We start from the raw sequence: 288,358 nt of genomic DNA on the forward strand, positions 1-288,358 counted from the left end.
ACTTGGGGAGACAAATAGAAGAAATTCAACAACACGGGATAAGAAACCTGCCAATTGCAATGAGGAATTTGTGTGATGCAACAAGAACTCTGTCCAAATCAGGAGAGGAAAGAAAACAGCGAGCTATAGAGTGCTCAAGGAAGGCTGATCGCCAACAGAGGATGGTCGCCACCTGTCCCTCTGATTCAGATGGAGAAAGAATCACACTGGCTTTTCTTTAGGAGAAATAAGCTGACTACGTGTTTCTGCTAAAAGCCACGTGACAACTCAGGCAGTTTGTCAGAAGGGTGCATTATTCGACAAAGAAAGCTAGATTGACCCTGGAGCCCCAACAGGTAAGGGGCTCGCACAGGTGCGTGACAAGGAACAAGGAAACGCAAATGCCCATTGTCAGCGTGCTGCCAGCCTCCAATTAATGTCCATCAAGTCTCTGCTCTCTTGTTCCTTTGCTCTTCATCTCCACCCACAGTTTCTGGTAGAGGGAAGTAGACATCTTATGTTAAGTATGATTTCATGGGTGGATGAGAAATTGTAAAGGCAGACATCCCATTCCCTTTTGAGAAGATGGTGTTGAATGGGTCAGGAAAGAGGCAGCATTGGCAGAGGTGCAGTGAATAGTTCACTGCTCAGGTAACTTATTTTCTCAACACTTTAATGAGGTAAGTTGACACATAATAATGTATACATACATTACACATACATACATACACACACGTATATATTTCACTTGTGTAATCTGATGAGGTTTGACTACCAATGGGCTTGTAGCACGTACAGCTGTCCTGGGAAAGTAATGATGCATTGTCCAAAGTATATTCACCCTTCTTTGGGACCCCTTCCACCTCCCACAAGCACCCCAGACAACAGCCAATATGCTTTCTGTTCCCACAGTTGACTCTGAATTTTATAGAATTTTGTGTAAATGGGATCATATGAGAGATGTTCTTTTGTTTTCCTTTTTTTCACTCAATGCAGTGATTTTAAGATTCATCTACATTGTTTTGCATACCAATAGTTTATTCCTTTTGATTATAGACTATATTCTGTTGTATGGCTATGCTATTTTGTTTATGTCTATTAATGAAAATTAACAGTTTTATTAAGCTTTATCTATTAAGATAAAGATGAGAACCAAGCATGATATGGCATGCCTATAATGTCAACTACTAGAGAGGCAGCGGTGATGGGATCATGATTAGAGACCAGCTCAGCACAGTTAACAGAAAACATAGCTGAAAAATAAACTAAAAGTAAAAGACTAGGGTCATGGTTCAAGTGGTAGAATACCTATCTAACCAAATGCAAGGCCATTAGTTCAATTCTCAGCACCATAAACAAAAAGAAAGGAAGGAAGGAAGGAAGGCAGAGACAGAGAGACATATTCACCTCATGATCACTATTGTATATAGTGGTAGGTAAAGATCGAGCAAGGTTTACTTTTCTGCTTATGTATATGTACATATACATCCCCTTTCAGTTCATATATCCTATGTGTGCATATCTGTGTGTGTGCATATATGTGTGTGTATCCTCCCTCACACATTGTTAAAAATCAACTGGTAGGGCTGGGAAGTTGGCTCAGTGGTAGAGCGCTTGCCTTGCATGCCTGAGGCCCTGGGTTCGATTCCTCAGCACCACATAAGCAAAAAAGAAAAAAGCCGGAAGTGGCGCGGTGGCTCAAGTGGTAGAGCGCTAGCCTTGAGCTGAAGAGCCTGAGGGACAGCGCCCAGGCCCAGAGTTCAGGCCCCACGACTGGACCCCAAAACAAAAAAAAAAAATCAACTGGTAAGCTGGGCGCCAGTGGCTCATGCCTGTAATCCTAGCTACTCAGGAGGCTGAGATCTGAGGATCATGGTTCAAAGCCAGCCTGGGCAGGAAAGTCGGTGAGACTCTTATCTCCAGAAAACCACTAGAAAACCAGAAGTGGCACTGTGGCTGAAGTGGTAGAGTGCTCGCCTTGAACTGAAGAGCACAGGGACAGCACCCAAGCCCAGAGTTCAAGCCCCACAACTGACCCAAAACTACAACAACAACAACAACAACAACAACAAAATCAACTGGCAGATATGTATGTGGTTCTATTTCTGGTCTCTATATTTTGAGTTTTTATTGGGACCATCTTAAACTATCAGATCAATTTGGGAGGAAGTAACATTTATTTTATGCAAAGTCTTGGTATGTAGCCCAGGCTGGCCTCAAACTCATGATCTTCCTGCCCTGTAAGTGCTGTGATTGCAGGTGTATACCACCATGCTCAGCTTAGAATTGACAGCTTAACAATATCAAGTGCATGAGCATAATCACTCCCTATTTTCCTCAGAAATGTTGTTATAGTTTTCAGTGTACATCATACATATTAGCTACATTTTCTTCAAGTAGTTAATATTTTTAACTATTTGTTTTTTGTTGGTCTTGGGGCTTGTACTCGGGGCTGGAGCGCTGTCCCTCAGCTCTTCAGCTCACTTGAGCCATAGCACCATTTCCTGTTTTCTGGGAGTTTATTGTAGATAAGAGTCTCACAGCCTTTCCTGCCCGTGCTGGCTTTGAACCATGATCCTCAGATCTCAGCCTCCTGCGTAGCTAGGATTACAGGCATGAGCCACCAACTTCCAGCTTTAAACAAACAACAAAAAAAAATATTCTCAATTGTAGTTTTTAAAATGTAAGTTTCCAGGTCTTGGTGGGTAGGATATAGAATTACAATTTGTTTTTCTGTATACATTGTATATATCTTGTATTGCTGTTAGGCTCACTTATTAGGTCTTGATGCCTTTGCAGTGGGGCGGGGGGGCGGGGGTAGTTTACTGAGTTTACTGAGACAACTTAGGGCCTCTTGCTCTATAGGCAGGTGTCCTACTACTTGAGCCATGCTCCTAGCACATTTTTGCTTTAGTTATTTTTCAGATAGATTCTCCTGCTTTTTGCCTACGACCATTCTTAAATTCTCATCTTACTACCTACATCTCCTGCATAGCTGAGATTACAGGCATGTACCACTGTGCCCAGCTTCTTTAAACTTTTCATACATTCCTTGGAATTGTCTCATGTAATTATGCCATCAACAGATAAAGGTAATTACTACTTCCTTTTCAAATATTATGCTATTTCCTTTTCTTATTTTATTGCATTGGTTAAAAGTTCACTACAGTGTCAAATAGAGTTGGAAGACAGATTTATATTACTCTGTTTATGGTGCTCAGTCTTTCATGATTATGTACACTGTTGTGGAAATTTTTCTGCAGACGTTCTTTATCCGGTTGAGGAAGTTCTCTTTGTATGTTGTATGCTTTTATCATAGATGGTTTTTAGATTTTGTTAAATACTTTATTTGTATTTATTGGAATGCTCTTTTTTACTTTTCTTGTATCTTAGTTTGTTGACATGGTGACTAGCCTGATTTTTTTGATGCTGTCCTAGAATTTGAACTCAGGGCCCGGGTCCTATCCTTGAGCACATTTTTTTTCTCAAGGCTAGCATCTTACCACTTGAGCCACAGCTCCACTTCAGCTTTTTGGTGTTTAATTGGAGATGAGAGTCTCAAAGACTTTCAGGCCTGGGCTGGCTCCAAACCATGATCCTCAGATCTCAGCCTCCTGAATAGCCAGGATTATAGGGGTGCTGCCCAACAAAACTGATTGAGTTTTAAAAGATTATCAAAGAAACCCTGTATTCCTGAAATGATTTCCATTAACCTTTTATTATACTGTTATACTGAGTTTGATGACTTTTTGTTAGCCATTTTGTGTCCACATTAAGAAGGAGTTAGTTCTATAGATTCCTTTGTTTCTAATAGCTTTGATTTTGTTATCAGGGCAATAATGGCCTCAGTGAATAAATTGGAGTGTGTTTTATTTTTAATCAAATTTTATTTTCTGAATGAGCTACATTGAATTAGCTGTACTACAACAATGCTCTCATTAGTGGGTGAAGTGAATAACTGAACCCTTTTGGGTCCAGAGTCATTTTTGTGGAAATGTCTTTTATAAGACATGCAATTTCTTTAATAGCTATTAGGCTATTCTAGTTATCTCTTTATTCCTGAACTAGCTTCTGTACCTTATTATGTCTTTAGGGCATTTGAGCATTTTTGTTACTATTTGCCTGTTACCCATTTGATGCTGTTAAGGTTTACAGTGATACTTCATCTCACATTATTGGTACTGAAAGTTTATGTCTTTATTCATTTTTTTTCATGATCATTCTCATGTAGAAATGTATCCATTTTACTGATCTCAGATTAAAAGAAAAGAATCAGATTACAGATTTCATAAATTAAAAAAATTCTGCCTTCATACCACTGAATTTTGGTCTTAAGTTTTATTACTTCCTTCTTCTGCTTATGTTGCCTAAATTTATTTTACTTCTAGGGTAAGCAAATAATTCCATAAGTTTGTCTCTAAGAACTGCTTTATTTGATATATTTGATATATTAAAATTTCTCTGATCATGTCTTTTTGGTTTTTGGGCTATTTATATTTTTTAGTTTCCAGATATGTGGAGAGTTTTCAGACATCTCTTTCCTATTAATATTTAACTAGCATCATTGTGGCTAGAGAGTATACTGTTTATTATTTAAATTTTTATTCTTGTTGTTGTTGTGGGGCTTGAACTCAGAGCCTGGGCTCTGTCCCTGAGCTCTTTTGCTCAAGGCTAGTGCTCTACCACTTTGACACACAGCTCCACATTCATTTTTTGAGTGGTTAATTGGAGATAAGAGTCTCATGAGGATTTCTCTGTTTGGGCTGGCTTCAAACCATGATCCTCAGATCTCAGCCTCCTGAGTAGCTAAGATTACAAGCATGAGCCACTGGCGCCTGGCTTTATTTTAATAATTTTTAATTTACTTGAAGTTCCTTGAAAGGAACCTATTGTATTTTCTATTATTGTGTGGAGTGTCTTACAAATGCCAATTAAAGTGTTTTATAATGTTAAATAAATCTCATATAGTCTTATAGATTTTTCTGTTCATTTTTTCTATTAATTATGAAGGAAGTCTTACAGTCTCCAATTTGATTACCAGTAGTTTATTTCTCCTTCCTGTTTTATCTGTTCTTGTTTTGTGTGTTTTGGAGCTTTGTTATTAGGTACACAAAAATTTCCCATTATAAAATTAACTTTATTTGTCTGTGGTAATATTTATTGTTCTGAATTTTCCTTTGATATTAACATGGACATTCCAGGTGGTGTTATTATGATGCATTTTTATCCATGATTTTACTTTGAGCCTACCTTTCCCTTCATATTTGAAATGTATTTCCTTTCTTTCTCATACAACCTAACAATCTATTCTTTTATATTTGGAATAATGATTATTTATATGCCTGGTTTCCTCATTTTCCTTTGTTCTTGCCTTCTTTTGGCAGGATTGAGTACTCCGGGGGAGAATGATTGATTTGTTTTCCCTTTCCTTCTCTATCTTTTTTTCTTTGAGACAGAATTTCACTTTGTAGCCCCAAGCTGGCTTTGAACTTATGGTTCTTCAGCCTCCATTTCCAGAGAACTGACATTATAGGTATGCATGATTCTAGTTATGTACACTGATGGCTTATTAGTTATGTTTTGTGATAGTCTAGAATTTATGGTGTACCTATTTAAGCTGTCATCCTCAGTGTCCATGTAATATTTATTATTTGTTTTATTTATTTATGTTTATTTTATTTATACAATGTGAGATCCTCATTCTAGCTTTTGTGTTTATTGTCAGGCATTTTACATTATTTGGGGTTAATTTCATAATTTATCATTTTTGCTTTAAGCAATAGTCTTTTCAAGACATTTTCAATGTAAGAAAATTTACTTCACTACTCAGGAGGCTGAGATCTGAGAATTCTAATTCGAAGCCAGCCAGGGCAGGAAAATCTGAGAGACTCTATTTCCAGTTTACCAGAAAATACTAGACTAGAGGCATGGCTCAAGTGGTCAGGCATCAGACACGAGTAAAAAAGCTGAGCAAGTACGTGAGGACCTAAATTCAAGCTATGGTGCATACACACACACACACACAGAGCCATCTTTACATTTTAAATGCTAGTTCTGATTTTGCATAGATTTGGCATCAGATCTTTCGTCAGATTTCTTCAGTCTAAAGAACGTCCCCTACCATCCTCTGCCATGCTGAGCCCTGGCTTGTTGGCACTGAGCTTCATCTGACCTTTGCTTTTGAGTGGTATTTCCACTGTGTGGAGAGGCATTTTGGTCACAGCTGTAGGCTTTTCTTCTTCACCCCTTTGCCTGAGTCGCAGAAGCTTCCGCTCTATCTCAGCTCAGCATGCACCATCATGCACCTGGGCTCCTTCATCCTTCGGGCCTGTAGGTTGCCCAGGTGGTCAACTGGTCCACCTCTTTGATGCTCCCTCTCTCAGGATCGCTACGTGGCATTGTCATCATTGCTTCCTGTTAATTTGGCCATTGTTTTAGATCTTCAGGTGAAGAGAGGGCAAATCCAATCCCTCTTCATCATGGCCAGAAGTCAGTTATTTTTTTTCAGTACCATGGATTGAATTCAGGACCCTAAGCTTGTTAGACAAGCACTTTGCTGCTTGACCTACACCCAAAGCCCTTTCGTACTTTGTGTTTCAGATAGGATCTCCCACTTTCCCTTGTGCTGGCTTCAGACCATGATCATCCTACCTCAACCTCCTGAATAGCCCCAGCTATTACCAATGTGAACCATCATAGACTTTCCTAGCTTTTGCCTAGGGAGGACTTAAAATACAATCCTCCTACCTCTGCTTCTAGAGTAGCTGAGATTATAGGTGTGTACCACTATGCCTGATATTGGTGATGGTTAATGATAATATAAGAAAAAAATTAATTTAAAGTGAAAATAAGAATGAAAATATTAACAAGGGTGGGTTTACAGAGTATTTTTAACTCTGATATTCTATGTGGTTTGGAGTTTTGATGGGGTTATTGAGGTGGGTTAGAGCCTGATGTCCACTGAACTTGGTGGAAAGCTTTTGTAGCACATCACACCTTTCCTTTGCATTTGCCTTTTGGAGGACAGAACATCCTATGGACGCCATAGTGACTTCCTCTGAGATTATGATGCTGCGCTTCAAGTCACTGATTCAGGAGATGGAGATGATGATGGAGGGCTGGGAGGAGACTGCTAACGGTTCAGTTCTCTGGTTCTAAATTCAGGCTTTCTCTGTCCACTGTGGGACTTGGTGGGAAAGGACAGTTCATGGTCTTTATCAGAAGAGTCTGAAACATGAGATTTGTGAAGACTTGACCCTGTGTAAGACTGGAAGAAATCCCTTTTCTCATTTCAATCCTTTTGAGCTAGAAAACTGAAATAACATGTCTTTATTTTAATACATAGTGAAAACATTTTTGATAACCAGACTGGCCTTGAATTCATCTTCCTCTTGACTCAGTCTCCTGGGTAATGGAAATATAGGCATATACTCACTCACTTGCCTATCTTCTAAAGTACATATTCTCGTGATCTGCCAGGGATATATTTAGCCATGTCTTAAAAGTAAACATCTTAATTTTCCTCAAGTGTTTAGTTGGCAACAAATACAACTGTACAACTGTATTAAATAATACATTCTTCATGCTTATGAGAAAGTCCAAATATATTCTATACTAAACCCCAGTATGTATATATGTGTATATGCATGTATGTATATCCTTCCTTTCCTTTTTTTCTTCTTTACTTTCCCAAGATCTTGTTCATAGCGGGCAAGCACTGTACCACTGAGCAACACCCAGCCAATATGTGTGTCTTTATTTCTTGCTGTATTACAGGCTAGGTGAATAAAATGTTAATAGCAGTTTTCCTAGACCATTCTGGTCTTATTCCTGATTTTGCCTCTGTTGATTTACCATTAAAGCTGATGCTTTATACAAAGCTAACTATCTTTTAGATTTGTTAGTGGTTATCATGATGAATATTGGGGTGTATCAAATGTCTTTTTAAGATATCTTATCAAAATGATTTTATGTTTATTTTCTCTTTAGGCTTCCAGCCTTTAGGCTGTCAGCCTTTCTGGTTTAAACTCCTATTGACCAAGGTGGTCATATGAATTTAGTCATTTAGTAGACTCATCTCACCTGTCTTCACAGGTGAGCTCCACCTGCAGTTTCATTTTTGGTACTATCTCTTTTCCAATTTGGTGTCAATGTTATACTTCCCTTCTTCTTTTTTTTTTTTCAGTCATGGGGCTTGAGCTCAGCCTGGGCACTGTCCCTGAGCTCTCCAGATCAAGGCTAACGCTCTACCACTTGAGCCACAGCGCCACTTCCAGTTTTCAGGTGATTTATTGGAGATGAGTCTCATGGACTTTCCTGCCCAGGCTGGCTTTGAACTGTGGTCCTCAGATCTCAGCCTCCTGAGTAGCTAGGATTACAGGTGTGAGCCACCATGCCTGGCCCTTTATTCTTTTAATAACTTTCTCTTAATTTTTTTGTGTGTTTGCCTGGGAGGATATTAGAAAGTAGGGCTGAAATAGTAAAGTAATGATAAAATCTCTGTCATCATAAGCTTGTAGAGAGTTAAAAAAAAAGCAGGAAATTAAAGCACAGTGTTGAAATGCTACAAGGGAAAGTACCTGGCATGTGGGACATAAAAAGAGAAAGCACTGTCCAGAGCTGGAGAGATCTCAAACTGCTTCCAGGGGAAGTCACCCTAGCCTAGCATGAAGTCAGGGGAAGACAGAACTGGCAGGCTCTACACAAGATGGGGAGCCATGTGCCTCTGAATGAAGGGACTGCTCAGTAGGAGATGGAGACTTCTCAGATACTTCTCAGAGACCAGAACTTTTAAGGCCTTGAGAGGAATGAGAGAGCCGTTCAACGACAGATTTCTTCACGAGAGGAGTCTCTAGTATATATTCAGAAGATGGTGACAGTGGTAGATCTTTGGTATACATAGCCAAGAATGAATGAGAAAATATGAATTAGAAATGATATTTAACACAGGTATGAAAGTTAAAAATCTACCTTATACATGTTTTATAATAAGAGAACTATATGTAAGTTTTATTTTTACATCTTTGAATATGTACATAAAGTACATAGTTTTCCAGAAAAAAATATGCAATACTAAAATTCCTTCAGAAAGAAGTGGAAAAATAAAACATCTTAGTGGTTTTAAAAATGCAAAAATATATGATTAAACATCACAGATTCTGATACAAATACAGTCAAAAGCTAATGCTTCTTGAACACAGAGTTTCCCAATTCTCTGGTACCAAGTTACTCATGCTCTCAGGATTGTCATCCTTCAGACTTCCAGACTATTCTCTGAACTCTAGTCTTACTTCCCTCCTTCTCTAGAGAATTGAGATGATATCTTCCTACATCTGTCAATCCATTGCACCTTACTTGGTTCCTAACAACTGGGAGAAACTCAAGAATAAATGAACAGAGATAGGGTGTAGCTCAAGTGCTAAAACACTTGCCTAGCAAACATGAGGCACAATATTGTCTCCCCAAAAGAATAATGAACACACAAGTGAATAATCTATGGAAGACTTGCAGGAGAAAATGTCACCATCTATTTTTTTTAACTTCTCCATCAGTCAGTTAATCAATAATATTAGCTGGACAAAATATCTTAATTACTTAATGCTTTGTTGTTTGTTTGTTTGTATGAATGTATGTCCTTAATCAGGGATGCTACAATGGAAAATATAAGAAATAGGAATGCGTCACTGCATTTATTAGAACTTTTTGCTAGGCTATACCTTCTCTCTCAGTTTTTTGACATCCTAAAAATGTGTCATTTGAGAATTTCCCTTTCAACTTCAGGAGTATGATAACTGCTTTGTCAGGCACCTGCCTCCTTTCTTCTGTTCAGGACAATGATGTGGCTAATTGTGCTTTTCTTCTCATTTTTGGTACCTAAAACTCTAGAATCAAGCTTAAAGTTCATTATAGCATTCATTTTTGTATTTGATCTGTGAATTTGTACTCTGATACTCCCTAATCAGATTGTGTGTGTGTGTGTGTGTGTGTGTGTGTGTGTGTGTGTGTGATGATAGTAGGAATTAATCCTGGGTCTTGAAGTTGCTCAGCATGCTTGCTTAGTGGTACTCATACCACTTAAGCTAAACCTTCAGCCCACCTTTTTGCTGGTTACTTTGGAGACAGGGTTACATATGATTTTCTGTCTGAGCTGTCTTCAAACCTAGTCCTCTGAATCTCAGCCTCTTGAGTAACCAGGGTTATAGGCATGGAGCCTACAGGTTTTTTTTTTTCATATTTCTATTAATATTTTACAATTCTTTGGTTACATGTGTACTTCTAGAAACTATCTTCTAATCCCTATGGAATGGGGCAAATTATAACTAAATGCATATGTGAGCATATGCATTCTTACAGTCCCAAAGCAGCTGCTCATGGAAAGGCCTCTAAGTTTGGTGGCTGACAGTAGGAAAATTTTCTTTGCCACAGATTAAGAAGTACCAAATGCTTTCTTTCTCTATATTGTATCTGTGGTTCCTACTCTAGGAATATCTTGTTTCAAACGTTTTGATCCTTCAAGTTTAGCTATGTGCAAGTGAGGCTTCTGATGGTTATGCTCAACTTTCTGAAATAGTGTTCTTACCTGAAAAATCTCTTGCCTCTTACAGAAAATATTTTTATATTTAGTAACTCCTCCTGCAGGAATATAGAGAGATCATCCAGCAAATTGTTGTCCTTGTGGGGGTAAAGGTAGAACTTGTTTGTACTCTGCCTCTTAATCTCAGGAAGAGGACATTTTTGAGAAGTTGTCATTTCAGCTCAAAAAAATTGGCAATGGCTTTATGAATGTTTTGCCAAGGATAGTAAATCTCTGCAACAAGACCTGTAAATTGTTTACGTGGTAGCTGTATGAGGGAAAGATAATGCCTTATCTTTATGGCTGGCTGTTTTCTGTGTGCAGGTATGTCAGCAGGGAGACAGGTGAGCATGTCTCATAAGGTGACAGCAAATGACCATATCCATTAGAACCGTGTCACTAAGGTGGCTCTGCCTTCCATCGGTTCAGAAAGGGCCTGGTCAAACTCTCAATCTGCATATGCAACTAAGGTAGAGATCTCTTTCAGGAGAGATCTTAGATCCTAGCTGCTTTGACTCAGTATTGCTGGGTGAAATCCAGAGAAATGAGTTCTTGCAGTCTTGCTCTCCTGAGCCATTAACTCGCCCTTCTTCATTCTTGCTTCTCCATCTAGCAAACATTCGAATCTGGATCCAACCCAAAGTCATGTTTTTCTCTGGAACACCTCCTGCCCACCTTCCAGCCACTACAAGAGTCATTGTGTACTCTATGTTAGATGAAAGCAGTTTTTTTGTAGAGCTTGGTGACTGCATCTTGCCCATAGGGAACATCCATTCTTCAAAGTCCTCTAGAAATTTATCATGAAGGAAAGAAAAGTGATTGTTGGCATTCATGAGTTAGAGGATCTCTGGCCCACAGTGCTGTACTGTCTGTGTACATTTCCACCTGTAGCTTGGGCAAGGTTCTCTATGGCAAATTAACAAAAAACTTTCCTGCAAATATTGGTGCTGACCAAATGCTCTGGTCATCAGTGCCTGCCCCAGTAGCCTCTTCTCACCACCTGCAACTGAGGGGCACATTCTTGACCTTAAAAGTATTAAAATATTGACATTAACTTGTGGGGTTGGAAGCATGGCTCCGGCAGTAGAGTACCAGCATCAGCTATTGAATTTAGTCTCAGTCTCAAACAACAACAACAACAACACCCTACAACTCATGTGTATTGAGATCTTTAATATGTATGAAGTTCAACATAGTTAGCAAAAGCAGACCCGCAGGAAAACCCTAGCTAAGTCACTGTGGCCATAGCTTTGCCCTTCTTTCTTTTTGAGTAAGGAAAGATTTCATGCTATTTTGTTACCTTCTGTTTAAAAGCATATTAATGGGCACATACCCTGGCCCTCTCCATACTCCCTGGAGTGCTGTAGGGACCAGGCAAGCACCTCACCCCTGAACTATACTCTTTCATTCCCTTTTAACCTGTTCACTGGTGCAGGAAGAATTTACAGAAAACAATGGCTATCCTAAGTAAGATCAATAACTTTCAAAAACATTGTTAATGTCATTAAAAGAAAATGCTTAACCGAACGATGTTCATTATTTCTGGTAATTATAATAACCAGATCTGGGCCTTTGCACTTGTAGGAATAGCTCAGCATGAAATGTTTGCTTTTATGGGAATATCATTTAATAAAAACGAGTAAGGAAGGACTAAAATAGCATTTTGCTTTAGCATAAATTTACATATTTAGGCAATGTATAAAATTAAGAAGGACCTGGAAAGAAAATTCTATTTTCTTCTGTATTTTGGGTATTATCAGGAAAATAAAGTAAGAGGAAAAAATACAGATTTTTAAATTAGGGGTGTAAAAGATGATTCCCATTTCTAGCAAGTGAAATTTCTTGTTTTAAACTGGAGATAGCTACCTTGAATTTTGGCATCCTTCAAGCGGATATTCATCACAGCCTAAGCAGACAGATGACACTCCAAATACCACTTGGTTGAAAAGCACAATTCGGGTTTAAAGATGAATACATTTCATTTTTAAACTTGGACTTTTAATGGAATCATTTGAATTTTGCCCCTGTAATCCTTACTCTTTTGTCGTTTCCTTTAAAATGGGCAGTTAAGAGGCAAAACTAACACAGATAGGTTATTCTTATATCCCATCTGCAACTTTACTTTCCTCTTGAGACATGTTTAGTGTGCGATGGTCAAGGTACGGTGCTTCAGTGGTGGAGGACAATATTTGAGCCTCAAGCTGTTATCTGTCAGCAGAGAACAGGCACACAGACTTTACCCCATGTGTTTCTGCCTTATTGGGTCTTGTGAGATGCCTTATAGCACCTTCTCTGTGCAGGTAGACGAATCAATGGAGTCCGCCTTCAAAAACTCAAAAGTGGGAAATAGATCACATGACCTGGAGTAAGACATTTCAATGCTGTTTCTAAAGCTATAAATATTGATAAGTAATGCTCTTCCTCCTACAATTTGATGTCATGGAAGATTAATGAGATAGTTTATGTGAAGCATTTTGATTTACCCAGCTGAATATCATTTCTAATATTATATTGATGTTTGCTCTTCAGCAGTCCCAAAGGAGAGAAGTAAATAAATCAATCTAGCATCCTATAAATATGCACAAAATTATTATGTGTCAGTAACAAAAAATTTAAGACATATCCAAAAATAAAATTAAAAACCCAGTCTGTCCTTTTTTTTTGCATCTAGGAGTGGCCCTATAGAGTTTTTGATTGTTGTTTGTTTGTTTTTATTGACAGTGCTCCCTACAGATCAAACCCAGGGTCTTGCGCATGCCAAGTATGCCCGATGCCGCTCCAGCTGTGGGAATAAGCTACACTACACAGGGGAGCACATACCTCTTCACATACTGACTTTAACTCCTCTGGATATGTACCCAGCCGTGGGCAGTCCCGGCAAGGACTGGCACATGAGTGGACAAGTGGAAGTCGATTCCACTATGAGACAACCAGTTAACAGGAAGTGGGTAGCTTCTTTGGACCCAATCAGAAAAGACTCCTTACTAGGTTCTCAAATCCCAGCAAAGGAGAGCACTACTAACATGAGGCCAGAAGATTAATATAAAGCCAGGGGAAAAGAGAAAGAGAGATGAAATAGGGGAATCAGAATTTAGGAAAACCCCAAGGAGGTTCCAGTGGGAGGGGCTGTGGTCTGAGCTTGTGTCTAGAGCATACGTATTATTGTCATCTCATCCGGAGTCTAGGGTGTCCAGGGTTGGCTCAGAGACTATAACTCTCGAAGGAGAGTTGTTGGCAGTTTCTCGAGCTCTCCCCTCCCATCCTGTAGAACAGGTTCCTGACTCTACTAACAGGCTTCTCCCTTCATGCAGAGTCCTAGATTTTACTTGTGGAGCAGAGTCAATTAATAGGTATTTATTCTCCAGCCACATAACAGGGAGATGCAGTTATTTCCTAAGATTGTCCACTGCTGATGAACAGTAGCCTTTAAGAAGTTGAAAAGAAAGAAGCAGATTGGTTTCCTCATCTGCAATTCAAACATCCCACAGAGGTATTTATCTTGTGAGCTACTTTACCCGGAACAGTTGAATGAGTTCAGTTCAGTTTTGTTCATACTTTCACAGACTTACAGAACAACAACAAATCTCTCCTCTTCCCTTCCTTCTTCTCCCTCGATGATGGAATAATACCCTCCTGCAATATTACAAGCCCAGAGCCCTTGGGTTCTTGCACTCCCTGCCAGTCGCATGCTCTGTGGTTTGATTGAAGTAATAGTTTTGATGAGAACAGGCTCCTTTGGGCTTCTGTGTGCGCTGTTGCCTTCTCTCTTCTCTGTTGAATGGCATTGAATCACAGTAGCAGTGCAAGGTGAAGTGGAAGGTTTGGGAAAACCAAGGAAGTTCCATATTGCTCACTGAATGTAAGGGTAGTTGATAATGGAGGTATGGCTTAAGTGGTAGAGTGCTTAGCAGGTGCAAGGCTCTGAATTCAAGCCCCAGTGCAGGCAATAATAATAATGTTTAATATATAATTTAATAATACATAATAATATATTATTATAACATTTATAACAACAAACAGCAGTGGTAGTTGGACTGGGGATATAGCTAGATGTAAAGCAGTTGCCTAATATTCCTTGGGTTCCATCTTCTGCAGACAGAGGGGAGGGAGGAAAGGGGAGTGGAGGGCAAGGGAAGAGAGAGTAGAAGAGGAAAGGGGCTTAGGATTGAGACTCATGCTAGGTATTTGTAGTAGCAAAGATGCTTGGTGTGTATGGAGTAGATGATTTGTGAAAAGGAGTAGTTTTAAGTGTTGGCTTTAGAAAGTTTGATAGGCAAAGTTATTTATTGTGTGACTTGTGTGTAGGGTTTGCAAAGGCAGGCTAACTGAATTAACAATAAGGCATGTGTAGTTGAGAATCAGAATTAGTGTAGCGACAGAAATAACAGGTCAGAAACATTTAAAGAAACAACGATGAAAAACAACAACTCATCAGATGTGGAGGAGAACAGAGAATGCAGTGAAATGGCAAGAGTCAGTCTTAAAAGTAACTGCTTGCTTTACTCTGAAGAGTTATTATCAGAGGAGGAGAAAAGGGTATGTTGAGGGTTTGGAGCATCACAAGACACCGGAAATGTCAAGTAGTGGAGTCAAGTCGGCATCTTACATTAGGGGAGCTGAAGATGGGAGAGGGGGGGATGTCTAGACCAATATGAATTCAGTGAGACTTTCTTGTGTTGGTGACTTTCAGAAGTGCAATGTGAGTGGATTGATGATGTCTGCAGTGATCTGAGGGTTAAGGGAAGAACAGTGCTGAAATAGGGGTGGGTCGGAGGAGTGGGGGCTCATAGGCAGAGATCATTCATGTCTGAAGTTTAACAGCAAATGAAAAAAAGAAGTTAAAAGTGATATTAGGGGTCTGGGAATATAGCTTAGTGGTAAAGTGCTTGCCTAGCGTGCACAAGGCCCTGGGTTCAATTCCTCAGTACCACATAAACAAAAAATAAAATAAACAAAAAAAGTGGTATCAGTAGGAACTTTACAGATCACCAAGACCTGTAGCTTGGCGAAGAAGAGTTTTCTGAACAGAACATTAGACAATCCTAAGATGTACAGGTGCTGGTGATAGACTTCCATGCTTGTGCCCGATTCCCATGGGTCAACATCTGAGAGGATGTTTATGCACTCGAATGACTTTGGGCTTTTCACCTTCACAGCTCCAACCACACAGCTTTCGGCCCCTCTTTTGCATCTACCAGTCCCATGTGTTTCCTTCAGGGAGGAGGAGGGAGGAGGTTCTTCTGCTAATGTGAGGGGAGGGGTGGGGGGGAAGAGAAAGAAATCATTTAGATCCTTCAATTTAGTAATATAATACATATAATACAATATCATTTCACAGTCAATTGTGGAATAAGACTCTCCTGGCTCAAAGCGCAGATTTCTTGCTGCTGCACCCTGCTGTCACTTTGGGGAGCTTAGAAAGATATTGAGGAAAGGTATTGTTTTTCAGATCCTTTGGTCTCACTGCATCTTCTAATCACTGTTGAGAAAGGGCTAGTCAAAGAGAGTGCACTGGATCTGACTGCAAAGCTAGAGTCCCCCAAAGAGGAAGCTCACCCTCTGGACAGAATCAGCAAGCACTCAGTGCGCCTCTGTGCTCTCAGTTCTATCTGTTCTCAAATGCCAGCTCACGGCCATTCTGATTCCTTGCAGAAGTAAAATGAATCCAGGTGCTCTGGTCCTCAACCCAGGCTTCCTTGCCTGCTAGACTGTGAGTTTGAAATTGGGGCTCTACACTCTTGTTTTGTGTTGCTTAGACTACTCACCAGAGAGCAGGGCTGTAAAACACCCTTTATCTAGCCAGAAACCTTTCACCTACTCCAAAGAGTTTATCTTGGTGTACATCACTCTGAACTCACGGAGGGATCATGTTGTTCCTCCTTCACCTTCCTCTCCCCTGCAGTCCTCAAGCTGTGCTACCAAATGTATCAAATGTATAGGGCCCTGTTCAATTGCCTTTGTGCTCATGTTTCCAAAAAGCACCCAGATAGATTTGTCCTTTTTCTTTTGGCTTTAACTTTTTTACTTTGTTATTATAAAGGTGATATACAGACAGATGACAGTTACCAACTGTATCGAGTATCCTCTTTCAGGGTCACTATGTGTGAGTGTCTAGAGTCCTGTTCGATTTATCATATCCCACTGTATTTTAGATCTAACTTTCGCGTATGAAGAACCCATATGCCATTTGTTTCTCTGAGCTTGGCTTTTTCACTTAACATGATTTGTTCTAGTCTGTCCATTTCCCTGAAGGTGATGTTATTTTTTCTAATGGATGTATAAAACTCCATTGTGTATATGTGCTACATTTTTTGGATCCACTCATCTCTTGCAGGGCATCTGGGCTGTTTCCACAACTTGGCTTTTGTGGACAGTGTGGCAATGAACATGGGTGTGCCAGTGTCTTTATGGTATCCTGGCTTGTGATGTTCAGGGTAGATGCCCAGGAGTGGTATGGCTGGGTTGTAGGGAAGATCTATGTTTAGTTTTTTGAGGAATCTCCAGACTGCTGTCAAGAGTGGTTGTACTAGTTGATATACTCATTCTTGAATTACAAAGTGACAAAAGGTACAAGCTACCATACCAGACTGTATGGATAATCTCTATAAATTAAATGAATATGTACTCATGGTTGTTTGATGCAGTATTACTATGTAAATGACTAAGGTTGAATTTAATTGTGTTATTCAATTTTGTTTGTATCCTTACTGTTTTTTTTTGTTTTTTTTTACTTGCTCTGAGTTACTGAGAGATGTGTGTTGAAATCTTTTTTTTTTTTTTGTCAGCCGTGGGGCTTGAACTCTGGGCCTGAGCGCTGTCCCTCAGCTCTTCAGCTCAAGGCTAGCACTCTACCACTTGAACTACAACGCCATTTCTGGTTTTCTGGTGGTTTATTGGAGATAAGAGTTTCACAGACTTTCCTGCCCGGGCTGGCTTTGAACCAAGATCCTCAGATCTCAGCCTCCTGAGTAGCTAGGATTACAAGCGTGAGCTGCCAGCACCCGGCTATGTGTTGAAATCTTTTACAGTCTTTATAATCTGTATATTACTAGTTAAAGACTATATCCTTTTTCTCTACTCATTCATAGTCTTTTTCTTTCTTGAACCTATGTCCTTGTAACTGTTGATTGAATGAAACATAGTATCCATAAAGAATAAGCGATATTGGGCAAGCAGGGGAGTTTTCTCTGGAGCAATTTCTTTTGTTTGATCAAGCATGTAGAGCAGGCAGACCAGACCGTAATCCAATAAGGCCTTGAGTGGCTATGCTGATAGAAAGGTAGTTCTGGTAGTTTTTAGGCCTTCATCTTAAGGTGTGGCCTTCAGGGCTGTTAAATCCATGGCATATTCTCCCGAACTTCATCCTTGGTGGCCTCCCAACTCAAATTGTCATCCCCAGTACCATGGACCTGTCAGCAGCTCTATTGAACTGCGTAGCCCCTCACTGCTGCTGCTATCTGAACCGAGGTTCAGTCACTTCGCCATGAGCAGATGCTCAAAGGCAGGATGTTGGCCTGTCTTGCTTTTCCTTTCTCTGGATCTGCCCCAAAGGGAGCTGGACAAAACATTTGCTTACCTACCATACCTGTCTCCAAATAGTGACTTTTTGCCCTGGGCTGAAAAATCCATAGACAATGAAAAAGGTAAAGTGGCACCATGGTACCTAACTTACTTCCATTTTATTTCCTATCTCCTTAAGATCTCAGTCTCTCATGACACTGCCTCCACTGCCTTTGCTTTTGTTTGGAGACAGGGTCTCACTACGAAGCTCAGGTGGGCTCTGAACTCATGATCTTCCTGCTCTTGCCTCTGAGTGCTGGGATTATAGGTGTGGACTACCACCTCTGGCTCTTCCAATGCTGTTGAATAGGATTTTGAAATTATTTGCACCTGGTTTTTATAGTTATGTTCAGTGGGAAGCTGGTCCGATACATGCTAATAGCCAGAACAAAGATGTGCATGCATGTGTATGTGCACACGTGCCTCTGAATATATATTATATATTATATATATTATATATCCATATATATTATATATTTATTATATTATATATAATAATTATATATATATATATATTACACATACACACACACACACACACACACACACACACACACACACACACACACAGGGTCTTCCCCCAGAGCAGATAGATGTCCCAGACCTGGGATTTGGGGTGGTTTTCTCCTGCATCATTGCCTAAAGAGCTCATCTGGTTTCTCTGGGTTTTGTAAAGGATATACTTGAATCTGGGTTGTTTCCTGGACACATCCCTCCTCTGTTGCCATTTAAATACAGTTATTTTGTCCTGATTTTCATCTAGAGAGTTATAGAAGGGATGTAGATGTCCTACCCACAGGGAGCTTCCTGGCTAACGTGGTAAAGTGTGGTTTGTATTTGTGTGCAAAGGTGGCTTCACTTTGCGAAGGAGGAGATAACCTCACGTTGTGAGGAAGGAGATAGCCTCATGATTCCAGCTTTCATTCCCTGCTAGATCAAATTTGTGTCTTTGAGAAGCTCCTAGGATTTTAGCTAGCCTACCCTGAAGGATCAATGTGAGACTCCTGAGTATAAGAACATACGAGTCTTTTGTTTATTGTAAAAATACTGTACAGAGGGGTTACAATTACATGGGCAAGATAATGAGTACATTTCTTATCAAGCATTGTAGCCTCCTCCTTTGTTTCCTCTTCCCATCCCTTCCCATTCTCCCCCCCATCCCCCCAATCCTCCCCGCCTCCCCCCACCAAAGTTGTAAAGTTCGTTTTCGACATAACGACATAACGACATCTCATTGTTGCAATGGGTCCACCTGTATCCCTATTTAAACAATTTGTTTTTCCCCTTCCAAGAACATATAAGTCTTGATATCTGTGAATGTGATTCTTTTCATCTGAAAAGTGGGCACAGTTTATAATAAATGTTTATAACGCTCTACAATAAAACTTACAATAATAGCTAGATGCTGGTGGCTCACACCTGTAATCCTAGCTACTCAAGAAGCTGAGGTTTGAGGATTGTGGTTCTAAGCCAACCTGGGCAGGAAAGTCCATGACATTCTTACCTCTAACTACTAAAAAACTGGAAATGAGCCAGCTGCTCGTGGCTCACACCTGTAATCCTAGCTACCCAGGAGGCTGAGATCTAAGGATTGTTGTTTAAAGCCAGCCCAGGCAGAAAAATCTGTGAGACTTATTGCTAATAAATTACTCAGAAAATGCTGGAAGTGGCATTGTGGCTCAATTGGTAGAGCACTAGCCTTGACCACAGAGAGGCTCAGGTATAGAGCCCAGGCCCTGAGTTCAAGCCCCAGGACCAGCAAAACAAATAAACAAAACTGGAAGTGGAGCTGTGACTCAAGTGGTAGAGTGCTAGCCTTAAGTTAAAAAAGCTCAGGGACAGTGCCCAGGCACTGAGTTCAAGCCACACTCACACTCTCACACACACACACACACACACACACAAACACACACACATACACACATTTAGAATAAGCAATAAGAATTGCTCAGCAAAACTAGCAAATAAGTCAACAAAATATTCAAAGAAGGCAAAGAAGGGGAAAATGCAGACAAGAATCCAATATATATTTTACAAAATTAAGAAGAATGAAGAAAGTGTAGGGAAGGGATGGGTGAGAATGTTGAAAGGGGTGACATTGATCAAGATATACTGTACTCATAAACTATCTTGTACTACTGCTTTGTACAACTACTTAAACATAATAAAAATAACAAAAATACATTATTATATGTATTTTAAAGCCCTCTCAACTTCTACATACTGATTTTTGCCAGGAAATGGAGGAGAAATTCATTTTGAAAGCTTTCAAGAGAGGAATAGACATCAAATGTTTTGGGTTTTGTTTTTTCTCAACAGTTCATGAGAGATTCCCAGGTGTTCTGGGCAATGTGTCCCATTTCCTGATGCACTCAGCAGAAGGTGAATTTTCCTTTATACAAGAAGAAAATCTTGGTGGAGAATTACACAACAACAAAAGGACTTGTGTCTGTGAATGAAGGTAAGTTGCCTGTGCAGAGAATGGAGCAGGAAGTTGCTTATGAAGCACATTCATTGGTTCTGAAGGGGTCTTTGAGATGGAGAGTATGTGCTTCACTAAGTATCCAGTTAGGAGATCCTTGTCACCAACAATCTTCCAAGCCTAGGTTTCACTTCCTCCATCTACTGGCCAGCTAAGCTAATATGGATAAATTCTCTGAATCTTTTCTTTCTTTTATAAAAGAAAATTTCACAGGTGAAAGCTTTGAAAATGGGAGGAGCATATAATATAGATGTTATCATTATGATCATGATAAAGGTTATGATGATAAATATTATCATTGCTTATTGTTTTGTCTCTTAAGACAACAGAGCTGCTCCAAACTGTGACCTTTAAGTACTCAGGACTCAGTAATTGTTGTCTGAGTGCTCAGGGTAGGAGGCATTCCCCACCTGCCTCTCTTCTGAAAACTTCCAATTCTTCTGGCTATTCTGGAAGATAAAGGAAATTACAGCTACAAGTAACGGATTGTTTGACAAGCATTGTATTTCAGGATTTGTCCATGTGATTGGATCCATCTCTGAGCTTTGGAAGGAGGTGTTATGCTTCCTATGACATCTGTCCTTACAGACAGATTGGATCCTATTAGAGAGTCATTTAAAAGAAGCTAAGAACCACCCTTGTTTATTGTAAGTTGAGAGATTTTATGGCCTAATGGGAATGCGAAGTTGTTAATATCTGATTTTATTTTTGCAATACTCACGGAACAGTTTTGTAATAAGAAGAAAAGCTTCCTTCTTTTCTTGTCTACATGGTTTATTCTAAATGTGGTTTCCTTCCCCCACCACAGCATAAACACATACACACAACAGATATATTTGACCTCTGGGGCCACAATCACAAAGTACACAAGCTGGGTAGCTTAAAACAAAATTCCTGTTTCACAGTTCTATTGGCTAGAAATTCAGAAAGTCAAGGAAGGGCCATGCTTCCTTCACACCTGTCAGGGAAGAAACCCTTCTTTATGTCTTTGCAGCTCCTGCTGCCTCCTGGTTAGCCTTGGCATCCCTCAGTCTCTGCCTCTTCTGCCATGCCCTGTTGTGCACCTGTGTATTCACGACATCAGACTTACTGGATTAAGGTCACTTTCCCTCATTCCTTCTTCAAGTGTGAGCATATCCTAATTACCTACCTATGCAATGATCATTTTTGCATGTTATGTCCTGGTACTAGGGCTTGAACTCAGGGCCTGAGTGCTGTCCCTTAGCTTTTTTTTCTTTTGCTTAAGGCTAGTATTGAGCCACAGGTTTACTTCTAGCTTTTTGGTGGTTAATTAGAGGGAAGAGTCTTGTGGACTTTCCTTCCTGGGTTGGCTTCAAACCTCCATCCTTAGACCTCAGCCTCGGAGTAACCAGGGTTACAGGTCTGAGCCACTGGTGCCCAGCTGCAGTGAGTCTTTTTCAAACAAGGTCACATTTCGTGACACAGGAGGTCAGAACTTCAGCTTAGCTTGTGCAGGATGTATATGTCACAGTTCAAACCTATCCAAGCCATTTATATAATAAACAATACGTACTCCTTTTTCTATCTTAGAAATGGAGAAAGGCTCAGAAAGCTCACAGGACTTGGTGGAAGTCAGAATCGCTGATGAACAGAGCCGGTCATCATGGTGTCCTTGTCCTACGGGCACATGTGGCTATGATCCCAAGATGAAGCTGACAGGGACCTGCTCCAGCCCAGGGCAGGGGTGACACACATACAGTGTTGCAGTTCTCATGCTATTGTTTAGACTCAAGAGAGCTCAGTTGACATCTGTCTCCACACTTCTGTCAGAGGAAAGATAGGGGCCCATCTGCAGCCCACTGCCTGGTCTGTGTTTCATCTCATAGCATGATACACAGGAAACAGATGCTTTTTTTCCCACTCGTAGGACTTTTTCCAGGAAAATGATGCTGTGATTTCTGAAGTATGCTGAACATTTTGTGACAGGAACACATGTTTTCTTCTCACACAACAAAGAAAAATTATATATATATATATATATATATATATACAAACACCACATATACGTATATGTACATCCACATATGCTTGACAGCTGAGTCAATGGCTCATGACAATACAATTAGGTGATTTCGAAAGCATTCATACATTTTGCTTTTCCTGGTAGTTCAACATTCCTCCTGACAGGGATGCTCCTCTTGCCCTTTGTGAGTCCAAAAGAACACTAGAACCAGGTTTTAGGCATGGTCTTAAAGGAGCTTAAGGGAGCCTGTGCACTAGAAAGATCTGGACACGTGTTGTGGGGACTCCCAGTGAGGAGTGTTATCCCCAGGCTGGGCCCAGTGCCGTGAAACAGTCAAAGACTATCATGCCAGAGGAGAGACTAAAGCTCGGTGCCCATGGCTGAACATTTCATTTGGGAGGTGAGATAAAGCCATAATGGGAAGAAAATACCATCCTGTCAAGGGTGGGAACTAGTGCCATACCAACAAGGAGCCTGTGAGGCAGTGGCGGGTACAGAAAACTGCCAGGTGATGACACAACTGTCCTAACTCTGGCTACTCTCTGCAAGATGCAAGAGGGGAGGCTCTCAGAGAGGCCCTAGGGATGGCTGGGCTCCTCCCCCCCCCCCCCCAGGTTAACCATGTTCCTGGTGCACTGTGGTGTGGTTTTCTCCCAGGGTTCTTTCATTTTTACCTCTGTTGTAAATGCAACTTTTTAGTCTCCCCCAAGCATTGGGGCTTTGGTTTTCTACTCAACGACATTGGAGCTGTGTGTTGAGGCTGATTTTGTTCTGAGTACAAAAGAGTCAAAAGACCAACATGGCCTCTCCTCTTCCTGCTCTCTCATAGCACATACTCATGTGTATCATGAGGGCACATGGGGCTCTTAAGGTCCTCACAGTCTTCTACTGAATTCATATGCCCGGGGTCCTTGTGTAGTGTCCCTGCAGAATGCTGCTCAGCCACACCACGCAGGCCTGGCTGAGGTTCATTGTCTGTGTGGGAACATAGTGGCCAGCCCCTTGTAAGACTTGTGAACTCAGGGGCTGTTGGTTTGAATTACTTCTCTGCTACAAACAGCTGGAAAGTACTATGCTCTTCACAGTGAAGGCCAAAAAGTGCCCATGACCAGAATTTAGAGATGCTAAATTTAGTGCTTCTTCTTTTCACTCACTCTAGAGTAGAAACAAAATCCTGCCTGATTTCCCAGTAGTGGTGGATGGTTGAGCAGTGCAGAATGACTCCTTATATTACATCACATTATAAAAATAGTAAGGTAAAACTCATACAGCATAACATTAACCATTTTAAAAGTTGGATGCATTTAGTATATTCAAAATACATCTTGTATAGAAGAGGCTGAACCTCTGAAACAGTCCTCCCCATTTGTCCCTCCCCCTCAGCCTGTCAACTGCCAATCACCTTTGTCTCTGTAGATTTACCTAACTTAAATAGCCCATACAAATGGAGTTGTACCAGAGGTATGAATTTGTATCTGATAAAGAACTTATTTCTAATTACAAATCATTGATTGCCCCCTCCCTCACACACACATTCCCTCGCTATGTGAGGAGAGCTGTGTGCCGTAGGAATATTTACCTGCAAGAAGAAAACCCCGTCTAACCCACCTCTCTGTCATTGTTTCATATGACCACTGGTGGTTTGGAATGAGGTTACTTCATCTACAAGGATGCAGACATCCTGATTTCACCTGATTTCACTTCTACCATAAGGGCTTAATCCTCTCCGGCACCTTACCTCCTACCCCTGACTTGTGCCATTGTTCTGGTGGTTTGGACTCTCAGTTTATCCCGTCAATCATCCAGATGAACCTGTAACTGATATTTTGGCACAGGGAGAGCTAGAGATTATATTGCTGGCCTACACTACAAAGCATAGTCTCTCCTGTGGGAGTTAAATGATACCCGCTGTTGAAGATGAAAATTTGAAGAATACTTTACACTGTCATCTCCTGGGGGCCCATCCCCCCTCCCTGGTCCCTCCCCTCCATAAGGAGACTAAGCCACTACTTAGGGAGGGCCTGGGAGGCAGACAGCAGAGGCCTGAAATGCGAGCCTTCTCCCCATCTGGCCAAAGTAACCTAAGACTCTGGCACAGATGAAGCTACGGAGAAGGAAACCGGATGCAAGCAAGGTTGTGAAGAGAACAAAATTCTTCTTAAATCCTCTTGTGGCAGCCAAAGGGCCAGCTAGTCTACTACTCTGGGAGCGAGGATGAAGTTGAGGTGGCATTTGTCCGTCTCTTTTCAATTGGAGAACAGTTATTTATGGTCACTGGGGCACCATGCTAAATACAGGATGAATGGTGGCTGCTCACCACAGCATGACTGTCATGAACTGTCTTGTGGGCTGGTTAAAATGAAATCATCAGCTTCCTGCTCCAATAGGTCATGTCCAGGCACCCCCAAAATATACCCTTTCTAGTAACTGATAGGCAGCGTGGGGGAATGGTGGGCATGGGGTGAGGGTTTTTGAGATTCCTCTCCCTCTTCCCTTTCCTTTTCCTCTACCTCCTGGCCTCTCTTCTCCTTCTTCCCTCCCTCCTTCATTGTATCCCTCCCTCCCCTATTCCCTCCCTGCTTCCCTTCCTCTCTCCCTCCCTCTCTTTTATTCCACTAACCCGTGTGGAGTTTCTTATATGCAAGACCTATGCTAAGGACAAAGGAGATGGAATTAGACCCTGCCATCCATCCAGGGGTTCATGGTCACCCCCTCCTTCCTGTCCTCTCTGGAGTGACTCTGTGCTGTGTATCTCCCCAGGAGGAGGCACCTGGGGAATCCTTTCTGCCAGGGAGCCCTGGAGGCCAGCACAGTCCTGGCAGACACTGAGGGCCAGGCCCCATGCAGTAGACTTCACTGACTTGCAGTCAGATGTGTAAACAGATAACCAGCTAGAGTGTGATTAGTGATAGTTGAGAGAGTTTTGCACAGAGTGCTGGAGAGGAGAGAGGGCAAAGTAAACAATTGCCATGGGGAGCCAGAGGGCATCCCAGAGGTGCCATGTGAGTCTCTGGAAAGATGAGCAGCTGTGTGCCAGACAAGCCAGGGCCCACAATCTCCAGAGCTTGTGCTATGGGAACATGCTAACATGCTTCCCATGGGAGGGGTGGGGGCAGGGCGGGGAGTGGGGGCGGGGTGGCCCTCTACATTCTGGCCTTGCTTTCCTGAATGTCACTTTAGAAAAGAACCACTCCATTTGGCAGCAGCTCTAGTGGACAGAGCTACATGCCTAGGGACAAGTGTAGACATGAAAATGATAGCCTCTGTTCTCCTAGCTGCTAAAGCCTGAATGAATTTTTAAAAAATTCTGTTAACTTTGTTACTTCTAATAGTCCACCTATTTTAACCTTCCTTTTTCTAACCAATTTTTGAAAATTATTTCTTTCTTCAATTCTTTCTTTCCTGAATTGGCTCAAGTACAGCCGAGATTGTATTCCCATGATGCATTCACTATTTGAACAAGCTTGCAGATGCCTCCTGTGGAGAAGAATCTTGAGTTCTCAGCTTTCAAAGAACAAACAGGAAGATAGTTTTTACTTCCAAGGACACCAGAACCAACAACAAACACAGCAGAGCCATAGGTCTCCTCTACCATTTCCTGTCAAAGCACAGCTTTTTTTATTATTGTTATTCACATGCACACAGAATCAATATTAAGCTCTTTGAGATAAATCATTAATTCTTGAAGTTCAGAGCCACGAACAATGTCCTGTGGCCAGAAGTAGTACCCAGGGAAAGCGATGCCTGGAAACATTATGGAGCATGGGTTTTTTAAAGTCAAAGAAAGCCAAGCACTGGTGGCTCATGCCTGTAATCCTAGCTACTCAGGAGGAAGCAAGCCTAGGCAGGAAGTCCATGAGACTTTTCTCTCCAATTAACCACCTGAAACCCAAAGATGGAGCTGTGGCTCAAAGTGGTAGAGCTCTAGCCTTGAGCACAAAAGCTCAGGGAGAGTGCCCAGGCCCTGAGTTCAAGCCTCAATAAAATAAAAGCCATAGAAAGTCCAGTTCATGAAGAAAAATACCCTCAAACAAAACACCTAAGACTGAGCTTGAATTTTATTAAGGATTTGCATCTATGTACATTATGTAATGTATTCATAATATATTATGCATATATATATATATATTTCTTGCTGGTATTGGAGCTTGAACTCAGGGCTTGGGCTCTGTCCTTTACTTTTTTACTCAAGGCTGAAGCCACAGCTTCACTTTTGGCTTTTTACTGGTTCATTAGAGGTAAGCGTTTCCTGTCCAGGTTGACTTCAGACCTCTTTTTTTCCTATAAAACATATCTATCAACCCACACCCCCATCATATATACACAGAGGTTTAAGCTCTACTTGGCTTAAGACTTTTGAGAAATCTATCTCCTATTATACTTTTTTAATCTCCTATCATAGATTCTGTAAATCTATCATCCCATCTTCTACTAAAGGCTGGCCCCCTTGGAGCCAGTGATATTTTCCTTTATGTCTTCATATCTTATCCCTTCCACCCTCACCCCAACACCTGTGACAATATTAAGCCAGAACGGATACTCAGAAATGATCTAGCAAATGACATTAACGGACAGAATTTCAGTCTGGGGAATAGCTGCAAAGATGTCTGTATCTCTTTCCATTACCATCATTGTTTCTCAAAATAGGTCCCTTGGCACCATAACACTAAACAAAGGTTCCAAAGGTATTCTTTCAGAGTTAAAGGCTTTTGGAAAATTCTTATTTAAACAAAGTTTAACAGGATTCATTATTGTAAGACTTCTCAACTTATAGGCATTGAGGAGATATTCTCTAAACTATTTGTTCACAGAAACCCTGATAACTTTTCTTGGGATGTGCTGCCGTAACAAATTACCACAGACTTTGTAGCTTAAAACCATACAATTTGTAGTTGTAGAGGTCAGAAGTCTAAAATGAGTCAACAAGGTTAGTGGTTCCTTCTGGATTCTCTGGGGAAGGATTGGTCGCTTTCCTTGTCTTCTCTGGCTTCTGGCGGCTGCCTGCCTTCCTTGGCTTGTGGCCACTTTCTTCTCCTCCAAAGCCAGCAAGGTAGCATTCTCCAGGGTCTCTCTCCCTCTATGATTCCATTGCCATATCTCTTCATCTTTTCCTTTTTTATTATTATGAAATATTTTTATTGTTAATATAAAGGTGACTTACAGAGGATTTACCATTTCACAGGTCAGGTAATAAGTACATTTCTTTTTGGACAAAGTCACCCCTTCCTTCACGTGGCTCCATCTTTTAAGGGCTTTTATGACTGCATTGAGCTACCCAGATAATCTAGGCTCATCTTCCCATTTGAACATTTCTCCTTTCCGCCTATCTGCAGAGTTTCCTTTGCCCTGAGAAGTAACACATCCAAAGATTCTAGGGGTTGGAAACAGCCATGATTGTACTTGCCCCAGGACTGATGTTCTTCCGGTGCCAGGCCAGCATCCCTCAAGGGAGAGCTGTGTGGAGCACCATGGCCACCGCTGATGACATTATTAATAAGGAACAGTAATTCTCAAAACAAGGACACATCTGTGACACACATCCATGGGTAACTGGCAGATGGCTTGTTTAGTATCTGCTGCAGAGATAGCCACAAACACCAGTAGAGGCCTCTTCCCTCAAAGGTTTTCAAACCCTTCCTAACTATATAAATGTAGCCTATGGATCTCAGAAGAAAGAGTAATGCTCCTGGTTTTGTTCAAGGTGTGACACTATGCTGGGAGTTTTCACTTTGAACCATGGTAGCATGGCCACTGCCCGGCAGGTGTCAGCACATCTGTCCAGTACTATAGCTACCCACCGGGACTGGATACCAATACTAAGTCGAAACACAGTAACTGAGGAGGTTGATGGTGGGCTGACTCCCTGGAAGAAGGTCACCCTAAGACAAAGCAGAAAAATGGAGACAAGAAAAAAAAAAAGATGGACTAAGTGGTAGATGATTTGAGTCTGAAAGTTCATTTTATAAGGCTCTGAGGTGGGGACCCATGTTATTGTTGTATGCAGAGTAAACCATTGAATCTAAAAAGCCTTTATCTCACAAAATGTGGAATGAATCATCTGTGACAGTCCACACAGATTTCATTGCTGACATGAAGTGGGGATAGGGATGAACTAATCTCAGCCTCCTTTCACCCTGCAGGGCAGAGAAATGTGGGTTCCACCTATGAGGTTGTTTGGCACATTACCATCACATTTGCTGAATCCCGCCCCTCCCTCCTCCCCCCTCCCCCCAGTGACATGCTTAGTCCCTTCTTGAGCCTTACAGCACTGATCCTCCTAGTTCAAAGTCCCTGCCAAAAGAAAGGGTGTGTGCAAAAGGGGTGACTAAAAAAGTATACTATGAAGTAGACTATGGAGATCTTCAAATGATGCATCTAAGATGGTCTTTGTTCCCAAATTGATCATTTCACCACAGCATATAATTTCCTCTGGAAAACATGCAGACTGAGTAGAGAATCACACAAGTCTATGGAGATTCTGTTGTAGATACTAAGTTATGAGAATCATTCTTCAACAAAATTGCTCCCTACTCCTTGCTGTCTGCCCAATGCCATGTACATAACCTTAGGGACACATTTGCAAACTTGGAAGGCAAGTTGACATAGTCAAAGATACGTATAAGAAACCTGTGATTTTCTAATATTCCAGAACTGAGACATTCTCTGTCCTGCCTCTGTATAGAATGCAAATTTGGTCTTTAAAAAAATTAGCTATGACTTATACCCTTTTTTCTATTGTGCTTGCATAGTTCGATATTGTGGATGTCCTAGACACTCAGTAAGTACTGAATAGCTTGGATTAAATGGATTGGAATTTGTACCAACACAGGCAATGTAAAAGTCAATGTGGCTAGGCATGAGATGCTTAAAAGTGTTCTGTTCTAGAGTGAACTGGATCTCTAATCCACGATTAGCTGGGTAGGTTGTAAAAGGTAGTCACAGGCCTTATGACATCACACAGTGGTAATAGGTCTACCATAAAGTGTAAATGATATGAGAGCAGTCTAACAAAGGGTGTTTGTTAAGTCAAGCCCAGGAAATTGCATCCAGAAGCAATGTTGTGTCACTCACTTCAGTATGGCCATGGGACCAAAGAGAAAAGTAACAAAGCTTTGAAATAGCCATTCTTCAGTAACGATAGGATTTTAAAGGTTAGCAAGTACAGAATAATGCAGCTAAAGAGTTAGCTAAGATAGATCAAAACTGAATTATAGTTTATGATAGTAAATTGATTAATTACAGTGAATTAATTATAGTGAATAGAGATATTTTCAGATTAAGCAAAACTGAAAGTACCCTAATGCTGTGGTGTTTTGTGTTAAGCTAGGCGCTGGTGGCCTATGCCCTGTTATTCTAGTGATTCTAGAGGCTGAGATCCAAAGGATTGTGATTTGAATCCAGACAGGAGGAAGAGTCTGTGAGACTTCATCTCTCTTAGCCAGAAAAATGCTGGACTGGAAGTGTGGCTCAAATGGCAAGAGTACCAGCCTTCAACAAGCAAAATAAGTGAAATTGAGGGCCTGAGTTCAAGCCCTGGTATTGACTAGCATATACACACAAAAGAATATAAGCAAAGAATTTTGAGTTACTGGGAAAAGAATGCAGGACTAGAAAATGCTTTTACATATTCTTCTCATTTTTATAAACCTCACTTAGCCCAGAGGGTTATGAGAAATTGCACTATAATAAAACATGAATATTTGGGTATTAGAGATCATTTTGAAATAAAACATTTGAAATGTGAGAGGAATGTAACTTTGGCAATTAAATTCCATGTATACAGTTTGGGGATAAAGTGGTTTCAGCCAATATAAGTACCAATTCTGCTAATAATAAAAGAGAAAGCATCATGAACTAACCCTGCATTTCCTTTCCAGGAATGGGAAGCACAGGGTTTTCTTGCTCAGGACAAGGGCCAGCAGTGACCTGTGGATGAGCTCAGTGGCTGCTGTCTTGGACTGTGTTAGGCAGTTATCACTGCAGTATTTTTCTTTTCTTTCTTTTCTTTTTGTCAGTCATGGGGCCTGAACTCTGGGCCTGGGCACTGTCCCTGAGTTTTTCAGTTAAACGCAAGCACTCTACCCCTTGAGCCACAGCACCGCTTCCAGTTTTCTGGTGGTTTATTGGAGACAAGAGTCTTATGGACTTTCCTGCCCGGGCTGGCTTTGAACCGCAATCCTGAGATCTCAGCTTCCTGAGTAGCTAGGATTGCAGGCGTGAGCCTCCAGCGCCTGATTGCTTTTTTTAAAAAATTGTTTTGTTTTGTGTTTTTCCAGTCCGAGGCTTGAACTCAGGGCCTGGGCGCTGTCCCTGAGCTTCCTTATGCTAGCGCTCTAGTGGTAGGCTTGTACTACCACTTGAGCCACAGTACCATTTCTGGCTATTTCTGAGTAATTGATTGGAGGTAAGAGTCTCACAGACTTTCCTGTTTGGGCTGGCATCAAACCACAATCCTCAGATCTCAGCCTCTTGAGTAGCTATGATTACAGGCGTGAGTCACAAGCGCCCAGCACTGCAGTGTTTTCGTAGAGCTACTGCGCTGTCTTCTCCCTCTCTCCCATTCACCAAGGTGGAGGACCAACCACAGGATTGCTAGTACAGCGCCAGGCCCTCTCAGTACTGTGCTCATATGTTTGCATGCTGTACTTTGTATTTCAGTAACAGTTCAGAAGTCATGGCCACGGAGGACACTAAACTTACAAAGAATGTCCACAGGGAGACCACCAGTGGTGAGGAAGGTATGGTAATGGTGTGGAGCAGCTGCTCGGAGGTGCAAAATTAAAGAGACAGAGCTACCTTTTCTTTTTCTATTGTTTGTCATGTACAAAAATACCTGGATGATCTGCTGCTCACCTGAAGAGCAAAGCACATAGACATGTGAAAGCTAAGCCACGTGGCTACAGCACTTGCCAGCCCTTCCCTGCACTACACACTTAGACCTCTAGGGGGCTCTGCCTCTTCCTCTGCACATAATCCTGTCACACTTAGTCAAGGACTTTCCTATCCAACAAACACAAGAAGCAATGTCTATTAGAAAGGAGGGAAAGTCATAGCAATCAGACTCACCAGGCAGCAGTGAGAGCTGAAATATGATATCTTTCACTGTCTTTGGAATGGACTGGTATTTGGGGGGCAGTCACCCCACAGCAGACAGAGCAGGAAGACTTTTCTGAAAGGTTGTCTGTACAATGTTCTTCCTAAATTATGAAGCCTTTGGAAGATAATCAGAAGCCAGATATGATAACTCATGCCTTTAATCCCAGCTACTTGGGAGGTGGAGATCAGGAGTATCACATTCAAAGCCAGCTTAGATTAAAAGTTGGTGAGACCCCATCTCACCAAATGAGCCAGGAGTGGTGGTTTATATCTGTAATCCCAGCTACATGGGAGGCATAGGTGGTAGAATAGCAACCCCAGGTCAGCTCCAGGCAAAAGCGGTAGACCCTATCTGAAAGAAAGAGAATTGAAATGTAGTGGGAGTATGACTTAGGTAGTAGATCACCTGCCTAGCAAAAATAAAGCCTTTTGTTCAAACCCCAGTACCACCAAGACAACAAAGAAAAGCAAAAACAAAACAAAAAAATCAGACATTTGAATGAAATGTAGGCCACAAAATTACTGTCAACATTGGAAGAAACACTGAAATTTCAGGTCCAATATTGTATGAAGCAGGCATTTAACTTTAATTTGTCCACCTTTGCTTATAAGTATATCTGTATTGTAATGGCATCTTTTGCATTCACGGAGTGGCAAATTAAATCAGTAGTCGTTCAGCTATTAAATTTCACTTTAAAAAATAATAACAAGGGGCTGGGAAGGTGGCTCAGTGGTAGAGCACTTGCCTTGAGCTGAAGAGCTGAGGGACAGTGCCCAGGCCCAGAGTTCAGGCCCCACGACCGGACCCCCCTCAAAAAAAATAATAATAACAAGTCTAGAGCCAGGCATGATGATGATGGTACATGCTAATCCTATCTAAGGAGACTGAATGTAATAACTTGAATTTAAGGAATTTAAGACCAGCCTGCCTAATATAATGGAATCCTGTTTCAAGAAGATAGAAAGGGAGAAAAGGAGAAAGAAGGAAAGAGAAAGAAGAAAGGAAAAGAAAGAGGGAGGAAAAAAGAGGAAGGAAGGGAAGGAGAAGGAAAAAAGGAAGGCACCTTTTGTTAGACAAAATATACATATATACCATAAAATTTGCCCTTTTTTTAAAGTGCAGAGTTCAGTGTGTTTTTAGGGCATCCAAAGTTGAGCAACCAATATCACTAATTTTATTATTAATCTTTTTAAATACTTATCGTAAAATAAGAATCTGTGAATTTAAAGAAAAAGCCTAACATGCACCATTGAAGCCAAGCTCTTGCCATTTCTTGTGCACCTTCTACCTTTTAAGCAATCTCCAGCTATTTTTCTATGGACCAATGAAGGTGTGTATCTTGTTTTCATATTGTGCCTCTGTGTGTAGAGATGGCTCTGTCTCTTTAGTGGTATGCTGAAGTGTGCTGTGCTCACTGCTGTTCCACATGAAATTATTTAAGAGAAGAAAATAACTTCATGGCTGGGGGTGTGAGTGTGATGCTCTTTCTGTATGAGCTTCCTCAAACTCTGGGTCCTTTGTAGCTAGTAGATGTCTTTCACTTCTGTGTGATTGTGTGTGAAGACAGTAAGTGATACATTAATTCATAAAGCTGCAATGTCCTGAGATGATGTTGGGCTCTCAGCTGATGGCAGACTCCCGACTCGAGTGGATAGAGATGGGATTTCTACTTGCAGGTGTGAGGACATGGTGGTGAATATGTAAGAGTGAGTAAGAGAGGTCTGAGAGTATGCTGAGCAGGATAGCACAGAAGGCATGCCCATCCAGCAAGCATGAGGCACTCAGGCCAAACCCCAATAGTGGAAAAAAAAAAGAGTGAACAAGAGAAAATAGCCCATGGATAAATAGACAATAGATGTGAATACATTTATAGAAGTTTTATAAATAGCCAAAATTGGTTGAGAATGTGGCTTAGGGATAGAGTGCTTGCCTACCATGCATGAAGCCTTGGGTTCAATTCCTCTGTACCACATAAACAGAAAAGGCTGGAAGTGGTACTGTAGCTCAAGTGGTAGAGTGCTAACCTTGAACAAAAGAAGCTCAGGGATAGTTCCCAGGCCCTGAGTTCAGGCCCCAGGAAAAAGAAAGAAAGAAAGAAAGAAAGAAAGAAAGAAAGAAAGAAAGAAAGAAAGAAAGAAAGAAAGAAAGAAAGAAAGAAAGAAAGAAAGAAAGAGACAAAGAAAGAAAGAAAGAAAGGAAGGAAGGAAGGAAGGAAGGGAGGAGAAAGAAAGGGGAAAAAGAAAGAAAAGAAAATAGCTAAAACATGTTTTTAAAAAAGCAAGTATTCAAGGGATGTGAATGAAAATATATTGCTTTGAGATCAAATGAGGAACACATTAAAAAGGTGATGATGTTAAGTGCAATGAAGGATTTGGGAAAGTGAGCATGTAATTGACCAACCTTTATAAAGAGGCTAATTGGGTAGCATTGTTAAAAGTCAACATTTGTGTCCTTTTTGAAAAAAAGAAAAACATTTATTTTTCTGTGCCAGTCCTGGGGCTTGATCTCAGGACCTGGGCGCTGCCCTTGAGCTTTTTTACTCAAGGCTAGTGCTCCACCACTTGAGCTACAGCTTCACTTCTGGCTTTTTGATGATTAATTGAAGTTAAGAGTCTCACAGAGGGGCTGGGAAGGTGGCTTAGTGGTAGAGCGCTTGCCTTGCATGCTTGAGACCCTGGGTTCGATTCCTCAGCACCACATAAGCAAAAAGAAAAAAGCCGGAAGTGGCGCTGTGGCTCAAGTGGTAGAGTGCTAGCCTTGAGCTGAAGAGCTGAGGGACAGCGCCCAAGCCTAGAGTTCAGGCCCCACGACCAGACTCCCCCCCCCCCCAAAAAAAGAGTCTCACAGACTTTCCTGCCTGGGCTGGCTTTGAACTTAGATCCTCAGATCTCAGCCTTCTGAGTAGCCAGGATTACAAGTGTGAGCCACTGGTGCATGGCTTGGATTCTCTTTAATTCTCTTTAAGGAATAACAGTGTTAAGAGTTGTGCAGAAGTAATCATAAGTAGAAAAATATGTGTGCAGCTGAATCTGGGTGTACATGCAGTCTTTGCCAACCAGGAGCCTGGGCCAGGAGGATTACTTGAGGCCAGGAGTTTGAGCCCCTCTCTAAAAAAAAAATTGAACAAATTAAAATGTGTCTGGGTCTCTTTATGCTAGTCATGTTTGGGACAGCAAGCACCTGTTCTGATTACATAAACCATAGACCACAGGGATCCCAGAATGTGAGGTTAGACTTTTCTGTGGCAAATATCTCATAAGAACAAGAAGGAAAGTATACATTGGCTCTTCATTTCAGAGGTTTTTGTCAGGTAGCAGAACAGAGCAGCTCATATCATGGCAGCTAGGAAGCAGAGAGAGAATCCCTGCACTGTGGAACTTCCCCCTTTCCTTTTGCTCCATCTAGGCCCCTAGCTCTTGGGTGGAGTTACCCACAGGCAGATCTCTCCACCCCTTAGACAAACCTCTCTGGAAACATCCTCACAGACACACCCCGAAGAGGGCTTTACCCACCTCTTATGCACATTGTAATTCTGTCAGATGAACAATCAAGATTAGTAGAAAGGGAAGTTCAATTGAATGACCTGTTAACTGCTTAGGGGATTAAAACAAAAAACATGTAAATCTGACCACCAAAGATAGAAACTATCTAGAATCAGGTAACTTTCTTTTCCATGTCGAACTTCTTGTCCTACACCATTTGGGTAGTTCACAATATATCATAGACTACATGGCTTACAAACAACAGAATCTCATTCCTCACATTTTTGGAGGCTGGGGAGTTCAAGATCAAAATGCTGACCAATTCAGAACCTCCCTTCCCCATTGAAGGCCCCTGCTTACATGATGCCAGAGGCATGGATAGCTCATTGTGACCTCATGACCTCTTTAAAGGGCACTAATCCCACTCAAGAGAGTCAGACCCTCATGAATCACTCCACAGGTTCCATTTCTTTTTTTATTTTTTGTCATTGTTAGTTGTGGGGCTTGAACTCAGGGCCTGGGTGCTGTCCCTGAGCTTTTTCACTCAAGGCTAGTACTGTACCACTTTGAACCACAGTGCCACTTCTGGTTTTCTGGTGGTTAATGGAGATAAGAGTCTTACCAGCTTTCTTGCCAGGGCTGGCTTTGAACCATGATCCTCAGATCTCAGCCTCCTGAGCAGATTACAGGTATTAGCTACCAGTGCCTGGCCAGTTCCACTGCTTAACCATCATCTGAGAGATTGGAATTTGAGGAACACATAAGCATTTAGTCTACTGCACTGGTATGCATAATTGAATTAATGATTCATCATAGTACATCCCTCTATTTAATGTTCTGCTTTACTTTATCTTTCTGTGTGTCTGGTCTTATCTACTAGGGTATGAGCTCTTGAGAAACAAGTCTAAGCCAGACCCACTCTGTCTCAAAATATCTCACCTCCATGGAAGTGTAGAATATATTGAGTCTGATTGCTTGATTGAAACTAGTCATCTGATTCGAATTTTTTTTTTAATTCAAGGGATTTGCTCACCACGTAGCATTACTATCGTCAATCTATCTTTTGGATACTGAGGTTGGAGGTCTACGATGGCTGGGTGCATTATTGACTAGTGCCAGGATTGACAACATAAATGGCATTTGAGGATTAATCTTCTCTTTTACCTATGTCATTGTCTTAGGAGAAGTGAGGACCATTTCCAAGTTTCCCAGAATTGCCACATGATAAGTAGCTGCTGTAAATTGCTTCACGCCTGAGAGTGAGAACAAAGCAAGCCATGGGCCTGTCCTGATTTTACTTTCCTTGCCTCCGTCCCCTGGCAAGAGCCACCTTGTGCTTGACTCAGTCCCAGCTCCTCCACAGCCTGTGACTGTGGGTGAGTCCTGGCCCCCTTGCTGACCCACCTTTGTCTTAACTGTGCAAGGCAGAGCAGTTGTCACCCAGAGCTCTCTAGCGGTCCCTCCGGCCTCTGGAATGGAAGGCTCTCCTTGTGGCTAGGAGGGGCTATGCGTGTAATTGCCATCTTCTCTCTTTCCTCAACTAGATTTCCTACCCAGGTGGGTAGTGGAGAGTGGGCTTTTGTCCTTTCTCTTCAGCCTTTGCTTCCTTCTATGTGAGTCTGGTTGGTAACTGCAAGTAAATGCTATAATTATAACCCTTTTTGACAGCTCTATAATTTAATTGTGATTCACTCAGAGCATCTTTTGAAAAGAAGGATGTACATTGAAGAAGCAGCTGTCCCCATCCATCTGCTGAACTGAATCACAGGCCCAGCCACTGCGGGACCCTCTGATCTAGTCAAGGCTAAATCTAGGCATATACTCCCTGTGTGTATGTCTGTGCAAGTATGTTGTATGTTGTGACGTGTATGGTGTACATACCTGTGTGTGATCATTTTCTGGTTTTGTAAAGATGCTCATACAGTGTGTGGAGTGAAGTATTGTTTAAATTGGCCACTGTATAGATAAGAAAATGATTCTGAAGTGGAAGGGCTCTTGGTTTTTATTTCTGTAGTCACCTAGGATTGTCCTTTCTGATAGCATTCAAAGGTAGCCCCTGCTTACCTGGACTTGAGTCCTGGCAGCACTGGCCAGAGGTTATTGGACACTGGTCTCTTATCAGATGTTGTATCCATTTCCTAGGGTAGCCATAGCAAAGTACCACACTCAGTGGTTTAAAGGACAGAGATGGATTGTCTCCAGGTGTGCAGGCTTGCAGTCAGAAATCAGGGTGTTGGCAGGGTTGGCTGTTGGGAGTGCTATGCGGGAGAATCCAGTTCTGTTAGAGCTCATGGTAGTCCCATGTTCCTTGGCCTTCATAGGCTGTGCTTTGTGCTCCCTCTCTGTGTATCTGGGCCTAAATTTTCTTTCTATGATCTTCATGACTTCATTTTTACCATGATGACTTCCATAATGGGGTGACATTCGGAGGTACAGGGTGTGAGAGCTCAATATGGCTTCTTCCTTTGGAGGGTTGGGGTAGGTAAACAAAACTCATCCCATAACAGATGTGAACTTGAACACGCAGGGATTTTCTTCCAAAAGAAATAATGTGTACCCTGCAAAGTTTTTGGATGGATGCTGGCAGAATCTCACAAGACTGTTTAGTAATAATATTATTTCTTTCATTCACTTCGGGCTGTGACATCAAGCAATGAATTTGCCATCCTTCCTGATATTTGTCCAAGTAGCTGCAGCAGAGCCTGGGTCTAATTGCCATGAACACCACTTCCTGATGGACATTATGAAAGGATTCACAGGGGGTGGCCTCCTGCTGTGTGACAGGTGAACTGAGGGCGGACTCATGTAATCCAAGATGATCATAGGGCTCCCCGCTCCCGCCACCATTCCTAGTCCATGTCACAGCGGGATCTGAAGATGATTCAGGAAGTTCCTGTTAACAGGAACCCTTCTTGCGAAGATTTGGAGGGCTAGAACACAGTTAATTACAACGCAAATGTAGAAATTGTATCTAAGACTAAGGAGATAAAAGGAAAGCAGCTTGATGTAATGGAAATAACAATGAACTAGATGTTGGGGAAAAAAAACAGATTCTGGTCAGCAAATATAATCTTGGACAAATATATCCATTTTTCTGTTTACAATGTATTGTAGGTATTGGTTCATTGGGTGCTCTGTCTAGTACTTTTTTCTTCTTTCTTTTGCTTTTCTTTTTTCTTTTTCTTTTTGCCAGTTGTGGGACTTGAACTCTGGGCCTGGGTGCTGTCCCTCAGCTCTTCAGCTCAAGGCTAGCACTCTACCACTTGAGTCACAGCACCACTTCCAGCTTTTTCTGCTTATGTGGTGCTGAGGAATCGAACCCAGGGCCTCATGCATGCAAGGCAAGCACTCTACCACTGAGCCACCTTCCCAGCCCCTGGTACTTTTTCCTTTAAGCTTGAAATACTGATGTCTAAGGATTTCCAGTTTATAGGAAGATGGTAGCCAGATAGCAGTAATGAAGGTCAGTGGTCAAATGTACAACATTGTAAAAGGTATTGGTAAGAGAATTGAGCAAATTTAACTGATCATTTGATGCAGTGAGGCTGGCTGTATGATGTCACCACAGGGAAGTAACATGAGGACACTGATTGAGAACATTTATTGAAAGAAGTACAAGAAAAGAGATAAGGAGGTTGATTTGAGTGAAAGAAGCCAACCTACAGGCATAAGCAGGGACCTGGCTGGGGAAGCAGGGAGGGCTAAGTGCTAGATTTTCTTGCAGTTTTACACCTTGATCAGCCGCACCTGTGTCCTTTTCCTGGTCAAGGGTAGTGCTGAAGACAAATACTTCCTGCATCCACTGGAGCACATCATCCTAAACACAAGAGAAAACAAGGAGATGGAAGTGCTTTGCTTTCTGGAAGATGAACACAGGGGTCTAATTAGAAGGATGTGGGCTTTCAAGTCTTTGCTGTTAATGGACAGCTCTTGGCCCTCCATAAACAAGCTCTGAAGTATCACGCTGCTCACTGAGGAATGTCACAGTAGGGTTTTAGTTGGCCTGTACTAAGGGTATGTCATTACTGTTTGAAGGACTCAGCCTGCTGGGACCTATTGGAAGAAATCTCACTGTGTACTTCTCTGTGAATAATCCAAGATGTTGATTTCAAGGACTCTCTGGAATGAAAATGAGCTACATTTGTTGGACTGGAACTTTTTTCTTTTTTTTCTCTTTCTTTCTTTCTCTCTCTCTCTTTCTCTCTTTCTTTCTTTCTTTTTTTGCAAGTCCTGGGGCTTGAACTCCAGGCCTAGGCACTATCCCTGAGCTTCTTTTGCTCAAGGCTAGCACTCTACCACTTGAGCCACAGCACCACTTTGGGCTTTTTCTGTGTATGTGGTACTGAGGAAACAAACTCAGGGCTTTATGCATGCTAGGCAAGCAGTCTACCACTAAACCACATTCCCAGCCCAACTTTTTTCATTTTTACAAACCTGGATTTTGATTTTTTTTTTTGGAATTCTGTTCTTTAAACTTAGGACTCTTGGAGAAAGGACTAGGTTGGTTGTAAAGCATGATTATTTATGTGTGAAATGCTGATGAGCAGTTAAGAGTATGATAGTGCCATACATCCTATTTTGGGCACAGTGGAAGGTAGGATGCATTCTGTTACAGAAGCACAGCGCCTGCTAGCTTGCCTGGGGGAGCTGAAGGAGACTTCTGAAAGAATGTAGCATTTTAGCTGTCTCTAGAGAGACAAGCAGAAAATAGAAACTCACTAGACAGAGGAAGGGGAAAACATTCCAGGCAGAGATGTAACCATGGACTAAAAAGAAAGGGGTCTTGAGAGTCTTTAGAATCCAGCCAGCCATCAGTCTAGTTGCTCTGTAGGTCTGTGGCAAGGGGTAACAGATCAAATTCCAGGGAACTGGTAGGTTAGGGCTAGATAGGGAAAGATATTGAATGCTGTGCCAGGCCATCAAGTTGAACCTGATCCTGTAGGTAAGAGGAGACAAGCAATTTTTAGTTGCTGTTGTTATTTGGTTAGTTTTGTGCCAGTCCTAGGGCTTGAACTCAGAGCCTAGGCTCTGTCCCTTAGCTTCTTTTGCTCAAGGTTATCACTCTAGTGCTTGAACCACAGCTCCACTTCCAGCCCTTTTGGTAGTTTAGTGGAGATAAGCTCTGACTGGGCTGGCTTCAAACTACCATCCTCAGATCTCAGTCACCTGAGTAGCTTGGGATTACAGGTGTAAGCCACCACTGGTGCATGGCAGGAATGGTTTTTAAGCCTGATCAGATCTGCTTTTTCGACTAACCACCCAGCAGCTAAATAGAGTGCAGATGGAAAAGGGCAAGACCACAGTCAGGAAAATACATTGGGACACAACTGCAAAGTCACAAGGACAGTATGGCCACAATATATGTTTGTTATAAGGGAAAAAAGGAATGCAGATTAATACTTTCTTATAAGTAGATAGGAAGTATCCAGAGAGAATTAATATAAAACCAAGATCAGTAAATGTCTCAGGGGACCAGAACTGGCATGAGAGATAGTGTGGGAATTTATACTTTTTTACATTTAAACTTTTTCATTTGTAGGCATTATTATCTACTGAAATATTAAACGAAGATAGAAAGACTGTAAAAATAGCCAACTAAAAACAAAACAACAAGTAAATCTTGTAATGCCAACAGTAAAAGCTTTTAAGTAGAGATTGCTGCAGAAGCTGATATATCAACTTGGACTAAGTTGCTGTGTCTTTAGGTCTCTACCAATTTGAGCCACAGCTCCACTTCCAGTTTTCTAGTAGTTAATTGGAGATAAGAGTCTCACAGACTTTTCCGTCTGCACTGCCTTTGCAATCCTCAGATCTCAGCCCCCTCATTAGCTAGGATTACTGGAATGAACCTGTAAGAAATACCCAGCTTGTTGTAGTAGTTGTTGTTGTTAAATATACCACCATTATTGAGTCACCTACAGTCTGGATTTTGCTGATTGTAACCTGTGGCATGGTTTTTATAGTCTCCAATCTGGATTTCCTGTAAATTGATGGAGATTCAGGTGCTTTCAGATATAAACTAGATTTTTCTGGAAGCCTACCTCATAAATGGCATGTTCTTCCATCAGAGGCAAGCACCAGCTTGCTTCATTTTTTTACAGTGCTTTATTTTTGACATCTCAATCTTTGCCCCATTGGGACATGCATATGATTCCACTTTGCTTCCTCCCGTTAGCTCTCTAGCTGTCCCAACCACATGTATTAAATGTCTGTCTTCTCTCTACTGACTTCAGATACCATTTTTTTTTTTTTTTTTTTTTTTTTTGTCGGTCGTGGGGCTTGAACTCTGGGCCTGGGCGTTGTCCCTAAGCTCTTCAGCTCAAGGCGAGCGCTCTACCACTTGAGCTACAGCGCCACTTCCCAGATACCATTTTTATCCTATGTCAAATTCCCAGTGTATTTGGTCCAGTGTCTGAGCTTTCTATTCTACTCCATTGATCAGTCAACATGTAGTTGTTTCATATTGTTTTAATTACTGGAAATCTATGGAGCATCTTGATGTCTAGTAGGGCTAGTTTTCCTTCTTAGTCTTCTTTTTCAGATCTTTCCTCACTGTTCTTTGATTGGGATTTTATTTTACTTCAAGGTTAAGAAAAATGACATCTTATTGTTTATTCTGTTGTACCAAGGATTGAATTCAGGAGCTCCTAGATGCTAGTCAAGCAGTATTCTACCTGAGCCACACCCCAGCCCCAGACTGACATCTTTAGGACCTCAAAATTTTCTATCTAAGGTCAGATGTGCTTTTCCATTTGGTCATTTGACATTTACTTTTTTTTTTGGTAATTTGTTGGTTTGTTTTATTTCTTTAGAGACAAAGTCTTGCTGTGTCACCCAAGCTTGTCTTGGTGAATTCCTAGACTTAAGCCATCTTCCCACCTAAGATCCCCACATGCTAGAACTGTAGGCATGCACTACTATACCTGGCCTTGAAGTTTTGGGCCTGTATTTCTTCATATCCTTGTTATGTTTATTCCTAGGAATTGTATTGTGTTGGCTGATATTACTCTTGAGGTCTACTCATTAATCACAGCTTCTGTTTGTTGTTGTTAATGGAGGCCTTCAATCCATACTTCCTCAAACTTACTAACATCTTCTGTTGTAGTAGTTTTTCAGTTGATTTTATTGTTTTTTTTTTTGTCAAATTATCCACTCTGGTCTGTTCTTTTATCCAGATAATTTCTTTCTTTTGTAGGGCCTAAACCTATCTACTTAATCCTGATTCAGATGCAGTTTTTTCCTATAGTTGCTAGTTGTAGATTGTCACAGATCTATTCTTGGTCTAAACTCACAATTCATTGCTCTGCTGCTCTGGGAAGTGAGTGGCCTGACTATCTCCTTTGCAGTGGAGTTAGCATCAGATCTGGAGAGGACTAGGGGTCAGAGGCCATCAGTATTCCCTAAAGTTCTTCGTACCCTGCTCCCTATCAGGAAATTAGATAAATAGCTCTTTATGATTGCTCTTCTCTCCAAATGGTAATATTCTGAATGTAGATGTCCTTATTGAATAACCATCCTCTATGTCTTCCTCATATTGATTCTTTTCTCCTGCATTTGTTTATTCATTCATTCGTTTGTTGATTTCAGGAAGGGATCTTCTTTGTTGTCCAGACTTGTCTCAAAGTCCTGGACTGGAGCTGGGAAGGTGGCTCATGGGCTGGGAAGGTGGCTCAGTGGTAGAGCGCTTGCCTTGCATGCATGAGGCCCTGGGTTCGATTCCTCAGCACCACATATGCAAAAAGAAAAAAGCCGGAAGTGGTGCTGTGGCTCAAGTGGTAGAGCGCTAGCCTTGAGCTGAAGAGCGAGGGACAGTAACCAGGCCCAGAGTTCAGGCCCCACGACCAGACCCAAAAAAACCCAAAAAACAACAACAAAAAAAAAAACAGAAGTCTTGGACTGAAGCAGCCTCCTGCCTCACTTGGGTGTGTACCTGCAATACACACTGGAATTTATCCTTTATCTCTTGTTCCTATCTCCCTTTGGCTCCCTAAATTCTTCACTTCTCATCTTTCTTTCATTGATTTCTATTTTCTATTTCTCTTTCAACTTTCTCTTTCCCCAAATGCCAATTTATTTCCTGTGTGTTATATTTGCTTTAGGGTTCTTGAGATGATTAAAATACTTCTTAGAAAGAAAAAAAAATCAGCGAGCATTGATTTGCAATGCTTGATTAGGTAGAAATACTTAGGAGTTGCTTTGGGTTCATCATTGTGGTTCTGATACAGAAAAAACAAGTTAGTGTGGCCAAAGTAGCATGTCTGTCTATACTCGTGTCTTCTTGGACGATCAGGAAGTATGGCATTAGAAGTGATGAGACCATTCTGAGATATTATTATATAATACAAGGAAGTCTCTTGTTAGATGGAGCTCTTCTTGGAAACCCCTTCTTGACTTTGGGAAGCAAGTGATGTGTCTGCTTTTAAGCTCGCCCCTTGCCCATGTATATATACTGCTCAGTGTCATCAGAAAATCAAGTAAACATGTGAATTGAGCCTTAAAAATGAAATAATGATTGGGGCTGAGAAGATGGCTCAGTGGTAGGGTTTGATTCCTTAGCACCACATAAACAGAAAAAGCCAGAAGTGGCACTGTGGTTCAAATGGTAGAGCACTAGCCTTGAGCTGAGGGATAGTGCTCAGGCCCAGAGTTCAAGCCCCACAACCGACAAAAAAAAGTGAAATAATAGGATTTATGAGAGCATTCAATGCAAAAATGGCAAAATGTGAAGCTAGGAGAAATGGGCCTTCTTATCCACATGCACCACATTATGTTCTCTACTGATGTTGGAATCCTGATTTTTGTTTGCTGGTACTGGGGCTTTAACTCTGGGACTCAGCACTGTCCCTGAGCTTCTTTTGCTAAAGGCTAGCACTCTATCACCTGAGCCACAGCTCCACTTCTGGCTTTTTCTGTGATTAATTGGCAATAAGAGTCTCATGGACTTTCCTCCCTGACCTGGCTTTGAACCATGATCCTTAGATCTTAGCCTCCTGAGTAGCTAGGTTACAGGCATGAGCCACTGGTGCCTGGCTGGAACACTGGTTGGTTTTTATTTGTGGGTGGGGGAGGTAATGTTTTGCTTTGTCTTTTGATGGTCCTGGGACTTGAATTCTGGGCCTGGGTGCTATCTTTGGGCTCCTTTTGCTCAAGACTAGTACGCTACCACTTGAGCCACAGTGCCATTTCTGGCTTTTTCTGTGATTAATTGGAGATAAGAGTCTAACAGACTTTCCTGCCCAAGCTGGCTTTGAACCACGATCCTCAGATGTCAGCCTCCTGAGTAGTTAGGATTACAGTCATGAACCATTGGAATATTGTTTTTTAACGGGCAGAAATCATCACTGATGAGCAATGATTATAGTTCAGAAGAAGCATATTGTAAGTATTCAGCAATTTGATAAACTAAGGTTGACTAAAACATTCTGTTAAATGGGCACATTTGTCAAAAACCCAGAAATTTGGGGCCAAGTTTGGTAACTGACTTAGATACCTTCTCAGGACTGGCCTTCTGCTGCAGAATGTTCAGGAGAATGAGAATGGAGAAATGCAAATCAGAGAACCATGAAAGCTGTTTTCTGTGTGTGTGTGTGTGTGTGTGTGTGTGTGTGTGTGTGTGTGTGTGTGTGTGGTGTTTGTGTGTGTGTGTGTGTGTGTGTGTGTGTGTGTTGGCTCAATTAGCTTCCATCCTTTAGTGGACCCAGGGGGACATAGTATAATAAATTTTATTATTTATGAGTTAGTCATCAAAAACTATGGGTAAGAGAAAATTTTAACAATCTACTTAAGAAAAGATCTCATTAAAAGTTGTAGATATAATGAGAACAATATACTTCTGTTAATTGAAAATCTTCTACATTGAGGTCTGGGGGGATAGCTCAGTGGTCGAGCGCTTGCTTAGCATACACAAAGTTCTTGTACACACATACCCCTCAAAAAGAATCCACTACTTCCTTCCTGGTCACATAAGCAAGTTGTTGCTGTAACTCCATCCACAGTTGTATAAGCCACGCCTTCTCTTTTTCTGTGCACCACATTTCTTCTGAAATGAGCTCAGAGAATAATCATAGCCAGGTATATCATCCAGTAGTTAAAAAAAATTAAGCCCAAGAGTTGATGAAAGAATCAGAGCTTCACAGACAGACAGTAACAAGGTCACCACAGCAAGGTCACAGACCAGAACAGAGCAATGTATCACCAGTAACAGAAGGAAACTTCTTAGCTGTTCTGAATCTACCAACAGCTTCTGGGTAGGTTTCCCCCTTGACAAAAATTGTTTTGTGATGACCTTATAAAAAATAGAACCTGGGTTGGAAGGCTCAGATGGTAGAGTACTTACCTAATCAACACAGGACCTGAGTTCAAATCCCAGCACAGAAAAAAACCCGAACAGATTTTATAGCAGAGGTCAGTCACTTGGGTTAAGGGCCTGATGATAAATATTTTAGGCTTTGTGGACCACATGGACACTGCTGCAGTGATTCAACTCCACTTGCAGTGCAAAAATAGCCATAAGGCAATTAAACAAATAGATGTGTCTGTGTTTTAATAAAACTTTATTTACAAAAACAAATGTAGACCAGACTTTTAGAAAATGATGTGAATTTGCCTGTGTATGTGCACCTGTGTGTTACAAATCATTTTCCTGTGACCAGCAACAAATATGTTATAGCTTATACATATAACTGCATATAAAAGATAGCTGGTTTTTTAAGAACAGTCTATCAATGATCTGCCTGTCCCCTTCTCTCCCTTTCTCTTTTCATCTTCTGTTTTCAACTTGTCCTCTGCCTCTTAGGAGCTACTTATTCTCCTGGTCAAGTCTTAAAATGAATTGTGTGTGTGTGTGTGTGTGTGTGTGTGTGTGTGTGTGCGCACACACACACGCGTGCGTGCACGTGCCCACCAGTCCTGAGGCTTGAATTCAGGGCCTAGGAACTGTCCCTGAGCATTTTTTTTTTCGCTCAAAGCTAGCACTCTACTGCTTGAACCATGGCTCTACTTCAAGCTTTTATTTAGTAGTTAATTAGAGATAAGAGTCTGCCCAGATTGGGTTCAAACCTTGATCCTTAGATCTCAGCCTCCTGAGTAGCTAGGATTACAAGTATGAGCCAGAAAGATATACAGCAAGAGATACAGAAAGAGCTCATATATAAATATGTGAGCAAGAGATATAGAAGGAGCATCTTGTCAACTTTGCTACATGTTCTGCTTTAACTCTACACCTATTCTCAGCTTTTGTACCTCTACCCATTGCATGCCTTGGAGTCTCCTGGCACCCATTTCTTTAGAGACTGAGTCTCCTTTATCCTCCTAACTTCTGTTCATTTCAGTGGCTATGTCTTTACCCAGTGCTAGAAATGGCATTGAAATGTGAATAACTTCTTGCTCTGTTTGTTTTGTTTTGTCAGTCATGGGGCCTGAAATCTGGGCCTGGGCACTGCCCCTCAGCTCTTCAGCTCAAGGCAAGCACTCTACTACTTGAGCACAGTGACAATTCCAGCTTTTTGTGCTTATGTGGTGCTGAGGAATCAAACCCAGGGCCTCAGTCATGCAAGGCAAGCGCTCTACCACTGGGCCATCTTCCCAGCCCCTTGCTCTTGTTTTTATTACTAAGTTCTTACTCTGTGCCAGATGCTGGTATATGTTCACAGATGAAAACACGAGAAGCTAGGAATAATGGTACACTCCTATAACCCCAGCTACTTGGCAAGTAGAGGTAGGAGAATCATGATGCAAAGCCAGCTTTGGCAAAAGTGTGAGACTCTATTTGAAAAAACTGAAAGGGCTAGAGTGTGACTTAAGTGATAGAATGCTTACCTCGCAAGTATGAGGCCCTGAGATGATTCCCTAGTAATACACACACACACACACACACACACACACACACACACACACACACACACACACGATGTTACCCTTTAGCAGAAAGAAATTTGGTCTTCCAACAGAAACAAGAGTTCACATAAAGAATTCAATGATAGATAATATTTTTGTGGTGGTGCCGGGGTTTGAACTCAGGGTCTTGTGCTTGCTAGGCAAACACTCTACTATGTGAACCATGTCCCCAGACCAATATGAGATATTTTAGCCCATATGGTTTAACAGATACTTGAATAACTGTGGCTTGTATAAGTTATAGTAAATATGATGAATGTTACAGTGTGAGATTCAGGCATTAAGTGCTTTTGGTGGAAGAATATATTTACATACAGGTGTGCTGAGCCTTGAAGGCCACATAGGAAGAGAAAGAACATTCTGGATGAGGGGAGTACAATGCTCAAGGAGCCAGTGCTTGGTAGAGAGAAAGAGAGAAGCCAGGCAGGTGAGGTTTCCAGACTGAGGAAGAGCCAGGAAGCCACACAGGGGCCATGGAGTTAGACAGAGCACAGGAGGGAACATCTGGTGGTATTTTGTGCAATTTAGTGGAAAGAAGAAGTGTTATAGTAGAAGAAGACTGGAGTTATAAGCCAGAAGTCTAAGCTTCCTGATTCAACCTTATCATTTATTAACTATGAGAACCAGGAGTCATCACTAACCATCTTTGACCTTCAGTTTCCCTTATCTGTCCAGTGACAAGTAAAGATGTCCTGAGATAGAGTGAGAGAGAAGACACGAAGAGTAGTTTGAAAGTCATAGCTTTTAAAAAATAATGTTTATTGTTATTATTAAGGTAATGTATAGGGGGGGGTCACCATGTCTAAGTCTGGTGCTGAGTACATTTCTTTTGGGGGCATTGTCCTATAGCTGAGGCTTCTGCAGGTGTCAGGACCACAGTGGCAGCACAGTGGAGACACAGGAAGGTGATGCTCACAGGGGTAGAGACCGTGAAGTGACAGGAGCTTGCTACACCTGCATGTTTGTGTCCCATCACTCATGCTATGTGGAGCTTAGACTCCGAGGCTATGGAGTTGGAAGGTGCTCCGCTCTGCTGAATGGAATGGATGCTCTTATAAAGGCACCAGAGGACTCTGCCTAGATCCTTTTGCCTTCGATCTCCTCTTCCAAAGAAGTTTGTCTCCTTTATGCCTTCCCACTATGGAAGGATACAGCAAGAAAATGTCATCTGTGGAGAAGGGGCCGCATGGACACCAAATATTGTAGCACCTAGATCTTGGACTGGAAAGCCCAAATTATGTTAAATGCCGTTAACTGTGAAAAAGTGCAGCATAGTCTCTACAGCTGTAGGAAACAGATTTTTCTTTTTTGACCAGTTGTAGGGCTTGAACCTAGGCTGTCCCTGAGCTCTTTTTGCTCAAGGCTAGTGCTCTGCCACTTTGAGCCACAGCACCTGTTTTCTGGTGGTTAATTGGAGATAAGAGACTCATGGACTTTGCTGCTGGTGCTAGCTTTGAACTGTGATCCTTAGAATTCAGCTTCCTGAGTAGCTATGATTACAGGTATGAGCCAACAGTGCCTGGCTTAGAAACAGATTTTCACTGCCCAGGCTGAGTGATTTTGTTACAGCAGCCCATGTAAATGGGGCCAGGCATTGATCAATGCCTGTACAGTAACCCTAGCCATTCAAGAGGCTGAGATTTGAAGATCTCAGTTCAAAGCTGACCCAGGGAGGAGAATTCTATTAACCACCAAAAAGCCAAAAGGAAAGCTGTGGCTCAGATGGTAGAACAGCAGCCTTGAGCAACAAAAAAGGTAAAGGATGGTGCCCAGGCCCCAGAGTTCAAACTACAGAAATGACATCCCTCCACATCCCCCCTGCCCCCGCAGTAAAATGATAATATGTGAATGAATGTGAGAGGATCTGAAATGTCAATTTCCTGTGTCAGTTATGAACTGGGGATGATTTGGATTCAGACACAATGAAAAATCCACAGTAAAGCTGCATGTTGCCCAGACATCCATATACTTTTGGCAGCACCCTGCCCCTCTGGGATCATATTATACTCATCAGTCATATTTGTGTGGTGCCTTCTGAATAAAGGGAAACTTGCCCTTTACAAACTCAGTGAGGGGAGGGCATGTCAGAGTTCATGAGTTCATTTCTATCCCTGTGGGTCCCCTGGCTGCCCTGCGTGACTGTGATCTCAATGGGAAAATAACCAGCAGGGTAAAACTTGGAGCAAATATTATTGCTGAGCAATAAAAGTATCTTCTGGAAAGAAGAGAGCAACCCAGGGCTGTGTGTTTGCCCTGTAATACAGATTTACTGCTTATTAGTTCTTCTTTTATCTTTCCTTTACAGCTTAAAAATAGTCCACCTCCCTCCCCATCTGTTCACCACATTAATTGCCCTTGGCAGGAAGAACTTTCCTCAGTACAGGTCTTCCTGCTTTGTGTGTTAGTCCATTTTGCAGCCTGAAGACTTTCTTGCTTAACTTCTTAATTGTCTTACTGGTGTTGCGAAATGTTCTTGATGTCAGCTAAATTGGCTTAGATACAGAGGCAGAAATGACCCCTGGCTCCCTCAGCGAAAAGCATGGATTCTGCGTAGAATTAACCCTAGGTGAAAACATGGTCCTGCTCAATTAGACAGGATGTTCTGACGCTATAATCTCTCTCTGCTGGTCTGGAGGAGAGAACAGGCACAAGGCATTGTACCTGTAATTGGTTAAGTGTAGGTAGAATCTACTTGAAGGAAAGCAGTGGTGTGCTGGACAAGGTTAAATGCAATTTTAAAGGTCTGGTTCTGTTTAAGGAGGGAAAGTTATGAGGGAGGGTGAGATTGGAATACATTTGTGTGTGTGTGTGGAAATGAGACAATGAAACCCAACCTTGTGTACAACTAATGTATGCTAATGACAGAGAGGGAAAGAGAGAGAGAGAGAGAGAGAGATACAGATAGACAGAAAGAGAAATCTGGCTTGACAGTGAACTTGCTTTAGGACCTTGCTTCAGTTTCTTTTCATAGTCACAAACGGACTCATTTGGGTCTGTTTGGACCCATTGGTCCATTTGGACCAATTTGGTCAATGATTTTTCCAGTAGTCTTTGGTAGTGGTGGTAGTGGTGGTGCATTTTGCTGGGGGATTTTGTGCATGCATATAGGGTTTTTGTTGTTGTTATTTTTTTTTAGCACTGGGTGTTGAACTCAAGTCCTCATACTTCTAAGGTAGACACTCTTATCACGTAAGCCATACTTGCAGCTCCTGTTTGTATTATTTCCCAGTAGGATCTCACTTTATGTCTGAACTGTGATCCTCCTTGTGTTTCTCCATGTCACCAGCGTAACCTAACGAGCATTTACTGCACCCAGCCATTGTGCTTCTCTTGTAGCTAGGATAACATATACATGCCGCAACACCCAGACATTGGTTGAGATACAGTCTTGAGAACTTTTATGGCTGGGCTGGCTCTGACTTGATCCCCAGATCTTTGGATCCAACAATGTTTCTTTTTTTTTTTTTGGTCAGTCGTGGGGCCTGAACTCTGGGCCTGGGCACTGTCTCTGAGTTCTTCAGCTCAAAGCTAGTGCTCTACCACTTGAGCCACAGTGCTACTTCTGGCTTTTTGTGCTTATGTGGTGCTGAGGAATCAAAGCCAGGGCCTCAGGCATACAAGGCAAGCGCTCTACCACTGAGCCACTTTCCCAGCCCCCAACAATGTTTCTTAAAAATGTTGGCACTTAAGATCCATTATAGAAGGCTAAGCCCAGACTCCCAGGGCTTCTCCACATTGTTCATGTGTCTCTTCTATAAATAAATTTGGTTTCCATGTAACATTTCAACTAAAGACAACTGGAAACATGGCTCAGCAGTAGAGTGCCTGTAGTAAGTATGAAACCTTGAGTTCAAATCCCACTACTACAAGACAAAATGCAAATAAAAGTTTACAGAATGGTGATATTGTTTGAAAGCAAGTAAATGAAATGAGCCTTAATGTCTCTTCCTATTCTGATTTTATGCAAGTCTTAAGACTAGTGCTTCTTCAGCCCCTCCCCCCATGATGCTTATGCTCATGCACACAGCCATTCTTTTCTCAGTATTTAGTTCACTATTCAATAATATTTACATGAAATATTCAACGTTTTATTTTTGTTAGGTGATTTTTTCCCAACTGAAAGCTAATGTAACATAGCTAATGTAACTGTAAGCTAATGAACATAGTCCTAGCAGGATAGGCTGAAGTAAGATGCTCAGTAGTAGGTAAGGAATATGATGTCTTTTTTTTTTTTCTTTTGCCAGGCCTGGGGCCTGAACTCAGGGCCTGGATTCTGTCCCTGAGCCTCTTTGTGCTCAAGGCTAGCACTCTACCACTTGAGCCACAGCACCACTTCCAGCTTTTTCTGAGTAGTTTATTGGATATTAGAATCTCATGGACTTTCCTGCCCAGGCTGCCTTTGAACCACAATCTTCAGATCTCAGACTTCTGAGTAGCTAGGATTATAGGCATCAGTCACCACACCTGGCAGTAAAATACATTTGACCAAGGGCTAGTTCCCTATTAGGTACTTACCATGTTAAGGTTCTCTCATTTTTCTTGTCCCATACTAGACTGTAAGCCTCCTGGGGACAGGCTGATCATCGCCATGTGCTTGGCAAAGAAATGGAAAGTCCACACAGGGAAATCAGTGAGCCAGAGGTCCTGGTTTACCTTTCATCCTCTGTCGTACTCATTATTGCCCTGGGTTCGTGGTGGCCATTCGTGTGTTATTGTGATATTCTGCCAAATCGATGCCCTCTTCTGAGTTTGTACACCTTCTATACAGGGAAAAATAAGGTGAGGATAAAGGTATATTCTAAATCACATTTTTTTATTTTATTGTGAAAATACTAGATAGAGGGGCTACAATTACATGGGCAAGATAACGAGTACATTTCTTATCAAGCATTGTAGCCTCCTCTTTTGTTTCCCCTTCCCATTCCTTTCCATTTCCCACCACCCTGCCCTGCCCCCACCCCCGGCCAAAGTTAAATCACATTTTTAAAATTGGTAAGACTACACTAAGAACCACTTAGATTAGACTAATACTCTGCTTTATCCTTTAGTAATCCTGTATTTCTTAAATGATATCAAACACTAATTATGTACAACTGGTTTACAAAGCTGTCTTCTGCTGATAATATAGAAATGATATGTTTTCTAAATATAGTTAAAAGAAAATATTTAGAATATTCAGAAATATTTGGAATATACATAGGAAAAACAAAAACAAAAAAGCAAACCAGTCACTGGTGGCTCAGACCTATAACCCTAGCTACTCTGGAGGCTGAGATCTGAGAACCGCAGATCTAAACTAACCTAGACAGGAAATCTATGAGACTCTTATCTCCAATAAATGACCAGAAGAAGTCAGAAATAGAGCACACACACACACACACACACACACACACACACACACACACACACAAGTACTCCAAGCACACACACACACACACACACACACACACACACCCCTAGTGAATAATAACATAGATGGTTAGATCATAAACCCAACCATGGTATCTGATCGCAGCCCATATCATACCTCCATGTGAGCTGCACAAATGACCAGGACAACTTATATAAAGTAGATAATAGAGTGTTAGTTGTGACCTCTACAAATTTGATGCAAAAAGAATGAGAAGGAGGAATGAAAATGGCTAGTAAGCAAATAAGCAATAAAAATATTCAAACTCGGGGCTGGGAAGGTAGCTCAGTACATGCCTTGCAAGCATGAGGCCCTGGGTTCGATTCCTCAGCACCACATAAACAGAAAAGACCAGAATTGGCGCTGTGGCTCCAGTGGTAGAGCGCTAGCCTTGAGCTGAAGAGCTGAGGGACAGCTCCCAGACCCAGAGTTCAGGCCCCATGACTGGCAAAAAAAAAATTCAAACTCACTAACAGATCAGAAGTCCAAATTAAAACAAGGCTGGATATGTCTACCTTTCAGTGGCTAGTTTGTGTGGCTAAAACAAGGAAAGAGTGGGATGGATAAACAGAGTATTATTCCTCAACAGCAGCCTCTTCCTGAAGTAAAATCTTCAGTAGAGAAAATACTAAAATCAGGCTACCCTCTGATTTCATTTTCTAGACTTGTATTTAAGCAGTTATAAAATTGGCCTTCTACTGATTAATTCACTAAAGAATTAGTGGCATGTAAGTGCTATTCATCATCCAAAAACACGTAATCATTTGCAGAGGTATAAGTCTTTATTTCAGTTGCAGTGAGTTATAAACATAGAGAAAAATGCAAATCAGCACACCGACCAACAGCTGGGACACATCATCCATCCATTCTCTCTGCTCCTTCCAATTCCTTGGTAACAACTAATCTGCTCTGTATAGCTGTAGTGGACACTTTCTAGAATTTTACATGATGGAGTTATACAAGATCTATATCAACTGTGTTTGTTCTTATGTGTCTTTCACTCAGCATAATTACTTTGAATAACCTAGGTTGATCTATGTTTTAACATGTATGATAGTCCATTCCTTTCTTGTCACATAGTGTAGACATACTAGTTTGTTAATTCACCTGTTGATGAACATTTGGGTTGCTTTACTGCTGAAACTACTGTGAGCATTCTAGTTCAAGTCTTTCCTTACTTTTGGGTAAATACTTAGAAGTAAGATGACTGGAATGTGTACTAAGGTAGATGCAGGTTTAGCCAAAGTATTGTCCAAAATTGTATTCTCACTAGTGGTATCTGACTTCCTTTCCCTCTATATCTTTGTAGACAGTTGTTATTGTTATTGTTGATAGCTAGTTGTTATTGTTACTGTTGATAGCTAGTTGTTATTGTTGTTTGGTCCATTTTAGCCAGTGTAATATATTTCACTGGATTAAAATATTCATTTCTTTTAATGACTAATTTTGTTAAACATCTTTTCATATGGTTATTTACCATTGTATTTATATTTTAGTGAAATGTTCCTTCAAGTCTTTCCTCATTTTTAATTGAGTAATGTATATTTTTGTTGAGTTAGAGTTCTAAAATATATCTTAGATACATGTGTTTTCTTGTTTTTAATTTTATGTTTCCTTGTATTCGCAGTACTAGGGATTGAACTCAGGGGCCTCAAACTTGCTAGGCAGCACATGACTACTTGAGCCACTGTGATGTATTGCCACTCTTTTTGTATTGTTTTTTTTGTGGGGGAGGGGTCCGGTCGTGGGGCCTGAACTCTGGGCCTGCCTGGGCGCTGTCCCTCAGCTCTTCAGCTCAAGGCTAGTGCTATGCCACTTGAGCCACAGCACCACTTCCGGCTTTTGCCTTTTTGCTTATGTGATGCTGAGGAATTGAACCCAGGGCCTCATGCATGCAAGGCAAGCGCTCTACCACTGAGCCACCTTCCCAGCCCTGTATTGGTTATTTTTGAGGTGAGGTTTTGATTTATATGATTTAGCTTGGACCGTAATCCTCCTAGTATGCTTCCCCAAATCACTGGGATGCCAAGCACATGTACCACTTAACCCAGACAGAGTCTCACAAACATTTTTTTGTGGGCCTGTGCCAACCTAGAACCACAATCCCCAGATCTCTGCCTTTGAGATTGCTAGAATTACTGGCTTGAGTCACCATGTTTAGCTTAATTTTAGTTTTAAAATTAGCGTCTATTAGTAGGATAAAGTGGCTTCATCGTGATATATCCATAGATGCAAACAGGTTCTTTGAGCCAGTTATATGAATAGTTTCTTAAAGGATTTGGACATATTTTCTCCTACTTCCTGCTTGCAATTTCATTCTTTTGCTATTTCCTTTGAAAAAGTTTTTGAGTCCAATTTATCAACTTATTTTTCCTATGCTTCATGCTTTTAATATAATTTCTAAGTCATCTTTGCCTAATCTGAACTCTCAAAGACTTTCTCCTATTTTTTTCCTAAAAGTTTGATAGTTAGACATGTTATAGTTAGGTCTGTCTTCCTTGGACTTTCTTCGGCATACGAATATCAAATTTTCCTAGCACCATTATTGAAAAGTATAATTTCTTCACTAAATTGCCTTTATATATTTGTCCAAAACCAGTTTGCTAATATGTTTGTGGGCCCAACGCTGTTGTTCTTGTTTAATCTTTTTACTTTACTTTTCCTTTAATCTGCTGAAATGTTTCAGTAAAAAGCTGGGTATAGATAGAACATTAAGGCTGAAAATATAGACTTAGAAATTCGAGTAGGGTAGCCAGTGAAACTCTGACCTTCCAAATGCAAATTGGAAGTAAGCAAGATAGGCCTCTTGCTTCACCTCTAAATCTGATTCATAGGGTAGAATCCTGCTGTACTTAAGGGCATGCTTTCGGTAATTCATTACCATTTGTATGTGCGTTAGGATATAATGGAACTTAAGGTAATTGCAAACTGTACATTTTAAAAGAAATATTTGCCTCACCCTACTTTCATTGTCCAAAAAAATGCAGTACAAGGGAGGAAATTGTAAAAAGCCTCCTATTAATTCATATCTGACCACATGCCATAAAGCAATAAATCTTGTATTTATCAAATCAAAGCTTTCATCAAAAATAGATAAGATATCCAAAACCAGAGCGCCTGGATTTGCAAGACCACTTAAGGCTTCTGTTGAGAACTAGTGAAATGTTATGGAATTTAGAAAGTTTCATTTTGTGAGATGTCTGTGGAAAGATGATTGTTGAGGTTGTTTCTTTTATTTCCCTAGAGGAACAAGAAAGTGATTAGCATCCTCTGTGAAACTTCAGACTCATTAAATACCAGCTCACATCTTCCCCAGTGAGACAGAGTTCTCTGAGTAATAGAATTGCTCTCCTTGAACAAAAGGTATCGGACAGTCCATTTGTCTGATCTCACAAGTACACTGGCCCCCTGGGCATTTGCAGCTAAATCCTAATTGAAGGACTTACTTGTGTGCTCAGGGTGGAAGGGACAATTCACTCAATCCCAGCCATAACCACTAAGGCTAATTATTGACAGCACATGGAACTTTTAAAACAAAGGTATAAACAACCATGTTAGTAAATGATTGATAGACAACTATATAAAACTTTATACTTCTTTTTTTCTTTTTGCTGGTCCTGGGGCTTGAACTCTGGCCTGGGCATTGTCCCTGAGCTTCTTTGGCTCAAGGTGAGAGTGCTCTACTACTTGAGCCACAGTGCCACTTCTGACTTTTTTGAGTAATTGATTGGAAATAAGGGTCTCACAGAGTTTCCTGACCTGGGTGGCTTTTAACCCTGGTCCTCAGATCTCAGCCTCCTGAGTAGCTAAGATTACAGGTATGAGCCACTAGCATCTGGCTAAATTTTATGCTTTAAACTACAAAATTGGCATGAATGACGTTAAAGAGGCAAACAGAAAAGACATTTGCAACATATGACAAATGTTTGTATCTGAAATATATAAAAGTACAAAATATTGGGGCTGGGAAGTGGCTCAGTGGTAGAGTGCTTGCCTTGCATGCCTGAGGCATGCCAGCACCACATAAGCAAAAAGAAAAAAGCCAGAAATGGCGCTGTGGCTCAAGTGGTAGAGCGCTAGCCTTGAGCTGAAGAGCTGAGGGAAAGCGCCCAGGCCCAGAATTCAGGCCTCACAACTGGACCCCCCCCCAAAAAAAAGTACAAAATATTTAGGCCATTTTATATAAGAGAGAGTTGTTGGTGAGGATTTAGGGAAATCACGTGTCGCTTACTAGAATCTGAGTTGCCATAATTCTATTGAAAAGTAATCTAATCATGTATTAAGATTTAAGTACACAATAGCCCAACAGTCCCACTCTGGAATTTATGCTGTGTTAATAAAGGCTTGGATGCCTGAAGGTATATGGAGTAAAATATCCATTTGAGTATTGCTTGTAAAAATGTAAGTGAATGGGAAAACTGGAGGAAAGGGTAACATGGTCCAAAAAGAGAACTGTATTCATTACCTGACTTATGAAATAGTAGCCCCTCTGTATCACACCTTAATAATAATAAAAATATGTTTAAAATTTTAATGTAAAAGGAAAAAAGGACAACTGGACAATCATTAATTGAGAGAAAAGTTGAAAGATTTAATTAGATCCATATCTGTGACCTGGAAAGAGATCTATGATACTTATGATACAAATTTTAAAATGAAGAAACTAAAGTATAATTGGTGGATTTATAATTCCTAGTTGTATAAACCAACCAATATGTATAAGTGTTTTGTCTGATTAAGTACATAATTTAAACATAATTAAAGGCATAAAGCAGTAGTGGTTGATTAATCCAGTTTTCTGTATCTAAAGTCTACTGTACTCATAAAAGTTATATAAAAAGTCATAAGAACAAATAATCTTAGGTGGAAAGAATTGGATTCATACAATTTTTGACCTATGACTCACCACCTCGCCTAAACGCAGCCTTCTATCTCATTTTTTTCTGGTGGCTTCCTTATGATTTACTATATGAACACAAAATAGCATGTTTAACTAGTTTACCTGTTGCTAAACATTTTAGACAATTTCAGGATGTTTTGTTTAAGGAATAATGCTGTGCATATAACTATGTGTTTGTATACTTTCTGTATTATGATTTGGATGTGAAGTTTCCACCAGAAAGGCGCCTATGTTGAAGGCACTATTAATTGGTACTTAGAGTAATTGGTACTTCAGCAATGGGTTCCTCCATTGATGAATTCCTACTGAAGGGTCTGTTAGGCAGCGGGAACTCACCGGAGGAGGCAGGCCTTTGAAGGGTATATATTGTGCTCAGTCCCTTTTCATCTGTCTCTGCCTCCTGTCTGCCATGGGGTGAGTCACTTTCCTCCACCACATGCCCCCTTCTCCCCCCGTGCTTTGCTTTATCATAGATAGGCCCAGAAACAACAGAGCCCAGTGACCAGAGACTGAAACCTCAAACAACAAGCCAAAATGAATTCTTCCTCCCTTCAGTTACATCATGTATTTTTTCAACGTTTTAAAGGCGATAGAAACTAATGTATTTCTAAGTTTTTTCCCCCAACATAAATTCCTAGAATCAGAATAAGAACTACTATGTTAAAGGATATCTATAGTTACACATATATGCCTATACAAATAGATTGATGGGTGGATCAATCGATACAGGTCTAGTGATGTGTATATTTAGATACCGTTTAACTGACTAGCTTATATTTTTAATTCATTAGAATGCTGATATATATATATATATATATATATATATATATATATATATATATATATATATATATATAAAGCCTGAAATATAGTAGTTATTTAGTACTATATAAGCCTAGAACTGTCTATATACTTGTAGGTAGATATCACTCAGTAGTTACATACTTTTCTAGTTATCTAGTGATACATAACATACCACCTCAAACACTATTTATTTTACTCTTCAAGTCTAGAGAAGGTTCAGAGAGGATGCCTGCTTTTTATCCCATTGGCTGAGAAAGAGGAGCTTCCCAAGACTGACACATGCAACGTCTGGGCGAAGTAACTTGGGGCTCCACAGCCCTCTCTCTTCCTCTATCTGAACGTGGCTGCTAGTTGACTTTCAGCATTACTGGATTCCTGACATGGCTACATAGGGCTTTCGGCTGGTGTCCCAACAGAGCACCAGGTGGAAGCAATGCTTCATTTCCTAACTTAGGCTCATATCCTATCACTGACAGCAGTTGTTGGTCCAGATAGACAGAGAAGCACATAGACACTACTTGCTAAAGGAAGAGCGTCAGTAGTGTATGCCCACCATGAAGAACATGGTGCAGACGGCCTATGATGCTGGGTTTCATTGCTCCTCCATGTCTCTGTGTGTTCAGAGAGGACATTCCTTTTCTCTGGAAAATGGGGGCATACCTCTCAATGGCAGGTGTTGCATTAGGGGATAAGGTCAAAGGGAAGGCCAATATGATATCTCTGTTCCTGTTATTTTTGCAAATGTGGCTGTGCATTTCATGTCCTGGAGCCCACAGTGTCTTCTTCTAAGTTGGTCTAGGCTTATGCAGGTGACCAGTGTAGTCACGTGGGCTGAGGCTCTGCATATGCACTCAATTTTCTTTCTGATGAAAGAGAAGCAGATGCCCTTCAACATAAAGCCTGCCTCACTTTGGCTCTCCTTCCTTCCTGAAATAGAGGAGAAATGATATAGTGAAGGCCAAGGGTTTCTCAGCACAGTAGTATTGAATGGGGTGGATCAGGGAAGAAGGAAATGGGGAAGACTTATAAGTATTCTGCTTTTCATGAAGAAGTTTTGCTCCCCATTAATTTTCAGTATTTCATGATTTCTTTGCAACACTCCCTCCCCCCAGGAAATAAATTCTTTATAGAAAAGTAGCCTTCTGTGAACTGAAAAAAAGATGGAAGCTTCTTGGGGCTAGATCTTTATTCTATTTTTTTTAAGTTTTATGTTAATTTAAAGGTGGTGTACAGAGGAGTTACAATTATATGTCAGGTAAAGAGTACATTTCTTTTTGGACAATGTCACTCCTTCCCTTGCTCTCTCCCAGTTTTTCCCTTCCATCCCCACCTATAAGTTGTATAGTTCATTTTCAACATAGTGTCCAATGAGTACCATTACTGCATTTTTCCACCCTTTGTCCCTCCACACCATCCAGTGTGGCCTTGTAAGGTGGGTGTCGCCCATCTGGTGCCTTCACAGATGGGCAAATAGGCCTCTATTATAAAAGGTCACCATCTGTTCTGTTTTTATCCAAGAAGATAGATAGTCATCCAAACTTCCCTGTCTCCCAAAGTCAGCTGAAATGAGCCCAAATGTTATAGAATGTATTTGGGTAGAAGTGAACCTTGAGCAACTTCAGGTTGTCTTTGTTCCTAAAAAACACAAGTATCTAAATCTAGAAATGGCTTAGATAGCGCCAAATTAAACCCACCTTTATAATAAGTCAAAGTCATCCACCATGAGATGTCCTGACACATCCAGGGACATATTGGGGCCTTTCATCCACCCCCCACCTAAGGTCTTATTTTAGCCTAAAATTATAAATTTTGTCTTAGCCAGGCATCAGTGGCTCACACTTGAAATCTTAGCTACTCAGGAGGCTAAGGTCTGAAGATTGCAGTTCAGAGCGAGCCCACACAGGAAAGTCTATGAGACTTATCTCTAAAAAACCAGAAGTAGAGCTAGGGCTTAAGTGGTAGAAACCTTGAAGGCAAGGGGGGGGGGAAGGAGAGAGAGAGAAAAGAGGGAGGGAGAGAAGGGAAGGAAGGAAGGAAGGAAGGAATGTCATTCCTAAAGAGTAATAGACTTTGGGAATATGTCTAAAAATGTATACATTGGCATTTGCTCTGCCAATGTTCATGTGTGAAATGAATCCGCTAAAAGTTATAAATTAGTAAACCTATGTTCATTACTATAGGTGTACTGAAAAGTAATTGAACTCCAGATATTTAAATTTCATAAATTTCCAAATTATTTATCTAATATGATCTAGGCATATAGTAGGCACTGAGAATACAGAGCCATGAGCTACAGTATTCATTTACTAAACACATATACCCTTTCCTGGCCCAAAAGTTATATGAAATGCTTTATTGTAAATGGTGTCCTTCTCAATCTGAAGAAGTGGGGAAGACTGACGGGGCCACAGACAATAAAGAAAGAGAGAAGGTGGCTGGGTAGGGGGCCTGAAGCAGAGATGGAGGCTGAGGGATCTCCTAAGAGATAACCTGGAGGAACAATCTGCATAACACAGCAACTTGATGTGTTTTACACTCTTAGTCCTAGGAGAACAATCATCGTTTCAAGTGAATCTCAAAGTCCCTCTTGTACTTACAGCATTTCTGCCTATAATTCTAGCTACTTGGGTGACTAAGATCTGAGGATCTTGGTTCAAAGCCAACACCAAGCAGACAAATCCAATAAATCTTATCTCCTCTTTATCCAGCAAAAAATCTGGTAATGGAGGTTTGGGGGTAGAGTGCCAGTCTTGAATGAAAAAACTAAGCAAGAGTGAGAGACCCTGAGTTCAAATTCCAGTACAAGCGCACGCGCATGCACACACACACGTACACACACACACGTACACACACACACACACACACACACACACACACAAAGTAGAAGAAAAGATTCTTGGGTTTGTCTTCTACTTCAGGCTGTTCCTCTTCATCTCAGAAGCTATTAGTGTAGCTGTGGCCAAGCCCACATGCACAGCCATCATGGCTGGGGACATCGTGCCACTCTTATCATAGTAAGTGGCCAGCACCATGGCAGCTTCAAAGACAGAAAAGCAGTAAAGGAGTTGGCTACAGGTCAAAGTCTATGTCCCAGTAGTTGTCATTTTGCTCTGTGTATCTGGTTGAATTATGACAAAGGAAGACAAGAGTGCTTGTGATAATTTTCTACTCTGCCTCTTCTCGCCACCAGGGCTGCTCATTTTATGGCTTGTATGCTTTCTAGTCCAATGTAACCTGGGGTAGATTTCTGCTCATTCCAACCCAAGGTCCTTGGCTAAGAAAATACTTACAAACACAATTGAGGCATTTTTCCAACTGACCATTAATCAGTGGTTGAACTCTCCAAGATAAATGTTCATTTCTGACATTCCATTTAATCGAGTACTAAATTTAAAAGTTTTCAGTGCTTGTTCAGTCACTGATGGAGGAGTGAACAAAAATAACTAGGGTAAGTAACTGCACTCCTGATTTTCTCTCCCCAATTTCATCCAGGGACCCCTTACTTCTATTTGGAAACCGGCATTTCCTTTATTCATTCAATAAGTGAATACCTAACTAACCACTGCTGTTCTGGCATGATTTATAGATGCCAGGATTATCAAGATAAACAAGACCTAGACCTTGCCCTCCAAGAGCTCTTGGTTTAATGAGGGAGATTGACAAATAAAAGGATGGTTATCATATAGTCAGTGTATATTATGGAAACCCAACAGATGCAGCAACCTTTGGAAGCGTACAGAGAGGGGGTCAGGGAAGGCCAATTATACAAGATGACCCCTGGAATAAACCTAAAAGGGTTCAGGATTTATTCTAGAAGGAATTTAATAGGAGTTAGCAAGAGGAAGAAACTTTCTAGTACTATTTTTTTTTAAAAAAAAATCATTGAGATAATCAACTTATAAAGAGAAAAGGTCTATTTTGGCTCACAGTTTTAGAGACTGCCCTCCATGATTGATTAGCCTTGTTGCTTTGGGCCTGTAGTGGCATATTTTGGCTAAAGTACATAGATGGAGCAAAATCACTCTCCTCATAACCAGGAAGTAAAAGAGGGAAAGAGATAAGATCCTCTATCCTCTTCAAGAGCATGTCTCTAAAGACCTGAATGCCTCTCCTGAGGCCCACCTCCCAATAGTACCAAATAGGACCAAGTCTTTAACTACTGGTCCTTTGAGGAATATTCCAGATACAACAACAGCAATGTACATGGCCCCACATAAGCAAAAAGTAGGAAAGTGAGGAAAGTCCAGTTCATTCATGTCAAAATAGAAACTTTTGCTCTCCAAGATTAGCTTGTAAAATGAATAATTTTCTTACATTCAAAACTCTAAAAATATTTTTGTGGACTTAGTCTAGCAAGGGCAAGGCTCTGAGTTTATTGCTCTCCAGCCCAGCCAAAGAATTATATATAATTATTTATATTTTAAAAATACTTTCTCTGGGCACCAGTAGCTCATACCTATAATCCTAGCTACTCAGGAGGCTGAGAGCTGAGGATCGTGGTTCAAAACCAACCTGAGCAGAAAAGTTCTTGTGAGACTCTTATCTCAAATTAACCATCAGGAAACTGGAAGTGGTGCTGTGGCTCAAAGTGGTACAGTGCTAATGTTGAGCAAAAAGAGTCCTGAGTTCAAGGCCCATGTCCGACAAAATAAATTTTTAAATACATTTTTTAAAGAAAAACTTTCTATTAGAAGACACTTTGAATTACTTTGTTTAGAACCATCAAGTGCCCTGAAACAGCTTATGGAGGGCATTTGTAAAGGGAGAGATGAAATTCAATGTAGTTGTAGTAAGTCTTTGAGGAGGGTGACATCACACTCGCTAGTCTTGGGTTTCATTGCCAATAAGCCTTTTAAAACTCACTTTAGAAAGAAATGTAATTAGTGGTTGCTTTGTGGGGATCATGAGTATATGCCCACAGGATGAGTGGAAAAAAATATAACTGTCCTTATTTTGAGCAAATGGATATTTGTGGCTTGAGATAAAATCTCCAGTGACAGCATCATATACAGATGCAAAACACTGTCCACGATAATAGAGAAAAAGCTGTTCCTTCATTTTCTCCTTTTTCTAATCCATGGAATAATAGCAGGAGACAGAAATACAAAATGTGTCTTTAATGACATTAGGAGATGTGCATAAGCTAGACAGAATCTGCAAGGACTGAAAGGATTGAAGCAATGGTGGCAGAGAAGGATGGGCATGCCCAAGTTCCTGCAGGAGCCAGCGCCCAACGAACTCCTGAAAATAACTGAGAAGCACAGCGGGCTGGGAGGGGTGAGGGGCTGAGAAGAGGGACTGTAGAGAAAGTCTATGCAGGGAGCAGCGAGACTCAATAGCTCCTCCCTCATTCTGCTCGGACAAGTAACTACACCTCAACCGACATAGCAACTCAAAAGTTTATTCCCTGGAGCAAGACAGAGGGCCACCAGACTTCAAGACCCTAAGTATGGGATGGGCAGGAGTGAGAAACTCTATTGAAAATGATGGGTGAGGCGCAAGTTCTACATCACAGGGAATGCCAGCCATCTAGCATGCCAGGTGAGAGCCGGAGAATCCGTCATAGAAATCCTGAATCACCCAGAGAGTGACAGTTGAGAGTCTTGAGTTCAAAGAAAGCCCCAGTGTCCCCCCACCATCTAGTCTCCCTTTATCCTCTTTACTAACCAAACTCTCACCTGTTTTTGGCGAAGAATATGGCTGCCTAACTAGAGACTGCCTTTCCAGGCTCCTCCTGAGTGAGTGTGGGCAGGTTCTGCTTCACTTTTAGCCCCAGCTCCCATCGAAACTGACTCAATGGTCGTGTTCCATCATTCAGTCACTCCCTTTAAGGGTGAAATGTGGCCTGGCACCGGTGAGACAGCCTCAGCCATGGGGACAAAAACAACATGGAGCAACAAGATAGTAAGGAAAGCATGGCAAAGTCTATTCGTCATGCGCCACTCACCAAATTATGGGATGTTAAAAAGGTAGAGAAGCCAGGCAGAGTGGTATGTTCCTGTAATCCTAGCTACTTAGGAGGCAGAGGAGGTAGGAGAATCACAAGGTCAAAACCAGCCTGAGATACATGAAGAGTCACTTTCTCACAAACAAAATATAAACTAAAGGTCTAGAGGTATTGATCAAGTGCTTGCCTAACACATACAAGGCCCTTTGGTTAGTCCCTAGAACCACAAAAAAAGAAAGGAAAGAAAGGAGAAATATGAGGGAGAAAAGGAGGGAGGGAGGAAGAGAGAGGGAAGGAAGGAAGGAAGGAAGGAAGGAAGGAAGGAAGGAAGGAAGGAAGGAAGGAAGGAAGGAAGGAAGGAAGGAAGGGAGGGAAGGAGGGAGGGAGGGAGGGAGGGAGGGAGGGAAGTAATAATTGGTTTGAGCCATTGTATTTTAGGAGGCTCTTTAATATTCTATATTTTTCAAAAAGCAAGCAAATCCCTGGGTTTTTGTCCAAATGCCCTAAAATGAAACTTACCAACTCACACCATAGCTTCAAATCAGATTTTTAGCATCTCTTTATTAAATATGAATGGGTGACCAAGGATCACTAGGCTTTTGATGAAAGCATCTATCATGAAAGACTGAAATCAGAGCAGAGAAACAGAAAGGGGAACTCGAAGGAATCAGAATGCAGGGAGCAGAAGAAAACTTCAAAGAAAATGCAGCTAAATCCTCCGAGAAATCAGCAAGATATACTGCATACATGAATAGAGAGCAGAATGCTGCTGTTCATTCAGAGGACAAAAAAGAACTCTTGGAAATTAATCATTTAGGAAGCAGATGGTTCAATAGGAGGGTTGGGAGATGAAGTTGCAGAAATTGCCCGCCAAGTAAAATGAAAGGGCCAAAGCATGGGCAATAGGAAAAAAATGAATATACCTGTAAGTCCAATATAGTCCTAATAAGTTTCAGAAAGAAAAAGAAGGGCTAGGGGCATGGCTGTAGTTGTAAAGTACCTGCCTAGCAAGCATGAAGCGCCAAGTTCAAGACCTAATACCAAATAAAACAGTGAGGAAATAGTAAAAGAAGATTTTCAAGAAAGTTATCCAAAAGAGTTTGTATATTATTGATTTATAGAACGTGAGAATAGAATAGTGCAGTTTTCCTGAATTCATACATTACTTTCATTAGCATAGTTAACTTACAGTATTTAAGGACATACCTGACCATTTCACCTCTTCCAAAATACATATATTTAAGTTGATACAAAGAAAAAAATCTCCCAAAGCCTTTTTTGGAGGGAAGACGAGGAGGACAGTCTTACTAGGAAAATAGGAGTGTGCTTGAATTTTAGGACCAACTTATTCATTCCTTGATGGATTTATAGTGTGAAAGCATCACTGTAGAAAGGCCTAATTGGGAGAAAGAAGGTTATTTGGTCGTGTCCTAGATACACCTTATCCTTGACCCCTTACTCCCTCTATCCTTCCCTCCCTCCCCCTTCTTTCTCCCTCCCCTTTTCTCTTTTCCTCTTTCTGTCTCTCTCTCTCTCTGCTTAGTGGCTACCCTGATGCAAATGATTTCCTCTGACATGTACTTCTACTAGTCAGGATGTTCTGTCTTACTACTGCACCTGCGTATCACAATGGAGGAAGCCCAACACAGACTGGACCATCTAAAACCGAGAGTCCAAAATAAATATTTTCTCCTTTAAGTTGTTCTTAGTTATTTGTCAGAACAATAGAAGCTGATAGATACCCTGTCCTACTGCAGGCCCAGTCTATAGATCTTAGGTTCTTTTTCTTAGTCTGAAATGCAACTTGTCTACATGAGGTCAGCTGCATTAATTCATAAAATTCTGAAATATCCCATACTCATTGGCTAATACTTCCCATACCACATAGTACTATTCCTTCCTGGGACCCCAGGGTACTCTGTAGTCCATCAACCAAAGAAGTTGTCTCCAAGACCCCCTCCAGTCCTGTGGCTGTTCTTTCTGTTCTAATAAAGTTCTGGACAGAACTCTTGCTCATAGGTGGTGTAGGCTGAACACCTACCCCACAGAGTCATGTGCTTTGCCTGGGTTATAGCCTTCTACCAATCTGGTCCCCAACTGATATTCTAGTCCCATTCTAACCCCACTCCCAGCTTCCCTAGGGTTTAGGCAATCTTGCTCCTCATGGCTCATTGATGTTCTGCATTTTCTCACTTTCATTATCCAGAAAGACTTTTCATTGATTTCTGATCATTCTTCAAGGCCAGTTCATTTTCTCTTCAGCCAGAAAGTGCTGATCTACAAATGATAGTCCTATCCCTGAAATAATCACCATTTGTCACGAGAATGTCGCTTCTGATCTTACATTAGGGGTGTCGCAGTACTTTCTATAGTTTTTTATAGTGAATAGGAAGTAGATAATTTTTTAATGAATGAGGAAAATATGAATCTAAATTCAAAGCGCCTCTTGTGGTTTCATTGTTCTTTAGTTGCTGACATTTTCATCACTTTTTAAATCACACATGTAGAATAATGCGAATCCCTGAGAAACCTCCCTGAGTCTGATGCTTGTATTTCATTGCGTACCAGAATACAGGATAAATCAAACAAGTATGAAAATGTGTGCCAGTTTTCTGAGCTGAAGCTGTTGGTACTTGGAGTTGTGTGTTTGTTGTCTCTCTTGAATGTGAAATGGTAATAGTGGGTTTCCACATTCTGCCCTGGCTTCAATTTAATTAATCTTCCAGAAATGCTAGAGCAGAGCTTTCCTTCTGAAGAGTTTGCCGTACTTGTTCCACTGCAGCAAATCCAGCTCTTATTGTAACTTTGGGAGTCAGGATGAGTCACTACTTTGGTTGGGATGGAGTTTCCTGAAATCAAACACTAAAGCAGAATGCGGAAGGTTACCCTGCTGCCTGTAATCTCTCTCCAGCACTCATTCTCCTACTGCCCTTTAGAGATTAAATGAAATGAAACACCTCCAATGTTTGGTTGAGATAGCAAGTAATTTCCACTTAAAGTCAATGGTATTTAGACAAATTGTATTTTCCTAGCACACATCAAATTGTTTTTATATAGAGCATGTGATATGTTCTTTGCCTTAGGCTGTTTTTCCAAAACGTACTGTCTGGCATTTGCCAAGGTAGATAACTGATGGAGAGGGGGGATGGGCAGGAGCCATTGGCCTATGGGCTACCTAAGGCTGTGATTGCCACCTGAGCGCTCAGCCAGATCCCAGGCCCACAATGCAGCTCTCTGCAAATCTTTATTTTGTCCTTTAGAGGGGTCAGGAAGCTTCCTTGAGATGTCATGTTCCTACCCTCTGAAACTAAAACCCACTGGATGGAATGAAAGAATCTAATCTCCTTTTTCATTGGTACTTTTAATGAAGACATTGTTCCCTTCTCCCAGGGGCCTTTGTGGCAGGTGAGTGTAGATTAGATTCTCTGACACAGGTGACTGCAGGCTCAGGTAGGCGCATGGCTGTACATAGAGACAGTTATTGCTGCTTCTACCGTGTTTCTCAGAGCAACTGTCAAGGCCAGAATCCTGGGGTGGGTGTGTCCTCTGGGGGCCATTTTCTCCTTACTGGAATTGGAGCTATGCCAAAAGTCAACCCAACAGTGTCTAACTGTGGAAGTTCAATCATAACATAAAAATCCCTCCTGAGATCATCAAGTGAGATACACACACTCCGTCCTGCAGCATCTCTGACCAGCTGGGCTAGCTAGCCAGATAGAAGATGCTCAGATGTTTGACTGGGACACTTTAGGCTTTGTGTAGCCCAGAAGGTAAGTGTGGGGGAAATGGGAAGGAAAGAAAAGGCCCTGTACTAGGCCTTCTGAAATTGGGGAATAGGAAACAGAAAAATAGGTAAGCCTGGTTACGATTAATGACAGAACATGGCTTCCAGCTTTTACTTCTGTTAGTTCTTTTATAGTGACGTATCCTCAAAACACGGTCTGACATCCGTAAGTGTCCTCACAGTGGTCCCTGCATGTCCTGTTTGAGGACCTGCTTTTTAACAAGCTTTGTTGACTATGAAAGAAAAGGCTGTGTTATCATTAGGATAAGGAAGTCACCTGTAGTCCAAGCTCTATGCTTGGTGATCACCTCTGCCATGGGGATTATGGGAGAAGGGAGGGCCTGAAACCCTTCTGCCTTGTAAGCTAAGAGTTGGGGCCCAGCTGTGGCAGGAAGCTTGTGTGTCTCTCATTAAATCAGTCCTGTTTGAAGTTCTCTCTCGTGCTGCCTTTTCCGTACTCTACCTTTATTTCCTGAGCTGAGTAGTCAATAACATACTAGCTACTTTTCCAGCTGGATGATTTGGCAGTTGCTGAAGAATCTGAAAAAGAGCCAGTTTGGGTTTTCATAGTGTCATGAAAGATCTCTCCTTTCCTCTTCCCCTTGGATGGCAGATTTCCACTGAACTCCCTGAGAGCATCCCACTCTAAAGCTGGGGAGGGGGCTTTTTGCATGGGATGCTGTATATGTTCAGCACTCCACAGTATCTGATTGAGGTAACACCTAGGAGAGTGAATTTTGCCAGCCAAGGGCTCTGGATGGTGCACACAAGATGACGGAAGTGTCACATCCATGCCAAAATGCAAAATTAATTTCTAAACTGGCAGGGCTGTGGAATCCCAACAGAGAATTCTCGGCTTATCAGCCTGGTACAGGCTCTTCTTGCAAACAAGAATAATACGTTTTCCACAGAAGAGTCAGATTGCCGGTGCCATTTGTTTTCAGAGAGGTGATTATTAGAAAATATTCTCAGAATAACTCAACCTGAATCACATCTGACATTCTGATAGGGAAAAAAAATTGATAGCTTGGTGTTTCTCATATGTAGAAGTCTGTGTTCTAAATCCTTAGTAATTTAACTTGCTCACTTAGGGTGAGTGGGAAATATTAACCTCCGGCCTTATTCCTGCCACAATTGGGTAAGTCACGTGAGGAGTACAGAAGGGCAGGGGTCAGGAATCCTGCTCTTAAGGAGTCTTAAAGATTTGCATTTATTTTTGTTGGGGATTGAGCTGAGGGCCTACACATGCTAGGCAAAGCACCCTATGCATAGCTATATACGCCAGTCCAAATAGTAAAAACAATTAAGACTCAGTCAAGTCTTGCTACATTACGAACACTGTATTTTACTGAAATACTCAAACCTACAATGACAGTTACCTTGCAGAGACTACTAAAGCCCAAGTTTCCACAGAGGCCCTTTTGAGCATCCTGGAAGGGGGAGGATACCTCTCTCTATTTCTCCTTTACCTAGGAGCCTTGAATGATACTTTCCAGTTTTAGTGCTGCTGTAGGAAAGAGTTTCTAGCTCTCCTGGTAAAAAGTTTTGTCTCGTGGTTCTTTGAATTCTCATTTTAAAGTGTGTGTTGCTGTTACTGAGTTGTATATCTGCTGTATTACAGCCATTACTGGCGTGTGTGTGTGTGTGTGTGTGTGTGTGTGTGTGTGTGTGTGTGTGTGTAGAATTGGAAAGAACTTGAAGGAAAGCTAACATTATTTTCTCCCCATCTAGATAGAATACTACCATATGTCAGTGAGATTTCTTATGTTCTAGAATTGGGTAAAAAATAAAAAGAAAATCTTATTTATGTCTTCTGAGTATACCTACATTACTCTGAGAAATATCTAAAGCTCTAACTTCCCTTGTGTTATATACTCCCTAATGTCTTGTCTTTTCTTTTTTTCCTCTTTTCTCTTTTCTTTTTTTCTTTCTTCCTTCCTTCCTTCTTTCCTTCCCTCCCTCCCTCCCTCTCTCTCTCTCTCCCTCCCTCCTTCTCTCCTTCCTTCCTTCCTTCCTTCCTTCCTTCCTTCCTTCCTTCCTTCCTTCCTTCCTTCCTTTCTTTCTTTTTCTCTCTCCTTCTCTCTTTCTTTCTTTTCTCTTTCTTTCTTTCTTTTTCTTTCTTTCTCTCTTTCTTTCTTTCTTTTTTTTTGCCAGTCCTGGACCTTGTGAAGTCAGGGCCTGGATGCTGTCCCTGAGCTTCTGTTGATCAAGGCTATCACTCTACCACTTGAGCCACAGTGCCACTTCTGGCTTTTTCTATGTATGTAGTGCTGAAGAATTGAACCCAGGGCTTCATGCATGCTAGGCAAGCACTCTACCACTGAGCCCTATTCACTCTACCACTGAGCCCTATTCCCAGCCCGTCTTTCTTTCTTTCATCCTGGGGCCTGGGCACTATACCTTGCTTTTTTTTTTTTTTTTGTCGGTAGTGTGGCTTGAACTCTGGACCTGGGCTCTGTCCCTGTGCTCTTCAGCTCAAGGCTAGTGCTCTACCACTTGAGCCACAGCACCACTTCCAGTTTTCTGGTAGTTAATTGGAGATAAGAGTCTCACAGACTTTTTCTACCCAGGCTGGCTTTGAACTGTGATCCTCAGATCTCAGCCTCCTGAGTAGCTAGGATTACAAGTGTGAGCCACTGGCGTCCGGCTATACCTTGCTTTTATTTGCTCAAGGCTTGCACTCTGCTACTTGAGCCACCACTCCACTTCCAACTTTTTGGTGATTAAGTGGAGATAAGAATCTTACAGACCTTCTTGCCCAGGCTGGCTTCAAACTACAATCCTCATATCTCAGCCTCCTGAGTAGCTAGGATTATAAGTATGAGCCACTGGCACCCAGCTATTTATTGATACTTCCTTTTGCTTTCTTTCTTTGCATCCAAATATTATATGCTTCTCCTTTTCCTTCTCTTCTTCTTCATCACTTTCCTTTTTTTCATAATGAAAAAGAAATGCCAAAAGAAAAGGTCAAAACGTACCCATTCATTATTTAGTGACTCCCATACTAGCCAGTGCTGATAGTTTTTGAAAGCATTGTAATAAATTCTTTATAAATGTAGTATCTAATTTAATCCTTACAAGTCAATAGACATCATCACTATTATCATCATTACTATTCTTGCTTTACAGAGATTCTGGGACCTGCCCATAGCTAAAACGTGAGAGAAGTGAGACTCAAACACAGTATCTGACTCACACTCAAAGGTCACATGAGCTCTCCATCTTCTGGTGTCTGTGAAGCAGGCTTCAGGAGCGCAGAACAGTGGTTAAGAGACTGCTATTTAGAGCTGGTTCGAAACTCAGCATACCAGTTACTAACCATGGATCAGACACTGGGTGCATCAGCTCACCTTTGTGAGAGGCCCTTTCCAGTCATCTATAAACTGGAAAATAATACTGGGGGGAAAAGTGTCTGTGAAGCAGAACATGTACAAAACTCTAAGCGTGGCACATGGCCATGCTTGACACTGTCGACCAGTATTATTTACAGACAGAGGAAAAATAGCATTTGCTCCCTCTGACCATCTTCAGTTAACTATAAACATATTTTTAAATTATCTTTAACCATATCCAGCCATTGGCAGTTTGTCAATGTCTAAAAGGTCTCACTTGCTTCATGAAGGAGGATAAGGAAGGACTTCCATTTAACAGTCTAGTATGGTCTCCTTTGATCTTTGCTCAATACCCTGGTGCTGGATAAATACTTTTGATATTGGTCTAGGAACAGAACTTCTGAAAACCTGAGAGAGAGGAATCGAGGCTCCCTCAGCAGTCTGAGTTTCCTGATCTGAGCCCTGGCCTGGCCCAGTGGTGGACAAAGCCTGAGTTCTTCCTTCGCTTGCCATCTGATCCTCTTCAGCTGATGGAGAAATCACTAGTGACTGCCACATTTCCCAACTCCTTGATGTTATTTGAAAGCTGCTTTTTAAAAAAAAATACCAGGCTGGGAGTATAGCTCAGTGGTCAGTACTTGCCTAGCATGCGAAAACAGCACTGCAAAAACAGACAAAATCCATCAAATGGCGAAATGCATTAGAAATGAATCTAGTCTTTGCAGAGTTGATTTCCTCTCACCCAGGCAGCAATTTTAGGTTGATAGTAAAATGTACAGAAAAAGTAAAAATAACACTGTCTTATAGATAGAACCCAGATGAGGAGTTTTTGAGTTATGTCCAAAAGCATGCTCAGCAGCCACTAAAGCTCCAGTATAATAATGCTTGCTTCTTTTTTTAATTAAGAAGTAGAAGATATTATCCAGCTCTGAGGTTTGGTCCTTAAGAAACCAAATAACCAAAGCCCAGCGGCAGATTCCAGGCCTTATAGACATTAGCTCAGCTTTGGCCACGTTGTGAGGTCTATTTCATCACCGTAGCAGCTCCCAGTCTACTATGCAAGCAGCACTTGTTCATCTTCTTTTAGCCAGACTGACTGCCACAAAGGCAATAGCCGTTGATTCTTGTGTTGAAATGCTTACTTCATGGGAAACATAGTTGTTTCCTCAACAATTTCTCAAACATGTTTTACTTGATGCCAAGCAAGAAATACATTTTCCAGTCCGGTGTATAATCTCACCACACAGCTACATGAAAGGTACAGGTAGGAGGATCAGGGTCCAAGGCTAGCCCAGGCAAATGTCTGGTTTGTAGTTTGATTCTGCAGGATAGTGTGGGCAACATCTGAAAGTTGTTATGCTATTGCCCTATCCTGGGACAGCCTCAAAGGACAATGGGGAATAGAAATTCCCTCCATTGGCAGAGCTTAAGTACTGCAGCTGATGGTTCATATTGCTTGGAAAAAGAAATACCGAAGATAGGAAGCTGTATGGATTCTATAGGATTGAGGGTCAGGGACTTGGAAGGGATATGATTTTTTAAATGGTAACAGAGGAGTAGGGGAGTGGACTAGAGAGACCTCATAGAATAGACAGAGTGTCAAGGTATTAATCCCTTGAGAATGCTAATCGCAGGATTGCCTGAATGCAAATTCTCTAAGTCACTATCCACTGTTTTGTGCTATTTCTCTCATAGCCATGATTTATGGGCACACCAATCAAAAGATGTAGATTGGATTGTCTCTTTTGCTGTTACCCTTAGTGACCCACTAGGGAAAGTTTTATTTCCAGTCTGAAGACTTGCTTATCTAGAGGGCTTAGTTCCTAAAGGAAGAATGCTTCACCAGGAGCCACAGCAATGATTCCCTCTGCCATCCAGCTACATTGTTCACTTAGCAGATGAAGAAGAAATTCCGGGGCTGGGAAGGTGGCTCAGTGGTAGAGCACTTGCCTTGCATGCCTGAGGCCCTGGGTTCGATTCCTCAGCACCACATAAGCAAAAAGAAAAAAGCCGGAAGTGGCGCTGTGGCTCAAGTGGTAGAGCACTAGCCTTGAGCTGAAGAGCTGAGGGACAGTGCCCAGGCCCAGAGTTCAGGCCCCATGACCGGACCAAAAAAAACAACAACAACAAGATTCCGGAGTGAGCGATTCTGATTACAGGGGAAATTGTGTGTGTGTGTGGGGGGGGGGGGGGGGGGAGGGGCACTGCACAGTAGAGGTGACAAAGTTTGTCTGGAATACTGTGAACCCCTTAGGACATCTTGTAGTACTCCCAACATCCTATAATTAAAGACAGTGAAGGCCAGAACAATCCAATTCGGAATGGCCAATGATCTAGATTTATGAGGGATTCTGCTGTGGGTTTTCTACCTAGCAGAGAACCATAGCCAGCTGATTCTTGCTGAGGGCAAAGGTAATATAGACTAGGTAGCAGAAGGACCAGTCTTGTCCACATGACTGCTTGGGGAAAGAGGGACTCTAATAGCTATAGTTTTTCTTTATTTGTCATGAGTGTATTTGTGCCTATATTAACCAGGCATTTTTTTGCTTTTTTTATTTATTTTATCCTTCCATCATCTAAAACAAGTTATGATACTAATAGTTCACCTTCTATCATGATTTGTGTTTGTTTGTGCTGGTCCTGAGGCTTGAACTCAGGGCCTGGGCACTGTCCCTGGGCTTTTTTTGTTGTTGGTCATGGGGCCTGAACTCTGGGCCTGGGTGCTGTCCCTCAGCTCTTCAGCTCAAGGCTGGCACTGTACCTCTTGAGCCACAGTGCCACTTCTGGCTTTTTCTGCTTATATGGTGCTGAGGAATCAAACCCAGGGCCTCATGCATGCAAGGTAAGCACTCTACCACTGAGCCACCTTCCCAGCTCAGTCCCTGAGCTTTTTTGTTCAAGGCTGGCTCCCTACTACTTGAGTCACAGTTCCATTTCTGGCTGTGTGTGTGTGTGTGTGTGTGTGTGTGTGTGTGTGTGTGTGTATGTGTGTGTGTGTGTGTGTGTATGTGGTTATTTAGAGGTAAGAGTTTTATTGACTCTCCACCTCTCCTGACTTTGAATCAAAATCCTCAGATCTCAGCCTTCTGAGTAGCTAGGATTACAGGTGTGAGCCACCAACACCCAGTTTATATCATGGTATTTTAAGTTCCAGGATATCCAAGGAGAAGTATGAATAATACCACTCAGGGGCTTGATTGACATCCTCTTCTGGGAAAGAGTAGTATATTTCCAGATGCATGTGGGATATTGGAATCATGTAAGGACAATTATGACTTTGCTGTTGACTATAGATTCAGTTTTATTTGAAGCCATTTGTCTGGGTGCCAGGTTGACACAGGGTAGAGTTTGAGGAGCTCTCTGATGTGTCAACTTGGCTAGGCTAGGGTCCCAGTTACTGTAAAGGAACTCTAATGCTTAATTAAACCATTACTGTGTGTTTTTTATAGATGTATTTAAGGTCCATAGCCAATTGGCTTTAAATAAGATTATTCAAGATAATCTGGGTAGGCCTGACTGAACATATTGGAAGATTTTAAAAGAAGGCCTTGCGGTTTCCTTGAGAGAAGAAGTTCTCCCTGTGGTCAGCAGCTTTACTCCAGGTGTGTGAACTTCAACCTGCCCTTTCTGATGACTTGCACAGAGATTTCACACGTGCCTTGGCTACTCCTCCATCTGTGTGAGCCAACTCCTTTCAATAAATCTCTTCATGGATCAGATAGTTAACATCTGTCTCTCTCCTGCTGGTTTTGTTTCCAGGTTGAACCCCTTCAGGGTTTGGGGGGTGTTTTTGTTTGTTTTTGTTTTTGTACTGCCAGTGGGGGGCTAGCACAGACCCTCCAGGCATTGGGCATTCAGTAAGTGTGGAATGGCTGTGATGTTCATGAGTTCAGCCTTTGTGGAATGGTAGCTCTTGCAGAGGATTTTTGCTACTGCGGGGAATCTACAAGGCCAGGTAGCAGGCACTCCCCCGCTATTTCTCCACTCCCAGTGGATCCTGATTCACAGCATCCTAGGAAACTGCCAGGGAGAGAAACGGCCGCCCACATGGCTTCCACTCTGTGGGAGAACTGTTTCCAAACACGGAGGCTTCACATCAGAAACCCTCTCTGCCTCTGTTACTATTTCTATTATTTGCTTTCCCTTGTGAAGTGTGAAGCATATGTAAAAGGGAGTTTTGACAGATCCGTGGACAAAAACCTAGAAAGGTTCAAGCATTGATGTAGCTTTGAGAACTAGGTGGGGATGAGAAGCAGCCCTGGAGTTGTCATTTTCATTAGTAGGTCCTTGCCTAGACCTAAGTACCTGGAAGCCATTTCAGGAGATTCTGCTTAGGCACAGTCAGTCTGTTCTGGTGTGAGTGACACGTCTATTGCCAAAAGTCAAGACATTAAGGAAAATCATGCCATGAAAATCACAGCACTGACTCAGAAAGTTCATCCGTGGCAGGGACAGTTTACAAGCGCTTTGTAAGTGTGGCATGCATCCATTTGTTAGCTTGAATATTTATACTTGCTAATAATACAGCATTTGGTTATAAAGTACTGTCCTAGATTCACCTAGTGTCTCAGGAATAAAGTTGAACGCTAACTTTTAAAAGGAAAGGAACTTAGTGAAAAATCTAGCACAGTGGTATAGATGTGAATGGTTAGAAATCTCTAAGTGTAATAAATGTGATGTTTGAGTCTGAAGAAGTAAAGTTTGCTATGGACAGGGACATTTGGAGGAGGCCTCTGGGGGTGGGGTGGAATGATGTGGAAGGAGGGTTGTTGAAAATCAATTGGTAACCAAGAGCACCTGGTATACACAGGCAGCTCTCACAAGGCAGCGATCCAAAGCCCCTGCAAGATACTTGGGGTTGTGCTGGTAGGCGTTTTTATTTTGTTTCTCTATACTTTAGTTCAGCTGATGTAGTTTCCACCATCTGTTTCTCTTTGTTTATTTTTGGTTTTTGTTGTTCATGGGGCTTGAACTCAGGGCCTGGGCCCTGTCCCCGAGCTCTTTTGCTCAAGGCTAGTGTTCTACCTCTTTGAGCCACAGCACCACTTTTCTGGTTTTCTGATGCTTAAGTGGAGATAAGACTCACTGACTTTCCTGACTGGGCTGGCTTCAAATCATGATCCTCAGGTCTCAGCCTCTTGATTGCCTAGGATTACAGGTATAAGCCACCAACGCCCAGCCACCTAGTGATTCTTGTGGATGAGATGGTACGCATCAATCTCATTGGAACAAATTTGCTTCTCAGAACAAGGGAGATGGTAGCATAACAGCATCTCTGTTCTTTATCTGTATTGTCAGTGTCCCAACAGTTCTTTGTAAGTCTGGTACAGACTCATTTGTTCACAACGCTGTGAACACTGACATTTCCAAAAAGACTGGGTTTGATGGCGAAATGCTGTGGCAATCCCTAAGAGAATCTGAATACACCTTTGTGCCATTTGGAAATTTCTGACTTCTCAAACATCTGGCGGATCAGGAGATCTGTATTATTGAGCAGCAGGCATCATGTGAGGGTGCTGAGGACACAGAGCAAGACCAGGCGCTGTCCCCAGGGAGTCTGACCGGTAAGAAAGCTGTCACATGCTGTGCAGTAGGCCAGCAGACAATGGAAGGAGTTGTTCTTTCTGATTGGAGTGTTCAAGGAAAGCTTTATAGAGAATGTAGATCTGGATTGCCTTTGGGGGGGGGCAGTCACATGTTCTCTAGGAGGAGGGAGAAAGGTATTTTAGGTAGAAGGAATGGAAAGGGACAGAGGTACTGAGTTCACAAAGCCGCATAGCTGAAGTGATGTCTGATGTCACCCACCTACAAGGAGGTGTATTGTTTGTTTACCCACTGCTGTCTTTAAAAATGCAATTTTTCCCCCTCACAATCCTGGCAACAAAAGTCCATAATCAAAGTGATGTCACGATTGATGTGTCTTCTGAGAGCTTTTTCCTGGCCTTGTAGGTGGCCACCTTCTTTGTCGGTGTCACGGTCATCTGTGTGTGTCTGGGTCCTGATTGCCTCAGTGAGATTATGGCTCCTATTTGATGAGTGCCCCACCTGATGATCCTGTCACTGTTTTACCTAATTAACCTTAAATACCTTTTAAAGACCTTGTCTTCAGATAGTCCAGTTCTGAGGTACAAGGGTTAGGATGTTAAACATATTAACTTGAGGTCCACTGCCATAAGTGGTGTGAGGAAGCCAAGTATGAATCACCCACACAGGGGCCAAAGGAAGGCGTGGTAAGTCACCACTGGGTTGGGAGCTTGGAGAAATCTCTAAGGATAGAGGGCTCAGAGAATAAATAAAATTGCCTCCTTTTTAAAAGGAAGAAAGAACCAGGCACTGGTGGTTCATACCTCTAATCCCAGCTACTCAAGAGGCTGAGATCTGAGGACTGCCGTTCAAAGTCAGCCCAGGCCTCAGAGACTCTAATCTCCAGCTAACCACCAAGAAACTGGAAATGGAGATGTGGCTCAAAGTGGTTGTGCACTAGCCTTGAGCAAAAGAGCTCAGGGAGGGCTGGGAAGGTAGCTCAGTGGTAGAGTGCATGCCTTGCAAGCATGAGGCCCTGGGTTCGATTCCTCAGCACCACATAAACAGAAAAAGCCGGAAGTGGTGCTGTGGCACCAGTGGTAGAGCGCTAGCCTTGAGCTGAAGAGCTGAGGGACAGCGCCCAGACCCAGAGTTCAGGCCCCATGACCGGCAAAAAAAAAAAAAAAAGAGCTCAGGAATAGTGCCCAGGCCCTGAATTCAAGCCCCACAACTGACAAAAAGATGGAGGAGGAGGAGGAGGAGGAGGAAGAGGAGGAGAAGGAGGAGGGAGGAGGAGGAGGGAGGAGGAGGAGGAGGGAGGAGGAAGAGGAAGAGGAAGAGGAGGAGGAGGAGGAGGAAGAGGAGGAGGAAGAGGAGGAGGAAAAAAGCATTTACAGCTGAGGAAACAGCAAATCCATGCTTTGTGCCTGTTCCAGAGGACACAGCATACACCCTAGCCTGTACCCTCAGATGCCCTGTGAGTCCTGGAGATGCGTTTCTCACCACATTCTCAGCCTCTGACCCCTGGTTGTCACAGCCACAGCCTCTACACAGCCTCTACTGCCCCTCACTGTGGTTCCAAAGGCCTTCTCCCCCTTCAAAAGAATTCCAGAACTGTCTTCATTTTCTCACTTAGCAGACAGCAAGTATCTTCCTCCTATTCTTCTTCTTTCCCCTTGTAACTCAACCAGCTGCCATGCTGCCCCTCCCCCTCCCGTCTGGAGGTAGGACTCGGGCCTCGGTCTTGACATTACTCAGCCCTGCACATGCTGTACAAGTCTACCCAACTTGTAGCCAGCTTCTTAGTCATCACTGCAATGTCCTGGGGTTATGGGGTCTGGTACAAGTATGGTGGTTGTGGCATGATGTGTTATGTAACCTTTCCTTCCTTCCTTTCTTCCTTCCTTCCTTCCTTCCTCCCTCCCTCCCTCCCTCCCTCTCTCCCTCCCTTTTTTCTTCTTCCTTCTTTCTTTCTTTCTTTCTTCCTTTCTTTCCATAGGGCTTGAACTCAGACCTGGGTGCTGTCCCTGAGATCTTTAGTCAAGGCTAGTGCTCCACCACTTTGAGCCACAGTGCCACTTCCTGTTTCTTGTGGTTAATTGGAGATGAGAGTCTCATAGCTTTTCCTGCCATAGCTGGCTTTGACCTGGGATATCAGCCTCCTGAATAGGTAGGCATACAAGTGTGAACCACCAGCACCCAGCAATCTTTTAAATTTCACAATCTCTTGTAAAAAAAATCTTCAGTTTTCCCAAAGCAATGCAAAAATATCCTTAAATTAGTAAAAATGTAGGATTCAGACAATTATGCTTATTAATCAAAACAGCCTAACATGTTGTAGTCAACTCACTCAAGTGTACTGAGCAAGATGCACAGTGTTTGAGAGGATGTGTGTGTGTATGAGAGGGAGAGAGAGAGGGAGGGGAGAGAGAGAGAGTGTGCATGGGAGAGTGCAGGAGGGAGGGAGGGAGGGAGAGAGAGAGATGGGGCTAGGGAGAGTTCTGGGAAGCGCAGGAGCAGAATGGGGTGTGGGGAGAGGAGCGCATGTTGAGGAACTGTAGTCACGGCTGGCCTCTGAAGAAGCACAGTCAACAAATACACTTACTTTATCTGACCTGGATTCCCAGGTGGCTAGGCCTTAAACACCTAGTACATACTTCTGAGAAACTCCAGGTTAAGACATTATGGTACTTAAAATGAACTGTCCCAGGAAATTTCTGTTTCTCATTTGGATGCATAGCATAGACTTCCAGTGCAGAAGAGTTGGGTACTTTTATTGTTTTGGGGTGACAAAATGAAAACGTAAGGGTTGCATCCTTATGACCAATGATTCAGATTTGTTTGACTTGCCCCATGATTTTTAATTTTTCAGACTCTTCTATATAAACTAACAATTAGGATGATACAGCCTTCGGATGGTATATCATTTTATCTGAGAAATAATAGGTAATGAGCACTTCTTTAAATGAAAAAAAAACTAAAGTAACTACTGGATCATGAAAATAAATTAATTTTAATTCAGTCCTTTAAGCATGAAAATGTGTGATCCCTACAGCGGTCCATGTGCATCTGTAAGTTCTTTAATGTGGAAAATTATGACAGAAAGATGCTGAACTATTAAGAAAATGTGGTGCCCACCACCTCATTGCCTATAAATTTAATCTTACAGCTTAAGATGGCAAATTTCTGGCGAGGCTGGGGAGCAGATGTTTCAAAGCTAGTAATAGATGGCGATCAGGATCTGAGCCAAGTGCTCTTGTCTCTGAGACCTGCACACTTAACCCCTAATGGGAGCTGTAGTCAGTAAAATAAAACTGAACTTGGTAATAGCTACATCTGTCCTTCCTCTCCCCTCCCCCCAACCCCGCCTTCTTCCCCTCACCACCCCTGCACTCAACAAGAGTAAGTTTTGTGTTGTAAAATTCTAAAATACTATCTTAGAGGCTCCGTATTGGAGACTACTTTGCTCAACGACCTTTCATATTGGCGGCTGGATTGGAGGACCGCCCCCATTAACATTGCAGAAGTGTGCTCTGTTTTGTTTAAATTGCTTCCAGCTTCTAGGACCCATCTGTGTACCACAAAAACCATCACGATAGCAATTGCTCTTTGTGAAGCAAATGGCGGCTACTGGCTATTTTCAGCGCACAGAGGCCATGCACTGTTGATTGTATGGAGGCAAACTGCAACTACTGCTCTAGTCATACGCTGATGACAAGATAGACAGTAGTGTACACATAGTCCAATCATCGTAGCATGAAATTGCATGCGTTTCATTAACTTACTTTTGATAGGAGAGCTCTTACATTGGAGAATATAAATTGGGGAACCAAATAAGGATGTAACTTCTTTCCTCACTTGTAAAATTTATATATTACTATCACTTACTGGCTATTTCAACATAGGATAGACCTCAGTGTCATTACTGAATCTTTTCATGAAGTCAGACGTAGAAAATTAATCAATTGCCAGTCAGTGCTAAAAAATAGAAATCATAAGACAAACCTTAATAGCTAAAGATAGTTCTGATTTGGAAGTGAAAAATCAGGAAATTATGTTCCATAACTGAGATGTCTCTAGACTCTGGAGCCAGCAGGCTTCTGTAGTCTGAGTCTTCCTAAGAGAACTTGTCATTAGGACTTCTGATCTTTTTCTCCTCCTAGTCAGAAGGGCTAGTTGTTGAAGGGAGAGCTGGGTTAGGTTTTTATTGTTCTTGGCCTTTGTGATAACAGACATTGCTGAACCGGCATTCCGGGAGATCTCCGAGAAGAACCCTGTGTGACACTGGACTTTGACAGTCTTCCAGGGAAGCCGCATGTGTATATGTGCAAGATTAGCTGTATGAGGAGCAGCACCAGGCAGACCTTTACTAGCAGTCCTCAAGCGGGCTAGCTTTGCAGATGGATTGCTACAGGAGGCCATTCTGTGCTTGCTGAAAGCCCCTCAGGGCCTCCGAAGCCCTCCTTACCCTGGTGTTCTCTCCTTTGCTTCTTCTATCTGGTGCTGCATCATTCATCACAGTGTTAGGCCCAGACTCCTGTGTAGGACCTGGACCCGGGAACTCTGGGCCCACCAAGAGTCAGCTAGGAAGGCTGGACCTGTGTGTTCCCTGCAGGTATCTCTCTTCTCTGTGTGTCGGTGCTGGAACTTGAATATTTGGAGTGTCTTGCTCTCACTTGGCTTTTTCACTCACAGATGGCACGCTACCACTTGATCTGTGCTTCCAGTCTGGCATGTTTTTGCTAGTTAATTGGAAATAGTTGGGTTTAAACTTTGATCCTCAGATCTCGGCCTTCTGAATAGCCAGGATTTCAGGTGTGAGCGACTAGCTACCCAGTCCTCCTGCAGGTACATTTAAATACCCATAAGCCTTCTATTTTTTTTCCTTCTTCAGAACTCCTGACTCTTGCTTTAAATATGTCCTACTAGGAATGGTGGCTCGCACCTATAATCCAGCTACTCAGGAGGCCAGTCTGAGGAAAAAAAAAAAAAAAAGATTAGTACAAGAACAAGATCCTATTTGAAAAATAAAACAAAAATTAAATCTAAGGGAACAATTATGTTACTCAAATGGTAGAGTATTCAGGCTTAAAACCCCAGTAGCTGCAGATGTAGATATAGATAGAACTTGATCAATAGATATAGATACAGGTATGTTATTTCATCTGTTTCTCAAGTTCTTTCTGTGTAAGGTGGCCGGGGTGAGGGGAGGCATTTGTAATATCTATCTCGTAGAGTTGTGAAGATTGAGTTAATAGCTATCACATTCTTAGATCAGCCCTACCTCCTAAGAGTTAAACAGTTGGGTTTGTTTTTTCTTCTTTTCGTTCTTTCTTTTCTTTCTTTCTTTTTTTTTTGTCAGTCATGGGTCTTGAACTCTGGGCCTGGGTGCTGTCCCTGTGCTCTTCAGCTCAAGGCGAGCGCTCTACCACTTGAGCCACATAGCACTACTTCTAGTTTTCTAGTGGTTTCTTGGAGATAAGAGTCTCATGGACTTTCTTGCCCAGGCTGCCTTTGAACCATGATCCTCAGACCTTAGCCTCCCGAGTAGCTAGGATTATAGGTGTGAGCCACTGGCACCTGGCTTCTTCTTCTTTTTTTTTTTTAATGGCCAAACTGTTACATAAGTGGCTCTTTATGTTTCCTAAAGAAAACAAAAAACAAAAAATGTGAAAAGCTGCTTTTCTGGGAGACAGTGATTTACACTTTGTTTTGAAAGGTGGAGCAGTGGGAAGGAGTTTGTATCTGGAGGAACAGCACTGAAAAGTCATTCCTGAACTCTGTAGCGAATGCTGGCAGCACGCGGGGCGCAGTGACACACAGGGAGATGCTCGTGGCAGCTCCTTTGGGGCTCCTCCTAGGAGATTTTTTAAAGCTGAGAGCTAAACTGGAGGTATGTAGAGAGGAGGGCATGGGGAGTATAGTGGGACAGGGCTAGAAGAAGGCTAGTGCCAAGAGTTAGCAGTTACCTTCTGTGTCTAATAAGGACTAAGGCAGAATGAATGAGTGACATTTTCTTCAACACCTGTACAACTTACATATTTTTCCTCAGCTTCTTCCCTGGAGAAGGGCTTTGGACAACTACTTTGTTAAAGAAAACAGGCCTCACCCTTTTGTGGCCAAGTCCGAAGGGGAACTAGACAGGCCCTGAAGCTCCTGCCTCCTGTTTTCTTCCCAGATGTTTCCTGGGATTCTGAAGGAATCGAGTGCATACCATGCCTGTGGATTGTGTGTTCATAGGCTGTACCAAGGCTGGCCTTGGTATTTCTGGCACCAGGCTTGGCTGACGGCTGCCCTTTGCCCTGGCTTTCTTGATTGTAATTTGCCCTTAGGCTCAGAGGCCCAACCCTATCAAACTGCTGTGTGTGTATGTGTGTTTATCTTGTAATCCACAGACAAGAAGAAGGGAGGCAAGTTCCAGCCTTTTAAGAAGTTGTTTGGCAAAAGGAAAAAGAAAGATACTTCGTTTTCCCGGGAGGAGTCAGTGAAGCAGAAGAGTGATGGTGTCCCAGGTGTGAGCAATGGGGCCTTCTCTTCGGATGAGGAGACCCTGGAGGACAGTCTGAGGTAACAAGGCCCGCTTTCCTTTCCTGTCTCTGGCAGAGGCCCGGGATGGGCAAGGGATCCCAAGGGAGGCAAGTGCTGTTTTTGGGCTTAGAAGACAGGAGAGGCCTCCTTGGTGTGTCCCAGCTGGGGCATGCGCGTGGCACTCGGTGTGCTATCTGTGGAGATGTCACCCTGGAGACTTAGCAAAGGAGCCTGCCATCATTTCTCCCAAGTGCAAGGAGATTGGGTTTTTATTCCATGCCTTCGTGGGTGGTACAAAGTCGGCTCCTCTCTGGTCTGGCTCAGCGAGATCCTTCCAGTTGAAGACCAAGTTCCTATGTCCCAGTACTCAGCAAAGAGAAGGTAGACATAGAAGAGTGACTAGATTGGCGTGGAGGATGCAGATGGTTCCGGTGCAGAGCAACACCCCTTTACCCCTCGCTATCTCTAGCAGCTTTGGACGTGAGTTCTTGGTGGACATGACTTCTCCTTCTTAATCTCCTTCCATCCTTCCTCCCCTTTCTCCCTTCTTTTTCTTCCCTCCTTCCTTCCTTCCTCTCATAGGACTCAGGCCAGAACACATCTGGTGGAGAAACAGAAGGGAAGGGAGGTCAGCCTGCATTGGCTAAGTCCATTATGGTCGCTCCTTAAGAAGTCTTGCGACACTCTGGTCTGATTTGTTGGTTCTTGTCTGAATTTCTAGCATTGGGTCCCCAGCACCTGCAGAGAACTTGATATTTCCTGTGGAAGTTATTCTATTTCTCTACTATTAGCCTTATGAATATAGAGACCAGATTTTATTAAGCCTCCTATTAGGTGCTCAAAAAAACAAAACAAAACCTGTGTGTGTGTGTGTGTGTGTGTGTGTGTTTCTTTTAGTTGGGTACCAGTGGCTTATACCTATAATCCTAGCTACTCAGGAGGTTGAGATCTGAGGATCACAGTTCAAAGCCAGCTTGAGCAGCAAACTCCATGAAACTTTATCTCCAACTAACCGCCCCCCAAAAAGCCAGACGTGGAGTTGTCCCTCAAGTGGTGGAGCACAAGCCTAGAGCACAAAAGCTCAGGACAGTGCCCCAGGCTTTGAGCTCAAACCCCAGAACTGGCACCAAAAAAAAAAAAAGTTACCTTTGAATGCCTGATATTGCCTGAGCTACCTAATATGTGCTAATGAGATGAATGGTAAAACCTGTTATGTCTTTAATGTGGTCCAAGGACAAAGACAAAAGCAATCTGTAGTGTGTGTCAGTAAGGGAATTCCAGTACACTACTTGTGCACCTAATACCAAGACCATAGAAAAGCAGCACACATTGAGTCCTAGAGCGTCACCAACAGTATCCATTGCTTCTCACCAATACTGGCTCTTTGCCTAGATGGGCCTGCATTGGTTTTTCCATTGCACTTAACCTTTAGGGTAAACAAATGATTGATTTCATTCTAGTCTTCAGAGAAAGGAAATTGGAAGGAAAGGATTTATCTGGGGTTGGGGGGAAACACACAACTAGCATTGAGTGACAATCCCACCTACCTCTTCATCCTCTTATCCCCAATATTTTCAGTGTGAATCAATTTTGGCTTTACTTCCATTTCTTCAGTTGTTAAATAGGAATGGATTTTTTTTCTTTAATACTCAGAGTGAATCAAGTGTGCCCAAGAAGCAATCTAATGCAAAATGAGGTCAAGTCTGGAAAGTTCACCTTTGGAAGGACCGTCCTATGAAAACATGTCATTTACGTACTGGGTGTGTGTTTGCCCACATCTCTGATCTGGTGAATTGTCTTAGACTCTGACAGAAGCTATATGCTCCCATTAATTCATATATTCCATTTACTTCTTGAAAGTTTCCTTCAGGCTTGAGGTTTTGAAGAATTTGAGAAAATTCCACATTAGATCTAGCAGCTCCCTTTCTATAAAACACAGGCAGTGTTTCCTGCTCACACTATTAACTCTTGCTTAGAAACCTACCTTTATAAGACATAGCCAATGTTTCATTTAGACATTTGTATATATAAAAGCTCACCTCATAAATAAGAGTCTAGAAAAACAAACTTTGCATTATAAATTTGGAACATGTCGCTTTAAATATTTTAAAGAGAAATATAGGAAAATAGAAATCTTTTTTTAAAAAACATGCATCTCCTTTCTTTCCAGGAAATTGGTGCTTGTATAGTAATTCTGTGTATCAAGTTAATTTTATGTGCACTGCTTACAACAGAGCTCAATTGCTTGTTGCCTGCTCTATTTACAGATGGAGAAAATGGAAAATACCATTGCTAACAAATCTTCCAGTGTATTGTTCAGTTAACAGACAGATTATTTTATGTCCTTTCATTGTGTAAAGAAACCTCTTGAAACTTTTTCTTTTCTGTTTCCAGAACAGAAAGCTGTCATTAGCACACAAACCTCCAAATTCAGTTAACATGGTAGAGGCCCAACGAGACAGATTGCAGTCCAATAGGAAGGAGAATTCTTGAATTACTAAAAATCAGGAGTCTGGGTTGTCCGCAGGGTTTGTGAGGATGGCATTTCTTCACAGAGTGTTAACTTAAAGTTGCTGAACTTTAACAGGTTGAACTCTTTAGAATCTGTCATTCGAGAAATGTCTCTGTGGCTAATAATAGCTCCTCCCTGATCTCCTGCTGCTGCAACTTCCCATTTCCCTCGGGTTTTTAAAGCATTTTGTGCTTTCTGTAGTTTAGAAACCTTTGTACCTCATGCACTGCTGGCATGCTTTGGGAGTGAAGAAATAAAACACGATTTTTTTTTTTTACCAATTTAAAGTGTTTTTTTCTATTAATTAAATATAACTAATACTATATTTCCAAAAGAATGCTAAATAAGTGTTCCATGTAAAAATGGAGAAAGGATCATCTTGATTTGAGAAATAAATTCTAGGAGGAAAAATGTAATAGGATTGTTTGGGGGATAGGACAGGGGTTGGAATTCAGCATCTGGTGCATGGTAGACAGGTGCTTTATCATTTGAGCCACTCAGCTGGTCTTTGGATGTTGGTTCTTTATGAGATAGAGTCCAACTTGGTGCCCAGGCCAGTGTAGACTGTGATCCTCTTATTTTTGCTTCTCCTAGGATGACAGGTGAATGCCACTATTAAGATAGAGTCTGAGGAAACTTTGAAACTCCCCCTGCCCCTCCTTCCCCCAGGCTGGCCTTGAACCTTGATCCCCTGTTCCATCTCCACCTCACAAGCTTAGTATTATAGGCTTCAGATACCACATTCAGCAAAATAAGATTCTTCACATGGAGTTTTATGGGCTTTGACTGTATTCCTGTGCCCTGTGCCTCTGTAAGAATAGGGTTGTAGGATGGAGCATTTCAAAGATTCCTTTCATCACAGAACCTCTTTTCATGGAGGATATCCAACAGCATGTATTAAAGCCACCATGCATTGAACAAATGGTGATGTGCTTTACACAGAGAGCTGGTGGAATAGTCACAACTCTCAAAAACTGGCTTTACTATCTTTAGTTCAAACAGGAGAAAATGAAGGCTGGCATCATGAAGCCGGTCAACAATATGCTCTGAACTGCCCACCAGTCTGTCCTTTCAGAAGCCTGAAGCATTCCAGGGAACTTGTCAAGGGACCCTGAGCTATCCTCCTGGCTTTGGTCTGGAGGTTCAGGTGTCTGCCTGAAGCTCTGCTGCTCACTGGCAATCTATTCCCACTGCTTCTTGTTTCTCTTTGACATGTAGTATTTTTGATATCCTGTTCAAAGACAGCACTTCATATCAAATGCCAATTATAAGCACAGTGAAAAGTGGCATTCACTCAGAGAGAGGGAGACCAGGAAATGGCTGAGTAATGAGGAGACCGTAGCTCCCTCTAAACCATGGTAAGGAAGTAAGAGTAGCTGGAGATGGAGCCTAACCCGTCATGTAAGGAAGGCCCATTTTCCTTTTTTTGCATGAGATTATTCAATAGTCTTAAGGTTGTCTTGAAATACAAAAAAAAATCAATCTATATGAAGAACGGAAGGACAAAAAATAAAGCAGGTAGCTCTATTAGATAATAACATAAGCAGACACTTTCATGAGAGAATGAACGTGGCAATTACAGTAGGAGGGAACTTTCCATCTCATTCTATGAAGCCAGTATTACTGTCACACCCAAAATAGGCAAAGAAATCACAACAAAAAAAGCCATGGTCCTGGAGGTCGTTTCTTTCTTTCTTTCTTTCTTTCTTTCTTTCTTTCTTTCTTTCTTTCTTTCTTTCTTTCTTTCTTTCTTTCTTTCTTTCTTTCTTTCTTTCTTTCTTTCTTTCTTTCTTTCTTTCTTTCTTTTTTGTCAGTCCTGGGGCTTGAACTCTGGGCCTGGGAGCTGTCCCTGCATTCTTCAGCTCAAATTGAGCACTCTACCGCTTGAGCCACAGCGCCACTTCCAGTTTTCTGGTGGTTAATTGGAGATAAGAGTCTCAGGAACTTTCCTGCCCGGGCTAGCTTTGAACTGCGATCCTCAGATCTCAGCCTCCTGAGTAGCTAGGAGTACAGGTGTGAGCCACCAGCACCTGGCAGTGAGGTGGTTTCTGCCTGTGATCCAAGCTACTTGGAAGGAAGAGATGGGGAAGACTGCACTCTGAGCCCAGCTGAGCAAAAATGTCAGCAAGAGCCTCATCTTAATAACAAAGCCACTATTCGTTGTATAGTAATAGATAGGAAGATTGCAGTCCAAAGTCAGCTGGGACTGAAACCATGAGACTCAGGAAGGAAGGAAGGAAGGGAGGGAGGAAGGGAGGGAGGGAGAGAGAGAGGGAGGGAGGGAGGGAGGGAAGGAAAAAATGGGCTGGGAACATGATATCAGTTGTAGGGCTTGCCTAGCAATTACAAACCCAGTGCGGCTGAAAACAAACAATCAGAGACTAATGTCTTTATGGGTAAGAGCACAGTCTAGTAACAAAGAATTAATCACCTTGACCAAGTGGGTTTTGTCCCAGAAATGCAAATACCTTCTTCACTTCTAGTCTTATGTGGTCCTGGCATTTTGTTGTTGGTTTGTATAATCGTGATAGTGTGAATGGTTTTTTTCGAATGCTTTATTTTTTTTTGTTTTTGTTTTGAGGTCCGGTCGTGGGTCCTGAACTCTGCGCGCTGTCCCTGAGCTCTTCAGCTCAAGGCTAGCACTCTACCACTTGAGCCACAGCACCACTTCCAGCTTTTTTCTTTTTGCTTATGTGGTGCTGAGGAATCGAACCCAGGGCCTCATGCATGTAAGGCAAGCGCTCTACCACTGAGCCACCTTCCCAGCCCCCAGATGCTTTATTTTTTATGTCCTTCATTTTATTAATATATTAGTTGCTTTTTCTATTTGAAAACATCCTTTTGATTATTGGATAATCACATGTGAAAGAATGAATATGGATTCCTTACACAGTACCAAAAACTAACTCAAAATGGATTACAGATCTAAACCTAAGTCCTAAAATCATTGTAACACTCTTTAAAGCCAACAAGAGAGTAAATTTCCATTACCTGGAGTTAGCCAACTGTACTGCTTCCTTTCTGGGGATTGAACCCAAGGGCCACATACATGCCAGACAAGCACTCAACAGCTGTCTATGACTTTGAATTAGGTATGGTTTCTTAGGTGCCAAAAGCACAAATGAACAAGAAAAACAAAACATTAATTGGACTGTATTTCATATAAATATAAATATGTATGTACTTTATATTATATATTTTATATATAATATAAATATATATTACATATTTTATATAAATATAAGTTTTATATTATGTATGATGTCATCATGAAAGCTGAAAAATGCATCCATAGAATGGAAGAAACATTTGCAAATAATATAGTTGCTAAGAACCTTGTATCCAGCAGAGGTAAACAACTCTTATGGTTCTTATTTTTTAATGAGCATAGGGTTTGAATAGATGTTTCCATTTTAAAAAAGTATAAAAGTGTCCACAAGGGTTGGGAATGTGGCTTAGTGGTACAGTGCTTGCTTAGCATGCCTGAAGCCTGGGTTGGATTCCTCAACACCACATAAACAGAAAAAGCTGGAAGTGGCACTGTGGCTCAAGTGGTAGAGTGCTAGCCTTGAGCAAAAAGTTCAGGGACAGTGCCCAGGCCTTGAGTTCAAGCCCCAGGACTGGCAAAAGAGAGAGAGAGAGAGAGAGAGAGAAGTATCCACTAAGTTATAAGCCATACTGAATATCATGGAGGTCACCTGAGGAGGTGCCCTTAGGAAAAAATTAAATGTTGGCAAGGATAGAACCCTCATACATTTCTGATGGACTATAGCAGATGCTAAAGGGTTAGGTAGATTTCTTTTTTGGGGGAGTGGGGGGGGGGGGTCTGGTCATGGGGCCTTGAACTTTGGGCCTGGGCGCTGTCCCTCAGCTCTTCAGCTCAAGGCTAGCACTCTACCACTTGAGCCATAGTGCCACTTCTGGCTTTTTTTCTTTTTGCTTATGTGGTGCTGGGGAATTGAACCCAGGGCCTCATGCATACAAGGCAAGTACTGTACCACTGAGCCACCTTCCCAGCCCAGGATGATTTCATTAGTCTTTAGTACTTTAAAAATGAGAGGACTGAGACTTGAAGTGATCCCAGTGCTCCTGGTATACAAGATGTGAGCCGTCTGTCACGTGTCTGCTTCCTCTTCTCTCCCCAGTTCTCTACACTAACGAGGAAGTGTTCACTGGTCCACACAGCCTACACTAAGTCCCCCTCCCCACCCAGTATTGTTCTTATAACTTCTTTACCTTTCCATAGAGTTAAGTCTTATGGATTAACATTCTTGTGTAGCCCTCAGCCTGTGCCTGGAACCTACCAGACATTCATTCATTCAGTAGTTACTACTGAATGAATGAATGAATGAATACGTGAGTATTATACTTTATACCATATTGACACTTCCCACCATGTAAGGCAGTGTTTGTCTCATTCATCCTCTCGTTTTCAGCCAAGGTACCAGGTATCATGGCCCCTCCGACCAGCTGGGGAAGGAAAGTTCCATGCTTGGCTTTAGGAGGCATGTGTCCCCAGTGAAATGACATTAAATCCCAGACTCCCTGGTGCCACATGTGCCTTCTCTTGGTCTTGAGTCCATTCTGAGGATGAAGTTAAAAAAGACCAATTGTACTCTATCATTTATTTTCTCCCTCTTAGAAACCTGGGAGGTGCTGAACTGAATGCGGGGAGGGGACAGAAATTTAGGGCTTATTAAATAAAAGAGCAGGAGAAGCAAGAGAACCAAGCTGAGTCAAGGGAAAGAAGGATGGATCAGTCATGGCGGTTGTGAGAGATACAGTAGGAGGCTGGGGAGCACAGCAGATGAGGGAGGAGCTGGGGGTCCTCCTGTGATTGCAGGTGCTGTCATTTGTGAGCCAGTGACCTTAGCAAAGCCAGCCTGTCATGTGTTCAGTGGATATGCCATCTCCCCAGATTCTCATAGACAAAAACGCACATGCTGTTGTGACCTTCTGCAAATTGCCATATGCACACAACATAGAAATATTATGAGTCAGTTTTTTAAAAAAGACATTGATGACTAGAACACAAGGCAAGAAGAGGTGGATTCAGATGAAATCTAGAGAGATTTATGAAGAGATCTTTCTCCACGGGAGACAACTGAGGAGTAGAACAGGTAGTATGGAGGCCTGTGGAGCCTCACAGGGCTTGAGAGGCAAGCGATGATTGATTGCTGTCCTATGATGAAGACACTGGCATGAGCATGGGAACTGCATGAGTCTCTTGACTTCCAATTCTAAGACTATGTGGTTTAAGATTCTGAACGTATCCATCCCTTCGATTTGTGTGGCATAACCCTGATTTTATTCATTCCCAACTTATCTGATATTCCGTCATCTGTGGATTACCACCTATTTTTTTGTAGGATACTGGAATCCAAGGTGAGCCTCTGAGATGCCACATGGCACCAAATCTGATCCCAGTCTTCCTGCAGCTCTAGTTTGTTTGATGAAGATGTTTAATGGCCCATTAGCATTTCATTTGAATGAGATGCAGGGAACTGTTTAGAAAGAAAACTGCTGATCAATTGCAATTGGCCTCGTTGTCATGGAAACAAGCTGAAATGGAACTGTAATTATATTTCCTTATTCCTGAAGTGAATCCCTAATCATTGCCATAGTAATTACCTAATATCTATGGCCCCAAATTATATGATGCTTGTCCAAAAAAAAAAAAAAAAAAAGAACGAGGAGTGGGAGGCTGAGGCATGTATCTGCCATGCAGCTGCTGACAGGCTTTTTTTTTTTTTTGGGGGGGGGGGGTGTTGGCAGGGGAATTTCCCTCATAGGCTAAAACCCAAGGTTAGATGTTATCAATGGGTCCTGGAATGTGCCCAGTGCTTCAAGCAATCACTAAAATCTAAATCAGATAGGATAATCCCAGTTACAACAGAAAACACAACAACTACTATATTTAACAGTAACAAAATACGTCATCTGACCCAGTGAAAAAGTATAGAGATCTGGCAAGCCCAGCAACATCATCAAGCTCTAGTCCCTTCTTTCTCTAGTGTCCTTGGGGAGTGAGCTCTGATCCTCAGGCTTATGTCTTCATGGTCACAAGACAGCTGCCACAGTTCCAGGTGTCACACACAGACAACAGAGACCAGGAACAGAGAGAGGAAATGAGGCATGATGGTGTACACCTGTGACCCCCGCCACTTGGAATGGTGACAAAGATTATGAGTTTAAGGCCAGTCCAGGTAAACTTAGTGAGACCCCCATCCTAAATCAAAGTATAAACAAAAAGCCCACAAATGTGGCACAAATGGTAAGAGTATTTGCATGTGTGGAGTCCTAGGTGTAAAACTCAGTACTGCCTAAAAAAATTCTTTTCACTTCTTTATCTTGTGTCATTTCCTGTAGATAAGAACTTTCTGAGTAATGACCCTCTCCCCTGAATGACCCTCTCCCTTGCTTTTCCTTGTTCCTGACACAGACCCTGTCCTGTTGGTCCATACAGTGAACCAGATAGCTCAGCCCAGATAGCTCTTCTTGACTCCTCCCCACGATTCTTAGCACCTAGTATTCACATGGTGACTGATGGCTGCAAGGGTGGTCTTGGTTGTTTTCCTTCTTGACTCCCGTCACCACACTGACCTTCCAGCGCCCTGGACTCCAGGCCACAGGTCCAGCATGCACTCTTTGTGTCTTCTCCTCCACCTCTGCAGATAAGCATGGCCACAGAGCCGTGGACCCGGCCATCCCAGTTGCTTAGAAGGGAAGAAGATCCCAAACGGGAGAGCTGGTTAGATAAGCCCACCACATAGTGGGACCGATCTGAAAAGAGAACCTAGACACAGATCCCAAAGCGTAGTATGGGTCTCATTCAGGTCACTGAGCCCTTAACAACCAGTTCTCCCCAATAGCACCCTGGTTTCTCATCAGGAACTCCTATGAACACCTCGCTGTGGGTAGCTCTCATGGCACACAGTGTCTCCTAGTCATGAGAGAAGCCATTGGCCCAGACTTCCACTCCCCCCACCCTCCCACTGCAGCCTGGTGTGACCATGTGACCCAGCCTGGCCAATCAGAACTTCTCTTCCAAAGCTTGCTTTGGCAGAGTAAAGGACTAGACTCTAAGAGGAGCCCTAAATTGTGCTTTCTGTGGCTTTGGATACTTATGCCAAACTCTTTTATTTTTTCCAAATCTTGGTTCTGGCTTCTTTTATTTGGGGTGCCATCACTGTTTCTTTTGGTTGAACAAGTCAAGGTTGTTGTTTGCAATGAAGAACTGTAGTGTTGCATTTAGACATCAGGAAAACTGGGTGAGAGAGGGTTGGAATACAGTGGAGGCAGCAAAACAAACCAGTTCGCTGGCTTGTGCTGAAAGGAACTCCAAATGAAGCTTGGAAAATGCTAATATCCCACAGACTTGGCTACCCTCAGGGCTGCTCAGAGCTTTCTTTCCAGAATGGCCACCACACAGGCAGGCCTGTTCCACCCAAAAAATACCCTCCTGAAATTCTCCTTCCTACCATCAATCTGTTTACATCATATTTGCTGTTCCATCATCATAGAAAAGCCATCTGAAGTTGGGCATGGTGGTGCATACCTGTAATCATAGCTACTTAGAAAGTAGAGATTGGAGGATCAAGGTACAAGGGCCAGCCCAGGCATAGTTTATAAGGCACCATAATATACAAAATTCCATTTCAACCAATGGGATAGCGCAGTGGCATATGCCAGTCATCCTAGCATCAAAGGGAAGCACAAATTGGAGGATCCCAGTCCAGGCCAGCCTGGACATAAAGCAGGGACCCTATCTTGAAAATGAACCACACCAAACAGTGACTGGTAATATAGCTCAACTAGTAGAGTGCCTGATTGGCAGGTACAAGGCCTTGAGTTCAAACCCCTGTACTATTGGAAAAAAAATATGGAAGGGAGGGGGAGGGAGGGGGAAAAGGAGGGAGGGAGGGAAGGAGATAAGCCATCTCCTACTCCCAAAGTCTGCCATCATTTTCACCCAGTATTTCTCCTCTCCCACTTTCCCCTCCTTCTTTTATTTCATTCTCCTATAAGATGTGTACTTATCTTTATAGACAGTGATTCTGTTTAATTTAGGGGAGGCAATGTCATGTCTTCAGGGTGAAGACTTCTGGCACACCTGTTTACTCTCTGGGCCGTGGTTGAGTCATAATGCTACCTGTATATGTTGTTTGAATCTTAATTTTAAAATGATAGTGCTGTCATTGCAGCATTAATCTCCATAGCCAAAAGGCAGGAACCCAAATTCCCACTGACAGATGAATAGCTATAAACAAAATGTGGTTTTTAACATACTGTGATTCCACCTTTAATAAGAACCAGCTTCTGCTGGGCATGACGGCTTAAATCTGCAATCTACTTGAGAAGCATCAATAGGAGGATTGCAGTCCAGCCAGCCCCAGGCACAAATGTGAGACTCTGTTCAAAAAACAACAACAACAAAAGCAAAAAGGGCTGGACATGTGGCTCGGGCAGTAGAGTGCTTGCCTAATGAGAGCAAAGCCCTGAGTTCAAACCCCAGTACTACCAAAAAAAGTTTTTAAAAATGGTAAAGTTTATGTTATACATATTTTGTCCCTAAGAAAAGCTCTTAATATTATGTAAGTGTAAAAAGTTATAATGGTAGATGACCAGGAACCTCTGAATTAAATCTCCTGCCCTTAAGATCACTATTCAAGTAGCATCTTTGTCACCAAGGAAACACAAGCGTCTGCAAAAACGGTAGTACATTAGATTTCTGTTTAGCCTGGATGGATTCTCTTCGCTTCACCTTTCTGGATCTCTGCGTCCTCGTCCCTAAAGATAAGGGCAGTGATTATGGGCCATGCACAGGTGGTTACCTGTCACAGCAGGTCACTCACCAGGGATGTGGAGAGCAGCCATCTGAGCAAACACCGTGTGGAGAACGTGCACCCAGCAACACAGAGCTCAGGATTTCCAGTCCACTGGTTTCTACATTGACTTGGAAGGATTTCTAAATGTGAACAAGCAAGTGTGCCACATGTTAAGACTTTCTGTTCTGTATAGTCTCCTAACCTAGTAGGCCCCTCACTTAGAGAAAAAACAGAGCACAGAGCCAGAGGGAAGATAGGGAAGAAAGAAGTGGGAAGACAGGTATTTTGTGGGAAATGCCAGTGAGTTTGGTGAGGGTTTTTTTGTTTGTTTTGTTTTGTTTTGTATTGTATTGTTGGTCATGAGGCTTGAACTCTGGGCTTGGGCGCTGTCCCTGAGCTCTTCAGTTCAAGGCTAGCACTCTACCACTTGAACCACAATGCCACTTGCAGTTTTCTGGTGGTTAATTCGAGATGAGTCTCACGGACTTTCCTGCCTGGGCTGGCTTTGAACCGTGATCCTCAGATCTCAGCCTCGGGCTGGGAAGGTGGCTCAGTGAGTGGTAGAGCGCTTGCCTTGCATGCCTGAGGCCCTGGGTTCGATTCCTCAGCACCCCATAAGCAAAAAGAAAAAGCCAGAAGTGGCGCTGTGGCTCAAGTGGTAGAGCGCTAGCCTTGAGCTGAAGAGTTGAGGGACAGTGCCCAGGCCCAGAGATCAGGTCCCATGACTAGACCAAAAAAAAAAAAAAAACAGATCTCAGCCTCCTGAGTAGCTAGGATTACAGGCATGAGCCACTGGTGCCTGGCATGAGTTTGGTTTTATTCGCATTGAATTTGCAATAGAGAGTCAGGCAGCCAAGCCACAGAGTTCACTATGTAATTAGAAAATAGAGTTATTAAAGATACTGCCGTCTAAATAAGAAAGTTGTTTGCATGCCAATACAACAGAAAGTAACAGGATGAGAAAGACAACGTGGAAAGCCAGAACAGTAACTCAATCTGTTCCATTACTGATGGGGTGGAAAGATAACATAAAATTCAGAAGAAACTCATGGGAGGCAGACACAGAGGATCTTACCTTGAAAGAGAGCCTGTTTTTGCCTCAAAACAACAAAACAAAATGAACTAAACAACTTGTGGGTGGGGATGGGAGGGAAAAACTGGAAGAGAGCAAGGAAAAAAAGGATAATATGTAAAAAAAAATAAAATGTACTCATTACCTGACTTATGTAACTGTAACCCTTCTGTACATCACCTTTATAATAACAACATGAAAACTTAAAAAAAACAGTAACAACAAAAAAAGGACTGGGGCATAGCTCAAGTGTGACCACACTTGTCTAGCACTCATGAGATCTTTGATTCAATCCCCAACATGAAAAAAAGAAAGAAGAATTTAAGAGTCAGTAGCCAAGAATTCATCACCAGTAGCTCAGGCCTGTAATGTAATTCTAACCACTCACAAGGCTGAGATCTGAAGATCATGGTTTTAAGCTAGCCCAGGCAGAAAAGTTTGTGAAACTTTTATCTCCAGTTACTCAACAAAAAGCCCAGAAGTGGAGGTATGGCTCAAGTGGTAAATGCCAGCTTTGAGTCAAAAAGCCAAGCAAGAGTGGGAGGCTATGAGTTCAAGCCCCATACTGACACTTAGACACACACACACACACACACACACACACACACACACACACAGAGCAAGAGTAGAGGATAAGACAGAAAGGCTGGTCTTTCAAAGAAGCCTCTGCTTATGTTTTTAGAAGTGTAGCTTCTCTGTGATTACAATAATCTCAGTAACAATACCACAGCCAGGCCAGAGACACCGAATTGAGAATTCTGCTACCTCAGGCACCTGTGTTCTGTCCTCAGCCAGCTGATTGTCATTCAGGCCCCCTGAAAGTCCAGCTGTTGGTCTTTAAGCCCAAAGGGGCCATTTTGGGGTCCTCTTGAAGTCATGGCTGTCACTGTCCTCTGGGCTTATGAAAATGTCTTCAGGAATCAAGGTTGTTTGCCCTTCCTGAGTGAGTCCCTCTTCTTTCTAGAGCTCGCTTTTACTGAAGAGGCTTTGCATCCCACTTCTAATCCTATTCAACTTAAAATGGCAATTAAGTGACTGTGTTGATGACATAAAAAGATTGAGGACTTTAAAAGTCTAGGGCTGGGGAGGGCTTTTACACAGCTCTTGCCATGACAGGATGCCTGTGCACACACCCAGCTTCAGAAGAGAAGGCTCCACAGCAAAGCCTGCTTCTTACATTCCACCAGCAGAAGACAAAACCAAGGCCAAGACCAAGGGCAGGTTGTGGCTAGCAGTCCAGAGGCCTCTCTTCTTGGCACACTCATAGAAGAAGGAAGTAGGGGAGAAGTAGGGAAGCCCAATTCAAAATAGGTTGTGAAAGGCTTTTAGATGTCAAGAAGAAAGAGGTCCAAGATGAAGTCTACTAATGTACAATTGGTGGTCAATTGTCCCTCCATCTCCCAGTCATGTCTGAGGTCCCCAGCTGGTTAGGGACAATCATCCTCCAGATTCCTTGCTCACTGAATGTGGCTTCAAGCTGCGGAACATCAGGCAGCCTCTACCACCCTACCTCAGCTCCCCTCAGGAATGGGAGACTCTCTGTTCCAGACATATTTAGAACTGTCACATAACCACGATTGGTTAAGGTTTCATATTACATAAATGGCCAAGGAGTTGCTGTTAATTTGCATTATGTAAATGAAATGACTTACAAGAGAGCATTCATTTGTGTAGCTAATAAGGCATTCTCCTCCATTGTTTCTACTCAGTGCTTTAAAGCAAAACAAAAACTAGCCTGGCATGGTGGTATACACCTACAGTCCCAGCACTAAAGAGCCACAACCAGGAGGATCAAGAATTTGAGGCTAGTCTGGGTCCATATAGCAAATTGGAGGCAAGCTTTAGCTACATAGTGAAACCCTATCATATGTGTGTGTATATGTGTGTGTGTGTGTGTGCGTATGAAGAAAAAGATACAAATACTTTTGAGCCCTGCTGAAGTCAGTCCTCTTAGGAGCAATATAAATGTGTATCATAGGGTAAGAACTTAATAAATATCAACAGTTACTTAATTATGTCTGCTTCTGGATGCTATCAAGTCACTTGAGGCAAATCAGTGTTTCCTCCCAGCACAATTTAATTCAGGTCGAATATTCTAAGAACGACATGCATCCTTGAAGGTGTCACCTGGCTGCTGAAGCACCAGACAGGTGCAGTGACATGTGGAGAAAAGAACCCCTTGAGCTGAGCCAAATCTCCTGCACCTTGTTCCACTCCTATGATCTAGTTGGCTTTTGGCGCGAGATAAGAGAACAAAACTTCTGGTGCTGGCTGAGAAGGCAGCGAGCTGTTGGGCATCTACCAGAGCACAATCAGAGCCTTTGGAGCACGGGGTGGCTGCCACTGCCATGGTTTCAGAGAGTAAGATCTGAGAGAGGAGAGGAGCCTAGAAGAATGAATTCAAATCTAGACCATGATTTTCTGGGTGTGTGTGTGTGTCTGGGTGTGTGTGTGCATGCGCGTGTGCCATGTGTGCCAGTCTTGGTCAGTCAAGGCCTGGGTGCTGTCCCTGAGCTATTTTACTCGAGGCCACAGCTCATTTCTAGCTATTTGCTGTTTAACTGGTTTGAAGCCAGCCTAGGAAGGAAAACCCTTGAGCCTCATATCTCTAGTTAACAACCAAAAAGCCAAAGTGGAGTGCTAGCTTTGATAAAAAGTGTAAGGACTAGCCGGGCGCCGGTGGCTCACGCCTGCAATCCTAGCTACTCAGGAGGCTGAGATCTGAGGATCGCCGTTCAAAGCCAGCCTGGGCAGGAAAGTCCGTGAGACTCTTATCTCCAATAAACCACTAGAAAACCGGAAGTGGCACTGTGGCTCAAGTGGTAGAGCGCTCACTTTGAGCTGAAGAGCACAGGGACAGTGACCAAGCCTAGAGTTCATCGACCAAAAAAAAAAAAGGTGCAAGGACATTGCTTAAACCCTGAGTTCAAGCTCCAGGACTAGCGTACACATGCACAAAACTCACAAAACTCATCTCAATTAATGGCTGGATGCAGTGGTACCTGCCTGCCATCCCCAGTGTTACTGGAAAATACAAGGAGGATCACAGTCTAAACTGGTCTGAGAATAAAGTGAAAGCATTCATTGAAAATAGACTATGCAAAAAGGGCCTGGAGACATGGCTCAAGGGCCTGCCTAGCAAGCTCGAGACCCCAAGTTCAATCTCCTCTAACACCAAAGAAAAGAAGAGGGGAGGGGAGGGAAAGGAAGGGGAAGGGAAGGCAAGGAAAGGAAGGGGAGGGGAAGGGAGGGAAGGAAGGAAAGAAGGAAGAAAGCAGAGGAGGGGATAGAGGGGAAAAGGGGAAGAAGGGGAGGATGAGGAGGGGAGAGGAAAAGAGAGGGGAGGGGGGAGGGAAAGGAGGGTAGTCACAAATAGTGGCATGTGCCTGTAATGTCAGCACTCAGGAAGTGGCAGGAGGAGGATTATGAGGTCAGCCTGGGCTACATAGCAAGACCCCAAGTCTAGATAGATGTGTCTGAAGAGAAAAGCAAGACCCTATTCAAAAAGCAAAAGCAATGTCTCACTAGACACTATGTTGAAAATGAACGCTACAACTTGTGGATGTGGGTGGGAGGGAAGACTGAGAGCAAGGGCGGGGGTAACATTGTCCAAAAAGAAATGTACTCCATACCTAACTTATGTAGCTGTACATCACCCTTTATAATTACATGGGAAAAGCAAAAAGGATTCACCTGGTAGAGCACCTTCCTAGCAAGCAAAAACCCCTGAGTTCATATCCCAGAACCACCAACACACACACACACACACACACACACACACACACACACACATACACACAACCCAGACTGGGTGCTGGTGGCTCACACCTGTAATCTAGCTACTCGGAAGGCTAAAATCTGAGGCTCGTGGTTTTAAACCAGCCTAAGTAGGAAAGTCCATGTGACTTTTAGCTCCCATTAATCACCCAAAAGAAAAAAAAGCAGGAAGTAAAGCTATGACTCAAGTGGTAGAGTGCTAGTTTTGAGCAAAAATGGTTAGGCCCTGAGTTCAAGCCTTAGCACCAGCACACACGTACATACATACACACAGCATAGCCAGGGGAAAAGGGGAGTGTAGGTGAGTGGACATGATCAGCGTGCTCTGCATCTGTCTGGAAATGTCACCATGAGCCCTCCTCATTTGCATAATTTTGTTTTAATAAGACTATACAGTGTAGGGGGAAAACAATATCCAGGCCTGGAGATGTAGCTCTGTGGTAGAGTATTTGCCTAGTAGGCGCAAAGCCCTGGATTCTATCCCCAGCACTGGAGGAAAAAAAAAAGTGAAAATTCAAAATCTGAAAAATACTTTTGAAATGAAGAACTCAACAGATGGGTTTTTCACATACATTTTTTCCCCTTACCATACACTAGTATAGAAGGAAGAAAACAAGGAAGCCTACCTGTTTGAGGGTCCGTTACTGTTCTAGCATCAGCACTCTAGCTTGCGTCACCGGCTTACCATCACCAGCTTCCAGCACCTGAACAACTGGATTCAAACTACATCCAACCCATAGCAGTTGATCCTTATATGATAACTACACAGAAGGCATTCATCAAGGACAAGCCTACTTCCCTGAATTCCTCCATTGGTGGTCCCTGTCTATTCTAATTCTCTCAGAGTCCTTGCTTAAGACACAAAAGCTTTCCAATTTGATTGTAATATGAGAGAAACTCTGGCCTCTTATGGATTTGCAAATTACTTAATTTTAAAAAAAAAAACGGGATGGTGAGACTTTCTGGGACACAACTGGTTGGGCCAACTCCTCTGGGCAGGGCTTTGTCCACTTGAAAGTGTTCAGCAACTTCTGTCCTAAATTTGGACAAATCTATAACCATCTTTAAGTTCTCCCAGCAGGTGATTCTCAGCCATGTTTCCCACCCCCTGTGTACCCATTGGCAGGAAGGGCCGCAATATGGGAAGAGCTCCCTAGATGACACAGAGAACGTAGGTAGAACCAGCGCCAGGGGCTCACACCTGTAATCCTAGCTACTCAGGAGAATGAGATGTAAGGATCATGGTTCAAAGCCAGCCCAGCCAGGAAAGTCCTTGAGACTCCAATTAACCATTCGAAAAACCAGAAGTAGAGTTGTGGCACAAAGTGGTAGAGTACTGGCCTTGAGCAAAAGAGCTCAAGACAGCGTCTAGGCCCCAAGTTCAAGTCCCACCACTGACACACACACACACACACACACACACACACACACACTCACACACGGGTAGAGTCCCTCAAGTTAAGAAGAACAGAAAACTGAGTTGCCAAAAGAAATGTATCATCCTAATACAATAAAACACATGCTTTGCATTCCAGGTCCTTCAACTATTCTATGGGCACCCGGGCTTTTTCCCATGACAGTATCTTTATCCCTGATGGGGGAGCAGAAAGTGAGCAGACAGTTCAAGCAATGTCACAGGACAACATCCTGGGCAAAGTCAAAACTCTTCAGGTAAGACAGCTTGAGCCCGGAGGGGCGGGGCCTGGCGGGGGAGGGAGGGGGAAGAGTCCCAGCCATTCCGTGAGTAATATGGACAGGAGGGGCCCCGACTGGCTCCTGGGGAGATCCTTTAGTCTGGCAGAACCTCTCACAGTTCTCTGGAAGCGACCTGGCCCCTGGCGAGAGGCCTGCACTCTGCCCACCTGCATGACGGTGCCTTCCTTTCCTCTCAAATGTTACTGGGTGTGGGAAGAAGCACCTGGCTTGGGGCTTGCATGGAGGACAGAGCTCCTAACCAGTACGCCAGCCCGATCGGTGATCGGGCAGCCTGGTGCAGGTTCACAGTCCTGGTCTCCAACGCCAGACAGCCAACATGGAGATCCTTTTTCCTGCTGTGCCTCTGTATGTGGCTCCCAGCCATGTCATCTCAGAGGCCCTTCACCAATCCCCTCCTGCTCACGCCGCAGTGTGGGTAGTTTTCCTACCCAACATTGACTCGGCTGGTGACTGCCTAACAAGGAAAATAGAACAAAGCAATCCTTTACTTAGTGTGAGTAAAATAACAGGGAAAACAGGAGGAGTAGGGCCACTTGGGGTCTGGCTACCTAGGTTCCACCCAGTGTTTGGGAGAATTCCTTCACTGGAGAGCAATGTCTAAGCCAGCGCTTCTATGGCAGGGGAGGAGGGGGGAGGAGGGAGGTCTCCCCAGATCTTGAACAGAACACTCGGGGATGATGAGCCCTCTACAATAATGAATGAGTGAATGAATGAATGGCCCAGGTAGTTACCAATATAGTGATGCATGTGCTCAAAAGAAATCACCCACTTTCTTGAGATAATCTTTGCTTTCTACTAAGCAATAACCTGTTGGTAAGCATATGGCAAATAGGGAAGCAGCAAACACCCTGGCACCACACCCAAACTTACGCAGGGCTTTATGCCAGCACCCACCACTGGCCAGGGCCATGGTTCTACCTTCAGAGCCAGCCCATGCTGCCCTGCACAGCCTAGCTTTCCTGAGCAGGCCGCTGTGTACTTGGTTCTAGCTAGCTATGCCCTTCCACTGGGTTTGGGCTCTGGAAAAGAGAACGATGGCTCACTTCCTATAGGTTGCTGCAGATGGCCAAGGAAAATCTGGTCTTTTGATTCCTGGCATATCATTCCCAGTAGGTTCCAAACCTCTGGCTTATCCTATCATTATTTTTCTCAAAGGAGTGACGTGCAGAATCCTGTCCATGAAATAGCACTATTATAGAAGTATTATTCTGGAAGTGCTGTAAAAATAGATGGCAGCATGTTATCTTAAATGACATACACTCTGGCACATCACATGACATGCTATTCCAAAAATTGGAGTTAATAGTTGTAAAGCATAAGTCATTGTGCAGTGTTGAAAAATACAGAAACTTGAGAAAAATCTAAGTATTGTGCCAGGTGCCAGTGGTGCACACCTGTAGTCCTAGCTACTCGGGTAGCTAGGATCTGAAGGACTGTAGGTCAAAGCCAGGCCTGACAGAAGAGTCTGAGAGACTCTAATGAGCCAATAAAAAATGCAGCTGCAGCTGTGACTCAAATCATGATTTTAACTAATCTGATTTCATAATTCATGAACTGTGGAACAATTAACTTCCCTGAAGCAACAATTCTGTTCACACAGAAAGAAAAGCATGGAAAGAGAGCAGAATAACGGTTTGAGGACTCTTACTTTTTGACAGTTTCTACTCACACAGGGTCTGCCTCAGTTTACCTCTGCTGCGTGGATTCACAAGCTTTCCTTTCAGCTCAACAGTGATATTAAAAAAAAAATAGAAAAGGCTTTGCTCTCCAAGGAGGGAAATGGGGGACCATTATAATAGCAAATATAAATTTTGGAGTGACCTGAGATATAATTGTATCACCCCCAAAAGCCTGTGTGTGCTTTATTTTTCAGTCGACTGAGCAGTATGCTCCTGGTAAGTGGTAGAGCGCCAGTCCCATCCTGAACTTGCATGAATGCTTTGCATTTTTCCACCACCACGTTATGCTGGTGTTGATGCTTAGTAAGCAGCATAAACGACCGCCCCTCGTCCACTCCAGCATGGAATGAGATGGTTTAGCCGTGTCTGAGGCATGTGTGTTTGTATGTCTGGGATTGTCTTTGTGTATATGTGTGTATTTTTTTTTAAGGGAAAAGGAATCAATAACACTTATTTGACAAGAAAGATCCTGGATAACTGATTAGCCACTATCCCAAAGATCTTTTGAATTTCTACCTGAATGACATTTAAGGGTCTAAAAAGCCATTTACAGTATTACTTAAGAAACTGCCCAGCCCTTGGAGCCCTTGGACACCCACAGAAAGGCGGCTGTTAATGCCTGCCCCTTGTGTCCGCATGGAGTCATTGCACCTGCAGTATTGGCTAATGGAATACAACCCAAATCAGCTTGCCTTGTCCCCAATTACCTGGATCTACCACCTGCCAAACTTTCTGTAGCAAACAGATCTTTCTAAATAAAATGCACATGTATTGTTTCTGGTTATAAAAAATGTGCAAAGCAAGAACCAGTTTTGAATATACCAGACTCTAAGACTCTATGTAAGAAATCAGTTGCTCTGTGAGCAGTAGGATGAAGACCATGTGAATGCATGAAGGAATTCATAAAATAGGAAGCACAAGCTGGGTCTCCACCACCCCTGGCTATGTGGCCCTGGGGGAAGTCATTTAACCCCTGATACTCCCAGTCCCCACCTGAACAGCAGGGATGCATTATGACGGGGAATCTGGGGTCTGAGGTCTGTGATCTGGGTGAAGTCGCCGGGCACCTACTACGGCACTGGTGGCTTCACAAGCTTTGCATTTGGGCTGCAGTAAGTTTGCCATTGCCTTCAGCTTTCCAGAAGCACGGGGCAAGGAGGATGCCTGTTCATTTGAGATCAGAGCAGACAGTGATGATAAAACTCAGGGGCAGCACATTTGAGGCCACAGGTGAATTTTTTGGGGGGGTCCGGTCGTGGGGCCTGAACTCTGGGCCTGGGCGCTGTCCCTCAGCTCTTCAGCTCAAGGCTAGCACTCTACCACTTGAGCCACAGCGCCACTTCCAGCTTTTTTCATTTTGCTTATGTGGTGCTGAGGAATCGAACCCAGGGCCTCAGGCATGTAAGGCAAACGCTCTATCACTGAGCCATCTTCCCAGCCCCACAGGTGAATTTTTTAGAGTTATACACCACACCTTTATCAGCGAAATGTTTAGATTATTTCTTAACCACAGTTCTTGGGTCTAAGAGGAAAACCTCTATCCTGGGTAGCTAGCGAGTCCAACTGAGCTAGACTTCACCTAAAAATACCAAAAGTATTCACGTTTCTCTGAGAGCAGGCATCTTTAAATGGGTATGCTGCTTGCTTCTTTCTTTACAAATTGCTTTCACCATAGAAATATGTACAGTTCTCACAAGAAGACAGCCACTTTCTTTTTTTTTCCCTTGGCTTTACTCTTAAAGATATGGGCTGAAGAATGGCTGTGAAAAAATCTGGGAAGTTCTAGATATTGGCAATGTGAAAGCTGCAGAATATGATGTGTTTGGCATTTTCCACACCATAGGAACCCACTTCATGAATATGGATGAGCATTCCTGTAATATCGTTCTCCGACATTCCATATTGCAACAAAATGGCCCAATGTGAATGAATAAAATATAGTTCCTTTCAGTCCACATTCCAGTCTCAACAGTAATGCCATTCATAGCCACCAGCAGCACAGACTGTCAGTATATGCACAAATCTCCACTCTTTCCTGGTTATAATTGCAGTGCGTATAAAGACAAGTATTTATTTATTTAAATGTATATTTGTATATAAATGTATATATAAATACATAAAATCCAGTTCCCTTCCCCGCTCTTCCTGTTCCAGAGAGACAGAGGGGGGGGGGGGAGTGTTAGTTTCTCTCTCTAAACTTAAGGGCCAGCCTAATTTTCAGTAGTTGTTCACTTATACTTACAGTCATGATAATGCTTGGAGAGAGGCTAAATTGATTTTTTTAAAGCCATATGTATCCATGTCTTTTGAATTCAAGTGACACCTGAGATTGCCAGGTAGATTTTAGCAGTAATCTTTCCATTGTTGACATGTCTCACAAAATGTCACAACAGTCCAGTCTCCTTTGGAAGCTGTAGGAGGAGGCGTTTGGAGAAGGAACCTGGGGGGGGGGGGCACATAAGTGGCTGGGGAAGAGTCTGGGCTTGGGTACCAAAAGACCAGTGGCCATGGCCCTGGAACCTAAGTCCTGGGCTCCTCCCAGCTCTCATACTGACAGCTGCAGGGCCTGCGTGTGAGAATAGTCCTTTGTCTGGACACAGACTCACCCTACTGCTTCCTCATTCCAGCCACCACACCCCTCTGGCTCTCAGCCTCCCCTTCCCACTCCCCCAGCCCTCAGCCCCAATCTGGTCTCCCTAGGGGATTCCAAAGCAGCCTCTGTGGTAGAGTGTACATTTTCAGACTCCACGGTAACCGCATTGTGCTGCTTTTGCCAGGAGGAACATACATGTCACATCAATCAGCCCTTTGACAAGCACGCGGTACACTCCCCCCCTTCCTGTCCTCTTTGTTCCCTCTGTCCCCCAGATGTCATAATGGCACTCACGCCTTCTCCCCTTTCTTCCCTGTGCATTTCCTCTCCCTCCTCGACTTCATCCCTGCCTCTTCCCACACCCCTGTCCATCTTCCAGCAGTGAGATTTCCCTCCACAGCGCTCATGACATCTCTGGGCGCTGTTTCTGGCTAGACTGTGACTGTATTTGGCCACCTTCGTTTTTGTCTCTTGAAGTATCAGGATGGGTCTGTGTTCTAAAACAAGCCCCACGGCAGGGAAAATATCAGCCTATTTGTTCTTTTTTTTTTTTTTTTTTTGCCATGAAGACAAAAATCTTAATACAATGGCAGTAGAAGATGAGCCAGCACGTGTGTTAGGAATTATTCTTTCCATTGGCAGTATAAAGAATGCCATCTTCTTGGCGGGCCAGTGGATGCCACAGGACAGCAAGGAGGAGGAATGGAGGAGGAGGAATGGAGGAATGGAGGAGGAGGAATAGATTCGAGCGCCCTACAGCACAGTAGGGCAGCTAGTGTTGACAATGATTGCACATTGCAAAACAGCTTGAAAAGAAACCTTATCACAGTCGCAGCACAGACAGCTGAGAACTGTTCCAGATGGCGGGACAGGCTGCCAAGCACCCACATGGGATCCTGACACGCTCTATGCAGGCGCTGAAGCAGCACACTGGTCTCTAGTAATTCACGCACTCTGGAGGCCAAGGTAGGGGGATGGCGAGTAACTGGCTAGCCTGGGGTAAACAGTGAAGTTTTGTCTCAAAAAAAAAAATCAGCTGGATGCCAGTGGCTCATGCCGGTAATCCTAGCTACTCAGGAGGCTGAGATCTGAGGATCGCGGTTCAAAGCCAGCCCGGGAAGGAAAGTTCATGAGACTCTTATCTCCAATAAACTGCTAGAAAACCGGAAGTGGTGGTGTGGCTCAAGCGGTAGAGTGCTCGTCTTGAGCTGAAGAGCACAAGGCAGCACCCAAGCCCAGAGTTCAAGCCCCACGACAAAAAAAAAAAAAAAAAATCAAGAAAAGCACTGGGTGCTGGTGGCTCACACTTGTAGTCCTAGCCACTTAGGAAGCTGAGATCTGAGGATCACAGTTCAAAGCCAGCCCAGAAAAGGAAAATCCATGAGAACTATTATCTCCTGTTAATCACCAGAAAATTGGAAGTGGCATTGTGGCCAAAGGTAGAGTGCTAGCCTTGAGCAAAAAAGCTCAGGGACAGCGCCCAAGCCCTGAGTTCCAGCCCCATGACCAACAAAAAGAAAGAAAAGAAGGAAGGAAGGAAGGAAGGAAAAAATCAAGAAAAGAGGAAAGAGGAAGGGAGGGAAGGAGGAAAGGAAGAGGGAGGAAAGAAAAGGAGGGAGGGAGGAAAGGAAAGGAGGGAGGGAGAGGCTGGCCTGCTGGCTCAGAGCTCAGTCATTTTGGATCACTGGCAGATTCTACCATCAGGAAGTCTCTCCAGTCCAGGGGGGCTGAGGCCAGTTTGCAGTTCCTGGCCACCATTCCCCGGGGCAGGCTGGGCTGGCAGATCTTCTGCCTAGGTTTCCCACCCCTCCCCACAGGGCAGCAGTGAGCTGGACCTGTGGCTACGTGACTCCATGTCCTCCTGTCTGACTCCATTGGCTGTTCTAACTGTGCCTGCTTATTGACCTGCTTAGAGTAGATACTAACTGCTGCTTCCTGCTGCACCTGTTTCTGGAAGACACCCCTTTTTCAGCACCCTCCACCCTTGGGGCTGCTGAAGCTGTCCTTCCCTGGCTGACCACGGGCTTTGGATGTGCGCTCCCCTCCTGCGGAACTGAGCCAGGCGCAGACTGGGATCCCAGCGTATGGAGTGCCGGCCCTTGCCTTGACATGCTCCTGACTTGGCATGTGGGGGTCCCGCAAGGTGGGGGAGTGGGGAAAGCATCTCTGGCTCATCTCTGTCATGTGTCTGCAGTCTCACTACCCACCAGGCCAAGGCTGATGGGAAGCAGGGACCAAGCAGGGGAGATCTGGGGAGATTTGGTTCCGTGGCGTTCTAAGGGGGAATTCTGCCAGGGAACTCCAGATGCATTAAACATGCTGCATCATCTTTTTATGTAATTGCCCTGCAGGGAGGAAGTGCAACATCAGATTTATGAGGGCCACTGAAGCGCATTCAAGTAACCCTGGGTGTGATTTTGCAGGGCCTGAGCTCAGATTCCTTTGGGGTCACTCATTCCTTCCACAAGCGTGGGACACTCATCTGCTGGCACTACAGTGGGTTAGAGTAGTTTGCTAAGGGTCTCTGGAAGTGCATAGGATTAAACATGAGCCTGATTAAAGATGAAGAGCAACTCATCTCTGGAGGCTTATAGAACCAGTGAAACCCAGGTACCAGCGTCTAGAGAACTGGTGCTGAGCGGGGGGTGCGTTTACCACACCTCAGGAGACATGGGGCAAGCGGGAGATCATTTTCCTTTTCGAATCCTGCCCTTGCCTCGTTCCCAACTCTATTCACCTTTCAATTTCTACACGTTTTTCTTCCCTTCTGCTGCAGCCTTCCAGCTGCCACTTCTCACTAGAAATCAGTTGAGCCTCGGTCCTTATTCTCTAACTTGTCTTGATGCTCTGTTTCAAGATGGGTAGAGGCGGGGCACAGATGTCTCATGCTTGTAAACCTAGCTATTCAGGGGGCTGAGATCTGAGGATCAAGGTTCAGAGCCAGCCCGGGCAGGCAAGTCCATGAGAGCCTTATCTCTGATTAATCCATCAACGCCAGGAAGTAGAAGGTGGCTCAAGTGGCAAAGTGCTAGCCTTGAGAAGGATCCAAGTGAGATCAAGGCCCAGTACTGGCCTGTGCATTTATGCACACACACATGCATGCGTGTGCACACACACACACACATTATAAAGAAGTCCAGATTGTTCTCTTCCCTTGTGTGACTCCAGCATTAACTGGGAAAGACTCGCTGGCCCTGACTCTCTTCCCCTTGCCACTTTCACTGTGGCTGTGCCCTGCTGGACCTGAGGGTCCACTGGGGGCTGGTGGGAAGGTGGCAGAAGTATAAGGATTCCTGGGAGAAGCATCTAGAAGGAGCCAGAGTGCTCCCGTGCAGCATCCAGCCTGTAACTGCCGTGTAACTGTCTTCCCTACAGTGTTTTTGTACTTTCAAAAGACTTTTTTCAATATTTAGATTACTCAGAAATCAAAATCCCAGGTGGCTCATGCCTGTCATCCTAGCTACTCAGGAAGCTGAGATCTGAGGCTCACTGTTCAAAGCCAGCCCAGCAGGAAAGTCTTTGAGACTCTTCTCTCCAGTGAATCACCAAAGAGCTGGAAGTGGAGCTATGGCTCCAGTGGTCCAGTGCTAGACTTGAGCAAAGAAGTTCAAGGATTGTGCCCAAGCCATGAGTTTAAGACCCATTATTCACACACACACACACACAGAATTTTTAAAAACCACACGTTCTAATTTTGGCCATGAAATAGACTCCCCGAATCTATTGGAAAATGGCAGCATTTCCATGCAAGAGATAGCTGATGACAAAGGTCCAGGCTTAAAGATGGACGGCCCCTCCCTGGCGCAGCAGGGTGTCGGGAGAGCTGCCGCTGCCCTGGCCACGCCTCAGTGCCCCCTAGCTATGCTGCAGAACCTGCCTGGGGACCGGGGCCTGCCTTGCTGCTTCAGAACCTCTTTCTCTTGTGTTTCTCCCCAGCGACAGTTGGGCAAGAATATCAAGTTTGGGCAGCGGCCATCCAATGCCATTCCTATGAAGAAGGCTGGCAGTGGAGAAGCTGGCTCAGAAGAGGACTTGTTTCTGACCAGTCCCATGGAAATTGTCACTCAGCAGGACGCTGTCCTCTCAGATTCGGAGAACAAAGTAAGTCTCCTCCAGGGATTGACTTGATGACTCAAAGCCAGGGCTGGAGGCTGCTCAGGGACGGGGGTGTCTGATGAGCCTGAGGGGGTACTGATGAGCAGTAGAGGGGATAAGGTGGGGGAAGGGCTTCTGATGAGAAACCCAGGGCTGAGAATACTTCTTAGGCAAGTGTGCTGGCCCGGGTCCAATGAGGAGAGGACAGGAAAGGAGAAGGAACAGGGCCTTTGCACATGCTGTTGTCAGTAACTTCCACATACCCCTCAAGGCTCGGGCTGTGCCCACCTCGTCTGGGAAAGGCCAAGCTCGCCTTTTTTCCAGCGACATTGTCTCCCTTTGGTGTGTCCTCATCACTCGCACATGGAAGCCCTCGTGCGTGTAACGGATTCTTTCCTGTCTTTAAATGCTGAGTCTTGCAGAGAGATGGGGCCTCACACATCTGTGTGTCTCCGGGAGGGAGCCAAGGCCTGCTTTGTAACACAGAATCGCTCCTTGTCATAGTGGACTGGGAAATGAAACAAAGAAAAGCAGAGGGACTCAGTGAGACAGAGCCCACCCCACCAGCCAGCTCCACCTTGGGGTGGAGAGCAGTCACATTCTAGACCTTGCTGCCCAAATGGGATCAGTGGATGCTTTCACTTATTTATTTATTTCTTGTAGTGCTGATAGTTGAACCCAAGGGCTCACGATAGATCCGTGATAGATGGGTGCCTGCCACTTTTGCTTATCTTTTGTTTTTGAGATTGAGTCTCACTAATTTTGCCTAGGCTGACCTCAAACCATGACCCTCCTACATATGCCTCCCGAGTAGCCGGGGTTATAGGTGTATGTCACCATACCCAGCTCTGGTGATACTTTTGCGGAACTATCTTGAGCATATCCTCAATTAAGAGTTCTTCTAGCAGCAAAAGGGATGTTCTCAGGCTGTTTGTGGGAAAGGAACAAAAGTCCTACCAATAGCTAAAGACAAAGATTCTGCAGGTAAGGGATGGCTTTTCAAGTGTTAGAAAGACAGAGAGAGAGAGAAGGATGGAGAGAGGGAAGGAGAGATAGAGAAGGGCAGGAGAGAGAAGGGGAAAGAAGGAAGGGAGGGAGGAAGGGGAGGGAGGAAGGAAGGAAGGGAAGGAAGGGGGGAAGAAGGAAACATTTTCTTGACATTATCAATGTGCCTGAAATTTTGGTTGGTGCTGTTCAAACAAGCATGCCTCAGAAGAAATCATGTGAGTTATCAGCTAATCTGGTTATAAAGAAAGTAAGACGGTACAGAGCAAAGAGAGGAAGGGAAGGGGACCGTCTACCCCACTTAGTGTCTCTGCCAGGCCTGACTGATGGCCCTCCACAGGCAGCCCCCACCCTCTGTGGGTAGCAGGCAGTGCTTCTGATCTCCTCGGAAGGGAGCGCTGTGGCCTGGGGAAAGAGACAGGCTCTTTGATCCACAGACCTTGACTTAGATGTGGGAGTTATGGAGACAAGCAAGATTTGCCACCGGCCAACTCCAAGTAGCTCACGCCATACACAGACCAACGTGTAGGCAACTATGATGGATGCAGATCAAGAAACTTAAGGTAGTGCCAAGGAGAGTCACTTAGTGGGAGGTTTAGGTGTAGGGTTGGGAAGAGGCAGAGGGCTGAGTGAGAACAGAGGGCCCGAAGGGACGGAGCTCATCCAGAGAGGACCAGGAAGCTGGCCAGTGTGGCTGGGCGGAGGCTGGGAAGAGCCGGTGACAAAGGCAGATGGAGCTGAGAATGGGGAAAGGGAGGCATTCTATGCTGAGACAGCCAGGAGCCTCGGAGTCATTTTCTGCATAGAAGTCACAGTCGGGTCTGTGTGTTCTACACGTCGTTCTGTGGTGTGTAGAGGGGACTGTGGTACAGCAAGCTGACTTGGTGGCACTGGAAGGAAAGATAAGAAATGGCACCACCAGGCAATAGTGGCTCACACTTGAAATCCTAACAACTCAGGAGGCTGAGATCTGAGGATCAAAGTTAAAAGCTAGCCTGGACGTAAAGGTCTATGATACTCTTATTTGCAATTAATCAGCAAAAAGCACAGAAGTGGACGTGTAGCTCAAGCAAAAAAAGCTGAGGGAGAGCTGAGGTAAGAGCCAAGGCCTGGAGTCCAAGCTCCAGGACTAGCACAAAAAGAAGGAAGAAAGAAGGGAGGGAAGGAGGGTGGGAGGGAAAGAGGGAGGGAGGGAGGGAGGGAGGAAGAGAGAGAGAGAGAGAGAGAAAGTGTGACAACTCAAGATTTAGGGTTTAGGGTTAGGGCAGGGAGTGTGGCTTAGTGGTAGAGTGCTTGCCTAGCATGCATGAAGCCCTGGGTTCGATTCCTCAGTACCACATACACAGAAAAAGCCAGAAGTGGCACTGTGGCTCAAGTGGTAGTGTATTAGTCTTGAACAAAAAGAAGTTTAGGGACAGTGCTCAGGCCCTGAGTTCAAGCCCCAGGACTAGCAAAAAGAGAAAGAAAGAAAGGAGGGAAGGAAGGAAGGAAGGAGAGAGAAAAAGAGGGAGAAAGAAAGAGAGAGAAAAGAAGGAAGGAAGGAAGGAAGGTAGGAAGGAAGGAAGGAAGATTTGAGGTTTATTAGGACGTCCAGTTGGGGGTGGGGGCAGGAATACAAGGGGGGACCCCAATGCATGCATGAGACATAGATTTGTGAATCTTGAACCTTTCTCTGACATTCTGTGTTTTTAGACCCTTCCTACTCTTTCACATTGTCTTCCTCTGCGTGTGGCAACTTCTCACCCATTGCTCAAAGAGAGGTTTGGCAGGGAAAGGGCGGAAGGCAGCCAATGAGGCCCCAAACCCAAGGCAGGCGCCCCATGTGAAATTCAGCCCTGTTTCCCGGGTACAGTGGCCGCTGAGCAGCCCCTTAGCCATGGAGAGAACCACAAGGACTGTGGCTGGTGTGTCCCCCTTGCTGGCACCGTCCCCAGCATGCCTGTGCGGCCTGTGGGGTGGCTGCACCCATGTGGAGGACAGGGCACATCTGGTTCTTTGCCCACCATTTCCTGTGCCTGCCTTTGACTTTCACACTCTCCGCTGTTGCAGTCCAGCCATCCGCCCGGCTCTCCGAGTCCTCTGAACCTCCCTGGGTACGGAAGTGAAATGGAAGACAAGGTAACAGGATCCCAACTTCTTCGCGGAGCTTCCTTCCTTTTCCTTTCCGTTTGCTTCCTCATTTTCTGTTCCTCGGTGTTGGCTTCCTGTGTCATTCCTTCCACATGCAACCAGTAGCACAAGTGCTTCCTTGACAACACAACTGCTAGAACTGAAGCTGGCTCTGAAAAATAGCCAGGAAAAAGAAAATAAATAAATAAGAAAAAGGGCATTCCAAAATACCTGATGGTACGTATGTATAAGGAGGGGTCCTTTGGTCTTAGAGACATTGAGAAACCAACTATGAAAAAACCCAACCAATATCTATCTATCTATCATCTATCTATCTATCTATCTATCTATCTATCTATCTATCTATCTATCTATCTATCTATCTGTCTATGTCATCTATCTGTCTCTCGGTATCTTGGCAGTAATGAGGATTGAACTCAAGGTCTGCTGTCAGGCAGGCCCTTACCTCCGACCTCTGTTTGCATTGGCTATTTTCAAGGTAGCATTTTGCTTTATGCCCAGGCAGGCCTGGACTGTGAGTCTCCTATTTGTGCTTCCCTATGTGGTTGAGGGCGACAGGTGCCCACAGTTATACTTACAATGAAATAACAAACAGATGTGTTATCTGGGATAACAGACTTGCATCGCCACTTCCAACCAATAGTTGAGATCAAGTTTCCTGAATTTCTTTCTGACCAGGCAGGCCTTGAACGTTCATCCTTCTATCTCTACATCCCAGGGAGCTAGGATTACAGCCTGAAGCCACCATGCCCAGCTAGCAAGATAACTACGCAGATACTACATACATATATATACAAATATAGATGTATGCACACAGTAGTATAAAGTTATATATATAGTTTTATGTATATATAGTTTTTTATATAACATGGAAATGTTACATATATGTAACATATACACACATATATATGTGTATGCACACACATGAATATATAGCATTTTTATGTCACATTTAAACTTTAAGTTTTCCCGCAGCCTAGAGTTGGTACCTCCTCCCTTAGGACTACTCAAGCAGGAGCTCACCTACTCTGATGGGGACCTCTCATCTCTTCTCAACAATAGCTCAGAATTGACACCCATTGTAAAAGTAACCATACATAAATGAGAAGAAAGCTTAAGGCTAGAAGTATTTTTCAGTACTTCTTGCCATCAATTCCTGTGTACCAGATGTCCATTTTGCTCTTGGAGCTAGCTTGCTCTTTTATCATTGCAAGTCAAACCCTTTGACTAAACCTCATTCACTCCACCTGAATGTGGGCCTGTCTGGCTCGGCCCTGGGCTGTGGACTTATATGTAGGGCTGAGAGCGCCCCCTGCTGCATGTTGGCTTGGAGGAGCAGGAGGCCTTTCTCACTCCTCTAAATTCTCTATACTTTCAGGCGTTCATCCTACCATCTCATGCATCATTGTGGACTCTTACTCAGGTTGTCCTGCGGTCACCCTAATCTTTTGCACTGTGAGTGGTTGGTTAGTCTGAAGCTGTGGCTTTTGAATGATTGCACCTGCACTCCAGAACTGTGGACTGTTCTGTAGTTCATTGTTTGAGGAATAGCACCTGCCCCTTGGGTACATTTTTGCCACTCATTTACCCCCCCCCCCCCAGGGCCCTTCTTTTTTCTTTTAGCTTTTGGTGACTCCATACTATGTAACTTTAGAGTGACAAACATTCTTTTTGAGATGCCATCTCCATATGTAGCTAGGCTGCCCTTGAACTTCAACCCTTTGCCTTAGCCTCCTGGGATTACAGGCACGAACAGTTTCAACTGGCCCAAAATATTTTTTTTTTTTACTGATTATGAAAGTCAGATACTAAGCATAGAGATTATATTATTCCTTCAACAAATAGGGATTGAACACTTATCAACTGAAGTTTGCTACTTGGGCATAAAAGAGACTGATACAAAGTTAAGAAGATAACTTCTCGCCTCATAGGAACTTGGTCCTTTGTAGGAGATAAGCATGTAACCATGTCTGAGAGGTACTAATTATTTTAGGCTTTGTGGTCACATGACTGCAACTGTACTGTTCTCCTTCATGCTATTCTTCCTTTGTGGCACAAAATCAGCCAAGTTGGTGGGCCCGGATGTGGGCACCAAAGCATGTTGTGCTCAGGCTTTGTTGCTTATCATTCAGAGTTAGAAACCTAGTCCTGGAAAGGCTTTTTTTTTTTCAGTCATGGGTCTTGAATTCGAGTCTTTAACACTATCCCTGAGCTTTTGTGCTCAAGGCAAGTGCTCTACCATTTTGAGCCACAGTTCCACTTCTGGATTTCAGGTGGTTAATTGGAGATAAAGAGTCACAGACTTTTCTGCCTGGGCTGGCTTCCAATTGCAGTCCTCAGATCTCAGCCTCCTAAGTAGCTAGGATTATAGACATAAGCCACCAGCACCTGGCTTTTAACTAAATTTTACAATGAATACGAGTAGATACCCTGGTACAGCCCCTTCCCATGGTACTGGAAATTGAAATCAGGGCCTTGAGCTTGCACCAAGCCTTTTTGCTTTAGTTTTTGTTTTTTTCCAGATAGAGTCTCATGCTTTTGTCCAGGATCATCAGCCTTGGACTAAAATCCTCCTACCCCGGCCTCCCGAGTAGCTGGGATTACAGCTATGAATCACCACTCCCAGCAACATCTTGTCTTTTGATTCCAAAACCAAGGTTTATTTCACTGTAGCAGTAAGCTCTTCTGCACTCTGGTGTTCCCTAGGACTGACCAAGTTTAGAGGCCAATATGTGCTACCATTCTGAGATTCCCTGTAGGCTGCTTTCTGCTCCAAACTGACTTTCTGTCTTAATCTGCACCATAGGTTGCTCCAATTAAACCTTCTCGTCCAAAAAGGCATTTCTCTTCTGCGGGTACCATTGAGAGTGTCAACCTCGACGCCATCCCCCTGGCCATCGCTCGTCTGGACAACAGTGCCGCCAAGCACAAACTGGCTGTTAAGCCAAAAAACCAGAGGGTGTCAAGGAAGCACAGGCGGCTTGCCCAGGTGTGTAATGCCCGTCCTGGCTGAGCAGACGTCCTTGCCTGCTGGACACTGATGTTACCAAGGGGGTTGGGGCTGGAATACAGACATCAAAGGATGTAGCTGTCTAGCCATGGGGAGCATAGACAGCACTGCTGTGGATGATCAGCTGTTTCCCTCCTATAGTCCTTCCTGTCTGCAGGCTGGTGAACTTCAGAGGGGAAGTCACCTGTGGGGCGCAGTGGGACCCAAATGCCTTGTGTTTGCATTGCAGAAGAATGATGGACTGGTGCAGTATTACTTAGTCAGAAGGTCTGCAGTCGGATTAGGCTGACTCACAGCTTCAGGGGACATTGCTGGAGCCACTCTCTGTTTTACTCATCTCCTCATGCTGGGCTATTAGTTTTATTGTTAATTCATAACGATAAGAAAAGGGAATGGAGGAATGACAAAGGAATGGGAGGGCAATACATAAAGATTTATTTAACTCCAGTCCTGGGGCTTGAACTCAGGACCTGGACTGTCCTTGAGTTTTTGTGCTCAAGGCTAGCACTCTACCATTTGAGCCACAGATCCACTTCTGTTTTTTTTTTTTTTGGTGGTTAATTGGAGATAAGTCTCACAGCTTTCCAGCCCAGGCTGGCTTCAAAGTTCAGTCCCCAGATCTCAGCCTCCTGAGTAGCAAGGAGTAGGCACAAGCCACTGGCAACCAGTAATTACATTTTTATTAAGTAGTTGTACAGAGGATTTGCCATCCCACAAATCAATTTACAAATACTATGGATCTTGATCTATGTCATCCCTTTCACCATTTACCTCCTTCCCTCCAACCCAACTACTCCTCTCATTTTTTTTTTTTTTGCTAGTCCTGGGGCTTGAACCCAGGGCCTTGGCTCTGTCCCTGGGCCTCTCTGTGCTCAAGGCTCTCTGTGCTGTATCGCTTGAGCCATAGCACCACTCCCTGCTTTTTCTGTTTATGTGGTACTAAGGAATTGAACCAGGACTTCATGCATACTAAGCAAGCTCTCCACCACTATGCCACATTCCCAGCCACAATTTTAATTTCATAGGATATGTACAGAACATTATGACTGTATCTTCCCACTCCTTCCTCTCTAAGATGAAGTTCTTGAACTTGGGCTTGAACTTAGGGCCTGGGCATTGTCTCTGAGGTTTTTTGTTTTGTTTTTTTGTGTTTTTTTTTTTTTGTTTTTTTTTTTTTTGCTCAAGACTAGCATTCTACCGCAGCTCCATTGCCAGATTTTAATTGGAAATGAGTCTCTCAGGTTTTGTCTGCCTGGGCTGGCTTCAATCTGCAATCCTCAGATTTCAGCCTCCTGAGTAGCTAGGATTAGGTTAAAATGAAGTTCTTTATCCAGCCCTTCCTTGCTTGTGAGTTGACCAGCACAGTACTCTCCTTACCTACAAGAACAAGCTCCATGACCCCTAGTGGACCCTCGAGGTACTTTTTTTCTATGCTGCTGATATAAATTAGCACAGAGATGAACAAAAACATTAAGAATTATAACAGTGTACTGTAATAAAAGTTATTTGAAACATATGAATTGCTTCTGGGAATATTGGGAAAATGGAGGAGAATGGAAAAGGAGTAGGCCGGACTTGATCACCAACAGGCGAGGACTATTTATTGAGGAACAGCGAGGGCATAGACCTTCCCATGGATTTGGAGGTTACGCAATAGAGCTGGGACAGGGACTGGATTTTAATGAGTCTGAGCAAGGAGGCAGATTAATGAGAAAGCCACCAGGCCAAGGGAGGGTGGGGGTTTTGCATTTGGGCCCACAATGAGAAGTTTACAGCTGGGCTTAAGTGGAAGTTGGCACATCAAGCAAGTTCACACATACCTGGGATTTCGCCTGGCATCTGTTTGTGACTGGGACAATAGGGTCAGTCCTTCATAAAATGATTGGGCCAAGAGTGGAGCAGCAAGTCCTTCATATAGGATCTCTGGATCCATAAAAAGAATTGGGCTGAGAAGGGAGTAACATGGAGTTATGAGAATGAAGCAGGTTCCTATACAAAGCAGATTCCCATCAAATATAATATTTGGTTGTGCTTGGGTAATAACTGAGAGAAGGAAATCTCAGTCAGGAGAGGGGTTGCTAGAGTGCTAGATGCAGCCCCTGAAGGAACACCGGTCCCAAGGAGATTAGGGCCATTTGCATTGTGAGCTGGAGGAGTGAGGAGTGTCTGTGCAAAAGGTCCAAGGCTAACTGTGTCCCTTCCTCCATGCTAGGACCGACAAAATGACACAGGCATCTTGGAGAGTCAGTCCTCACTGGACCAGAACGGGCACCCAGGAGAAGACAAGCCCATCTGTCATGAAGAGGAGCCAGAGCCCCTGGACTCGGAGGAGGAGAAGAGACGCCAAGAAGACTACTGGCGAGAGCTTGAGGCCAAGTGCAGACGGCAAAAGGCTGAAGCCGCGGAGAAGAGACGCCTAGAAGAGCAGAGGCTGCAGGTACTAGAGAGAAGGCTGTGGGAAGAGAACCAAAGGCAGGAGCTCCTGCAAGAGGAGGCTGAGGAGGAAGGCCTGAAGCTGGAGTCAGAAAAGGGACAGCAGCGGGGCCTGGAGGAACAGAGCTGCCAAGAGCAAGAGCAGAGGGAGCAGGAGGCTCAAGAGCACTTGGAGGCTGCAGAGCAGAGGCGTCTACGGGAGGAGGCCCAGCAGCTGGAGGAGCTGAGGTGGCAGGAGGCAGAGAGACAGCGGCAGGAAGAAGAAATGAAGGAGATCCAAAGGCTTGAGGCCCTGAAGGCTCAGCAACAGGAGGCTGAGAAGCGGAGGCTGGAGGAGGAGGCCAGGAGGCTGAAGGAAGAGGAGACCAGAAAGCTGAAGGAGGAGGAGGCCAGGAGGCTTGAGGAGGAGGCCAGGAGGCTGGAGGAGGAGAAGGCCAAGAGGTTGGAGGAGGAGAAAGCCAGAAGGCTGGAAGAAGAGAAGGCCAGGAGGCTGGAAGAAGAGAAGGCCAGGAGGCTGGAAGAAGAGAAGGCCAGGAGGCTGGAAGAAGAGAAGGCCAGGAGGCTGGAGGAAGAGAAGGCCAGGAGGCTGGAGGAAGAGAAGGCCAGGAGGCTGGAGGAAGAGAAGGCCAGGAGGCTGGAGGAAGAGAAGGCCAGGAGGCTGGAGGAAGAGAAAGCTAGAAGGCTGGAGGAAAAAAAAGCCAGGAGGCTGGAGGAAGAGAAAGCTAGAAGGCTGGAGGAAGAGAAAGCTAGAAGGCTGGAGGAAGAGAAGGCCAGGAGGCTGGAGGAAGAGAAGGCCAGGAGGCTGGAGGAAGAGAAGGCCAGGAGGCTGGAGGAAGAGAAGGCCAGGAGGCTGGAGGAAGAGAAGGCCAGGAGGCTGGAGGAGGAGGCCAGGCTTCAGGAGCTGGAGGAGGAGAGGCTGCGGCGGCAGGAGCAGGAGGAGCAGGAGCAGGCTGGGCAAAGGGAACAGCTAAGCAAGCTTGGGGAGATGGAGGCAGGGAGGCCAGGAGACAGGCCCCCGCAGCTGGAGGACAAGGACAGCAGGCAGCCGCCCAGCGCGACGCACAGTGACCCGGAGGAGAGGCCGGAAGACCGAGGAAGCCCGGCACCCCAACGGCAGAGCGGAAACCCGGAGGAGCTGCAGGGCGAAGAGGCGGAGGCGGCCGACCGGGGTCCCGGGACGGAGGGCCGGGGAGCAGGACCGCGGCGGCCGGCGGAGGCGGACCGGGAGCGGCGGGTGGAGGAGCTGCGCTGGCAGGAGGTGGACGAGCGGCAGAGCACGCCCAGGCCCTACACCTTCCAGGTGTCGTCGGGCGGGCGGCAGATCCTCTTCCCCAAGGTGAACCTGAGCCCGGTGACCCCGGCGCAGGACGCGGGGCCCGGGCCGGCCGCGGCGCCCCCGGCCCCCCGCGCGGGCGTCCTGCCGTCGGCGCTGAGCATCCCGCACACCGCCATCCTGGTCACCGGGGCGCAGCTCTGCGGGCCCGCCGTCAACCTGAGCCAGATCAAGGACACGGCCTGCAAGTCGCTCCTGGGACTGTCGGACGAGAAGCGACCTCCGGGACCCCCGGGCGCCAAGGCCCGGCCGCCCCCCGAGGCGCCCGGCAGCGCCGCCCTGGCCGAGTGGGCGTCCATTCGCTCCCGGATCCTCAAGAACGCCGAGGGGGACGCGCGCGGCGGCGGAGACCGGGAGCCACCCCGGCCCGGGGACGAGCCGGCGCCCCGGGGGCGGTGCGACTCGCGGGGGAGCCTGCGGCGGACCCCGCCGGCCAACGTCAAGTTCTCCATCATGCCGGCTTGGCAGAAGTTCTCCGACGGCGCTGGCGAGACGTCCAGGCCGAGCGCCGAGGCCGAGGGCAGCAGGAAAAGACCCGGGCCGGGGCCTGGAGAAGAGGCCGCAGCGCCCCAGGAGCCCCCCAGGAGCCCCGACCAGCCCGACGGGCGCCCGGAGCCCGCCGACACCTCCCAGGGCTGCAAATTTGCCAAAGACCTGCCGTCGTTCCTGGTGCCCGGCCTGCCCGCGGCGCCCGGGGGGGACGGCGAGACCCCCGACGGCGGCGGCGGCGGCGGCGGCCCGGCCGCGGCGGAGCCCGCGGGGCCCGGCGCCCCCGAGGAGAAGGCCTCGCCCTTCGGGATCAAGCTGCGCCGCACCAACTACTCGCTGCGCTTCCACTGCGACCAGCAGGCCGAGCAGAAGAAGAAGAAGAGGCACAGCAGCACCGGGGACGGCGCGGACGGCGCCTCGGGGGACAGGGAGCCCCAGGCCCCGGGCGTGGCGGCCAAGGCCGGCCCGGCCCTCCCGCCGGGGAAGAAGCCAGCCCCCGCCTCCCGGAGGGACGGTGTCCCAAGCCCCTCCGGCGGCGGCGGCCTGGCTGCCCCGGGCCCCCAGACACCCGCCGGCAGCCCGGCCCCGGCGGCGCCCGAGCACGACAAGGCAGCGGCCCGAACGCCACCCGTGCAGAAGCCGGCCCTGGCCCCCAAGCCCACCGGCCAGACCCCGCCCTCGTCCCCGCTCTCCAAACTCAGCAGGCCCTACCTGGTAGAGCTGCTGGCGCGGCGAGCTGGGAAGGCGGACAGCGAGCCGCCCAAGGAGGCCCCGGAGAGCGGCGACCCCCAGCCCCCCTCGCCGCCCCCCTGCGAGGACAGCAAGGGACAGAACGGGGATGAGGAAGAGGGGCCAGAGAGGAGACCCCCTTCCTCCCCGCTGCTGCCCGCCAGTCAGCAGGAGAGACCGGCCCAAACCCCGGAGGCAGGGAGGAAAGGTGGGTAGGGCCGTGGAAGGCGCAGCACCCACCCCGTGATCAGAGCCCCAGGCTCCTTCCTCTCCAGCCGCGTGCGTGCGTGCATGTGTCCCGGGCTTGAACTCGGGGCCTGGGCACTGTCCCTAGCATTTGTGTTTTTTCTTTCTCAAGACCAGTGCTCTACCGCTTGAGCCACAGCTCCACCTCTGGCTGGTTGCTGGTTAATCAGAGATGGTCTCGGAATTTCCCATCCAGGCTGGCTTTGAACCCCAATCCTCACATCTTTAGGATTACAGGTGTGAGCCACCTGGCACCTGCTCTACCCAGTATTGACATTTTGAGTTTTCGAACTGCTGTTGAATTATTCTAGATACAGAAAAGACCATGAAAGCAAAACATACCTGTTTTGGCACTGCCTCCATTCCCTGGGGTTTTGCTATTCAATGTGCTGCTCTAGGCTGAAGAACTTTGTTCTTTCCTAGAAGGAAAGAAATACAAAGTACCAGTTGGACTTGCATCCCTTGTCTGGTCACTATATTCCAGTTATGCCCAAGGGTGGCCAATAGTTACCTTTGCCATAGTCCTGTCTTCTCTTTCCTGTGTAGTTTGTCTTTCTCTGCTCTTCTCTGCAGTTCTCTGGGTGGTTGTGAAGGAGAAAGTTTTCCTGTTCTCCCTACTCACTGTCTTCTTACAGTGCTGGAGATTGAATGCAGGGCTTCTCCCATGCTAAGCAAGTGCTCTACCAGTGAGCCCTTTTTCCATTTTTGAGAAGCACTTGTGTGGATATTGATTATAGGCATGTGCCACCATGTCCAGCCTCTCTCCATTTTCATAGCAACCTGATAAGTCAGGCACAATGTCATTATCATTTCCACCTAAGTCACATCTGCTCCTATCGGAGCCCAGTTCTCACTCTGATGCCAAGGTGTTTACTCCAATGCAGAGGGGGAATGAGAGGACTGAGAACAGCTTCCACCTGTGCCACCTGCTGATTGGCCTTGGACAGGACACCTGTGCGCAGAACCCTAGTACTTCCATCAATCAAACTGGGCATTGGGCCACAGTCTGTTTCTCTGTCTTCCCCAGGGTCCCTAGCCCCCAGCAACCCCATTAGATAGAGCAGTGCTTCTTTTTCTGCCCTTTGAACACTAGGATTCAGTAAGATAGATGTTGGTGAGGACAAAAGCCTCCATCACTAAAAGTAACTTTCATTATAGCAATGAAAAGCAGAACATGTGTATCTGTAAGCTTGGAATTTCCTAACATGAGTTCTTTCTCTTCAGAAAGAACTCCTTCCATTTCTCGGGAATGGCCCTGCTTCTCTATGATTGTACTGATTAAAGATGTTACCCAACACTGGCATCCCTCGGGCATCAGCATGTTTCCTAGGCTTGATAGTACATCATAAGTTTTTGTGGGTGAGGAGCTAAGTCAGCAGTTGATGTCACAGCAAACCTCTTCTTTCTTTTTGTCCAGACAAGCCCTTACTTCAGAGTAGGCACTCCTTAGATGGCTCCAGACTTACGGATAAAGCAGAAACTGCCCAGCCACTGTGGATAACATTAGCATTGCAAAAGCAAAAGGGGTTCCGCGAACAGCAAGCGACTCGAGAGGAGAGGAAGCAAGCCCGAGAGGCCAAACAGGTAGAAAAGCTGTCCAAAGAAAATGTGAGTAGCCAGCCTGCTCTTCAACAGTGATTTTGTTGTGTTATGTGTGACTGCCTTTTAGATCACAAGGATTCTTGTTATGGGTTTTTTGTTGTTGTTGTTGTTTGCCACTTATGGAGCTTGAACTCTGTGACTGAGCACTGTCCCCCTCAGCTGTTGTGCTTAAGGCTAGCACCCTACCACTTCCGCACATCTCCTCCACATTTGTGTGTGTGTGTGTGTGTCTGTCTGTCTGTCATCTGTGGCTAAGTGGAGATAAGAGTCTCATAGACTTTTCTGCTCTATCTGACTTCAAACTGCAATCCTCAGATCTCAACCTCCTGAGTAGCTAGGATTATAGGCATGAGCCACTGGCACAAGTAAGTTTTCTAAAGATGCTAGCTGATGGTAGGGTTTACAAAGGGCAGAGCAACAAATAAATTGACCAATTAACTTTGAAAGGTGGGAAGTGTTCTAGTATGAAATTTGGTTTGGCTTCATTATCCCCTTAGGAATACCAGATTTGGCAGAATTGGTGATGTAGTTACAACAGGGGACACACCTACCAGTTACAATAACTTTAGTTGCTCTTGACATTGTTTTGGCTACACATAGTCAACTATGATGGAAAATCCCCTAAATAGTCACTTCCTCAAACAGTGTGATGAAATCTTTTGTCATCCACACTGCATTCCTGCCTAGGAACCAAATCATCCCTTTTCCAGTGTATCTGTACTGCATATGCTGTTCACCTTTGTCACTTGATCGCCATCTTGGTTATTACATATACTGGCAATACTGCAGCCCCGTAAGAATGGTCCCAAGGTGCAATTCAGATGCATTCAAATTGCCAAAAAGAAGTTGTAAAGTATTTCCTTGCCATGTAAAGGTAAAAAGTTGATGACTTAATCAGGAAAGAAAAAATGTCCTCAGCTGATGCTGCTAAAGTCTAAGGATAAGGGGTGTATGTAAGTCAGTGCTGTCCCTGGTTTTAGGTATCCCCTGGGGTCACTGAATATGTCTTCAGATGAAGGGCAAGTATTGTATAAGAAATATAAACAGGAGGTGATCTGAGCAGAAAAGGTAACCAGGAGCTTGGTTCTGTAGCCTGAAGGTACCCTTTCCTCCTGGGCACATGACACTCAGGTGCTTTGTTGTTGGAGGCTGGGCTTGCGCAGACAGTGCTTACAAGTGCAGTCCAGCTCCTCCTAGGTCAAAGTTGGTAGGTGGAAGTGCTGAAGTATGCAAAGTCAAATCTTTCCATGTCATAGGTTAAAAACATGCTTTCCCTATCTCTGCCCTGCCAGGTGAGTGTCAGCTCACAGCCTGGAAGCAGCAGTGTCAGCAGAGCAGGTTCCCTGCACAAGTCCACTGCTCAGCCAGAAGAGAAGAAGCCCGAGACTGCAGTGTCCAGGCTCCAGCGCAGAGAGCAGCTGAAGAAAGCCAACACTCTTCCCACGTCAGTGACAGGTAGAGAGCAGATCCATTTCTACTTATTTTTCTACTGTGTTGTAAGTAGCACACCCTTAGGCATCATGGAGCACAGAAACTTTGACACTGGTAAAGCCCATTGGATAAAGACTATTAGGAACCCTCTATCAGTAGTACGACGGTAAATGTTTAATTCAGCTCCCTGGGGGAGAGGAAGAACACTGATTTGTATCATTTACCATGTGCCATGATGTAAACACTTCCTCCATGCTGGTTCGAAGCTAGCAGTGTGACATCAACTGGCTCAATAAATCTGGGAACATTTAACAAGTCAGTATGAGCCTGTAGTCTGATAGTTTTATTAACTTGTTGCAGCAAGAAAATCTACCAGAAAAACTTTAAAGGAAGAGATAAGAGCCTAACAGGATTTGAGTGGTGGTAGTATACAGTTTAAATACAGTTTAAATGGAGCTGCATTTTGATAGGCTCACACCAAAGCAAGTTGGACGTAGAGGGTTGACAGCAAGTCTAAGCTGAATAGACTCAGGGTCTGCAATGCTGGGTGAAACCTCCTACCTGGGGTTCTGCATCTGTGTTGCAAATGGAAGCTACTTCTGTGTTCTGGACCCACAGGGCTCAGATGCTCCAGGTAAAAGTGACTACTGATACGATTTCACATAGCAAGTTTCTGACAGTCTGTGACTTTACAAGGTAAAGTTTGTAGTACTGTGTCCTTGATTGACAATCTCAGATTTTTATAGTATCACATAAAGCAAACATTTAAAAATACTTTATTCTGTTAAAAGAATAAAATGATCCAATAATTTCCAACTGCTTCCTTATTACAAATTGCTTTGAGGCTGGATGGATCTGAACAAGACCCCTATTAAGGGTTAATGGGACACCTGTTTCCTTGCTCACCAAACTATTCTCCAGAGAGCATCAGTCTAAGTCCATTGCTACTGTTGAAATAGGATACCTCAGCCTGGGTAATCTATAAGGATAGGAGTTGTACTTTAGCTTACGTATCAGGATACTAGGAAGTTCAAGATTTAGGCAGCTATGTCTGATGAGGGTCTTGTGCTACTTCAAATTTGGTAGAAAGTGGATGGGTAAATGGGTGCAAATAGAATAGAGAAAAGAATAATGAAATCATGTTACATATAGATATGGGGAAAAAAGACATAGTTACTACTGGGGGTACACATGTTATATTTTATATTACTGTAACTTCTGTGGGCATTATTTCTTTTGATCTTACAGGAATTTAAGAGTATTAAGTGTCAGAATGAGGAGGGAAACTAAAGTGAAAGTTACAAAGTTGAAGAGGTCATACCTTTCTCTGCTTGATTGGAAGTATTGAAAGGGCTATTGTAACTCAGAACAGCCCCATCATAACAAAACATTGTTCTGAGATGTGTCATCTCAGTCAATCAGTGTTTCCTCAGTTCAAGAAGCATATGTGCATGTGTGACCCCAAGAAGAGATGTGAGCCCTCTGCCCTCACACAGCCTTCCACAGAAACCTACACTCTAATATAGAAAGTAGTATGATCCAAAGGAATTGCTAGCCAAGACTGTTAAGTCATGAGATTGAGGAGATGGCTGGGGCTCAGGTGGAGGGAGCTGGTAATCTAACTAGCTTGACAGATCCACACTGAAGGCTCTATCTTTGTCTTTATAATTGACTGGCTGCATACCAGAATTCCAAAATTTGCCTTTAGGTTCTTGCTTGTCATGCAGGCACCTGTGTGTAAATAAGGAGGCTCTATTTTTCTTTCTGAATATGTCTCTCTCTAGATAGGTATATATTGTCAAATCATGTTGTATACAATAAGCACATACAATGCTGTTAATTAAGTGTGGTCCTCTCCTTTTCCTTCAAAATGAATCCAGTGGAGATCTCAGATTCAGCTCCACCAGCACCACTGGTAAAAGAAGTCACCAAGAGGTTCTCCACCCCAGATGCTGCCCCTGTGTCCACAGAACCAGCCTGGCTGGCTTTGGCCAAAAGAAAAGCAAAGGCTTGGAGCGACTGTCCACAGATTATTAAGTAAAAAGTGATTCTTACTTATTCCTATTACCAATTATTGGCTCCTCTCTTGCCCTTTTTATTTATTTTTTATATGAGTAAAGAACCAAGCTAGGGAAAAGACGCATGTTTTATAGGCTCTAAAATAATGTTTAGGAACTGAACTGGTGGTGTTCATTGTAAAGAGTGTATTTGCACAACCCTGGGTCATGGTGCCTTGAGCTCCCCCTAGTTCTCAAGAGATGGTTCCTTCTGTCCAAGGGACCTCAAGAAGCAAAATCTTCAACCAAGATTCCTCAGGAGAGCCTGCCACGTCCATTCCATGGCCCTCACACACGCACACACCATCCAGAACACATGCTTTTGCCAATCTCCATGATGTGCTTTTGAGTCTCTACACTTGATTTCTTCTATCCAAAACATTTGCCCTACCATGTTTGCATATTCTACCCTTTCTACAGTAATGGTGAAAGAATTGTATATAGATAGAACAAGAATGTCCATTCTCCTGAATGCAAGAACAGGGAAAACATCTGTGCCTATGTTTGTTTTCATCAGTTTCCCCACCCTGAAGCTGTAACCAGAAGAGAGGTCTACTCCTCTCCCACACTGTGGGGTACACGGTGATCAAGACAATGTGAGTCCCCATTACTGGTACTTCCCTAAGGACATGGGGGACATTCAGCCTAGTTGGCTTCTAAGGAACATTTTTATTTGCTATGGTGAATAAATTACATATCAGAGAAGAAAAGAAGGTGCATATTCTATCTCTGAGGATCTCCCATTTAGTAGAGTGGATCTTCAGATGTCCAGGAGGCACCCAGATCCTGTGAGGATGTTGTGGGGAATGTATTCTAGCAAAAACTCTTCAAAGAATTCTAATCTATTGTAAAGGTTAAAAATCTTCAGCTACACTGACTCTAGTGTAATCAGACTGATGGGGAGGCCCATTCATCCAAAGCAGCAAAATGAGACAGGAAAACACAACCATCGTCCAAACCAGCTATCAACTTTATATGGGGCTAAAAATTCCCTTTGGTCTTTAGGGAAAGCTAACAGGAAGATTTAGAGCCTTTGTACTAAGGACTCCTTAAAAAATGGGGTTTTTCCCTTTGCTGTAATCGAACCATTCATATTTAGAGTTGAATGTTCAGTAGCATTTACAATTTAGAGCATTCACCTTGCTACCTTTACAAAATATCTCAGAGTTTAAGTGGCCTTGTTATTATCATACACAAAGAAGGGACCTGGCAGTTTCAAAGCCACATCTTTTTTCTTTTTTTAAACTTTTATTTCCCTAAATTTGCTCTACTGGAAACATAGACATACCAGCAATCCCTCAACCACATACTGCTGACACTACCTTTACATTTCATGGCATTGCCATCACTCTTAAGATTCTTATTCCTGAATATAGATGTGAATTCTTTGTCTAGTGTAGGGGGGATTACGTCCTTTTTCCTCTCATTATAACATTTTATAGTATCCACAATTACTTTCCTTTATGCTTACTCAATATGCAATGTGCTGTTATTCTATCATTTACCTTAAAGAATATCAGCAAAGCTGTTTACCTTATAAACCATTTTCTTTCTAGGAAAAATGGCTCAGCTTCACTGTAGTAGCTGGCATGTGTGGTCAAGTGGGTAGATGTACTCTTACAAGTTGGATTTAATACTATATATACTGGATTGTCAGACAATGTTAAGAATCAGTGTAACTTTTCTATTGCTACTGGAAGCAATTAATATTCTACTGCACGTTTTCCATGATGTTCACTGATGTTCACTTCTAATCTTATATGTAAGCATTTCTTAGTTCAATGATTTCCTCACTAATATAACACTTTTTAATACACATCTTTCAACCTAAAGCCCTGGAAGTATAGTACTACAGTAATTCTTCCAAGTTGACTTTTCTTTCTATCCTATTAGCTTTGGACTGTTACAGTTTTGGCAGGGAACAAATGGGGAAAGAAGATCATTCACCAAGAATGGTAGACGAGTGAACCCTCTCCTAGCACAAACACCACTGAGCCCATACCAAATAGGAAAAATGCCTCAGTTCATAACATCTCACCAAAGTCTTTAAAGAAGAGTCTACTGAGGGAAGGGCAGTCACTACCTATCCTAACAACCTCTGAAGGGTATATGTTTAACATTTCATTTACAAATCATCCCAAATTTGCACTAAATACCAATGAAGTGTTATTTTGCTTTAGTTGTGTTGCAGTCTTTTCTGAGCAACAAACTATGTATGGGGAAATTCTGTAAAAACATATAAAAACTTCAAGACTTTTTTAAATGAATGATTGCTATGTTAAATACATAAGCTTTTTTTTTTTAATTTAAATTTGTTTTTCCTGGCAAGGTTATAGATGATTAAGCTTGTTCATAGTTATATGTATATATATAGTCATATATATATATATATGACTAGAGAGTTTTTTGTTTACTTTTTTAATTTTTCAAGTGCAATTGTTTCCAATACAGAAAATAATTACTGTTAAGCTATCATTTTTAGCAAGTTATCTGCAAATGTATAGTATGTATTCATTGTCTCTTCTTGTGATGTTTAGTTTGCTTATTTTAAAGCAGAAACACTAGCTACAAGTGTCTTGTAATATTTTTACCAACAATAAAAATTAAGTAGAGACTTAATGAAAACACTTTAGTGTGATTCCAATATTATTTGAGATTTTTGAGTGTAAAATGTCCATAAATGAAGGGAAAGATCTTTCAATAAAAAATACCAACAAGACCTTTGGCATTAATGGAATTTCCTTCATAGTTTTTTTCAACTTTGATGATGTTCTACAAGCAGTCTCAAATTTATCTATCTTTTGATGAACAAGAAAAATTACAAGGTATGAGACAGTACTTATTTTTTCACTATGTATTTTGGGGAAAAATAGTCAATAGTGGCAAATGCAAATGTTTATCTCAGTCCTAAATTGGAAATTAGCCTACAACCTCCTTACACTGAGGGCCAGGTACCACCACCACCAGCTTCCTCTGAGAACTTGTGGGCAATGTGGCTTGGAGTCAACTGCCACTGAGCCACATGGCAGCCCAAGCTGAGCATTTAGAGCTTAAAGAATAGCAGCTGTGTCTTTACCAGTGTGGGCTGAAGAACTGTGAAGATGTTTTGAGTTACATAGCTAGGAACAATGAATGCCTAAAATCACAATATGCCAAATTGTACAGCAAACACCTTTTATTCTACATTATTAGCTCATTCCAAAATACCAAATAAGCTGGGAATACATCTCAGAAGCAGAGTACTTACTGAGCATGCATAAACCGTGAGTTCAGTCCTTAACAACATACACACCAAATAAAAAAATCATATTTGATAAATTAATTAGCCTTTTGCAGAATTAATTACCCTGGGTAAGTTAGTAAATGGTATGTCACATTACTGGTTCTTTTAAGTCACTAAGTCTAGCCAAACATAGGCTCTCTAGAAAACCAAAACATTTACAGGACTTATCCTCATCTGATTATGGAGACTGAAAAGCTTCACCATCTGCTGTTTCCAAGCTGGAGACCCAGTAATGCCTATGGATACTTCAACTTGGTTCAAGTCCAAACGCTCAGAATCAGGGAAGCCAATGATGTGTAAGTCACAGGCCTGAGAAGCAGGGAGAGCTAGCATCTGCTGGTGTAAGCCCCAGAGTCTGAAAGGCCCCAAACCAAGAACTCTGTTGTCCAAGAGTAGGAAATCTAGTTTCTCCAGATTAAGAAGAGAATTTCTCCTCCTAAACTTGCATTGGATTGGATAATGCCCATCCATACTGACTCACTGGTCAATCAGGCTTATTCAGTGTCCTAAATCAACCTCATACAAATCTGTTCTAGAAACATCCCTACTTACAAATTCAGAAACAGTATTTTACCAGCTATCCATTTTACTGTTGTAATAACTATCAGGACTAGGGAGCTTTTTTTTGTTGTTGTTGGTCATAGGGCTTGAACTCCAGGCCTGGGGGCTATCCCTGAGCTCTTTTGCTGAAGGCTAGGGCTCTACCACTTTTGAGCCACAGCGCCTCTTCCTGTTTTCTGATCGTTAATTGGAAATGTGTCTCAGATTTTCCTGCCTGGTCTGGCTTTGAACTATGATCCTCAGATCTCAGCCTCCTGAGTAGCTAGGATTACAGTAGCTTGAGAACCTTTTTTTCCCCCCAAATGTCCATTTGGTTATTTATAACATCATTTCCTGGCCACATAAAATTGTCAATATTGGACTGGGAAGATGGCTTAGTGGTAGAGTGCTTGCCTAGCAAGCAAGAAGCCCTGGGTTCAATTTCTCAGTACCAAATAAACAGAAAAGGCCAGTAGTAGCACTGTGGCTCAAGTGGTAGGGTACTAGACTTGAGTAAAAGCAGCTCAGGGACAGAGTCTAGGCCCTGAGTTCAAGCCCCAAGAATGGCAAAAAAATAAATAAAAAAAATAAAAAATAAATAAATAAAAAAAAATATATGTATATGTAGACAGATGGTCTTTATTTGACCAGATCTGATGAAAGCATACATTTGTCCTATCATATACCAGATGGTTTCATAGGCCTCACATGGACCTTACAAAGATCAGGCCAGATGTTCCTTACAACCATATACCACAGAGTAATTTGTAAAGAATAAAGGTTTATTTGACTTATAGTTCTGAAGGCTGAGAAGTTCCAAGCTCAGGTAGCCTCCTCTGGTTATGACTTTGCTGCTGGGGACTCTCCAGAGTCCCAAAGGCAGTTCAGGGCAATGCAGAAGCTCCTAGCTGTGGTCTCTCCTCTCTTTTTCTTTTTTTTTTGAGGGGGGGGGGCAGTCCTGGGGCTTGAACTCAGGGGCTGGGCACTGTCCCTGAGCTTCTTGTGCTCAAGGCTAGCACTCTGCCACTTGAGTCACAGTGCCACTTCTGGCTTTTTTGTGTATATGGTACTGAGGAATCAAATCCAGGGCTTCATGCATGCAAGGCAAGTGCTCTACCACCTTCCCAGACCTTCTCTTCTTATAAAGCCACAGTCCCAGTCAGGGGCTGGCAGCTCATGCTTGGGATCCTAACTACTATGGAGGCCAAGATCTACGAACCGAGGTTTTTGAAGCCAATGGGAGCAGAACAGTCCATGAGATTCTTATCTCCAGTTAACCACAAAAATCCAGAAGTAGATTTATAGCATAAGTGGTAGAATGACAGTCTTGAGCAAAAAAATCTAAGCAAGAGCACATTGCACCAAGCTCAAGACCCAGTGTCAGCATACACACAAAAAAATTAATTAAAAAAAAAAAAAGCTGGGCACTGGTGGCTGCCTGTAATCCTAGCTACTCAGGAGGCTGTGATCTGAGGACCATGGCTCAAAGCCAGCCTTGGCAGGAAAGTCTATTACCTACCATTAAACACCAAAAAGAAAGCCAGAAGTGGAACCATTGCTTAAGTGGTAGTGCACTAGCCTTGAGCAAAAAAAATCTCAGGGATTAGGGAGGGAGTCAGGAGGGGAAAAGTGGAGAGAATGAGGGAAGAGGTGACACGGTTCAAAAAGAAATGTACTCATAACCTGATTTACGTAACCGTAACCCCTCTGTACATTATTTTTACAATAAATTTTTTTTAAAAAAAGCTCAGGGACAGTATCCAGGCCCGGAGTTCAAGCCCCAGGATCAGTACGCACGCGTGCACACACACACACACACACACACTCCAAATAAAGCCATAGTCCCTTTGGATTAGGGCCCCACCTTGTGACATCATTTAACTTAATACCCTGAAGGTCCCACCTCCACATATCACATCAGATTAAGTTTCTGAAACTCTCTTGACACCTCATAATGTGGATTAATCTTCCATGAGTTTTGAGATCATTCAGACCATAGCAGCATCCTTTACATAATTTAAAGCAAAAGCTAAATATACTGATGTGTTTTACCCTCTCTGTCTGAAAGCTTAGGCTACTCCTATAGGAAGTAAATATGGTTCTTCTCTATTGTAGTACAAAAATTTCTTAGCCAAAATATAATCTTCAATGTAAAACTATCTACATATTGTATAATGATAAAATATTTTCAACATCTCACAAGCATATACTTATTGGATCAGGACTTGATTATTTTTTATTGTTATATAATAAATCCAGACAATAAATATAATTATTTCTACACCCAATAATGAGCATTGATTCCCACACCACAGGAGAAGAGAACACCTCTCCAGGAAGTTCATATACACCTTGCAGTTGCCCACTCTGGGATTCCAAGATCCAGAGTTTCCCATCAGTTGATGCTGCTGCCAGAAATGTCTCACTGCTATGATTGGGGTGATGGAAAGCAAAAGGGGTTGCATATACCCTTGAAGTAGTTTCAAGTTTCCACTGGAGGTGGCCGCTCATGTCACAACAGTAGATAAAGCAATCATGGGAACCAAAATATACTTCTTGCTCTGATGCTGAGATACAGGGGGATGAAAAGATTGGTCCACCAGCAGAGAACTGCCAAATCTATAAAGGGAAATAAAAGCACAATTAATTCATTTAACCACAAAAATGTTACCTGTAGGGGTGGGAAGCATCCTGCTCTAACTTGATGAGACAGACCTGTATATGCCTTGTTGGTTGCCCTAGGCCTAGTGCCTATACTGGATCATCAATGATGCTACATATTCAAATGGCCCTTTGCAAAAGAAGGGTCCCTATCTCTATCTTAGACTAAAACCCTACAGGGCTTTTTAAAGAGATGTAGGCTAATTAGTAACTATGCATATAGAAAATAGTGGCTTTTTATTTTTTTATTATCATAAAGGTGATATAAAGAGGAGTTACAGTTAACATAAGTCAGGTAAAGAGAACATTTCTTGTCAGGTGCTGGTGGCCCATGCCTGTAATCCTAGTTATGCAGGAGGCTGAGATCTGAGGATTGCAGTTCAAAGCCAGCCCAGGCAGGAAAGTCTGTGAAATTCTTACCTCCAATTAACCACCTGAAAATCTGAAATGGCACTGTAGCTCAAGTGGTAGAGTGTTCACCTTGAGGTGAAGAGCTCAGGGACAGTACCCAGGCCAGAGTTCAAGCCCCACAACCGACCAAAAAGAAAAAAAAAAAGAGGACATTTCTTTTTGGACAATGTCATCCCTTCCCTTATTCTCTCCCAGGTTTTCTCTCCTATCCCCACCCACAAGTTGTATAGCTCATTTTTTTAACATAGTGTCCAATGAGTACCATTGCAATAGTGGCTTTATAAAAAGTATCACCTGCATAGACAACTTCTGTCCTACTAATAAAATACAGGACAAAATTGAAGGGTACAAGATTGGTAATTATGCATTATATTATGAAGTAAAACCAATTTTGGACTCAGTCAAGGGTTGTACTGCTCAGAGACACTGAGTTCAAAGACAAAACCATGTTGCTTTTAATTAATTGTATTAAGAAATGCAACTTGGACTGGGAATGTGGTTTAGTGGTAGAGTACTTGCCTAGCATGCATGAAGCCCTGGGTTTGATTCCTCAGTACCACATAAACAGAAAAAGCCAGTAGAACTGTGACTCAAGGGGTAGAATGCTGGCTTTGAACAAAAGAAGCACAGGGACAGTGAGTTCAAGCCACAGGACTGGCAAAAAAAAAAAAAAAAAAGAACTGCATCTCTCTCTTGTCCAAATGTAATGAAAAGAAGTGAGGCTTGGGGCTGGGAAGGTGGCTCAGTGGTAGAGCGCTTGCCTTGCATGCATGAGGCCCTGGGTTCGATTCCTCAGCACCACATAAGCAAAAAGAAAAAAGCTGGAAGTGGCGCTGTGGCTCAAGTGGTAGAGCGCTAGCCTTGAGGTGAAGAGCTGAGGGACAGTGCCCAGGCCCAGAGTTCAGGCCCCACGACCGGACCGCCACCCCCCCCAAAAAAAAGAAGGCTGAAGAATATATATGAAATAATTTAAATTAGAACTTTAAAGCTACAAGTCATATGTCTGCCTATATACACTATTTTCTTCCAGAAAGATTTGATTGCCAATTATTTTGAGTAAAAAAAATATAAGGATGAACAAACAAAAACCCACAAAAGTCTATGGTAGTGTTTATAAATGCACTAGTAGTATAATGGGGGGAAAAAAAGCCTAGGATATTCACAAAGTAAGATTTATAATCTCAATGCTACTCCTAACCTATAATACAAAATCACTTTTATTTTTCTATCAAAAAAAAGTGCTAGATCTACAGGACATACATACCCCCCCCCAAACACACACACACTCTTAAATATAAACACAGAACATGATTCTAACTATGGGACTGTCTAAAGGTGAAATAAAAGGGACAAAAAGATGGAGAATGAACAATTTTAAAACGTATTATAAATATATTGTGAGAAGTTGGCACAAAGAATTTCAATGAAAGCTGCTGATAATCAATTGGAGGTTGGAAGAGTCATCTGATTAAAATATACTAGCTGCAAGTCTAAAATACCCAAAGGCACAATACCTCTGAACATAGACAATAATATTTATCAAAATGAATTCCAGGAACTGGAAACAAGATGTTTTTGTTTTGTTTTCTGTTGTTGGTGAAGAAGACATTGGCTATTGGCTGTTTTTGCTTTTTGGTGTTTTTTTTATTTGTTTCTTTGCATTTTTTTTTCTGTCTTGTTTATCTGTCTTTCAGAGGGTAAGTGAAGACATAGAAATGGAAGGACAAATGGTGAAAAAAATGCAGAAGTAGTACTTAGTAGGCACTGTATTGAAAATGAACTATACAACTTATAAGCAGGGATGGGGAGGGGAAACTGGGACAGAGTGAAAGAAGGGTGACATTGCTCAAAAGAAATGGACTTCCTACCTGACTTACAAAATGGTAACCCCTCTGTATATCACCTTAATAATAATAATAATTTTTAAAAGGTAATACATGAAATAGCATGGTGAAATCCCTTGGTGCAATTAATACACACTTAAAAAAAAACCCTGATGACAAGAAAATAAGATAGAAACTGTTGGCAGGGGAGGGGGGGCGTAATCGACAGGAGGAGGCAGGTGAATGGAGAGGGTAAATGAAAATGAATGTTCAAGGGAGTGAGTTTGATCAGGGTACATTATATGTAAGTATAAAAATATCACAAGCTGGCGCCGGTGGCTCATGCCTGTAATCCTACTCAGGAGGCTCAGATCTGAGGATCTCGATTCAAAGCCAGCCCAGGCAGGAAAGTCCATGAAACTCTTATCTCCAATAAACCACCAGAAAACTGGAAGTGGCGCCATAGCTCAAGTGGTAGAGTGCTAGTCTTGAGCTGAAGAGCTGAAGGGCAGTGCTCAGGCCCAGAGTTCAAGGCCCACAACCGACCAAAAAAAACAAAAAAATCACAATGAAATTTCCCATTATACAACTAAGATAAGCTAATAAAAAATGTGGAAAAAGTATATGTACTTCTTCCTTATCAGGAATCAAAAGAGGAGACTATACACAAACTTATAAACAAAAACATTAAGTGAACATAGTAAATTTCATCATAAATGAAGTAGCATACAAAGCCACATAAATAGGTAAACCCATTTATGGTAAATATAGAAATAAATATAGAGTAAATAAATATAGAGAAATAAATATAGAGTAAATATAGAAGAAGATACATCCAGATCAAACCCCATTCATCAGTGAGCTAATTTCTTTTTTTTTTTGGTCGGTTGTAGGGCTTGAACTCTGGGCTTGGGTGCTGTCCCTCAACTCTTCAGCTCTCCGCTAGGCTCTACCGCTTGATCCACAGTGCCACTTCCAGTTTTCTAGTGGTTTATTGGAGATAAGAGTCTCACGGACTTTCCTGCCCGGGCTGGCTTTGAACCATGATCCTCAGATCTCAGCCTCCTGTGTAGCTGAACTACCGGCGTGAACTACCGGTGCCCGGCCTAGTGAGCTAATTTCTATTAGAGCTATTGTACTAGATATAAAAAAATAACCCAAGTTAAGTGTGTGGCAATGAGCTGTAACTGACAGTCATTTGTAGACACTTACAGAACTGGAAATTAAGTCCAAGTTAACAGCTAATTTAACATATAAGAGACTTGCCTTTTCAGTCATAAAGCTGAGGAATGGGATTTCCACACAATGGAATTTTGGTTTACACACTAAAAGGTAGGGGCTTCTTTAACCTTTTTTAGACTCTATGAAAGTTACATAAAACTGGGTAAAGATTTTAAAAATTGGGGAAGATGGAAAAAAATACAATGCTGAGTAGACAGCTTTTAAACCTATCATACCATGATTGAAAGTAGAAATACATGACTTGAGGGAAATACATAAGCCAAGCACTCATGGCTCATGTCTGTAATCCTAGCTATTTGGGAGGAAGAAATAGGAAGGGTTGTAGTTCTAGGACAGCCCAGACCAAGTGAAAATTTTCAAGACACCTACTTTTCAATCAATAGTTGGTTAAAACCCAACCAATACTTGGATAAAGTAGCAACATATACCCTTCATCCCAGCTAAGGAAAGAAGCATAAATAAGATGATACAGAGTAGATGCCCCAGCAAAAATGTGAGAGACATGCCAGCGTCAATGGCTCACACCTGTAATCTTAGCTACTCAGGAGGCTGAGATCTGAGGATCCCAGTTCAGAGCCAGCCTGCGCAGGAAAGTCTGTGAGACTCATTTCCAATTAAACACCAGAAAAAAACAAAAACAAAAACAGAAGTGGAGGTGTGGCTCAAAATGGTAGAACACTAGCCATAAGCAAAAAGAGCCCCGGGACAGTGCCCAGGAGAGTTCAAGCCCCATGACTGACAAAGAAAAAAAAAAAAAGAAGGGCAGGAACCATTATTTAAGAGGCAGAATGCTGACCTCACAGGTGCTAAACCCTAAGTTCAAACTCAGTACCTCTACAAATATAAAACAAAAAAAAAGACATATAAAACAGAATTAGAACTTTTACCTGTTCTCCCAAGTGAGTAAAACATAGTAAATTCCCATCTACAGAGCCAATACAAAGAAATTGTTGGAAACACCGTGGGGAAGAGAAGAGTGGTTTTCCACAGGAATGTTTCCAAACTACATTCCCAGTGGTCTGTCATGGGCAAAAAGCAAATCAAAGGATTAAAAATTATTCCACTGATCAATTCCTATTTTTAAAACAAACTCAAATCTTTCAGAGACAGAGTAGAACATTAGACACAGCTATAGTGATATACTGGCATTATACACGAAGCTAGCACATATGTATACTATGAAATAAATTTATATTACTTGTAGGGCTAGAAAACAAGTTTATGAAAACCAGGGTGGGAGGGGGAAGCCCTGCAAAGTTACCACATAAAATCTAGCTTTATAAAGAAAACAAAACAGGAATTGCATGCATATGACAATAATAACAAAATCTATCCTTACAATGAACAAGATGTACTTAATACCATAAAATTCTGCCTAAAAATTTTTAATAGCTGGGTGCCAGTGGCTCACACCTATAATCCTAGCTACTCAGTTAGCTGATATCTGAAGATTATGATTTGAAGCCAGCCCCAGCACGAAAGTCCATGAGACTCTGATCTACAATTAACCACCAAAAAGCTAGAAGTCGAGCTGTGGCTCAAGTGATAGAATGCTTGTCTTGAACAAAAAGCTCAGGGACAGCACCCAGGCCCTAAGTTCAAGCCCTAGGACCAACATTATCCTCCCTCCCCCATCCAATGTTTAAAATAGATAAAAACATACATGATTTAAAAAATTTTAAGATGAATAATAAAATCAACATATACTACTTAGTGCCTACAGGTTTCACAGCCAGTAGAACTCCTCCAAGTGTGGCACAATAGAGATGATGTGGAATCAGACTCAAACAAGGTGAAGAAAAAACAGTTCCTTCACATTTTAACTTCCAAACACACTTCTTTTTCTGCAAATAAGAATGCAAACGAATTGACTTTTGCTTGTTACAATTCCTATATAATTTTTATATCCTGAAATATTTTTATAATCAGGTCTTAAAATACCTCAGTGACATCTTTGTGACTTTTTTCTATTGTTAAGATAATTCTAAGTTCTTTATATTTCATAAATTATTTCTGGGAAATCTGATACGAAAGTTAAAAAAGTTAAAAATATCTGAAGACAAGCTGGGCACTGGTGGCTCACGCCTGTAATCCTATCTACTCAGGAGGCTGAGATGTGAGGATCGCAGTTCAAAGCCAGCCCAGGCAGGAAAGACCTTGAGACTCCTATCTCCAATAAACCACCAGAAAACCGGAAGTGGCGTAGCTCAAGTGGTAGAACACTCACCTTGAACTGAAGAGCTGAGGGACAGTGCCCAAGCCCAGAGTTCAAGCCCCACAACCAACAAAAAACAACAACAACAAAAATATCTGAAGACATTAGGACTTATTTAACCACTTCTTTATAAACTAAATGCTAAATAAACTTGGTCCCAAACTCAACAGCATTCCTGTTCTGTTGTACTTATGCTATAAGACTGATGAGGTGAATTCTTACATAAATATCTAGAGCATACACATGTTGATCATGAGAGCCAATGAAAAGGAGTCCTGTAGTTGGATCCAAAGTCGGTGAGCTTTTGACAGCATCTTCTGTAGTAAAGACCCAGTATATCTCTCCACTGTTACTTTGTAGAACATAAACTAATCCATTATAACAGCCTAGAGAAAAGAAACATAAAATATGAATTTATATACATCACAATTCTTTAGCCTAAATTGTAATTTATAGTTGATGTTCTTCTTATGAACTTACTTATGGTGAATTATCTGATTTAAATTTCAGCAGTATAAAGCAGAAAATAAATGGTAATCACTTTTGTGAAATACCCATGTAGTGATACTTCATGAACCTCTCACTTTTTTTGGGGGGTGGGGGGGGGAACAGAGACAAGGCCTCATTATGTAGCCGGGGTGGCCCAGAACTGTAGGCCAGAAAGGATATAATTTAGTAGTCTTTTCCAAAGACAGTGGAATGATACTTCTAAGTTGCTTAAAATAGAATAGAAATTCTTAATTCCAGCATATTCCAGAGCTGCTTGTAACAAGCAAGATGGTCAATAGTACTCAAATGAAAGAATGGGCAGGGTGTCATGGTCCTCCTAAGCTCCCAGATCCAGCAGCCCCTTATTTTTAAATGTACTATCAAGTGCTTCACTTCCAAGAAAAAAAAGAAGCATATTATAGAAGAGGCTTTGAACTTCTTGGATTCAAATGCCTGTCACAGCATTCACTGAGCCATTCTCCCAGCATTACCTAGCCTCAAGTTGTTAGGCATAATTTGGATTCATCTACTTCAGGGGTTATTATAACTATTAATAAAATGTACATAGATGTCCAGAGTACAGAAAGTGTTCAAAAAATGCTAACAATAAGAATCAGTGCCCAGGAGAATGATGAAGTGATTGACCAAGAAGCACCAACAACTCTTCAACAAATGGTTGAAGAGTTAATGTTCACTAAGCATTTACCTGCTTTTTTAAGTATTATATATAAGGTAATGCATTTAATCCTCTCAGTGAAATAAGCATGACAATACTGTAACAGAGTGACTAACTTACTAAGGTAAAGCCATCAAGCTCTAGAACCTAGATTCCTAATAACGACACTAAACTGTTTTCCCAAATTGTGGCCATGAATGAAAAGCCAAAGCAGAAGTCCCTGACCTTGGTGTAGAAAAATAACTTTGAGTGAAAGGCACTCAGGCTCCCTGGGTAAAGGCAAATTCTACAAAGTAGAATTTGAGGATAGCTCTTTAAGGTGATTTCATTTGTCATGGTGATGGCCATAACTGCTCACTTGAAACTCAATTTCCATACTTTCTGTGATATCTTTTTTTCTAGTAATGGCTATTTAGTAGCAAGAGATTAGTGACTTGTTAGTGATGAGAAATTCCCTCCACAGTAGAATATTCTAGAACACGGCAGAGGGATTTAAAAACAAAAAATTCAAGTTTTCCAAGAGCACTGGGGCTCATGCTTATAATCTTAGCTACTCAGGAGGCTGAGATCTGAAGATCAAGGTTTGGAACCAGCCTCTGCAGGCAAATATGAGGGACTCTTACCTTTAATCAGTAAAAGGCAAGAACTAGAAGCGTGGCTCAAAGTGATAGAGCAACAAGTATGAGTAATAAAAGCCAACTGATAGTGTAAAGCTCTCCAGTAGTAGTGTGACAGTACCAGCATAAAAAAAGAAAAAAAAATACAGGTTTTTCATAAGCTTGTTTGCTATCAACAAAACATAACAAAACATGTTTTTTTTTTGTTGTTGTTGCTGTCATTTTTTCAGCCATGGGGCTTGAACTCAGGAACTGGGTACTGTCCCTCAGCTCTTGTTGCTCAAGGCTAGCACTCTACTACGTGGAGCCATAGCTCCACTTGCAGGTTTTCTGGTGGTTAAAAAGTCTCACTGACATTCGTGTCCTGACTGACTTTGAACTGTGATCCTTAGATCTCAGTTTCCTGAGCAGCTAGTATTATAGGCACTCACCACCATTACCCAGTTTCAAAATACCATGTTAAAAAAAAAAAAGAGAAAACATGCTAGGTGCTGGTGGCTTATGTCTGTAATCCTAGCTAATCAGAAGGCTAAGATCTGAGGATCCTAGTATGAAGCCGCCAGTGCAGGAAAGTCTGTGAAACTAAAAACAAACAAACAAACAAACAAAAACACCCAGGGACAGCAACAGGCCTTGAGTTCAAGACTTAGAACAGACAAAAAAAAAAAAGCCATAAAATGGGATTTTTTTTTTTTGGTAAAAAACATGTATCTGATAAAGGATTTTTATCAAGAATACGATAAAAATTATCAAAACAATACAAAAACAAACATAAGGCACAAAAGCTACTTTGCAACAAGAAGATAGTAAACAAGCTTATGAAAAGCTGCTAATGTTATTAGTTACTGGAGAACTCCAAGTTTCTCGAATGGCTAAAAAGAAAAATTCAAAACTGACTATGAAGTGCTTAGCAAGAAGTGGAACAACCGGCCCTCTAATACATTGATAGTAGAAATGCCAAATGGTGGAAATGCTGCTTTGGAAAACAATTATACCATTTCTAATAAAGTTAAGCCTAATTATACAACCTAGGAATTACTTCCTAAGGATAGACCCAAGTAGAATTAAAACATGATTATGCCAAACTCCATTTGTAAATGTTTATAGCAGTCTTATTTATAATGACCAAACCTGTTAACAATACAGATATAAATGATAAACTATATGTCCTCACAACAGAATGCTCAGTACCATCGATAGCTTTGTTTCTAAAATTGTGTATCTTCAAATTTGCGTAGAATACAAATAGGATTCTCAATAAACTGAACTTCCTGGATGGGAATTACTCTAGAACTCATGTTCACAAGTTTTCTTATATAACACCCAAAAATGTAGATGTTTAAATGGAAGAATAAAATTCAGATTCAAGCACTAGGGAGGTAGAGGCAGGAGGACTTTAACTTGGGATATATAGTGATTTCTAGACCAGCCTGGGCTATGAGACCTAGTCTCAAAGCAAACAAACAGAAAAAGAAAATCAGATTTAAATAGATCTGCTAAACTAGCACAAGTAGGGAAATATATTCCTAAGCACTTAGGATGAGAAATGTTGATGGAGTCCATGAACATACAAAGTGAACCCTACTGTGGTTGGGGAATAAAAAGAAAGTGGTAGTAAGAAAGACAATGTGCTTTCTAGTAAAGTGAAAGTCATACAGCCAGCCCCTAATGAAAGGGAGCTGAAGCCACCAGCAAACACTAAGCATTTTATTTGTGCCTGGAAAGGTACTAAGGAACTCTTAAGATATGAATTATCTCATTTAATTCTCCCAAAAGCTTTAGTATGATGGTGTGGTTTAAAGTATATCTTTTTGTTGTTGTTGGTCGTGGGGCCTGCTGGGCGTGGGCGCTGTCCCTCAGGTCTTCAGCTCAAGGCTAGTGCTCTACCTTCTTATACTTACTCTTCAAGAAATAGAGCCTAATTCTTCCCTTGAATATGGGCTAGACTTATTGATAGCCTTTTAATGAACAAAATAAAGCAAAATTGAAGATATACAATTTTATTTTATTGGTTGTTGGGTCTGAACTCTGGGCCTGGGCACTGTCCCTCAGCTCTTCAGCTCAAGGCTAATGCTCTACCATTTGAGCCACAGCACCACTTCCAGCCTTTTCTGCTTATGTGGTGCTGAGGAATTGAACCCAGGCCCTCATGCATGCAAGGCAAGCACGCACCACTGAGCCACTTTCCCAGCCCAAGATATACAGCTTTAGAGATGAAGTCACTCTCATGAATCACTTACTGAAGGATTAAATGACATCCTGTAAAAACATGAAGCAGCCTATGGAGAGACTTTATGTGGCAAAACAGAAACTTCCTGCTAAGAACTAGCAAAGAACTGAAGCTTTGTGCTGCAAGCAAGATAAATAATCATCTTGGAAGCAGATTTTCAGCCCAAGTAAACCCTCAGATGGCTACAGAAACATGAAACCCTGACATCCAGATAAGTTGCTCCAAAATTCCTGACCCATGGAAACTGTTAACAATAAATTTCTGTTGCTCTAGGTTGTTACATTTTTAGGTAAGGTATGATATAGCAACATGTTATATTTTATTTTTGGTCAGTCTTGGGGCTTGAATTCTGGGCCTGGTCACTGTCCCTCAGCTCTTCAGCTCAAGGCTAGCGCTCTACCACTTGAGCCACAGTACCACTTCTGGTTTTCTGGTGGTTAATTGAAGACTCTCACAGACTTTACCTGCCCGGGCTGGCTTTGAATCGCAATCCTCAAATGTTAGCCTCCTGAGTAGCTAGAATTATAGGCATGAGCCACCAGCACCCAGCCACATTTTATTATTGTTCCCATTTTAAAACTGTGAGGAAATTGAAGTTTTAAAAATTTAGCAACTTGCCAAAGATCTCACAGCTTATAACAACTATAGAGCTATCTCAGTTCAAATCCAAGGACTGATCAAGATTAATGTTGTTTATCAACATAAAGTTAATTCTTGTTCTTTGGCAATAATCTGAACTACCACATAGGGTTATTTGTTTTCTGGTTTTATTATTTATTTATTTTGTCTGTCGTGGGGCTTGAATTCGGCCTGGGCACTGTCCCTTAGCTCTTCAGCTCAAGGCAAGCACTCTACCACTTGAGCCACTGCACCACTTCCAGTTTTCTGGTGGTTTATTGGAGATAAGAGTTTCATGGACTTTCTGGCCCTGGCTGGCTTTGAACTGAGATCCTCAGATCTCAGCCTACTGAGAAACGAGGATTAAGGATGTTAGCCACTGGCGCCTGGCTTCTGGGTTTTTTGTGTATGTGTGTGTATTCCAGTACTGTGACTTAATTTAGAGCCTCACATTCTTGCTTGGCTTTTTTGTTCAAGGCTGGTTTTCTATCACTTGAGAAACTAAACTCCCACTCTCAGATTTATCTGTCCCAGCTGGCTTCAAACCCCCATTCTCAGATCTCAGCCTCTTGAGTAGAGTCACATGTCTGAGCCTCCAGCACCTGGCTTGGGTTTGTTTATTTAAATTGGCCCTACCAACAGCACTATGTGTCTATTCTATTTAATACTACAAACTTAAAATTCAGAAACTTACCCACTGTAATAAAGTTGCCACACTTGGAAACACAGGCTGAGGATTCAATTCGATCTCCCAAAAGCTGTTCCCATTTCATCTTCCCAGAGTAAAGATCAATTGCCTTCATTCTGTGAGAATGGGAGCCAATGTACACAGTGGCTGATGACTGATCCACACCCACTATTACCAGAGGGGAAGCATCTACACATTTGCCTGTGTCTGACCTCCATCTCACACGGAACTCCATCTTCTTAGCCCCCGTCACAGGTTTCTCCTCTTCAGAAACTTTTTCAACACAGCATAGATCCTTTGACTGCCCAGTAAGAACTGAAGGATTTAAGCTTTTAAAATTTAGAGTGTTAGTCTGTGCAATGAGTTCAGAAGAACAGGCCGAAGAGTGATGTCCTAAAAACCTAGCTACATTCAGAGGAAAAATCTGACTCCCTCTGCTCAACGCAATACAAGCATTTATCTCATTGTCACCATTTAAAGGCAAGACAGACTTCTGATGGGAAGGTTCTCCGATTGCTTCCTCTTGATTGATGTCACTGAGTTTTCTTTTTGTGGCATTACTCTTGGTCAATGTCTGGTTTTCATCCATGAACACTGTCTGAAGAATATGGTTGTAAATTTCTAAAAGGGAACTGCTGAGAATAACTTCTAGAAGCCCAGGTACTGATGTGCCAACTAGTCTTTCAATCTCATAAAGGAGTCGTACGGACTTCAAGGAATCTCCACCAATATTTGAAAAGAGTGACTCATTAGGAACCTTCAAAGAATCTTCTGTGGGACTTAGAATAGACTATGGATAGAAGGAAGAAAATTGCAAAGTAAAGGCTTCAAGTCATAAGTTTTAATCACTTAAAAGTAATGCATAGAGACAACAATAACATCAAAATATAAAAAGAATACAAAAATATTTTAATTAAAATACATTTAATTTTTTAAAAATTGTACTAGGGTTTGAACTCAGGACCTCACATTTACTGGGCAGATGCTCTACCACTTGGACTACTCCAATAGTCCCCTTTTGGGTTGGTTATTTTTGAGATAGGGACTTGTCTTATGCCCAGGTTTCTTGGATGTGATCTTCCTATTTGTGCTTTCCATGTTGCTAGGATGACAGATGTACACCACTGCACCCAGCCATTGGTCAAAATGGACCTTTATGAATTGTTTTTGAATGTTTGTTGTTGAGGCCATGATCTCCCATCTCTACTTCCTAAGTAGCTGAGATCATAGGCTTGAGCCACTATACCCAGCTTAAAATAATTTTCTTTATATTAACAGACAGATTTTATCAAAATTCATTCTACAATTACAAAATATACTTCCTTCTAGAGTAGTTTTCCTACACATTAATTAAGGAATAGATCACAAGCACATCTATTTTACTAAGTATAAAGCTCTCAAGATCTTAATAGTTGATACTTTTTAATATGGAAATGATATTTATCCTCATCTACTTCATATAAATCAAAATGATTTTATAAAAATTTGAAAATGGCCAAGTACTGGTGTACTATAATCATAACTATAGAGGATTCAAGGATAGACCTAGCAGAAAAGTTCAAGAAACTCTATCTCTAAAATAACAAGCAAGCTGGGCGCTGGTGGCTCACGGCTGTAATCCTAGCTACTCAGGAGGCTGAGATCTGAGGATCGTGGTTCAAAGCCAGCCAGGGCAAGAAAGTCAGTGAAACTCTTATCTCCAATAAACCACCAGAAAACCAGAAGTGGCGCTGTAGCTCAAGTGCTAGCCTTGAGCTGAAGAGCTGAGGGACAACACTTAGGCCCAGAGTTCAAGCCCCACGACCAACAAAAAAATAATAATAATAAATAAAAATAAATAAAATAACAAGCAATAAACTGAGCTGGATATGTTAGAACTTCAGCTAAGGGAAAACAAGCAGGCCAAGAAAGCTCAAAATCCCAAGTTCAAACTCTGGTACCTAAAATAAATTTTAAAAAGTAAATGAAATAGCTAAGAGTTTTATCTAGATGAGATTGAATAAATGTACCCAAATCCTTTTCAGAGCCCTTTAAAAGAGAAAAATCTTTACTTTAAGAAAAATTGTTAACCCAATGAGACAACAAAAAAAAAAATCTCCAAGTATGATGGTTCACATTTATACTCTTGGTACTTATGAGATGAGTGAGATAATTAGTTTGTAACCAGCCCAGACGTAAAAGGAGGCATGGCTAAAGTTGTAGAGCACCAGCCCAGCAAGTTCAAGTACCTGAGTTCTAGTCAGAATGCTTTCTCCCAGAAAAAGAAATAATCTCTTAAGCAGAAACCCAAGCTCTGGGCTAATGATGTGACGAACTCCAAGTTAGTAGATAGTGATGTGGTGTAGAAGATTTCACTGATTTCTCAGCTCTGACAAGTGTTGTTGTGTTCACTGCTGCTCAGGGAAAAGTGATCTCCACACAGGCTTTGCTCACTTGAGCCTCTTTTTTTTTTGGTCAGTCGTGGGGCCTGAACTCCGGGCCTGGCCACTGTCCCTCAGCTCTTCAGCTCAAGGTTAGTGCTCTACCACTTGAGCCACAGTGCCACTTTCAGCTTTTTCTGTTTATGTGGTGCTGAGGAATAGAACCCAGGGCCTCATGCATTCTAGGCAAGCACCCTACCACTGAGCCACTTTCCCAGCCCCTTTGAGCCTCTTTTGACTACTTAACTTCCAATAAATTTTTTTTGAGGAGCTTCATCTAATTTTACAGACAAACCTTTATTTTAATGCAAACTTAATGAAGGGAGCTATATACTATTTGACATCTGTGTAGCAATAACTCTTAGAAAATTTACCAGATTTTGGGAGACTGTCCAGAGCATGACAGGATGTGAGCAGTACCCTGGACCTCTTCCCTCAGTAGCAGCCCATTTGTTCCTCTGTGACAACCCAAAATGTCTCTAGACTTTCAGATCCTGAGCAGGAGGTAAAATCATTCAATGCCCACCTTTGGTTGAGATCACTACTATAGCTCGGAGCATGGGTAAGAAAGAGAAAGGACACTCAAAGCAGAAGCCCACCATCTCAAATACTCAGAAGCAGTACCTCCACTTGGCAGGGCTGACCTCACAGCCCAGGACAAGGAAACTTCCTGGTTTGATAGCAGAATGGCTTCAGCAACCATGCACAAGGCTTGTGTAAGTCATAAGGCTTGTATAAGATTGTATAAGTCACTTATTATTATGTGAAGATAGGCAGATCCATTCACCTCATAGAATTTCAGTTTTCCAGCCTCTAGGAGCTGCATGAAACTTGCCACCGACCCCCAAGGATGTTGGGAGGGGAGGAGGACTCCTGCCATCACATTCAGCATTCAGTCATGGCTGAGATTCACAGAGATAGTGTCCCCTTATTTCTTTTTTGGTCCAGTCGTGGGGCCTGAACTCTGGGCCTGGGCGCTGTCCCTCAGCTCTTCAGCTCAAGGCTAGCCCTCTACCACTTGAGCCACAGCGCCGCTTCCGGCTTTTTTCTTTTTGCTTATGTGGTGCTGAGGAATCGAACCCAGGACCTCAGGCATGCAAGGCAAGCACTCTACCACTGAGCCACCTTCCCAGCCCTTGTCCCCTTATTTCTAAGAACAGCAAAGTTTTTGTTTGTTTTTAAATAGAAAGAAAGAAAATTTATGGGCAGGGAATGTGGCTTAGTGGTAAAGTGCTTAACTAGCATTCATGACGCCTGGATTCGATTCCTTGATTCCACATAAACAATAAATAAAAAAAAATTAGTAAAATAAAAGGAAAATAACCATTAAAATTCTTTTTAAAAAAGGAAGAAAATTTACTAGACTTATTAGGATTGCTACCATTTCCTAGAATGAACTCTTTATAGCCAAAAATTTGTCTTAAAAGTTATACCTTCCACAAATATTGTAATTTCTTCCAAAGTTCCTTTTTTCCATGGAGCTTATTCTCAGGCTTTGAGTTTAGGTAGTCTAAATAAATCTTGTTTAGCTCAGAAATATCAATTTTGCCTTAATATAAAAGAGAAAAAAACAAGATGCTTTAAAAATAATGTTGAAAATGTTACACTTCATGGCTAGGGATGTAGCTCAATGGCAGAGCATGTACTTACCATCAACATGGCCCTGGGTTTAATCTCTAATGCCATAAGTTTAATCTCTAATGCCATAAATAAATAAAATTTTACTCTGGATCCTTTTTATTTTCATTAGTAACATACAGTTTTCATCATAAAGCTTAGAAATCATATAGAATGGAGTTCATCATACACAATTCTTTTTTTTGAGGGGGGGAGGGTCTGGTCGTGGGGCCTGAACTCTGGGCCTGGGCGCTGTCCCTCAGCTCTTCAGCTCAAGGCTAGCGCTCTACCACTTGAGCCACAGCGCCACTTCCGGCTTTTTTCTTTTTACTTATGTGGTGCTGAGGAATTGAACCCAGGGCCTCATGCAATCAAGGCAAGCACTCTACCACTGAGCTACCTTCCCAGCCCCCATCATATACAATTCTTATCACTCCAATGCTACTAAGTATGTATTAAATGAGAGAAGAAAAGGAAGAGCTTGTCAGGCACTGGGGCTTACTTTGTAATCCTAGGTACTCAGGAGGCTGAGATTTGAAGATCTCAGTTCAAAGCTAGTCTGGGCAGGAAAGTCCCTGTGAGACTCTTATTTCCAATTAACCACTCAAAAACTGGAAATAGAGCTGTGGCTCAAAGTGGTAGAGCACTAGCCTTGAGCAAAAGAGCTCAGGGACAGTGCCTAGGCCCTGAGTTCAAGTCCCACAACTGACCTAAAAAAAAAAAAGAGGAAAGAAAGAGCTAATGTTTGTCTAAGGTTAAGAGCGAAAAATTGTTAACTACATTTTGAAATATGTAAACTAAAAATAATTTGGGAAGGCAACATAATATGATGATTAAGAGTCTATATTTTGGGGCTGTGACTAAAGTGGTAGAACATCTACCTAATACAGACAAGGTCCTGAGTTCAAACCCCAGTACGGCCAAAAAGGAAAAAAAAAGCAGATATTTTGAAGCCAAACCATACTAGACAAAAATATAACTGTGGAGGTTTATTTTATATGTCAATTAAGTAGAATCTGGAGTGACCCACTGCTAAGATTAACATAGATTAAACACTTTTTGGGTGTGTCTATAAGGGCATTTTAGCATGAAAATAGTATATGACTCAACAGACTCAATAACTAGATTGGAATCCCAAATTATTTGAGTATCATCTATATGTAACAAAAGTAGCAGGGAGAAGAATTCATTCTTTTTTTCTGCCTCACTATCTGATTGAGTTGGGAGGTCTCATCTCATCACTTCCTGACCTCTGGGATCTGCAGCATTTGTGCACTAAATACTACCATTTCTTGAGTCTCCAGCTAGCAGGTATGGGACTTCTTAGCTTCTATAATAGCATGAGCTAATTCCTAACACTAAATCCCCTTCTTATAGATCCTTCTAAATATTGATTTTGTTCTCTGGAGAACCCGACTAATATAAATCACTAACTAGCAAAGTGATTTGGAGGCAAATTACCTAATTTCTCTAAGTCTTACTTTCTTCATCTGTAAATAGGGATAATGTCATTTACACATAGGATTTTTTGAAGATAAATATTTAAAATAATATTTATGCAGCCACTAAACTAATTATGAGTATAATTACTATTATTTAACAGTGAACATATCTGATTTAAATTATTTTACCATGAGATGTAAATGGTAGCGTATCAATCAACACAAGTTCATCTGGGATGGCATGATTTGGAAGATGTTTCTGCAGTTCTTTAAAGATATAATCCTTTACTAAATTATCTTTTGGTACTATGAAGAGAATTAACTTTTCCTGATTATACCATGTAACTGCACATGTTTCCACTTGCTGAAGTTGTTCAGAAACCTTTAAGAAAGATTATTCAACTTATTAGTGAGAATCCTTGAAAATTAACTTCCTAAATGCTAAGATTTATTATATCTTCAATCAATATAGCTGAATTAAATATACTGCAGATACAAATACAGATTTTTGAACTACAAGCATACATGTCCTTAACCTCTTTTCAGAGACCTCAAAATCCAATAGATATGTAATATTTAAATAGTTCTACCTGTTGCACAAGTTCAATGTTAAGACGCTTGCCATGGCGTTTTATCTGACTGTCTTTTCGTCCCAAGAAAAATATCTCTCCACCTTTTATAGTCACGAAGTCTCCTGTGGCCCTCATCGTACCGAGTGGTACTGTCATTTCATCATCTAGAAAACACACTCTGTTTTTCCCACCTTCCAAAGACATAAAAACAATGTCATACAACTCCATAGAAAATATGTTAAAAATCAATGAAAATCAAGAATATTTCCAGTTGTTCACTAAGTCTCAAAATTGAAACAAATTTCATTTCTAACAATATCTATGTGATTTAAAAAACTGGTAACATACTAACTAGATATCATTTTGTCTAGAAACACAATGGTCCAAGTTATGATTTCTAAAGTACTGATATAGTATACTAAACATTGTACATGAAAAAATATGGAAACACTGAATACTTCATGACTAAGAGAATGAGATTGGTATTTATCACATTTATCACTGAAAAGCACATTGGACATTCAAAAAAAAAAATCAAGAAAAGAATAAACAACACATTTTTTTCTCGAAAAAAATCCCAATTAACAAATATAAAACAACCTAAAAATACTTGGCCACTGCCTTCTTGAATTGTGAAACCATTCGTATCTCTGACTTCAACTACTGTTTCAAACAGTGGACATCCCAGTGGTACAGGCAACTCACATCTATGAAAAACACAACACAAAGCTGATTAAAAGTTTTATATTTTAAATGAGTAGTGTGTTTCCCATTCATTTAAATTGTATTGATTGTATTTAAATCACAACATGCCAAATAAAGAAAAAATAGCTTTGAAATAATTCAAAGACTGACAAGAAGAACTGGCTAGATGAAAAGGCTATCATATAGTTATTCATCATCATTCAGTCATGAAAAGTTCTAGAAGGATCTCAGCACCAGTTACAATAAGAAAGGTTCTAGATTCCTTATTTAAGATACTAGATAAAATAGAGTTTCTAAAATTATTGCCCCGGTGCTGATCAAAACACTGTTATTAGGAGTTAGGAGTGTAACACAGTGTATAGTAGCTTATCTTGCTGGGTTGGATCCTCAGCAACTAACAAAACAAAAACACAACTACAGAAAGATTTCATCATTATCATTAAAATTCTAGAAAAATACAGTCTCTCCCCTTTCTACTGAGTAAAATTGAAACTCTTACTTCACAGTAGAGTTAAGAACCTCCTCTGGAATCCTGTAAAAAGTCGCCCAACTTGATACCTCTGTGATACCATAAATGTTGAATATTTGAGTTTTATTGCCTTCTTCTCTCCAGCTACTGAGAATAGTCAGTGAGGGAAATGCTTCCCCTCCAAGGGCTAAAACTCGAAGAGAAGTACTGGCTGATAAAACAGTTGATTTGATAAGTTGAGATCCAAATCTTCTCAGCAATGTTGGTGTTGCCTGCAAATATATTAAAATAGTTACACTCTCTCTCTTAAAAAGTAAATACTAGAATAACTAATTCAAAAATTTATACTTGGAGGCACATGGAATTTAAAGCTGTGTCGATCCAAACCATATTTGAAAAACTACTAAGGCAAAAATTTATTTTTGATGTAGAAAAGGATAAATATATATATATATATATGAAGGAGAAAACACCAAAAATATTATTTATCACTTTTATAGTTTTCTTTTTTACAACAGTGGAGATCGAAACCAGAGCCTAATACATGCTAGGCAAGCACTGAACCACTAAGCTATATCTCCAGCCCTATAGGATTTTTTTTTTTTTTTTGTTGGTAGTGAGGCTTGAACTCTGGGCCTGGGCGCTGTCCCTCAGCACTTCAGCTCAAGGGGAGCGCTCTACCACTTGAGCTACAGCACCACTTCCGGTTTTCTGGTGGTTTATTGGAGATAGGAGTCTCACGGTCTCTCCTGCCCGGGCTGGCTTTAAACCTCGATCCTCAGATCTCAGCCTGCTGAGTAGCTAGGATTACAGGCGTGAGCCACCAGCGCCTGGCTTAGGATTTCTTATTAAAGAAAAAAAAGGGAAAAAAATCTGTAAATCCAATTTATATCTATTTCCCATTAGTTGTCTATACAAAAGTTGTCTATATAGAAGAGAGTTAAAATAGTGCTAAGCAAAACCATATGAATACAAAATTTTAACAGCGTTAGTGACAACTGATATAGATTATTAAATGTATAATTTAATACAGACTGTGATGTATGCATATACCACTGAAACTGTCAAACAAACTAAATGATGAAGATACCTCCTTGAGTTTCTTCAGGTTGCTGAAACAAAAATACCATGCACTGGATAATATAAACAGACCTTTACTTCTTATAGGTTTGGAGGCTGGGAATTCCAAGAGCAAAGTGCTGGAAGATTCAGTGTCTACTGAGAGCTCTGTTTCTTCCCCAAAGACAGTGACTTTTTGTTATGTACCCCGCAAGGTAAAAGAAACAAAGAAGTTTTCCTGGCTTATTTTATAAGGGTATTAATTCCCATTCAATATTTCTTTTTTTTTTTTTTTTTTTGGGGGGGGGGGGGTCTCCGGTCGTGGCCTGAACTCTGGGCCTGGGCCCTGTCCCTCAGCTCTTCAGCTCAAGGCTAGCCCTCTACCACTTGAGCCACAGCGCCACTTCCGGCTTTTTTCTTTTTGCTTATGTGGTGCTGAGGAATTGAACCCAGGGCCTCATGCATGCAAGGCAAGCGCTCTACCACTGAGCCACCTTCCCAGCCCCTCAATATTTCTTTGCTCTTATGATCTAGTGACTTCTCAAAGGGCTGCATCTTAATATAAACACAGTGGATTTCAATACCTGAATTTTAAAGATACAGACTATAGAAAGCATATTACCCTTAAATTACCTAGTGCCTCTATAATTCTTCCTTCTAACTGGATCCTTTCTCCAGACAACTGTTGATTCATTTTCTTTAACTATAGATCAGTTGGCAATTTGTATAATTTTATTTTTATTTTGGTTGATCATGGGGCTCAAACTCAGAGCCTGGGTGCTGTCCCTGAGCCTTTTTGTTCAAGGCTAGCACTCTACCACTTTGAGTCACAGCTCTACTTCCGTTTTCTAGTAGTTAATTGGAAATAAGAGTCTCATGGGAGCCGGGAGCCAGGTGCCGGCGGCTCACACCTATAATCCTAGCTACTCAAGAGGCTGAGATTTGAGGATCACAGTTCAAAGCCCGATGGGGCAGGAACAACCATGAGACGCTTATCTCCAATTAACCACCTGAAGTGGTACTGTAGCCCAAGTGGTAGAGTGCTCACCTTAAGTTGAAGATCTCAGGGACAGCACCCAGGCCCAGAGTTCAAGACCCACGACTGACAAAAAAAAGATTCTCATGGGCTTTCCTGCCCAGACTGGCTCAGATCTCAGCCTCTTGAGTAGCTAGGATTACAAGCATGAATCACTGGTGCCCAGCTTTATTTTAATAATTTTTTATTTACTTGAGGTTCCTTGAAAGAAATTCACTGTATTTTTCTATCATTGGGTGGAGTGTCTTACAAATGCCAATTACACTATTGTATAGATAACGTTACATAAGTCTCATATAGCATTATAGATTTTTCTGTCCACTTTTTCTATTAATTATGAAGTATTACAATCCCCATTTAATTACCAGTAGTTTATTTCTTTTTTTTTCTTTCCTTTTTCTTTTTTGTCTGTCGTGGGGCTTGAACTCTGGGCTTGGGCGCTGTCCTTGTGTTCTTCAGCTCAAGGCAAGCGCTCTACTGCTTGAGCCACAGCACCACTTCTGGTTTTATAGCAGTTTATTGGAGATAAGAGTCTCATGGGGACTTTCCTGCCCGGGCTGGCTTTGAACCGCGATCCTCAGATCTCACCTCCTGAGTAGCTAGGATTACAGGCGTGAGACACTGGCACCCAGCTCAGTAGTTTATTTCTTCTTCCAGTTTTTATCTGTTTTTGCTTTGCCTGCCCCACCAGTGCCCAGCTGTATAATCTTATATAAGTGGAATCATATGTACTCTAGTTTTAACTAGACATCTTTCACACAAAATATTTTACAACTCATCTATGCTCCTGTAAATATTATTGCTGAGTGGCATTCTATTGTATGGATCAGGACTGGCTTTAACTTTTCCATAAAAAATTCTAGGATTACAACCAAAGTACTAGGCCAAAGGCCTAACTCCAGGAGTCTAGAGGCCTACTTCTGGGGGTTCTAACATCAAGTCTGGCCATTCAACCCTATACACTAAGAGGTTAATAATGGAGAAGGGCAGAAAATGAAGATTTATTAACCTACTGATCACTCTCTGATTGACAGCTAGTACTTTAGATCATCTCTGGGATAAAGATGAGCATTAAGTTTTAATAGGGAAAGAATTGGGCATGCGGTGGAAGATAAGCCTAATTAAAAGTCCTGGTCAAAAATGAGGTCCCGGGGCTGGGAAGGTGGCTCAGTGGTAGAGCGCTTGCCTTGCATGCATGAGGCCCTGGGTTCGATTCCTCAGCACCACATAAGCAAAATGAAAAAAGCCGGAAGTGGCGCTGTGGCTCAAGTGGTAGAGTGCTAGCCTTGAACTGAAGAGCTGAGGGACAGGGCCCAGGCCCAGAGTTCAGGCCCCACGACCGGATCCAAAAAAAAAAAAAAAATATGAGGTCCCATTGATCCTTACCTCAGGATTGTTCCCACAGGGGCCTTGCCAGGATAACAAAGTTACTTTTTGGGGGGTTAAGTTACATTTCTCCACCATTCCTGAAACCCAAGGTGACTACAGGAGAGAAAGATCCAGAGCAAAGACAATGCAAAACAAGGCAGAGATGCTGAGTTCTTTTTCTGTTTTTAGTTACCCTTTGGAAATTTACAGTTTAAGTGAAAAGGCTATGCTTTCAGAAAAAGTAGTTTCTAAGTACCTGCTTTAATATCAACTTATCAATTTCAACCAAAAAAAAAAAGAAAACCCTACTAGGATTTTGGTAGAGACTACCTACACTTTAGATATAGCTTGGTTTACACAGAACTGAAATATTGGCAATATTGAAAATTTCAATTCATAAATATGAAATGCCTTTTTAAAGATTTTATCAATAATGTTTTGATAATGTTTTTCAGTGAAAAAGTCTTACCCTCCTTTACTTTATTCCTGCTATTTATTTATTTATTTATTTGTCAGCCATGGGGCTTGAACTCTGGGCTTGGTCACTGTCCCTGACCTCTTTAGCTCAAGGCTCCGTGAGCCACAGTGCCACTTCCGGTTTTCTAGTGGTTTATTGGAGATAAGAATCTCAGGAACTTTCCTGCCTGGGCTAGCTTTGAACCGTGATCCTCAGATCTCAGCCTACTGAGTAGCTAGGATTACAGGCATGAGCCATTGGTGCCTGGCATTACTGTTATTTTTTGATGCTGTTGTATATATAATTATTTTCTTAATTTTACTCTTCAGTTTTCCTTTACTATAAATATACATATATAGAACTATGTGTGAATGCATGCATATATGCATAAATAAAATTTCAATTGATTTTTTTGAGAAACTGAATTTATAGTCTCCAAATTTGTTAAAATGCTTATTAGTTTTAATAAGTCTTCTTTTCCTCTCCCTCCCATCATTCTCTCTCAGTTTTCCATGGTTCTATCTGCATATGAAGAGTTTTATTTCCTCTTGTAGGTGCCTTTAGTTTCCTTTTCCATTTATTTATTTACTTGTTTATTTATTTGCTTCATTGCACTAGCTAGAACCATGCAGGTAAATGACAAAAGCAAATATTGTTGCCTTGCTCCCAATCCTGCAAGAAGGCATTTAGTGTTTTATCAAATACAATGTTAGTTGTAGCTTGTTGTTTTTCAGTAGATAGTCTTTACTTTTTTTTGGTGGGGGGGACATTAAATCTCGTCAAATACTTTTTCTGCATCTATTAAATATATGCCTTTTGTCCTTTATTCTTTATGTTTTATTTATGTACTGTATCAATGGATATTTAGATGTTTAAAATCAAGTATACATTCCTAAGATAAATTCTTCTTGGTAATTTTTTTTTAACATTATGGATTCATGTGTTGCATACAGTCAATAAATAGATAAGCAATTATATAATAGGCAAATACAAACATTACAAGGATTTTAGATTTTTCTTTTTTCTTTCTTTTTTTTTTGGGGGGTCCAGTCGTGGGCCTGAACTCTGGGTCTGGGCACTGTCCCTCAGCTCTTCAGCTCAAGGCTAGCGCTCTACCACTTGAGCCACAGTGCCACTTCTGGCTTTTTTTTTTTTCCTGCTTATGTGGTGCTGAGGAATCAAACCCAGGGCCTCATGCATACAAGGCAAGCACTCTACCACTGAGCCACCTTTCCAGCCCCAGGATTTTAGATTTTTCTAAAAAGTAAATTCTTATTCATTAAGAAAAAATTACTGGCCAGGCACCAGTGGTTCACGCCTGTCCTAGCTACTCAGGAGGCTGAGATCTGAGGATCATGGTTCAAAGCCATCCCGGGTAGGAAAGTCCATGAAGATCTTATCTCCAATAAACCACCAGAAAACCAGAAGTGTCACTGTGGCTCAAGTGGTAGAGCACTAGCCTTGAGCTGATTTCAACAAAACAACTTGCTGAAATAAAGCACAATCAGTAATAAAAGGTAAAATTCACAAAGATGATTAGTTAATACAAGATTACCATGTCTTTGATGTCTTGGTAGGAGTAGGAAGTACTCTGAAATAAGGATACTAGGTCTAAATAGCACCATCTTGGAAATGTGGTAGATGGTAAGGAATTGGGTCTAACTGGTACCATCTTGGCTTCTTAGTGGATAAAGGTGAAGACTCATCCCCAGGTAATTGGTATGCCTGAATTCCTAGAGGCAGAGGCATGGACTTGGATAACAGGTTACTGGAACTGCCAGCCCTATTCTATGAACTCTCTACTCTTTGAACTATCAGTTCCCTGTAACTCTGCCTTCTGACCATGACCCTATTTAGGCCCTCAACCCCCACCAATTCAGCAGCTATTTTGTACCATGCCTTGTGTCTGCTAACTCTCCTCTGGTCACCATGGCGTCCCTCTTCAGCTCTCCATTAGAGGTGATCTGGTTTGTTGAGATTGTTTTTCTGTCTTTCTTTATTCTACTACCCTCACGACCCAGTTTTAAGTATTAGTATTGTTTGAGGCTGCAAGTTTCTTGGGGAAATGGGTCTGCCTGCAGTCACTGGCTTTCTAATAAAGATTCCCAATTCGACCTCTCAAAAATGTGGCTCTATTCAATAGCTGTATCTTGCAATCGAATTCCCATATAACACTCAAGGTAGTTTAAATATTCTTTTTAGAGAATTTACCATTTAAAGCAATATTTTTTTTTCAGTAGTGGGGCTTGAATTCTGGGCCTGGGCACTGTCCCTATGCTCTTCAGTTCAAGGTGTGTGCTCTAACACAGTGCCACTTCCGATTTTCTGGTGGTTAATTGGAAATAAGAGTCTCACAGATTTTCCTGTCTGGGCTGGCTTTGAACTGCGATGCTCAGATCTCAGTCTCCTGAGTAGCTAGGATTACAGGCATGAGCCACCAGGACTTGTCTAATATTTAAATCTGATACAATAAACTATACCTCATTTTTTAATCATATTGCTAACATATTGCTAAACTATACCTTATTTCTGAATCATATTGCTAAATCACATTTATTTTTATTTATTTTTATTTTTTTGCCGGTCATGGGGCCTGAACTCTGGGCCTGGGCGCTGTCCCTCAGCTCTTCAGCTCAAGGCTAGCGCTCTACCACTGGAGCCACAGCGCCGCTTCCGGCTTTTTCTGTTTATGTGGTGCTGAGGAATCGAACCCAGGGCCTCATGCTTGCAAGGCATGCACTCTACCGCTGAGCTACCTTCCCAGCCCCCACATTTATTTTTAATGTTAGGTTGTAATTGAAATATGGATACTGGGTCTAAGTAATATCATCCTGTTCTCATCATCATCGTGGCATCTTAATCAATGATGGGGACTTTTCATCCAGTTCTGAAAACCCTAGGGGTGAAATAAGTCATTCTCTGAATTGCTGATATGTCATGTAAGTTTAGCTCCAGGTAAGTCTTGCTCCAGGGAATTCTTGTATACCTGGCATCATTCTACCTAGCTAGCTTTGCTTCTGTAAACACACTTTTGATAGGTTTAGTTCCCCCTTCGAGTCATGTGGTTTTTGCCTTTATAAACTTTGTACTAGCAGCATTGGGGCTGCAGGTTCTTTGTGAATATGAGTCCACCTGGCTTTCTAATAAAGACTCCTGATGCGACCTCCCAAAATGTGGCTTCTCCGTATCTATTGATGGAATTCCTGTATAACATAATTATATACCTAACAAGACAGTTCTAACACAAAAGGGTTTCTTGGTCATATTTTAAGATGTAAAAGAAACAGCATAAAAACCAAAGATAACACATTTTGTCCTTACTGCAGAAATTCCACATTCCTCTTGAGTCTCATTGTACTAGATGAAAACTTGATATATTGAAATCCTAGCCCTCAAGGGTAATGAAGTAGAGCATTTTGGAAGAGTTTCAACCATATAGGTAGAGAACACATAAAAGGGATTAGTGCCCTCATAAAGAGTCCCAAAAGACAATCACTGTTCTTGTACCATCTGAGGACATAGACAGTGGTCTATGTAACAGTGAGTGTGTCCCTTACATGAAACTGAATCTGCAGTTGCCTTAACTTTGGGTTTCCAGAGGCCAGAATGATGAAAAATAAATTTATAAGCTACTTGGTTCTTGGCATTTGTCATAGCAGTCTTCATGGACTGAGACACATTGGGTATCAGGAAATAATGCTATACTATATCATTTATTTCCTATTAGGTGAAACAGATATCATTTCCATTTATAGATAAAACCTGAGTTTTAACTCAGTAGTTAAACACAATATGTATTATAATTTTACTAACTGCCTAGAGTATCTTTCACTGTTTATAATGAATCTTAAGACTAGCATAATACAATTTCAAGTGCACAATAAAGAATGTTTTAAAAGGTAAAACAGGAAAAAATGTTTCTAAACATTAATTAAATACTGATTTAATTTAAAACTAAAAACATCAAAATACTTAAGTCATAATTTACTTATAAGCTTTTGGTACAAAATATATACTCAAGTTTTAAGATAGAAAACATATCAATAACATATTTCAAAAGATTTGAGTCAGGTTGGGAATGTGGCTTAGTGATACAGTGCTTACCCAGCATGCATCAAGTCCTGGGTTCAATTCTCCAGTTCCACATAAAAAGAAAAAGCCAGAAGTGGTACTATGGCTCAAGTGGTAGAGTGCTAGCCCTGAGCAAAAGAAGTTCATGGACAGTGGCCAGGCCATGAGTTCAACCCTCAGGACTGGCAAAAAAAAAAAAAAAAAAAAGATTTGAGTCAATGTCAAGTTATTTTAGTTGTTACAATATGCATAAAACACATGGTAAAATAGTTTTCCAGGCAGAATAATGTTTTTCATGTTTTTTTGTTTTTTGGGGGGTCTGGTCGTGGGGCCTGAACTCTGGGCCTGCGCGCTGTCCCTCAGCTCTTCAGTTCAAGGCTAGCACTCTACCACTTGAGCCACAGCGCCACTTCCAGCTTTTTTTTCCTGCTTATGTGGTGCTGAGGAATCGAACCCAGGGCCTCATGCATGCAAGGCAAGCGCTCTACCACTGAGCCACCTTCCTAGCCCATGTTTTTCATTTTTAAATAAAGAAGTAACATCATAAGGTGAAAGCTCTTGAAAATCTAACTATAATAATAATTATTATTAATCCATTGCAAAGAACTAGTACAATATAAAGCATCTTCTAAAGCACTTAAAAATATTGACTAATGAAAAGCAAAACATTTTATTTGCTCTGAAAACATACCTGCAAAACAGTGACTTTGTGATGGGAAAAGAGAACAGCAGCTAATTTTGATGGTAGTACTTTGACAGAAGTTGGTACAATAAGCAGTGAGGCGCCACTTGATAGAGCAACAAATATTTCCACAATAGAAGGATCAAAGGTCAGAGGTGAAGCCAGAAACAAAACATCTTCTTGTGTAATGCCAAAAAGTATTCTATGGAAAAGAATATAGACACAAGAAATATCTAATATCTGGTAGATCCTGAAAAAGTATTCGTGATGATCTAGTTTCTGAATATTGCCAGGACTTCAGGGGTGGGGAACACCTGTCTGGCCCAAAGGCCAAACAAAGCCCTGGAAATCATTTGGTATGTGCAAGAACAGATTCCCTTTCTAACATGATTCTCATTAAAGTGGAAGAGTTGAACAAAAGGGAGGCAGCTGCCATTTGGTAACATCTACACCAAATTATTCACCCAAATCCCAATCTAAGCTTAAACTATTCAATTGGAAGATTATTCTGATTGGCTGGCTTTTCTCAGTTGGAAGACCTTTAGTATGAGCTTTTGGCCTTCTCTGAAGAAGTGACAAACAACAACTAGTTCTGCTATTAACCCTGGATTGTTTCTTTGGACTTGGCCTGTGGACTATCTCATGTATGTATGTTCCATCCTGCTCCTACACATCCATTCTCAACTGCCTACTTATGGGCTTTAGTCTTGCTTAGCCAGCTCCCACAATGTGTAAGCCATGTCTTTGTAATATTCCCCCTTAATATATCCTCCCAGTTTTACTCCTACTTATTCTGTGACACTTATTTCAATGGCTAAGAGATCTCTGACTACTATATCCCACTATTTCTTATTTTATCTCAGTATCTGAACAAAAGCAGAATATATTTTGTCAGGTATTATAAAGCATGCACAGTATAACCTTATGGTAATGCATTACTGGATACACAATCCCACAATACCTAAAAGCAGAGATTAATTTCAAAAGATCCTCAGGTATGGTATAAAAATTAAAAGGAAAATCTAACTATGGAATAAATGTGTCTTCCATAATAGTCTTTCATCATATATGAAAGACTACAGGTAAACTTCAATTTTTAACGTAATTATTCTCCATAAATACTATCTGCTTTCCTGGTTAGGTATTTAGGGGAGATCTAACAGATTTCTAAACAAGTTTACAAGAAGCTTGAATCAGGAAAAAAATTTTGGTGTATCCATTTTACACATAAAAGTAGGTGATGTGAAACATTCATGGTCTTTAATTTCAAGAAAATGTAAAATGCACTCAATAGGCAAAGCTCGGAAAAGAGAGATTTTACAACAACAAAAAATGTTGGGACTAGAACTAAGGTGTGAATTTACAATTTGTGAGGCTCAGTGGTGGTTTTCTAATAAACTGGTTATTTTTTTCAACCACTATATGAAGCAGGGATGGTTATAGAGATGTAGATCTGCTTGGAACCCTAGAGTTGGTGTGTTATAGATTATGCTGAAGACACTTGACATTGACCAGATGCAGAAAGAAATCTTAGAGACTTTCATTCTGAGAAAGAAGCAACAGTAAACTTCTTCAGAGTGGCTTTTCCCCTGGAAGACTAAGGTTTAAGTCTGTAAGTTCTTTCTGAGCAAAGTTGGATGGCAATGAAGGAGACCAGAAATCACTGACTATAAAACTATTCCCAGAAACTCCCTTTGTTCTTTGCTTTCCTGAAAATTCATTTGTCTTTCCTTAAAAGAAATCCACTTGTCACTACTACAAGAATCTTTTTCTGATCTTCTTTTTGTACTAAATTAGGTAGATAACCACTTCCCAACCTATATCTCTTAATCTTCCCTTTGTCAGTTTAATTTGCAAGCCCTTAAGTACCCAGTTTGTGGAAAACCTTTTTTCCCTAGGTTTTTTTTTTAAAGTACTGAGGTTTGGACTCAAGGCTTTAGGCTTGCTCTTCAGGCATTTTACCACTCCAGCCTTTTTGCTTTAGTTATTTTTCAGGTAGGGTCACATGTTTTCAATCAGGCATACCTCAGATTACAATCCTGCTACCTTTCCTTCTCCCAAACTGAGATTATAAGCATAAACCATAACTGGTGGCTTGTTAGTTGAGATGGAGCTGTTAATAACTTTTTGCCCAAGTAGTCTTCCCATGTCCTCCTGAGTAGCTGAGATGACACCAACCTCAGAGCTCAGCAACTATTATTTTTACTCTTAAGCCCCATTTTAGTTTTCTTTGTTGTTGCTTTGTTTTATCTTTTGCCAGTCCTGGAGCTTGAACTCAGGGCCTAGGCACTGTCCCTGAGCTGCTTCTTTTGCTCAAGACTAGCACTCTACCACTTAAGCCAGCACCACTTGCAGGCTTTTGTGTTTATGTGGTACTGAGGAATCAAACCCAGTGCTTGCGAGGCAAGCACTCTACCACTAAGCTACCTTCCCAGCTCTTAATTCCCATTTTAGAATGGAGAAAATTAAAGTTCACAGAGGTTAAGTAAATTCTGCAAAGTCATACCCATCATTATTTTAAAATAACACTTAAATACTTTAAAATTGTACCACCTTTTAATTTACAAAAAAATACTGGATGATTGAAAGAAAATTTGGAACATAAAATTTGTTTTTAAAAATGTCAATTGAGCTAGACGTAAGTGGCTCACACCTGTAATCCTAGCCACTCAAGAGCCTGAGATGTGAGGACTGCGGGCTGAAGCCAGCCCTCGCAGGGAAGTCCATGAGACTTTTATCTCAAATTAACCACCAGAAAACCAGAAGTGGAGCTATGGCTCAAAGTAATAGAGTGCTAACTTTGAGCAAAAAAGCTCAAGGACAGTGCCCAGGCTCTGAGTTCAAGTCCCACAGCTGACCCCCCCCAAAAAAATAAAAAATAAAAATCCTGTTGTTGCAGTTTTCTTTTGGGGAGTAGGAAAGGAGAAAGTTGATTTATTTTTGATAGTGTTGCACTATGTTATCTTAGCTGGCCCTGCTAGGATTACAGGTATAAATCATCACACCTAAATTGAAACAGAAGTTCTAAGAATCCTAAGTTTAGGACTTACCGAAAATGTTGGACATTTGGCAGTATACATGCATGAGGCACTCTGACAATCTTTGGGGTTCCTGTAGTCCCTGATGTATGCAGGACATAGGCCAAACAGTGCTTTAGCCTCACATCCATGTGTTCTTTTTCTTCCTTGTTCTTTTCAGAATTCATGCAGTCTTTTCTGTTCTTTTTTTCATTTTTGTCTTGTCTATCATTTAGCATCAAGTTCATGTCAACATTTTCCCAGTGTAGTCTGAAGAGTACTAGATCACTATGTTCTACTGTAACTGTATCATAGTTCAATAATGGTTCATAGGAAGTTTTGAATTTCTGTTAGACGGAGGACATAGTTTACAATATTAATGTTAAGATGTGTTCTTTTATAAAGAAGAAATATGAAATATATGTTACTTATTTAACAATGTTTTCGGAGGAATAATAATACTTCTGTATATTAGGAATAAAAGGACAAATGAGATAACTCAAGCAAGTGTTATATATATCTTCAAATTAACCTTCATTGCTTGATAAGAAATGTACTCATTATCTTGCCCATGTAATTGTAACCCCTCTGTACAGTATTTTCACACACACACAAAAAACAAAAAACAAATTGACCTTCATAATAACTAACAAATGAAAACATGCCAACTGCAATGCAATGTGGTCTATGCTTAATGTCTAATCATTGTTCCTTTGTTAAATAAAGGAATACATATACTATCATCCAAATAGTAGAAAGGAAGAAAGGGACTTCATATGGGGTTTTACTATGTGCTCAAGTCCTTATTAAGCATTCATAAAGAATACTTGGGGCTGAGTGCTGGTGGCTCACATCTGTAACCCTAGGTATACAAGTGGCTGACAGATTCATGAAATTTTTGTATCTTTTTGAGTAACCAGCCAAAATTCAGAAGTGGACGTGAGGGGTAGGGGAGTCAGAAGTGGAAGTGTAGCTCAAGTGGTACAAAGCCAGCCTTGAGCAAAAACAAGTGAGAACATGAGGTTCTGAGTTTAAGACACAGGATCTGCACAAACAGAACCTCTGGCTGAGCATGATAGCACATGCCTTTAATCCCAAGGTAGGCTGGTATATGAAGAGTAAGAATTTGAGTTTGGGCTCGTTTATATGAGACTAATGTCTCAAAAAATAACAACAACAAACAAACCCTAAAATATCTGAGTAAAGTGACACATTCAAACCTGTAATCCCAGCTACTCAGAGGTCAGAAACAGGAAGGTCTCAAGTTCAAGGCTAGCCAATGTGAAATTAGGAGACTATCTCAAAACAAAACACAACAAACAAAAAAGGTTTGTTGAAGGAGGCATGACTCAAGTCTACTATGCACTCAGCCCTGGATTTAATTCTGAATACTACACAACAAAAACCAAAACCCTACCAAACCTTGATACTGACAGAGAGACTCTATTTAGACCATATTCATCCTTTTTTGTCCCCATTAGCCCAACTCCTTCTTACTAGTACCCATGCCCTCAACACAGCATGTTGACAGATAATTTCCACAGCCATCCACTCCTTTATAACACCAAGGTTGTTAAAAAAAAATGTTGGGCTGGGAAGGTGGCTCAGTGATATAGCGCTTGCCTTGCATGCATGAGGCCCTGGGTTTGATTCCTCAGCACCACATAAGCAGAAAAACAAAAGCTGGAAGTGGCACTGTGGCTCAAATGGTAGAGCGCTAGCCCTGAGCTGAAGAGCTGAGGGACAGCGCCCAGGCCCAGAGTTCAGGCCCCATGACCAGACCCCCCCCCCCCCCAAAAAAAAAAAAAGAAAGAAAAACAAATGTTACAGCGTCATTTCAGTCTTACTTACCCACAATAAAAGACTTCCAGGAGTACAAAAGAAAGCTTTGGCCAAACATAGATATGTACTCATTTACTTTGTTTCTTTTTTTCTACATATATAATTAACATCAATTAGTTCATTAAAAACGGAGGATGGGGCTGGGAAGGTGGCTCAGTGGTAGAGCGCTTCCCTTGCATGCCTGAGGCCCTGGGTTCGATTCCTCAGCACCATATAAGCAAAAAGAAAAAAGCTGGAAGTGGTGCTGTGGCTCAAGTGGTAGAGCGCTAGCCTTGAGCTGAAGAGCTGAGGGACAGCGCCCAGGCCCAGAGTTTAGGCCCCACGACCGGACCCCCCCAAAAAAAAAAAATAAATAAAAATGGAGGATGTTTCCTTTTTATGCATTCATATATGCATACAAGTTACTGCCACTCATCCTCCATAAATGCTTAATTTAAAAAGACTTATTCATCAAATTAACACTTTAATTTTCTTTCTAGAGACCTTACTCCATACATCTTGAGATCTTGATAACTCTTGTGTATATGCAAATATACACACAACACATACAAAGCTTTTATTTTATTCCCAAATATAGACAGGTTTATACAGGAAATGGCTAAAAGCAGGCTAACTTAAATATCTTCTATAATGTTCTTCCTTGGTAGAATATTTTATAAGAAATTTATAGAGAGGGGTGACAAAAAAAAAATGTACAGTACTCATTTCCTGATTTATGTAACTGTAACCCCTCTGTACATCACCTTTACAATAAAATTTAAATATATATAAATAAGAAATTTATAATATTTTCTTTATAAGAAATAAAGAAATATACATATGAAGAGGCACTTGGGTATTGCACCTTTGTGATTCTCTAAGACTATCTTCTTTCGGTCTCACTATATTTGAGTATCTACAATTCTGTGAAACAAACTCAATTCCTCAGTACCACATAAACAGGCCCTGAGCTCAAGTCCCAGACCGACAAAAAGATAAAAATATTATTAATTTGTTTTTTTCCTTTTCTGCTGACTCTGTATTCTTTATCTTATATATGGTGTACTCAGGTACCTATCAGTGCAAGGGTACAGGGAGGGCACAAAAATCAGAGGAAAAAGGATGAAAAGTGCAGCAGTGAAGAGCACTGGACATTGATGAACTATGCAACTCATGGGTGGAGATGGGAGGGAAGGAATGGAAGGGAACAGATGACAATATGTGGAAGGAAATGTACTTATTACCTGTTGTATGTAAAGGTAACCCTGTTATATATCACCTCTAAAACAACAATAAATTAGGGGGAAAAAAAGAGAAAGAAATAATAATGAAAATTGTGAGTTGAGTATATAGCTGAGTGGAAAATTTGTCTAGTATACACAAAGTGCCAGTGTCAAGTCTCAGCACAAAAGAAAAGTTTGTTATTTTATTTATTTATTTTTTGGGTTGTGGGCTTGAACTCTGGTCCTAGGCACTGTCCCTCAGCTCTTTAGCTCAAGGCTAGTGCTCTACCACTTGAGCCATAGCGCCACTTCCGGTTTTCTAGTGGTTTATTGGAGATAGAGTCTCGTGGATTTTCTTGCCTGGGCTGGCTTTGAACCGTGTTCCTCAGACCTCAGCCTCCTGAGTACCTAGGATTACAGGCGTGAGCCACTGGCGCCTGGTAAAAGACAAGTTTTAAAGCTTGTCTGGAATAGAAATGAAGCTCAGTGGAGGAATAATTCCTTAGGATTCATGAAGCCCATCAAGAAGGAAGAAAGGGGGGCTGGGGAGGTGGCTCAGTGGTAGAGTGCTTGCCTTGCATGCATGAGGCCCTGGGTTCGATTCCCCAGCACCACATAAGCAAAAAGAAAAAATCCAGAAGTGGCGCTATGGCTCAAGTGGTAGAGCACTAGCCTTGAGCTGAAGAGCTGAGGGAAAACGCCCAGGCCCAGAGTTCAGGCCCCACGACCGGACCCAAAAAAAAAAAAAAAGAAGGAAGAAAGGGAGGAGAGCAAGAGCAACAAACAAGGGCTGCCTCTTGCTGAACATGTATTGCTAATTTCTTACCTCTAAAATAGTACTCTTAGCTATATCTTTAGCATTTAAAAAAATAATAAACTTAGTTTTCCCTAAAGGTCTAGTCTAAAATTCAATCTGTTCTTCAAAATGTAAGCATGGTTATAATTGACTTTCTTTCTTTCTTTTTTTGTTGGTCCTGGGCACTGTCCCTCAGCTCTTCAGCTCAAGGCTAGTACGCTCTACCACTTGAGCCATAGTGCCACTTCTGGTTTTTTAGTGGTTTATTGGAGATAAGTGTCTCGGGGACTTTCCTTCCCCCAGCTGGCTTTGAACCATGATTCTCAGATTTCAGCCTCCCAAGTAGCTAAGATTACAGGCATGAGGCACCGGTGTCTGGCTAATTCTTTTTTTAATATTTTTCTTTTGCTGGTCCTGAGGTTTGAACTCAGAGCTTGGGAGCTGTCCCTGAGCTTTTGTGCTCAAGGCTAGTGCTCTGCCACTTAAGCCACAGCTTCAGTTCCAACTTTTTGGTGATTAACTGGAGATAATAGTTTCAAAGACTTTCTTGCCCAAGTTGGCTGACTTCAAACCACAATTCTCAAATCTTAGCCTCCTGAAAGGCTAGGATTACAGGTATGAGCCACCGGCGCCCAGCAGGTTTTAAATTCTTTGATGATGTTGACCACTATGATTGCCATAAATATATAAAGATAAAACTTTCAAATACTATAAAAATTTTCCAAGCCAGGGAGCCAGTGGCTCACACCTGTAATCCTAGCTACCCAGAAGGCTGAAATCTGAGGATTAAGATTCAAAGTCCCTCCCCACTGCTAAAAAAAAAAAAAAAAAAAAGCCAGCCCAGGCAGAAAGTCAGAGAGACTCTTATCTCCAATAAACCACTAGAAAACCGAAAGTGCTCCTGTGGCTCAAATGGTAGAGTGCTCATCTGAGCTGAAGAGTGCAGAAACAGCACCTAAACCCAGAGCTCAAGCCCCACTACCGACCAAAAAAAAAAAATTCCAGTATAGGAAATACTCTGGAAACAGGTAATACAGAACAATGCACAGATATTATTGATTGTAAGGCTAAAAGATACTTTTATGCCATAAAGTAGTAGTTCTCAATGAAGTACGAGGGGCAGAAAGGGACATTTGACAGTGTCCAGACATGTTTGACAATTACAATGGGAAGATGCTATTGGTGTCCTTTAAGTGAGGAGTCAGAATATTGCTAAACATCTTACAGTACACAAGACATTTCCTACAACAATTAATCCAAAATGCTGATAGTGCTGATTAGAAACACTACCAGAATCAGTAAATTCAGAAATCAAGACAAGGAAGTAACTCTTAAACTCAAAGATAATACAACACACACATACACACAAACTTAAACAACTAGACTTACATTAATTTGTTTTTTTTCAACAAGAATATATTCTAGATCACATTTTTTCATAAAATGGGTTGATAATAATGGTGGTGAATCTGGGTCAATAGGAGTATAAGCAGCAGGAACCTGGAGAATTCTAAGGAAACAAACACAACAGTCAGCATAGAACTGTCTAGTGACTATAATCATCTCAGAATCATTGCTATTTCTCTATTCCCATCACTCGTTACCAGAAATTCCCAATGTTTGTAAGAATACGTCTTTGGTTAAATATTATTTTTTTTTTTGCCTGTCCTAGGGTTTGAACTCAGGGCCTGAGCACTCTTCCTGAGCCTTTTTGCTCTAACTAGTGCTCTACCATATAAGCCACAGCTCCACTTCCAATCTTTTAGTGGTTAACTGGAGATAAGATTCTCACAGACTTCCCTGCTTGGGCTGGCTTTGTCCTGCAATTCTCAGATCTCAATTTGTTGAGTAGTTAAGATTACAGGCATAAGCCACCAGTACCTAGCTTCATCTTGCTCTTAATGAGAATCTGAAATAGTATAAAATTCTTTAGTAAGTTATTATCACTTCATATAAGCATATGAGTTTTTTTTAAAGTACAGGTATTACAGCATAGTAGCTTGATTAACTGGCCACCAAACAGAAAACAGAATCTAATTTCTTCATGTGTCTATACAAGATAACACTAAAGAAGCTAAACATTCATAGGAAACTTACTAAAAAAAAGTGTATTTTATCAATCAGAATAATGTAATGAGGGGATAAAAAGCCACCTTTTAATTTTTGTATGTAGTAACACTTACATTAAAAAAATCAAGGATCAGGAAGTCACTTTAAGCAAAAATACTTTGAAGGCCAGGGGTTGATGTCTCATGCCTGAAATCCTAGCTACTCAGGAGGCTAAAATCTGAGAAACATGGTTCAAAGCCAGCCTAGTAAAGTAAGTCCAGAAGACTCTTACCTCCAAATAACTAGCAAAAAAAACCCAAAAAGTAAAGGTGTAACTCAACTGATATAACACCAGGCTCTGGCAATAAAGCTAAGGGAAGAATGGTGAGGCCTGGAGTTCAATCCCAATACAGATACAAAACAAAACAAAACAAAACAGGTAAAACAAATCATTGCACATAAACTTTTTGGTCAAGTGATTGAATGAGAAAACCTTGTAACATTCGTCAGCTTACATATTAATCTACTAAGACATATGAGACAAATATCAACCTCTGTAATTCTTTGGAAGCCCTTATTTACTTACAATACCCAAGAATATTAAAAAAAAATCACTCTAAGAGGATAATCTATTAGCAATTTAAATGATTAAATATCATTCCAAGCCGGGCGCCGGTGGCTCACACTTGTAATCCTAGCTATTCAGGAGGCTGAGATCTGAGGATCATGGTTCAAAGCCAGCCTGGTCAGGAAAGTCTGTGAAATTCTTATCTCCAATCAACTACTCGAAAACCAGAAGCAGTGCTGTGTCTCAAACAGTAAAGTGCTCACCTTGAGCTGAAGAGCGCAGGGACAGCGCCCAAGCCCAGAGTTCAAGCCCCACAACCGACCAAAAAAAACCCAAAAAAACAAAAACCATCATTCCACAGGGCACTAGTGGTTCACACATACTCAAGAAGCTGAAATCTGAGGATCACGGTTTGAAATGAGCCCAGGAAGATATAATCAAGGGACTCATTAACCAGCAAAATGCCAGAAATGGAGGTATGGCTGAAGTGGTAGATCATCAACTTTGATGGAAAAAGTTGAGTAAGAGCTTAAGGCCCTAAGTTCAAGCCCCAGTACCAGAACACATACATATACACAATACTTCTTTGAATAAGTGTCTTTCAATAGATTCATATTTCATTTTGGGGGTGGAAGGATTGCTGAGGATGGAATTCAGAGCAAGTGTGCTACTACGCTGCTACATACTGATACCTCACTTTTCACATTTAATGGACTAATCATTTAATATTCTCATTCATTCACTGACTACCTACACACCTAAAACCTCAATGGTGGAATAAAACAAGTCACATTATTTCTGAAATTGTTTTATTTGCTCTAACAACAAATTGTTGTAAACTGTTATATCTCTTTCTCTTTGACAGATAAATGAAGCCCAGATATTTTGGACATATTTAAATATTCTATTAGAAAAACCTTTTAATTTCTCCTAAATAAGCTCAGATTAATTTATATGGATAAAAATAATACTAGGAAAATGTGAACTCCTTGAGCCTCTTTAAGACTGAATAAGCAGCTGGGCACTGATGGCTCAATCCTGTAATACAAGCTACTCAGGAGGCTGAGATCTGAGGATCACAGTTCAAAGCCAGCCTGGGGAGGAAAAGTCTATGAGACTCTTATCTCCAATAAATACTCAGAAAAAGCCAGAATTGGCACTGTGGCTCAAGTGGTAGAGCACTAGCCTTGAGTACAGAAAGTCTGAGGGACAGAGCCCAGGCCCTGAGTTTAAGCCCAGCAAAAACTGAATAAGCAGTACAGTACAGAAAAATCCAATACCTAAGTGGTAAAGCAGTTGCCTAAAACATAAGATGCCCTGGGCTCCATCCCTAGTACCTCAACAACAAATAAAAACTATGATAGTAAGTAGAACAAAAATTTGCAATGTGCTCTATGTATTACTAGTTACATCTTAGAGTAATATCAATATTAAATTTATTAAAAAATTACCCTAATATCCAGGAGGGTAAGTTTATCCCAGGTTCACAGTAGAGACCAATTTCTTGAATTCCTTGAAAATCACAGTGTGAAAGAAGAAAATTGGACAGTTCTGAAGCAGTATTAACCACAGTCTTATAGGTATAATAAATTGGAGGCTGGTTGTTACATTCATCAAAACATACAGCCACTTTGTCCAAATAAAGGGAGGCAGCTTGATGCACCAAGTCCTGAAGAGTCATTTTACTGAAGTTCATCGAAACAATCAATGTCAGAGAATTCTATATGCACAGAAAAAGGCAAGGAATAGGATGAGTTTTAGAGATTGCAGGAGAGAGGAAGAAATATCTCTGTAATTGCTCCTCTCAAAAAGAACTATCACTGGACCAGACTGTAAATTATGGTAAGAGTACTTGCCCAGCACTTGAGGTCCTGGGTTTGATCCCTTGCACCACAAAATAAGCAAACAAACAAAAAAGGCTGGAAGTCTGGCTCAGAGGTTTAACGAGCATAAGTTGCTGAGTTCATAACCCAGCACAGCCAAAAAACCAACCAACCAAACAAACAAAAAGCGATATCCAAGATACATAATTAAAGAAGCTTTGGACTTAGGAAATGTGCATGGTAAGTGTTGAGAATAATGAGACTGAAAATTAATCTTATACAGTTAAACTAACACTATATCAGAGATCAGCTTTTCTTTTTTTTGGGGGGGGGGGGGAGGGTCCGGTTGTGGGGCCTGAACTCTGGGCCTGGGCACTGTTCCTCAGCTCTTAAGCTCAAGGCTAGCACTCTACCACTTGAGCCACAGCACCACTTCCAGCTTTTTTTTTTTCCTGCTTATGTGGTGCTCAGGAATTGAACCCAGGGCATCATGCATGCAAGGCAAGCGCTCTACCACTGAGCCTCCTTCCCAGCCCCTCAGCTTTTCTTTTGAAGAGATGTTATACACATAAATAAGAATGAAACAGGAAAAAATGTAGACTTCTTTTCCAATTGGTTAAATTAACTAATAAAACCAAATTTTTTCATCTCCAATTTTAATATTTTTATTGTAAAAGTGATGTACAGAGGTGTACAGTTACATAAGTCAGGTAATGAGTACATTTCTTTTTGAAAAGTGTCACCTCTTCCCTCATTTTCTTCCAGTTTTTTTCCCTCCCAAACTCCCAATAAAACCAAATTTAAACAAATGTTTTCAAAATGTTCCTTCAGTTACTGTTAGAGATTAATCAAACTTTTAAATGGCAATCTTAAAATAATTAATGCAAATAAAATTCTTCTTTTACATCACTGTAGAAAGTAAGTGAAAGTCTTTTTTTTTTTTTTTAGTGTTGAGGACTAAACAGAACCTTATGCCTGCTAGCAAACACTTTACTAAGCTACACCCTCAATCCCAAAATCAATCTTGGATAAAGAGAAAAACCTCACACTACTACATCCATCCAGTTTTAGACCTATTTATAAAATTTTTATTTATCAATATAGCTATTTTTATTTTTAAGAAGCAGGCTCTTCATAGTTCCTCTTTTGGGTTTTTTTTTTTTTTTCCTGGTTGGTCATGAGGTCAGTCGTGGGGCCTGAACTCTGGCTCTGGGCCTGGGCACTGTCCCTTGAGCTCTTCAGCTCAAGGCTAGTACCCTATCACTTGAACCACAGCGCCACTTCTGGATTTTGCTGCTGAGGAATACAACGCAGAGCCTCAGGCATGCAAAGCAAGCACTCTACCACTAAGCCACCTTTCCAGCCCCTATTTTATTTTTGTCAGTCGTGGGATTTGAACTCTGGGCCTGGGCACTGTCTCTGAGCTCTTCAGTTCATTGCTAAGGCTCTACCACTTCAGCCACAATGCCACTTCTGGTTTTCTGGTGATTTATTGAAGAGCCTCACAGACTTTCCTGCCCGGGCTGGCTTTGAACCATGATCCTCAGATCTTAGCCTCCTGAATAGCTAGGATTATGGCATAAGCCACTGGCACCCAGCTGTGAGGATTTTTTTAACCCTTACTCTTTCTTTGATGGAGTATTATTTTAAATATTTTAATATTTTGTATAATCTGCTTTGTGAAGCCCAGAAAATACTGTATTGATATATAGTAATGCAGTATTAACTTCTAGTACCATATTTAGGATCTCAAATGATGACATAAAAGTTTAAAAAGTAGGAACTGCATGAGGCCCTGGGTTTGATTCCTCAGCACCATATAAACAGAAAAAGCCAAAGTAGTGCTCTGGCTCAAGTGGTAGAATGCTAGCTTTGGGCTGAAAAGCTGAGCAACAGCGCCCTGGCCCAGAGCCAGAGTTCAGGCCCCACGACTGACTAAAATTAAATAATAAAAAAAATTTTTTTTTCTCGTGTCCAGTCGTGAGGCCTGAACTCTGGGCTTGGGCGCTGTCCCTCAGCTCTTCAGCTCAAGGCTAGCGCTCTACCACTTGAGCCACAGCACCACTTCTGGCTTTTTTCTTTTTGCTTATGTGGTGCTGAGGAATCGAACCCAGGGCCTCAGGCATGCAAGGCAAGCGCTCTACCACTGAGCCACCTTCCCAGGCAAAAATAAAATTTTTTAAAAAATCCTCACAATTACTAGTGTTTCTTTGAAGGTAAAAGCAACTCTTCCTCTGAACTCTATTTTCCATATTTCACAGCAAATAAGATTTATCAAACATCCTATTTTCCATTATTTAAGTTTTTTATTTGTTCATAAAGTGATTTCCTTTCTGTTCCAAAATAAACTTTCATTCATGTTAACACCACTGAGAGAATAAAACATTCTTAAATCAAGAAAAGTGAACCAATAATGGTTAAAACCCTAAATTTTGATAATGCCTTAATTTCCAAATACAAAGCTTAAAATAGACTTTTATTTTTGTACTAAAACTTATAATATTCCTTCAAATATTAACTTGTTCCAAGATTTAATTCAAGCTTTCTGCAGACACACAATCATTATATAAGTGTAAGAATCATAACATACACTACAATTACAGGAGGGAGCCTACTTTGCAATGTAAAATTGGTGAGAGGTACCTTCTGCTCTCTCCAGAGCACATGAGCACCAAATTGCCTATACTATCTAATGTAATATACTGACATACTTAATGTGCACAACAGTCGATTTCTCCAGAAGAGAGAGATCTGATTATCAGACTACTTAAAATCACTGCACTAGGCTTAGAAAATAGTTAAGAAAACGACAGCTTATGGCAAATTATAACACTCACCATACATATCTATACAAGAACTGTTTTTAACTTCCATGTTCTCAGTGGCAAAACCCAATCTCAGGTTTTTCATTCATCGAATCATGAATACACAGACTCCTATGAATACTCCACTCATTCGATGCCCAGACATTTGGGGACCTTTTAGGAACGAGAAAGGAAAGACTAGTAAGTATATTACATGTGTAATAGTATCAAATTCAAGTTATTTTACATTATAACTCGAGAAGCTGCTTTTTTTGGGGGGGGGGTGGAAGGGTTCCTCACTAGGTTACTGGGTAAGTAATCTAAGGGCTTTATTTTCCTTTTTTCCGCCTGCATGTTAATTTGTGCAACTAAGTTTAAGAGTAACGAATGCACTGTACAGCTTCAAACATTCGTGCAAGTCCACACTACGGAGGGTGCGGAATGGGAAGCGGTGGCCCCCGAGCTCACGCAGGTCGGTCGGCAGCTCGCTCGCACTAGCTCACCGGGCTCCACAGATCCAAGTCCTAGGCCCCGAAGTGCTCTCGCAGCTCAGCAAGAGCCCGCCAATGCCTCCCCCATTCCACCTCCATCTCACCACCCCGCGTGCCGCCACGACACCCGTAAATGACCAGGAGGCGGGGCGGCCCGACCAAACTACACCTTGGCCTCTACCATAGCCTGGACCATTCCCACGCGGGAGCAGCCATCTCCCGGCAGCCGTAAAGCCAGCCCGCCGCGCAGCTCCGCACGTCAATTTTCCGCGTCGCCTCGATGACGTCACGCCCGCGACCCAGGGCTGTTGCCCCGCCCCCTTTCCCAGGGCGTCCTGATTGGACTGGATTGGATTGGATTGCAGAGCCAGAAATGGTTTGCCTGGGTTTTGGAGCTGGCCGGCTGGGAGCCGTAACCTTTCAGGCGTGCCAGAAATTCTAGGCAAGATTCTTCTTTTTTCGTCGGCCGTGGGGCTTGAATTTGGGACCCGAGAGCTGTCCTTGAGCTCTTTCTTATTTTTTCTTCGAGGCTAGTATTCTCCCACTTTGATCCACGTCTGCCTTTCTGGTGGTTTAGTAGAGATAGAATCTTGTGGACTTTCCTGCCTGAGCTGGCTTCGAACCGTGAGAATCAGATCTCAGCTTCCTAAACAGCTAGGGTTTGCAGGTATGAGCCGCTAACGCCCGGCTGGGCAAGGTTCTTGAATGTTAAAAGTTGCAGTCATCTCGATCAGAAAGTGAGGCTGCAAAAATCTAAGGTTGGTGTGAGGACATCATTGCAAAATACAAGGGGGACTGACCATGGTCTGTGGGCCTGCCCAGGATTGATGGGGACTCCAATGGCAGGTGGTAACAAGAATAGAAGTCCCTGTCATGATGAAGTTGATATTCTCATTGGAGATGCTTGGAAATGATAACTGAGAAAATCTGAAGCTTTTTAGTAGGACCCCTGACAAAACAAAACAGGCTTGAGATGGACATTTCCCTAATCCACCCACCTGAACAGATTTCCAAATGATTTGTGAGAGCTTTAGACCTGTTAATTACTACAGTGTGAAATTACTCCAGTATTATTTTATATTTATTACAGTGTGTTGGTACCCGCCCAGCAGGGGGAAAAAGATTGGGTTTTTTGCTTGTTTTCTTGGAGTGAGAGGTAAGGGCACCATGGACTAGACTTGAAAAAAACATAAGAGGAATATTTATTGGTGACCAGAAACCACACCAGAGGTCCAAGCAAGAAATACTGCCAGTTGGCAAAAGTATTTTCCCTCAGAGTAGCATGCCCAGGGCTCCTCAAACCTGCATGGCCTTTTTTTTTTGTAAAAGAAAACTCATTTCTTAATAAACTTTTCAATCTTTTTAGCTGTTTTTCATCCTGACTCCCAGATGCTCATTTGATAAGTTTTTAAGGGAGTTTTGTAATATACTTATATTTAATCCTCTCTAGCATTGACTTGAATTTGCATGTGACTGGTTAGAAATAGTTGGTTACCTGGTTCTAGAACCGTTTTTTTTTTTTTTTTTTGTTTTGGGTTGGTTGTGGTTCTTGAACTCAGGACATGGGCCCTATCCCTGAGCCTCTATGTTCAAGTTTAGCCCTCTATTACTTGAGCCACAGCACCACTTCCAGTTTTTGAGTCGTTAGTTGGGGATAGTCTCATGGTGACTTTTCTGCCCATGGTCCTCAACTCTCAGCTTCCTGAGTAGCAAGGATTATGGACATCCGGCCTAGAACTTCCTTTCTATTATCCTTTTTGAATGATTACTACTTTAAAAATCCCTTTACAAGATGCCGGGATGTAGCTCCTCAGTGGTACAGCATTGGCCAAGAATAAAGAAAGCCTGAGCTTGATCCCCAGCCTATAAATACATACATATATAAATCTGGCCTTAAAAAAGTGAACACAAGCTGGGCACCAGTGGCTCTCACATTTAATCCTAGCTACTCAAGAGGCTGAAATCTGAGGATCACGCAGTTCAAAGCCAGCCCAGGCAGGAAAGTCCGTGAGAATCATATCTCCAATAAATCACCAGAAAACCAGAAGTGGTGCTGTAGCTCAAGTGGTAGAGCACTGGCCTTGAGCTGAAGAGCTCAGGGACAGAGACCAGGCCCAGAGTTCAAGCTCCACGACTGACCAAAAATAAAAAAAAAAGAACACATATATAGACATTTGTGGATTATACATTTTGATTTGGTAATCAAGACTAATCAAAGTCATATCCTTCATGGCACTCTCCAAGAATAAGAAGCTTTAGGTAGTTCTCATTGTCAGCATCATTAACCATTTTTTGGACACAGGTCTCCCTATATAGTTTAGACTGGCTTTTAAGATGAGATCCTCCTGCCTCAGACTCCCAAATCTGAGATGTCATATATGTACTACCACACCCAGCTTATAGTCAACCTTTTTTAGAAAGGTAAACAAGTGTGCTGGAATAACAGGTGCCCTGAGATTGAAGAAAAGGTAGGCAGATGGAGACTTACTGATAAAAGCATAGTGTCCAGTGGATCTTTGTGAACTGGGAAGGCTTATATAACCGTTAGGACAAATGGGCCTTCATTCAGGCAGAATCACACCTGTAATCCTAGTTACTCAAGGGCTAAGATCCAAAGGATTGCAGTTCAATGTCAGCGCAGGTAGAAAGGTTGATTAGACTCTAAAATCAAGCTAGGTACATGACTCAAATGGTAGAGTGACAGCAGTGCAACAGGCCAACAAGTACAAGGCCATGAGTACTAGCAAACACACACACACACACACACACACACACACCCCTCAAATGGTAGAGTGACAGCAGTGCAGCAGGCACACACACACACACACACACACACACCCCAAAACCAAAAAGTGACTTTTTTCAGGCTGGAACATACCTGGCTTATCTGGAGCCAATATTAAGGCACATTACTAGCCCTGATGGCACCAGGGACTGGGTTGTAACACTACATATAGCTCTAATGAGGTTTTGTCTATAGTTAACTGCAGAAAATACAACCAGGGCTAGCATTCATGATGGTTTATTGCTCAAGATGATTAGTCAGGTTTAGTTAAATACCTTTATTAAAATAGGTTTAGTTAAATACCTTTATTAAAATAGTTCATTTTATTTCTAGCCTTATGTCTCACATCAAGCTAGTACTACCATACCCCCACCTTCTCCATTGCCACACCTGTTAATTAAGTTCTGACCATAATGAAATGCCAGAAAGGCTTTTGAACATACCAACTCCTTATCATATTTCTACAACCATGTTTTGGCTGGTTCTCTGGCTGAAAATATCTCCCTAGGGCTTGAAAACACCCCTTCTCCAGAGTTGCATATCTTCAAGCCCTTTAAAGTTATGAATCCTCTTCTTACCGCTATCCCAACAAGCCCAGTGTAATTTTGAGAGGCCCTGTGTCACAGGTTGTGTCCCTGAACATACTTGCTAGTTTTGCCAAGAATGCAAAGTCCCAACAACTGTTTATCCAGGTCACTTTTCAGTTTTTCAGGGGACATTAATCAGAGTTGAAGAGAAATCTACCCCATGAAAAGAGCAAACTTGTTCCCACTTACTCTAAAAGTAGATCACTCTCCTACTATGCATGTATGCATACATCCATCTAGACCCACCTTCACCACCGATGTGTGATGTAGTGGCATGCAAAACTGGTTCATCCATGAAGCAATGGCCTCTCAGGGTAAGTTTTACTTTCAGGAAGTTGGTGTATTACTACTTCATTCATTCATGTTTGTGTTGGTCTTGGCACTTGAACATGGGGCCTGGGCATTGTCCCTGAGTTTTGCTCAAGGCTAGCACTCTCCCACTTGGAAGTACAGCTCGCCTACTGCTTTTGGTGGTTAACTAAGAGATCTGCTTCAGTTTTTTCTGCCTAGGCTGGTTTCTAATCATGATCCTAAGATCTCAGCCTTCTGAGTAGATAGGATTACAAACCTGAGCCACCAATACTCACTTTTTCATTTATTTTTTTGACAGGGTCTCTCTGTTTAGCTCACAAACTGGCCTCAAGCTCATGATCCTATTGCCTCATCATCCTGAGTGCTTGAACGTCTAATTAGTGCTACTGTCTCTGCCATGAGTAATTATTTCTTTGACACAGATCTCTTCTATTGCAGTGAATAGAGTAGCATGATCTTACTGGCTTTTTATATGTAGTCTTTCCCTAGCAATAATACATATATCAACCCGTTTCCTGTCCTCTTACTCTTTTCCATTCCATTTACATTGGAATTTCCACGGACTAAATGCCCACCTCTACACCTTGATCGACTGGCACTTTTACTCATTTCACAGCTTCTTTTTACCCAATTATGTACTCATCTCTCAGGAATCAAAATCACCATTTCCTTCAAACAATTCGATTTGTTTTGCAGAAGTATTTTGAAATTCCTTAACCTTATTCCCAAACAAGATTAGGTAGTTGTTAGGTGCATTTGTATTAGCACATACCACAACTGGGATAATGGTACACTGTGTAATTTATTCTAACAGTGTTTAGTTGCTCAAGAGAAAGGAATGAAAATTGTTGGGTTCATCCATATATGTATTTTGACAGTCGACTGTAGAAGTAAAATGGAAGGGTAAAGGAAGACAGTTATTTGCAAGAGAAGAGCTACTATATTAGACATTCTTCAGAAAAACAGAACCTTTAGTATATCAGAAGAAAACAAATAACAGATTGGTCTTAAGAACTTGACTCACAATTGTAAGGGTTGCTAGATATGATATCTACAGGGCAGGATAACAGGTTCGTTTAGGTAAAAGTTGAGTTTATAGCCTTGAGTTCTATTCTACAGACCAACAGGGCAGAAACTCAGGCAACGTTTCTACTTACAGTCTTCATGATTCATTCCATCTTCCAAAACCCTCAGTCTTAAAACCTTCAACTGAGAACTTTCTGCTCTTAAAGACGAACTACTGAGCCCCATAATCCAACCTAGTAGATGGCTAAAACAACTATCACATCTGTCAGTGTCTATTAGTATGTCAACAATAGGGCCAAAAAAGCCAGTTTTCAGTAAACAAATTCAGATTAAGGAAGAACACTTGAAATTTCCTTTGTGAAGTAATTTTCCCAAAGTACCTAAAGTTCAACATCATAGATTATTCTGTGGGAGATTCCAAAAAGGTTAAAGCCTTGATTCCTGATGTCCCAAAACTTCTCAGCTATACAATAAATTTTGCACACAAAAACGTAGATTCAGTGGCTCACGCCTGTAATCCTATCTACTGAGGAGGCTGAGATCTGAGAATTACAGTTCACAGCCAGCAGGGGCAGAAAAGTCCATGAGACTCTTATCACCAATTAACCACCAGAAAACCAGAAGTGGTGCTGTGGCTAAAGTGGTAGAGCACTGACCTTGAACTGGAGACTGCAGGAAAAAGCACCCAGGCCCAGAGTTCAAGCCCCACAACTGACCAAAAAAAAAAAAAAATAGATTCACATTGCAAACTGTCTGAGAAATGTATAACTTGTTTTCCTAGGCCATGAAAACCGATGCCTAATACATACTAGTGAAACAATTACTTAAAATATACACTAAGGGTTTAAAGGTGGACAGATTCCTAACTATGTTTAATATATTAAATGTATTATTTTCTTTTTATGTTGTTAAAAGATGTGATCTAGAATCTTTTTATTATTTAAAAAAGCGTCAGACACTGGTGGCTCAGGAGGCTGAGATCTCAGGATCATGGTTCTTAGATAGCCTGTGACTCTTATTTCCAATTAACCACCAAAAAGTAAGAAGTGGAGCTGTAGTTCAGTAGACAGAGTAGTAGCCTTGAGTGAAAAAGTCAAATGATCTTTGTTGCTTTGTATGTCCCTCTCCCCTGGTATAATCCCTGCTTTCATTGTATTTGATGTTGTTATAATTTGTGGAGGGAAAGGGAAAAAACAAATTGTTTAAATAGGGATACAGGTGGACCCATTGCAACAATGAGAAGTACAAGGTACAAGTTGCTATGTCGAAAACGAACTTTACAACTTTGGTGGGGGGGGGGGGGCAGAAAGGAGGGTGGAGTGGGGGGGTGGGGGAAGATGGGATGGGAAGGGGAAGACCTCGAGTTTAAGCCTCAGGGCTTCAATGGATGAATGAATGAATGAAAGAGCAGTTTTAGGTTAGCAGAAAAACTGAGCAGAGGGTACAGACTTCCCATGTGCTCTTGCCCACACATAATCCTGACCACTGCCAAGTGCCTTCAGCAATGTGACACATTTCTTAAAGCTATGAGAGAACCATGCACAGCGTAGTTTCAAGACCCTAAAAACCCTAAGTTCCACCTATTCAACCTTCCCCACTAATTTCTAACATCCATTTATTATGTCCAATTTTATCCACTTACCTATTTTATTTTGATTTTAAAACCACTTCAACACATATACACTGAAAATCTAAATCTCAGTTACCCCATATTTCCAAAGGATGTTTCTACAATAGTACTTACTTGGCATTGCATTTTGTAATTACTTTATTTGACCCCTGTACTCAACCAGAACTTTTACTGAACTCGTAATAGATGGTGTATTTATTGAAATGTCTGGATTAGGGAAATAAGATCTGACTACTAGGTACTAAGTATGGGGAGCCTGGATGTTGTCTTTATACTGTTTATACCATAATGAACTATAACTATTAAAAAAAACAGTACACCATATGTAAACATATTTATAACATATATTTGTCACCAGCAGATCACAAAGAGGTAACAAAGGTTTACTTAAGTTTATAATACAAATCCTGTGAAAACAATTTCTCATCTTCTCGGCAGTTCACAATATTCTATTTATATAAATTTAAAGCAGTTATCACTTAAAACTCATTTTTTAAAAAAATCAGTAATTTAATTCACACTTCAGAAACGTGAAATGAAGGACTGGGTGGGGAAATATTAAGAAACCTGTAGAATTACCAAACTGTCACAGCATTATTTTCTTTTATAAAACATCCCAACACAACAAAATAAACATTATGGAAAACATGATGTTAAACATTATGGAAAACATGATGTTAAATCAGAGATTTTTTGGCTTAGTTCTGTCCCTGAGTCTCTTGTTTTTAAAAAATCAAATTTAATAAAGGCTATTTCATAACTGACACACAGCTCTTATCTCTATACTGCATGGGGAATACATTAAGACAAGAGGCTATACATGCTGAAATGGTCCCAGAAATGTCATTTTGCTTGTGTCTCTGTTGCAGGGTTATCTGAGCCACTGATGCACATAATCCTAAAGAACTATCAGCATGTCTCTTAAGCTGCTAAAATATACCATGTGAAACTACAAATCAAAAAAGAATTATATCAGTTATTAATAAATATTAAATTTCTAAATGGATCTGTAAACTATATACACTAAATTGTGGTAATATACCATAGGAACAAACACTTTTGATGCTTCCAGAAAGTGGCTGTCTCCTTAATCTTAAAATTGGCCCACATTTCCATTTAATAACTTAATTTCAATCATTATGTGTTTATAATACATACACAGGTATATAGTCTTGCAAATGATAAAAAACTGGATTTAAGAAGCACATTCTGAATCAAATTAAGACTAATTGCTGGAATTTAAAACTTTGCTATTTATCTCAAATTTACTTGCTAGGCTTATGTTGTTAGGGCACTAAATGTAGATCACCTTTTCTAGTCAAGTATGGCAAAATGTTCTCTATAAACAAATCTGTACAACCATCTTAGGGCATTTCAAAGAGACATAGTAATCTGTCCAACTGTACATTTCATCATAATGTAATCTCCATTGCAAACTCAATTCAAAGAAGCTAACGATCACTAGCTTTTCAAAAGCTGCTGCTGATGCAGTATCCTAAAATGATGCATTCTTATTCACTACAATAAGTATCTCATTGTATAGATGGGATATTGAGGCACAGACTTTTCTTTTTGACAGGGTCTTAAAGACTGTCTTTGAACTCAAGATTTTCCTGCGTCAGCCTCCCAACTTTCCATCGTATGCTAATTCCCTAAAATAATGGTGGGGGGAATAAGGCAGATAGAGAAACCAGCTTTGACTATAGACAGAACTGAACACCTATAATGAATTCAAACTTCACATGAATTGATATAGTTAACTAAACTGACCATGTCACAACTGCTAGTTTAACCTCTTGCAAAACTCTTAAGCATGGACTTGACAAATACCATTTAACTACCTGCCTTCTCTGACCAGGTGATAAAGATTAGCCAGTGCTTATACATATACACAGACATATATATGTATGTAAACACACACACATATATACATATACATGCATATATACATGCATGTATATATACATATACATACATATATATATAAAAGAAGTCCTGCATATGGAATCATATGCAATTAGAAGGTCAATTAGAAGACTTTGGTACCCTTTTCAGAAAAAAACTTCAAAACTTCTAAAGGCAAACTTAAGCATATGGCATTTTATTTTGTACTCATTAAGTAAATAATGTATAACCACTTTTTGACCAGCATTCTGTCTGGAAGTAACGTTATCTTTCTCTTAGCTACCATTCCAGTTCTACAGGGTATTTGCCAGTGAGACAAGCGGTACAATGACCAGACTTTTCAAAATATTCCAGACCATTTCCATTTTCTTGAATCCTAATGTCATGCTTTTTTACTTTCTCTTGCTTAAATTTTATCTTTTCTTGTACAGATGAAACCAGTCCTTCTACTGACAGATACACAACACTGTTTGCTCCTGCAGGGACAAAGAGGGAGAAACAGAAGGTTGAGAGAGTCCTTTAAAAGGAACAAATACTTTGACATAGCATAATGTCAGGAAAGAAATTCTTTTTAGCCTTTCTTAAAAAAAAAAAAAAAAAAAAAGATATAGTTGTACAGGTTTGTAGTATCAGTACGCTAAAGCAGAAAGATAAAAAGTTCAAAGCAAGCCTGCACAACTTGCTTGAGACCCTGACCCAAAAGTTAAAAGAAAAAAAAATGAACTGGAGATGTTAATCTACTAGTAGGCAGAGTGTTTACCTGGTAGTATGTATAAATACTCTGAATTTAATCCCCATAGTCAGAGAGGAGGAAAAAAAAGAAAACTCTAGACTCTTTTAATACTTTAATGGGAACAAAGGGTGTAAAATGACTAAAACAGCATAGAATGCTTCAAGCCTAAAAGGATTTAATAAGCATGATCAGAAGAATGATATCAGCAAAAAGTAACCTGGCTTGTACTTACTAAAGCACAGTTACTAAACATTTGATTTTTATTGGTTGGTTTTTATTTGTTGTGATGGTATTGGGGCTTGAACTCAGGGTCTGACAATCTACCTCAGCATTTGGTTCATGAAACTAAACAATTTAAGCCATGCCTACATTTCTGGTGTGTTGCTAGGTAATTGGAGGTAAGAGTCTACAGACTTTTCTGGGTAGGGTGGCATTGAACTGAGTAGCTGAAATCAGTGATATTTAGATAATTTATACTTTCTGTGATTTTAAATGTATGATTTCTTTTTTTTTCTTCTGGCCAGTCATGGAGCTTGAATTCAGGGCCTGAGTGTTGTCCTTGAGCTTTTCTTGCTTAAGGCTAGCACTCTACCACTTAAGCCACAGCTCCACTTCTAGCTTTTTTTGTGATTAATTAGAGATGAGAGTCTCATGGACTTTTCTGCCCAGGCTAGCTACCACCATCCTCAAATTTCAGCCTCCTTTGAATCTAGGATTTATAGGCCCGAGCCTATAAAGTGCCAGGCTTGTAAGATGTCTTATCCAGACTTCATTTTTATAATTAAGTCTACAATAAGCTTTTAACTTTTGAAACACATCCATATCTAATCATTCTATTAGAGCCTATAATAAAATAATGTTTTAATGATATGCCTGCAGCTCCTTCAAACCTCTTCTTCCTACTTGGACTGCACCTTGAAGTAACAGAGCATTTACTGTGGTGGGGATATAGTCTTTCAAAAGTGCTGAATATATATAACTATATAATTGAACACTAGGTGGCAAGTTTTAGATTTTCTATTAACAAGTATAAAAATTTGTGTGTGTGTGCCAGTCCTGGAACTTGAACTCAGGACCTGAGCACTGTTGCTGAGCTTCTTTTACTCAAAGCTAGTGCTCTAGCACCTGAGCCACAGTGCCACTTCTGGCTTTTTTTTGGTGGGTTGTGGGTCTTGAACTCTGGGCCTGGATTCTGTCCCTCAACTCTTCAGCTCAAGGCAAGCACTCTACCACTTGAGCCACAGCTTCACTTCTGGCTTTCTGGTGGTTAACTGAAAGATAAGAGTCTCACAGATGTTCCTCCCTGGGCTGACGTTGAACTGTGATCCTCAGACCTCAGCCTCTTGAGTAGCCAGAATTACAGGTATGAACCACCAGTGCCCACCTTTCTTCTGGCTTTTTTTTTTGGGGTCCGGTCGTGGGGCCTGAACTCTTGGGCCTGGGCGCTGTGCTGTCCCTCAGCTCTTCAGCTCAAGGCTAGTGTTCTACCACTTGAGCCACAGCTTATATGGTGCTGAGTAATCAAACCCAGGGCCTCAGGCATGCAAGGCAAGCGCTCTACCACTGAGCCACCTTCCCAGCCCCTCTTCTGGCTTTTTTGATAGCTAATTTGAGATAAGAGTCTCATGGACTTTTTTTGTCTAGGTTGGCTTACCAAGATCCTCAGATCTCAACCTGTTGGGCAACTAGGTAAACCACCAGCACCCTCCAAAATTGTATACCTTTTTTTTGTTGTTGTTGTTACTCCTGGGGCTTGTACTCAGGGTCTGGACACTGTCCCTGAGCTTCTTTTGCTCAAGGCTAGCATTCTACCCCTTGAGCCATGGCACCACTTCTGGCCTTTTCTGCTTATGTGGTACTAAGGAATCGAACCCAGGACTTCATGCATGCTAGACAGGTACTCTACCACTAAGCCACATTCCCAGCCCTGTATACAATTTTTAATACCTACCTAGGTATTCTGCAAGATGATCAAATTCTGGCTTGTTGGCAATCAGCTCTTCTTTTGTGGGAATGTTTATTCCCATAAAGCATGGATATCTAATTGGTGGTGAAGCTACTCGAATGTGTACCTTGAAAAGAAATTCAAACACTCAGAATAGTTATATGAAACTTTTCATTCATTATGCAACATAAAACTGACAGACAACACTGTAACAACATATAGGTATAAGGTAAACTATGAAACTTGTTTCACTGACCAATACATGACATTTTCATTTTCTTTTACCATCTATTAATAAAAGTTTTCTTTCTTTAGATCTCATTTAATGACTCTACATTCCTAGTGCTACTTTCATATTCTGTTAACACCTGGATTGTATCTTTGTCTCCCTTTTATTTTACCATATGAAATATAGAGCTATGATCCATTAAGTTGTAACAAATATCTACTATTTACTGTTATAGAACTATTTTTCCACTGGGCACAGGTGGCTCACACCTGTAATCCTAGTTACTAAGAAGGCTGAGATTTGAGGATTGTGGTTCAAAGCCAGCCCAGACAGAAAAGTCCTCGTGAGACTCTTATCTCCAATAAACTACTCAAAAAAGCTCAAAGTGGTGCTGTGGCTCTAGTGGTAGAGCGCTAGCCCTAAGACAAACAGGCTCAGGGATAGCACCTGGACCCTAAGTTCAAGCCCCAGAACCAGAGGGGAAAAAAAAAACTATTTTTTCCAATTATTTTTAAACTTAATCTTCAAAGAAATGTTATAACTGAGTCCTATTTCATCACACCACTACATTACTTTGTACCACATTTTGCTAAACTATTCTTCTAAAGATAGACATTTAAGCCATTTCTAAGTTCTTTGTTTTTTGTGTACTATGTCTTTACTATAATAAATACTGAACTGATACCTTTGTTTTTTTTTGTTGTTGTTTTTTGGGTCCGGTCGTGGGGCCTGAACTTTAGGCCTGGACGCTGTCCCTCAGCTCTTCAGCTCAAGGCTAGTGCTCTACCACTTGAGCCACAGCGCCATTTCCAGCTTTTTTCTTTTTGCTTATGTGGTGCTGAGGAATCGAACCCAGGACCTCAGGCATGCAAGGCAAGCGCTCTACCACTGAGCTACCTTCCCAGCCCTAATACCTTTGTTTTTAACTACATAATTATGACAGAATTTCAAAGAATGAGATGATCATAATCATTACCCACCAAAGAAATGGCTGAAAAGTTATAATTTTAAAATACTTTAAGTATGGTAAATGGAACTGTGGCTCAACTGGTAGAGCTCCAACCTTAGATATAAAATCTAAGGGAGAGCACCCAGTCCCTGAGTTTGAGTCCTAGTATAGGCAAAAAAAAGAAAAAAGAGAGGGAAGGAGGGAGGAAGGGAATTTTTCACTCAAGGTTGGCATTCTACCACTTGTGTCATATCTCATACCTTGAGACTCTTATGCTTTTTCACTCAAAGCTAGTGCTCCTACCATTTTGAGCCACAATGTCACTTCCAGTTTTCTGGAGATAAGAGTCTCAGACTTTTCTGACCAGGCTGGCTTCCAACCGTGATCCTCAGATCTCAGCCTCCCAACTAGCTAGGATTAGAGGTGTGAACCAGTGCCTGGTACTCAGCTGCCTTTTGGGGGGGGAGGGAGGGACGAGCGCTGGTCCTGTAACTTGAACTCACAGCCTGGGAACTGTCCTTGAGCCTCTCTGTGCTCAAGGGTAGCATTCTACCACTTGAGCCACAGCACCACTTCTGGCCTTTTCTGTTTATATGATGCTGAGGAATCGAACCCACACTCTCATGAACACAAGGCAAGCACTCTACCACTAAGCCACATTCCCAGCCCCCTCAGCTGATATTTTTAGAAACAAATTTTCATGTTCAAATTTTCTTTTTTTTTTTTGTCGGTCGTGGGGCTTGAACTCTGGGCCTGGGCGCTGTCCCTCAGCTCTTTAGCTCAAGGCGAGCGCTCTACCACTTGAGCTACAGCGCCACTTCTGGTTTTCTGGTGGTTTATTGGAGATAGGAGTCTCACAGTCTCTCCTGCCCGGGCTGGCTTTGAACCGCGATCCTCAGATCTCAGCCTCCTGAGTAGCTAGGATTACAGGCATGAGCCACCAGCGCCCGGCTCATGTTCAAATTTTCTATTAACTCATTCAGCAACCCTTCAAGCCTTTATACAACTGAAGAGTTACTGGGCTTACTTCTGAATTAAGTTCTAAATTAGGAAATTTGGCTACGATCACTAAGCCTTTCTCCTTACAGCAATAGTGTGGTTTGCTTTATCGTTCCTGTGTTCCAAATAGAAGTTACTTACCTCCTTTGCACCAGATTCTTTAAGTAATTTTATTATGGGTGAGATGGTATTGCCTCTTACAATTGAGTCATCTATAAGAACAATTCTTTTGCCTTTAAAATTGTCTGATAATACTCCAAACTTTTTTGCCACACCAAGTTGTCTTAACCTCATGTTTGGCTGAATGAAGGTTCTTCCTACGTAGCGGTTTTTACACAACACCTCCACATATGGAAGTCCACACTGGCAAAGAAGAAATAAAAATGGACAATAAGCAGCAGTATTTGGACATTTCCAGGCTCCCATTTTCTTCTCTAGCTTTCATTGCTACTTTAATATGTGAAACTTCAAATTTTGATGTTATTCTGAATTTACCATTACCAGAATAAATTTTTTTCCTACCATTTAACCTATTTTTATGAGAGTAGAATGAGATTCTTTTTAGATTTTTGCAATGTTCACATCTGCAATGGACATCTTGGGGATGGGAGCCAAATCTAAACATGAAATTCATTTATGATTGGTAGACTCCTTGTACACATAACCTCAAAGTAATTTATACATCACTTTTAGTGTATCTGAGTTTTGCCAATGACTAGGTATTGGAAATTTCCATTTATGGCATTAGATTGGTGGTCAAAACTTTTGGATTTTGGATTAAGTGTGCTCAATCTGTAATTCTACTAAACTCATTACATATTCATCATATTATTTTAAAAAAAGGAGTAGGCCAACATATGCTAGTCTTTAGGTAAAGTTTTTTATAGTCTTCAGAAGACTGCTATTGAATGAAAAGGTTAGTAAGTAATTCTTGCAAAGAAAATATACTCCAAGCCTTCTTTTCTCCTTACAGTAAAGTTAATGAATTTTTCTTTATAGGCCAAGAATTCTTATTCTACTAAGAGAGCAATTTACTGCATATAAATTAAGAGAAAATACCTTTGCTGCGTAACCAAGAGCAGCGGGTGTAGCAGATTCTGGAACAGTGCTAACCATGTCTGCATCCACAGGAGCTTCAATTGCCAGCTGCTGACCACAACGGTATCTGACTGTATAAACCATTTGCTCTGGTGGGTTTGAAAAAGGAAACAGATTATTTCTACTTGGCTATTCTAAAAGGCTAGTGATAGAATTCTACATAATGAGTCTAAAAAGAAAAGCAATATATAAAACAAAGTGGAAACTAGGGATCCATTGTATGGTACATCTAAAACCTGATCTAAATGCAGTCCGAAAAATCAATCCTGATTCCTAAAAGAAAATCAGATCTAGAGTTCAAAGGAAATAGTGACCTTATTATTTGCAGGATAACTAATATATGTATAATATATAATTATGTGCCTCCCAAAAGTCATGGGAGCACATGGAGTCAGGAACTGCCATGTTTCATTGAGGCAAATAAGAGGTTTACATTAGCAGTCAAAGAAATGAAGTTTCCTTACCTTCAAAGATGCTATCTGGTCTTGCAAAATAAACATATTCAAATATACAAAAAGCTACTGGGTTTCCTTCAGACCTTGAAATAATGTCAAGAGTTCGGACATTATGTCTGGATATTTCCACAATTTCCCCAGGCAAGACTTCCCGGCAATATCTTGAAAAGCAATGTTAAGACAAAAGAATTCTAATAAATCAGTATTTAAAGCTGCTAATAATTCCAATTATAAAACACAGAGTTTCTGGGCTGGGAAGGTGGCTCAGTGGTAGAGCGCTTGCCTTGCAATGCATGAGGCCCTGGGTTCGATTCCTCAGCACCACATAAGCAAAAAGAAAAAAGCCGGAAGTGGCGCTGTGGCTCAAGTGGTAGAGCGCTAGCCTTGAGCTGAAGAGCTGAGGGACAGCGCCCAGGCCCAGAGTTCAGGCCCCACAACCAGACCCCCCCCCCCCCCAAAAAAATAAAAAAAAAACACAGAGTTTCTGTTACACAAAGAATGGATTCATTTAAGTTTAAGATGGCTTGAAAAAGAGAGAAAAGGGCCAGATACTGGTGGCTCACCCCTGTAATCCTAGCTACTCAGGAGGCTGAGATCTGAGGATCACAGCCCAGGTAGGACAGTCCTTAAGATGCTTATGTCTCCACTTAATCACCAGAGAACCAGAAGTGGTGCTATGACTCAAAGTGGTAGAGCACTAGCCTTGAGCAAAAGAGCTCAGGACAGTACCCAGGTCCTATTCAAGCTCCATGACAAACGAAGAAAAAAAGTACTATATACATATACATTTATGTATGTATACTCATAAACCTATTTTGTAAAACAACAACAGGAAAACGTATGCCTTACTTATTAAGTTCTTTAAATGTTTCTGTTATCTTTAAGTTCTAATTAAGAATCTTTAAAATACCCTACTTTTTAATTTTTGAAAAAGCAAATGATAAAGAAGGATGAGACTGAAGGAAGTAACACAGATCAAGATGCAATGTATTCATATACTGTTTTGTTAAATGACATCTCTCTTATACAACTAAATAAGATAATAATAAAAAAAAAGAAAAGCAATTTTTTTTTTTTTTACCATAGCTTAAGTTTATCCTGTGCCAAGAAAGTCCTTCCTTTCTAAAATCTTTTGGTATTTTATTATTTTTTGGCGGGGGGGGGGGGGGATCCGGTCATAGGGCCTGAGCTCTGAGCCTGGGCACTGTCCCTTAGCTCTTCAGCTCAAGGCTAGTGCTCTACCACTTGAGCCATAGTATCACTTCTGGCTTTTTTCTTTTTTGCTTATGTGCTGCTGAGGAATTCAACCCAGGGCCTTGTGCATGCAAGGCAAGAGCTCTACCACTGAGCCATGTTCCCAGCCCCTCTTTTGGTATTTTGTTTTTTTTTATTTTTTATTTTTTTTTATTTTTACTTATGTGGTGCTGGGGAATCGAACCCAGGGCCTCATGTATGCAAGGCAAGCGCTCTACCACTGAGCCACATTCCCAGCCCTATTTTGGTATTTTGAAAGAAAGATGACATTTTAGAGCTGAGCACTGATGGCTCATGCCTATAATCCTAGTTACTCCAGAAGCTGTGATCTGAGGATTGTGGTTCAAAGCCAGCCTGGGCAGAAATGTCCATGAGATTCTAACCTACAATTAACCACAGAAAACTAGCAGTGGCGCTGTGGCTCAAGTGGTAGAGCGCTTGCCTTGAACTTAAGAGCTCAAAGACAGCAACCAGGCCCAGAGTTCAAACCCCACTCCTGCCCCCACAGACCAAAAAAAGAGATAACACGTTAATGATCAGGAGATGGTGTTATGGGACTATTTAAGCCATACAACTGCAGAGCACAATGAATGTAACAATGCATTTACAAGTGCTTTCTTACAAATTGCATCAGTGAAAATAATTTTAGGTAAATATCAAAAGAGGGCCAGGTGGGCTGGGAATGTGGCTCAGTGGTAGAGTGCTTGCCTTGCATGCCTGAGGCCCTGGGTTCGATTCCTCAGCACCACATAAGCAAAAAGAAAAAAAAGCCGGAAGTGGTGTTGTGTGTGGCTTAAGAGGTAGAGCACTAGCCTTGAGCTGAAGAGCTGAGGGATAGCGCCCAGGCCCAGAGCTCAGGCCCCATGACCAGATCAAAAAAAAAAAAAAAGAGGGCCAGGTATAATTGTTTATTCCTATAATCCCAGCTACTTGGGAAAAAGAGACAGAAGAACTGCAGTCTGAGGCCAGCATGAATAAATAGCAGGACCCTATCTCAAAAGCCAGGTAAGGTGGTGCATGTCTATAATTCTAGTCATATAAGTGGCATAGGTAGGAGGATTGGGGCACAAGACATTTTCTTAAAAATAAAGTAAAAATAGGCTAGGGTAGAACAACTACCTATGAAGCATAAAGCCCTAAGTTGTACCACTTAAAAATCATAATTTTTCTTTTCTTTCTTCAGTCATTTGCTTTTTTAATTTGAGACAAGTTTGCCCAGATCAAATTCCTACTCAAGTAATGCTTCCACCCCAGCCGCCTGAGTGTGCAACTATATGAGTTTGTTATCTAGTATGAAAACAACCTTTTTGCTCTTGCTCTTGTTATACATATAACTCAGGTTGGCCTCAACCTCAGGATCCTCCTTCCATACTATCAAAGTACTGGGATTATAAGTATGAGCCACTATACTTGGCTAAAAATTTCTTAACCATGTAGAAAACCTTAGTACTGAAGTGATACTTACCTCGCACCAATAGATAAAAAGCTACATGATTCTGAGGACACCACCCATCCTTCAGTTTCTGATGTTTTCTTTCCTGTACATCACAGGACAAAGAGGTAATTTCAATACAACAGTTAAACATTAAATAAATTAAAAAACTAACAGCTACAGAGGAGGCGGAGGTCCAAAGCAGCCCAAAATTAGCATAAAATCCTGTCTGTAAACCAACCCAAAAATAAAAGGACTGAAGGTGTGGCTCAAGAGGTGTAGCCCTTGCCTGGCAAACATGAGGCTCCAATCCCCAGTACGGAAAAAATGAAAGAAAAAAAGGCAAAAAAAAATAAAGACACATAATCCTCATTTGAAGTAAGTTACATATAACATAAAGAATTCGAGTCCTTTCTAGTATTATGATCTTATGGTTTCAGTAAGACATGACTTGATAAGGCAAGCTTGCCTAATTAAAAAAGAAAACCACTAACATATGTAAAAATAAGGATTCTACTAAATTTTTTAAAAGAGACCCATCCCCATATGTAGTCAGGGAAATGTTCTTTGTATATATGCGCGCGCGCGCGTGTGCGTGTGCGTGTGTGTGCGTGTGTGCGCGCACGTGCGCGTCTAAACCTGTCAATACTGGGCGGGGGCTCAAGGCATCACACTCTCTGACTTTTTTGCTTAAGGCTGGTGTTCTATCGATGGAACTATGCCTCCCTCTTCTTTTTGGTGATAAAGAGCCTCACAGGCAGTCCAGGGTGCTTTCAAACCTCAATCCTCAAATCTCAGCCTTCAGAGTGGATAGGATTACAGGTGTAAGCCACCAGCACACAGCTACAGAAATGTTATTTTAAAACTAAGAATGCCATTTTCTTCTTTTTCTGGTACATTATATTTAAAGAGTTCAGGACTGTACACTAATTAAAACGACTTTAAACAGCATTATGAAAAGTACATCCCAAAAAAGGAAAGAAAATTACGTTCCTTCTGAGGTTTATTACCTTTATCATTTATATCAGAAACAGGAATAAGACGACCAATGCATAGAGGACGATTTCCGTAAGGATCCCGTACTGCATAAATAACATCTCTGTGCATTATAATCAGGGAGTATGCTGTGGGTGCTTCCTTCATTAAATTTTTAATCCTGGAATTAAGTAACTCAATGAATCACATCAGCAAAGCAAATCACATACACAAAGCAAAGCTTTTACTACCAGAGTGGCTAGTATAATCGTTTTACAATTACCTTGCTACCCAGTCTGGGGTGTCATCTCGTTCCTGAGGTGGGGTATATGCCAGTAACTGGGTAATCATTTCACTGTCAGAGCTTGTTGACAGACCAATGCCATGACGCAGAAGCTATACAAAAGAGAGATGCCATCAGAAGGGTATTCCCCATCTTCCTCTCACTCAATAGCCCGCCTAGGAAATGAGGTACCTTGTAGGCGGTTATGAAAACCCTGAACCTTACTAATGTATATGGATACAAGAAAGATCCCATCAGAAGGGTACTCTCCATCTTCCTCTCACTTGATAGACCACCTAGGAAATCAGGTAATTTGTAGGCAGTTATGAAAACCCTGCACCCTATTAATATATATGGATATTAGTAGAAATTGTCTCTGGAGGTTTTCAAACTGAAAATTACAATCAAAAATTGCCTCTAGAGATATAAAGAAAAGGTGTTTTTGTTGTTTTGCCAGTTTCATCTTTTATTTTAAACTAAGCTCCTCTGCAATGTACTAGGAGTTTCTGTATTTGTCCAGAACAAACATAGGCAACCGCATTTCACTCCTGTACTAAAACTAAGTGAAATCAAATAGATATGTTAAATATTACAGGTAATAAGCCCAAATAACATACTATACACAAGAGCTCAAGAATCCAACTACCAAAAAACATTGAAAGATTAAGTTTAGAACTAGCACACAGAATTGAAAGGGAGGATGGGGGTTGAATTGTGGGCCTTTTGTTACCCTTAAAAATCCTGACCACTGGCTGGGAATGTGGCTTTGTGGTAGAATGCTTGCCTGAAGAATGCATGTATGAAGCTCTTGGTTCTATTCCTCAGTACCACATAAGCAAAAAAGCTAGAAGTGCTGAGGCTCAAGGGATAGAGTGTTAGTCTTGACCAAAATAGAAGCTCAGGGACAGTATACAGGCTAGGAGTTCAAGTCCCAGGATTGGAAAAAAAAATCCTCACAAACCCAGGCACCGGTGGCTCATGCCTTTAATCCTAGTCAGGAGATTGAGATCTGAGGATTGAAGTTCAAAGACAGCCCGGGCAGGAATGTCCATGACTCTCATCTCCAATAAACTATTCAGAAAAAAAAAAGCCAAAAGTGGCACTGAGGCTCAAGTGATGGAACGCTAATCTTGAGCACAGAACAGCTCAGGATAGTGCCCAGGCCCAGCACAAAAAAAAAAAAAAAAAAAAAAACCCTGACCAATAAATAGGACACATTTCTTGTATAGTGGTATACTATAGTGATAACTCAAAATGAATTTGTAGGTAGCAGTGATGATAGCTTCCTATCCTCTGTTATGATTGACAAGTGTTAAGAATCAACTACAGTAACAAGTACTAAAGATGTGATAACACTGGTTACATGTACTCAACTGGCAATTAGAAAGTTCTGAACAGGAGCAGCACTACAGACAGGCCCAGAATGACTTAAGTATATACTACAGAACATTTTCAGTTGACAGCTAAATGTGCAGATATGAAGTCTAACATCTGAGTAAAGGGTATGTTTAGAATTGAACTCTTGGTTATTATCTTTAAGTGGTGAACTTATAGTAATTTACTTCATAGTTCTACTATTGTGATTGCCTGAATTATTTAAATGAATTAATTATACTTTTATCATTTGTAAGTAGAAAATAATGTGTACTAATCATAATGTTATAGCCTATGAAGAAGGCATATCATGAAACAGACAGATTAATACTCCTTAAGAGTGTCTGGTTAAAAGACAAACATTATATATATTATGTGTGTTAATTTCATCACAGATGTTTGTTGCAAGCCTGGGTTAATGTTATTCTTTGTGTGTGTGCATGCGCGCACGCGTGTGTGCCAGTTCTGGCACTTGAACTCAGGTTCTTGAACTTTTGGTTCAGCTTCCTGGCTCATAGTAGGAACTCCACTACTTGAGACATGACTCTAGTCCAACCATTTTTCTGGTTATGGAATCTGGAATTTGGAAATGGCTGGCTTTAGACCTCAAGTCCTCTAGGACTCAGCCTAGGATTACAAGTGTGAACCACCTGTATCTGGCTTGCTTTTTATTTTTTAATAAAAGAATGAGCCATTAGGCTACTTGATTAAAAGCTGCCAGACACTTCCCAAGACTGGCCAAAGCAGCAATTGCCCAAGAGGAACTGAACAATAGCCTAGGAATGAGCAGGCAGCTTGGGAGCTGCTACAGTTGCCTCCACAGCCCCAGGCCCCATTCGGCAGGCCTGAGAGACAGTGTAGTGACTCCTGAAATTCTATGGGAGAGGTAGCAACTGCTACTTGAGTCTGTGCCATTTTCAGGAAAATTCTAGAAGCAGTCCATCAAGCAATTGCCTCTACAGAGATTTTTTTGTTGTTGTTGGTCATGGGGCTTGAACTCTGGGCCTGGGCATTGTCCCTCAGCAATTCAGCTCAAGGCTAGCACTCTACAACTTAAGCCACAGTGACACTTCTGGTTTTCTGGAGATAAGAGTCTTATGGACTTTCCTGCTAGACTGGCTTTGACAGCAATCCTCAGATCTCAGCCTCTTGTGTAACTAGGATTGAGTAACTATAGCCACCGACCTCTGGCTGGTCTATCTACAGGGATTTCTTAAGCTGTCATCAGCAAAACTGAAATTGTTTTCAAACTCTTCAGCTGTTGAGAGAGACTTATTTAGCCACCAACACCTGAAGGAAACTTTGATCAGCTGTGGATAACACAAGAGACTTGTCCAGTAGAAGGGAAGTACTGCCCCAGTTCCAGGTTGAAATGAATTATAGGATACCTACTTGGTATCCTTCAGAAAATTGGTTAAGTGAGATGTCCCCTCTCCACCACCATTTAATCATATGTTGGGTTGAGTTTGAATGTAAGAAACAGTTTGCTTTTTCCTACCTCAAAGAATCTCTCATCCCAGGAACAAAGTTATAAGGGCAGTAAGTACCTCCAATTAACCCAAAATTTTCTGTGTTTCTTTTCTTTTTCTTTTTGGTCAGTCGTGGGGCTTGAACGCTGGGCCTGGGCATTATCTGAGCTCTTCAGCTCAAGAGGAGTGCTCTATCACTTGAGCCACAGCGCCACCTCCCATTTTCTGGTTGTTAATTGGCCAGCCCGGGCTGGCTTTGAACTGCGATCCTCAGATCTCAGTCTCCTCAGTAGCTAGGATTACAGGCATGTGACACTGACACCCAGTTTCTCTGTATTTCAAATAGTAGTAATTAATCAATTCCAAATCTCAATTTGAATACACCACAGACTATACTTCAAATCAACTCTGAAGTGACACTGTTAGAATCTGCAATTATAACAAGTACTCCAGGTCATTCTGTGGTGTTCACTGCAGTTAGGTTAGGTAAACACTGACAATAATCAGAACATGTTCTTTGCCAAGAATTTCAACTTCTTTTTATGAATTAATCTGATCATGATAAAAGGAATTAGAAAACACCTTACCTTTTTCCTTAATCGAGCAGCATTTACCAATTCACCATTATGTGCCACAGCTATTTTCCCATGAAGTGTTTCAACAACAAAGGGCTGACAATTTTCTAATTCACACTTTCCTGTAGTGGCGTATCTCGTATGTCCAATTCCAAGATTTGAAACATATAATTTCTTTAAGTTGTCTTCAGTAAAAACATGATTTACAAGACCCATTCCCTTGAGAAACAGAAGTCAAAGTACATCTTAGAAGATAAAGAGTTATGAAATGAAACCCTTTTGTACAAATAAATAAATAAACAAATAAAAACAGAGCTAATATGGCTAGTAACTAAAGCCTTTCTGCTCAGGCAATACAAATTAGACAACATAGTTCACTTTCTCTATGCTTCAGAATTCTCATCTTAAAGAATCAAGACAAGGAAAGGGCAAAGAGAAAAATAAAAGGGTACAGGTATGGGCAGGGAATGAAAACCTAATTTTAAGACTTATAAGGCATTTATTTAAAAAATGTATTGAAATTCACATAAAATTAAAATACAGTAGATTTAGAATGTTTGTAATGTTGAAATAGTTATGTTTTTTGACATTTTGCTTAAATAGAAATGAGACACAGCTGTACTATGTGGCCCTTGATGGTCTAGATCTTATTATCATCCTGCCTCTTCCTCACTAGGGCTGGGATTACAGGCATTACCACCATCACACCAATCTTCTACTTTATGACATTTTTTTATTAACACATGTAAGAATATATGTACTAGGCAATAAAAGTTGTCAAATAGTACTGTGCATTAAAAAAAATCAAAACATCTTCAAGTACTTAAATTTTTCATTGAAGTCAATAAACAAGAACTTCATTCTAATTTGACAAACTTCAATATTATATAGAGTTGGAAAGGGACAATCTAAATACTATTAATTAGAATTGCAAATTAATGACTCATAACTAATGAAAGTCATCTTTATCATCAAAAATTTCAACATTCAGGTCCAGCACTGGTGGCTCATGCCTGTAATTCTAACTACTCAGGAGACTGAGGATTGAGGTTCGAAGCCAATCCAAATGGACAAACCCAGAAGACACTCATCTCCAAATAACCAGCAAAAAGCTCAAAGTGGAACTGTAGTTCAAGTGGCAGAGGACCAGCTCTGCATGAAAAAAACTAAGGAGAAACTTCAAGTCTTGAGTTCAAGAACCAGTTAGACACCAAAAAGTAAATAGACAAAATTGTTTTCAGTATTCAAATTTACCTTATGTACTTTGAATGTTGGCACTGAATTCCCATCACTGGTCACAATTCCTGCACTCTCCTGACCCCTGTGAATATACAAAAACACCAATTAAGTGTGCCCAATTGATCAGCTTCTTCAGCACATTATCAAGCATACCTTTCTCACAGAGATTCAGAAAGAGTCTGAAAACACATTACATGTATCAGTACTGTAGGTATGGACGTTTTTGATGACTAGCAATGATGCAATTGCTTGTAACAGAAATTCTAATACCAGTTACTGCCCTAAGCTTTTCTTTCTTTTTTTCTTTTTCTTTTGTCGGTCGTGGGCCTGAACTCTGGGCCTGGGCGCTGTCCCTGAGCTCTTCAGCTCAAAGCTAGTGCTCTATCACTTGAGCCACAGCGCCACTTCTGGCCTTTTCTGTTTTATGTGGTGCTGAGGAATCAAACCCAGGGCCTCATGCATGCAAGGCAAGCGCTCTATCACTAAGCCACCTTCCCAGCCCCGCTAAGCTTTTCTTTACATAAAAAAAAAGTACCTTGGGGCTGGGAAGGTGGCTCAGTGGTAAAGTGCTTGCCTTGCATGCATGAGGCCCTCGGTTCGGTTCCCCAGCACCACATAAGCAAAAAGAACAAAAGCTGCAAGTGGCGCTATGGCTCAAGTAGTAGAGCGCTAGCCTTGAGCTGAAGAGCTGAGGGACAGCGCCCAGGCCCAGAGTTCAGGCCCCACGACCGGACCCCCTCTCCCCCCAAAAAAGTACCTTGTCTTCAGAACAAGTGCTATGACTATCATTCCTATTTCATGCATAAGCACACTAAGGAAAGAAGCCAAAGTAAGTTTCCCAGTGTGGCACAAGGTGATACTGCCAGAATTATAAACACAGGCAATCCAGCTATAGAATTTGTGCTTCTTGGCAAATAAGGCTGTTAGGCAAATGAGGTTGTGGGACTTAAGGTTAAGTGTGGTCATGTTTCCCCAGTATTACCCCAAAGAGTAGGGAGATCAGGTTGATATGGAGAAGAAACTCAACCAAAATTTTCTCCAACAAATACTTGTAACAGTAATGCTCAGTCTAGCCTGCACCATTAGGTACACACAAAAGTTAAATTCTTGGGGGTAAAGGTGATGGTGTTTGTTCTTGTTCTGGATTTTAAAAATTCTAATGTTGGGGGTAGTGATGGTGTTTATTCTTCCTTTGGGTTTTATCCCCTTCTGGTGGGGAGAGATAAAGGCAGGAGACAGAAAGGGAGAGAAAGTAGGAGGGCTAACAAATGCAATAATGCTATTTAGGGGCTGGGAAGGTGGCTCAGTGGTAGAGCACTTGCCTTGCATGCCTGAGGCCCTGGGTTCGATTCCTCAGCACCACATAAGCAAAAAGAAAAAAGCCGGAAGTGGCGCTGTGGCTCAAGTGGTAGAGTGCTAGCCTTGAGCTGAAGAGCTGAGGGACAGCATCCAGGCCCAGAGTTCAGGCCCCACGACCAGACCACCCCCCCTCCAAAAATAATGCTATGTAGAAATTAACCTATGTAACTCTGGGCAGGGACAGGATAGAGAAACTGGGAGAAAGTAAAGGGTGACATTGTACAAAAGAAGAAAGTAAAGTACTCATTACTTGACTTTTGAAATGGTAGCCCCTCTGTACAACACAATAATAATAACAATATATTTTTGTCTTAAAAAAGGTTTAGGGGCTGGGAAGGTGGCTCAGTGGTAGAGTAAGTGTGCCTTGCATGCATGAGGCCCTGGGCTCAATTACTCAGCACCACACAAGCAGAAAAAGCCAGAAGTGGCACTGTGGCTCAAGTGGTAGAGCGCTAGCCTTGAGCTGAAAAGCTGAAGGACAGAGCCTAGGCTGAGTTCAGGCCCCACGACTGGCAAAAATATAAATAAAAATAAAATAAAAAGTAAAATAAAAAAAGGTTTAAATAAAGGCTCCAAGTACTCAATAACTTAACAGTTCTGAGCAAGTTCTAAAAATAGTAGATGATTATTGACAAATTTTCCTTCCAGGGTAGAAATAAAAGCCAAACCTCAGAGCTGAGGGTATGGCTCAAATGGTGGATCCAACTAGCAAGTACAGTACAAGGTCTCTGTCTCTCTCTCTCTCTCTCTCCCCCTCCCCCCTGCCCCCCACACCACCACCACCACCACCACCACCACCACCACCACCAACAACAACAACAACCTCTCCCATATGCATAATACTACATTGTCTATGAGACTAAATAGTGACTTGGAATTTACTTAGTGACATGATGTGGTCTTTATATTCATCGATGCTAGAAAACCAGTTGATTTATGTCAGAGAAAAGTGAAAGCATTAGCTATATATCTCAACAGCACAATGTAAAACATATAGCTCTTAATATCTGCTCTAAACCTAAAAGAACCTCTGCCAACCATTTCTAAACAATTTTTGAAAATCAACAACCACAGCAATTATGTAAGAAAGCAAATACAGAAAAAAAAAGGGCTATCTCTCCCTTTTTCCTCATCAGTATAAATTTTTCTTAAAGCTGAAAATAACAAGATCAGCAATTATGTAGATTCAGGCTTCTTTAATCACAAAGCCTGTTTATTTGGCAGTTTCTCAAGTTACTCCCACAGGAAGCTTGAACCAGTTAAACTAGATCCTTTCAGGCTCTCAGGAGCTTATTGACAACCAGCTGTCTGGTTTCCTAGGAAACAAAACTGTTGGCTAGAAATAGTGAATCATTTCCAGGTCACTTTCAACATGGAGAGTGGAGCAGGGAAGCACTGGACTGAGGAGGAGATTCAAGCTTTATTAAGTGTCTGGGCAGAAAGAAATATACGAAAGCAACTTTATGGAACACTGAGAAATAAAGGAATATTTATTTACATTGCTAAAAGATTGCAATCACTAGGAGTATACAGAGATTGGAAACAGTGCCGGGCAAAGTACAAAAACCTCAAATATGAATACAGAACAGTTAAACATGCCTACAACTCTGGCGACAGCTCTAAGACTATGAAGTTCTACCATGATTTGGATGCAATCCTGGGGCATGGACCTTCCACACAATTAACAGACAACCAGGCTCCAAGCGGCCGCCGGTCTCTGGCAATGCTGAGCCCAAGCACAACCCCAGACACCACTAAAGGTAAAAAAGTATTCATTGTTTTTGTCTGTTTTTCTTTTGTTTTACAATGTTACTGTAACAAAAGCATTCAGGACTTCTGAGTACATTTGAGAAATATAGCCTGAAATATCAGGTTAAAAAAAACAAACAAACCCAACTTAAATTTTGTTGCACAAGATAAGAATTTTTAAAAAGATGGTGAATACTTCGCACATTTATACAATATGGAACAAAGCTCATTAAAATGGTATTACCTGTGAATTGTGTTTCAGCTGATTTGAAAGATGGGTTGGGTTCAAGAAATAAAGGTTAAGAGTGGCCAAAAGGAGGAAAAATACCAAAAATGCTGCTAAGTGACTATTTTCCCCATTACTCCATACAAGATAAAAAGCCTTCTCTATTTTAATAACACTATTTTTCTAAATTTATAAATAAGAATACTAAATTACCCAAATGGCTCCTAGGAATTAGGATTCCCCCAGGAAATTCTACACTGGAAATAAAAATGAGATCACCTACAAGAAAGATACAAAAAGGAGACCCATTTTTCTGGGAGAAATTCTATCTCTATTTGTGTATTTCTCTACTTTCTTTTCAACTTTTCTGTCTATAAGTTGTCGCACATTTTATGGGCAAGGCAGAGACCGATTAACAATTTCTCATCCGTTCTGATCAAAATTAAATGAGCTCATTTTTTCCATTTCTCTGTATAGTATGTTTTAACGTGGCTGAGCACTAGCTGGGTAGTGATGGCTAGGGACACTGGTAAGGTAACAGTCTTTTGGATGTGATGCTACTAGAGTTTCCCTCCTGGCTCACTAGCCCTGTAGTACTTCAGAAAGCATCTTTTCTTTCCCTTTTGGCCACTTACAAATTTTGCCACCTAAGTGGGAAAAATAGAAAATTGAATTTTTGAAATCTACCACCAGCCCAAAGTATATTAACCTGGTAAAACTCTTGCAGGTTGGGTTGTGCATCCCAGACCTCATTTTTCTTTCATAAATAGAATTTGGATTTCACAGTCTTTTTATAGGCCTGGCAAATTTGTATTATCATACAGCCTTGTTACGTATTATATCTAAAGATCTAAAATTCATGAGATGCCTTTCCACTTTGTTGTGGCTGGGATAACAGACATGCATCAACTGCACCTGGTCGCTCAGTGAAACGGATGCTGGATGCAAACTGTGATCCTCTGATTTCTGCCTTTCAAGTAGCTACCATACCTAGTTTAAGACACCACACAGGGGCTGGGAAGGTGGCTCAGTGGTAGAGTGCTTGCCTTGCATGCATGAGGCCCTGGGGTTCGATTCCTCAGCACCACATAAGCAGAAAAAGCTGGAAGTGGTGCTGTGGCTCAAGCGGTAGAGCACTAGCCTTGAGCTGAAGAGCTGAGGGACAGCGCCCAGGCCCAGAGTTCAGGCACCATGACTGGCAAAAAAAAAAGACACTACACACACCCTTACAAGATGCTATTTTTAAGAGCAGAGCTATTCAAGTACCACTGTCTGTTTGTACCATGTACAAAGCATGAGTATACACACATCCAGTGATGTGAAGTCTCAAAAAGGATCGTAAGAGAAAATTACAAGTAGTATATATACTCAAAGTACCAAATACAATGGAGTTTAAGAAGATAAACAAAACAGCTAAATTAATGTTGGATTATCATCTTTACAGCACAAAAATAAAACATTTGGTTAAAAAAAAAGTACCCCATTTAAAATACCTTATAGCATTTGAGATACTGAACCAGATTCTGGGGAAGCTTCACAATCATTAACCATGCTAAACAATAATTACAGTACTTTCCTCAGGTAATCACTCAAGACGCTAACATTTAAATGCTGTCAATACTGGCTAATAAGTCACTCAGTTTTTGAAAGTCCCTGATTTTAACCAAAGGCTGGTCTCATGAAACTGCAGAAGCTCATACCTCTCCCCCCAGGACCCCAAATTCCTTCGCTTCATCATTAGCAGAGGGCCTGTATCAGCAATTTAACCAGGCATGTGTTTCCCAAACCCCCAAACCCTCTTTTTCTCACTAAAAATCAGTCATCCTATAAACTGCTTCCATTTTGGTAATGTTGTATTTCAAATACATACAGAAATGTTTGAGATATTAATGTCCCCCCCCCGCTTTTTTTTCCTTGCCAGTTCTGGAACCTGAACTCAGGCCTGGGTGCTGTCCTTGAACTTCTTTTTGTTCAAGGCTAGTACTCTACCACTTGAGCAACAGCACTACTTCTGGCCCTTTCTGAGTAGTTTATTGGAGATAAGAATCTCAAGGACTTTCCTGCCCAAGCTGACTTCAAACTGTGATCCTCAGATGTCAGCCTCCAGAGTAGCTAGGATTATAGGTCTGAGCCATCAGTGCCCAACTCTGCTACATTCTTAATACCACTATCTAGAATTTTATCATCTCTCATTCAGATGGTTAATATAACTCTTTAGCTGGTCTGAGTTTCTATTTCTCTCCACATATCTTCCCCAATGCTACCAAAACAAAATATGGCCATAATAAATCTGTTTTCATAATTAATTCAATTCTCGGTACTACTATTATTATCAGTTATGATAATTTAACATTCACTTCCTTATACTTTTAATTATTATCATTATTATTATTATTTGTCAGTCATGGGGCTTGAACTCTGGGCCTGAGCTCTGTCCCTCAGCTCTTCAGCTCAAGGTTAGCGCTCTGCCATTTGAGCTACAGCACCACTTCCATTTTTCTGGTGGTTTACTGGAGATAAGAGTTTCATGAATTTTTCTGCCCAGGCTGGCTTTGAACCATGATCCTCAGATCTCAGCCTCCTGAGTAGCTAGGATTACAGGCGTGAGCCACCAGCGCGTGGCTTTTGTTATTTTTTTTGTTATTTTTTTTAATGCAGTACTGGAACTCAGGGCCTAGGTGTTATCCTTTGACATTTTTCACTCAAAGTTAGCACTCTACCACTTGAGTCACAGCTCTACTGCTGTCTTTTGAGGGGTTAATAGAGATAAGAGGTTCATCGACATTCTTTTTTTTTTTTTTGTCGGTTGTGGGGCTTGAACTCTGGGCCTGGGTGCTGTCCCTCAGCTCTTCAGCTCAAGGCGAGCGCTCTACCACTTGAGCTACAGCGCCACTTCCGGTTTTCTGGTGGTTTATTGGAGATAGGAGTCTCACGGTCTTTCCTGCCCGGGCTGGCTTTGAACCGTGATCCTCAGATCTCAGCCTCCTGAGTAGCTAGGATTACAGGTGTGAGCCACCAGCGCCCGGCTTCATAGACATTCTTGAGTATGCTGCCTTGGAACTAATCCTCAGATCTCAGCTTATTGTGTTGCAAGGATTATAGGCATCAGCCACTGGTGCCCTGCTTCCTTTTACTTATTTCTAAAAGAAATTCTGTTCTCCTTCCAGGCAAAAAAATGTCAGTTCCATTAGAAGACAAGGAAGATACCTTGGGAAATTCTTTACTTTTGGTTTCACACATCAGGCCACTGGCACTAGGTACAGTATGATGGGTCAAAATTATAATACAGTTGATCTAATTTCAAGTTGCAAAGACTCACTCAAAAAGAAAAGTGGGGAAGGGGATCAAATGTGATTAAAAATAACTTTACGAAAGCCAGTCAAATGCCATGACAATAAACAGATGCAAGTTCTATACTCTGTTTGCTCATCAGTTTAAGGAAAAACCTAGGTTATAACTTGTTATTCTGTCTTCTAAGGATAAAATTATTTTCTCTGCCAATACTGTGTCCCATCATTTATCATGTTTGATGTATGCAATCCATGTATCTCTTTCCCTGTCCTCCCCAGATGATGCAGGAATCTCAACATCAATAATGGAACCCCCTAATAATTCAACTTTTATTCCAACGGTAGCAAATGAAGGAGGAAAACACTGGACTGTGCCCGAAGTAAGGGCTCTACTAGGGATCTGGTCAGATAAAAGCATACAACGGCAACTAGAGGGAACAGTAAGAAATAAAAGGATATTTGAACAAATTGCAGCCAAGTTGCAGAAAATTGGAATAGAGAGAGACTGGAAACAGTGCAGAACAAAGTATAAAAACCTAAAACATGAATACAAGACTGTAAGAAGAGCTCAAGACCTAGGTATGACTAGGAGTATGAAATATTTTACTGAGTTAGACACAATTCTGGGACATGACAAGACAGAGAAATCACAAGAGCATGACTGTCAAGATGCAGAAGCCACACAATGTGTTGACATAGAAATGGAGGATCAGTCAGGTAGGAAAATAAAGAACATTCTATTTCTTTCTTTTTGGGGGGGGAAGGAGAGGGAGGTGGCAGAACTGGGGTTTGGATTCAGGGTTCACTTGCTAGGTGCTTTACCACTTGAGCCACACTCCCAAGCCTTTTTGTGCTTTAGTTTAGGTCTCCTTTAGTTAAGGCAGTGTCTCCTTTTTTTCTAAAGATGTCCTCATTCTGCAAGTGTATACAATACCATATCCAGGTATAAGAAAGTTGTGAATATGTGTGTGGGGGGGGGGGGCAGGTAATATACCAGTATTGAGGGCTGGGAAGGTGGCTCAGTGGTAGAGCGCTTGCCTTGCATGCACGAGGCCCTGGGTTCGATTCCTCAGCACCACATAAGCAAAAAGAAAAAAGCCGGAAGTGGCGCCGTGGCTCAAGTGGTAGAGTGCTAGCCTTGAGCTGAAGAGCTGAGGGACAGCGCCCAGGCCCAGAGTTCAGGCCCCACGACTGGACCAAAAAAAATTAAATTTATATATATATATATATATATATATACCAGTATTGGGGCCTGAACTCAGCCATGGGTACTGTCACTTAGTTTTTTTGCACAAAGCTGGTACTCTCAATTGAGCCATGGTTCCTCACACTAGCTTTTTGCTGATTAACTGGAGATAAAGAGTCTCACAGACTTTCCTTTCTGGGCTGACTTTGATCCTCACATCTCAGGCACCTGAGTAGCTAGGATTACAGGCATTGTTACCAGCTTTTTGTTAAAAAAAATCCTAATTTTAACTGAGCCTTTGTGGAACCTTGAAGCACTCTATAGACTTATTGCCTAAAGTGTGAAGACTGGACAAGACGGATTTGACCACTGACAGTATGATTACCACAGTTCTACAGACTTTATCATCTGTCTAGAAGACAGGGAAGGGGCTGGGGGAATGATGGAGGGAAGATGGGACAACACTTCACTAAGAAAGAAACTGGTATGTTACAAAGTTATACTTGCCTCTATTAAAATTAAAAGGTAAGACATCTGGAGATAAAATAGTCCAAACAGCATTGCACTCCAGCAGGTATAGCTAAAGATAATTACTTATCAGTTAGGCCTGAAGACCTGGAGATTTATCTATGTCCAATACCTATAGTAGTGACCCAATGCAACATGATTCTTAAAGGTGGGGAATCTCAACTACAGAGAAACAATCACATTTTGTCAGGTACAGGCTAAAACAAAACAGTAGCTGGACTTTAAAAGAACTATAAGAGGAAATTTTAAAAGTAAACCATTCTATATCTCCTCATGTCACAGTCACTGCTACAGAGGTTACTGAAGACAACTTGGTCAGAAATAAGTCTGAAGACACAGGAGTTTCACATGTAAAACAAAACTTTGACTCAGGTAAGTACTCTGCTTTTTAATGTGTATTCACATTAAAAAACTTGAGGCCCCAATTCTCAATGTGTGACCTCAAGTCACAAACAATTCAGGTTAGATGAGGTCAAGAGAAAGGGACCTTATTGACTGGTTTCACATATACACTCACATAAATTATTAGGCTGCAGCATCAAAATTCTGGAGTCAGGGCTCAGCAATCGGTTTTAACAAGTCCTCTAGGTGATTCAGATACATATTAATCTGAGAACCATTGCCTCATGAAATTCTGAAGTGTTCTCAAATGACGCTTTTTCTCTACTGCTCTAAGCGAAGTAGGAAAGAGGGAAATCTGAAATTCATGTAAAATCTGAAATTCATGTAAAATCTGAGTTATCAAAAAAACTTTACATATAAAGAACCATACAGCCTTGAGAAGTATTTTAAAAAAACCTAGGTAATCAAATTTAGCAAACTTCTTTCTTTATTAGCTAGACAGATTCTACTTGCCTTAGGTTTCACAAAGTACTCTAGTAACATCTTTGTTACAGAGAATTAAAACTGATTATATGGCGGGAGGCAGGGCCTGAAGCCTATAATCGTAGCTGCTTGAAGGTGGCTATCGGGAGATCATGGTTGGGAGGGGGGAAAAAAACAAGTTTGAAATTCCATCTCAGCCAATAGATGAGAGAAGTGGACAACTAGCCACATGGGGAAGAACAAATAAAAGAACCACTATCTAGGCCTAGGTATAAAGCAAGACTATGTAACCAATGTAAAAAAGAAGCTGGCAGAGTGGTCAAATGGTAGAGAGTTTGCCTGGCAAATCGCAGTGTATACACCTACATATGTACGTGTGTGTACACACACACACACACACACCAAGTTTATACTGCTTAATAGAATGACAAGCAAGACCACCATACACATATAATAAGTAAATGAATATAAATAATAGATTACACTGCTAATTAGAAAGAAAAAAGTGAAGTTTTAGATCGAAAACTCAGTGGTACCAAGAGATTGCCTAGCATGCTGGAGATGTTGGGCTGATCACCAGCATTGAAAAGAACAAACAAACAAAAAATGGAAATAATAGCATCCCAAAGATTTCAACTTATTAGTATTCAGAAAAACTCAAACACAGTGCCTCAAGATAATTTTTAATACATAAAGATTTAAGACATATCTAAACTGAGGTTCTTTTCACTGACTAGATTTAGATGATGATTTGAAACACATTTAGAAATTATCAACAAAGTATGATATCTTAAACATTTACATGGAAATGAAAGCAAAGTTATAAACCTACAAAGATCCAATCAATTAAAAATATGAAAAAAATTAAGAAAAGATTTTAGGCATATCAAATATACCTATTAATTCACAAATCATACCATTCAACTACTTATAGGATTGTAATGTTTACACTATATATATGAGTCTTACATATATCAATATTTATTTTCAGGAAAAAAATCCACATCAAATATTCTTTATAAAAACCCAAAGTTATGGATACTTTCATGTAAAACCAGAGGTTCTCATTCTGATTTTTATATTTTGTTGACTAACTTAAAGTCATTATTGCTTTATATTTTTAACTTTGACACCTGGTCATTTATAAAACAGAGTCCCCCAAAAAGTACTTTGTTTCTTTTTGTTCTTTGAGACAAGGTCCTGAAATATAGAGGCCAGCTGGCAGGAAACATGAGATTCTTGCTTCAATCTTCCACACCCAGTCCCCAAATATTTTCTTATCTTAAATACTTTTGTTGTTGTTGACTATATGGGTCTTGAACTCAGGATCCTAAGCAGGTACTCTACCATTTGAGTCATGCCCCTAGTCCTTTTTCTTAGGTAATAGGGTTGTTGTTCAGTTTTTGCCTAGGTGGGACTTGAAAGGGATCGTAGTTTGCCTACTGAATAGCTGAAATGACTGGCCAGGTGGAAAATTCTACAATTAATCAGAAAAAGCTGGACATCAAAGTGTGGCTCAATGGTAGATCACTAGCCTTGAGCTAAAACGTCAATCAACAGCATAAGACCCTGAGTTTAAGCCCCATGACCACCACCACCAACAAAAAAGAACAAAAAGAACACATTCTGCAAGAAAATCATTCTGATCTGTAGTCTAAAAGCTCCAAGTGAAAAACCACATTGTTAATCTAAGAATAACTCTAAAAATGTATTTTCAAAATTAAATTGTTAAAAAAATAAAATGTTCACTATCCCCATAATTAACAAAAATTAGCAATGAGACAATGTGATGGCCAGAAGGTGGCATGATAAAGTATTGTTAGTCTCTTAAAAGGTATGGCTGGGACTGTGGCTTAGTGGTAGAGTGCTTACCTAGCATGCATGAAGCCCTGGGTTCAATTCCTTACTACCTCATAAACAGAAAAACTGGAAGTGGCATTGTGGCTGAATGCTAGCCTTAAACAAAAGAAGCTCAAGAACAGAGCCTAGGCCCTGAGTTCAAGCCCTAGGACTGGCCAAAAAAAAAAAGGTTGCCAAGAATCTTTTTTTTGTCAGTGTGGGGCTTGAACTCTGAGCCATCCCTGAGCTCTTCAGCTCAAGGTGAGTGCTCTACCACTTGGGCAACAGCATCATTTCTGGTTTTCTGATAGTTACCTGGAGGTAAGAGTCCCACGGACTTTCCTGCCCGGGCTGGCTTTGAATTGCAATCTTCAGGTCTCAGCCTCTTGAGTAGCTAGGATTACAGGTGTGAGCCTAGTGCCCTGCAAGAATCATTTATTTCAACACACACACACACACACACACACACACACACACACACACACACACACTAATTTTCTTTAAACATGAAATGTTTAAATATTTCTGTGTATTGTGCATGCAACCTGGAGAAGATTAATAGTACAATTATTAAATAATGTACTTTAGTCATTTGAGACATAATGTTACTAAGTGCTTTTTTCCCCATTTTAATCCAATAGAAGACCCAAAGAAAGAAGAATTGATTACTAAAACTTTGGAAAACTCAAGAATTATAAACATAAAAAAAGAAAGTTTGGAAATGGGTAAGACGTTAAATTTAAATAATGCAATCAGTTAGCTTTACATGAGTTCTAGCCAGGTGTGGTAGTACTCTACTGTAATCCTAAAGAGGCAGAAACAAGAGGATCTAAGTTTGTGGGCCTGGCCTACACAGTGAGAACCTGATTCTAAAATAAAGGCTTGAGTTTTAAAAGTCTTACTGGTAACAATACTGCAGTCAACTTAAGAAACTATAGCTAGTCTTAGTCTCCCCCCCCCCCCACACACACTTCTTAGTATAGTTTCAAAAACATTTAGAACTTCCAAGGACAGAAGCATTAGTGACACCACTGAGGCTGTACCAGGTGGTTCCCACACAGCTTCAGGATCTTGTGATTAGAGGGTTGCAATCCTGAGCCAGCATGACCTTGTGGGAGGAAAGCAGGGCCTGAGGGCAGTTCAACCTTTTGATAATGATTTAATCAATCATATCAATAAAAACTGCTTCCTGGTTGATGACACATCTTGTTTCCAATTAGAAAGTATGTGGAAATTTAGTGCAGCGCGCACAAGGCTTGCATTTTTTTTTTTGAGGTCCTAGGATTTGAAGTCAATGCCTCAGGCTTGTTAGGCTCCACTACTTGAATCATATCTACAGCCCTTTCTCCAACTTTGCCTGTAGCTAGCCAGTGGAGCACCATCTTCCGATTTGTGTCTCCCACATAGCTGAGATTACTGGGAGGTCTCACTAACATTCTGCCACAGGACTGGTCTCAAACGTGGATCATACCAATCTCTGCCTCTTTCAAGTAGCTGAGATTAGACTTAGATAGGAAATTACTGATGCACGCAGAGAACTGGAGAGTTCTAGAAACATCAGTTTTAAACTACTATACTATTCTCTAGGAAATGAAGCCACCATGAGTATATACCATCTCAAAAGTGGGGGATAGCCCCTCAGCCCCACGATGTATTCCCTACGTTTAAAATGTTGAATCTTTTTTTTTTTCCTTTCTTTTTGCCAGCCCTGGGGCTTGAACTCAGGGCCTGGGCACTGTTCCTGAGCTTCTTTTGCTCAAGGCTAGCACTCTACCACTTGAGCCATAGCACTACTTCCGGCTTTTTCTGTTCATGTGGTACTGAGGAATTGAACCCTGGGCAAGCACTCTACCACCAACCACATCCCCAGCTCCAAAATGTGGAATCTTAAATGTTCTCTTGATATATCAAGTTTAATATTGCCTGAAAGTAGCTTGCTAAAGGACAGTCTCTATTGTGTATTACCCCAAATGCTTCTTATATATCTAATTTGGTAGAAAATATGGTAAGGAAGGACGGAAAGTATTCTCTCTTCTTACTAAAAGAAATTAGTAAATAATGTAACTTTTGCATTTCTAAAAATCCGATGAAGATCATCTATTATCAGGGAACAATCAATCTGCTTTATTTTTGAAATGCTGAATATAGATTTATGAAAAGTATTTTGACTGTCATACTGAATTTATTATTACTATAATTTTCAGTGTTTTACATGTTTCAAGAAAATAGGATTTAAGAATTAACTATAAGATGAAATTATGTTGATTTAAAGGTTAATAGTCTCTAAATGCTAAAAATCATCAACAGAACTTATTAGTGACCCAGAGGCTGGAAAACACTGGTCTGACAATGAGGTCAGAGTGTTGATACACACATAGTCTGACGAAAAACTAAATCAAATGCTGGATGGGGCCACAAAAAACAAAGAAATATTTAAGGAAACTGCCAGAAAATTAATACAGTTTGGAATATACTAGAAGCGATACACAAAATATAAAATTTTAAATGTGAATATAAAGTTTACAAAAGAAAAACGTTAACCCTGAAAGAAAAATGGGCTTTTTTTGTAATTTTTTATTGTAATTAAGTGATTATATAAATTTCACACATTTCACAGTATTGTGGGATAGTGATATTTAGTTAAAGTCACAAACACAGAAAAATGAGATCATATGAAGAAATTTTAGGCATCCTAAGAGGACTAACTCTTAGAATTACCAAATGGAAATATGGTAACCTTGGAAGTGACTATTCAAAAAAAAAAATCCTAAACTCTTCTCTTGGAAAACTCTTAAGAATAAAATCCTAAAACTGTATTTTTAAGTGGACATTAAAAAAAATTAGAAAACAGCTGGGAAGGTGGCTCAGTGGTAGAGTGTTTGCCTTGCATGCACTCCACATAAGCAGAAAAAGCCAGAAGTGGCACTGTGGCTTAAGAAGTAGAGGGCTAGCCTTGAGCTGAAGAGCTAAGGGACAGCACCCAGGCCCAGAGCTCAGGCCCCACAACCGACCAAAAAAATAAATAAATAAAAAATTAGAAAACATGTCTAATTTGAGTTCCAATTCCTTTCCAAACCTTGTAACCAATATTTCCTAATTCTTCCACTCATCTTTCTTTTTCCAGTTGCTTACATGTTCTCACTTTGGTATACTTGAAGGCTTAAAAACTGTATCAAAAGATGTTACATTCTGGTTTTCCCCCCTATGCTTTTGTTTAAGAATTATCTGAAGGTCACAGTAAAAGCCAAGGAACTTGGAGCAACAAGAGAAAAGTACAAGATGGTAAGAGCCTGAGAAACACCCGTTTTTTTCTACATTGTTATAACTTTGGCTTTGTCCTGATAAGTGATATTTAGTCCTGTCCTTGACAAATTAGTCTAAATACATTTTTCTATGGTCTGTATGAGAAGAGAATGAGAAAATTCTTTTATAGCTCATTAGAAGTAAAAGCAACATTTAAAGTAACTGGATAACCCCTCAGTACAACCTCATAATCATAATAAAATTATATTAGAAAAACAAAAATGGAAACCTATATTAGAAAGACTAATTTTGGTTCTAAATTTTGGTTTCAGCGGGGGCATTAGTGGCTCATGTCTGTAATCCTAGCTAGATCAGGAGGCTGAGATCTGAGGATCAAGATTGGAAGCCAGCCAGGCAGAAAACTTTGAAATTCGGTAATTTGGCATGTATCAGATAATTAGATACGAGGGGAAAAAATACAGACAAGAAAATACACTATGCTGGTTCCCCAGGACCCGTAGTGGGGGGGGGGGGGAGACGGGGGGACGGGTTCCAGGACCTTCCCTTAATGGATACTAACCATGTTCATATAGTCAAGTATCATATAAAAAGTATAAAAATAAAAAAGTATAAAAGTTTGTATTTGCATACAAACTATACATATCCATCTATTTTAAATCATCTCTAGAATATTCATCCAGTAAGAGAATGTAATTGCTATGGAAATAGTTGTTATACAATATTAGTTAGGAAATAAGGACCAGAAAATGTACTGTAAATATAACTCAACAATTTAACAAAAGTATTTCACCTTCAGTTCACTAAAACCATAAGGCAGAACAGATGAATGACTGTAAAGAAAATGCACATGACGAAGCCAGATGCTGGTGGCACAAACAGAAAAACAAACTGTAATTCTATATACTATCTACCAAGACCTGGAAACTTACATTTTAGAAACTACCATTAAGAATAGTTAAAAAAAAAAATTTTTTTTTTTTGGGTCCTGTCGTGGGACCTGAACTCTGGGCCTGGGTGCTGTCCCTCAGCTCTTCAGCTCAAGGCTAGCACTCTACCACTTGAGCTACAGCGCCACTTCCGGCTTTTTTCTTTTTGCTTATGTGGTGCTGAGGAATCGAACCCAGGGCCTCATGCATACAATGCAAGCGCTCTACCACTGAGCCACCTTCCCAGCCCAGTTAAAAATTTTTTTTAAAAAGCTGGGCATCTGTCCCTCATGCCTATAATCCTATCTACTCAGGAGATCTGAGGATTACAGTTCAGAGCCAGCCCAGGCAGGAAAGTCCATGAGACTCTCATCTCCAATTAACTACCAGAAAACCGGAAGTGGAACTGTGGCTCAAGTGGTAGAGCACTCACCTTGAGCTGAAGAGCTCAAACCCCACGACCAACCAAAAAAAGAAAAAAAGAAAAGAAAATGCACATAGCAGATAATCAGAAAACCTGAGTCCTGCTGCCTATATCCTACTAAGAAGGCTGAGATCTGGGGATCGTGGTTCAAAGCCAGCCCAGGCAGCAAAGTCCCCAGGATACTCTTAGTCCCAATTAACCACTCAAAAATTTGAAGTGTACCGGTGGCTCAAAGTGGTAAGCAGAGCTCTAGCCTTGAGTAAAAAAACTCAGGGAGGGCTGAGAAGGTGGCTCAGTGGTTAAAGCGCTTGCCTTGCATGCCTGAGGCCCTGGGTTCGATTCCTCAGCACCACATAAGAAAAAAGCCGGAAGTGGCGCTGTGGCTCAAGTGGTAGAGCGCTAGCCTTGAGCTGAAGAGCTGAGGGACAGCGCCCAGGCCCAGAGTTCAGGCACCATGACCGGACCCAAAAAAAAAAAAAAAAACAAAAAACTCAGGGATAGCACCCAGGCCTTGAGTTCAAGCCCCACAACCAGAAAAGGAAGGGAGGAAGGGAGGGAGGGAGGGAAGGGAAGGGAAGGGAAGGGAAGGGAAGGGAAGAGAAGGGAAGAGAAGGGAAGGGACACAGAGAAAAAAATACAGAAAGGAAAATACATTATGCTGGTTCCCCAGGACCCTTAGTGTGGGGGGTGTTCCAGGACCTCCAAGAGGGAGGGAGGGAGGGAAAGAAAGGAGAGATTAGAAAGAAAACCAGAGTTTTTGTCTCTTTCATAAGTCAATAAAGACAACCATTATATTTCTCTGAATTTCTATGACAATCCAGCTTTCGTGTTTTATAGATTCACTGGGCAAACACAAATACCTGAAAAGCTAAATAAAGTATTTTTAATATAATAAACACACCAAGTGACAATCACCAAAGTAAAAAATAAACAGCATTCTGGAGGCTGAGGCAGAAAGATTACAAGTTTGAGGCCAGCCTTGGCTACACAGTAAGACTGTCTCAAAAAAAAAAGTCAAATAAAATTATCAGGTCCCCAATAACTAAATCTCCTCCTATAAAGATTAACACTACTTTGGCTATTACCTATAGATTAGTTTTGGGTTGTACCTGTTTTGTTGTTGTTGTTGTTTTTTAATATAGCATTAGCTTCTAAATGTCAGCTTCTTTCATGCAACATTGATTCATTTATAATTTTACTTGTAATGTCTTGTTTTCCGTTTTTGGGTTTGATTTTTTTCCCCCCGATCATGATGCTTGAACTCAGGGACTGGGTGTTGTCACTAGGCTTTTTTGCTCAAGACTAGTGCTCCACAACTTTGAACAACAGCCACTTCCAGTTTTCTGGTGGTTAAGTGGAGGTAAGAATCTTATAGACTTTCCTGTCCAGGATGGCGTTGATCCACAATCCTCAGATCTCAGCTTCCTGAGTTGCTAGGATTACAGGCATGAGCCACCAGCACCCTGCTAATTTTTTCTTTCAAAACAGCTATGGAATATCCTTTATAGGAATACACGTTCCATTAAAAAAAAATCTAGTCCCTTGTTGGACATTCCAATTGTTATTAGACTGGAACTGTTCTGAAAAACTTAAAATGTCTCTCAATGAACATATGCACATATTTCTGCTGAGTATATATCCAAGAATAGGATATAGGATCATAGGGCATGCTTATAATTCCGGTACTGTTCTAGACACTTTACCTGTATTAATGAATATAGACACTATCACAACTCAATTAAGTGTGACCATCAGTCATATCTGCTTTATAGAGGAAGAAACAGAGGCTTAGAGAAGCTTGTGCTTTTGACCCAAGGGCTATGTTACCTCTTTGTGAGGGAAGAAGCCACATCTACACTGTGTAATACAGTATCCACCAGGGCCTATATGTATATAATAGGAGTTCAACGAATGTTCAATAGTCAGATACTGCCTAGCAACTTTCAGTCAATGGTAAGATAAACAAATACCACGGTGGTTTCCTAAATAATCACTACCAAGCAGTGACTTTGTAGTCATCATGTTATAGGGCAAAGCAATATTCATGTGCTTATGGAAGCAATAAGTATAAACAATCCTGCACTGCCAGTCATATAAAGTACAACACAACTACTAGGTATAGTATGCAATACTTGATTACTGTTATGGCTTATGTGTTCACTATAGTATACTTTTCTGCATTAAAGTGGTCTTCTTTCTTTTCCTCCCCCCTCCCTTCTCTCTCTCTCTCTCTCCCTGCCTTCTCTCTGCTTTGCCAGTCAGTCCTCGGGCTGTAATTCAGGGCCTGGATATTGTCCTTGAGCTTTTTTGCTCAAGTCAAGTGAACTACTTGAGCAACTTGAGCTACTTGAGCTCCACTTCCAGCTTTTTTGTGTGGTTAATTGGAGATAAGAGTCTCATGGACACTCCTGCCCAAACCACAGCTCAGCAGTCTGAGTAGCTAGGATTACAGTCATAAGCTACCAGTGCCTGGCTCTTACATACATGTATTTTAAAAAGTCTACTGTTAGACAGTATGTTAGGTTACCCTGACAGCAGCCCCATATAGTTCATGTTTACTGTCTTCTGACTGCAGCAATGGCTCTCATTGGATTATTGAACTATACCACATAGGCTTGTGTAAATACAGCTAGGATCCCATGACAACAAAATGGCCTATTGATATATTTTCCAGAACACCTATCCCTGTGGTTAAGTGACACAAGACTTACAGGAGAGTAACAAGAACTCCATCTTCCCTTTTACTCCTTTGAAAGTCATTTTATTACAAATGAGTTGCAAATTGTGTATTTCCATTTTGGATATAAATACAAGTCAAATGAGATGTCACTGTTTATTGCTCCTCTTAATACCAGTGGCTATGCTATGGAAAAGGAAAATGCTAAAGGTTTACTCACCTGAAAGTGTCATTCGGAATGCACTAAATTTTAGTATTCAGATTTTAAAATATGTAACATCAGGAAGTGGCACTGTGGCTCAAGCGGTAAAGCACTCGCCTTGAGCTGGGACAGCGCCCACGCCCAGAGTTCAAGCCCCACCAACTGACCAAAAAAAAAAGTAACATTACCCCAAGAGATGAAAAAAGACTCAGAAGCTAGAAGATTAAGTTGCTATTACTGGGAAACTATATTCCAAGTGTATGTTAAAGGCTCTCCCCAGTTTGACTAGAATGACAAAGCAGTGGTACTCTTGAGACTTTGAGGGAAAGGGAAGGGATGAGCACAGATAAATTCTATTTCAGATATATGCATAAAGTTTTTTTTTAAATAGTTGATACCAGAAGAATAAAACATTTAGTGTTTTAAATAAAGGATCATTAAATTACAAAAGTCAATGGTCTATGAAAATTGAACAATGTAACCTGCTGAGGTTGACTGAAGGTGATTGATTGGAGTAAACCCCCTTACACACTGCATAACTATTATAAACTAATAAAAAAAAGTTACTGATAAAACCTTTCAAAATCAAAGGACATGCATATATCCAGTTACCTTTATAAACATTTTACATTATAATATAGGAATACTTTGTGTTTCTAGCACAACTTGTTCTTTCTATAATTAGCAAGGACAGTTTTAAAATTAATAACTTCCTCAAACCAAAAAATCACTTAGGTAGATATAAGATTTAGATTGAGAGGATGAATAAGTAAAACCCTTGCTAGGTGCTGGTGGCTCACATTTGTAATCAATCCTACCTTCTCAGAAGGCTAAGATCTAAGGATCAAAGCCAACCTGGGAAGGAGAAGTTGATAATACTTTCATTTCTAATCAACCAGAAAAAAAGCCAGAGGCAGTGGCATGGCTCAAGTGGCAGAGTAACAGCTACAAGAGAAAAAAACCAAGCCAGAGTACAAGGCCTGAGTTCAAGTCCAAGTACTGTCCCCTACCATCTCCCCTAGCCCCCCCAAGCCCTCATGTAAATGAATACTATATATTTATCCTGTCCCTAAAGATAGAAATCAAAGTAAGTTATCTCTAGTCTTGATTTGGCAACTCTAATCAAGTTCTCTGCTAATGTCCTACTGTGTTACACTAAATGAAGATCATGGGGAGCTGCTTTCATAGGTTTGTCTAAGTGCTTTTCTTTTTTAGAAGTGTCTTTTAAAAGATAATATCACATGCTCTATTTGCAGAACCAGTGTCCACAACTCTTAAGAAAACTGCTCCTAAGGTCATTACAAATCAATTTCCTCACCACAGAATAAGAGAACCAAAAGATTTCACAGTTTGTGTCTTCAGAAAAGACACTCAACTTCACCAGGTAAATTTTTACAATTTTTTAGAAATAGTATAAAAGTGTCTATCAGTTGTTAGGTTCAATTCCAAACTTAAGAGAAATGATAAACTTCTTAATAAGAGGGGTATGCTCATCAACTAACTAACCACGTTCAAGTTTAAGAGTCTGTTTTCACAGGGCCCAGGTGGCTCACGCCTGTAATCCTAGTTACTCAGAGGCTGAGATCTGAGAATCCCAGTTGAAAGCCATCCCAGGCAGGAAAGTCGTGAGACTCTTTCTCCAATAAACATCTAGAAAACCGGAAGTGGCACTGTGGCTCAAGTTGTAGAGTGCTCACCTAGAGCTTAAGAGCTCAGGGACAGTGCCCAAGCCCAGAGTTCAAGCCCCACGACCAACCGGGGAAAAAAAGTCTGTTTTCTATTGCTTAAAAAAATACCTGAAGGGCCAGGTGCTGGTGGTGCATGTCTGTAATCCTAGCTACTAAGGAGGCTGAGAGCTGAGGACTGAGGTTCAAAGCCAGCCCAGGCAGGAAAGTCCCAGAGATCTCCGATTAACCACCCCCAAAAGCAGGAAGTAGAGGTGTGGCTCTAGTGTTAGACCACTCCAAAGCCTGGAGCACAAAAGCTTAGGGACAACACTTAGACCCTGAGTTCAAGGACTAGCACAATAATAATAACAATAATACCTGAAGTGATGTAGTTTTGTTTTGTTTTTTTATAAAATTCATTTAGCTTTCAGTTTGGGAGGCTGGAAGTTCAGGATCAGGAAACTCCATCAGTTCAGTCTCTACCCAGGGCTTCTTATGTTACAAATATACCCAGGAGTCACAAGACAGACATGAAAACAGAGAATTGTCTTAGAAAAGCAAAATTTACTTCTGCAGGTTGGTGACACATCAGCTAAAACAGTGCTAACACACTGAGGACAAATTTCCTGTAAATGAGCCCTCTGAGTATAATTCAAATTACAAACCATAAAATCAAGGAAAGGCTAACCAGCGTAGTGGTGGTAGTTGGAATGGGGATACAGGTAGGAGGATTTCAAGTTTGAGGCCAACCCGGGCAAAGTTAGCAATACCCAATCTTAAAACTTAAGTAAAAACAAAAGGCCTGGGGGCATAGTTCAATTAGTAGCCACTTCCCTATCATGAGGCCTTGGGTTCAATCCCTAAGGGTTAGAGGAAGCTAACCACCTGATTCATGGCATAAATATATAAAATAAATGTTCATTATATTTGGGACTTAGTCCTTTGGCTTTTGTCTTATTTCTGAGACTGGGTCTCATGCTACCTTTGGCCCATACTGGCCTTTAACTCAAATCCTTCTATGTCCATGTTCTGATTAGTAATGCATCACGCTGCCTAGCCCTCTTTTATAGAATCTTCAAATAGGTCAAAAACAGTCTATACTCCATAAAATCTAATTAGGATGCAAAGATAAAGCTCTCTAACCTTTTAAGGGTGTCTGTTCAGAATCTGCTAACTACTAAACTGGTGTTTTCAGGACCAAAGAGCATCTGGTGACTCTAGGAATGTAGCATGAGCACATCCACACACAGTTTACTGCTAAGGAGACAGCTTGCTCCTTCTGACAGAAAGCAGAGCTACAGAATAAAGCTGCAAATAGCCAGAACAACAAAAAGTAATCCTGGATGAACCCATCTAATTAAGTATGGGCTGCAGGACTGTTTAATAAATGATGCCCCACATTTGTTTTTGTATTAAACATAACTTTTAGGTATGCAGAAATGATAGAAATCAGTCTTAAAAAATTCCATGTGTTAAAAAAATGTAGTGTGTAAAATACAAATTACTTCATTGAAGAGGGAAAATACTGGGCTGGAAAATCTCCCTAAGAGGTGAAAAACTGCTTGCCATGTAAAAGGCCCTGGGTTTGATCCCAAGAACTCCAAAGGAAAGAAAAAAGAGAAAGAAAAAAGAGACAAAGACCTATTCTTTTTTTTTTTTTAAACAGCTTTATTTATTTTTTTTTTTTTTTGGGGTCTGGTCGTGGGTCCTGAACTGTGCCTCGGCGCTGTCCCTCAGCTCTTCAGCTCAAGACTAGGGTTCTACCACTTGAGCCACAGCGCCACTTCTGGCTTTTTTTCTTTTTGCTTATGTGGTACTGAGGAATCGAACCCAGGGCCTCAGGCATGCAAGGCAAGTGCTCTACCACTGAGCCACCTTCCCAGCCAAAGACCTATTCTTTTAACTAGCCATTGAGTAAATGACAGTGGAACCTCTGGCAACAAATCACCACTTACTAAGGTAAGTGTAAATAACTAACTCCATTGATAATTAAGCTATGACCACCTATCTAGACTTCCAGTTTTGATATTCCTCTGTTCAAGGTCCTATTAGTGTGGGGTTGAGTGGGAGAGGGCAAGCCAAGAAAGCGAGCAAGCTAAGCATGAAGCACTGAGCCTAAACCATAGTACCATTAAGAATAATAATGGTGATAATAATAATACACTATCTCTTGGGACTGGGAGTACAATACAGTGGTAGAGTGTGATTAGCATAGGTTCAAGGCCTCTGTTCAATCCCCAACAGCCCCCCCCCCAAATTAGTTCTTAATCTTTCTCTCTCTTTTTTTTTTCTTACCTCTTTAGTGAAGTAAACAATTTATCCTACCTTCCAGATACATGGGAAGTTCTCTCAAAGACTGTGAACTCTGTTCATTTAAAAATCTGAATTATGCTAGATGTAGATAGCTCATATCTATAATCCTGAGTATCCAAGAGACTGAGATCAAGAGGACTGTGGTTCAAAGCCAGCATGGACAGTCAAATCCAAGAGATTTATCTTCACTTTACCAGGAAAAAGCTGGAAATGGAGGTGAAGTGTAAGTGGTAGAGTGCCAGTTTACAGTGAAAAAGCCAAGCAAGAGTACCAGACCCTGGGCTCAAGCCCAGCTATCTGCATAAATTAATTAAATTTCAGAAAGGAAAACTGAATTAGATAGGAGTTGGGGGTGGGGGGACAGAGGGGTGGTGATGGGAAAGGATGATAAGGGAAAACAAAGGAGGAGGCAACAATGCTTGATAAGACATGCACTCATGGGTTGGGAAGGTGGCTCAGTGGTAAAGTGCTTGCCTTGCATGCATGAGGCCCTGGGTTCCATTCCCCAGCACCACATAAGCAAAAAGAAAAAAAGCCGGAAGTGGTGCTGTGGCTCAAGTGGTAGAGCACTAGCCTTGAGCTGAAGAGCTGAGGGACAGTGCCAGACCCAGAGTTCAGGCCCCACAACCAGACCCCTCTCCCCCCCAGAAAAAAGAAATGCATTCATTACCTTGCCCATGTAATTGTAACCCCTCTGTACGGTATTTTTCACAATAAAAAAAGAAAAAGAAAAAAATACATACTCAACCCCCCCCCCCCAAAAAAGATAGGAGTTGGGGTAAGCAGCAGCCCCAGCTTGGTAGGACTTAATGACTCTTGCCACTGTCTGAAAATTAAGCTAAATAAGGTTAACTTTCAACACTAGTCTTCTAACAAAGACTATAGAATCAGCTTAATACAATTTACTGTCACATACTCTCTTATCTGTTTTGTGTTTTTTGTGTGTGTGCCTGTCTTGAAGCCTGAACTGGGCCCTGTTCCTGGGCTTTTGTGCTCCATAGCGCTCTACTACTACAGCCACATCTCCACTTCCAGCTTTTTGGTATTTAATATAAGAGTCTGCTGGACATTCTTGCCTTGTCTGGCTTTGAATTGTGATCCTGACATCTAAGCTTCCTATATAGCTAGGATCATGGGCCATAAACCACTGGTACCCAGCCCTCCCTTATCTTTAATGCCTTTATCATATGCTAACCTCATAATTCTCCCATGATAAAAGCAACAGCAGGAAACACATAAATAAGGCCTCCTAATGTTTAAAGGGAAGAAGACTAGGTAATGAACTCTTAGTATTTTTGACTAAAATGTAAATCTAGTTTTAAAAAATAAAGCCAGTCCATATATTTCCTTCAGATCACTAGTTCCATTTCTACTCATCCTAGTGGAATACTCAAAATAACTTCTAAAAATGTTATAAAGCAATGTTTATAACAACCACATATTCTCTTGGATTATATATCTAATCCTTTCAATAAATGGTTTTCAAATGAGAAATATGGTTAACCCACAATTCTCCAAGAATAGGAATGTCCAAAATGTGAAACTCTAAAAAGAGCAAAAAGTTTGGTGAAAGAATGCTGCAGCTCTGCTGCTAAATATGTCTAGTTCCTTTAGTGTTTTGGAAGTTGTTACAACATTGCCTATGTTAACATGTAAGAGACAATCAAACCTAGGTTTGCATTTCTTAGCTCAACAGAATCCTCTATACCAATTTCCAGTTAAGTCAAGTAACTAGAGACAGAGCTCATGGAAGCAAAGGTGTATTTTTTTTTTTTTTACCTAGAAGGGGTCTCTCAGTCTTCCAGCAATCTGGTAAAGCATGACAAACAAACGTTACTTCCATTTTAAATAAGTGTGGATTTGTGGTATCTTATGACCTCTTAAAACTCCTAATTTACAAATGTTAGTTAACCAATGAATCTGTTCCCAGTTTGTTTTCGGTTAACTTTTTTTTTTTTTGGGTCCGGTGGTGGGGCCTGAACTCTGTCCCTCAGCTCTTCAGCTCAAGGCTAGTGCTCTACCACTTGAGCCACAGCGCCACATCCAGGCTTTTTTCCTTTTGCTTATGTGGTGCTGAGGAATCGAACCCAGGGCCACATGCGTGCAAGGCAAGCGCTCTACCACTAAGCCACCTTCCCAGCCCCTCGGTTAAGTTATAAGGATTCTACTATCGTGGCTCCTTTTGAACTTCAACTAGTCCTGTTTTCCAGGATCTAAATTCTAGGATCCCTCAGTCCCATCGCTGTATCTATTTTCAAACTACATGCTCAACAGTTTTGTCCTTGCAAACAAAATCTTGTGCTGGTTAGATGTCCTGTATAGAAACCTAAAGGCGCATTAGGACCTGCACACCCTACAGGCTTGGGGAGATTAGAACCAGCTCCTTCCCCATCTACCTAGTTCCTAGTTCAATAGAACCCGAACCTAACAAACCGGCTAGGTCAGGAGAATTGAAGGGAAGGCAGAGAGACCTTAAAGGGCAATAAGGACTGAGGGGAGGGAGGAGGCGAAGGGGGGGGGGGGGCAAGCTAAAGCCCAAGGAGGCAAGGAGCCCCTCCACCCTCTGTGCAACCAGGTCTGCACCAAAGGCAGATACCGGCCAGGTAAAAAGGTAAGTCCTCCTGGCCATGGGGGCCTCACGGTATCACTCGCCGTGGAGGTGGGAAGTGGCCGGTGGAGATGGAGAAAGCGCCTGTCCCACTACCCGCACGCACTACCCCTCCTCCTGTTGCTCACCGGTGCTGCAGCCCCACGAGTCCCAGAGCGATCACATGTGGCACGTCCAGCTGCGTGGGCCACTCTCCAGAAGCGATGCACCCGAACACCCCACATTCCTCTCCAATCCCCAACTCTTCCAGCTCCATGGCGCCGCCGAAAGCACGTGGAGGGACCTGCCGCCGCAATCGAGGTCAGAGCACCAACCAGCCTCCGGCTCGGCCCAGAGCGCCTCAGAGGCTCGCGCGCCAGGAATGCTTCCTCCTCCAGAGGGTCGACCCTTGCTACTGCGGCGGCGCGCGCTTTCCCCAAACCCCCCTCGACCCGCCTCCCACCTCCAGCCAATGAGAGATGCCCTTGCGAGGCCGCGCCCCCCTAGTGGGAGGAGTCTCGCCCGCCACGGGGGTGGAGCTAGCCTCCCCCGCCCCAAAGACGCACCGAAATATTCCTGCACGTGGAAATCTCCGTTATTTCCCTGTGCCCCAAACCCAGGTGCTGAGGGTAACGGGCTTTAGGCCATTTGTCTTTGAGTGACTGTGTGAGGTTTACACGTTCCTCCCTAGGTGCTTTCCCCCGGCCTTCGGGACTTGGTATGTTCCAACCTCCGAGCTGGGGGAGGGAGGGGGCCCGAGTCGGCAAGCTCGGCGGAGCGGGGAGGGGCTCTGGTGCGCGCCACTTCGGGCCTCGGCAGCTCGCGCGCCTGCGTGGCGGGAACTCCCCTGGGAAGCCCTCCCTCTCCGCGGTGGCGTCACCGGAGACCCTCCGCGTGCGGCCCCGGTAGCGGAGCGCGTGTGGAGCCGCGCGAGTCTGCTGAGCCAGGCCCGGGGCGTGTCTGTAGCCAGCGCTTCCCTTCGGCGTTCTTCAGCCTCTCTGACTGTAACACCGCTCTTTTTCAGATCCCCGCGACTCTGCCCAGAGACTCCAGCCCGCTCAGGACAATGGCGGCCGCCGAGGGTGAGTAACTGGCCCTGTGCGGGCCTCCCTGCCGCCCCCTCCCCTGGGATATGAGCTTTGTGGACCCCACAGTCCCACTGCAGCCCCCCCGGACTGTGCTCGGCCTCCCTTCGGCAGAGCCTCCAGGCATCACGGCGCGCGCGCTCGGGACCCGGTGAGCCGGGAGGACGGTGCTCACCAAACCCCCGGGGTCCTGGAAACGCTGGGATTGGAGCCAGAGCACCGACCGAGCGAGGGGGTGCCTAGAACTCTGAGAAGTTGCCAGAAACTGGACAGATGCCTGGAAACTTTTGTGTTAGGTGTTGCATAACAATCACACGAAGAACACCTAGCGTTTACTTTGCAAACCTAATGCTTGCTTTTCCTGTTTCGTTGAGTCTTCTCTACCCTAAGGTTAATTATTTAGTCTTAGGAAAATCTGCCCAGGTACCCATCGATTTTGTTTTTCCTAAAGCATCCTGAAACGTGATGACTTTGAAGAGCTCCAAAAATCGTCAGCAAAAGTTTACTTGGTTAACTTTTTGTCAGATTTACGTACTTAGATGTTTACTTGATTCCTGAGTGGTCAGATTTTCTGGGAAGATCCTCATGCCATTATGTTCATTTGACCCGCACATGGGGGTTTCTAACTTTATAATAGATTAAATTGTTTGTGTTGGCTGATCAGAACATTTTTTTCCATACAGGGAAGAAGAAAAAAACTGAATTTAGATCAAACTGTTGCAGATCCAACAAAAAAAAGATGGCAGTAGGCCAAAAATTTTTACTTTTATAGCTTCTAGAATATTCAAAATGTCATTGATTAAAAATATTCAATAGTATACATAGAACTATAACTTCCAGTCATAAGTTTCTTTACCTTAAATCCAATCTACTGGTCTCCATCTTGTCTTCAGCATTGCTTTAAGTAAAAACAAAGGGAACCAAAACCTTGATGGAACAAGTTTACTTATATCCAAGATGCTGACATTTTAACATGTAAAAAAATTTCAACATGTAAGAAATTTGGGGGAATATTATGCATTCTTTTTTATCCACATGGAATGCAAAGTGTATTCATAGTCCATGTGGTTAGTGGTCACATGATGGATAGCACAATCCTAGAATGTTTTTAACTCTCCTCTAGAAATTTTATACTTTCCAGGATTTAAATTTCAATTCCATGAACCAGTGTCAGTCCTTGCCAGAGTCTTGTGAATTCATGTATGAATTCATAACAGTCCTTTGGAAAATTACAGCATATACTACTTATGATTTTCTATTTTGACTAATAGGATACTGTATCTTACATATTTAAATGCTTTTATTTCTTAATTTGGGCACCACTCTAGTCTAACCTCTTCTTCAGTCTGAAATATTTAGAATGCTGGATTACTGCTGTCAACACCTGCCTCAGTTGCTGCATCAGTGTCCTGAACTCTTCCCCCAGACTCTTGGCTCCGGCACCCCCTTCCTACTTCATTCTCCATATAGCAGCCATATTAACCTTTCTAAAAATACACATTTTACTTCAAGGCTTAAGAGCCAAATAGTCCTTCAGATGTAACTCAATCCACATGGCTTAAAGGCCTGAGAAGTGAATATTAGAAATATAAGGGAACAGCATCAGCTATAAAAGTAATTGTCAATGGAGCTGGGAAGGTGGCTCAGTGGTAAGAGTGCTTGCCTTGCATGTATGAGGCCCTGGGTTCGATTCCTCAGCACCACATAAGCAGAAAAGGCTGGAAGTAGCACTGTGTCTCAAATGGTAGAACGGTAACCTTGAGCTGAAGAGCTCAGGGATGATGCCCAGGCCCAGAGTTCAGGCCCCATGACCGACAAAAAAAAAAAAAGTAATTGTCAAAAGGCTTGCCAAGGGGACATAAAAAAACAGTTAAGGAACTTGGAGTTCTTGAATGTGAATAGAGAAAAAAGACTGGAGCAGTAAGCTAGGTTTGTATCTTAAAGGGCTTTTAAAACCTTGTTAATAATGAATCTAGACATTAGATTGAGATCAAGCTATTTATCCTCTAAATTAGGTGCCCTAAGTGACACTTATTACAAGAATAGCAATGATAACCAAGAACAAAATTTAGCCTGAGTATAAAAAAGAAAAACTACATTTATTTGTGACTAATTAGGATTGCAATCTGGCAAACACCATCAAAGAGCTTTGAATTGTGTTTTGTATTTTCACAAAATGGTGGCTGTATTTATACCTTAAAAGCACAGAAACGGTTAATAATTAGGTTGACCAACTTGTTAGTCTAGTTAGTATGGCCATGTGTTGCCTCTTAAGAAAGGGAATGTCTTTTCTGTGTAGTTCAGGGGAAAAGTATGTATGGAATGTCAGGCATCAGTGATGAGTGATTCATGTTATAATCCTACTTACTCAGGAGGCTGAGATCTGAAGATTGAGGTTCAAAGCCAGGTGGGACAGAAAGGTCTGTGAGACTTATCTCCAGCTAACCAGTAAAAAGCTGTAGGTACAAGTGTGGCTCAAGCAACAGAGCCCCATCCTTGAGTGAAAAAGCTAAGGGAGAGCACTTTGACCCTGAATTCAAACCCAGTACCAGCACACACAAAAAATGTTTCAGGAAACTGACCCAGTCCAAAGGGGAGGTTGAGGATGCAACCCTAGTCACAGATGTGCTTGCGTACTTACATACGTAAAACTCCTCAGCAGTCAATGGCCTCCTGGCTCCATTTTAACTGTCCTGAGCCAAAATTACTCTATTTGATTTTCTTCCTTGACATTAGTTTTTTGGTTACCTTCATTAGTTGGTGATGTAAGCCCTGTCCAACTCTTCTACCTCATTTCCTGCAGTTCTTTTCTATGCCTTAGCTGCTAACCTCCCAAATCCATCCATCCAGTGGCAATGTACATAACAAGAATGCTATTTAAATTCAGAGACAGGTTAATAATACAAGGAACTCAGGGATCCTTATCAGAAGACAGAATTTTGTCTAGATAGGACTTAGTTTCCCATTTACATAATTCAACTTCATAAAATTAATAAGGACTGCTATAGAGATGATTTAAAGATAAATATTTAGTCACTATATTCACTTGACTCATTTAAACAATTTAATGTTCCAGAAATTCCTAAAATCTTATATAACTTTTTTCACAGTGCTCACCATTGGTAAAAAACTTTATGAGGGGAAAACAAAAGAAGTCTATGAATTGGTAAATAACCCAGGAAAAGTCCTCCTGCAATCTAAGGACCAGATTACAGCAGGAAATGCAGCTAGAAAGAATCATTTGGAAGGAAAAGCTGCAATCTCCAATAAAATTACCAGTTGTATTTTTCAGTTGTTACAGGAAGCAGGTAAGTAGTTCCCCATATAAATAATTCCTTCCCTTGTCTGTCTTCCATGCAATCTTAAACCTTATTGCCTTGGAGCCTTTAGTTCCTTATATTAAAGCTTAGTTCTTTGTTCCCTACTTTCCGATTATATAAATTAATACATGTCCTCTCAATATTCCCAATTGACTGATTTCCTAGAGTTTCCTAAAAGCATTATTTCTTAAATCCAGGAGGGGTGCAGTATATTTTGTTCTATTCAAGATAGATGTACTTCCCCTCTACAAAATAATTAAAATTCTATTCTGTCAGTGCATCTCTGAAGTAGTGGTTTTATCACATTTTAATTTAGTGTGGGAGAAAGTAGGCTAATTGCAACCCTTATCCACATTGTAAAGCCCTCTATCCATTGGAAATGATAGAACCATAGTTTCTAAGTCACAGGATCTAGGGTTTTATTTCAAGGTTTCCTTGGTAGTGGTTCTCCTGGTGAATGAATCTATTTCGAGAGAGAGATAAAGGTAAATTTACATATGTTTTGCAGTACAGATAGATTTAGATTTGACTATATTTAGCTATATATGTACTTTGTTTTATGTTTGTATTACTGGACATTGAACTCAGGGTCGGGCACATTTAGACAACAACTCTACCACTTGGGCTATGCTACAACCCTCTCTCCAACCTTTTCATTTTCATTTCATTTTTGAGACAGTTTCACTGCTACCTTTGCCTGGCTGGCCTTAAACTCTTCCCTCCCTCCCTTCCCCCCCCCCTCTCTCTCTGTCAGTCATGGGGCCTGAAACTCTGGGCTTGGGCACTGTCCCTCAGCTCTTTAGCTCAAGGCCAGCTCTTTAGCTCAAGGCCAGCGCTTTACCACTTGAGCCACAAACGCCACTTTGAGCTTTTTCTGCTTATGTGGTGCTGAGGAATTGAACCCATGGCCTCATGCATGCAAGGCAAGCATTCTACCACTGAGCCACCTTCCCAGCCCCTAAACTCCTCTCTTGCCTGTACTTCCTGAGTAGCTAGGATTATAGGCACTCACCACAACACTTCTTAAAAATTTTTTTTTAAATTTTAAGTAGTTGTACAAAAGTTTTCAATTCAAAAAGCACACATACACATATATATACTTAAGTAGTACTGGATAAATATGGACCAAGTTTTTTTATTTACTTGTTCAGTTAGATCCTAATATATTTTGGGAGGCTTTAAGACAGATGAATTAAGGTGATTGAGGTAACTATGTCCAGGATTTTTCCTGTTTTAATCCTAAACGTATGGTACCCACAGGCAACTGGGAACTCTCCATAAATTATTCAAATTATCTTTAAACTATTTTTTGTTGCTAGATGTAGTGGTACATGCCTGAAATCCTAACTACTTGGAGGTAGAAGTAAGATTGTATTCCAAGGCCTGCCCCAGAAAAAGTTTAAGACCCAGTCTGAACAACTAATTAAAAGTAAAAGGGGGGGCTGGGAAGGTGGCTCAGTGGTAGAGCGCTTGCCTTGTATGCCTGAGGCCCTGGGTTCGATTCCCCAGCACCACATAAGCAAAAAGAAAAAAGCCGGAAGTGGCACTGTGGCTCAAGTGGTAGAGCGCTAGCCTTGAGCTGAAGAGCTGAGGGACAGCGCCCAGGCCCAGAGTTCAGGCCCCATGACCGGACCCAAAAAAAATAAGTAAATAAAATAAACAACAACAACAAAAAAGTAAAAGGGATATGTGCATGACTTTGTGGCCAGTAATGCTAGCCAAAAGTATATATATATATATTTTCCATAAGTAACATAGCTAAAAATTAGTTCATAGAGTATATAAAGGTAGTCTCTACATTTTACATGTATGTTTTAGTTCATTTTCTGGTATATCAAAATACTTGGAATTAGATAATTTATAAAAAGCCTTTTTTTTTCCAGTTCTGGAGCTTAAACTCAAGGCTTGAGCACCATCCCTGAGCTTTTGTGTTCAAGGCTAGTGTTCTACTATACCTGAGTCACATTTCCATTTCCAAGAACTCATTTTTATTCAGCTCATTTTAGTTTTGGAAGGATGGTCACAGGAATATCTGAGCTGATTAACATAGATGAAATGTGCTACACTTTACACAAGTAAAATTCACGTTTTTTTAGTAACAAATGTAGGAACCCTTTCTCACAAATTAAATGGAGTTTAATGATTGGTGGTCAACTGAAAGGCATCATATTTAAACTAAGGTTTTTTTCTATATAGAGAATATTATAATTTGAATATGAACTGATTTTCTTGTAAATGGGGGCAGTTCTATTAATAAAAGTAACTTGCTTATATTTAACAACTAGAATTAGATATTTAATTTGTCAAGCTTAGTAGACAATTGAGAAAATAAGGCTAATAACAGATTTAAGAAAGAATGCAGTTTTGTCCCAGGTTAAGAATGGATTAATTACCTGACTACTCATGTGCCTGGTCTTTTCATTAAAAGTTAAAATGATCTTAGTACTATCACCTTCAATCTTAGCTACTCAGGAGGCTGAAATCTAGGGATCAATATTCAAAACCAACCCGGAAAGAAAATCCATGAGATTCACATCTCCAATTAGCCACCAAGAAGCCACAAATGGAGTTGTGGCTCAAGTTGTAGAGTTCTAGCCTTGAGCAAAAAAGATCAGGGACAATACCTGAATTCAAACCCTAGCACCAGCATCCCCTCCCCCCCAAAAAAAGTGAAAGTGAAGATTTGAATTCCTTCTTTGCATTCTATCATAAGATTGTTGTTTTTGCAGCATACCATAATTTACTGTCTTCTCTACTTCTGTTGAATCATTCTAGTCAGATGCAAAAAGAATGCCAATAAGACAGTACATAGACATGTACATTGTACTTTGGGTCCAGGTTCTACTACTGATTGGCATTATGAAATGACTTAAGCTTCTTTGAACCTCTGTAAAGTGAGACTAATAACCTACCTCAAAAAATTTATATATAGCCGGGTGCTGGTGGCTCACGCCTGTAATCCTAGCCACTCAGGAGGCTGAGATCTGGGGATCGTGGTTCAAAGCCAGCCTGGGCAAGAAAGTCTGTGTCTCTTATCTCCAATAAACCACTCAGAAAACTGGAAGTAGTGCAATGGCTAAAGTGATAGAGCTGTGCTTTGAGCTGAAGAGCTGAGGGACAACTCCCAGGCCCAGAGTTCAAATCCCACGACCAACAACAACAACAAAAAATTATACACATTTTTGTAGAAAACAGTACAGTGACTTGTTATAAGTAAAAGTTGTTTATGGTCAAAGATTCCCCAATTCCTTTCTGATATAAAAAGGCTGGTTTTAAGTTTGAGAATTAGGTTGGGATTTAAGATAACTAACATCACAGGCTGAAAATAGGTATCTTACATCAAACCCATACAGATTTACAGGAGGTGTTTTAATTCATGTTAATGCTGCAGCATTCCTTTGTACTGTGATGTCGATAGAATACCTCCAGGAGAGGCAGCATAGTCCATGAAGGCTGTGTGGACTACCAACTGAGCTTTGCCTAGTACTAGCTGACATTACTACAGTGTCTCTGTCATTTGTTCTGTTAATGACATTAATTGAATGCTAGTAGTTAAAAAATATTTATAATACTTAATAGACTCATGAAGTAGGTTTCTTTTGTGTGTGTGAAGTGTGTGGCTGCCTACATATGGCAGTTCTAGGGCCTTGTGTTTTCACTTGGCTTTCTTATTCAAGTCTGACGTTCTACCATTTGAACCATACTTCCATTTTATTTGCTGGTTAATTGGAGGTAAGTGTCTCATGGACTTTCCTGCTCAGGTTGGCTATGAGCCTTGTCTTCAGTTCTTACCCTCCTGAATATCAAGGATTACAGGCATGTTACCAGTTTCTAGATAGGAAATGAGTCCTTGAACTTACTGAAATTGTGACAAATATACATAAAGTTAAACCATTTTATCTGTTTATATCACCAGTGTGGCATTCGTGTTAAAGAGTATTGTACATTCATCCCATTTCCAAAACTTTTTCTGAAGCATAGTCTTCATTCTTCATCTCAGCACTTTGTAACCTTTCTTTTATCTGTACCTATGAATTTGCCAGTTGATTGGTATCAATGGAATCATAAGCATCTTTTTTGTGATGTATTTCATTTTAATAATTTTCAAGGTTCATTTATAATGTGACAGATTTTTAGGTTTGGAAGTATTACAATTTAGCATGCTTGGGGAGGGGCCCTATTTTTTTTTGTTGTTGTTGTTGGTTGGTTGGTTGGTTTTTCTGTGCCTGATCTGGGGCTTGAACTCAAGGCCTAGGTGCTTTCCCTGAACTTTGTTACTCAAAGCTAGCGCTCTACCACTTGAGCCAAAGTTCTGCTTTGACTTTCTTGGTGATTAATTGAGAGAGTCTCAAAACTTTCTTGCTCTAGATGGCTTTGAACCACAATCCTCAGATCTCAACCTCCTGAGTAGTTTGGATTATAGGCTTGAATCACCCAGCTTCTTTTTCTTTTTTAAGGTCAGAGACCAGGACTTAAACTCTGTATTTGATGCTTTCGCTCATTGGCTGGCACTCTACCAACTGAGCCACACCTCCAACCCTTCCCATTTGCTTTTTGGATTTTTTTTCACAAAGTCAAATACAAGGAAACAGATTACAACAAATTAAACACAGCTGATGATAAAGCATGATTGACAGTTTCCGCACATCAGTTGAACTTTGTATTGTGCACATAGCGACTTAGAATTTTGGTTTTTGAAATTTCTTCTGTTTGCCTGTGCTTGGTGAAAATTGTATGGATTAACCAAGTGACTATAGTCAGAGCTTATAGCTGATTCTGATTGTGATTGTGATCATCAGTGTGTGGGGTCCTCATCAATTATAGAATATAAGAAGTCTGTGACTAAGTTAACATTTAGAAGCAATTTAGTGCCACTTGAATGTCTTGTCCAAAATTAGATATTCAGTAATAAAAGAGATACTCAGTATGTATTGTTGAATTGATGAATGAATGATTGATACTCTGGAGGCCAGGTATATTCTTTACTGAAAGTGGTGGCACATGCCTTTAGCTTAGGAGCTTTTTGTAATATTTTGTAAAAGGAAATTCTAGTAGATAATTTACCTTTCATCATCAATGTGTAGGTATTAAAACTGCTTTCGCTGGAAAACATGGGGAAACAGCGTTTGTTGCACCTCAGTGTGCAATGATTCCAATTGAGTGGGTGTGCAGGAGAATAGCAACTGGCTCCTTTCTCAAAAGAAATCCTGGTGTCAAGGAAGGATATAAGTTTTACCCCCCAAAAGTGGAGATGTTTTTCAAGGTAATAATTTTATCTATTACATAATAAGTACCATACTGTATTACAAGCATAAAAGATTTAAATATTGAAGCCTTGATATTGTAGATGACCTAAAATTTATGTAAGGTACACTTCCCTTTGTAGTGATGTGTCTATCAGATTTTTGAAAGAAAATACCTTGAAAATGGGCTTATCTATGGGTTAGGTTAATTAACAAAATAACACATTTAACAGTAGGAAGAATATTAAATTTAGATAGAGAAGTACCATTTAGAAAGATGGCCAGTGCTAAAATTTAAAGAAATTTACAGCTGGTCATGGGGACAATGGTCCTTAATCCCAGAAGTCACATAATCATAGCAACTGGGAGGTGGAGGCAGAAAGATCACAAATTCAAGGCTAGCCCAGGTTACACTTTCCTGCCCAGGCTGGCTTTGCACCTTGATCCTCAGGTCTTAGCCTCCTGAGTAGCTAAGATTATAGGTATGAGCTACCTATATCCAACCTAACTCCTTTTATTTTCTTTTGTCTGCTAAGCATGTCTTCTATTGGGAAAGCTATGTCAGTATTTTTAAATAGTAAGTTTCATAAATTGTTCAGATCATATAAAGAAGAATTGGGGCCGGGCACTGGTTGCTCACGCCTGTAATCCTAGTTACTCAGAAGGCTTAGATCAGAGGATCACGGTTCAAAGCCAGCCAGCCCGGGCAGGAAAGTCCATGAGACTCTTATCTCCAATAAACCACTAGAAAACCAGAAGTGGTGCTGTGGCTCAAGCGGTAGAGCGCTTACCTTGAGCTGAAGAGCACAGGGACGGCGCCCAAGCTCAAAGTTCAGGCCCCATGACTGACAAAAAAAAAAAAAAATTGGGACACTGCTTAAGATTAGTAAGTAGTCCTGTATAAATTCTTATATTTTCTATGAGTCTTAGAGTTGATAAAAACTGAGTTTGGGGAAGATTTGATTGGCTGAAATGTGTTTCATAGAGAGAAAACAAATTTCAGGTATATTTGACCTAGTGTAAGTCACCCAAATACTTTGAATTTTAAAGGAACTATGAAAAATAGACAAATATTTTTTTTTAATTAAGTGGTATTATAAACAAAAATGTTTTAGAAAAAGTAGATATTTTTGAGGAACATATGCCCAGGAGAAAAACAAGAGGTTTTGTTTTCTTTTTTGTGAAAAGTTCAGAAGTTTTAGATATAAATAAATGACATGATTTTAAATTAATTGCAATGTTTTATTCTCAGGACGATGCCAACAATGATCCGCAGTGGTCTGAGGAACAGCTAATAGCAGCAAAGTTTTGCTTTGCTGGACTTGATATAGGCCAGACTGAAGTGGATATCATGAGTCATGCTACACAAGCTATTTTTGAAATACTGGAGAAAGCTTGGTTGACCCAGAACTGTACACTGGTTGATATGAAGGTATAGATAAAACAAGGAGATTTGAAAGTCAAGGTTATAACCAGAAATGTAGTTTAGAAGTATTTGTTTTTAATTTCTCTAGATTGAATTTGGTGTTGATATAACCACCAAAAAGATTGTTCTGGCTGATGTTATTGATAATGACTCCTGGAGACTCTGGCCATCAGGAGATCGGAGCCAGCAGAAAGACAAACAGGTGTGTATTGTTTTGTAAGAGTATTTGCAAGATCATGATGGCATAAAGGAGAGAGGAAAAGGCACTTAATCCTTCTGATATGAACCTGACTTGTTAATTGCTATTTAAAGCTTAATATCTACTACATCTTGATGAGTATACTATGAATAATACTTTAAATGTGCCAAGCAAATTTCTCATTATCTTCATAGCCTCTCACAGCAATGATAGAGAGTTTCGTCCTTGTCTGACTGAAAACTAAGGCTCTAAGAGGATAATTGTCTTCCCAATTACAAGAGTAAGAAAGTGACAGGCTGCAACTGTATGCCAAGTCTTTTGGATCTTGCTCTATTTCTGCTCTTTCTAACAAACTGGGGGTGAGATCGTCTGTATAATCAATACATCAGAATTCTCAAGGCAGTATTTATAGTTGGTATTGTAGAATTATTTAACCTTAAATGAAAATAAAACTTCTCTACAGACCATTCTTTAATTCAGAAAATGAATTTGTAGACTGAGATGTATCTTCACTTTTTGCTATATAAAGCTGTCATTATCCCTTATCAAAATTCAGAAAACAGTGTCATATAACAAAAGGTACTTGTTTTCTAACTTTTTTATTCTTTTCTAGTCTTATCGTGACCTCAAACTAGTAACTCCTGAAGGACTTCAGATGGTAAAGAAAAATTTTGAATGGGTTGCAGAGAGAGTAGAGGTAATCCTTCTACAGTAAATCTGTAGAGCATCATTCATTTCTTTTTTTAAGAAAATTTTATTTCAAAATGGATATCCCTGTAATCCCAGCTATTCCAAATGTTGATCTAGGAGGAGTCTCAAGTTCAAAGCTGCTCTGGGCTACTTAGTGAACAAGACTTAGTCTCAGTAAAGAGACAACTTTCAGCCAGGTGCCGGTGGCTCACGTCTGTAATCCTAGCTACTCAGAAGGCTGAGATCTGAGGATCATGGTTCAAAGCCAGCCCTGGCAAGAAAGTCCGTGAAACTCTTATCTCCAATAAACCACCAGAAAACCGGAAGTGGCGTTGTAGCTCAGTGGTAGAGTGCTAACCTTGAGCTGAAGAGCTGAGGGACAGCGCTCAGGCCCAGAGTTCAAGCCCCACGACCAACAAAAAAAAAACTCTTTCAGAAAATATCCCAGCTATATTCCTCCCAGATCCTGGAAAAATTTTCTCATTTACCTTTCCATTGCTACTAGGAGTTCCAATGGCAGGAGATGGATGAAACTTCATGCAGTTGTTTTCTTTTTATATATACTCAAAGGCCTTGTCTTCCACCTTCTATACAACTGTTAAAGTCATTTTAATTGTTATGCTATTATTATTGTTCATGTAATTCCTTTATGAATTGAATGTGATTTGTGGTTACCTGAGGATTACAGTCACCTTTTAGAACATTTCCATGAGAACACTCATTGTGAATTCCAAGCAGCAAACTTAGATTTCTAACATAATCTCATTTGACTGATCATGCCTTAAAATACTGTGTGGAATGTACTAAAATCCTTGGTGATAGCAGGAAAAAAACCTTATAATGAAAGTTTTTTTATCATTTCTAAGTATTAATTGAAAGATTTGAGCATTTAGTTTTATTGGCAAATATAATTTGTCTAGTGAAGTTTGTGTACATGCTAACACCAGGGCATGGATTTAGGTCCTAACGTTCACTTGACTTCCTTGTTCATGTTTGGTGCTCAACTACTTGAGCCTTCTGCGTGGCTTTTTTTTTTTTCAATAAATTTTTTTTTTTGAGATTAGGTGATTACATAAATTTCAGTATTGTAGAATAGTGATACTTAAAGTCACAAACACATTTTAAACTTCACAAGGCAATTGTCATTATCATGGTCTATAAAGTTTGTGAATTCTATAAGCTTTGACAATACAACTATTTCTTCCACTCAGGTGATATTTAAGATTTCTTTCCTTTTGCTTAGTGTAGCTGTTCCCTCTTTCCCTCTAATTCCCTCCCTCCCTTCACTGCCTTTGAGTTGCTTAGTTCATTTTCATCCATGTCCAGTACAGCTGATGGGCCCGGCCCCTCTGTTGTATGTTTTCCCATTTCCCTCTGATTCTTTGTCTTCCTCCTATCTCTCCTCATGTGCATATAATATATGCCATATATCTGGTCAAGAACATGGAGTCATTTAGTAATGATACAACAAAATGAGTGGAAGTCCTTTGTTTCTCGGGTCCTATTTACTTTGTCATATCTCCTTGCATTTTGGCTTTAGCATCCACATATCAGGGAGACCATGTGCCATTTGTCTTTTTTTTTTTTTTTTGTCGGTCATGGGGCCTGAACTCTGGGCCTGGGTGCTGAGCCAGAGCACCACTTCTGGCTTTTTCTTCTTATGTGGTGCTGAGGAATCAAACCCAGGGCCTCATGCATGCAAGGCAAGCACTCTGCCACTGAGCCACCTTCACAGCCCATTTGTCTCTTTGCTCTTGGCTCACTCAAAATGATTTGCTATAGTTCGGCATGGCTTTTTGCCAAGTAAGGATGGAGTTTCTCAGACTTTTGTCTCTTGACTTCTTCAAATTATGATCTTACACTTTTCGGCCTCCTGAATAGTTAGAATTACAAATGTGAGCCACTGGTGCCCAGCTCTGCTTAAAAATTTCACCTGTAAGCCGGGTGCTGGTGGCTCATGCCTGTAATCCTAGCTACTCAGGAGGCTGAGATCTGAGGATCACGGTTCAAAGCGAGCCCTGGCAGGAAAGTCTGTGAGACTCTTATCTCCAATAAATCACTAGGAAAAAAAAACCCAGAAATGGTGGTGTGGCTCAATCGGTAAAGTACTCGCCTTGAGCTGAAGAGTTGAGGGATAGTTCCCAGGCCCAGAGTTCAAGCCCCATGACTGACCACCAAAAAAAAAAAAATTTTTTTTTCACCTGTAGCCAGGTGTGGTAGCACATGATTCTAAATGAGAACACTCAGAAGGCTGAAGTAGGAGGATCAAAAGTCTAAGGCCTTCCTGAACTACATATTCAACAACAAAAAAGGTTCCTTACCTATTAAGTAGACCACTTCTTTTTTTATGTAGAAGTTGTATTTTTGTTAAAATACATCCTTTTGTTTTAAATTTGGTTTGTTAAGAAAGTATTTGTCCATATGTAATTTTGCTGTAAACTTTATTCTAGGATAAAAAGAACTATTCTTGTGTACTACATCCTATGTTTATTCACTTTTGTTTTTGTGTTCTTTCTCATGGCTATGCTTCTCTTTTCCAGTTACTCCTGAAATCAGACAGTCAGTGCAGAGTTATAGTATTGATGGGTTCAATTTCTGATCTCAGTCATTGTGAGAAAATTAAAAAAGCTTGTGGAAATTTTGGAATTCCATGTGAACTTCGAGTAACATCTGCTCATAAAGGACCAGATGAAACTCTGAGGATTAAGGCAGAGTATGAAGGTAAGCTTCAAGTAACTAGAGCATTTCACGTATTTCTAATTTTGCCAAAGCATATGTATTTTAAACTAATGTCCAAATGAATTTTTCCTGTTTCTGAGAATTATTTGATGTGCTATACTTTCATGACACTCACACCAAAAGATCATAAGGTATTTCAAGATCTTAATAATAAATTCCAAGTACAAACATACAAGGAAACGATGAGCTGGAGAACTTTGAGGAGCTCTGGTGTCTTAACCTAATAAACTTCCCCTCCTGACCACCCTCCAGCATTGTATCTCAGTGCAAACAGTGTCGTCTGCACAATATCTGAGGCAGAAGCAGCAGAATCTTTGGTGTCTTTAATGGCCAGTCTTTGCTGGGAGGCAGAAATTGAGGCATAGTTTCAGGTTATAATAACAACAATAAAGTAGTTATGAGATAGCATTAAGTTCAAGTATAGATTAACCACCAAATATTTCTCAACTTGTAAAAATGAGGATTGACTATTTTCTCTAAAGGTAACTGCTATGAGGAGTATATTCAGTTATTTGGGAGGACAGTGGTAGTGTTTCAGACTCCTTCAGTAAACTAATGACAGCTAGAATCTTTTTCTCCAAAACAAATTGAAATTTGAAATGTAAGCCATTCAAGGTGGTGTGTGCCTATAATCCCAGTGCTCTGGAAAATCATGAATTCAGAGCAATCCTCTTCCCAAAAAAATGCAAAATTTTATATTCTAGCTTACAAATACTTGCTTTAGGAATCAAGGTACAACTCAAGAACTCGCCCTAAGCCTTCAATCATCATGACTCCTTGCACAAGGACCACTCAGCAGAAGATCACTGTTCAGTTGATACGATTTTGAACAGCCTAAACAATAGAAGAAGGTCCTTGGAGCCATCTCCTCTCTAACCCACTGGCATTACCTTTATTCTGTAAATCTCAAAAGCAGTCAAACCTATTCTAGCTAGCTAAAATTACTTGGTAAACAGTAAGTGGCAGAATGAATCATATATTTTGAATATATGTATAACAGTAGCATTTTAATACTATTTTTCAGCGAAGATTGCTCAAGAAATCAAGGAATTGATATATTAAGGATTTTTTATTCTTTTTTAGTGTTTAACATGATTTTAACTTGTCATTGCTCTAGGAGATGGCATTCCTACTGTGTTTGTGGCTGTGGCAGGCAGAAGCAATGGCTTGGGCCCAGTAATGTCTGGAAACACTGCATATCCTGTCATCAGCTGTCCTCCCCTCACACCAGACTGGGGAGCTCAGGATGTGTGGTCATCTCTTCGACTGCCTAGTGGTGAGACACATCAAAAAAATTTTTTTTAATTGTTACAATAATTTTAAACATGAAAAATACATAAACAGAATAATGAAGTCTCACATGTCCATTACTTGACTTTGTTTACCATTTTGCTGCATTTATAGCTCCATTCTTCTAGATTATTTTAAAGCACATTTTAGTACTTCATACTTACATGTACATCTCCAAGAGATACGGGCTATTTTTTCTTTTGTTATGGGGCTTGGACACTGTCCCTAAACTTTTTTTGCACAAGGCTAGTGCTCTACTACTTTGAACCACAGCTCCATTTCCATTTTGCTGTGGTTAATTGGAGATAAGAATCTCATGGACTTTGCTGCCTGGATTGGCTTCAAACCATGATCCTCAGATCTCAGCCTCCTGAGTAGCTAGGATTACAGGCATGAACCAGGAGTGTCTAGCTCTGTTTTGTTTATGTAAGTTACACTCACACTGTGTTGACCTTCATTTGGGGAGGAAGGGTGCTGGGGATTGAACCTAGGGCTTCATGTATGCTAGGCAAGCACTTATCACTATATCACATCCCTAGATGCTATATTTTCATTACCTGTCTGATTGATTGCCCTCTTTTCTTTCTAAACCTTTAGGTGTTGGCTGCTCAACCATACTATCTCCAGAAGGTTCGGCTCAGTTTGCTGCTCAGATATTTGGATTAAACAACCATTTGGTATGGGCCAAACTGCGAGCAAGCATATTGAACACGTGGATTTCCTTGAAGCAAGATGACAAGAAAATCAGAGAATGTAATTTATAAGAAAAAAAAAAAGTTATTCATGAATGAAATGTTTTTTCATTCTTCTGAAAACAATAAATTCCTAGTTTCATAGCCAAAAAGAAGCAAGGTAAAAAGATGATTTTAAATGAATGGAAATAGTTTACTAGCCATATAAGAATTTCTAGACACAAGGATTAGTAAAATGGCTATTAGTATTTACTATATAGGTAGCAAAATCATTATAGCATTTTAGAATTAATCTTCCCACTCTACATGGTTATTGTTAGCTAACAGGTAACATACCTGAATCAAATATATTTTGTAAATGCAAATGTCCTTTTCTAAAGATCTGACGTTATTACCCGCCTTTTTGTGTCTTCATGCAAATTTTGGAGACTGAAATGCTTTCAGTTTCTGGTCTTCAAATTTGAAGGTTGTGCAGTTTTATTTTTCAAGGACCCTTTGCATATTCCAGGAAAGCATGCAAAGGCCTTGGGTTCAATCCCCAGCAACATAGAAAAAAGGAAGCTGAGATTGATGTTGGGAGAAACACAGTGAGTGGAAAGGGGACTTTTCTGAGATCTTTTTTTGTTATCAGTACAGTTTTCCTTGGAAAAAATAGTCCCTTTGCCATCCTAAATGAGAAACTAAATAAATCTTACTTAACTATGTAACTTGGTATGGTGGGGTGCCTCTGTGTAGATCATAAACTTCTAATTCTGATCAGACATTTTTGGCTGTATCAGTGGTCATCAGCTTACAATCATGGTCAGAAACGTCCTCTCAGTTGATAACCATAATTTATTTTTATGCTAATATGTATCTGGTCTTGGACCTAGCAAAACTTGCTAGGAATTTTTAATGAGCTCATATGTGTTACTTAAGTCTTGACTTGCATAAGCTAGGCTTTTGTCCAGATTTATTTTGTTAGTGTTTCCTTCATTTTTCTTTGACATATTTATCATGTCCACACACATATATTAGTTGAGTAACCTCATATACTAAGCAAACTGAGTCCCTGACTAGCTCTCCAGTCCCTCAGTCCCTCTCTTGCTCTGTTGCTTCTCTTTCCCTCTTTCCTTCTCTCTTCCTCTCCCAGTTCTAGAGTTTGAACTCAGGGTCTAGGTGCTCTCCCTTAGCTTTTTTTTTTTTTTTTTTTTTTGCCACTTCTGGGGCTTTGACTTTGGGCCTGGACACTGTCCCTGAGCTTTTTGCTCAAGGCTAGCACTCTACCACTTGAGTCACAGTGCCACTTCTGGATTTTTGTGTTGATGTGGTACTGAGGAATTGAACCCAGGGCTTCATGCATGCAAGGCAACTAAATCACATTCCCAGCCCCCTTAGTTCTTTCTACTTAAACCACCATCTGCACCACCTCACCATCTGCAGCTTTTTTCTGGTTAATTAGAGATAAGAGTTTCATAGTCTTTTCTGTCCAAGCTGGCTTCGAACTGTAATCCTCAGAGCTCCTACACTCTTGACAGCTAGGATTTTAGGTGTGAGCCATTGGTACCCTGCTGAAATTGCTTTACTTTTATTGGTGTTTATGCATTTGTCTTCTTAATGCCTCAGCTACTTGGGGTATTAATCTCATGTCTGGTACAGTAAAATAAAAATAGTGGAACAAAATTTTCTTCAGCAAAAAAAAGGAATGACAACTCCTTATTCTGGTCTCAACATCTCTTTTCCTAAATTTTCTCCATTGAATTTATATTTATTGTCTACCCTCTCCCAACTAAAAAATACATTCCACAGTACAATGAGACATCCTTGTTAATTTTATCCCAGCAATTAGTGTAATGCCAAACAACAGCATATACCTCACAACGAAATACTAAATGAACAGAAGTACAAATTTCCAGAGGTCTGGAAACCTAGAACTATATATAACTTATCAGAGGAATACTTCCTGCAAGAGTATGCTGTAGCTTGTTTCAGCTTTGCCACCAGCCTTTTAACACCATTGACAAGTGTTACATTTAGGAGGTGGAACGTATTTGAAGAAACTAAGGTCACTGGAACTGTGCCCTTGAAGGATATATTAGGACCCTCTATCCTTCTACTTTGTAGCCCCGATGAGGTGAGCAGCTTTGCTCAGCCATGTACTTTTTTTTTTGTTTTGTCGGTCATGGGGCTTGAACTCTGGGCCTGGGCGCTGTCCCTCAGCTTTTCAGCTCAAGGTGAGCACTCTACCACTTGAGCCACAGTGCCACTTCCAGTTTTCTGGTGGTTTACTGGAGATAGGAGTCTCATGGTCTTTCCTGCCCAGGCTGGCTTTGAACCGAGATCCTCAGATCTCAGCCTCCTGAGTAGCTAGGATTACAGGCCCGGCTCAGCCATGTACTTTCTTCCAAGAGGTTCTGTCTAGCACATTCCCAAAATCATCAGAGCCAACTTAACCATGGACTGAAAATGAGCCGTAATAAACCTTTCCTCCTTAGAAATTGATTATCGCAGATATTTTATCACAGTGACAGAAACCGCTGTGAATTGAAAAGGTGTCAAGCAAAATCTAGATTACAAAAGGCCTTACATTCTAGTTTATAGTATGGGTTTTATAATTAGGGTGGTAGAGTGTTATTATATAAAGAGTTTAAAAAAACAATCTGGGTTTTTTGTTGTTTACCAAGTGAAGAGGACTCAGAAGGCAGAGTGTATGAGCCCAGAGGGGGGCCCTCATCAGAGTGAACTTGGTAGTTCCTTAATCTTGGACTTCCCAGCCTCGGCATTGTGAGATGGATATCAAGCCACTGGTTTAGAAGACTCCTGATTCAAAAATAGTTTAAACCCACATGAATCTTGTTCAACACAAACATTAAGCTGAACAAGTAGAAATCCATCAGAGAGGAATTTCTACGACCACCTATAAATTGAATTAGGCCACAGTGATAAGTGCCAATCCTTACATGAAGTCAAGTCTGAAAAGTTAGGACTACTAAAGCAGTGGCTATTAGGGGTCATAAACATCTTTAGATAATACAGTGGAATCTATTAGAAACCTTTCTCAAAAACTCAAGGGCAGGGAATGTAGCTTAGTGGTAGAGTGCTTGCCTATCATGCATGAAGCCTTGGGTTTGATTCCTGGGTACCATATAAACAGAAAAAGCCAGAAGTGGTACTGTGACTCAAGTGGTAGAGTACTAGCCTTGAACAAAAGAAGCTTAGGGACAGTGCCCAGACCCTGAGTTCAAGCCCTGGAACTGGCAAAAAAACCCCAAAATTGTGACTATAAAGTGTCATCTTGAACAGCTCTGAAATCCAGATATAATTGGCTTGAAACCAATGACAGTTCCTGTCCTGATAGGTTCCTGTTATGAAAGTCAGATCACATATTTACTGGTTCACAAAGATTATATCCTCTTTTTTTTTTTTTGTTGGTCGTGGGGCCTGAACTCTGGGAGTGGGTACTGTCTCTCAGCTCTTCAGCTCAAGACTCTGCCACTTGAGCCACAGCGCCAACTTCCGGCTTTTTCTGTTTATGTGGTGCTGAGGAATTGCACCCAGGGCCTCATGCATGCAAGGCAAGCGCTCTACCACAGCCACTTTCCCAGCCCAGATTATATCCTCTTACACCTAGACTCAGTCTACTTCAGTCATAACAGTTGTTAGGAGTGTTTTTATGAATGAGATAAGGTTTTGAACTCAGGATCTTCATGCCTCCATTAGAAATGAAAGGTGAAAAGGAGTTATCTAGATTGTTAAGATAAAGTAGCAGGAATTAGCAAAGTCCTGTCTCGAGTAAGCTACTCAGGAAGATGTGTAACATTAAGTGTACTGGGGGTGTCAAGCACATTGGGATGTACTTGAAATCCAGAACCCCAGAGACTGACATGGGGAGGGGGAGGATCATGAGTTTAAGCACAACCTAGGCCATACAGCCAAACTCTAATATATGTAACACATATATAACATTACATAATGTATGATACATATGGTGATAATATATATTACTGTATAGGTATCTATCCCTTTCCTGTATACAACAAAAATACCTCAACACTTAAGGTTTTACAGGAACCCAGAATGCCTTATGTCTGTACTGTTTACTGTGTGCCTGCCAGATGCATGAATTATCTTTTACCCCTAGAACAAATATTTCATGCTTAATTTACAGTGGGCAAAATAGAATCCAGGAAGGAAGTTGTGGCCGGGCGCCAATGGCTCACTCCTGTAATCCTAGCTTCTCATGAAGCTGAGATAGGAAGATCACCATTGGAAGGCAGCCTGGGCAGCAAAGTGCATGGGACCCCCACAAGGGGGAAAAAAGCCAAAAGTGGAGTTGTGGTTCAAGTGGTGGCGTGCTAACCCTGCACACACATACAAGTTCAGGGATACTGCTCAGATTCTGAATTCAAACCCCGGGACCGTCCCCCCACCCCCCCCAAAAAAATGTTTACTGTCAGTCATCTAGTCAGTCCTAAAACCAGGTTCAGTACGTTGACTGACTTGTTACCTTTACAGCATGACTGCCCATGTGTGAAGTGAAAGATGCAACAAGAGGGAGGGAGGGGGTAAATCTAAGGGGTTTTCATCAAACACGACTTCACTCTATGCATGCACCCTTCGCGACCAGAACGTCCTCGACCTTCCCCAGAACCAACCCCAGCTCTCCTAAATCCTTACAGTTCCAAGTGCTGGTGTGTTCCCGATTGCCAATGAGCCGGGCCCCACGCAATGACTCCCTACTTCGGTTTACCTTGTAAACTAGCTCGCAAAGGCCGTGGCGCCACTGGAGGCTGACACGAGTCCGTGAGTCCCTCCTAGTCCCCCTGCGGGGATAGACGCCTTCCAGGCAGCCCTCCACCCGGGACTACAGGTTCCATTCTCGCCTCGAGACCGGAAGATTGTGGTTTCCGACGCTACCCCGGGGGTGCAGAAGCTCCGGACTCCACCACGTTGCTCAGCAACCACCAGCTTCCTCCTCCGCTAGGCCAACTAGAGAATCCGCTTCCGGGCCAGAGGTCGTCCCCGCCCCGCCCCTCGTCTCCTCCAAGATGGCGAGCAGTGGCAGCAGTGGGGGGGCATCGGTGCCGGCCTTGTGGAGTGAGGTGAACCGTTATGGCCAGAACGGCGACTTCACGCGCGCTCTCAAGACCGTCAACAAGAGTGAGTGTCGGGGGGGCGGGGGCGCCGAGGAGGGTCTGGGCGGCGGGAGAATGTCGCTGGTTTCCGGCGCGCGGGACCCCCTCCGAGCCGCTGCGCCGAGCGGGAGATCCGGGCGTCGTCCCGGCCGCGGCCCGTGGCCCGTGGCGGGGAGGGAGCGAGGCGCGGCCGCTTGGCGGGGCCCCCCGGGTTCCAGGTGGCCGAGAGCCACGTGGACTTCCCGCTTCCCTGGCCGCGGGACGCGCCGGACAACTTTAAAGAGACCGAAGAACCCGCACTCTTGCCAGCTGTTTTCCCCACTCGATTTCTTCCTCGCTGCCTTGTTTTAGAAAGGCCAATACGACACCAGGTCGCCTCTTCCTCATCCCCCTGAGCGGGGCGATCGAGTCAGCACTGTGGACACAACTTGTTCTCTTGGGCTGGGCCTGGGCCACGTAATTGACAAGCTGGTGCTGAGCTGGTTCTAAGTTACACGGAACGGATCCGGGCAGAGGGCAGGGCCCATCCATAGGTCAGACCTGCTAAAGCCAGTTGCAGAACCACCCCGATGTCATTTCACTGGAGAACGTACAGGGGAACGCACGTACATGTGAATAACGTCAAAAGTTTGGCCTGCTCTTTTGCTGGTTTAGTGATCATTTCAGTGTCTTAGTGCCTTCAACGTAAGGTTCACGGCGTTTGTCTTTTATCCTTTAACCACGAATGCTAATACGGCCGTGTGCTTTAAATGCTCAGTTGTTCTGTGAGTTCTCTGCTAAAGTCGCAACCTGTATATGTTAGGTTTGGCGATGTAATTAAGCCTTTCAACTGTGCAAAGCGGGAGAAACATAAAAAGCATGGCCGTGACACACGGGCTATACAGATACTTTTCAGCCACCCGTTGCAGAGTTAATGTGCAAGTGGTGGCTTTGGCCGGCACATATGCACCTTTTTATTTCATCTCAAGGTGCTTCATATTAAACAATTAAGTAGTTATACAAAGAACTGTAGTTATACAGTTCCATAACTATGATCTTGGCCATTTTGACACTGAATATCTGTTAGCGTTGAAACCTCACTACCTGGGTCTTTACTTGTACTTCTGAGTCAGGGTGAAAAGGAAAAGTTTGAGTGGCTGGGGTGTTTTGTTTTGTTTTGTTTGGGAATATTGCTGGCAAGATGATGTTTGCATTGTCCTTTTATTTGGGGGACAGGGGGTCCTGTCGTGGGGCCTGAACTCTGGGCCTGGGCGGGCTGTCCCTCAGCTCTTTAGCTCAAGGCTAGCGCTCTACCACTTGAGCCACAGCACCACTTCCAGCTTTTTTCTTTTTGCTTGTGTGGTGCTGGGGAATCAAACCCAGGGCCTCATGCATGCAAGGCAAGCGCTCTACCACTGAGCCACCTTCCCTTCCCAGGTCGCATTGTCCTTTGTTTTCCCCTCGGTCATGGGGCTTGAACTCTGGGCCTGGGTGCTGTCCCTCAGCTCTTCAGCTCAAAGCTAGTGCTCTGTCTCTCATGTCATAGCCGGCTTTTTCTGTTTATGAAGTGCTAAGGAACTGAACTCAGGCCCTCATGCGTGTGAGTCAAGCACTCTACAACTAAGCCACCTTCCCAGCCCCTGCATTGTACTTTATAGTTTCTAAGATTTTCTTTTTTTTTTTTTTTTGTCGGTCGTGGGGCTTGAACTCTGGGTCTGGGCGCTGTCCTTCAGCTCTTCAGCTCAAGGCCAGCACTCTACCACTTGAGCTACAGCGCCACTTTCTAAGATTTTCCAAGAACATTGTCAATTCATCTTCTTGATAACCTCGTGAAAAAGTTATGCTTTTATGCTCATTTTGTAGCTCAGAACACTGAGATTTTGCTATTAAGTTATTTTCCCGAAAACTCCCAAGGAGTTAGTGGCAATCTTGCACTACACCTAAAGTATCTTATAATTTTACCACTTAGAGGATAAAGAGGATTGAGAATTTGAGACCAGCTTTGGTTAGGTTGCATAGAAAGACCCTGTCTTTAAAAAAAAGTAAAAAGTTATTTGCTTCCAACTTTCACATGAACTTTTCTTTCTCTGTGAAGTAATAAAATTTATATTTGCATCATAAGATTATGAACCCAAGGCCTTGAATTATAGCAAGCCCTCTACCAGTAAGCTTTATCCTCAGCCATCTTGAAAATCTGTATGTGTGCATGCCAAAACTCAGGGCCTAGGCACTATCCTTTAATTTTTTCACTCTAGGCTAGCACTCTACCACTTGTGCTGTAGCTCTACTTAAAACTGTTGTTGGGTTTTTTTGTTGTTTTTTTGTTTTTTTTTGTCAGTCGTGGGGCCTGAACTCTAGGCCTAGGCTCTGTCCCTCAGCTAGCTCTCTACCACTTGAGCCACAGCGCCACTTCTGGCCTTTTCTGCTTATGTGTTGCTGAGGAACCCAGGGCCTCATGCATGCAAGGCAAGCACTCTACCACTGAGCCACGCTCCCAGCCCGTACTTACAACTTTTTGGTGTTTAAGTAAAAAGAAAGTTTCATAGCTTTAGCCTGCCCTAGTTGGCTTTGAACCATAAGCCTTGGGTCTCAGCCTCTTGGGTAGCTGGGATTACAAGCATTAAAGCATCAACTTCCAGCTTTCTTTTGGAAATCTTTATCTTACTGAAAATCAGATCTGTAATTCCTGTTGCCCCTGAAAAACAAAGATTAGTTGTTATTGTTTTACTGCTTTGACAAACCTTATCTACTGTAGTGAAAATGGAAATGTGGCTTCTTAATGCAACAGAAAAACGTGAAAAAAGAATGGATTTTAAAATGACTATATTAAAATTCTTCTCCAGTACTGCAGATCAATAAGGATGATATAACTGCCCTGCACTGTAAGGTAATATGTCTTATTCAGAATGGAAGTTTCAAGGAAGCCTTGAATGTCATCAATACTCACACCAAAGTGTTAACAAAGTAAGTGATTATCTCAATGTATAGAAACACTTTTGTTAAGAGTTATAACCTCTTCCATGGTTTCTCCTCCACTAGTCATTTTTTTAACCTAGTTTTCCCTCCATTTTCCTTTTACTTGCAAGTGTTTCTGAAACTGAAAGAAGCACTAGCATCTATGCCTAGAGAGCTATTTATTTGTTTATTTTGACCACTAAGAATGAAGTATACTCTAGAAGATAGGGAATATTAAACAGAGTTCATGTGGGATAGAGAGGCAAGGACCCAGCAAAAGTTTGAGCATATAAGCATACAAGTTGATTGAGGTCTTCAGGATGATGTGGCAGTGTTAGTTGACTGATTCTCCATTGAGAATTATTTAAATGAATATACTTAATTTGACTTTTCTCTAGTTATACTTGGCCCCAAAGAAATACGTATCAAGACTAAATTTAAAAGAATGTTTAATGGAATGTTTATAAGAAAATATATTTTTTGTAAGAAGGTACAGGAATTTATACATAAATATGTTTTATATTATAAGCATATATGACAAATTTATATATTTGATGAAAAACTACAAGGGAATCAATAAATAAAAATAGTCATTTGTAGGGAATGAGGAGGAACAGAGTAGATCTCAGTAACAAAAGAGGTAAATCTTGGTATTTATCTTTTTGTTTTTATACTTGTGCCATATAAAATGTAGCTTGAAAACTGATTTTTTAAAACTTATAAGAACTAAAAAGAGAAGCCAGGCACCGGTGGCTCACGCCCGTAATCCTAGCTACTCGGGAGGCTGAGATCTGAGGATCATGGTTCAAAGACAGCTAGGGAGGAAAGTCCGTGTAAACCACTCAGAAAACCGGAAGTGGCTCTGTGGTTCAGGTGGTAGAGTATTAGCCTTGAGTTGAAGAGCTGAGGGACAGTGCCTAGGCCAAGAGTTCAAGCCCCATGACCAACAAAAAAAAAAAGGAAAGATAAAAAGACAAAGAAAAGGAATGATGCTCTTAAGGATTATAGGTATGAGCCACCAGAACCTAGCTCATCCTGTATGATTTTTAAACATGTTATTAATTTTTGTCCTGGGAATTAATGTATATCATATGCTTAAGGCAATTTCTGGCATATAGTGAGCACTGTGCACTGTTAAATAATAATCATACATCGGTATGCTTTTTCTTCAGTAACTCACTGTCCTTTGAGAAGGCATATTGCGAGTACAGGCTAAACAGAATTGAGAATGCTTTGAAGACGATCGAAAATGCCAACCAGCAGTCAGACAAACTAAAGGAGCTTTATGGACAAGTGGTAATTACTGCTTTAAAATACCTGTTGACAATCATCCTGAGTGAGCATGACTCTGCCTTTAACGTGGAGCAGGGATGAGGAATTCCAGCCCATCCTGGTGCTCCACAAAACTGGTCATCAAGCTAATTCTCGAGGTTTGAACGTATTCTCTCTTCTTGCTCTTCATTTAAACAGTTGCATACATAATGTTCTTTGAACAAGGGACTTCCTCAGGGGTAACTAGAAAATTAACAGAACTAGTCCATGAAATTTAGACTTAGTTGAAAAGATGAAAGCAAGTGAGCTTCTGTACTTATACAGATTTGAAACAACATTTCTAATATTTAACCGGTATTTTAAGATTAAAATAAAAGCATGATGTATGAGAATTTGATCTGCCCTATAAGAGTTTATTACTCAAAGAAGGGGCTAGGAAGGTGGCTCATTGGTAGAGCACTTGCCTTGCATGCATGAGGCCCTGGGTTCGATTCCTCAGCACCACATAAGCAAAAAGAAAAAAGCTGGAAGTGGTGCTGTGGCTCAAGTAGTAGAGTGCTAGCCTTGAGCTGAAGAGCTGAGGGACAGCACCCAGGCCCAGAGTTCAGGCCCCACGTCCAGACCACCCCCCACCCCCCAATAAAAAAGAGTATTTACTCATGGAAATATATCCTGTCAAAGTACTTCATTCTAAATGACATGAGACATAAAATTAAGCATGATATAAAGTAGTCCTATTAATGAAAAGATAGGAATCTGTAGACTAGATAAATAGAAGGTAAATCAAGGGTTGATGAAGATCACCAGTCTTGGTCATGGGTGGACTGATTGACCCAAAGAAGTGGTTGTTACTCTCCTTTAAGAATGTGAATAATAATGTGGAAATGTAACTGTGAATGGAAAAAGAACATGAATAAAATAAGCAGTAATTATATTGTGGATACTTGAGACTATGTAGAATGGCTAATTTCTGAGATATAAAAATTGAAAGATTTATATGGTTAACTCCTAGGAAGCATTATCTTTTTTTTGTTAATATTTTATTCTTTTTTGCTAGGACTTAAGTTATTTTGAGTGGGAAAAAATTTTCATTGTAATTCAGATTCAATTATCATACAAACTTCTGTAGAAAGATTTCCTCATCATCCCTTTAACTTCAAGAAAGAATGTAAAGAAAAAAAAAATTGTGTTGGTACCAAAGCTAGGAGTTGAGCCTTACATATTTTTCTTTTTTTGTCGGTCGTGGGGCTTGAACTCTGGGCCTGGGCACTGTCCCTCAGCTCTTCAGCTCAAGGCGAGCGCTCTACCACTTGAGCTACAGCGCCACTTCCGGTTTTCTGGTGGTTTATTGGAGATAAGAGTCTCACAGTCTCTCCTGCCCGGGCTGGCTTTGAACCGCGATCCTCAGACCTCAGCCTCCTGAGTAGCTAGGATTACAGGCGTGAGCCACCAGCGCCCGGCTTACATATTTTTCTAAATTGAATTATATCTGTAATATAGTAAGAGTCATTGTTAGGAGAATTTTTGAAGGCATTAGAGTACACAGAAGTAATTGAAATAAAATTTTTTTTTAATGGTTGATTGCTTGTATTTTGCTGAGGAAGATTTCCTACTTAGTGGTTTCAAATGGGATTTGTAGGGTGTTAGACACTATGTTCATGTTCTTTGATTTTTTTTTTTTATTGCCTTTTTGTTCTCTAGCTATACCGCTTAGAACGCTATGATGAATGCCTAGCTGTGTATAGAGATCTAGTCCGAAATTCCCAAGATGATTATGATGAAGAAAGGAAAACAAACCTTTCTGCAGTTGTTGCAGCTCAAAGCAATTGGGAAAAAGTGGTTCCAGTAAGTATCCTTGTGTGCCTATACTGCCAGGAAGTAATGTTCTTTTTGAGTGTTTGACTGGTATTTTGCTCCATGACAGGAGAACTTGGGCCTCCAAGAAGGCACACATGAACTGTGCTACAATGCTGCTTGTGCACTGATCGGACAAGGCCAGTTGAACCAGGCAATGAAAATCCTACAAAAAGCTGAAGGTTGGCAGTTTTCAAGTTTTCTGTAACTATAATCTGGATAAGACCTTTGTAGAGCATCTTCAAAACTTGGAGTCGATGTTTATGAAATTATTAAATAGAACTTTCTAAAGCAGTAGTTTTTCAAAGTTCATCTACTCTCTCTCTCTTTTGGACCGTATCTCGATTTCTGTTGAAACACCAAGTTATTTTACCTGTCCATTTTTAGTCATATTAGACTTCAGAGTTTGAATTTTGAGTACTTCCTTTCGGAGCAAGTTTTTTTGAATGTTAAATGTAAATGAAGTGACATATGTAACACCACTCAAGCACATTTTAATTAAGAAAAAAGGAGGCTGTGGCTGGGTGCTGGTGGCTCATGAAAGTAATCTTAGCTCTTCAAAAGGCTGAGATCTGAGAACCATAGTTTAAAGCCTACCTCAGCAGAACAATCCATGAGAAGGAGAGTGATAGACGACAGGTCTGACTCAATTGGTAAGAATGCCAGTTGTGAGTGAAATAGCTCAGCAAAAGTGCAAGACCCTGGGGTAAAGTTACAGTACCAGCATACATATAAAAGAAAAAAGGAACCTAGAATGTAGTTCTGTAGTAGAGTACAATCACAAGGCCTTGGGTTCAATCCTCAGTACCCCCAAAAAAAGAAAATTTATTTGAGAACTTATTTCAGGACTCAACTCTTTCTAGAAGCTATAAAAGTGATGTTACAGAGATTTTAGAGGATAGTGATAAGGATAAAAAGTGAAACAGTAACTGTGAACAGCTAAACTGAAATCAAGGTTAGAATATCATGAAAAATCTGTGTAAGAATTAAAATCTCAGGGTTGGAGTTGAATACTTGCCTGCTATGCATATGCCCTGAGTTCAGTCCCTAGCACCACAAAAATGCATAATAAATAAATATATAGGCAGATGAATAGAATTAAAATTTTGCCAGAGACAGTAGTGCACACCTACAGTCAGAAAACTGAGGCAGGAGAATTGAAAGTTCAAGGCCAGCCTGCACAGTGGAGTCAGGCCCTCATTTAAGAAAATGACTGCAGGGAGAGAGGGGAGGGGGGTGGGCAGAGGTGGGGGGGGGGACAACAGGCGACTTAGGGCCTTGTGATCCTTCTTGGCATTTTTATTCAAAGCTGGCACTCTGCCACTTTAGCCACACCTCTACTCCCAACTTTTTGCTGACTAATTGGAGATAAGAGTTTCAGATTTGTCCACCCAGGCTTTTTTCAGATCCTGATCCTGAGATTTCAGTCTTGTGAGTAAGATTATAGGTATCAGCTCCCAGAGCCTGGCAATTAAAATTTCTTAAGCTGGGTTCAGTGGCTCACACCTTTAGTTATACTATTTGGGAGCTAAAGCAGATCAATTGAGTTCTGGTGTTCAAGAATAGTTTCGGAAAAATAACATAACACTGTCTCACTTTTTAAAAAAGATAAAAGATGCATTACAGAGTTGTTGTTTTTTTTTCTAAACAGTACTGTAGTTTGAGCTACTATCTGACTATAGGCAGGTGCTCCTACCCAACATTGGAGATTTTAGTGTAGAAGTATTATAGACTTACATGAGCAGTTTGTTCATGTGTAGCAGATTTTGAAATGTATGTATTCTTTACTCAATTCCATTTTCTTTTAAAGGAATAATGACACCAATTTCACATTTGTCTTTATGTTAATCATAATGGTTAAGAGAACAAAAATTAGTAAGTACATTACTTTCTGGATTGGTTATTTTACTTTAATTATGAAACAGATTTGTCATGGAGTCATTAAAACGAAACAAAACATAATAACATAGATGCATGTTTATTAAACACAAAGATAAACACAGAGTGGTGAAATAGCCCAAGTAGTGGCACTTGCCTAGTAAGTAGCAGACCCTGAATTAAAACTCCATTACCAACAAAACAAAACCAGAAGCTGGACACAATGGCTTATGCCTATACTTGGAGGAGGCGCACATTAAGATCAGAACTGGACTAGCCCAGACAAAAGTTTTAGATACTCTCCTCATCCACCAAATTCAACAAATGAGTCAGAAAGGTATGGTGGTGCTTGCCTGTGTGATCCAAGCTACTCTGGGGTCTATTTGTAGGAGGATGTTTGGTTGAGGATAACCTTGAGCAGAAAAGACTGTCTGAGAAATCTCAGAAATTTAGTTCTTGCTTTTTGGAACAGTAAAAGGAATGGAAATTACCCAGCAATACTAACTTTTAGATAATTTTTCTCTTGTAGATCTTTGCCGCCGTTCGTTTTCAGAAGACTCTGTAAGTATTATACAGTTACTAAGTCCAGATTTTATAGTTTTTTGTTTTTTGTTTTGTTTTTATGGGTTTTTTGTTGTTGTTGTTGTTTGTGAGGCCTGAACTCTGGGCCTGGGTGCTGTCCATCAGCTCTTCAGCTCAAGACTAGCACTCTACCATTTGAGCCATAGCACCACTTCAGGCTTTTTCTGCTTATGTGGTGATGAGGAATCGAACCCAGGGCCTCATGCATGTGAGGCAAGTACTTTACCACTAAGCCACCTTTCCAGCCCCTAGATTTTATAGTTTTGACGAATAATGGACAGCTTCATTGTAGAATTCACTTTTTGTTATAGATAGTACAGTTCTTTTGGTTTTTACCAACTTAGAAAATAATTTTCTTTAGGAACTTTAATAGATCTGAGAATTTTATATGGTTTATATGAAAATAAAGCTACTTTTCACATGAATAGTTCTTTCAGAGTAGTATTGTTGCCTTGTCAAGCACAAGTGACATAACATGTTTGGGAACGACTCTTGGTTGGCAAACATTAAATTAGAGATGGAGTACTGAGTTGATAAAAGAGAATAGCCTCGTAGTTTTAAATATTCATTAGGCAACTTTTCTGAAAAAATTGGAGAACGTGGATGTATCCAAAGCATCAGTTGATGGCACTACATATTTTAAGCCAGTACTCATACCTATATTACTAGCTTCTCAGAAGGCTGACATCTGAAAGATCCTGCTTTGAGGCCAGCCCATGTTCACTACACTTAATTTCTTTCTTTTTTTTAATTTTTATTTATTTTTTATTGTGAAAATACTGTACAGAGGGGTTACAATTAGATGGGCAAGATAATGAGTACATTTCTTATCAAGCATTGTAGCCTCCTCCTTTGTTTCCCCTTCCCGTCTCTTCCCAGCCTCCCCCCATAGTACTTAACTGTATTTTTTTTTTTGTCTTTTCTTTTTTGGTACTGGGGATCGAACCCAGGACATTGCACTTGCTAGGCAAGCGCTTTGCCACTGAGCTACATCCCAGCCCCACTACACTTAATTTCTAAAGCAGCTAACATAAAGCAGGACTGGTCAAGCACCTGTGGCTTATGCCGGTAATTCTAACTACTCTGGCTGAGATCTAGGAATTACTGTTCAAAGCCTGCTTGGGCAGAAAAGTCCATGAGATTTATCTCCAATAAAGCCAGAAGTGGCACTGTAGTTCAAGTGGTAGAGCACTGTCCTTGAGCAAAAGAAGTTCAGGGACAGCACCCAGCCCAGAGTTCAAGCCCCAGGACTGATGGAACAAAACCAAAACAAATAGGCCTAGAGATGTAGATCAAGTGGTAGATTACAGCACAGTAAGCTTAAGGGTTTAGAGTTCAAACTCTAGTATTACTACTTTATAGGAATTCTTTTTTTTTTTTTTTGGTTGGTTGTGGGGTCTGAACTTTAGGCTTGGGTGCTGTCCCTCAGCTCTTCAGCTCTTCTGGCTTCTTCTGCTTATGTGGTGCTGAGGAATCAAACCCAGGGCCTCATGTATGTGAGGCAAGTACTCTGCCACTGAGCCACATTCCCAACCCCTATAAGAAAACATTTTTAAAGTAAAAGATAAAAAGAGTTATTTAGTTAATTTTATCTTTGTTTTTGTTTGTTTTGTCTGTGTGGGATTGAACTCACAGCCTCGGCACTGTCTTTGAGCTCTTTTTGCTCAAGGCCAGTGCTTACCACTTTGAGTCACAGCTCTACTTTGGAATTTCTAGTGATTATTTGGAGATAGGAATCCCACAGACTCCTTCTTGGGCTGGCTTTGAACCAGTCTTCAGATCTCAGCCTCCTGAGTTGCTACTATTACAGGTGTGAGCCACCAGCTAATTCCATGTTTTTTTTAGAGATACGGTAGAATTGACAGAAGCATTTTTTTCTTTTCCTAGTGGGATGGCACTAGGGTTTGAACTCAGGGCCTTGGCACTTGCTAGGCAAGAGCTCTACCACTTGGCACACACATCCTTTATATTTTAGTTATTAGATAAAATCTTGCACTTTGTCTCCAGACTTCCCTCAAACTGAGATCCTTCTATCTACACCTTCTGAGTAGCTGAGATTACAAGTTTGAGCTTCTATAGTTGGCTACAGAAAAGAAAGTTGTTGGCAGAATTTAGGAATTTTGTCAAAAGTTAAATCTGGATGTCAATTGTGTTTTGTTTTTTGGGGTTTTTTTGTTTTTGTTTTTTTTTGGTCGTTCATAGGACTTGAACTCTGGGCCTGGGCGCTATCCCTCAGCTCTTCAGCTCAAGGTTAGTGCTCTACCACTTGAGCCACAGCGCCACTTCAGTTTTCTGGCGGTTTATTGGAGATAAGTGTCTCAGGGACTTTCCTGCTCAGGCTGGCTTTGAACCGAGATCCTCAGATCTCAACCTCCTGAGTAGCTAGGATTATAGGTGTGAGCCACAGCGCCCAGCTGGATGCCAGTTTTTTATATTATGATTTTCATTCCTGGGCTTTAGAGGATAATGACCATTAATACATTGTATTTCTTAATTTGTTGCCATGTTCTGCCAACATCTTTTTGCCATTTTCTCAACAACTCTCTTTAGTGACAATTCTAAATTTAAAAGAACTGATGTCATGGAACATTCTTGAAATTACATGTCTTCTTATGGGTTGTATCTCTTTCAAACATTTGGATCACTTGATAAAATTATTTCAAATTTTCAGTTTGGAAATTTTTACAGAAAAAAAAAATCTTTCTTCTTCTGCTTAGGATGGGACTGAGGAAGACCCACAGGCAGAACTGGCCATCATTCATGGTCAGATGGCCTATATTCTGCAGCTTCAGGGTCGTACAGAGGAGGCTCTGCAACTTTACAATCAGATAATAAAACTAAAGTGAGTTGTTAAAATGAAGTATCTTTTATAGGGGATGAGGCTTCTTTTTTAAAGTTTGTTCTATCTTAACTGTTGCTTCTTGTTCACAGGCCCACTGATGTGGGACTGCTAGCTGTAATTGCAAATAACATCATTACCATTAATAAGGTAAGGGATATCCAGGGCTTTCCTGTGTATGTATTTTGTGCTGAGAACTCATTACCCCAGCTTTATTTCTAGGGTAAGCATTATTTTTTCCATAATAGAAAAAAATCCTTGAGTAGCAGAATTACGATGGAGTATTAGTTAACTCTCATAAGATTGATGATTCTGTAATGCATATTCAAGTAATAAAGCATTCTTGTAAGCCAGTATATTAGCACACATCTGTAATCCCAGTGTGTTGAAAGTGCAAGACCAACCTGAAATACCCAGCCTCAAAAACCTAATTCATTCTGATACTGAAAAGAAGTATACTTGTTTAAATTCCTTGTCTTTTTAACTTGCTGTATTTGATAAAAAAAGAAAGATCTCTGGGTTAGCAGATTTGAGTTGACCTGTGAAGGTTTGACTGGTTTAAGATTTTTATTCTCTCTTATCACTTTCCCTTAACCTATCCTCTTCCCAACAATTTCAACTGTTTTTTTTGTTCTGTTTTCACACATGTACCAAAAATACTGATACTTGTTGAAGGTTTAAAGATTAACCAGCAGGATAAGCATGCATAAATATGAAGAAGCATTTCTAGTTCACTGGGGAAAAATAAGAAAACACAAAAAGATACATAGGCATAAGGGACTAAAAGAAAAAAATAAAAAGTTAAATATCAAGGTATTTTTTCTAAAATGGCTTCAGAAATTTGTACAATGATTTACTTACATACTGATCATTTCAAACTTTTTGTATTTTACTTTATTATACAAATTTAAACAGCATGATTTGTAGAAATTGCAAAGTAAATACCTTTGTAGTCAGTCTCAAAACAAGTAGTTAATAATAGAAAGATAATCAGGAGTTTGGATCCCTTTTTCCTTAAGACAGCTCATTTCAGCCTTCTCACCCCTGTTAAGTAGATTGTAAAATAGATAGATACACCAGTAGGTTTGAATTGTGAAGATTTCATTTACATCTGTGAATCCAGAGCAAATTTCTATATATTTTACTAGCTGAGGTTCTAACCAGGTTGTGTTTATATAAAATAGCTAAATGAAACAATAAGACCTTGGCATTTTAAGGGGGCTGAAGTTGGAAATCCTGTTAATAATGGTGAATGAACTTTCACTTTATCAGGACCAAAATGTCTTTGACTCCAAGAAGAAAGTGAAATTAACCAATGCAGAAGGAGTAGAATTTAAGCTCTCCAAGAAACAACTACAAGCTATAGAATTTAACAAAGCTTTACTTGCTATGTACACAAACCAGGTAGGTAATTATAGATCTCTAGTTTCCTGGCTAACGCTTAACTCTTTTATAAATAGCAAATAATATTTAATGCATGTATTGGTCTAATTTATTTTAGAGAGAGAGTGTGTGTGTGTGTGTGTGTGTGTGTGTATACACTCAGGACCTCATTCTCTTGGCTTGGCTTTTTTCACAAAAGGCTAGTGCTCTACCACTTGAGCCACACTTCTGTCTCTGGCTTTTTGTCAGTTAATTGAAAATAATAAGAGTTTCATAAAGTTTATTTCTAATATCAATTGAAATAGACTCAGCAAAGATACCAGTCATGATTATAAACACTCCCTTTCGGGCTGGGAAGGTGGCTCAGTGGTAGAGCACTTGCCTTGCATGCATGAGGCCTTGGGTTCGATTCCTCAGCACCACATAAGCAAAAAGAAAAAAGCCGGAAGTGGTGCTGTGGCTCAAGTAGTAGAGTGCTAGCCTTGAGGTGAAGAGCTGAAGGACAGTGTTCAGGCCCCATGACCGTACCCAAAAAGAAACAAACAAAACACTCCCTTTCATTTTGGTTCTGCTGTAAACAAAAGTTACAGATGTTGAAGAGATTTTATATGTATATATATATAGAGAGAGAGACAGACAGACAGACATGTATATGTATGTACATACATATGTATGTGCATATGTATATATGTGTATATATAAATTATATATAAAATTATATATAAGTATATATGTCTAAAATTATATATACACATATATATATATATATGAGCTTGATAACATGAATTTTGAATTAACACTTATGTAAAACAAGTTTTTAATAGGAGAGTGAGGTAGAATGTTTTTATTATTTACAACTGAGTCAAGTTATTAATACTTGGGTAAGAAATGTTTTGTGGTTTTTATACTTGATGTATTGCATTTTTAAACCTAATTTGATGGGGGCTGGGAAGGTGGCTCAGTGGTAGAGCGCTTGCCTTGCATGACTGAGGCCCTGGGTTCGATTCCTCAGCACCATATAAGCAAAAAGAAAAAAGCCGGAAGTGGCACTGTGGCTCAAGTGGTAGAGCGCTAGCCTTGAGCTGAAGAGCTGAGGGACAGCGCCCAGGCCCAGAGTTCAGGCCCCACAACCAGACCCAAAAAAACAAAAAACAAAACATTTTTAAACCTAATTTGAACATTCAAACAAACATTTAGAACTTTCCTTTTACCTAATGAGTTTTATAATTCATAGCTTGAATTCAGCAAATAGAAATCTTTTCTTGGAAGTAAAATTGAAAACAGATGCAATAAACTGTTTTCCTAACCTTTTGACATTTTTCATTTGAAAAAAAAAAAAAAAACAAAACTAATGCCCCCATCTCCCTTTGGGGTTATTTAGTATTTAAGTTCATTAACCAGGTTTTTGTTATGTTGGAATCATTTTATAGGCAGAACAATGCCGAAAAATATCTACCAGTTTACAGTCTCAGAGTCCAGCACATCTCCTTCCTGTGTTAATCCAAGCAGCCCAACTCTGTCGTGAAAAGCAGCACACAAAAGCAATAGAGCTGCTTCAGGTAAAGACGTTATACTTGAATTTTTAATTAGGTATCAGGCAGTTACCACCCTGTTTTACTTCCTTCTAATAAGCTATAAGCTTGTCATTCCAGTATAGTAAGCCATAAGTTAATATACCACTAGATAAATTCCAGAGTCACTTTAGTTAATTCTTAGGTTATAGCTTCGTTTTGTGTAAATTTATATCGTATAAATAATGAACCCCTAAAAACACGTGTTTCTTTTGAAGATCCACTAAACATGAAATGGAGGTTTGTTGTAGTCTTAAAATACCAAAACATATGAAACCCATGTTCCATTAATGTGTTCTCCTGTGAATTTTACTTTAAAACTAAGTCATGGAGATACTACTCCAGTTCCGTTATGTTAAATATATGAGTTGTGTCCATGAAGATAATGTTGAAAAGTTGAACAGGTAAAGTTAGGAGCATTGTGAGGGGTAAAGTTGCCTGTCAGGCCATCCCTCTCCTCTCCTCTCCTTCCCTCAACTAGTCATTCCTTTAAAAAAAAAAGTATAGTAATCTTTTGTTTCTTTGACATGATTTCCAGGAAACTTGATAGCATTGTGTTTACTTCTAGAGCATAGCTTTATAGCAAATTGAATGTAGAAAGAAGTATCAAGGAAGCTTGATACTTTGAAATTGAATGTAAAAATTGAATATAGCAATGATAGTAATTATATAATGTCTGCAATTGTATAAATGTAATTTTTTTCCCCAACCAAAAACATTGTAGGAATTTTCAGATCAACATCCTGAAAATGCAGCTGAAATTAAGCTCACCATGGCACAATTGAAAATTTCTCAAGGTATTAATAAATATTTGAGTTAAAATATTTTGTGTAATAATAAAGTATAACTATTGTTTGAAACCCAAAGATAGTTTTTTTTGGGGGGGGGGGGGGTCCGGTCGTGGGGCCTGAACTCTGGGCCTGGGCGCTGTCCCTCAGCTCTTCAGCTCAAGGCTAGCACTGTACCACTTGAGCCACAGCGCCACTTCCGGCTTTTTTCTTTTTGCTTATGTGGTGCTGAGGAATCGAACCCAGGGCCTCAGTCATGCAAGGCAAGCGCTCTACCACTGAGTCACCTTCCCAGCCCCTCAAAGATAGTTTTTTATCATCTCCAAATGTTGTAATGAAGTAGTTGGCCCTTAGGGTAATTCCTAAATTGATAGTACAATTTTCACTCAGTGCCTCAAAGATCAGTAGAGTATAGGATTCCTGTGTTGGAAAAGACCACAGTTAACTTGTATTTTCTGAGTACATTCTGTATAAGAATACTTGGTCAAAGGGCTGGGAATGTGGCTTAAAAAAATGGTAGAGTGCTTGCCTAGCATGCATGAAGCCCTGGGTTCGATTCTTCAGTACCGGTTCAAGTGGTAGAGTGCTAGCCTTGAGCAAAAAAAGATACTTGGTCATTTGTGTAAAATAAGGAGCTTACTTTGTCTTGTGCTTTCCAGTGTTTCACAGCTTTGCCCTTACCACATAAAATTTAGTGAGAACTTATATATTTGATTTTTAACAGAAAACTGCTTAGAACGTCTGCAGTTTCAGACTAAACTTGAGTTATTATCTGACTTGAGTTGTCTAGTATGCTACTAGCCACATGTAGCTATTTGAGGTTTGAGTTAATCAGAATTTAATTAAACTTAAAATTCCTGCCAGGTATGAGCACCTGCCTATAGTTCCACCTACTCAGGCAGAGGCAGGAAGATCTCAAGTTTGAGGCTAGCTTGGGCAAAGTTATCAAGATTTTATCATGAACAAAGTGGTTGTAGGCATAGTTCAATTGGTAGAACAACTGTCTAATACTAGTTCTATTTCAGTGCCTCAACTAGCATACAACAAAGCAAAATAGGTGACAAAAATATAAAATAGGAAGCCGGGCGCCGGTGGCTCAAGCCTGTAATCCTAGCTACTCAAGAGGCTGAGATCTGAGGATCACAGTTCAAAGCCAGCCCAGGCAGAAAAGTCCGTGAGACACTTGTCTCCAATTAACCACTAGAAAACCAGAAGTGGTGCTATGGCTTAAGTGGTAGAGCGCTTGCCTTGAGCTGAAGAGCGCATGGATAGCACCCAAGCCCAGAGTTCAAGCCCCACACCGACAAAAAAACAAAAAGAAATATAAAACGGGTCCTGTAGATACTGGTGTAGTATGAGTGAATGTTGTTAGAATATATTATGGATAGGAGGAGGGGGTGGGGGGAGGGGGTCTGGGGGAGCAGGTGGGGGGGATGGGAAGGGATGGGAAGGGGAAACAAAGGAGGAGGCAACAATGCTTGATAAGAAATGTACTCATTATCTTGCCCGGATAATTGTAACCCCTTTGTATGGTACTTTCACAATAAAAAAATCAATTAAAATTTTAAAAAAATATATTATGGACATGTGTGAACAGGGAGCAGTGACGCAGGGAAGGAAATGGGATGAAGTAGTGATGCAGGGATCAGGATGCATAGGATGCACATATAAACTTATCAAAATGAGACCCCCCCTATACAACTAATTGATTATATAGTTGTCGTAGCCACACTTAAGAAACTTAGTAGCCACGTGTATGTAATGGCTGCTCTGCTGGATGGCACAGATAATAGGACATTTACAACATTGCATAAAATACTGTCATACAGCTCTAATGGTTTTGCTTTAGAGAATGGAAGGTATGTTACTGAAGTTTTCAGTGAATGAAAAAGTTTAACACCACAATTTTTCATTGCAGTCATGTCTATAGTAATATATCCTTTGGAAAGACCTATCCCTTCAAATTGTAGTGGTAAAGGAGAGAACTAAAACCCATCAGACTGGGAGTTGCCATTACTTTTGTAAGGTTATGCAAATAAATAAATTATCTAGCCAGGAGCTGGTGGATCACTCCTGTAATCCTAGCTACCCAGGAACTGAGATCTCAAGTTTGCAGTTCGAAGCCAGTCCAGGAAGGAAACTCGTAGCTTCGCATAACCACCAAAAAATGCTGAAAATAGAGCTGTGGCTCAAGTGATAAAGCACTGAACAAAAAAGCTGAGTAACGGTGCTGGGAAGGTGGCTCAGTGGTAGAGTGCTTGCCTTGCATGCATGAGGACCTGGGTTTGATTCCTCAGCACCACATAAGCAGAAAAAGCTGAAGTGGCGCTTTGGCTCAAGTGGTAGAGCGCTAGCCTTGAGCTGAAAAGCTGAGGCACAGTTCCTAGGCCCAGAGTTCAGGCTCACAACCAGCAAAAAAAAAAAAAAAAAAAAGCTGAATAAGGGTAGCACCTAGTTCCTGAGTTTAAATCCCAGTACTGACACAAAAATGGGTAAAGAATTTTTCTTTTTCCTTTTCTTTTTTTTTTTTTTTCCAGTTCTAGGGCTTGAACTTGGGGCCTGGACGCTGTCTTTGAGCTTCTTTACTCAAGGCTAATCCTCTGCTTCTTGAGTCACACAGCTCCATTTCTGGCTTTTTGGTGGTTAATTGGAGATCACTCTCAAGTCTGCCTGTCTAGGCTGACTCAAACTGCAAGTTCCTGTGATTATAGGTGTGAGCCACGTGTACCTAGATGTGAATATTAATTTCCTTATCTGAAAAAATGAAGTATACTGTCCCCCAAACCTAAAAGCTTATATATTTAAAGATGTTACTAAATACAATTCATTGTTTATTTCCTTAGGATAAGAGAAGAAGTAAAATTTCTTGTATTGTTTTTCTATGTATGCTTCCCTCACTGTGGTGTTTTTAATCTCTTAAAGCTTATATATTTAAAGATGTTACTAAATACAATTCATTGTTTATTTCCTTAGGATAAGAGAAGAAGTAAAATTTCTTGTATTGTTTTTCTATGTATGCTTCCTTCACTGTGGTGTTTTTAATCTCTTAAGGTAATATTTCCAAAGCATGTCTAATATTAAGAAGCATAGAAGAGTTAAAGCATAAACCAGGAATGGTGAGTTTGTAAGTAAAATATTCTGAAAAGCTGGCAGAATTTGCTTATCTGATGTCTCTTTATTTTCTTATTTTCTCAAATTTATGAATTAGGAAACACAAAAAGTTTTTAACAGTAATTTACCTAGAATAAATTTAATTTCATTCTGCCCTCTGCCTTTTGTTGGTTTATTACTCAGTCAAGTATGGCAGACACTATTTAGGCCTTAGGTTATCAGTGAAAGCCAACTGCAAATAATCTGAGACCCATAGAGGACATTTTTTTTAGCCTAAATTATTTATGGTGTTAGTGATTTGTTGTTGTTATTGGTTGTGAGACGTATATCCAGAGCTTAGGCGTGATCCCTAAGCTTTTGTGCTCAAGACAAGCACTCTACCACTTTGAGCCACAGTTTGAACTTCCAGAGGGTTTTTTTTTTAAGTTAAATTAGTAAATTTGGTTTTTAGTTCTCTATTGAAATACCATAGGATTGATCACTAACAGATATTAATTATTCAGTGGTAGGATATCCATCTGTTTATTAAATGAACTGTTGTTGATGCACAACTTATTTGCAATTAGCACTCAGTAATTGTGTAATAATATGACTTGTATTGATTGGTTGATTGCTAGCATGTATTAGCTGAACAAGGGGAGTTTCACCTTGTCATTTCCAAACTCGCAGGCAATATATCCCAAACTCACTCCCTCTTTCAGTCTCCTTTACACCACTCCCCATCAAGTTCAAAAGGTTTCGTTGTTCTTTTTCATACATGGAAATAAACTACTTTCATCTTATTCTCATTTACCCTCCTGGCATTGCTCATCCTGTTGGCATCCATTCTCAACATTTTCCTGTCATTGCTTTTGTTTGTTTTAGTGTATATTGTACCATGCCATTCCAGACACACACGTTTTTATCAGAATAACCCTGTCCGTTGCTTTTTCTTTCCCCATCCCACAGCCTCCTATAGATAGTAACTTTCATCGAGACTCCTTATGCCATCTTCATACATAGTTGCAAGTGATTTGAATTCACTATCTTTTTCCCTCTTAATTCATATTTTGTGGCTTGTGTTATGGTTATTTCCTGTTGGAATTAATATATTCAGTCAAATTAATCAATGATTATATTCAGTCATTAAGTATGTACAGGTGAAAGTAAGATGTTTCTAATATTTAATATCAGGCCTTAATTTAAGGGATTTATTCATTCCATGTAGGTTGTTGCCATAGAAGTTGTGCATAGTATTTCCTTTTTGTCCTCCTCATATCTGTTCTCTTTGTATCTTTGTATCTCCTTCCTTTTGTTACTTATATTAGCCTCTTGTATCTTTTCTCTTTTTTTCTTATCTTTCTGATCAGAGGTTTATCAGTTTTACTATTTTTTTTTTTTTTTGCCAGTTGTGGGGCCTGAACTCTGGGCCTGGGCACTGTCCCTCAGCTCTTCAGCTCAAGGCTAGTGCTCTACCACTTGAGCCATAGTGCCACTTCCAGCTTTTTCTGCTATATGGTGCTGAGGAATCGAACCCAGGGCCTCATGCATGCAAGGCAAGCACTTTACCACTGAGCCACCTTCCCAGCCCAGTTTTACTATTTTTTAAAGATCTAACTTTTTGTTTTTGTTTCCTTCTATGCTTGTCTTCTTTTCCTCCAAATTCCTCTCCCTTCCACTCTAACCATCTGGTCCTCCTTACTGTCCCTCAAGCATACTTAGTTTATGCAGCTCAGGCCACAGGGAGAGCTAGCTTATCACAGGAGTTGAACCACATTAGTGTATACCCCACTGATCACACAGTTGAATTCTAGAGATGTCTTACAGTATTATAAGTGTGTCTAAACACTTACTTTCAACTCTTGAACTTAAACTGTGAACCAGCAATACTTTAGAAGAAAGGTTTACTTTATAGTGACAGCCTTCCTATTTTGGAAGCACTGTTCATGTTCATGTTATTTCTAGGAGTAATGTTTATGGTGAATTAGTTATGTAGGAGAGTGTAATAATCTTTATTTGCTATTTCTTATTTTTCACTTTGGGAAAATGTATTTCATCTGGGTACTGGTGGCTCATGCCCATAATCCTAGCTACTCAAGAGGCTGAGATCTGAGGATCGTTATTCTAAGCCAGCCTGGACAGGAAAGTCCCTGAGACTCTTATCTCCAGTTAACCACCAGAAAACTAGAGTGGCGCTGTGGCTCAATGTGGTACAGTGCTAGCCTTGAGCAAAAAAAAGAGCTCAGAGACAGGCTCTGAGTTCAGGCCTCACAAATGCCCAAAACAAAACAAAAACAAGTGTATTTGAGACTTAAGGGAGAATTTTATTCATTTTTTTTCCTTTGGGTGTATAGGTATCTGCACTAGTGACCATGTATAGCCATGAGGAAGATATTGATAGTGCTATTGAGGTCTTCACACAAGCTATCCAGTGGTATCAAAACCATCAGGTAAATAAATGACTAGAATGTTTTGAGAATTGGTTTTACATTAATAGTGAACAGCTGCAACAGTGAACTCAAAAGGTCAGAAATTGAAGAATGTCAAGTTGCCACTTAAAATATAATGCTGTTACTAGATTATCAAATACTTTTTAAAGTATACCAAGTTCAAAAACAACTGGTAAGCAATACATAGAATAGGGGGGAGGGAGTTGGGAATCAAATTCAGGGCTTAGCATTGGACTCTACTGCTGAGCTACATCTCCAATTCATTTATACTTTTTATATCTGCTTCCTCTGTGGGTCTGTACATGTATTTGTGTGCAGAATCTCAAGAAGTAATTATATGATTACACATAAAAAGATACATTTAAGTGGCTAGAGGACGTAATTACCGCTGTGGTAATTACCATCCATGGTGGTAATTATTGGAATATGCAATAATGGTTTCTTCTGTCTCCACCTATCAAAAGCATCTTCATTTTTTTTTCTCTACATAGACAGTATCCACTTACCAACAGCCATCTATCCATACATGTGGCATTTATACTTAACCACTATTAGCAGTGGATGGACAACAGTGTTCTGAGAAGTGTTACATCAGATTAATGCTTTAGAACTCTGGTAGCCTAGCTCTAAGATTTAATTTTACCTATATATAATCTAAACAGATCTGGTTTATATTTATGTTTATGGTTTAGCTATTTATGTTCTAGTTTATATTCTTAAATTGGTGATTACTTATACTAACTTGTGTGTTCACTTTCCTGTATGTGTAATTTTGTTATTTCAGACATTATTATTTATAATTTATATTATTTATAATTTGATGGAGAGGTCTATTTTAAAGGTCTAATAAATACAGCTTCATTGAGTTTTTTTATATTTGGCTTAAAACTTTTTGTTTTTAACTTTAGCCTAAATCTCCTGCTCATTTGTCCTTGGTAAGAGAAGCTGCAAACTACAAGCTCAAATATGGGCGGAAAAAGGAGGCAATTAGTGACCTGGAACAGCTATGGAAGTAAGCTCTGAGAAGTGTTGAAGTCATATTATAGTGTTGTATATTCTTCGTTCTGTAAATGGATCAATAACTTTCTTATTTCTTTATTTAGACAAAATCCAAAAGATATTCACACCCTGGCGCAGCTTATTTCTGCTTACTCGCTTGTAGATCCAGAGAAAGCAAAAGTGTATCCTTTTCATCGTTGTTCTATACAGCTCCCCACAGAACAATAGAGTTCTTCTGGTCCTTACTCTGACCAGGTATTTTTCTGTTGTCGATTTCAACTAACATCCCTTTCTAACTAGTAAGAGGAAAAGTTAGAATTATTGATCAATGAGATTTAAAAATACAGTGGAAAATAAAAAGTGATAGGTCCACCTTGGGATAGTTTGATCCAGAATCAAAAGTAAAAACAAGCTTCAGCCCTATATTCCTCCACATTTGTTACTGAGTAAATAATAGGAAGCCTATTTCTATGTGAGGAGTTGTAGATGAAATGTTACTCTGAGTGAACTAGTGAGTCACATGTCCATCTCAAACAATTACTGTTAAGAGGATTCGGTGTCATGACTGAACTTGTGTCATACGTACTATATGAATCAGGGTGCATTCCTAAATTATGTGAAGTGGCAGGTGCTAAGCAGCCATAGATCAGAGCCCTTGCCTTGAACAAGCTTGTATTTTCTTAGCTTGATAAGTTTTTGGAACTGCCATGGAATAATAGATGGTTACATTTTGACTCTTCAAGTTCTCGTTTTACAATATATGCTATATAACTGGTATACTTGCTTATGGTATAAACAAAGAATTAAAGAACTATTTTTGCTTTTGATGAAAGGACTCAGGAAAAGAAAGTGGTTTTTTTGCACAGGGAGGGGTGGGGGTGGGTAGTCATCAGTTATGGGACTTGAACGCGGCCTGGGCTCTGTCCTTGAGCCTCTTTGTGCTTAACGCTAGCGCTCTACCACTTGAGCCACAATACACCAATTCCAGATCTCATGGGGACTTTTCTGCCTGGGCGGGCTTGGAACTCAGCCTGCTAAGTAGCTAGGATTACAGGCTTGAGTCACTAGCACCTACCAGTTTTTGTTTTGTTTTGTTTTGTTTTTTTGGGGGGGGGTCCGGTCGTGGGCCTGAACTCTGGGCCTGGGCGCTGTCCCTCAGTTCTTCAGCTCAAGGCTAGCACTCTACCACTTGAGCCACAGCACCACTTCCAGCTTTTTTCTTTTTGCTCATGTGGTGCTGAGGAATCGAACCCAGGGCCTCATGCATGCAAGGCAAGCGCTCTACCACTGAGCCACCTTCCCAGCCCCACAGTTTGTTTTTTTTAAAATATGAAATGTTTCATGAATTTTGCTGTGCTGATCTTGTGTTATTCCAATTTTAGAAACAGTTGTGCATGTGTATATATTGTGTTCCTAAACTCCTGTTCTATCCCAGTCTTAGTAAACACTTGCCCTCTTCAGATAGTATGTCTCTGAAAATAGATGTCGATGCTCTTGAAAATTCTCCTGGTGCTACATACATTCGGAAGAAGGGTGGAAAAGTTACTGGAGATAGTCAACCAAAGGAACAAGGGTATGTTTTTCTCTCCTTTTTGATACAGGATGTTGCTACATAGCCCAGGCCAGCCTTCAACTCACTGTGTAAGTCATGCTGGCCTAAAACTCAAGATGCTCCTCCATTAGTCAGGTTTCCCAAATGCTGAAATTACAGGCGTGCATCACCACTTTGTGTTTTCCTAATTGAAAACAACTTGTTCTTTTTTCTAAAACATTCTCTCATGTTAATTTTAATTAAGAAATAAAAAATACATCCATAAAACTTCCATGTAAGTAAAGCTAAATCTTCTTTTGTTTCTTTTTCTTTTATTTTTTGCTATGCCTAGTCCTTATTCCTCATTTGCTCTAACTTCTATATCTTTGTGTGTGTGTATGTTTTGTTTTTGAGTCAAACTCAAAACAAGGCCAGATTGGCCTCTAACTTACAGGTGCATACTGGTGGCCTGTGCCTATAATTCTAGCTAATTCCGAAGGCTGAGATCTGAGGCTCATGGTAAGCAAGCTTGGGCAAGAAAATCCATGAAACTTATCTCCAATAAACCACACACACACATAAAAGGAAATAGAGGTGAGGTTCAAAGGGGTAGAGCACTAGCCTTGAGCAAAAAAGCTCAGGGATAGCACCCAGGCCCTGCCTTTAAACCCATTGCCCAACAAGAAAAAAAGCAACCAAAACATTTTTTTTTCTTCTTCTTCACTCTAGCTTTTAGAGTGATTGACCATTAATTTGAAATGTTTTCTTGATTTCCTCAGCCCTTTTCAGTATCTTTCTATTTTGCTAACATAACTTAATAATGGCTTTACGTATCTTAAAAAAAGTCATAAATTCACATGATTCAGAGTTTGAAAGATGCTGTCTGGGAGTGTAGCTCAGTGATACAACATTACCTAGAATATAGAACGGTCTTGAGTTCAATTCTCAGTATCACTGAAAAAGAAAAAAGCACACTAAAAGGTAAAATTTAAGTGGGTCTTCCTCCTACCACTGTCCAATACAACCTTGCCCAGTGTAACTTGTTTGGCATATCTATCCAGAGACAGCTCTTTTTTTTTCTTTTCCTGCTATGTGGTGCTGAGGAATCGAACCCAGGGCTTCATGCATGTAAGGCAAGCACATTACCACTGAGCCACCTTCCCAGCCCTCCAGAGACAGATTTTTTTAAGGTTTATTATAAAAGTTTATTATAGGAAAGATTGAATTCAGTTCCATCTCAGAAACTGGCCTTCCTATTTCTTTCTCTTGGTATTTTGTTACTTTTTTTTTTTTTAACCAGAGACAATTTTTACAGCTATTTTACTTACCCATTTTTTCTTCTGGTAAAGATTCTAAACTCCTGTTAAATATAGAATAACTTACTCCATGGTTGTAGATTTTTAAATTTACGCAAGTTACCTAGCATACTTTGATTGCTATTTAGATACTTTAGATAGGTTAAAAGATAGGATATTTAACTGTTTTTAGAAGGTAACCTATTTACATTGGAAAAGTTTTAAATTAAGTTCAGTGTGTACCAGTTAAGTTTTGTTCCATGTAATTGTTATATAGTTTCTAAAAACAATTATTGCCTCCTTTCTAATTACCTTATAAATTACAGTATTTAAATTGTGATTGAATTTAAGTGGCATTAGTATTTCAGTTAGTTTGTTAGCTGTTACTAAGGCTTAAAACCACACTTCTGACAAACCACCCAGTTTGCTCTCTCCTGTGTACTTACTACAAGGATAGTAATCATTTTTTTTTTCTTGATTTTCAGACAGGGAGATCTGAAAAAGAAGAAGAAGAAAAAGAAGGGTAAGGTTTTTAAACAAATTTTTAAGGAGTGTAACGAGTTTAATGGCCTAGATTCAAACTGTTTCCATCGTGTTCTTGCACTGGGCAACTGTGAATTTAACATACTAACCTGAGTTTTTCATCAGTAAAATCATATATCATACTATAGCTCAAATAATGAAATGAAATGTTACTTGTAAAGTCTTAGAATAATACCTACTATGCAGTAAGTCCTTAATACTTTAGGATCTTTGGGGTATAAATATAAAATTCCTTCAATGTCACTTAGAAAAATGCACTGTTTATAAAGTAGTCTTTAAAAAAGTGCCGCCCCCTCCTCCCCCCTCCGCTGGGCACCAATGGCTCACGGCTCATACCTGTAATCCAGGATTACAGAGGCTGAGCTCTCAGGATCATGGTTCAAAGCCAGCTCAGGCAAGAAAGTCCTTGAGACTCTTATGTCCAATTACAGTAATTATACAAAAAGGGCCAGAAATGGCATCTGGCTCAAATGGTCTCAAGTGCTAGCCTCAAGCAAGAAGGAGCCCAGGGATAGCACCCATGCCCAGAGTTTAAGCCCTGGAGCAGCTCACCCACCGCCCCCTCCCCCCCCCAAAAAAAATAAATAAGTTTTCATCAAGGTTGGTTGATTCAGTGGTAGTTGTATCTCTGTTTTTGTTCTCAGAATGTTTGCTGGAAATGGAGCCACATTCTTATCACTTACAGCTAGCAGAACAGATAGGGACTCTAGACTCAGCAAGCCTTACTTGTTAATCTGACTGAGCTAACCAAGTCAATATCTAACCCTTGAACCACTCTCCAAAGAATATTGTACATTAATTGGCTTAGGCTATGGGTAGAATTACTGTGCTTGGGCATCATCTAGCCAGAGGTTATTCTTAAAGCCACATATCGGTTCCTATTTTGGGGGGAAGTCTGAAGTATAAATCAGATTAATTTTGTCCACTACTACTCAGGTTTCCCCTAAGTATTAGATAACTCTATTACCAATGCTCCTGTCTTTTTTCAGCTTCTAAATCTTACTTTTATTTTTCTCTTCTTCCAGTATGTTTATTACCATTCTAGTGAAGCTTAAATGCACAAATTGCAGGATGCCTGGGGTTCACGCCTATATAGTTAGGATTCTAACTGCTCAGGAAGCTGGGATCTGAGTATTGTGGTTCAAAGCCAGCCTGGAAAGACAAATTCTTGAGACTCTGTTCTCCAATTAATAAAAAGTAGAAGTGGAGCTGTGGCTCAAGCAGTGGTGCAGAGCCTTGAGCACAAAAGCTAAGGGAGAGCCAGGGCCCCAGTACTGGCACAAGAAACATTTTTTTTTAAAGAAGTGCAAAACATTACTCAGCACCTCAGACTGCATGAGTTTGTAAAAGTTCATTCTGCCATCAACCATTTAGGTAAAAACTGCTGTTCCCAGTTAGCCAAAACCAGCCCATTGAGTTCAGTGGGGTCCAGAACAGCTGTTCTGAATTCCTGAACCTAGTGAAACACTTGTGAGGTTCACATTGCTCAGCACCTCAAACTGAATTTTTAAAGGGGAAAAAAAATACAGAGAAAAAGCTAATGTTCACATTCAATCCATTGTCTTAAAGTGTTATTGATTCTTTACTTTTAAGTGTCAGAGTACTCAGATAAAAAGTCAGTAGGTGATGGGAAGGGAGGAATTAGAGGGGAAGAGGGAACAACCTACACTAAGCAAAAGGAAAGAGATGTAAACATCACCTGATAAGGAAAAAATAATTTGTACTGTCAAAGCTCATAGAATTCACAAACTGTATAGACCATGATAATGACAGTGTGCCTTGTGAAGGTTAAAATGTCTTTGTGACTTTTAAGTATCACTATTCTACAGTACTGTGAAATATGTGAAATTTATGTAATCACCTAATCTCAATTTTTTTTTTAAAGTGAGAAGGGATGGGTTAGGACCTATGGGTGACGATGTTGTCAAACACCTTGTATACATATACTATTTTGTAGAATGGGAACTTTTTTGCATAACTACTCAAAAATAATAAAAAAAAAGTTTTTTTAAGTCAATAAGTACATATGTATGATTAAGCAAACCAACATACTGGTGACTCAATCTTGTAATCCTAGCTACTCAGAGATAGGAGGATCATGGTTCAAAGCTAGCCCAGGCTTTTATCTTTCTTGGTGCCAGGCCTGGGCACTTTCTTGAGCTTTTGTGCTCTAGGATAATTAGCACTCATCACTTGAGCCGCATCGCCACTTCAAGTTTTTTTGGGTTTTGGTTTTTTATTTTGGGGGGTTTGGGGGTGGTTAATTGGACATAAGAGTCTCACAGACTTTCCTCCTGGACTGGCTTTGAACTGCAGTCCTCAGATCTCAGCCTCCGAAGTAGCTAGGATTATAGGCATGAACCACCAGTGCCTGGCTTAAATTTTAAATTTTTAGGTAGCTATATCTGTGAAGTCTTTTCCTTTATGGCCTTGAAATATTATGCTTAGAAATAAGGTCTAGATGCCGGACACCGGTGGCTCATGCCTATAATCCTACCTACTCAGGAGACTGAGATCTGAAGATCGTGGTTCAAAGCCAGCCTGGGCAAGAAATTCCATAAGACTCTTATCTCAAATAAACCACCAGAAAACCAGAAGTGGCACTGTAAGCTCAAGTGGTAGAGCACTTGCCTTGAGCTGAATTGCTGAGGGACAGCACCCAGGCCCAGAGTTCAAGCCCTACAACTGACAAAAAGAAAGAAGGTCTAGATTATATAAATCAACTTTCTCAGACAAATTTTATTTGTAGTCTTTATTCCTTATATTGTTTAAACAAATAATCAAAATATTAAAGGTATATTCTCATTTTTTTAACATTTGTTACATAGGAAAGCTGCCTAAGAATTATGACCCAAAAGTCACCCCAGATCCAGAAAGGTGGCTACCAATGAGGGAACGCTCTTACTATCGAGGAAGAAAGAAGGGTAAAAAGAAGGATCAGATTGGAAAAGGGACTCAGGGAGCTACTGCAGGAGCTTCATCTGAACTGTGAGTTACAGCATCACAATAGAGGTCTCTTACAATATGTACTATGGATTATTTCTGAGATTGCCTCAAGGGTATTAGTGAGAATCTACTTATTTACATATCTGTGTATATGTTTATACACACATATATATTTACAAATATAATTTTATTTTTGTTGTGATGGTAGTGCAGTTTGAACTCAGGGCCTTGTACTTGTTAAGGAAGGGCACTAACACTTAAATCACTCTGCAAGTTATCTTAGATACATGTTTGCAATGTAAAAACTATTGTAGGGACTGAGGGTCAAGCCCAGTGATGGTGTTTTGCTAGCATGCACATGCCCTAGATTCAATCCTAGAACCACATACAAAAATGGATAGGTAGGTAGGTAGATTTAAAATATTTCTACATGCAGTTATAGATCATTTAATTCTCTATTTTTTTATATTTCTAAAAATGGGCATGTATTATATATTATTTTTTCTTTCTTTGCAATTTTTTATTAGCATACATTAGCTATACAATGGAATATTCCATTGTGACATTTCCACAAATGTATACAGTGTTTCCCAGTCTTCCTTCCCCATGGCACTCCCTTAACGCTTCTCCATTATTTTTTTCTTTAGTTTTAAAATAGTGTAAACATTTTATTGACAAGAAAAATGGGGAGTGAGTTGGGGTATCCACTCTGCAAGAAGTGGAAAAGATACAGGAGCTTCTTAGCTGTAGAAAGTAAAGCTATTGCTCATACATTTTTATACTCTTTTCCTTTGTTAAATTTCCAAATAATCAAAACCTTTGTGGTCTGATGGTTTCAGAGATGCCAGTAAAACTGTGAGCAGCCCACCCACCTCCCCAAGGCCTGGCAGTGCAGCAACAGTATCTGCCTCTACAAGTAACATCATACCCCCAAGACACCAGAAGCCTGCGGGGGCTCCAGCAACCAAAAAGAAGCAGCAGCAGAAAAAGAAAAAAGGAGGAAAAGGTGGCTGGTGATTAAAATGTTCTTGTTGGAGGCTGTTTTTAAACTAGTGACACTAGGAACGTAATAAAGGTAACACAGCAAGAAGCACAGAACTGCTCTCTTCCATCCCCACATTTTCATAAAATAATTTCTTAAGCATCCAGTAGGAAAACATCTTCAAACTGCATAGTCAGACTTGGCCAACTTGTACCACCTAGCTTTCGGAGTGTGAGGACTGAACATGATTGGGTGGCTACCTACCTAGGTATCTGTTGCATCCTTTATCTTTGTGTGCTGATTCATTTTTTCCTTTTTACAAATAAGGCAGGTTATATGATTTCCCAGGATTTAAAAAGAAACTTCCTACTGTTTTAACTGGAGTCTAAAACACTTGTTCCTATTTATGTCCCACTTTAAATTATGTCTTAAGGAGGCCCTAGGCGACTAAAAGTAACATCTTCTAAGCATTCCAAGTATTTGTTTAGAAATATCATGTGATGAAAGGGACCTTAGTAAGAACCAGTAATATTCTCCACTTAATGTAACCACAAAAAGACCAAACTAAATGTCTGAATTTTAACCGTGCATTTTCTGGTATGTGATACTGGAATGTGGGCTATTTTATTTATATATGAAAAGTATTATATGGTCCTTTCTGTCCCTAATCATTTTCAGATTATGTTAATATGCTGATTCAGCAGCACCATTGAAGACCTCAAAACAAACAAACAAAAAACTCCATCAATGTTACAAGTAGTTGACTTTTAGACCTAGTGGTCTGAAGTCAGATGAGTTTGAACTGTCAATCAGAAAGATATAATGGCCCCTATCAAAAACACAGACATTAACTTCATTATGTAAAGAGGAAACAGTATCAGGCAGTATTAAAATTTAATGAGTGTTTGGCCCAATTAATTGCTACTCAAATGGCTCTTTTTTCTATTTACTGGCTATAACCATTCATTGCCATTCTCAAAGTGATAAATGTATTTTACAGTTGGTGTGTGATGTAAATGCTGCTCATGTCTTTCCTTGCTTACAAGCCACCTTCACATTCTACATCTGAGACACACATTGGGATGCATACCCTTGTTTAGTATTCATTTTATGCTGCCCAAGATACCATTTACTTTAGAATTCTATTTCCTTGTGATCAAATTACTCTGTTCTTGTTAATAAAGTGCTGCTGTGTTTGACTGAACATACCTACTGAAACTTTGAATTTTTTTTAAAAAAACAAACTTCTCTTTTACAAGAAATGGGTGCTGCCTTTCATTTAGTATAATCAGAATCTGCATTTGACATCTAAACATCTAAAAATGATTTATTAGGCATAATACTTTTTTGAGCTTCACAGAGAATAGTCTGGGTAAAAATTATTCCCCATTAGAGGAATAATTATAAATAATTACGTAGGTCCATTAATTTTTTGTGGTTAAAGATAGTTAATTTTCTAGGTTAACTAAGCAACAGAATCTTGTGAAGATGATTTATCATTGAAATTTTTGACCCAAGACATGGTGAAAGTTAAAGATCCCATTTAGTTTTTGTTATTAACAGCCATTGATATTGTTAGTCCTTGCTAAGGAACTGAAGCCTCAGTACACATAAGTTATTCAAATGAAGTGGAAACATCTACATTAACTTTCTAGTATTCGTGTTCTCTTGGACAGGCGTTTAGCCAGTGACACATATACTTTGTGTATACGTGTGTATGTGTACATTTATAAAAATCAGTGTGGATATATTCACTGTGGCACATTTTAAAATAAAATATTCTAGCAGTGAATATGGATACAGGTGTTTTGGGTGTTGGGGTTTTTGGAATACTTCCTGGTTAGTATATCTGTGTGTGTGTGTGTGTGCATGTGTGTTTATGTCTGCACTAGCGTATGAAGTCTGGGCCTTGTACTCTTGCCTAACTTTTGTTTAAGGCTGAGTGTTTGATGATTAATTGGAGATAAAGAATCTCACATGCTTTTTTTGCCCAGGCTGATTTTGAACCTTAGGTCTCTGTCCCAAGTAGCTAAGATTACAGTTTAAGCAACTCAGGCACAGCCTGATTGGTATATCTTAAGAATTTTTTAACCTGAATATCTAAAATTGTCCCCTAACCTTCTCATCAAAGCCACAAAACTAATGGGATGGGAGAACCTCAGTATTCCACTGAAAAGTTTTCATGCTTGTAGGTATATAAACAAATAAAGGCAAATGTTTTTTAAGGTCATTACATAGCATCTCAAATGGGGCTGGCGGGGAGTGTGCATACTCGTTCTAGTACTGGAGCTTGAACTCAGTGTCTGGGTACTGATCCTGAGCTTTTTTGTGTAAGACTAGTATTCTGCCACTGAGCCACAGCCTACTTCTGCTTTTTTGGTACTTAATTGGAGAGAAAAGGCTCATGAGTCTTCTTATTTCCCCTGGCTTTGAACTGTAGTTCTCAGATCGCAGCCTCCTAAGTATCTAGGAAGTGGCTCCATGAGCTACCAGAACCTGGCTTCAAACATTTTTTTTAAGGTCATTAAGCTTAGTAGTTGTAAGACAACTGGAAATACCTAACATAAGCTGTGACGTTTTTATGTTAGGTGACTCATGTTTATAATCCTAGCTACTCAGGAGGCTGAGATCTGAGGATCATGGTTTGAAACCGGCCTAGGCAGAAAAGTTCCCCTTGAGACTCTTAATCTCAGAACCAGAAATGGCTCTGTGGCTCAAGTAGTAGACCTCTAGTCTTGAGCCCAAAGAGGTACATTGACAGTGGCCAGGACCTGAGTTCAAGCCCCACGACTGACCAAAAAAATAAATACTGGCATCACTGAAGCCTTCTGGAATTGCCATTCAATAATTGTTTTGGGTTTTGTTTTTTTTTGGTTTTTTTTGATCATGGGGCTTGAACTCTGGGTCTGGGTGCTGTCCCTCAGCTCTTCAGCTCAAGGGGAGCGCTCTACCACTGGAGCTACAGCGCCACTTCGGTTTTCTGGTGGTTTATTGGAGATAGGAATCTCACGGTCTTTCCTGCCCGGGCTGGCTTTGAACCACAAGCCTCAGATCTCAGCCTCCTGAGTAGCTAGGATTACAGGTGTGAGCCACCAGTGCCCAGCTCAATAATTGTTTTTTACAGGCCTATTTGAAGCACATCTGAGACTGTAAAAACTAAAGTATTTGTTTTTTATCTTCTACTGAGCTCTTGTGCCTGACTAGGCTACTGAGCTATAGCTTACCCGTTCAGCCCTAAAAACTATACTATAACTCAGGTGAATAGAAAATAACACCAGGTGCTGGTGGCTCATACCTGTAATCATTGTGACTCAGGCGGCTGAGATCTGAGAATCAAGGTTCAAAGCCTGCTCTGGCAGAAAAGTCTGTGACACAATCTTCAATTAACCACTGGAAAACCAGAAGTGAGGTTGTGGTTCAAAGTGGTAGAAGGCTAATCCTGAGCAAAAAAGCTCAGGGACAGTGCGAAGTCCCATGACCAAAACTAAACAAAACAAAAACCTTATGTTGGGTGCCTAAATTACCACATACAGATCATTAGGGATGACTAGACTATGGCTTGATTTGGATTTTGATACTAAGCCATACCAGGATCCTGACAGGCTACTTAATTTTCACAGATTTTTTAATCTCCAGGGTTGTTTTTTTAAAGCAAATTATTTACTTTTTTTTTGTCCTGAATCACAACTCAAGATGGAAGGCGGAGAGATGCACTACCTTGCCTGTGAAAGGCTCCTCCGGGTTGTGAGCTGGAGGGAATCTGGGAGTATCAGGACTTGTCCTGCCTGGCTAGGTGGACACACCCCCTGGCAGGGCAGGCGCTACAGTTGAAGCCATAAAGATCAGACACTAAGATGGCTTGGGACCCCTCCTTCATAGAAAACTTCTGCCATACTTTGACCGGGCAGAATCATGCCAGGGAGCAAGTGACGCAGTTATCCTACAGTGAGCCTGGTTCACTTGGCTCTCTAGACTGGACCCCTGCCCTTCCCGCTTTTATTCGGGGCTTCTGAGAGTCGGCCGAGAGCGGCCCTAGGGTGGGTGAGCCCGCGGCCTCGCTCCGGGGCTAGCACCCCTGGCGACCGGGGTGTGGCCCCCGCCCTGGGCGCCACGTCACCGCCCCGCGCCTCCCTGGCGAGCCACACCTGGCCCGACTCAGAGTCACCGCCCCAGCGCGCTGGCGCGCTGAGCGGGGGAGAGGAAGGACGCCCGGGTAGGTGGGGATGGACAGGGGGAAAATGAAAAAAGAGAAGGGAAAGGAAGTCGAGAAAATTAAGGGAAGAGGACGAGAAGAGAAAAAGAAGGAGGTAGACAATAAATTCAAGGAGAAGGAAAAGAAGGGGAAGGAGAAAAGCCGGGAGGTGATCGTGATTAAGAGGAAGGAAGATGAGAGGAGGAAGGAGCCAGTGAAGACCATGGAGAAAGCGAAGGAACAATTTAAAGGCAAGCAAGAGAAGAACAACGACGGGGACACCTTGCTAACTACCCTGCCCCCGCCGCAGGCTCCGGAGGTAAGAGCCCCCCCGGGCGCCCGGAACCCATCTCCAGGCCGTTGTCTGCCGGGCTCTGTTACGTGTCAGCCCCCCCCCCCCCCACCGCGGAAGGGAACCGGGGCTCCCCTGCCGCTTTCCCTCCGGATGGAAAGGGACCAGCCGGGCTTCGAACTTCCCACCACCAACCCCCAGCCCTCACTCCGACCTAGCTTCACCCTTTCCCTACCCCTGGTCAGCCCGCGGGCGGGGGACCTCCCGAGGCACAGGATTTCCGAATGTACCCAAACTGTCTTTCGGGGCTCTCTGTACTTGTTCATCAGCACTGGCTTCTGCCACTGACTACCAGCACCCCGAAGGGAGGGTGACAAACGCTTCCCTGACAGGTCTCAGATGATGGCCCGGCGTCCCCGGAGTTCCTGCTGGCTCCTTCGCTGCTTTCTGGCTCTAAACCTTTTGAGTTCTTAGCGGAGACTTGGTCTGTGCTAAAAACAGCCATAAATGACCAAAGAACTTTGGACAGAGGACATAATGTTCACAAATACACATTTTGCGCTTGAACTCTTGACTCACAATGACCTCAGCGTTCCCTAGCATATGATTCATAGTATTTCTATTTAAAATGTTTTTATTTAAAATGTAAACACAATTTCTATGTTATTGGTTTGGTTTTGATGGTGAAACTTGAACACAGGGCCTCCACACTTGTGGTCTACCACTGAGTCCAAAGCCCGTATTTTAGGCTGGAAACATAAGCAGAAGGTAAAATATGAGGGCACAATTGCTAGATTGGATAGGGTGTCAGGGCGGCAGTGTGACTGGCTGCTATCACTGAGTAGTGACTGTGTTTACCACAATATGTAATAAGGTCCAGGATACCATTATTTTAGGTATCATTGTGAAAGAAAAAGTGCTGCCTGTCAGAGCAAAACGCATCTTAATTTCAGAAATATTAAAGTAGAAGGATATTCATCTTGAAATTGGAGGAATTCTTACCCCATAGTTATTTTTTATCTTCTTGTTAAAGCTTTTATTAGTCATATAGAGGGAGATTCATTGTTACATTTCCACACGTTTATAATATTTTCCAATCAACCTCACTCCCTCAATCACTGTTCCCCACAGACATTTTTAGTGCCAAATGTGCAATTTGAAACCATCCAGGGAAACTTTTTGTGCTCAGAATGGCACCGTGGAACTTAGATACGGATGGGAAAGGGGTGGGGGGAAAATAGTGGAGGTATGAAGTACTCAAAAAAGTATCACTTGCATCTAGAAATACTATTTGCATCAAGAACTCACTCCAAGAACATGTACTTTTTTTCTTCTTTTCTTTTTCTTAATGTTTTGGGCTGGACCTCTGAGCCTTGACTTTTCTCTCTCATGGCTCTATCCTTCCCCTTGAACCTCACCTCCAGATTTTTTTGTGCTGATTAATTGGAGATAAGAGTCTAATTTTCAGATCTCAGCTTCCTGAATAGCTAGGATTATAGCCATGTTTCTTGCTAACTTTTCTCTGAGGTGGACATTGACTCAAGATCTTTTTGTTCTCTACCTCCTTAGTAGCTGAGATCATAGGTATACATCACTGTACCTGGCCCTAGGATGCTTCTTTTTAAAATTTGTTTCCAGTGTACCAGATTTTAACATTAGGTTTTAAAACAAATACTCCTGTTATTGGGACTGATTAAACTATTTCTATAAATTTAACTTTTTCACTTAATCATATTTATATTAAAAACATAAGAGGAAACTTGTAATTAACTTATCCAATTTTACAGGCAAGACAGATTAATAATGATGAACTTTTAAATGCTTGCATGCTGGTTCAGTACTTGAACCACCTAGGTCCCAAGATCCCAAAGAATGCACTGAATTCTGCTGCAGTTGACAAAAGATGTAAATTCAAGAAACAAAGTCTGGAAAAATGACTCTGAGATCAATGATACTTGTGTAAATATGTGTTAAATATATTGTGTAAATACTTGTGTTATTATGTACCTGGGTTTTATATATATGTATGTGTATATGTATATAAAATATAACTTTGTATCTGAGTTTTATATATATGTATAATATAACTTTATAACATACATAATATATTTAATAGACTGACCAAGACTTGGAGTTGATAAGAGATATGAGCTAAATATCACATAAGTAATAATGGCAGATTAGAAGATGTTAACTGGTTGGTACTGTTTGGTTTAGACTTACTACATTTTTTTCATTGTTCTATTATGGTTTGCTGCAACTCCATCTGCTCCACCATAGGGGGAAGAAGTCAGGGAATCAAGGCCCTAATAGTACAAGTTTTTCAGTTTATCTTTTATTTTACAGGAGAAAAATAAGATCCTCGTACTCGGCCTGGATGGAGCAGGAAAAACCAGCCTCCTCTACTCTCTAGCTTCCCACAAAATCCAGCAGAGTGTGACACCCACCCAGGGTTTCAATGAAGTTTGCATTACCATTGACAACAACCAGATGAAGTTCCTGGAAAGTAAGCTCTGTCTCATTAGTTTGGGGATAGCCATTTTCATCTTAAGTCAGATATGCTATGATCAACATTGAGACCCTCAGAAAAGTAGTACTGGATCAGGTTTTCCTACATTTTTAGGCTTCACATGTAGTTTAATACCAAGGTGCCTGGGACAGGGGAGCACTTTCTCCGTTTCTCCGTGTGTGTGTGTGTGTGTGTGTGTGTGTGTGTGAGCACTTTCTCCGTTTCTCCGTGTGTGTGTGTGTGTGTGTGTGTGTGTGTGTGTGTGTGTGTGGGCACTATCCCTGGACAGGGGAGCACTTTCTCCGTTTCTCCGTGTGTGTGTGTGTGTGTGTGTGTGTGTGTGTGTGTGTGTGTGTGTGTGTGTGTGTGTGTGTGTGTGTGTGTGTGTGTGTCTGGGCACTATCCCTGGGCTTTTTTTGATCAACACTAGCACTCCACCACTTGAGCCCCAATTTCACTTTCAACTTTTTGATGATTATTTGGAGATAAGAGTCTCAGACCTTCTATTTCAGCTGGCTTGGAACTGTGATCAACAGATCTCCGCCTCCTAAGTAGCTAGGACTATAGGCATGAGCCACAGGAGCCTGGCTACACTTTCTATCCTTTTTAAAATGTTCTACATTTTTCGAAAAGAAAAATCAAAGAAATAGAGAAAGAAAAGAAAAACTGAGCCAGGCATGGTGGCTTACACCTATAATCCTAGCTACTCAAGAGGCTGAGATCTGAGGATTTCAGTTCAAAACCAGCCATGGCAGGAAAGGCCATGAGACTCTTATCTCCAATAAACCACTCAGAAAACCAGAAGTGGCGCTGTGGCTCAAGTGGTAGAACGTTAGCTTTGAGCTGAAGAGCTGAGGCACAGCGCCCAGGCCCAGAACTCAAGCCCCACAACCAACAAAAAAAAAAAGAAAAACTGAAAGAAAATAGACCTGTTGATATCCTTACTACACAGCTGTAACATTGTTCACATTTGATTATATTCATTTTATTCTTTTTCTTTTTTTTTTTTTTCATTTTCTTTTTCTACACATAGATTTCTAAGGTAGGCATTCCAAAGTATGCAGTTTTGCATGCTTCTTCATTAGCATATGCATTGTAGAATATTACCCACATAACTAAGTGAATTCCAAAACAATAAAATCTAAAAAAAAAAAAAAATCTCCATTTTTCAATGCTGGTGAAAATGCAGAGTTTAAAGGAAAGCTTTAGCATTCCCTCCTATAATCTTATAACCATCTCACTGTCTCCTCATTACTGTAAATACATATGTAACCTAAGTGAGTACAGTATGATTGCTTCCCAGCAAGTGCTCAGATCACTGCTGTAATGGTTTTATTTTTACTTTCATCTACTTTCAAAGAGCACTATTTCAATACTTATATTTGTTATCTTAAAACCCTTTAAGGTACTTTTTTTTTGTCAGTTGTGGGGCCTGAACTCTGGACCTGGGAGTTGTCCCTCAGCTCTTCAGCTTAAGGCTAGCGATCTACTACTTGAACCATACTGCTACTTCCTGCTTTTTCTGCTTATGTAGTACTTAGGAATCGAACCCAGGGTCTGATGTATGCAAGGCAAGCACTCTACCACTGAGCCACCTTCCCAGTCCCTAAGTTTCATTTTTAAATAGCCTTTTACGTTATTCAAAGATAAAAGTATAATGGAAATTTAAAATACTCAGAACTGAGTCATTGTTGAAAATGGAAGTTCCACAAATCTACAAATCAAAACTGGCATGCCAAAAAAAAAAAAATGTAAGTATTTGGAGAGTTATAATCTTAAGTGATTATAGCAAAGAAAACCTGAAAATTTATAGGTTAAATACACAATTTAGACTAAACACACTCACACACTCACACACACACACACACACACACACACAAGAATAGCAACAATGGGGCTGGGAAGGTGGCTCAGTGGTAGAGAGCTTGCCTTGCATGCATGAGGCCCTGGGTTCGATTCCTCAGCACCACATAAGCAAAAAGAAAAAAGCCGGATGTGGCGCTGTGGCTCAAGTGGTAGAGTGCTAGCCTTGAGCTGAAGAGCTGAGGGACAGCGCCCAGACCCAGAGTTCAGGCTCCACGACCAGAACCCCCGCCCCCCAAAAAAAGAATAACAACAATGAAACCAAAGAAAGTAAAAGGAAAGAGAATTTAAAAAGCAAACAACCAGCAGGGATTAGTGGTACATGCTTGTAATTCAGCAATCTCTTGAGAGGTAGAAACAGGAGGATTATAAATTAGAGAGCAGTCTGAGCTACATGGTGAGCTCTTGTCTTAAAAATGCCAAACAATGAATGGGCTGGAAATGTAGCTTAGCAGTACAGTGCTTGCTTAACAAGCATGAAGCCCTGGGTTTGATTCCTTAGTACCACATAAACAAAAAAAGCCAGAAGTGGCGCTATGGCTTAAATGGTAGAGTGCTAGCTTTGAGCAAAAGCAGCTCAGGGACAGTACGCAGGGCCTGAGTTCAAGCCCCAAGACTGACAAAAAAAAAAAAAAAACCGCCCAACAAGATGATGGATGCTAGTGGCATCCACACCATAATCCTAGCAACTCAGGAGGCTGAGATCTGAGGGTCATAGTCCAAAGCCAGTGCAGGCAGGAAAGTCCATGAGACTACCAAAAAGTCAGAAGTGGAGCTGTGGCTCAAGTAGAAGAGCACTAGCCTTGATCAAAAAGCTCAAGACTGACCAGGCACCGGTGGCTCACGCCTATAATCCTAGCTACTCCAGAGGCTGAGATCTGAGGATTGTGGTTCAAAGCCAGCCCAAGCAGAAAAGTTCATGAGACTCTTATCTCCAATTAGCCACTCAGAAAACTGGATCTGACACTGTGGCTCAAGTGGTAAAGGGCTCACCTTAAACTGAAGAGTTCAGTGACAGTGCTCAGGCCCAAAGCTCAAGCTCCAAGAAGGGAAAAAAAAAAAAGCTCAGGGCCAAAACTCAAGTCCCAGGACAGGCACAGAAAACACATAAACAGCAAACAAGCAAGCAAGCAAGAATGGTGGATCATTTCTTGGCCTTCTGGTTAAGATCGAGGATAAGTGTCTGTTAGCAACTGAATAAATAATACATCATAAATGGATCTATGGAGTAAGAATAAAAATGCTTCATTCACTCAACACATCAGCACTCATGTGCATGCACACACACAACATTTAAAAATAAAAAAGAGGGCTGGGAAGGTGGCTCAGTGGTAGAGCGCTTGCCTTGCATGTCTGAGGCCCTGGGTTCGATTTCCTCAGCACCACCTAATCAGAAAAAGCTGGAAGTGGTGCTGTGGCTCAAGTGGTAGAGCACTAGTCGTGACCTGAAGAGGTGAGGGACAGCACTCAGGCCCAGAGTTCAAGCCCCACGACTGACCAAAAAGAATATTTTAGAGTAAGTGTATTTTAACCTATCTCCTTTAATGATCTAATTACCGGCTACCATTTGACTATGCAGCAGCTGCTGGGTCTGCTGTGGGTAACGGAAGATAACTATCAGAAGACTTTAGTGGTTGGTATCTACACACCAATCTCTTGTGATTCCAGAATGAAGAGTAGTTATCCCTAATGACCAAATGTTCCCCAGTAACACCCTGCTGGGCACTTAGAATTGTCTTCATTCTGGCACTGTGACAAAATGTTTTGATATCTTCTTCCTGTCTTGCTTTCTGCAGTTGGTGGTAGTGAACCTTACCGTTCCCAGTGGGAAATGCACCTGTCCAAGGGATTGCTGCTCATCTTTGTGGTAGATTCAGCAGATCATAACCGATTAGGAGAAGCTAAGAAATATCTTCATCAACTAATCAAAGCAAACCCAGTCCTGCCTCTGGTTGTGTTTGCACACAAACAGGTAAAAATCTATATAGATAGAAGTTATATTGAATAGCTTTAGTATTTAAAAAAAAAAAAAAAAAGTGTAGCCGGGCACTGGTGGCTCACACCTGCAATCCTAGCTACTCAAGAGGTTAAGATCTGAGGATCTCATGCAAAGTCAGCCCAGTCAGGAAAGCCACCAGAAAACCAGAAGTGGCACTGTGGCTCAAGTGGTAGAGTGCTCACCTTGAACTGAAGACCTGAGGGACAGCGCCCAGGCCCAGAGTTCAAGCCCCACAACCAACAACAACAACAAAAAAGTACTTTTAATCGTGAGACATTCAGCATTATGTTATATATTTAAGTGTGGAGAGATCATTATTCATCTTTGTGTGCCTTGAAATGCCTAGTTTAGTGGTTCACACATGGGAGGAGTTCAGCGGTGTATGTTGAACCTAATTCACTAAAATATGATATGTACAAAACAATAAGTCAAGTTTCCGTTAATAAATATTTCATCATTGATCCTATAGAAAAAATCTTGAGGACTTAAGACAATGAAAAAATAATACTAGAAACTGATTAGAAAATTAAGATATTGGGCTGGGAAGGTAGCTCAGTGGTAGAGTGCTTGCCTCGCATGCATGAGGCCCTGGGTTCAATTCCTTAGCACCACATAAGCAGAAAAAGCTGGAAGTAGCGCTGTGGCTCAAGTGGTAGAGCGCTAGCTTTGAGCTGAAGAGCTGAGGGACAGTGCCCAGCCCCAGAGTTCAGGCCCCACGACCGACCAAAAAAAAAAAGAAACAAAAAGAAAAAAGAAAATTAAGGTATTATATTGACTTAATTTCATCTCAGAAAATAATGTGGATAATCCAAACACTGGAACCATCCTGGTGAAAATATTTACAGTCAGACAGCCACTGGCGACATGTTAATGAGGGCACAATATCCCCTGTATTAAAATGGGAGAGTCATTAAGAGTAATAACTAAGGGTAACAAGAAATGTATCTGAAAGGATTGCAAAATAACCAATTTTTTTGTTTCTAATCTGGGTGAAGGACCTTGAAGCAGCTTATCGTATCACAGATATCCATGATGCTTTGGAATTATCTCAGGTAGGAAATAACAGGAAACTGTTTTTGTTTGGAAGTCAAGTAACTGAGTGTGGCTCAGACATACCGTCCACTTTACAAGATGCTAAAGACCTGATCGCACATCTGGCTGCTAATTATCAGTGACCAGGACCAGGGCCACTGTGTAGTTCATCGTCTAGCTCATCCTCACAAAATGTTGCATGTAGACCTGTTGCCAAAGGTTTCCACTTTCAAATAAAAAATAAGCCATTTCCTATTTTCTCGGTGCATGACGTATATATAAAGATAATGCTAATTCATTAAAATTATTTCTTAGATTTTGAGCCTTAAAAATATTTGTATATCAGTGTATTTGTGGGAGAGGAATCGGGATTTATTTTTGGTGTCAGGGATCAAACCCACGGCCTTGTACATGCTACACCCACAGACTATCCATTGTGCTACACCCACAGACTATCCATTGTGCTACAGCTTCAGCTATAGGATTGGGATTTTTATTTTTTCAAGTACCAGATTTTGAACTCAGGGACTTGAACGATCCATTTGTTTGCTTGGCTGGTGCTCTTATCACTTGTGCCATGCTGCCTGCCTGGCATTTTGCTGGTTATCTTGGAGATGGAGTCTCATATTTGGAATCTTTTAGACTGGTCTAGCTTGAAACCACAATTCTTTAGGTCTTAGCTAGGATAATAGATGGGAACCACTGGCACCCAGTTTGATTGGAATTAGGACTTCTAATCAAAAGCAAAACAAGCTGGTGTCAGTGGCTCACACCTGTAATCCTAGCTACAATCTAAGGATTGTAGTTCAAAGCCAGCCTTGACAGGAAAGTTTATGAGACTGTTATCTCCAATAAACTACCAAAAAGCTGGACATGGAGCTGTGGCTCAAGTGGTAGAGTGCTAGCCTTGAGCAAAAGCAGCTCAGGGACAGAGCCCTGGCCTGGAGTCAGAGACCTAGTACAGCACACATAAAAGCAAATATTGGCAAGACTTTGTTGCTTGTGGTTTCATAAGCTTCAGTCAATAGTTGCTTGGCCTCTCATGTGCTTGCACATGGGAACATGTTGCAGATAATAGTTTTTCAGTTCATGGCAGCCACGAAAGCAGAGAAAGGGAGAGGAGGGGGAGACAGAAAGAGAACAAGACATTACCTCCTCCCCCCCCGCCCCCCACACACACAGTGATTTGTTTCCTTTGCTTGTAAGTCCCAACTTCTAAAGTTTCCAGAATGTCCAAAATAATGCCACCTGCTTGGGATCAAGCCTTCCGTATAAGAACTCTTGGCCACTGTAATACCAAAAAAAAGTTACATACTCTCAACATACAATAGCATAGAATAAACATTTCCATTCCAAAAGGAATGGGACCTTAGAATGGAAGGATGGGACAAGCAACACTGACACCCATCAGGGCAAATACTAAATCCTGGAGTTCCATGTTCAGCACCAGGGCACGTAGTGTCATGAGTCCCAACGGGCTTGAGCAGTCCTATGGCTTTGTGGTTTGCAGCCCACAAGGTCTCCCTTGAGCTGGTTCTGCTCATAGCCCATAGCTTTCCTTGGCACTCATTCTACATGCTAAGAATGTGGAATTCTAACATCCTGGGATCTCCACTTCATCCTCAGCATCACTCACAATTTTAAGCCTCACCTTCTCAGGTGCTGTCTACAGATCTTCTGACCCTGCTACACATTGCCTGGCCTCCTAGATTTCCTTTGAAGTCTGGGCAAAAGTCTCCACAACCCCATTACACTTATATTCTACATTATGGTAAAAACTGGCATCACATGGATGATGCCAGTTTGGGCAGTACCAGCTCCCTTGGACTATGACTACAGTGTCTACTGATGACTGGACATGAGGAAATACTTCCGTAGGGAAGGTGTGGATCTCCAAAACCTTCCAAATTCCTCCTGCAAACCAGTTCCAAAGGCTTAAGAACCATCTAGTCTGGTTTAGTTACACCTTACTTCTCTGATGCCAATTTTCTGTTGCAGTGACTAAATATCTGATCAAACTAACTTAATAAATTGAGTTTGTTTTTTTTTTTTTACTGATTTTATTAGATTACATTAGTAATTCCAGAGGGGGATTTTGTCATATTTCCACACATTTACAATATATTCCAATCAATCTCCTCCCCTTTATCACTGTCCCTCTCCTCCAGAGAAGAATTTAGTTAGCTCAAGCTTTCAGAAGTCTATCCATCAAGGTGGATGGGGTGAGGCAGAGCAGTTCACTTCATAGTGTCAGATACCTGTGACAGAAGCCACTTACCTTGTGGTGGCCAAAAGGCACAGAGAGATAGAGCATGGGAACCCAAACAAATATAGCCCCCAGGAAATCCCTCAGACCCCTCTCTCCAGGTAGGTCTTGTCTTGCCCTGGAAATTTCCAGAACTTATCAGTTTTTTGTTTTTTTTTTGGTTTTGTTTTCATTTGGCAGACAAAAGTTTGAACTCAGGACTTGTAATCAACATGATCGCTCATGGCTGTTGCCATGGGTACTTGAGCCTAGCTTTTTGGTGGTTATTTTGTAGTAATCCCTTCCCAGCAGTATTGAAAGTTTGATCTCAGGACCTCATACAAGTCTGGCACAATACCAATGAGCCACACCTCCAATCCTGGACTGTTATTTTAGAAAAGTTTTGCGGACTCTTCTGCCTGGGGATGGCTTGAAACCTCAGTCCTCTGGATTCCAGCAAGGATCCCGGGGGCCTGGCCATGGATGTTGCCTTTTGACATTTCTCAACATTTTGCTTTTAAACACATGCATTTTCACTATAAACATTTTGGAAGAACAGTATATTTACCTGAAAACAATATAAATCTTTTCACCTGTAGTGCTTTGTCTAGGTTTAAAAAAAAATGAGGAAATGGCTTTGTTCAGGAAATCGCGCCTTTCAGATTTTGGAATCTGGCAAAAATGGTGACCCAAATGTGAGGATGAAGTTCTAATTACAATAGACATAATTCATCCAGGGCATGTATGTGCCTTTGGAGAGGCTAGATAGGAGCAGCTGCCTTTAATCTACTTTCCTCATAGTTCTGCAACATTATATTAAGTGGATCATATGACAATAGCCACTCAGATGTCTATCAGATCTCCAGTGGCCTATAGAAGTTTGACTACATTGATTCTGGAATGTTAGCTTCTGCCTCAAGGTTTTCCATGACAGGACCCTGCACACACATTCCTTCATCATCATCCTTAGTCTTCAACCCTATCAAAGAATCAAATCCAAAGCATATTGCTTCCACCCTAAACTGACTATATATATACTGCTGCTTCCCCGTGGGTTTTGTTTTTTTGTGTTTGGTGTCACTCCTTGGGCTTGAACTCCTGGCTTTGGTCCCTGAGGGCTTTTGTGTGTGTTGCTTTTGTGTTTTTGCTCAAGGCTTAGTGCTCTGCTACCTGAG

General features: G+C 41.3%; 6 protein-coding genes across 10 annotated transcripts; 4 read left to right on the forward strand and 2 right to left on the reverse strand.

The window, feature by feature from the left end:
• The first annotated feature begins 20,434 nt into the window (after nt 1-20,434).
• Nucleotides 20,435-128,736, forward strand: Cracd (capping protein inhibiting regulator of actin dynamics). Its single transcript, XM_042678455.1, has 12 exons — nt 20,435-20,573; nt 31,237-31,316; nt 83,148-83,319; nt 101,005-101,140; nt 109,394-109,558; nt 112,607-112,675; nt 115,494-115,676; nt 117,910-118,358; nt 118,737-120,889; nt 122,345-122,535; nt 123,822-123,984; nt 125,841-128,736. Exons 2-12 carry the CDS (start codon nt 31,253-31,255, stop codon nt 125,999-126,001), a joined length of 3,906 nt encoding a protein of 1,301 aa, XP_042534389.1. The 5' UTR covers nt 20,435-20,573; nt 31,237-31,252; the 3' UTR covers nt 126,002-128,736.
• Nucleotides 128,737-132,058: 3,322 nt separating this feature from the next.
• On the reverse strand, nt 132,059-174,234 carry Aasdh (aminoadipate-semialdehyde dehydrogenase). 5 transcript variants are annotated; one of them, XM_042678306.1, is made up of 16 exons: nt 174,182-174,229; nt 173,543-173,683; nt 170,334-170,602; nt 167,655-167,775; nt 162,459-162,772; nt 159,418-159,610; nt 150,766-151,007; nt 150,162-150,268; nt 149,580-149,752; nt 149,179-149,371; nt 147,364-147,479; nt 143,517-144,300; nt 138,415-138,578; nt 137,699-137,821; nt 136,865-136,996; nt 132,059-132,459 (listed from the first exon to the last, which is right to left on the reverse strand). In XM_042678306.1, exons 2-16 carry the CDS (start codon nt 173,543-173,545, stop codon nt 132,070-132,072), a joined length of 3,324 nt encoding a protein of 1,107 aa, XP_042534240.1. In that variant the 5' UTR covers nt 173,546-173,683; nt 174,182-174,229; the 3' UTR covers nt 132,059-132,069. The 5 variants fall into 5 exon arrangements, with proteins under 5 accessions (XP_042534240.1, XP_042534238.1, XP_042534239.1 ...); XM_042678304.1 differs by having other exon boundaries at nt 174,168-174,190; XM_042678305.1 differs by lacking the exon at nt 174,182-174,229 and adding an exon at nt 173,978-174,000.
• Nucleotides 174,235-180,666: 6,432 nt separating this feature from the next.
• On the reverse strand, nt 180,667-222,727 carry Ppat (phosphoribosyl pyrophosphate amidotransferase). The gene is made up of 11 exons (XM_042678077.1): nt 222,466-222,727; nt 197,270-197,336; nt 196,028-196,234; nt 192,598-192,710; nt 192,350-192,495; nt 191,373-191,445; nt 188,663-188,814; nt 188,160-188,287; nt 187,242-187,463; nt 184,930-185,050; nt 180,667-182,721 (listed from the first exon to the last, which is right to left on the reverse strand). The coding sequence occupies exons 1-11, from the start codon at nt 222,591-222,593 to the stop codon at nt 182,525-182,527; spliced, it is 1,554 nt and encodes a 517-aa protein (XP_042534011.1). The 5' UTR covers nt 222,594-222,727; the 3' UTR covers nt 180,667-182,524.
• Paics (phosphoribosylaminoimidazole carboxylase and phosphoribosylaminoimidazolesuccinocarboxamide synthase) lies at nt 199,986-239,707 on the forward strand. Its single transcript, XM_042678075.1, is given in 15 exon segments — nt 199,986-200,373; nt 204,167-204,595; nt 208,898-208,981; nt 211,476-211,538; nt 217,006-217,133; nt 223,341-223,398; nt 226,512-226,709; nt 229,922-229,940; nt 231,774-231,984; nt 233,217-233,396; nt 233,479-233,592; nt 234,203-234,286; nt 236,820-237,000; nt 238,136-238,294; nt 238,906-239,707. Coding segments are annotated over 15 exon segments (2,463 nt in total). The 3' UTR covers nt 239,073-239,707.
• A 4,284-nt stretch (nt 239,708-243,991) lies between these two features.
• On the forward strand, nt 243,992-274,259 carry Srp72 (signal recognition particle 72). The gene is made up of 19 exons (XM_042678076.1): nt 243,992-244,139; nt 246,937-247,057; nt 248,221-248,344; nt 250,022-250,165; nt 250,245-250,356; nt 252,582-252,613; nt 255,352-255,476; nt 255,566-255,623; nt 256,746-256,877; nt 258,287-258,415; nt 259,152-259,224; nt 262,267-262,331; nt 264,660-264,755; nt 265,664-265,767; nt 265,859-265,936; nt 267,190-267,327; nt 269,066-269,103; nt 271,952-272,111; nt 272,909-274,259. The coding sequence occupies exons 1-19, from the start codon at nt 244,028-244,030 to the stop codon at nt 273,084-273,086; spliced, it is 2,019 nt and encodes a 672-aa protein (XP_042534010.1). The 5' UTR covers nt 243,992-244,027; the 3' UTR covers nt 273,087-274,259.
• Nucleotides 274,260-277,257: 2,998 nt separating this feature from the next.
• On the forward strand, nt 277,258-285,176 carry Arl9 (ADP ribosylation factor like GTPase 9). The gene is made up of 4 exons (XM_042678331.1): nt 277,258-277,562; nt 279,882-280,041; nt 283,704-283,879; nt 284,902-285,176. Exons 1-4 carry the CDS (start codon nt 277,275-277,277, stop codon nt 285,079-285,081), a joined length of 804 nt encoding a protein of 267 aa, XP_042534265.1. The 5' UTR covers nt 277,258-277,274; the 3' UTR covers nt 285,082-285,176.
• The last annotated feature ends 3,182 nt before the right edge of the window (nt 285,177-288,358 follow it).

Source organism: Dipodomys spectabilis, unplaced genomic scaffold (assembly GCF_019054845.1).
Source record: "Dipodomys spectabilis isolate Male_0828 unplaced genomic scaffold, ASM1905484v1 ptg000043l, whole genome shotgun sequence".
Lineage (NCBI taxonomy): Eukaryota > Metazoa > Chordata > Mammalia > Rodentia > Heteromyidae > Dipodomys > Dipodomys spectabilis.

Excerpts from the sequence above, each read along its gene's own strand:
- Cracd (XM_042678455.1), top strand. The coding sequence starts at position 31,253 with ATGGCCACGGAGGACACTAAACTTACAAAGAATGTCCACAGGGAGACC. Across the intron at positions 31,317-83,147 it reads GACCACCAGTGGTGAGGAAG|ACAAGAAGAAGGGAGGCAAG; the intron begins GTATGGTAATGG and ends TGTAATCCACAG. Across the intron at positions 122,536-123,821 it reads AAAAGCTGTCCAAAGAAAAT|GTGAGTGTCAGCTCACAGCC; the intron begins GTGAGTAGCCAG and ends CTGCCCTGCCAG.
- Aasdh (XM_042678306.1), bottom strand. Across the intron at positions 159,611-162,458 it reads CCAAATGTCCAACATTTTCG|AATACTTTTTGGCATTACAC; the intron begins GTAAGTCCTAAA and ends TCTTTTCCATAG. Across the intron at positions 149,372-149,579 it reads ACATTGAACTTGTGCAACAG|GTTTCTGAACAACTTCAGCA; the intron begins GTAGAACTATTT and ends TCTTTCTTAAAG.
- Ppat (XM_042678077.1), bottom strand. The coding sequence starts at position 222,593 with ATGGAGCTGGAAGAGTTGGGGATTGGAGAGGAATGTGGGGTGTTCGGG. Across the intron at positions 196,235-197,269 it reads CAACATTCAAAGTACATAAG|GGAATGGGTCTTGTAAATCA; the intron begins GTAAATTTGAAT and ends CTGTTTCTCAAG. Across the intron at positions 188,288-188,662 it reads ACCAGATAGCATCTTTGAAG|AGCAAATGGTTTATACAGTC; the intron begins GTAAGGAAACTT and ends CAAACCCACCAG.
- Srp72 (XM_042678076.1), top strand. The coding sequence starts at position 244,028 with ATGGCGAGCAGTGGCAGCAGTGGGGGGGCATCGGTGCCGGCCTTGTGG. Across the intron at positions 256,878-258,286 it reads TTGCTATGTACACAAACCAG|GCAGAACAATGCCGAAAAAT; the intron begins GTAGGTAATTAT and ends ATCATTTTATAG. Across the intron at positions 262,332-264,659 it reads TAAAGCATAAACCAGGAATG|GTATCTGCACTAGTGACCAT; the intron begins GTGAGTTTGTAA and ends TTGGGTGTATAG.
- Arl9 (XM_042678331.1), top strand. The coding sequence starts at position 277,275 with ATGGACAGGGGGAAAATGAAAAAAGAGAAGGGAAAGGAAGTCGAGAAA. Across the intron at positions 277,563-279,881 it reads CCCCGCCGCAGGCTCCGGAG|GAGAAAAATAAGATCCTCGT; the intron begins GTAAGAGCCCCC and ends TTTATTTTACAG. Across the intron at positions 280,042-283,703 it reads CCAGATGAAGTTCCTGGAAA|TTGGTGGTAGTGAACCTTAC; the intron begins GTAAGCTCTGTC and ends TGCTTTCTGCAG.